At 35.2% G+C, this 261,822-nt stretch overlaps 3 protein-coding genes across 4 annotated transcripts in view; 1 reads left to right on the top strand and 2 right to left on the bottom strand.

Annotated features, from left to right (window-relative positions):
• Positions 1-16,296: 16,296 nt before the first annotated feature.
• LOC136029718 (craniofacial development protein 2-like) lies at positions 16,297-17,271 on the bottom strand. Its single transcript, XM_065708221.1, has one exon. The coding sequence runs from the start codon at positions 17,269-17,271 to the stop codon at positions 16,297-16,299; it is 975 nt and encodes a 324-aa protein (XP_065564293.1).
• A 9,278-nt stretch (positions 17,272-26,549) lies between these two features.
• Positions 26,550-162,462, top strand: LOC136029422 (xanthine dehydrogenase/oxidase-like). Of its 2 annotated transcripts, none has more exons than XM_065707797.1 (24): positions 26,550-26,653; positions 34,319-34,435; positions 42,039-42,096; positions 42,598-42,694; positions 46,952-47,187; positions 51,552-51,760; positions 54,443-54,584; positions 56,394-56,638; positions 61,441-61,644; positions 65,147-65,337; positions 74,125-74,238; positions 75,454-75,659; positions 78,365-78,585; positions 82,958-83,077; positions 84,730-84,951; positions 87,644-87,777; positions 90,168-90,342; positions 94,397-94,503; positions 115,661-115,891; positions 123,459-123,636; positions 144,674-145,045; positions 156,605-156,859; positions 159,532-159,699; positions 162,315-162,462. In XM_065707797.1, exons 2-24 carry the CDS (start codon positions 34,334-34,336, stop codon positions 162,360-162,362), a joined length of 4,035 nt encoding a protein of 1,344 aa, XP_065563869.1. In that variant the 5' UTR covers positions 26,550-26,653; positions 34,319-34,333; the 3' UTR covers positions 162,363-162,462. The 2 variants fall into 2 exon arrangements, with proteins under 2 accessions (XP_065563869.1, XP_065563868.1); XM_065707796.1 differs by lacking the exon at positions 26,550-26,653 and adding an exon at positions 26,699-26,740.
• A 74,465-nt stretch (positions 162,463-236,927) lies between these two features.
• LOC136029421 (two pore potassium channel protein sup-9-like) overlaps positions 236,928-261,822 on the bottom strand; it is a 185,628-nt gene continuing 160,733 nt past the window's right edge. Inside the window, exons 6-7 of the mRNA XM_065707795.1 lie at positions 255,787-255,989; positions 236,928-237,266 (exon numbers count right to left, since the gene is read on the bottom strand). Of these exons, the coding sequence (XP_065563867.1) occupies positions 237,001-237,266; positions 255,787-255,989 (469 nt within the window). The 3' untranslated portion in view covers positions 236,928-237,000. The remainder of the gene's footprint in view (positions 237,267-255,786; positions 255,990-261,822) is intronic.

The raw sequence follows: 261,822 nt of genomic DNA, 5'->3' as shown, positions 1-261,822 counted from the left end.
CATCCGCCAAATTGACATAGCTTTCATCCACTACTTGTGGGAAAAAAAACTTGCTAGAATCACTGTCCTTTCTGCGAAGGAAACTTACAAAAACTTCACTGTTATCTTTTTCTTTGACGAATCCAACGTAGTGCAGTGAACTGTTCTTGCCTTCGAACTCCACCAACACATAGTCGCCAATACTAAGGGTCCCCAGTGCAAGTGGCTCAGTTAGCTCGTCATCACCGATATGTAGACTATCATCCGTGTCATCATCCAGATGAACTGAAACAACAGATTCTTCATCAGTCGACTGATCGCACAAAGACGTTTGCTGCTTCCTCTTCTGACCCTTGCTTTTCGTTTGACTTGTTGGCTTCTTCATATTTTTTTTCAGCAATCTTGCTTTTGCTTTTGCATCTTTCTCATCTTGCTTTGCTTTCTTAGCCATCATAGCAGCTTCAATTTTATCTTTCTCTGGTGTGTCTGTCAAAACTCTCGATGCACCCTTTTTCCTTCCGCCCCTATTGCTCTGTTTCCTTAGCAATGCCTTTGGATACGGTCGGACATCTTCGAGGGTCAAAGCATTAGAGTAACGAATCTCTGCAGCTGGTGTTGCCGGTGCAGTTGACGGTGACGGGCAAGGATCTAGTAGATCCGATACTGGTGGGTTTCTCTCTGTTGTTGATGGGCACGGCTCTGCCTTAGGACGGTCGCTGACAGACGCAGCATAAAAATCCTCATCAGAAAAAGCATTGCGGTTGAAGGGCCAAATGCCAGGCTTCGAAAACCCAGAAATGATGTTGTTCATGGTCAGTGCATTTGGATAAGCATTTCCTACAAGCTGGGCAATATGGGTGATCTGGATCCTCTGAAACGGATTTGAAGTCATCCAATCATGAAATGCTCTTTTCAAAGCAGACTTCAGTGGTCCATAGATAGTAATATCTAGAGGCTGAAGACGATGACTGCAGTGGGGTGGGAAGGATAGTAAAACAATGCCATTTGCACGGGCGTACATGATAACGTCAAGACCGATGTGGCTCTCATGGTTATCGAGCAATAAGAGGACCGGGCTGTCCTTGGAACATCGAACTTGTTTCTTGAAATGCTGTATCGCCTCGTAAAACAATGTTGCAGTCATCCAACCAGTTGTTTGGGCTAGGCCGAGACTTCCTGCAGGGGCCCCAAACATCATATGATCCTTGAACTTTGCTCTGGGGAATACGAAGACTGGTGGCACGGTTCCACCAATAGCATTGACAAAGCAACAAACAGTAACAAGTTCACCCCTTTCAGCTGTGGTAACCTGACCAACCTGCTTGGTACCGGTTTGTTCTATCACCTTGGGGCTGTCAAGTACAGTTGTGACCCCCGTTTCGTCACAGTTCCAAATGCTTTCTCCTGTGAATTTGTATTTGTGCAGGACATCCTCCAAGTTGTCAAGGAATCTGTCAACATTAGCACGATTGAAGCTCGAGCTGCGAGCTAAGCTAGTTTTCTCTGGCTCTCTGAGAGACAAATCACCTTGCCTTATCATAAAGCCCTTCATCCAGTCTGGCCCAGCCATCTGTGCTTCTTCCCAGTTGTGAGGAACTTTCTTATCTAGTCTTTTTGCATAATCATATGCAAACTTTCGTGTTTGCATCAGGGTCATACCATAATGGACTTTCGAACAATGTTTCAAATAAACAGCAAGCTGGCCCCCTTCATTGGCCGTGAAAACTTTTGCAGTTGACAGTCTCTCTTTTCTTGTCGGAAGAAAAGCACTATTGAATGTGCCACCACTAGAGGTTCCAGAATTAGAGACCCCAGCTTGAATAGGCACTGGTATGCCCCCTTGCTCTTGCTCGCGTAGTTCTTTTGCTCGGCGAACGTTGTCGATAAGGGTTGATTTCGGTATTCCGAAAGCTGTTGCAGTACTACGAATTGAAGCTTTGTCCATCAAAACTTTGGAAACAGCAATGTTCATAGCCTCATCTGACACACCCTTCGGGCGTTTTGGAACTCTGTTCCGAACCATAACCAATGATCTGGAAGAAACAATGAAATTAAGAATTTGGCAGTGTAAAAATGACCTACAGTAAAAGAGAAGACACAAACGAACTTATTTCCGGCGTAATAAGTTCGTGGAACTTAATAGCACGACCCAACAAGCGTCAAAGAAAATGCACTGTGGCCCGAGCGCGTCATTTACAGGCTTCATTTCTTTTGGACACACTCGCTGATGCAGCGGAATATCACTGCCCTTCTCTCGTTCTGAAAGTAACAAACTCTTTTGGTACACCTTACTTTAGTTCTATGCTGGGAGCATCAATGTTAACCCCAATCCGTTCTTCTATGCTGAACAAAATGGCTGTCTCAAAATTTTGACTGGATGCCTTTGGAAAACGGATGGGCTTGAGAGAAAGGTTGTTTCCCCTCCAATCTCTTTTACTCTTAAAAAGGGCACCAGAACTTGTTATTTTGAATCGAATTAGTTCTTTTAAAAGAATCAATGATATATATATATATATATATATATATATATATATATATATATATATATATATATATATATATATATATATATATATATATATATATATAGCTATTATAGAGTGGTGCTGCCTAAGATATTGGTTATATGTCCTTTTGAAAACCTGCGTCCATACAGTTTTTTCGTTTAATTGGATCTCCACCTAAATGTTCCCTAATATTTTCACCTTAATAACCTTAGCGTTAATAGTTACAGTAACTGTAGTAGTAGTATTAAAAGTATAGACGTAGTGCCTCCTGGCTAGTTGAAAATCACCCACCTAAAGGATATTGCTTTGTCAAGGATATAGCAAAGGATATTGCTATTTTTCAGATATTGCTTCTTCACCTTTTTGAAATTCCACATGCTCCTAGTTGGTTTTGATTTAGTTCAACATCCGCGTAAATATTCCTTTCAAGTTTCACCTTAATATCCCTGGAATGCGCAGTAGCAAAAGTTGTAGCAGCATTAGTAGCAGTATGCGAATAGCACTTTTAGTTTCTTCAGCACTCGCTGAAAGTTTCAGCTTAATACCATCAACCATTCCTTAAGAATTTCTGATTCGACCGCTTTACAACCTGTGTGGGCATGGTGTTTCAAATCAGTTCTATACAATCTGTAGGCTATATCCCAAATTTTTTGCCTTAATACCATTAATTTGGTAGAAATATTAGTAGTAGACTAAGCTTTAGTGGCAATAGTATTAATAGAAGTAGTAATAATAGTAACAGTAGTAGTAGCATGAGTAGAAGCAGTAGCATTAAGACGGAAATATTTTCTTTTGTTTAGTTCAACATCCCTCACAACAAGCACTGTTAGTTTCAACTTCGCTCACCAAACTGTTTCTAAGACATTGCTGTTATACCCTTTTGACAACCTGCATACAGATGACGTGTTGTGATTCAGTTCACCTTCCTCCCTCAAAATTCCTTGGAAATTTCACCTTCATAGTCTTAGGCATAGTTGTAATGATAGTCAAGGTAGTAGTATTGATATTACTAGTGATAGTATTGAATAGCGGTAGTACTACTAGCAGCAGTAGTATTAACACATTGCCTTTTGGTCAGTAGAACGTCCCTCTCATCAAGTCCTGGAAGCTTCGAGTTAATACAATTAGCCATTGCTGATATGTCCTTTTGATAACCTGTATGTTCACATTCTTGCAATTTTCATCTCAATGTGCTTAGCCTTACAAGTATTGGCAATAGAAATAGTGGTAGGGGTATTAGTAAACGTAGCAGTAACAGGTGGTATTAGAAGTAGTGTGCACATATTGCTTTTTGGTGAGATGATCTTCTTCTTTACGCATTCTCAATAAGTTCCAACTTAATACCCAAATCAGTTCTTAAGATACGCTATTACGGCAATGTGCATGCTCATAGCGTCTTTTGATTTAGTTCAAATTTCCCCTCATTACTCCCTGTAAAGGGAGTATTGTGTTTTTAGTAGTGGTGGTAGTTGTAGTAGTATTGGTAGCATGCAAATGTTGCCTTTTTGATCGTCTCCCTTATCATTTCCTGAATTTTCCAAATTAATATACTGTGTTACATCTTTTTGACAATCCTTGTACACATAATCTGTTTTGATTTAGTTCAGCATTCCCCTCAAAATTCTCCGAAAGACTCACCTGAGTGCCCTTCGTTTTCTTGGAAAGTAAAGTTCAAACATGCATACATTTCACAATAACATATACTATGTGTAAACAATGAACGAATTTCCTAACTTAATATCCTTTTCCTGAGGACTATGGGGAGGTTGACATCACCAAAGATATAATTAAAAGACCTTTCAACAATGCTGAACAAAATGGCTCTCTTAAAATTTCGATCGGATGTGTTTTGTTGAATGATAGGCTTTGGGGGGAGGACTGATTGCCCTCCATTTACTTTTGAATCTTAAAAAGGGCACTATAACTTCAGACTTCCAATCAAATGAGCTATATCCGATCCAAAGTTTACATGACCACCCGTTCCATAAAAACCTTATATGCCCCGGGGCATAACATACAACCCTTGCCCATGGACTCTGGGGTTTGGTGTTCATCCTAAAGAAATTGATATATTATTTTTGGACTATTAGTAATAAAATGGCCAAGTGAATGTATATCTCACAATTTCAATTGAATGTATTTTGAGAAAAGAGGATGTCAGGGGGGCTAGTTGCTCTTCATCATGTTTTACTCTGAAAAAAGAACTAGAACTATACATTTACAATCAAATGAGCCTCTTATAAAGTTTACACAAACACCCCTTCCATAGAAACCTTATATGACCCTGGGGCACTACCTACAACCCTTGCCCTCAGACTCTGGGGAATTCTGTCAACGCCAAAGGCCTTGTTATATGATCTTTGGACTATTTTTGAAAAAATGGCTATCTAATAATTTCTATCGGATGTATTTGGGGAGAACACGACGTGGGGGGGGGGGGTTGCCCCCCGGTCATCTTGACTCTTAAAAAGGCAATAGAACATCTGATTTTCAATCTGATGAGCTCCCTCCGGAGTTTATACGACCAATCTTTCCATAAAACCTTATATGCTCTCGGGGAATAACTTACAACCGTTGCACTGAGGGCTGCGGGGGGGGTTAATCTTCAAAAACATAATTTCCAGACCTTTCAACTACGCTGAATAAAATGGCTATCTCAAATTTTGATTGTGTTTTGGGAATTGATAGGCATGGGGGAGGGGCTTGTTGCCCTACAATTACTTTTGACTCTTAAAAAGGACACTAGCCCTTTAAATTTCCAATCGAATGAGCTTTTTACAAAGTTCTACGACAACAGATGGCCATCTCAAAATTTCTATCAGATTTATTTCGGGAAAATACGGGCTCTGTGTGTGTGGGGAGGAGATATCTGCCTTCTAATCACTCTGAGTCTTGAAAAAGGGTACTAGAACTTCTGATTTCCAATCGAATGAGCCCCCTCCGAAGTTTGTACGACCACCCTTTCTATAAAAACCTTAACGTACAACCCTTGCCCTGAGTACTGTGGGGAGTTGTTATCCTCAAATACATAATTTTTGGACCTTTTAAATACGATGAACAAAGTGGCTTTCTCAAAATTTTGACTGAATGTGTTTAGGGGAATGATGGGTGTTGGCGGGGGACGGGTAGATGCCCTCTAATCACTTTGACTCTTATAAAGTGCACGATATCTTCTGATTACACATCCAATAAGTCCCCTCCGAAGCTTATATGGCCACCCTTTTTATAGAAACCTTATATACCCTCAGGGCATAACTTACAACACTTGCACTGAGAACTCTGGGGGGTTATCCTCCTCAAAGACATACAAACCTTTCAACTACGCTGAACAAGATGGCTATCTCAAAATTTTGACTGGCTGTGTTTAGGGAAATGGTGGGCATGAGAGGTGGGTTTGTTGCCCTCCAATCACTTCCGATTGTTAAAAAGCGCTCGAGTTCTTCCAATTTCCAATTGAATGAGCCTTTATAAAAGTTTCTACGACAATTCCTTTGATACGAAATGCCTACCGGCTCAAATTGATGTGCCTTTGATGTGCCTACCGGCTCAAAGGTGGTTTATCCGGCATACACGGCGACATGCTCAGCAATTCACGGCCCATTTGACATCATTCTCCCTAATTGGCTTAATCCAGTAGTAACTGCTATTAATTGAAAAACCAAAATCCCTTATTTAACAACAGTTTTGAAATCTTAGTTTTTCTTAAACTGAAACCACCTAAAACTAGTAAGTTTTAGCTTACTTTTCTAACAAGTCGAAGCCTTTGTTAGAAATGGCTATCACGTCAAACCATTTTTTTACATGGTCTATTTTTGGATATTTTTCACCACTTAAAATCTAAAATGGTTATATAACCCTATTATCAACACATGAAGGAATCAGCGTATTAATATAGCATAGCAATAAAGAAATAAACAAGTAAGGAAACACTGCAGATCAAATAGAGTAATAATTGCCCGTTGATAAACTGGGTAAACATATAGCCGATAATACGACACAATCAAATTTGTCAAATTTTTGGAAAAAGGAATATTTGCTGTTGCAGCCTTTTTGGCCCAAATTGAAGTTAAAAAAGAAATCTTATTTTATAATTTGTTGAATTATTTCAATTTGACTTACTTATTTATGATTTTCTTTTGAATGCAGATATATTGATCGCATAATAGGCCACAAACAATTATTTTAATTGTAATTTTTTTAATTAATTTTAATTATTTTAATAATTTTTAAGCCATAAACGGCTTTATCAGAAAACAATGCTCTATTTTTGCCTATTGCAAAAAGCCATAAGCTTAGAGTGTATTTTTTTATATATTTATCGTTTATTATTTTTTCCCCAAAGCCAATTCATTTAGAAGGGGTGAACGTGAAAAATTATGAGTAAGGCTCATCTAATTGGAAATTGAAGGTTTTAGTCCCGTTTTAATACTCAAAAGTGATCGATGGTAACCTGCCACACTTCCACGTCCATTTTAGTTACCCTCTTCCTAAAGACATCTGATCAAAGCTTCGAGATGTTCATTTGTCCAAAATAGTCAAAAGGACAACAATTATACGTACAGTCATGCCGTAGTCCACATCCCCGCCAAAAAGACCTTGGGAACGGGCTGTAAATTGTATAGATAGATAGATAGATAAGTGTATTTCAAAAACCCGTGGGCCATATACACAAAAATATAAATAAATAACAAACAAGCAAGGAAATTAACAACAGTACGAGCACGCACAAAAAAACATAATTCAACGCAAACAGTACCTAATCTAACTACAAAAGAAATTAATCATATAAAACTTTTTCTTCTTATTAAAGATTTATCTATATATACTCCCACTCGAAATATTGTGGTTGGATTACTATTTTGTAGAATACCCGGAAGCATCAAATTAATCCCATGCAAATAAATTTCCCGTAAATCCAAGAGCACCGGGCATTTCCGGAGAAAATGATCCAAGTCTTCATCATCATCTTTACAAAGGGGACAAACATACCGCCTATCAGGACCAACTATAATTTTATTTTTGTCGAACGTTTTTTGCCTGTTCTGGATTGGAAGACAATTTGCCCTAAGCTGAATCCAACGACGTAGAATCATAGCCGGTAAATTAAATTTAAAATAAACTTCCTCCCCAAAACTAGGTTTTGCCTGATTATAATGTTGTAGGGTTGAAGAATCAAAAACCAGCCCTTGCCAATGCTGAATTTCCTGACTCTCTAATATAAATCGTACCTGGCTTTCTAAATTTGTTGGTACATCACGAGAACAAAGACCATTATTCCATAAATAAGGCATTCCTACTTTTTTTAGTAATGATTTAATTTGGGATGGCCACGAGGTTTTTAAACCACATTTCAACATCTCTTCATATGCCACTCTTACTAGTCTATCTTCATTACTCTTAGTTAACTTCAACCAGAATCTAAGCATTAAAATATACCTACGTAGCTTTAAAGAAAACAGGCCCATATCACCTTTCAGAATCTGTGAATGGGTTGTCTGATGTAGACCAAACACTCTTTTATAATACTGGAGCTGAAGGGACTCCTGTTGCTGCACCGTTTCTCCACCCCATATCTTTGCTCCATATTCTATCACGGGTAAAATTTTTGTGCTAAATATTCTTTTATGCATTTTTAGGTTTTTGATCCCGATTATCGTCGGGTTTCTAAATATAGTTGACATGGCCACCCTACCTCTCTTAATTATTTCGTCAACATGACTCCTTAGGCTTCCATTTTCCGATAAGATAAAGCCTAAATATTTTATTCTTTTACTTATAGATAGTTCCTTATTATTAAATTTAAATGTATATTTTTCATCGTCCCCAACCTTCCTTTTTTTAAAAATAACAACTTCGCTCTTTTCAGTATTCAGCCTTAGCTTTTTTATATGCAAATATTCTTCTATGAGATTCAGAAGAGTCTGTAGATCTTGTGGTTCATTAGCCACCAAAGCAATATCATCTGCAAATAATAAGAGAGATAGTTTTTGAGTCCCTAGGCTAACTTTCGGAGCCCATCTATTCTCTAGAAAATTAACAACATCATCAATAAAAATATTAAACAACTTAGGTGAAAGGGGGCTGCCCTGTTTTACTCCCAGCTTAATAGCAAAATGCTTCGAAAACCTATTACCAACTTGAATGATTCCACTCACACAAATATACATGCTCACTATCAATCTAACAAATGAATGGGGAAGGCCAATATTTAGCATGGCATCCTTCAATAACTCTCTGTCGACACTATCAAAAGCCTTACAGAGATCCAGAAATCCTACATAAAGACAAGTTTTACCCTTTCCATATTTATCTATTAATGCCTTTAAAATAAACACACTATCTGTCGTCCCATACCCTGTCCTGAAACCTCCTTGTTCCTCATGCATTAAATTATTTTTATTTAACCAATTGGAAAGCCTGGTATCTAATATTTTCTCCAAAACCTTACTTAAAGCAGGGACAAGTGCTATTAAACGATAATTTTTATGAGCCTTCGGGTTTCCTCTCTTAAAAAGTGGTATGAACAATGATGTCTTCCAAGCGCTTGGCCATTGCCCTGACCTTAACACCTTATTACAAAGAAGAACAATTATCGGCATCAAAATGGAAAGAAAATTCTTAAATAACAATATTGGTACACCATCAACACCCGCAGCAGTACCACCTTTTAAATTCTTAAATATTGACTTAATCTCTTGGCCATTCACATCACCCACTAAATCGTAATCATGTTCTCTCATGGGATAAATAACCATCTCTGGGGTATGCGCTACCTCCTGAAGATCTGCACAAACACCTTCTAAATTATTTAGGTACTCAGGCCATGAATTAGCTTCCGGAACAGCCTGGGTATTAACATTTCTCCTTCCACTATCATTCTTTATATAGCCCCAAAACTTTTTAAAATCTTTATTTCTAAAATCATCAGCAATATCCAGTTTCTTCTTATTCTCGTACTCTTTTTTTTTCTTTTTATTAAACTTTTATATTCTCTTCTTTTATCTTTATATTTAGCCAATTTTAGACTTTGATCTTCCGCGCTATCAAATTCATTCAAACGATTTAATAAATATTTTGCTTCTTCTTTCATTAACTTGCAATCCAAGTCAAAATATCCCTCATTCTTTTTTAATTTTTTAGTCAGGCCACATGATTCTATACAACTGCCCATTATTTCATTTAACAGCATAATTACACTATGTGCATCTTTTTCATTGTCTTCTAACGCTTTCAACTTATTTTTTACATGCGAGTCCAAGAGCTCCCTTCTAAATGCCTCAATATCTTTATCTGTTAAATCATTTCTAATTCGTTTTTCTAAACCTATTTTTCTATAATCCGCATTATAGAAATTTCTTACTCGTGAACTGTGGTTCACAAACTGCCCAATCTTTACCTCAAGCATAATAGCTATACGTACAGTCATACCGTAATCCACATCCCCGCAAAAAAGACCTTGGGAACGGGCTGTAAATTGTATATGTTGCCTATTGTATACATATAGGTTTTGTTATTGACAAAGCTGGGCATGTGTGATCCTGGGTGTTCAAAATGACTAAAAGTATTCACGGGAAACTTTAAAAGAATGTTGAGGGGATTGTTCTACTAAATCAGAAACCACTGAATAACTCAAATAACTGAGATGAAATAACTATCCCTCCGAGGGTGACATGACCCTCGCCCACAGCCCGTGGGGCAAGGGATTTAAGTTATGCAAGTACCTCATTGTATATATAGGATTTGTTGATTGGAAAAGGAGGCATGCTTGATCTCGAGTGTCAGAGATGCTTTAGAGGAATAAGGTGAAACTTTCTGGAAATGTTGAAGGGAATGTTGAACAAAATTAAAATGTACCATAACCAGAGATGTTAAAAGAAACTTTGAAGAAGTGTCTGAAACACAAAATACTCAAGTTAAAAAGTATTTGAATGCGTATTTCAAATACTTTGCCTAAAATATAGTTTGTATTTAAATACTCAAACACGTATTTTAAATAATCAAATATTTCGGCTTACTCCTTGAAACTGGTAAGGGTCTAACTTGTGCGGTTTTTACGGAAAGTGTGGACCTAAGGCCGGATTGATGAATATGGCATTACATTTTGGAAAGCTCCGCAGAACTCTTGCCTGGGGCCAAAAAGGATGGTTTTTGCTTGTCCACGAGCCAGAGCCTATGATGTGCGAAGTGAAGTGGAGTTATATAGCCTATGTCAGAGAGGCGTATCTGAAGTTGTGTAGCCAAGCTTTCGTTTCATCAAACCATGTTTTTTGCTTTCGAGTGGAAAGCTCCGTTCTAGCAGGCAAGCAGGCAGGCACCACTTTCAAATTGAAGATAAACTAAAATCTATAAGTGTTAAATATATGTGGCAGTTACCCGGCCCCACAGCCAATATATCTTCTTTGAGTGATAAATAGAAAAATTTACAGAAGCAAAAAAGCGGCATTTTCCCACTGGTCCCAAAGTGCTGCCGTGATTTTCGCTGGGTTTATCATTTGTTTTTTCGGACTTGGGATTGAGGTAGAGAAATGTTATCAGATGTACTTCTTAAACTTTAAAAGTTCCCTCATTGCTAAAGAAATTGGAGTTTATCCTTTGCTCCTTTCTAAGTGGTGACGTTAGAAAGTTGGCCTACGGCAAAAAATCAACTTTTGAACTAAGACAGATAGATTTTTTTTCGACGGCAATCGATAGCTCTAGATGAGCTGATCAAAGTATATGTCATCCATTTTTTTATACAAAAATTCCTTCATGATATGTACTAGTTTGAAAGTTTCAAGGGGTTGACAACTTCAGTAGTAGGGTACACACTGAAACCAAAAATATGCCGATACCAATTGTGAGACATGTAGGGGACTTATAAGGAAAGGTCAGCTGTTAGCTCATAATCATCTTCGGCAGTGAGGGGTTTGCAAATTTTGCTATTTGGTGTACCTATTATTTGTTTCCAGTATATTTGACGACAAGACCGAGTTGGTTCCAGTGGTAAGACATGTAGGGGACTTGTACGTAATAATCGTCTGTTAGGCTACAATCATCTTTAGTGAAGAGGGGTTTGTAACTTTTGCTAGTTGGTGCAGCCTACCCATACTCACTGTAACCTAGAATTAAATGTTTACGCAACGGGTACAAACGATAACGTAAAACAACAAGGCAGTTTCGTAATAATTAATAGAGTGTCATCTATGGTATTTTGATCCTGAAAACTTTCAATATTCTTTGTTATTGTTGTTTTTTCAACGCTGAGGAATAGCCTTTGATCATGTGATTACTTATCGCGTTCTTCTTTGAACATAACGTTTTAAAAGCTTCGATAGGCTGACAACTTCAGCGTTTAACCGATAGCAAAGAAACAAAACCAAAGTTTTGCTCTCGCGACACTTTATTTGGCGAAGCTGGACAAATGTTGCAGCAACACTTCACGTTGCTCAGGCAACGTAGGTCTAGTTTTGTTTGAAGTAGGTGGTTTTGAAATTAGGTGAATTTTGAAATCCCGTATATTAACCCTTGCCAATTAGCGACATCCACGAGAGACAATAAAGAACTTCGAACAATGTAATTAGCAAAAATATATGTATGTTGAAAGTATTCTGTATTTCAAAATACTAAGAAAATTTACCCCCTCTAATGGCCCGCAACTAAACAAAAATTTGTCATATCGACAACGTAAATTTCTTAGATCTTTCTCTAACATATCTAACAGATCACCAACAGATTTTGAGGAGCTATTTACCTCTTCAAGCACCAAATTTTTGCCACTTGTAAGAGGAATTCGATCCCATAAAATGTTTTCTGAATTGCTAGGAATAAGTAAATATTTTTGTAGACATTCTTGCTTATTTAACACTACAGTACCACCATGTAGCTCATTTTTCCAGTTGCTGTCCTAGTTGAATATCCTTTCAAAGTTGGTACCAAATCTTCACTGTGTCATGTTTCAACTAAAGCAATAATATCTATTCTATTTAAATTCTTGTAAGACTTGGTCCACCTTATTTTCTACACCTTGGATGTTCTATACGTAAAGGGTAGACATGACCCTAGTGTCCCTTTGAAATAAATCATCATGTGCTGGCAGGACAAATAGCGAGATGGGATAATTACTGAAGTTGGAATAAAAGTCAATAGTAATTACTAGTAGATGCATCAGCAGGGCCCTTTGGTAGATTTCTATAGCTAACTCTTCTTCCTCGCTGGAAAATTGGCACTAAGTTAGAGGCAGCTAATTCTCTTCTCGTAATATTACGGATATCAAAATGATTCTGGTCTTCAGGGCTTATGATTTCACTTACTTTCATAACTCTTTTTTCATTCTTTTTTAAAGCTTTAGGTAACTTTCTAATTAAAAAAAAATATATTATCAATAAACTTTGATGCACTTCAGGAACATTGAGACGGAGGAACTTCTACTTCGAGTTCTACCACCGTTTCGGAATCGCAATCAGAATTTTCCGATACCGACTCAAGAGCCTAAATAAGTCCATTCTTTCAACTACTGATTCAACCAGATTGTTGCCTTGCGATGGTTTTTCTCTATTCCGCCAGTTTGGCTTATTGTTTTCCCAGCTGGAAGCTTCCTCTCTCGTGGAATTGGAGGAGAAATCCAAAACAAACATTCAATCTTCTATAAAAATTTTTTCTCCCCTCAGGCTTTCTTGGTCGTGCTTAAAAAGAGCATCGTTTAACACCATTTTCAAATCCTTGCGCGATTCCCTTTGTCTTGGGGTGCCAACAGTCCACTTTTCTTAAACAGAAGATTAGACTTCAAAATAATGCCGCGATTTTCAATTGAATTCAGTTTTAATACCACTGGACTAGCTCAAGTTCTAACGACATCTTTCACATTGCTACGGAACAGGCCTAAATTGGGTATGCACTTATTAAGAGCCATAAGAATCTCTTCTCTTAGAGTATACACTTCAGGAGCAATAGGATAAAAGTTGTACAAGCCTATATTTGACCTTTGAAATTCTTTGTCTAGTACATCTGAGCGTTGACCAGTTGACCTTAAATACTTACTCAATAGCTTGGTTTCCCTTTCCATCTATTCATTAGCTCACGCCTTTCCTGCCAATTTCTCATTTATGGCAGCGAACTGGCTGTCAACTGAAGTACCTTTAGGTAGAACTTAAGGGAGCGTCTTTTCCACGGTCTCGGTTAAGCAAGAAATTAAGTCTAAATTAATTTCTTGTACAAATTAAATAAAAACAAAGTTTTTTTAACTGAAAGTACGGAGTGACATTAAAACTTAAAATGAACAGAAATTACTTCATATACGAAAGGGGCTGCTCCCTCCTCAACGCCCCGCTCTTTACGCTAAAGTTTGACTCTTTCTCTCAACTCTACTTTTTAAAACAGTACAAAACTTTAGCGTAAAGAGTGGGGCGTTAAGGAGGGAGCAACCTTTTTCATATACGAAGTAATTTCTGTTCGTTTTAAGTTTTAATATCGCTCCTTACTTTCAGTTAAAAAAACTCGTTTTTTTTATTTAATTTCTGAATGTTTTATCAATGCATTTTTTTTTATTTTGACTCTCCGCATATGAATAATTAAAACGAAATTTGGATATTTATTTTTTTGGATAAATGGCTTCCTCATAGTTTCGATCGAATGAGTTTGAGGAATGAGGCCTAGTTGCCCTCCAACTTTTTGATCAAACAGTTCGTGGTAACGAACTATAGTAAGGAGTGACCCGGCTCAATAGTAACCGAAACTCTATAAAATGGAATTATGATACCAATTACCTTACCTTAGACCTTAGTTCCTCCTGTGCCGCCAGAGGCACCCAGGGCATCCAAAAAGAGCCGCCAGTCGTCCCTCATATGTGCTGCTGCCCAGACGTCTTCCCACTGGGGTTGGACTATCGCATTGATGTGTTTTAGGTCCCGCTGGTACGTACGACGAAGTGTATTCTTTGGCTTCCCTCTTCTTCGGGTTCCCTCTGGTTGCCACTCCAGTACAGTTCTGGGGAGTCTATCTCCCGCCATACGGATAACATGCCCCAGGTAGCGCCATCTTCGTTGGCATATGACATCTGTTACCAGGGGCTGGCGCGAGATAGACCGAACAGTCTGGTTGGTTATGTGGTCTCTCCAGTTAATGTTCAGTATTCTGCGAAGACAGTTTTTCTCGAAGGCAAGAATCCTCTTTTCTTGGTGTTGGTTTAGTTTCCAACATTCACAGCTATAAAGGAGGGCGGAGATGACGTTACTGTTGAACAGCCTCATTTTCAGTTTCAGGAAGTACTTTTTCGATCGCCACACTGGCTTTAGTCGATTAAAAGCTCCACTGGCTTGTCCAATCCTAGACTGCACCTCCTTTTCGCTGGATCCAGTTCGTTCGACTGTACTTCCAAGGTATCTAAAATCCACTACCTGCTCTACTGTATTGTCCCCGCACTTTAAGCCCAGTGGTGAGTCGCTCGTTGCCATGCTTTTTGTTTTGTCCGAGTTGATCTTTAGTCCCAAAAGACTCGCTTTCTCTCGGATTACTTCGAGAAGATCCTGGAGCCTTTCCTTGTTTGCTTCCATCAGGGTGATGTCGTCGGCGAAATCAAGATCTGCTAGTCGTTTGTTGTCACAGATTTGGATACCAAACCCCGTGCAGTCTCGGAGCACATAATCGATTACAAGGACAAAAAGCAAGGGGGAGAGGACACACCCCTGTTTGACACCGGACATGATATGGAAATACCTTGTATTTCCTTCGTGGGTCCGAACGCAGCACTCGGTGTTTTCATATAGGGCAATGATCAAGGATACAAGTTTTTCTGGAATGCCGTAATATCGGAGGATATTCCACAGCGAATCTCGGTGTATTGAATCGAAGGCTTTTTCGAAATCCACAAAGACAAGGTACATCTTTTGCCTCCATTCATTGCATTCCTCGATCATCATGCGTAGGACATATATAAGGTCGGAGCAGGAGCGGGATGGGCGGAAGCCATGTTGCTCGTCTCGCAAGTGCTTATCTAAGGCTGTCTGGATGCGACGAAGGATTATCTGTGAGAATAGTTTCCCCGGGATAGAAAGGAGACTGATGCCCCTCCAGTTATCGCATTTTGCTACATCTTCTTTCTTAAAAAGCTTGATGAGTGTGCTTTTTCTCCATTCTTCGGGGACTTTCTCTGATTTCCATATACATGCAAAGAATGTGATCCACACAGTTATGCAAGCGCCTAAAGAGGCTTTAATCATTTCTGCTGATATCCTGTCGCTTCGTGGTGCTCTGCCGTTCTTCAGTTTGCGAGCGGCTTGCACCAGTTCTTCGGTTGACGGTTCTTCCGTATTGATTTGAAGTTCCAGGAAAGGGGTTGTGGGGATATCTGCTGTGTTCGGAGGACTAGGTCGGTTGAGAACTTTCTCGAAGTGTTGGGCCCAAACTTCAGAGATTTCATCGGGGGCTGTGACTGTCTTCCCGTTTCCGTCTTTTACTGGTCCATTTAGGTTGCGACGTTTCCCGATGATTTCATTGGTGATTTTATAGACGGCTCTGGAATCGCCGCGCTTGGCCGCTTCTTCTGCCATAGCTGCCTTTTGTTCTAGAAAGTTCCGTTTATCTCCCCTTGCGCTCTTTTTCACCAGCTTGTCTTGGTATCGATACAGCTGGTTACTCAAGACTGTGTCGCTGTTATCTCCATCATTTAGAAGACGTTGTTTTAGTTTCCGACGCTCTTCGATAATGGTCCATGTCTTATCGGATAACCACTCGTCTTTGGGTCTTTTTTTGTGCCCAATTGTTTCTATTGCTGTCTGGTTGTAGGCTTCTTTTAGGGTGGCCCAGGTTGTCTCCACAGTGGCTTCTCTATCCAAATCTAGGGCCAAGCTCTCAAACCTGTTTGTAAGCTGTATGTTGAACCTATGACGAACTGCTGCGTTTGAGAGCTTTTCAGAGTCGTAGGCAGGTTTCTCTTTGGTTTGGGATTTTTTGTGGCTTTCAGTTTGAGGGACAGCTTTGCAATCATCAAGGCGTGGTCTGAGGCGACGTCGGCTCCTCTGTAGGCTCTTACATCTTGAAGGCTTGACTTCCACTTTTTGTTGATCAAGATATGGTCAATCTGGTTGTGGGTTCGACCATCAGGCGAGTTCCATGAGTATTTGTGGATAGTTTTATGCTGAAACTGGGTTCCTCCGATGATAAGGTCATTTGTTAGTGCGAAGTCAACTAACAGTATCCCATTCTCATTTATTTCGCCGAGGCCTTGGCTCCCAAGAACCTCAGGACAATAGGACTTGTCGCTCCCCACCTTGGCGTTGAAGTCACCAACAAAGCAGACGAGATCGTGGCTGGGGATATCCTTGGCGACAGCTTGTAGGGTGTTGTAGAAGTTATCTTTTGTGGTATCGTCTGCCTCATTAGTTGGTGCGTAGCATGCGACTACTGTTAACTTAGCTTGGCGACCTGTGAACCGTGCCACGATGATCCTCTCATTTATAGGCGTCCATTTCGTTAGGGCTCTGGACGCAGATTTCGACAGCATTATGGCGACGCCTGCTTCTTTCTTTTTTTCTGTGCCACTGTGCAGGATTGTGGATCCCTTCTTGAGGGTTTGACTACCTGCACCAGTCCAACGGACTTCCGACAGAGCTAGGATGTCAAGGCCATAATTGTCCATCTCATTCACAACCTGTTCTGTTTTAGAAAGTTGAACCATGGTCCTTACGTTCCAAAAACCAAGTTTAATTTCGCAATTCGTTTTCAAAAATCGTGTCCGGGGGCGGTCCGAATTCGTCGTCAAGGAGTCCGGGGGCGGTCCATAGTCGTCGGCAGGTTGCATAGTCGGTATCATGTTGGCTCTCAATTAGACGGTTCTATGGCAAATCTTTTTTCCAGGGGCAGGCTGCTAGTCTGCCGCCAAACCCTCCTCCTTTATCCAGGCTTGGGACTGGCTGTATGATTACAGGCGGAGTATGATACCAATAGTTACATTAAAAAAAATCACATTTTAATGCTGATTTTAAATATATAAGTTTCATCAAGATTAGTCTCACCCATCAAAAGTGTCGAGCCTGAGAAAATTTGCCTCATTTTAGTAAATAGGGGGAAATAACCCCTAAAAGTCATACAATCTTAACGAAAATCACACCGTCAGATTCAGCGTATCAGATAACCTTATTGTAGAAGTTTCAAGCTCCTATCTATAAAAATGTGGAATTTTGCATTTTTTTTTACCTGAAGACAAATCACGGATGCGTGTTTATTTGCTTTTTTTTGTTTTTGTTTTGTTTTTTGTTATTTTTTTCCCCAGGGGTGATCGTATCGACCCAGTGGTCCTAGAATGTCGCGAGAGGGGTCACTTTAACGGAAATTAAAAAGTTCTAGTGCCATTTTTAAGTGACCGAAAAAATTGGAGGGCACCGAGGTCCCCTCCCACGTTTATTTTTTCCCCAAAGTCACCGGATTAAAATTCTGGGATAGCCATTTTATTCACCATAGTCAAAAAACTTAATAATTAAGTCTTTGAAGACGACTTACTCCCCCGCAGTCCCCGTTGGAGGGGCTGCAAGTTACAAACTTTGACCTGCGTTTACGTATAGCAATGGTTACTGGGAAGTGTACAGACGTTTTCAGGGGGATATTTTTGGTTTGGGAGGGAGAGTTGAGGGGGGATTACGTGGGAGGATCTTTCTATGGAGAAATTTCTCATGGGGGAAGAGACTTTCAATGAAGGGGACGCAGGATTTTCTAGTATTATTTAAAAAAAAAAACAATGAAAAAATAAATATGAAAAGTTTTTTTTTCTACTGAAAGTGAGGAGCAGCATTAAAACTCAAAACGAGCAGAAATTTTTACGCATATGAGGGGTTTACCTCCTCGTAAAACCTCGCTCTTTACGCTAAAGTATTTTTAGTAATTTCAACTATTTATTCTACGGCCTTTGTGATCCAGGGCTCATTCTTAAGGAATTGGGACAAAATTTAAGCTTTAGTGTAAAGAGTGAGGTATCGACGAGGGGTAAACCCCCTCAAATACGCAATAAAAACATACGGATATAGAAGTTCGTTACGTAGGTTAATTCGTAAGTTACGTATATTTTTTACTAATGAAAACACGTTCGTAAAAAATTAAAAGTTCTAGTTGCCTTTTTAAGTAATCAAAAACTTGGAGGGCAACTAGGCTTCCTCCCTCGCTCCTTTTTTCTTTAAATCTTCCGATTAAAACTATGACAACTCTCGTTTTAATTATTTATGTGCAGAGAGCCAAGATGAAAACATGTATTAATTCAAAAACGTCCAAAAATTAAATAAAAAAAGGTTTTTTTAAATGAAAGTAAGGAGCGACATTAAAACTTAAAACGAACAGAAATTACTCCGTATATAAAAGGGGCTTTTCCTCCTCAACGCCCCGCTCTTTACGCTAAAGTTTTTTACTGTTTTAAAAAGTAGAGTTAAGAGAAAGAGTCAAACTTTAGCGTAAAGAGCGGGGCGTTGAGGAGGAAAATCCCCTTTTATATACGGAGCAATTTCTGTTCGTTTTAAGTTTTAATGTCGCTCCTTGCTTTCATTTAAAAAAACTTGTTTTTTTTTATTTAATTACTTAAAAAGGCAACTAGAATTTTTAATTTTTACGAAGGTTTTTACTAGTAAAAGAAATACGTAACTTATGAATTACCTTACATAACGAACTTCTGTATTCGCATGTTTTTATTACGTTTGTGAGGGGTTTCACCCCCTCGTTAGTACCTCGCTCTTTCAGCTAAAGCTTAAATTTTGTCGCAATTCCTTAAGAATGACCCCTTAATTACAAAGGCCGAAGAATAGATATTTGAAATTACTAAAAATACTTCAGCGTAAAGAGCAAGGTATTAGGCGGAGGTGAACCCCTCATATGTGTAATAATTTCTGTTTGTTTTAAGTTTTAATGCTGCTCCTTACTTTCAGTTGAAAAAAACTTTTATATTTAATTCTTCATTTTTTTTAAATAATGCTAGAAAATCCTGCGCTCCCTTCAGGGAAATTTTCTTCCCCCATGACAAATTCCTCCATGAAAAAGTTCCTCCCGCATATCTCCCTCTTTTTAACCCCTTCCCCAACCAAAAAATCCCCCTGAAAACGCCTGTACACTTCCCAGTAACCATTACTTATATGTAAGCACTGGTCAAAGTTTGTAACCTGTAGCCCCTCCCACGGGGACTATGGGGGAGTAAGTCGTCCCCAAAGACATAGTTATAAGGTTTTTCGACTACGCTGAATAAAATGGCTACCTCAGAATTTTGATTCGTTGACTTTGGGAAAATAACTAGCGTGGGAGAGGGCCTAGGTGCCCTCCAATTTTTTGGTCACTTTAAAAGGGCACTAGCACTTTTCATTCCCGTTAGAATGAGCCCTCTCGCAACATTCTAAGACCACTGGGTCGATACGATCACCCCTTGGAATAAAAAAAAAACAACAATAACAAACAAACAAATAAACATCCATGATCTACCTTCTGGCAAAAAAAAAACAAAATTCCACATGTTTGTAGATAGGAGTTTGAAACTTCTACAGTAGGGTTTTCTGATACTCTGAATCTGATGGTGTGACTTTCGTTAAGATTCTATGACCTTTAGGGGATGTTTTCCTCTATTTTCTAAAATAAGGCAAATTTTCTCAGGTTCGTAACTTTCGATGGGTAAGACTAAACTTGATGAAACTTTTATATTTGAAGTCAGCATTAAAATGCGATTCTTTTGATGTAGCTATTGATATCAAATTCCGTTTCTTTTGATTGAGCGCCTGGCTGCTAAAAATGCAAGGTGGGCTCTGAGAAATTGCATTTAATCACTTTACTCTGTTTTGTTTGAATGAATTTATAATCTCAATTCACTCTTTTAAAAAAAACATTAAAGTTTAAAAAAAAACATTATTAGTTTTAATTCTCGCATTTTAATGTAAGTTTATTTATATATACATTTTTTTCTCTCTTTCTCGTATTTTGCTGAAGACGGCCCTTGGACATAAGCCGAAATATTCACAAAATTGATTTCCACTGTCTTGAAAAGATTTTCCCTGTTGTTTCTACTTTGTATTTGTTTGTTATGGAAAGTCAGTTTGGTCTTCGTCGCTAATATTGATGATGCTGAGGAACGAGGGGACTTTCGGGAAATAATCCGCTTGGCGTCTGTGAACCCGAATAACGAGAATTTAGGAAACGATAATAGCACCATCTTATTTACATAATGTATGTGCGAAAAAAATCTTCAAAACGGGGCGACATGCTATATATGCTGCAGAACAGTAACGTTAAACATTCATACAAGAATTAAATTATTATTATCATTGAAAATTATTGAAAAACCCGTCATGATTAAACACACAACACGACGGAGTATAGGAAAAAGAAAACACAATACATCACTGCTTAAAAATATGGGACCAATCATTAAAATTCCCATAAGTTTTTCTATATATTTTTTTTTTAGTTGCAATCAACAGCCAATTATATTATAATCTAAACATCACTCCTTAATCATAGGGAAAATACGTACCGGTATCGATATCCAGCGAAATTGTAGTAGTAACAACAACAGTAGTAGTAGTAGTAGTAGTAGTAGTAGTAACAATAGAAATGGTGGTAGCTGTAGTAGTTGTTGTAGCTATCGTGGTAGTAGCAAATCTTACCTTTTGGTTGGTTCAACATCTTGCACAACATACCCTGTATGTTTCAATTTGATACTCTAAGCTGTTCCTGAGATATTGCGTATGCTTTCTTTGACATCCTGTATGGACTTTGACAGGGTATATTGAGGGGAAGTTGAACTGAATCACAGTAAGACGTCTTATTGCAGATGGTCAAAAGAGCGTATAAGCATTTGAAACTTACGGGGCTTGTGGGAGGTGTTGAACTAACCAAAAGGCAATATTTGCGTCCTAATACTACCACTTCTACTGCTACTACTGCTACTAATACTGTTATTACTACTGCTACTACTACCACTACTGCTACTACTGCTACTGCTACTAATTCTACTGCTACTAATTCTACTGCTACTACTACTTCCGCCGCTACTATTATTGCTGGTACTACTACTGCATCCACTAAAGCTAAGGGTATTAAAGCGAAAATTTAGGGGAATGTTGAAGCAGTGCTGAACTAAATTAAAACCCGCTATTGCACATACATGTAGTCAAGTGGATTAAGTTGAAATTTCCAGCGAGTGTTGAGGGGAATGTGGGAAATAAATCAAAGGTTCTATGTACATACTGCTACTAATGCCACTAATAGCGCCCAAACTATTGCTATTATTGCAACTACGGGTATTAAGGTGGGGCTGACAAAGAAAATTTAGGTGGACGTTGATATAAATCAAAACAAAGCATGTAAATTGTAGAAAGGGTGTAATAGAAAGGTGTATAGGGGTCCGAATTTTTTGAGGTGTTGGGAACCAGGGGTCTCTGAGGTCTGTGTATAGATATTTAAATATAATGCCTGCAGCTGGATTACGGGATTTTTATACGTTGATTTGTATATATAAATATTACAGTGAGAGCCTTCCTGATTGTTTTACAGAAATATTTTGTGAGAGGTCTGATATTCACCACCGCATTACTCAGAAACGAGGTAATACTGAGGTTCCTCGATTAGTTTCAAGTAGGTCTTCTTTTTCACTTATTTACAGAGCTTCAAAACTTTGGAATAAACTGAGTATAGATATCAAGGAAATAGGTAGCTTTAGCCGATTTAAGTCTGATTTACGTGTGGAGTTGCTCGGTAGGTATACTTTTGAAACAGATTAACTAAAATAAATTTTCCATAGGTTATTCATTTGTAATATTTATGTATTTTTTGTTTGTTATCTTTGTTGTCTTGGGGTAACGCTTTGACCCCAATTGTTATCTTTGTTGTATTGTTTATGTTTTTTTTATTGCTATTAATTTCGGTATATGGTCTTAATCTCCATATTTTCTCATTCTCCATATTCTCTCTTTATTTTTCTTGAATTTATCACAGCCTCGCAAGCTTCGCTTATGTTGTGCTATTGATTAAGAAATGTTTATTTCTAATAAAATTGTCCTACTACTACTACTACTAATAGCAATATCTTAGGAACGGTTTACATGATTAAGTTGGAACTTTCAAGGTAGATTATGGTCGATTTTGAATTAACCAAAAGGCACTAGGTGTATACTACTGATACCACTACTTCGATTGCTGTAACTATTGAGGCTATAGGTATTGAGGCGAAACTTACTGATTGTCTTGGGGGAGTTTCAATTCAACGAAATAGCCTTTATGCATGCAGGTTTTCAAGATGGATATTAAGCAATATCTTAGGCAACGCAACACTTTCATAGTAACTTTTAAATAAGCTCATTCGATTGGAAATTAAAAGTTTTAGTGCCTTTTTGAAGAGTCAAAGGTTATTTAAGGGCAATTGGGCCTCCTACCAAGCCCTTTAAATCTCCAGGCACATGCAATAAACATTTTGAGATAGCTATTTTGTTCAACATAGTTAAAAGGTTCAGGAACCGTGTCTCTGAGGAAGTTCGGGTTGTCAACCCCCACAGCTCTCAGAGCAAGGGCTGTAAGAGATGCAATTTGTCAGTTGTGCATGTATATTATTGATTATTGAAAAAGAAGGTATACTTGACCCTTTGTGTTCGAAACGACCAAGTATATCAAAGTGAAACTTCCAGAAAATACTGAAGAGAGTGTTGCTAATGCTACTACTAACAACTCACCGCTGCACCAAGCCACTCGAGGCCAACACAGCCTCACGCGCTCCTCCTCTCCCTGATCTATTCAAAGACTCCCTTTTTACATCCTCTCAGGAAGTTCCCACTTCCTTTAAATCTTTCTTTATGATATCCTCTTACCCCAGACGGGGACGGACCTCCTTTCCGTTTAGCCCTGGACGGTTGGCCGTATAGGACAATCTTCAGAAATTTGTCATCCTTCATCCGTAGAACCTATCTTGGCCATCTCAACCTTTCTTTCATTTCAGCCCTAGAAAGCAGGATTGAACCCAATTTTTTGTACAGCCTACTGTTTGAAATAGGGTCAGTCAGCCAGTTACCCAGAACAATCCTTGGGCAATTTCTCTGGACAACATCTAGCAAATCTTCAGCCGCTTCGGAGCGCCCATGCTTCAGAGCCATATTTGATCACTGTCATCACTGTAGCTTCCAATATTCTAATCTTGGTTTGCAGACTTATCTTCCTATTCTTCCAAACTTTTTTTTGACTATGAAAAAACACCCTGAGCCTTGCCTATTCTATTTTCAACATCTTCACTGCTCCCACCGTCTTTACTAATAATACTACCTAGGTAAGTGAAGCTGCCCACCTGATCAATCTTTTGGTTACCAAACTTAACTTTTTCATCGTCACTTATTCCTAGCCTTAATGACTTAGCATCCTTGACATTAATTTTCAAAACTGAAGCGAGTCTTGAACATGTTATATGCATACAGGTTGTTAAAAGGGGGAAACTCAGGAATACCATTGGGTATTAAGTTGGAACCTTAATGAGGGGGATGATCAATTGACCATGGGCATGTTACGGAGAATGCTGAACTAGACAAAGTGCACTGTTTGCATGTTGCCACCATTGCTACAAATTACGACAAATTCTGCGACCACTACTTCTACCGAGGCTAAGGATATTAAGGTGTGACTTTCAGAGAACATTCAGGGGGTTATTTAAATAAATCAAAACACATTGTGTGCATTCAGGCTATGAAAAGGATGTGTGACCAATTTTCGACACTCTGTTCATACTACCATACCACTACTGCTGCTACTTTTGCTACTATCACTATTATTGTTGCGACTACCACTATTGAGGCCAAGGATAGGAAGTTGAAACTTTCTGGACATGTTAAGGGGGGATGTTGAACAAGGCAAATGCAAAATGTTCATACTACAAATTATTTACACTGCTACTACCCCCGCTATTACAACTACTAGTACAATTGCTGCTATTACTACGACTGCTATTGTTACAGCTACTACGACAGCGACTACTCCTAGTACCCCCAAAGCCGAGGGTATCGATGTGAAACTGTCAGGGAATGTTGAAAAGGAGGGTGAAAAATTTGACACACGCTTAGTGGATTCAGATAATTAAAAGGCCGTAACAGCTGTATTCGAGAAACAGCGTAGAGTATTAAGTTGAAACTTTGAGTGCTTGTTAAGAGGAATGATGAGCTAACCAAAAGGTACTTTATGTATACGGCCCCTACTACTTCTACTACTAATCTATTATTAAGGCTAAGAGTATTAAGGAGATATCTTCAGAAAATGTTGGTCGGGGGGGGGGGAGTTAAATTAAATTAAAACACGCTGTATATTTTCAGGCTGACAAATTGCTACACCAGTAGTACATCAAGAATTACCTTGGGAATTAGGTTAAAACTTTCAGAGAATGCAAAGGGATAAGGGTACGTAGAGCTAATTAAAATGTACTAAGTGCATACTTCACTACTAGGTAGTACTACTACTACTGCTGTTAGTACTAATATTCCTCGTGCATGTGGAACTCTTAGGGACCGTTGAGGGGATCTTGGCATAAATCAAAACATACTATGTGCATGCAGGTTATCAATAGGACCTATCAGAAACATCCCAGAAACGGCTTAAAGTATTAAATTGATGCTATCAGGGCATGAAGAAGAGATGTTGTACTAGATCAAAAAGGCATAATGTGAATACCATTACTGCTTGCTACTAATACTACTACTGCTATCACCAACACGACTCCTATTGCTCCTGCTACTACTTCTGCTAGGGTATTAGGTATTAAGGGTAGAGGGAATACCCTATACCCCAAAATAGGGTATAGAAGTAGAAGCTTTCAGGAAAAGTTGATGTTGCTTTAAAACTAATTCAAAAGGCACTATGTGTATGTGGCTGCCAATATGAAATCTAAGCAATATCTCAAGAACTTTTGAGGGCCTTATGCTGAAGCTTTTAGAGCTACTACTATTACTACTCGTGTTCTTACAGTTAAACTAAATCAAAAGACTGTAAGTGTAAATAGTAGATTGTCAAAATAGCATAGATATAATGTTTAAGAAATGGTAATAAATTTTCAGGAAATCTTAAGGGGCGTGAAAACTAGATTAAACAGTACTTAATGGGTTCAGATGTTCAAAAGGCCGTATGTTATAAAAAATTGTTGGAAAATTTTCTCCAACATATAAATAGTAAGCCAAACTCTGGATTCTAATGAAAAAAAAAACACGAAAAGATTTAAAATATTCTTTTTTTTCAACGAAAAAACTATATCAGTAAAAAATGAACATTAGTTAATTTAAAAACTTTATCTACAAGATAAGTTTAAAAAACGTAAAGAGCCACATTAAACCAAAATGAGCAAATACAATGTTTATTAATTATGTATATTAAACTGTCATTCCACATTCATTCGCTGTTTTTTTTTAGTAATGTTTGTCGTGACAGTGTTTTTTTTTTTTGATAATATGAGAAGTAGGAACGTTCAACTCGAAAAAAGTATTATTTGAGGATTGAGTTGAATTAAACTGAATAGTCAATTCAAATTTAAAACGAACAAAAAATAATAAGAACAGGAGTTTGATTACTGACCCCTCTCCTAACCAAGAGAGTTTTAAAACTTCATCCGTTGTTTGCACACGGCTAGAAAAAATGTATAATATTTTTTTTTTTTATAACATTCAAAAATAGAAAAACATAGTGAAATAAAATCTTGAACCAATTAGTTTTTGGGGATTAATATTATTATGTATTAAATATTCGGCTTATTTTCATTAGTTCTTTCCAGTCATCTTGATTATTTTAGTGATTTGTTAATTTGTTTTTATCGTCGATATTCTGAAGAAAAGGCACTCTTCAAATCACATCTAGTTTTCAATTAAACTCACACTGTACCCGTGTGCGCTGGCGGTATAGTACCAAAAAATGCTGTTCAGGTCTCTTAGTTTACACAAAGAATAATGAACAGAGTAAAAAAAAATTCTTAACTGCTTCGTATATCTTGACCTTAGAATAATTAATTATGTTATCTTAAGTTCTTAAACCTTAAGTTTATTGCGTTTTTCAGACAAGTAACTAAATATGCAGATGGGTAAATAAATTGGACAAATAAGAATTTCCGATAAAAGTGTATTTGTTTGTTCTTCTAGATAACTTATAGTTTCTACCAAATTGACAAATTATTCTGTTATTATTTCTGTTTTAGCTACGTACCTGATGGAATTTTCCAACTAAGTGTAAGTGAAACGATCGAAGGATACTTTTTCTTGTAATAAATATTGAAGCAAAATTGTAGAATGCCGTTTATATTCTCACGTTTTGAGGTTAAAGTCTTTTTTTTAATTTTCAGCTCTTTTAATATACATTTGAATTATGTGACTCTCTTCTGCTAGCTTTGTGCAATTTCAGAAAATCGATATTTTTTTTTTTTTTTTTGTAGTTCCCCAAGAATTTTCAAGTTAACTATCTTTTTACCAAAAGAAAACACGTGGAATTGGATCACATATATCTAAATGGAGAGTCAGATTTTGTTCTGACGTAAGAGTTTGACTTTTTGTCCCAATTCCTTAAGAACGACTCCTGGAAAACTGTCAACAGGACCTTTTAATTAGAATCAGAAGCTTTTTCAAAACTACAAACAAAAATTAGCATAAAAAGCGGGTTTTGAGGTTGGTTCAGCTCGCCTCATTTATGGAAAACTTTCTATTCCTTATACAACTCCAAGCAAAAGTACTTTAAATCTAATAAAATATTTCCCAAGTCATCTCCTTACATCGTGGCTCCTCAGAGGAAAACACACTTGCCAATACGGGTTTCGGTGCTTTAAAGTCCTGATCCTAGCAAGTGAACATGCCTGCCATAATTACTTATGGCATCCCCTTGTGTAGTCTCACCTAAGAAATGTACACAAAAAGATATAATAATAACCAAAATATACATATACCCAGCAAATTTTAGCAAAGCTTCCTTTGGCACCAATCACCCAGAACTGATTCAAATACTGCATACACAAATCTGAAAGAATACAACCCTGGCAAATCTATCCCCTTATTTGCATAACAACCATCCTTCAAAAAAAAAACTTCACTTTCATGTTAGACCTTAAAATAAATTATTTCACCCTACCAACCGGTAACAAAACACCTGTTTGAGTTAAAACTTAACCCAATTTAAAAAATAACGAAAAAAATACAACCAACAAGTTACAATAAAATATCATTCAATATCTCTTGATAAATTTTATTATATTTATTTAAAAGTTTATCATACTGAAAACTAAGTTTTTTACATTGCCAAGCAAGTTTATTGGCGGAAAAACCTTTTACGATTAATTTATGACTAAGTCTTTGACTTCGATTTTCAAAATCAATATAATTACAATAAATTATCGCATATCTAAATAATTGGGAATAAAAAGCTAAATGTGAGATATTTGAGTTTATGTTGCTTTTTAAGAATGGGAAGTTAACTACTTCAAAATTAAAATCATCCGTTCTATTACATATTTTAAAAACTATTTTATTATTAGGCCTATGTTGAACATTTATATCTAAATCTAGAAAGTGGCCAGAATATCATCTAAATATCTTTCATTATTTGAAAGCGAACACTACAAATTACTTGGGTTCTTTTTATTAATCACAAACTATTCTAATTGGCTTATAAACAAGTCCACTATAAATGGGCTGGCATTACCCCCCATAGGAATTCTAATAGCTTTCTTATGCAGATTACCATTAAACTTTATAGAAGTATTGAATATAACAAATTCTAGTGAATCTTATATCATGTCAAAGCTATAGAATCTTGAACTAATAGTATTATTGAAGAAATTACCTAGAAATAGTATTATTGAAGAAATCTACTTTCTTATTCTAAGCATCAAATAAAAAAAAAATTAGAAAAAAGGAAAGCCTTATTAATCATCCTTTTTAAATTTCCAAATACTAAATTAAGTGGTAGATTTGCATATAATGTAGTGAAATTAAATAAGTCCGCTGCTTTTAGCTGAATCTATAGACAGAGAATCTACTACAACTAATGAATTACCGACACTCCAATATGAATTAAAATTAGAAATTGTTTTTTAATTTCCAAACAATATGCCTAAAATTTATTTCTAATTTCCCCTAAATACAAGACAGCTCAGTCGCCGCTATTCTGGCTGGGCATCTCGCTGCACCAGAAATAAAGCGTGGTTTAAGGGGATTGTTATGAAATTTTGCAGTCCCAGATAAGAAAGGAATTTTTTTTTCATTATCCTATTAAATATTTTAAAAAGTATATCTTCTGGTTTTTCAAGTAAAGTATTATTCTCTTCTTGAACCTTTTCATATTTATTCGTTGTAGGTTGATTCTTTGATAAAACATCACAATATAATCTCTGACAAATTATTGCAGTATTATTATTAACTTTATCAATAGGCACAATTACAAATTCATTCTGTATATAAACAATTGCTTGTTTTTATTAGTATTATAGAATATTGCCTCATTATTAAGATTATTTGCATTATTATATATATCATTTTTAACTCTAGTTAAAATTTCAATTTTTTCCAATTCTGAAAACTATCTTTTTATTTTCCCTTTTTTGCATCGTTTACCAATAAATAGATAAAATTATTATTTAACCCATTAAGAACATTTGAGGGTTTTAGATGATTAGAAAGACGGAATTTAGCCCCAATTTTCATTTTATTCTGAAGATCAAGCTGCTTTATTATTGCCAAATCACCTGTCATAATATGTTTGTAAGTTGGATTTACAAATGATAAAAATTGCTCACAGTTACGAATAGGTCTCCAATTACTATCCTTGTCAAATTTCTTAATTATGAAATTATAATTAAAAATCATTTGGCCTAAAGTTTTCGAGAACCTATATGTTATAATCGGATTATTCTTATAGTACAAATTACTAGGAAGAGCATGTTTCACATCCCGCTGGTTTAAAATTCCAGGTAAATTTACATCCTCTATTTGCTTACTACTGAAACTTATTGACAAATATAGTCTTTTCTCCTTATTAACAGTCTTATCAGACTTTTTATATTTTGAAACATGTTTAGTTTTAGCTGAAATCCACACCGTACCATAAATTAGTTTAGTTTTTGAATTAAATGGTGTATTAAATGGTGTATTATGTTTTACAGTCCAAAATAATTTTATTAAATTATTTCTTGATAACATATTTAAACATTTTATTATACTATCCATACCACTAGACTCAAGTAGCTGGCACAAATCCATCAAATAATTATTTAAATCTATATGATTTTTGCGATTATTTTTCCTATGCCCCCTTGATCGATTTTTACGTTAGTAGGATGATTAAACGAGGGATGATCCGTTAATCCGTTTACACAATTATTTAAGACATTAGAAATGTCTCCATATTTAGCAGCTCGATCATTCAGCCCAAAAAGATAAGCTGTACCGAGAGTATGGATCCAACAATCTTGCTATACGTTTTGCTATATTCCATAATTTGTGTTGAAAAATCATACAATATAGTTTCGAAGTTGCTTCCATCAAGCATAAAGTGGACAGGGGGCTGTAAATCGTCCATACCCATCGTTTGTGTATTCCCATGCAAAATAAATATCTTTATTGACAAACCTGTAGTCTTTTGAAAGTCAGCATATGGTTAGAAGCCACATGCTCCACAGCAATAACTGCGTGACCGAAATGGAGCAACGCTAATTAGTTTGAAGTTTCCCCGTATTAACCCAGTAATTTATTTTCTTTTTTTTTGTTTCATGCTGTGTCACAAATGCTGCATGAGTAAATATTGCATGTTTCGAGAAATTTAGCAAATTTTTTTGTGTCCTTTAATCTGCTTTGTGTTAACCTTTGTGTTAACTGATTATCAAACAGTTCGTTGCAACAAACTGCAGTAAGGAGCGACCTGGCTCAATAGTAACCGAAACTCACAAAAACGGAATTTTGATAATAATAGTTACATCAAAAGAATTGTATTTTAATGCTGATTTTAAATATATAAGTATCATCAAGTTTAGTGTTACCCATCAAAAGTTACGAGCCTAAGAAAATTTGCCTTATTTTAGAAAATAGGGGAAAACACCCTCTAAAAGTTATTGGATCTTAATTACGAAAATTACACAATCAGATTCAGCGTATCAGAGAACCTTACTGTAGAAGTTTCAAGCTTCTATATACAAAAATGTGCAATTTTGTATTTTTTGCCAGAAGACAGATCACGGATGCGTGTTTGTTTGTTTGTTTTTTCCCCAGGGGTGATCGTATCGACCCAGTGGTCCTAGAATGTGGTGAGAGGACTTATTCCAACGGAAGTTCTAGTGCCATTTCTCATTGACCAAAAAATTGGAGGGCACCTAGGCTCCCTCCCACGCACATCTTTTCTCCAAACTCACTGGATCAAAATTTTGAGATAGCCATTCTGTTCAACTTAGTTGAAAACCTAATAACTATGTCTTTGGGGACGACTTAATCCCCTACAGTTCCAGGGGGAGGGGCTGCAAGCTACAAATTTTAACCATTGTTTACATATAGTAATGGTTATTATGAAGCGTACAGACGTTTTCAGGGGGACTTTTTTGCGTTGGGATGGGGGTGGGTTGGGGGAAGGGGGCTACGTAAGAAGATATTTCCATGGAGGAATTTTTCACGAGGGAAGAGAATTTCCATGAAGGGGGCGCAGGATTTTCTAGCATTTAAACAAAACAATGAGAAAATAAATAAAAAACTGGAAGTAATGAGCAGCATTAAAACTTAAAACGAACATAAAATATTACGTATATAACGGCGTTCGTCTCCTCTACAATACCTTGCTCTTTACGCTGAAGTATTTTTATTAATTTCAAGTATTTATTCTACGGCCTTTGTGATTCAGGGGTCATTCTTAAAGATTTGGAATAAATTTAAGCTTTACTGTAAAGAACGAGGTATTGATGAGGGGGCGAAACCCCTCATATACATAATAAGAATACACAAATGTAGAATTTCGTTATGCACGTTAATTCGAAAGGTAAGTATGTTTATTACTAACAAAAACGTTAGTAAAAAAAAATCTAGTTGCATTTTTAAGTAACAAAAAATTGGAGGGCAACTAGGCCTCCTCCCCCATTCCTTTTTTTATCAAAATCGTCCGATCAAAACCATGAGAAGACCATTTAGCAAAACAAAAAAAAGATATACAAATTTCGTCTTATTTATTCATGTTCAGTGAGCCAAAATCAAAACATGCGTTAATACAAGAACGTTCAGAAATTAAATAAAAAATAAACAGGTTTTTTTAATTGCAAGTAAGTAGCGACATCAAAACTTAAAACGAACAGACATTATTCCGTATATGAAAGGGGTTGTCCCCTCCTCAACGCTTTGCTCTTTCAGCTAAGTTTTTTAATTGTTTTAGTAAGTAGAGTTGTGACAAAGAGTCAAACGTTAGCGTAAAGAGCGGGGCGTTGAGGAGGGGACAACCCCTTTCATATACAGAATAATTTCTGTTCGTTTTAAGTTTTAATGTCGCTCCTTACTTGCAATTAAAAAAACCTGTTTTTTTAAAATTTAATTCTCTAAAGAACCACATTGTTTCTTACTCATTTATTACTTTGTTGCTATTCAAATATAAAACCAATTCAAAAACAAAGTGTTTTTTTCTTGAAAAAAGGTGTTTGACATCAGAGCGAAGCTAAGATCGACTCGGAATGCCACCAGTTGATTTAACATACTCTCGTGTCAATACAATAAAGCTGCTTTTGGCTTGATAGATCACCGCCTGTTACGCCCTAATTATTTTTCTTTCAAAACAGTTAAAATTTTACTTTTCAAGTTATATTTTTTTCACAAATTCTGCAACAACAAATATTTATTGTTTGCAGAAATTTCGCATGTTTGTTTGTGTCAGGCTTACGTTTATCCGGCTTATCAACTGGTTATAACTTATGGCTCTTCCAAGAACTGCAATGCATCCTAACTTATTTATTACTTTATTGCTATGCAATATCAATGCAATATCAATATCAATGCAATATCATGAATCCTTCATGTGTTGATAACATTGTTGTATAACCATTTTAAATTTCAAGTTATGATTAACATCAAACAGTTCGTGGTAACGACCTGTAGTAAGGAACAACCCGGCTCAATAGTAAACGAAACTCTAAAAAACGGATACTGATATTTTGATACTAATAGATACATCAAAAGAATCATATTTTTATGCTGATTTTAAATATATAAGTTTTATCAAATTTAGTCTTACTCCCCAAAAGCTACGAGCCTGAGAAAATTTGCCTTGTTTTGGAAAATAGGGGAAAAACCCCCCAAAAGTCATACGATTTTAACAAGAATTACACCATCGCATTCAGCGTATTAGAGAACCTTACTGTAGAAGTTTCAAGCTCTTATCTACAAAAATGTGGAACTTAGTATTTTCTGCCAGAAGACCGATCACGGGTGCGTGTTTATTTGTTTGTTTGTTTGTTTTTTTTTGTTTTTTTCCCAGGGGTGATCGTATCAACCAAGTGGTCCTAGAATGTCGCAAGAGGGCTCATTCTAACGGAATTTAAAAGTTCTAGTGCCCTTTTTAAGTGACCAAAAAATTGAAGGGCACCTAAGCCCTCTCCCACGCTCATTTTTTCCCAAATTCAACGGGTCAAAATTTTGAGATAGCCATTTTGTTCAGCATAGTCAAAAAACATGATAACTATGTCTTTGGGGCTAACTTACTTCCCAACAGTCCCCGAGGGAGGGCCTACAAGTTACAAACTTTAACCAGCTTTACATACAGTAATGGTTATTTGGAAGTGTACAGTCCCTTTCAGGGGGATTTTTTGGTTGGGGGGGGGGGGTTGAGGGGAGGGGGCTACGTGGGAGGATCTTTCCTTGGAGGAATTTGTCATGGGAGAAGAGAAATTCCATGAAGGGGCGCAGGATTTTTTAGCATTATTAAAAAAACAATGAAAAAAAAATATGAAAAAGTTTTTTCCACTGAAAGTAAGGACCAGTATTAAAACTTAAAACGAAGAGTGATTATTATGCATATGGTTGGTTCATCTCTTCCTAAATACCTCGGTTTTTAAGCTAAATCTTAAAGAATTGGGACAAAATTAAAGCTTTAATGTAAAGAGCGAGGTACTAACGAGGGGGCAAAGCCCCTCATATACATAATACAAATATACGAATATAGAAGTTCGTTACGTAAGTTAATTTGTAAGTTACGTATATTTTTTACCAATAAAAACGTTCGTTAAAAAATAAAAATTGTAGTTGCCGTTTTAAGTAACCGAAAAATTGGAGGGCAACTAGGCCTCCTCTCCCACCCTTTTTATTAAAATCGTCTAATCAAAACTAAGAGAAAGCCATTTAGCAAAAAAAAAATTAATACGCAAATTTCGTTTTAAGTATTCATTTGCGGAGAGCCAAAATCAAACATGCATTAATTCAAAAAACGTTCAGAAATTAAATAAAGAAAACAAGTTTTTTTAACTGAAAGTAAGGAGCGACATTAAAACTTAAAACGAACAGAAATTACTCCGTGTATGAAAGGGTCTGTTCCTTCCTCAACGTCCCGCTCTTTACGCTAAAGTTATTTACTGTTTTATAAAGTAGAATTGAGAGAAAGAGCCAAACTTTAGCGTAAAGAGTGGGGCGTTGGGGAAGGAACAGACCCTTTCATACAGGGAGTAATTTCTGTTCGTTTTAAGTTTTAATGTCGCTCCTTACTTTCAGTTCAAGTTGCTAATGAAAGCTTCAGTTTAAAAACCAGAAGTTTTAAAACAACACTCGGAACAGGTTTTTAAAGACGCTTTCAAAGACGCTTGGTGTGTTTTTTTTTGTACAATATTTTTAAATATGAAATAAAAAACACCTCTTGATTCTGGTTTCATTTCACATATTTTACTTTTATTTTAATAGAAATACAACCCAAGAATGGTCTTTAATATTATTGAAGAAAGCAATGGCTCTGGCATTGGCAATTTGGAAACTAACAAATTCTACAGCACGCTAATTTTTTATGTCAATGGAAAAAAAGTAAGTTTCGTAAAATTCTAGTTTTAGCATGAAAGTGAAACACGTTGTCCCTTGCATATTGTTTATTTTTTTCACACTGGGTCATCCTATGGAATGGATAATGTTAGAAAATAAAAAAGTGATCATTTGATTGGAAATTCTGGCTCTATTAATCTTCTTAATGACCAAAAATGTGCAAAGGATAACCTGAAACCACTTGAACGTTCTATATGCCCCCGTTAATCTTCAACGCTTCGCTTTGTATCATATAAAATTTTAAAGTGGCCATTTTAACCAAAACAGTTGAAGCATCAAAAAATCTGCCTCTTGAAAGGATATGACTAATGCAACTCAAGCGTTGAGCGCTCCAAAGTTGGTGATTAACCTATGGAAAATAGCGACTTATTTGATATATTTTAGTTGAGGGGTGGATATATATTACATCATGTTGAAATCAGAGCTATGAAAGGACAATAACTCTTTTGGTGTAGCTGGCCCTCAGTAGGGTCCTTCGTCCCATGTGAACAGAGGGTTGAATGAGTTATACCTTGTGAAAACGAACAAAAATGAATCTTGTAAAGGCTACTTTTTTCAAATGCAAGTAAATACTGACCTTAAAATTAAAACGAACAGAACCTATCCTGTAGGTGAAGCAATTGGCTCCATCCCAATCATTCACTCTTCCCGCTAACTTTTGACCCACCTCCCCACAAAATGTTTCAAGATGAACAAAAAAAATAAAACATTTTTGATAAAAAACTGTTTTTCACATTGCCTCGGAATTGGAAGTCCTCATTTATTTGTGTTTGCTTTTAACAAGAAAATTTTTAGCTCAGATATATCGAAACATAGTTGCTAAATAAATTCCTTTCAATCACATTCTGGCTTTTTTGTAGTCTAAAAAGCTTTAAGCTTAGCACTATAGAAATTCGTGTTTAAAAAGTGGCGTTTAAGGTGGCCACAGCCCCCTCATATACAAAACAACAACAAAAGAGACCAAACCACAGTAAAGTGTCAATTTTAGCCATTTTTAAAATTAAGTGGCAATTTGCCTCAAACCTCTCTAAAAGGCTATCGTATAAAAATTATGTGATAGCCAATCTGCTTTCAACCGTAGAGAAGTTTTTATATATAAAAGTTTTTGCCTATGCGAAATTCTATGCGTATACTTAGGAGTAGTCTGTAAGTGGAACATGGTTTGTATATTGAGCCAGATTGGTCGAGGAATCTATGTTGAGGTAACTTGCTTCAGGTTAAAGAATATAGCACTTTAAATTTTGAATTTCTTGCGATAAGTCCTATTTGATGAAAGCTCAAGGTATTTATTTTGAGGAATCTTATCTGAGTTTAGTGAATCCAGTGGTATTGAGTTTTTTTGTATTGAGTCATCTATGATGAAATTTTGAATGTGTATATATTTGTTTTGAGCTTGGTATGTTGAATTTATTTCTTGAAGTTTCATTGGTTCAGATATCTTTGTTAAGTTATACCCTTTCTTTTCATGCTTTTGCTTACCTTGAGCTATCTATAATGGGTTAATTTGTTTCGTCACTTGCTGCCTTCACTTGTATACGGTTTCTTTTTCGTAATGATTTGTTTTCGTGTGTTATGTTAAGCTGAATTCCCTTGATTAGCTTGTGGTTTCTTACTTGTATATGGTTGAAATTCGGTGTACATATTGACTTCTTAAGGTTTTTATTTTGTGGTTGTCTCTACAATAAGCACTAAGAGTATTGAGCTGGAATTTTTTAGGGCATGTTGATTGGGATGTTGAATTAAATTAAAAGAGACTAAGTACATCCAGGTAGTCAATTAGACGTGTCTGCAATACCTAAGGAACGGCTAACGATATTAATTTGAAACTTTCAGAGAATGTTGAGGAGAACACTGAACTAAATCAGAAGGCAACATGTTCATCCAGGTTGTTTAAAGGGCGTACTTGGAATATGTCAATCACAGCTAAGGGCATAAATTAACGATTTAAAGGACGCAGCTGAAACATTGTGGGAAATTTGACCAGGAGGTCAAGTATATTTCAAATTTTGACCTGGAGGGGATTAAAATGTTTTAATCAAGGGCAGTAAATTTCTTAAAGAAAATTTTGCTGCATTAATTCCTACTGCGAAATAGTTTTTTTCTTATTGTGTCAATAGGAAACAAGTCAATTTGCAATTGTTCTTGACGACACATTCTTATTTCTTTTTAACAGCTAGACAGATGTCCTTTTATTAAATAAATTTAAAACACATTTGCTTATATAAAGCAAAATACGACACAATAAGGTTCCTACAACAAAGTGGTCATTCAAAATGTTTCTTTATTGAAGTTTGTAACAAGAGGGTCAGTCTCGCCCTGGCATTTTAGATGGCTAAAAATTAATCAGATTTCAATCCATTTATTTGAATAAAACCCCCTCCCCCTCCCGAGCAATCTGAGTAAGACTTTTATTAAAGTTTTATTACTAAGTGCAGAGGCAGTCAAATAATAGTAATAATCCAGAGAGCCACAGAATAGATGCCAATTCAACCATGCATTTGGCACAAGATCGTTCACAATATTTATGAAAAACAAAAGAAAAAATAATTTTATATGAAAAAAATTTTCTTCTTCTATAGGACTATTTTGCGGAATGTTTATAACAAATCAAAGAAAAATGAACAATTTTTAGGTATTCATATGGCACATAATGTTTCATTCTAAAAAGAGACCTGCACGTCACGAAATTTTGATTAAACGCTTTTGGATGCTGTTTTAAGACATGAAATCATCTTAAATCATGCACTCAGTTCAGAAGCTCTAAGTCCTCTACAGGCTGCTCATTTTCTTCCTTTTCTAGGCGAAGAGACGAGTCACCGCTGTTATCATTCATTGAAAAATTTTGATCGCTCCCCAGATCATATTGCAATATATTTTTTTACAACTACTTTCTGGACTGCTTTTAGCCTTGCAACTTTGATTCTTTTCCACATTTTTGCTTAAACTTCAGCTTCAGTTTGTTTTTTAACTGGTGTATCAGTCATACTTTTGTTAGCCATTCCCTCTCCAGGTAGATTGTTTTCTTGGAACAGCGTATGCAAAAGCTCTGACTTGCTCTGGAGTGATAATGGAAGAGGAAAGCTGTTCGCTATTAGTGAAGCCTGTAATAACCACTCTCGGGTACGCATACTTGGCAGCCTTTGAGGTTCGCCTTTGTCATTTTCACTAGCCATATGATGAGATGACATGCTTGGTCTGTCATTTACATACGAGGAAAACACTATTCCTCGGTAAAGACGTCAGGGTTGAAATGTTAAATACTAGATTTGGCAAATCCACTCTTGACATTGGAAGGAGTGAATGCACGTGGGAAGGATATACCAACTAATCCTGCTATATTGTATATCGTAACCGTTTTCCCAGGATTTCTTAGCATCGAATTATCCATCCCTCTGTTGTAGTGAGCTTTGAATGGGAGAAAATGATGACGTCTAGTGGTTGTAGCCTAGGGCTACTATGAGGAGGATGATAAGAAGGACAATTCTATTTTCCTTTGCTATTTTCAAAGTGTTTACCGAAATATGTGATTCATGACTATCGAGGATCAGTGGCTTTTTTCGCTCAGCTGAGGCGCTTGAATGCTTTACTAAATGGTGAAATTACTCACTAGGTTTGCTCCAACAGCTGACTGATTTGAACTCCCCTTTAGAATGGTGGGATGGAAGTTCTTTCTTGGAAAGACAAAATAAGCCGTTAAGAAATTTCCACTCACTGCAACTGTAACTAGAGGACCTCATTCGGCTGAAGTAACTTTGCCAACTATTTTTTGACCTTTACTTTAGACCTTAAATACTCCTGAGCCATTAGTGGCGCGTAGGGCGTCGACAAAACCTCTCCATTCATCACGGAGCTGTGCGGCTGCAGTGATATCTTCCCATTGTGGAGTGAGGGAAATGTTGGCCTCTTTCAGGTCACGGTCATACCGCCTCCGCAGTGTGTGTTTTGGTCGGCTTCGTGTTCCTCTTCCTTCAGCCTGCCACTGATACACTCTTGAGGGCAGTCTGTCTTCAGGCATGCGTAGAACATGACCCAAATATGTCCATCTTCGTTTCTTTATAACTTCGGTCACAATAGCTGGTTTGTTTTCAGCCGGATTTCCCTATTGGTAATTTTCTGATGCCAACTGATTTTGAGGATCCTTCGAAGGTAAATGTTTTGAATCCAAGGATATGTTTTTCAAGTTGTTGGTTGAGTTTCCAACATTCACTGGCGTACGTCAACATTGACAGCACATTGCTGTTGAACAGTCGCAACTCCAAACGAAGTCATGCTTGACCAATCCTTCTCTTGATTTCAAATGTTACATCGCCAGTATTTTCTATCCAGCTTCCTAAGTATTTAAATTCTTGGACCTGTTCAACATTTCTATCGGAGTATTGAAGAGCTAGGGGGGAGGGGCCAGATATGGACATACTTTTTGATTTGTCGACGTTGATCGACAATCCGACCTCTCGGGCTTTTTCTGAGATTTTATCAAATAGCAGCTGTAATCGATCTTTGGCGTCTTCTAGCAGTACTATATTATCTGCAAAGTCAAGATCTGCGAGTTACTTGCTGTTGACGTATGCTCCATTGCCCGTAGACTGTCTGAGTACGTAGTCCATAACTATTGTAAATAAAAGTGGCGATAAAACACATCCTTGCTTGACACCAGTCATGATTTGGAAGTATCTTGTAACTCCGTTTTCTGTTCGAACACAGTATTCTGTTTCTTTGTACAAGGCGGTAATCAGTTCTCTATCTTGGGGGATATTCCATAGTATTTGAGGATTTTCCATAAGATTTCTCGGTCAACCGATTCAAAGGCCTTTTCTAGGTCAATGAATAGATACAGCTTTTTATTCCATTCCTTTGAGTCTTCAACCAGCATTATCAGTGTGAAAATTAGGTCTGCACATGATCTTCCAGGTCGGAAGCTGTGTTGTTCATCACGAAGATATTGGTCCAGTTTCTGCTGTAGGCGTTGTAGTATAATAATTAACATATGTCTAATGGGTATCGACATTATGTTATTACCTCTCCAGTTTCCCCAAACAACCGCATCGCCTTTTTTGAAGAGCTTAATATTGGTTCCTCTCGTCCAGTCACTCTGCACGTTCTGGTCGCTCAATATCTGAGTTAGCAGCTCAACCCAAACTGTCATGCAGTCGCGGACCGAAGTTTTCAGCATCTCAGATGTAATGCCATCTATTCCTTGCATTCTTGCGTTCTTCAGCTTTCGGACGGCGGCTATGATTTCTTCTGGAGACAGTGGTTCTTCATTTACATTAAGAACCATAAATGGAGTGTCAGGAATTATATCTCAGTCATTTATTCTCGGTCTATTTAGTAGGTTCTCGAAGTGGGTTGTCCACCTCTCGTCAATCTTCAAAGGGTCTATCAAAAGGACTCCATTCTCATCCTTTACTAGATTATTCCTGTTATGCTTGACTCCAGTCTTCTCATTGGTTAATCTATAGACTGTTTTCGAATCTCCCTTCTTTGCTGCCTCTTCCGCCAAAGCTGCTTTGTGTTCAATAAATTGCCTCTTGTCGGTCCGGGCACTCTCCTTTACTTGTTTGTCTATTTCTTTATATGAGTCTTGCAGAAAAATTAATTCAGATGCGTCTGTGGCCGACAGAATGGTAAGTTTGGCTTATTTTCTTGCATCAATTAGTTTCCAGGTTCGTTCGGAAATCCATCTTTCTTTCTTTTTCTTCATATAGCCTAATTCATCCTCTGCAACTTCTTTGTACGTGTTTTCAGTTTCTCCCATTTACTTTCGACATCAGCACTTCGTTCTAATTCCGATTGCAGGGCTTCAAATCTATTTGAAAGTTCTAACTGGAATATTCGTGTTGTTTCCTTGTCGTTCAGTTTCTCAGCGTTGAAGCGTTTGTGTGGTGTCGGTTTATTGTTTTTCTTTATCGCTTTTAACTTTAGATGGATCTTGGCATCCATGAGGTTATTTTCTGATTGTATATCAGCGCCTCTCTAGCTTCTCATATCGAGTAGACTCTTCCGCCACTTGCGTCAGAAGAGGAGGTGATTGATCTGGTTACAAGTGCGGCCATCCGGTGAAGTCCATGTACATTTGTGGATGGTCTTATGTTGAAACAATGTACCTCCTACGACAAGGTTGTTGTTCAGGGCGTAGTCGACAAGTAGCGTTCTGTTTTCGTTCATGTCACCTATTCCATGTTGTCCCATGGCTTTAGGACAGTAACTGTGACAAGATTCTACTTTCGCATTGAGATCACCTACGACACATGTGATATGGTGTCTATGAATTTCTGCAGCAACACTTTTTAGTGTTTAACAAATGTTTTCTTTCTCTGTTTCATCCGCTTCTTTAGTTGTTGCGTAGCAGGAAACGATTGAAAGTTTTCCATCGGCTGACCAGAATCGTGTGTAAATAATTCTTTCGCTTACAGGTGTCCATTTTAGCATCGCTCGCCTAGCTGTGGGTCACATCAGTACACCTACACCTGCTTGGCGTCTGCTTTCATGTCCGCTGTATGCGAGGATGTAGCCATCTTGAAGGGGTTCCATCCCACTACCAAGCCACGTAGTTTCACTAATGACTGTTACGTCTATATTGTACTGTATAACTTCTTTCAGTATCTGTTCAGTTTTTGAAATCTAGATCATCGTCTTCACATTCCAAAATCCGAGATTCAGTTGTTGCCTCGTAGTCAAAAATCGAGTCCGGGGGCATGCTGAGGTTATTAGAGAAGTAGTAATCATATCTGAGGCTAAAGTCGACGATTCAGCTGCTGGTTTCTTTTTAGAGGGACAGGTAGCAAGCCTATCGCCCTGCCTTCTTCCTTTCGCAACCGGACTTGGGAAAATGTTTCTGACCAATAGAGGTTATTATCATCAGGATGTCCAGGTCATCGAACTATCATGTCTGCAATATTTTGAGAATGGCTAATGGTAGGGGCTTGACTGGCTTAAAAGTTTAAGTTGTTTATAGATGTGAGTAATTTTTGTAGGCGTACTTTTGTTTGTTTTTTCTTGTTTTTTTTTAATTTTTTTTTTGAGCATTTTGTCATGTAAGGAAGGTAATAATAGGGTTTCAGAGGGTAAACAACACTATCAAACATAGTGAGTCAGTGGTTCACTATGTATCACCTTATACTGGCACAGTAGGTACCACCCGCCCTCTAGCCATCAAAACCAAAATCCAATGAGACTGTTATATTATAAAAAAAACGGTGGTGCTATTTACAATTTCTAATCATGAAGGGTTCCAACAAGCCAATAAAAAATGTGGTATGATCAATCGAAATAGAGACAATTAAAAAGTATGGGCATAAAATATTTTTCTAGGGCGTAGCAAAAACTTTAAAGATAGCTAGCAAAAAAAGCAAGGTTGTAAATTATCTTCAAAATTGGATAACGAGGTCAACCATTTTATAAATAATATCACATGGATCAGGCAACTTGTTTCCACCTGAATAGATGGCAGTTAAGGTATATGGCCTAAATTCTCCTCGTTTGCTTTTGTATTTTGTTTTCTTCTTTTTTTGTTCTTGCTTTTTTTTTCAACGAAATTTTTATGAGGGCTTATCAATATTGTTTTATAACATTAGGCTTTTTATTTTAGGTTGTGGAGACTGAAGCTGATCCGGAATGGACACTGTTGTATTATTTGAGGAATAAGCGTATCCTTTTAATTGCTAGACCGGTTACAACTATTATTTGTTTCTGTTAGAAAAAGAAAGTTGGGCCAACTAGTCAGCGCATTTTATAATTTAGTTTACAACTTCTTTTTTAATGCATACCTTTTTTTAAGTTGGATTTTTTTCTTATATTTTAAGCATTCTAGATTTAAAGTTTCTTTCAATGCCATATTAAATATCCTTTCTACATGTTTACACTTAAAAACAGAAATTTCAGAGATTGTACATGTATTTTTTTTGCTCATATCTTGCATTATCCACTCTGATTTTTGCTCCTTTAAGTTAAATTGGAAGGATCAATTCATATTAAAAGCAATTTTGGCCAAAGATAGTAATACTTCTGAACAGTTTTGAAGTAAAGCGGAATTTATTTAAACATATTTTTAGCCGTTTCTAGGTGGTAATGATGAACTAAAAATACCTTAGATTTTATTTGTGGTGACAAAAAAAAAGGTTTCTTTTCCTTAATTCGATTTCTTATAGTTGGCTTATGTGGAACCAAACTAGGTTGTGGTGAAGGAGGATGTGGAGCCTGCACTGTTGTCATTTCGAAGATAAATAGAAGAAATAATTCTAAATCGTAAGTTTTGATTGTATAAAAGAGATGTATTGCTGACACTGAAACAAAAATTTGAGGGCTTATTCTCATAGTGAATTGAATAAGTAAAGGAAAAAAATCTACCAAAGTTTGAAAAAACACAGTTAATATTTTATCAGGAGTTTTTTTTATGAAGACGAATTACCGAAGATTACTGGTTAAAATTAATTCAAGGACCGTAAGTTAACTTTGGGACATAATTTTCATTGATTTTATGCTTAAGCATCCAATTTCCCAAACTTCACTTTATTTTGTTCATAAGAATACGTTTATTTTTAGAAACAGAGACAGGATTAAACAACCGTGGTTCCAATAAAAGAAAATAATTGGTCGTATGGCTTTAATAGAAACACAGTAAAACAATTGATATATTGAAATATGTGGCCTATGAGCTGCAATTCTCAGTTTAATTCTCGGTTATGTCGTTATTCTACATATATATATATATATATATATATATATATATATATATATATATATATATATATATATATATATATATATATATATATATATATATATATATATATATATATATATATATGTGTATATATCGGTATTATATGAGCCCCTTCACTTAAGGAAACATTTTAAGAAAACAATTCTTACTTCATAATATGCAGAATAATCACAATTAACATATTTTTCATGGGGAGAAACTTTATCTTTACTTCTTTCATTGTTTTACACTTTTTCTACTACAGTTCTAAATTTTTTGTCTATTGTCTAAGTCTTGAAAAACATGCTCAAACAAACGCTCAACTGACATCTAACCTAACCTAGCCTAACCTAATTGCTCAGTATGTTTCTATTAACATGTGGTTTGAGAAATAATTAGATTGCACTGATAGTGTTTAATTTGTATTTAAAAAAGAAAAGGCTTGTCGAATCCATTCTTATTTTTCAGAAATTGTTTAAAAACAAAAGTTTAGAACAATAGAATAAGTAAAGATAAAGGTTCCCCTTATGCAAAATCTGTTAGCTAGATTATTCTGCATGAAGCATGAATTGTTTTCTTAACGTATCTCCATGTGTGAAGGGGCTTATCTAGGCTTAAACCTATATATTATTAAATAAAAAAAACAAGTGTTTTGAACTGAAAGTAAGGAGCGACATTAAAACTTAAAACCAACAGAAATTACCCCGTATATGAAAGGGGCTGCTCCTTCTTCAACGCTCTGCTCTTTACGCTAAAGTTTGACTCTTTCTCTCAACTCTACTTTTTGAAAACAGTAAAAACTTTAGCGTAAAGAGCAGGGCGTTGAAGAAGGAGCAGCCCCTTTCATATACGGGTAATTTCTGTTCGTTTTAAGTTTTAATGTCGCTCCTTACTTTCAGTTAAAAACACTTGTTTTTTTATTTAATTTCTGAACGTTTTTTAGTTAATCCATGTTTTGATTTCGGCTCTCCGCAGATGAATAATTAAAGCGAAATTTGCATATTTATTTATTTGGATAAACGGCTTTCCCATAGTTTTGATCGAATGATGTTGCGAAAAAAGGAGGGGAAGGAAGCCCAGTTGCTCTCCAATTTTTTGGGTACTTAAAAAGGCAACTAGAACTTTTAGTTTTTACGAACGTTTTCATTAGTAAAAGATATACGTAACTTATGAATTAGCTTACGTAACAAACTTCTATGTTCGTATGTTTTTATTACGTATATGAGAAGGTTCGCCCACTCGTCAATACCTCGTCAATAACTCTTTGCATTAAAGCTTAAATTTTGTCCCCTGAATCACAAAGGCCGTAGAATAAATAGTTGAAATTACTAAGAATCCTTTAGCGTAAAGAGTGAGGTATTAGGAGGAAGTGAACCCCTTATATGTGTAATATTTTCTGTTCGTTTTAAGTTTTAATGCTACTCCATACTTCCAGTTGAAAAAAAAAATTTTCATATTTATTTTCTCATTGTTTTTTTAAATAATGCTAGAAAATGCTGCGCCCCCTTTATGGAAATCTTCTTCCCCCATGACAAATTCCTCCATGGAAAATTTCCCCCAAATAGCCCCTCTTCTAAACCCCCCCCCTCCCAACCGAAAAACCCCCCTGAAAACATCTCTACATTTCCCAATTACCATTAATATATGCAAACACTGGTCAAAATTTGCAACTTGCAGCCCCTCCCACGGGGACTGTGGGGGAGTAAGTCGTCCCCAGAGACATATTTATAAGGTATTTCGACCATGTTGAATAAAATGGCTATCTCAGAATTTTGATCCGACTACTTTGGGAAAAAAATGAGGGTGGGAGGGGGCCTAGGTGCCCTCCGATTTTTTTGGTCACTTAAAAAGGGGACTAGAACTTTTCATTTCCGTTCGAATGAGCCCTCTTGCAAAATTCTAGGACCACTGGATGGATACGATCACCCCTGGGAAAAAAAAAACAAAAAAAAACAAAAAAACAAGCAAATAAACACGCATCCGTGATTTGTCTTCTGGCAAATATACAAAATTTCACATTTTTGTAGATAGGATCTTGGAACTTGTACAATAGGGTTCTCTGATACGCTGAATCTGATGGTGTGATTTTCATTACGATTCTATGACTTTTAGGGGGTGTTTCACCCTATTTTCTAAAATAGGGCAGATTTTCTCAGGCTCGTAACTTTTGATGGGTAAGTCTAAACTTGATGAAACTTATATATTTAGAATCAGCATTAAAATGCGGTTCTTTTGATGTAACTATTGGTATCAAAATTCCGTTTTATAGAGTTTTGGTTACTATTGAGCCGGGTCGCTCCTTACTACAGTTCGTTACCACGAACTGTTTGAAATGATAAGTATATGTAGTGCTTTGATGAGATCAAACCAAAGATTTTGGTTTTAATGAAGATTTTGCCTTTTTTGTCCAGGTCCGTAATTGCACAGGCATAGCTTACAAATACTGCCATACTAATATTGGTAACAGCACAAGGCTAAAAAGTCTTTCTTTTGTTGATGTTGCCCTCCAGTGTTACTACTTAATTAAACTAAATATTATCTGAGATTACACCACAGATATTATGCGAAAAATCTTATTATGCGAAAAACTTTATTCTGTATTAAATTCAGGTCTTTGGTGCTCAGATGGGCACTCATTTGGATTTAAACTCCGGATTTAAACTTTATGCTGTATTAAATTCAGGTCTTTGGTGCTCAGATGGGAACTCATTTGGATTTAAACTCCGGGATTTAAACTTTATTCTGTACTATATTCAGGTCTTTGGTGCTCACATGGGGACTCATTTGGATTTGAACTCGGGGTAGAAGTTTGCTAAGTTTGTGACTCAAATTCACCTAAAGTCTGTATTCTGATTCTCTTATTCTTTGATAGCCAATCAATTAATATACCATAGCAAAGTATCTCCCTGTATTTAAGATAGGGCAGCCTCTCACATTTTCAAGAAAAAAAAATTTTAGACTACATTTTTAGAAGGGTGTGGAGGCAATACATTAACCGAGACTTGTTCCCTACTCCTTTCTATATGAAGTATTAACTTCTGTTTTTCTAGCATAATAGTTTTAGCAATAATGATTAAAATGATGCCCTGTATACATGGAGGCGCTATCCTGTTATCTACCATGCTTCAATGACTTTCCTAAATACCGAGATTAGCAATCAGTGTATCCAATTTTGGATACTGTTATATTTGTTAAGTACTAAAATTAGCACAGCTGTTCTCCCGGGTTTGGATCCAAAGAGTGCTGACTAGGGTACCTAAAAGTCACCTTCAGTTTTACTGGGAACTTTTAGTTCGTTGGCGCTATTTTGGGGGAAGTCTGCTTCAGTAGGCAAGCCTATCTACATAGTGTTAGTCATGATATTTGTTCTTATGGAATTTCATCCTCATTAATCTTTTAAGTACTTCTAAGAAGTTCTTGAATCTATTAACCGTAAAAAAATCATATTACATAATTATATACTCTTGCAATAGGGATGACATATGAAGTCATTCAATCGTTTAGCCAACACTTTAGACACACCTTTATTAATCACGGGGAATGGGCTCGTAATTCTCAGACTTATATTTTATCGCTGCTGGATAAAAATAAATTAGTAAGAATAATAACGCAAAGTCTAAAATTTTGCCTTCAAAGGAAACCGAACAACCTTTAAAATAAAGTTTATTTGTATACCTCAATAGTGTGAGTGTATATTATTCGGTATGAAAGGTCTAATAGACTAAGAATAAACCACTATAATCTGTCTAATAGCCTCCATTTATTCTCCCAAATTAATGATTTTTTTTTGTCTTTTCTAGACATTTGGCTGTGAATGCTTGTCTCACTCCGGTATGCGCGTTACATGGAACCGCAGTTACTACCGTTGAAGGCCTTGGATCTGTAAAAACAAAGCTACATGCTGTACAGGAGCGGTTAGCTTCTGCACATGGGTCTCAATGTGGATTTTGTACACCTGGCTTTATAATGTCTGTTTATGCTCTCCTCCGAACGAAGCCGTTGCCTTCTATGGAAGAAATTGAAACCTGTCTCCAAGGTATTTTGCTTTCTTAGCCTTAGACATCGAGTTTATTATTATTATTACTATTTTTTTAATGTAGTTTTTTTCCGGTGGAAGTAAAGAGCGAAGATAAAACTTAGAACGAAAAAAATTTTGCTTTGTAGTTTATTCAACATGTGTTGGCAATATTGGTTTAAATAATCTGACTTTTTATATTTCCCTAAATTCACAGAATTCGGAAAAACTTTGTGCTATCAATTCGATTGAAATTTTACCCTAAATGAGTCTACGGTACAAATTTCTTTTCGTAATAAGCTTTTACTATTAAGATTAATTGAAATAATTGTTACAATTTCTGAACCAGCTTTAACTGTCAATTTTTCTCATTTGACAATTTTTTTCAAAACACGTTTTTAGACTTCCAGTTACTATGTTTTTCAGTTTTTTCTTTACTAGTTTGCTGAAAGGACTGAGAAGGGTAGCACTAAACTATCCTATCTGGGTTAGATATGTAAATGATTTAAAGAATGACCAGAGATTAAATTGAAAAAGTTTATTCTACTTAAAGTAACAAGTAAAATTAAAACTTAAAAAAACAGAAACTATTTTGTACATGAGGGGGCCTGTCCCCTCCTGAACCCCTCACTTTTTATAAGTAAGTTTAAAGTTGGGTACCAATCTTTCCAAAACGACTGTTGAAATAAAAGGGCCGTTGAATTGGAATAAGAATCTTTTTTAAAGCACTAAAAATTTAAGCGCAAAGAGACGAGGGGCAACCCCAAAAATATATGGAATAGTTTCTGTTTTTTTTTCTTCTTACTTTCAGTCCAAAAAATACGTTTTTTTTATTTAATGTTAACAAACACCAAGTTTATTCATTTTTAAACCCTCCACTTTGAGCAAGATTTTTCTCATTCCGTCTTATTCAGAGTCAATATAAATAGTCATAGCTATACCCTAGTAATATCTGAGATTTGCTTAGCTATGGATACGAGGAGGAGAGATGATGTGATGAAGTATTCCCACCCTACAACTAAAAATATTGCCATAGACATCGTTTTGAAATTGACCATTCCATTTAAGATGAACTGGACCATTTCTACTAAAATTTCTAGGTTTATTCCCCTTCATGAATTATAGCAACCATACAACTTTTTTCATTATCAATTTCACTTTTGGCTATAGGACCGTTCGAAATTATTATTTTTGTTGCAAATACTGTTTTTTATATTGGTATATTTTTAAGAAATTTAAAACACATTATTATCAAAATAACGAGTATTAGTTTCTTACGATTATAACATAATTAGCCTATTCTCCGCCATCTTTGTTTTTCTCTCATTCACCCTTATATACTTTACTTTTCAAATATTTGATCAAATGCTTTGTCATCTATTCTTAGACCAATAAGAGCGAATCATTCATCAAGGCGTTTAGCAGAATTTTCTCACTGTATGTCTCTTCAGGATTTTTTTTTTTTTTTTTTTTTTTTTTTTTTTTATCTTCAAATTCGAAATCTGAAAATTAAGTTTGAAAATTTTGCCGGCTGCGGGCCATTGTAAATTCTATATAGTGTGATTTATTTTCAAATTGCCACAGAATAATCAGACTCATTGTTTCAATGGTTTATTGGATGTTGGCTCTAATATTCACCTAAACGATACAAGGGATGGTATTAACTTCCGTGCACCCAGAACAATTTCTTCCCATTTGTTTCCCGTTTAGCACAGAGCACCCAAAATTGTAATAGTTTAAAAACTTATTTTAAGACCATTAACCTTCACATTTATTTAGAAGCACTATCAAGAAACCGTTTTGGAAGCTTATAATTTTCTATTTACATGTTTTTATGGGAAACTATGATGTTGTGTAGTTTCCAGAGGTTAAAAATTTATTTTTGTTTCGATATATTTAATGATTGTTGTTGTGATATTAGTCGTGTCGGTGGCAAAGTTCTTTTTTTCTACTTTTTTCTCTCAGACTATTTCCTCTACCTTTTCATGGACATGTGTCGGTGGAGGCAGGGTAGATTTTTTTAAAATCTTATTTATGTATTTTATTAGTAAATCCTTTCTTGTTATTACCTTCAAACATCTGGACAATCCCTCAGCGTGGCAAATCCTCTCCTCCAAAACTTAAATTTGGGTCCATATCTGATTTGACTTGATGTGTTAGAAGATCATGCCCACGGATCTATCCACATATTTACCACACGAAACAAGAACGCCAGTAGAATCAAGTTAGTCGGCACTAAGCCAAGGCTATATGTTGGGTGTTCAAAAATGTCTCATTTAAATTGATCAAGGATCAATTGGATTGCACGAAAACTGTGACGTTGGCTGTTGTCACAAATCAGAACGATTCCAAAAGTACGTATTCCTCTTCTTCTGTTTCGACTTACTCTCCATAGAAATTGCATAGCTCCGTAGTAAAAATCCACAGTAATCGGTGTTCCGTATAGCATCAACTCCACAAGCAACAGCCCAAAACCTTTGTAGACCCCCAAAAAATAATTGCCGCAATTTTCGGCTGCTGAACGTATTTTTGAACATTTGGGTTTGTTTGAGGAATAAGTATGCATTTATTATCATCATTGTCGATTCGTTCTGGACATTTCATATTGAGTCCAGGTATAATAGCCTGTTATTTTAATTTAATGAAAGAAATAACTTAGAGGACATCACTTTCAAACTGATGAAAACCCCAACTACACCGTTACAATCCACTTCAAATCACTGGCAAGTGGCAAGGTGGCAAGATTTTATGAAAAAAGCTTTTTCACAGATATTACAAATGACTCAGTCATCAAGGCTACTATTTAGAAAAGTAATATTGATTGTAGACTACCTATGGTTGTACAATCATTCTTTATTTTTGCCTGTATTTCCTATATAGGCAATCGGAGGCTGGGACAAAACAATGCCCGTGTATAACCACCAACGAGTTTTATAGGTATTCCAGCAAAAATATAGCTTTGCAGGCCTTTTATTACCTCTTTTGTTAACTTTGCTTTGTATTCAATTCGTTCGGCATTCGGCCCTTCATCATTGCTTCGCCAGTTTTTTTTTCATCAACGACTTTTTATTTGATATAGTCAGCAACGAGTTCCATGCTTTGATGATTATTCTGCTATTTTAATGATGTCCTTATTTGAACTTTTTTACAAGGGTGCACGTATTACATTTTGATTCAGGACGATCATGGTTTTGTTAAAAAGTGTTTTATTACTTTTTTGCTTTAATAGAAAATGTTTGTCTTTTCATTGGTATTAGAGACACTATTTGAAAGAGACCAGTTGGCCATATGTCTCCATCTTTAGTACTTGCCCAAATCTTTTTCAGGGGAGGGAGGGAGAGGCGAATTTATCAAGAGTCTTTAGGACAAATAAAAAAAAATGCCCCCATAACTAAAATTTTCAAATCATACAAAAATGGCAAATTATATATGCTAGTCTTATTCAGGGGGAGGGTTGCAGTCAAATTAATTCACTCTGAAGGCATATATATCCTTAGTTGACCTCTACACTTTAAAGAAAAACCACATATGATTTTTTTTAACCCATTGTTTTCATGTCATGATATATGTTTTAATTCATCGAGTATTCTTAGGACTGGTGCTCGTGATTGAATCACATTAAACTGAAAATCCCCTTTTCTAATACGTTTCAGGAATGCCTACTAAAAATGTTTAGTATTTTGCATTCAAATAAATGACATAAGCGATTGAAGGTGATCACTTGGCTAAATAAATTGCCGTGACAGGTGGATATTGATCCTCATTCATCTGTGTGAACCTATAGCTCACATGTTAACACTGGGGCAAAAATCGTTTGACATGGTCATGAAGTTGCCCACATAGCAATCCTATCTGTTTTTTTGTACAATTTAATAAGTTTAGACATGCATATTATTGTTTTATTTCAACTTGAAACAATATTAATAGTAACTTTTGTTTTATTTGAAAAAATCGTAACAGTGGCTAAAACTGTTCATTGATGTAATTTTAAAATCTTCATATTTTAGCAGTTTTGCTATGTGCAAGCTTGATTGATTATATTTGGGCTATTAATTTTAAACAGGCTAAAGTCAATTCTTTTCAATAATCTCTGTCTCTGTACAGACCTTCATGACAGTTGATGCTTGTCAGAAGGAATCTAAACAATAATTTTCATGACCAAATAATTGCCTTAAAATCTCTTATTTTCCTGTGAAAGCTGAATTTTTGATAAAATGAACTCAGCAACTTAATTCCCTTGAAAAGTTAAGTTTTTCCCTATTGGGCCATCTTTATGGCCATAGATTGATTGCGTTTTGGAAATTTTGAATTACTTAACTAAAAGAGGCCGAGTGAGAGAAAATTAATTTTATTCACTTGAATAGTATGGTATGTGATCTTTTCAGGTAATCTTTGTCGCTGTACAGGATACCGCCCAATCCTTGAGGGGTTTAAAACCTTTTCAAAAGAATTTCAAGGATGCTGTGGAAATGTTCAAAATGGTTCATGCTGCAAGTCGGAAGGAAAGATAGTAAAAGCTACTGGTTTGGTCGCAAGTCCAGATTTCATGCCGTATGACCCTTCGCAAGATTTAATTTTTCCCCCAGAACTAGCGGTAGTATTTTAGATATTTTTTTTTCACTGAATGTATTCAAAATCTTGTTTCTTTCTTTCTCTACCTCTTGTGCTATCTGTTTTTTATTGTTTTTTTATATTTTTTTTTTCTAAATAGTGTGTTTCATTCATGTTTTTTTTCTCTTTTTTTTTTGATTTCTATTCAATTTTTTGGTATTTTTGTCTTTATATTTCTGAAAAATCTTGCATATACCCTTTAGGAGCTTTTTTTTCACAGCTTGTTCTTATATCTTCTGTGTATTACCTGAGCCGTGTTAAAGTCCTACGTATAGATGAAACAATCCATGACTAAAGTGCTTATAATGTAGATCAGGTATAATTGGATGAGTTCTGTTGTGTTCAACTTTCAAACGTAATTTATATAATTTACCTATTAGATTTATAAATACCTGTTTATTATTAAATACCTATTTAATTTACCTGTATCCACCTCACTGACCACATTTCGGTTGCAAGGCCAGATTCCAGCCTTTTTGAAAGAAAAAGTGATATTCTACGGACACAAGTTTTCTAGGTAAGGTGTAAGGCAAAGGTCAGCCACCTGGTGAATAGACTGGACCCAATCACTGAACTTAAGCTTGGGATCACTCCGTAAAGGACCAAAATCACCAATATCTAAGAGTTGAAGTCGATGGGAACCTTGGTGTTGAGAAGTTAGAAGAACAATACTGTTTTCTTAGCAGAAAGAAATACATATTGGATCAAGGTGGCTATCGTGATTATTTAGCTAAAGGAGATGAGAATTGCCCTTTGAAGACCGTCAATGCCTTTATAATTGTTGTAGAGCCATTACAAAATTATTACCATTCACCCAGCCCAACGGTTGACGAGTCTTAGAAAGCCAGTAGTAACTTTTCGTACCGTATCAGGCTGGAATTTTTTTTCGTGGTAAAATAAAAACTGACAAGATTTTTTGGTCAATTCCATTGATGAAGTAAAACAATTTTTTTATTTTATCCACGCTTAGAAGAGGCGGTTTTCGTACCTGTGTAACCTCTGTTGGTGCCACAAATCTTGACAGTTTAAGAACCGTAAGAATGCCAGTCTCATTGATATTCCACATAAACTCAGATTTTAATTGATGCTTGCCATTTAAATTTCATTTGCAACAGTGTATTCAAAGACCAGCTTTTTAACATCATTTGAGTTAAGATCATGCTTTATTGCTTTATACAATGACAAGATAGTTGCATATGTCCCTTTCCTGTTCATTAAAAAAGATCTACCTATTGTGCTCTAGACACTTCTCAACTTTTCTGATGTTCGTATCGATTGCTTTTGTACTGCTATGACTGATCTCCATTACAATTTATAGTGCCCGACAATTTCAGAAAATTTTCGTAGTTAAGCGTGGGTATTCCTGCCATCTCTTTGTAGAGTGATGGCTATTACTTATACAGATTTCTTTAATTTTTGAAATTTTCTGTTTTATGCTTTCAATATATATTTCATGAAGGAGGTTAGAATTTTTGGATAATCCTAAAGGAACTTTTTTTTTTAATTTTAAAGCGTCGTAGTCTTTTTCGCTCACTTCTTCCCTTGTAAATGTGCTCGGGTTTTGCTCTCTCAGATTTTTCTGCTGTGAACCGCGGTTCCCAAGCGTCTTTCGTGCGTACTTTCATGCCATTTCTAAGAAAATACGGTCGTAACCGAAGAAATAAAGCAATTTTCAATTCTTACCTATGTAGGATTGAACTAAAAACATCTGGTTTACGCCCAAAAAATGTATGGGTCAACCCCTCTCCCAGCAACAAATGTGACACTTGTCTGTTATGAGGATGATGTCGTTAATCTTAGCAGGTTCATAGCGTATTGAAGAAAACTTCAGCATACTTGAGAATGAATATTCTAAACTGGGGCTGGAATTTTACTCTGAAAAATATGAGCTTATTCTATTTAAATAGGGTAATTTGGGTCTCACACCGTCAGTCCATTTGGGACGTTCTTTAAAAAAAAACTCAGTTGAAAAACTTGTTTTTCTTGGTTTACCAATTGGCCCAACACTAAAGTAAACCCGTTTGCTGTTGATTTCCCACCTTGAAAAAAAATGTCGCGCGTCTTATGCTTCAATTGTCCGAAATAAAAAACGTTTCAACCGAATAATCTTCGCTAAACTATATAATTGAACAGCACTACCACATTCTCTGTAGATGGCACCATTTTGGAAGAATTTCTCACAAACAGATAAACGTAAACTCCGTTCAGAATATTTCAAATTTGCTAAATATTTACTTCATTTACCCCCATGGACCCAAAATTCAGCACCAATGAGTAATTGTAAAATAGACGACCGAGCAATAGCTTCGGCAAACCTTATTTCGAAATACAATCGCAACATTAGTTTTCACTCGTGCTTTCCCCTTCTTATACGGTGATATTTAAAGTTGTATGTATTCAAAAGTCGTTTAGTACTTTATAGATGTTCTTTATAAATTGTTTTGATAGTTGTGATGTCTCTTTTTTCCTTCCTCATATTCCTTTTTTTGGTTGTTTTATGTATAATCCGTCTCTGTGTACTTTTGTATTATATGACGGTTCAGAAATAAATAAATAAGTAAATAGGCTATATATTAGGGTCGATTCTGTTTTACCTTCTTACTACATTTAATTGTTCATTAAGATATATAAGATACTAACCAAATTCGACTTTTTTGCTTTTCAGGTGGACTCTTCTTTGGACCTCCAAAATATACAGATTACAGGTAAACGTGTTACTTGGTATAGGCCAAGCTCGATGGAGTCATTGATATTACTGAAAGACAGAATGCCAGAAGCTAAAATTGTATGTGGTAACACGGAAGTAGGTAAGAACTGTGTTTGAACAGGGGAAGATCTAGAGCAAAAACTTTGGGGAGTTCCAATGTGACAAGGGTGCCAATGAACAAAATCTTGAGAGAAAGGCAAAATATGACAAACTTTTAATAATTTACCAAATCGAAGAATTTATTCTAAAAAAAGATTAAAAATAAGAAGAAAAGAAATGAGGGTACCAGAAAAAATCTCGATGGGCCAGGGTCCCCCCTTAGCCCCTGGATCTGCCACTGTTTGAGCTAACGTAAACTTCTGAGAAACTCCTTAGAAATCTTTTAGAAATAGAAGTTTTGGCTCAGTCACCAAGTAACTCATATTCCAAGCATCTTTAAGTCTACACTCAAATGGTTTCATGTTAGATTTTCTCAGATTCTGCAAAATCAAATTTAATTCCTCCTCCGTATGTAATAAACTTACAGACGACGCGTTTTTACGTCAGCTATAGTCGTCAGCCATATATAAAGAATTTAAAAAAGAAGAAATTAAAAGTGGCGATTACTTACCAAAATATGGGAATAAATGGTGATTAAAGAGTGACTCTTGTCAATGAAGCTTGAAACCCTAAAAAAAAAAAAAAAAAAAAAAACAACATAATTTCGATAACAGTATATACATATGTCTGTAGAATCTGTTTTTTTGCTGATTCTAAGGATGCACAGTTCATGAATTTAAATTTGTCTTCTATTTAACGTAAACAAATTTGCACAAGTGGGTTGTTATCATGATAAGAGTTATACCACAAAATTCCACTTATCTGGGAATCCTTAAAGTACAGATTTCAAGGGATTTTAATCATTCCATCCTTTTATTTTGAAGAATTATGATAAAAAGTTCATCTTAAGCCGGAAGTGGGGAGATTTGATGGGAGAGAGAGTTGAGGAAGGGGAAATATTTATTTAGGAAAATCCTGTTTTGTTATGAAATGTAATTGTACGTTAATAAGCCTTTGTTTCTGATGTATTTTCTCGCAAAATTAAACTTAAACATACATGACAGGGAGTTGAAGCGTACACCGTACAGTTAACATAACTCTGAATGTAATATTAAAGACGATAATGAATTGGAATAAACAAAATATAGTTCACTTCAAATGGAAGTAAAGAGTGGTTTTAAAGTATAAAATGAACCTGCATTGCTCTATTTATGATAATAATGCCACCTCACCTACGCCCCCACTCTTGACAATTTCTCAATACTTCAAAAACGAATGTTTCAAACAATAAAAATCATCAACAATATCATGTCAAAATAATCGTAAGATCAAAAGGAAACTTACTAGGGAAAAAAAAGAAAAGAAAATCTATTGAATTCGTCGCTAATATAGAGGCAGAGCCCACAAAGGGCAGACATGACAAATGCAACTATTATTTTGACTGCCCTTTTTTCTCACATTTTCGGGAATTGAAGCCCCAGGTCAGGCACAATCTTAATGCCAATGAATGTTTTTGCAAAAACTACTTTAATTATCAATTTATTCAAAATGTAATTTTTCGTCGGTGATAAGAAAAAAAAACTAATTAATATTTACAAGAGATACCCAACATGGATAAAAAAGCAAAAAATAAATTTATATAAGTCGATCAATAAAATTAAACTCAAATAAAATTAACAGGATTGGTAATAGAAAAAAAAAAAAACAACAAAGGAACACCGCATTGCATGAAATAAATTATAAACAACACACAAGGGAAACAGAACAGTGATAGAGAGAGAAACAGCCTTACACTCTACACAGAGAATATCTGTTGGTTATAATTCTTAATACACTGATAATAATTCAACTAACAACTGTTTCCTTTTAGGCTTGGAAATGAAGCATAGGCACATGAACTATCCGGCGCTTATATCACCTATTTCTGTCTATCAGCTGCATGAATTATCTGTCAAAGAAGATGGCGTAGTCATTGGTGGATCTGTCACCTTGTCAGAAATAGAAGAATTTTTCGACCGTTTGATAGAGGAAAGAGGCAAGAAGCAAACGAGAACCTTCTTGGCAATTAATAAAATGCTTGTTTGGTTTGCAGGAAAACAAATCAGAAATGTTGCGGTAAGTTACAAGACAAGCAATAAATTAAAAAATAAATCTGGTTAAGAGTGGCATAAAATAAGAAAACAAACCATCAATGTTCAAGCTCAGGCCCATTGAAACATTTCTCAACGTTTTAGTGTCGCGACAGCCCTAAAATGGTCAAAATAAAGCACGCCACTGCACGGTCTCTTTGCATACGTATGTAATTAGAGCTTTAGTACTGAATTATTTGCTTTTTAAGAAAACCTAAATACCTTGATTACTTATTTTTTAATATTACTAATTAGTTATCGATCACTTTGTTAATGGATCACAATTACTTATTGAGTGATTCGTCCTTAATCGTTTTAAAGTATTTAGTTTTTGCATTTGCAGGTACTTCTGTGTTTGCCAGCATTTGTGCGTGCATTTTATTGAAACCTAAAAATTGAAAATAAAATATTCTTTTTACACAAATGTTAACTTTTCTCAACTGGCAGACTGCAGACCCTGGCTTAAGAATCGATTGTCTGGAAAAAGTATTCCAAACTTTCCTAAACAATAAAATTCTATTTCGAATGTGCTGGGAATATAAGCTAAGTGCTAGTTATATCTTTATACGTGGGAATAGAGGATGGAATTCCTTCCAAGTTATGGGTCTAGATCAACAGTTAAATGACAATTCCTGTGGAATGTCTTACTACAAAATTTTATAGAAAGTTCCACCAAGCTCTCATTGCAGTTTCCGCCTGAAGGTCCATTAAACGGAGATCAGTACCACCGGTAGAGACTGTATGTTCCAATGCCGTATTTTTTTTTTTTTTTTCAGAGATTTTTTTTTTCAATTTATTGAATACATTCAGCACTTTCTTAAATTGTCGTTCAGGAAAGTGTTAAACTGTGTTAAGCTTGCAGAAACTCCTAGGTTATTTCTTTGATCATAATGACTTGAATTTTTAAACAAAATATAAATATATAACAATTGGTAATACTTTTAATTGAGACAACGACCTCAATTGCATAAAACAATGAGCAAGTTGCTCAATTGGGGAACGACTCAGATTCTAAAAAAAATAATTTTGATAGCAATCAATATATGAAAAGACTTGGCTTTGTAGGCTGATTTTGACTGTATAAAATTCATTAAAGTTAGTTATATCGATCAGTAGCTTCGAGTCTGTGAAAATTTACCTGATCTTTGAAAAAATGGACGAAACAACCCTAAAAAGGCAAGTGATCTTTGTGAAAATCACACCATTAGAATCAATATATCAGAAAGCCCAAAGGTTTATAGAAAAAAGATCACAGATGTGCATTTATTCGTATTCGTTTTTCCCCAAGGGTGATTGTACCAAGGTAAGGGTCTTTGAAGATCAGGAAGCAAATTAGGAGGCACATTCTATGAAATAGTCACCTGTATGTCCTTAATTTTTTTTTTAACTCTTAAGGTCAAAGATGCCCTTTATCTCAGTAACAAATTTCTATGTGTAAGCAATGGGTGAATTGCAATAGATTATAGCCCTTGCCCCGAGGGATGTCGGAGGCTGATATTCTCATGGACATAGTTTTGACTATGCCGAACAATGTTGCTATCTCAAAATCTTGATTGGATGGGGAATTATTGGGAGGGAGTTGGTTACCCTCATGTTACTTTTATTCTTAAGAGAGCATGTTGGGGTTCCACCTCTTCTTGTTCTTCAGATAAATGACAGGTTCCCTTTTTCTTGATGACATTTACTTAGTATAATTTCAAAGAAAAGGCTAAATTCTTGTTGCTATATCAGTGGTGTCTCAATAAGTAAACTTTCGGACTAAAATCTATGTCGGTCTGTCTGGACTTGGCCATTGATAGATAACGTTATTGAAAAATCTGGGAGTTTTGAAGCCTTCATTTATCGGATTATACCAGGTTTCTTTGTGTGAATATAGTAATTTTTTAGTTAGTTTGCTTCTAGACTGCAAAGTCTACGTTATAGAGTTCAGAGTTTATGTTTTGTCAGAGTTTATACTTGGACGAATAAAAATGAGATTATTTTTCCCTAAGCCCAGGCAGAGAAAGAAAAGAGTTTTCAAGAAGTAACTTCGTTAACATATCACCAGAAGGGTCCACTTACCCTCAAAAAGAGATAGTTAAAGAGTTTTCAGTAGGGACACAGACTCTGGCACCTTTTGCCCAATAGTGTGGCCCTTGAAAACGCAATAAACATTTTAAACACATATTGGTAGCAACCCTAGAACGCAAAGAAATTGTAGAACCCTTTTAATCGTTCAATCACGTGACTAGACTCCAGCGGTACCGCCAGTGGCGGAACTGTGGCGTTAGAGATCAAAGAGTGGTAGCCTATAGGATACAATATCAAATAGCTGGTAGCCCCAATAAATCTAGTACTAACAGGGCACTAGAACTTTTAGTTTTCTAGCAAATGAGCTCCTTCTGAAGTTTCTACAGCAACACCTTCTATACGAAGTGCCTTGAAGAAAAAGTAAAACATTGCACCCACATTTTTCTTTACTTACGCAGCGCTATTGCGCTGCCTATGAAAGGACAGAATTATGTCGACCGAATCATTTTGCCTAGAAAATATTTCTGAATTGTTATACTCCTTTAGTGCTGATTTTTAAAGATCATAAACTTAGCAAATAGGAAAGGTGCAGAAAAGGTTTTAGCCATGTGTAATGCCATAGATAAGTATGTTAAATTGACAATGGAATAAGATGAAATAAAATAGCTAGTTTGTCGGGGATTCAGTAATCGAGGAAGGGTTTTGTTTCATCACGACTTATATGACTTTTTCGAGATGATTGCATTTCAAGTAATATATCAAAGGCAGTGGACGACCATGGTTCTTAATAAGAAGCTAAACTTTGTTCCATTTATGTTATTCTGATGATTTGAGTGTTCTAGGTAAAAATATTTTTTGCATATTTATAAATCTTTTGAGGTTTCAAAATTCTAGGGTTCAAACTATATATGACAAATTGGATATCAAAAACTAATTGGTTTAAGGCTAGAGAAAACAGAGAGTTAACATGAGTTTAGTTGCGATGAAAATATGAGAATATAAAATGACATTAGGTACTGACAAAATTGACCGAGTGGATAAGGATGAAATAATAAAGAATAACCAGAGCCAATAGAGCGTGAATTTGACGTTTTAGTTGCTGGGTCTTTTTTTAAAGAGACAGGTAGCAAACCTATTGCCCAGCTTGGTGGCACCTGGAAACGGATTCCAGACCTTGTATTCCCCGCAGAGGGTCAATCCATCGTTAAGTCTAAGTGGATAACTTCATTTATTTACGTAATGAAGTAAAAAGAAAACAATGATGATCATTAGGGACTGCAACGCAATTGGTACGATAGCAATTATTAAATTTGGGAAGACTGGGGAACAGGGTTACGATGTAAATATCATGGTTGCAAATAATATATTTGGAAGAGTTTTGAATGCAGCTACCACTGCAATCATGATAGGGATTATTTCAAAGAAGCTTTTTGTAGGGCTTCTCTCGCTATAGAAAATTTTCTTAGAAGAATAAGTTAAAAAGCCTTAGAAATAAGAATAGGAAGCAAGAATTCACGGTAATAACAATTGTTAGGCATGATTCTGAAATAATCAATTTATAGAAAGATGAGGAAAGTATCTTATTTTTTTCAATGGATTTTTTCTTCGGAGAATTAGTGTATGTAAAATATATCTTTATGAACACTAAAGGAATTTGTCAAATTTACCACATTACAATTATAAAAGACCTATAACATGGTCTTTAAAATAAAGATAAAAAAGTTCTTAAAAAAATAAGAAATGCTTATGTTCTAGGGTGGTGAAAAACACTAATCCAGCTGGATTTGACAGGACTTCACATGGATGCCTTATTTGGTTTTCATCTACTAAATAATCCAATTGTCCCGTTAATATTTTTTTTTACTGCTGTTAAAGATTTGTTTCGAATAAATTCTTTGTTCCTTTGGTTCAATTTCACTTTCTAGGTCTATACTGAAAGAAAGTTTGAGATGGTTAGAGTACGTTCTGTGGATGAAGGATGACAAATTGCCGAACTTGGCCATCCGTCTTGGGCTAAACAGAAAGCAGGTTGTCCTCGTCTAGGGTGAGAAGATGTCATAAAGAAAGATTTAAAGGAAATGGGAACTTCTTGGGAGGATGTAAAGAGGGAGGCTCTGAATAGATTGGGATGGAGGAGGAGAGTGCGTAGCTATATTGGCCCTAAGGTGGCTTGATGCTGCGGCGAATTGTTAGTAGTAAAGTAGTTATTAGTCCCTCGCTCTTTACGCTAAAGTTTGACTCTTTGCCACAATTCTACTTTTTAAAACAATTAAAAGCTTTAGCGTAAAGAGCGAGGGATTGCGGAGGGGACAACCCATTTCATATACAGAGTAATTTCTGTTCGTTTTAAGTTTTAATGTCGCTCCTTACTTTCAGCTAAAAAAATTAGTTTTTTTTTATTTAATTTTTCATTTAAAGCAGTGTAAGGAAAACTGATTTAGTGTCGGAGAAGTATTGGAAACCTGAAAAAATGTTTTATTTTACAGTTCTTCTCTGATTTACGAGTTTAATCGCAATGATGTTGAATTAATACTTCCTTCCTTATCTGGAGATGATAAAGTTGATTTTATTCAAGTCTTTTAGAGTTTTGTAAAATTTCCTGTTCTTATTTTAGGAGAATAAAGTATGCACAAGTCCAACCCCTGTGGCTAGGAATAAGCACATTTACCGCCACCTTCCTTTCGGTTTATTTATTATAAAATGTTGTTTTAACCTTTAATTTTGTTTTTTATCATGTTTTATTCTGTGTACATACATTATTTACCTGTTTATTTATAGGCACTATCTGGTAATATTATGACTGGTTCGCCTATATCTGATTTGAATCCGATACTAATGGCAGGAAGAGCTCGACTTCTTCTTTTAAGTGTGCAGGGTCAGCGTTGGGTACCAATGGATGATAAGTTCTTTACAGGATACAGAAAAAATATTATCAATTGCAATGAGATCATTCGTCAAATTTTTATTCCTTTCAATTCAGAAGTAAGCAATATTTTTACAAAGTACATAGTTTTATTTGAACCTTGTACCAGGAAGATTCAAAAATCACTTTAAACTTTTCCTGCGTTTAACCTCTTCTCGGTTCAACACTGGAACAGACTATGTACAAAGTGATTCTTTGGGTGTGTACAACTGACTGTTCAACTGTGACTTGAAATAATAGGGCCGACGAATGAGAAATATTTATCATATAGGTAAAACAACTTTGTGTAAAAATTAGAAAATCTGACATTGTTGGACTCGTGACGACCAACTCACTGAAAATAGATAACTTCAAGTTTAAAATTTTATTTATCATATCGCTCCTGTGGACAAGAGCTTAAAACATCCGCTTTTGGGTTTTTCACAAATTTTTAATTTTGCAGGTTAATTTAATTAAGATCGCAACCTCTTTTATGGATTTTTTTTCTTTTTTCTAAATCTTTTCAAATGAAAATCAAATTCTTTTGATGTATATTTTGTTGCACAAATCTTGTTTTTAGAATTTCTTTTTCTATTGACAAAGTGCGCAAGAGAAGTGTTTATTTTGAAATACTTGAAAAAGAAATTTCTACGTCTGTTCTGATCTCTTCTAGCAAAATTCGCAATGTAAAAATTTGTGAATTAATCAACAGAGCATTGCAATTCAGTATTTCTGAATCTTACACATTAGTTCTGAATGTTATTAAATTGTTTTACCTGAATTAAGAAATATACATTCTATCCATTAAAAATAGAAACAAAAAGAGTCTATGGAACATCTTCTTAAATACATTGAACAAATAACGAGGCACAAACTAGAAAAAAAAAATCAGTGATTACGATTTGAATGGTTCAGTATTAGGGTGAGCCATCCCTCAAAAAGTCTTTTGTAATACAGACGCCTGAACCTAAGTAAAACTTTTGCAACCTTGAAAGAAAATCATATGCTCTTATACCACTACAGTAATTGCTGAAACAATTGAGCAATAGATTTGTGGCTATCTTTGATCACAGGTACTTCGAAATAGCTAAAAAGACGAACTCAGTAGTCCATGCAGTTAAAGTCATTTAATTTTGCAGTTAAATGGCCTAAGTGCAAAAATGAAAATGTCGATATTTTTCATTCTGGGACGTTTATAAGTAAACAGCTGCAATATTAAGTCAGAAGCTATGAAAATTGTAAAATTTCCTGGAGCTAACAAAGCGATCCAACTGTTTGAAACAGAAAATTACATAAAACTCTGTAAAAGCTATACAGAGAAAAATAAGTTTTTCTGGAATGAAGCTTTCGAATTTAATGGACACAAACTGATATTTTAAAGCACAATCAGTTTGATTTCAGCCATCATCGTTGGTATATTAAAAAAAATAATATGCATACTCACCACTTTCTTCAACCAAATCAGCAACATGCCTAGCCTTAACAAGGAGGGATGAAAAGCTCTTTTTTTCTTTTTAGCTCGCTAAAATAAAATGTGTTTTAAAGGAAATATGGATTTAGGTTGGTCTGACAAGCTTAATAATCTTGTGGAAAGTTTTTGAAAAACTTGAAGAAACAATTATGGGCTAGAATTTGTATTACTTTTTTCTTGGTGGTTTGCAGGCAAGTGCTTTGATGACAATAGCAAAATTTACACAAACGTAAGGGAAAAATCAAAGGAAAGTAAACTGCTTAATAAACTGATGTCTTTTCCTGGACGAGGGACCTATCACAAACAAATGTAAAAATCTGTTTAGCAAAACTGAAGAGTTTCTTCTTATTTTTCCTTTCTTTGCTATGAAAAGCAAGAAAAAAATAAACCTTAGAAACAATGGCAATAACTAGATAAAATAAAATATGAGCAAAATATGACATAAAAACCAATTAAGATGTTCGTATTCAACTATTTGAGTGCCACCTCTGAAGCTTTTTATATTGGTTGCAATGATTTTCAATCAAGTAAATTGCTCCTTTTGGGAAGGAATAAAGTTTAAACGCAAGACAAGACCTTATCATTTAAAACAATGGTAGCATGTTTGTTTTTTTTCAGTTAAACCTACAAGTAATGACATATGAACCAAGCAAAACTTTTTGCAAAGACCACCAGAAACAATAGCACTTTGTCTAATAAAAGAATAACGATAGCATGTTTACAATCAAAGAGAAAATATAATGAAATTACATGAAAAAACACTTATTTGGATGTCACTAAGCATCCTAGATGAATGTGTCAACAACATGAATGAACTTACAGAGCTTTTGCAAGTTCAGTGTGCTAGAATAGGTTTTAAAATCAATCTTTGATTCATTTTAATCAATCAATTTGATTGAGGAAGACCAAATCACTAAGGCTAGAAATAAGTGAAGATGAAAAGATGACGTTACGTAACGAAAAGATTGGTCAGGTGGGCAGCTTCACTTACCTTGGTAGTATTATCAGTAAAGAAGGTGGGAGCAGTAAAGATGTTAAAAGTAGAATAGCTAAGGCTCAGGGTATTTTTTCACACCACAGCTATAAAAAAGTTTGGAAGAATAGGAAGATAAGTATGCAAACCAAGATTAGAATATTGGAAGCTACAGTAATGGCAGTGGTCAAATATGGCTGTGAAGCATGGGCGCTCTGAAAAGCGGATGAAGATTTACTAGATTTTTTCCAGAGAAATCGCCTACGGATTGTTCTGGGTACCCGGCTGACTGATAGTATTTCAAACAGTAGGCTGTACAAAAAGTGTGGTTCAATCCCACTCTCTTGGGCAATAATGAAACAAAGGTTGATATGGCTAGGGCACGTTCTGTGGATGAAAGATGACAGATTACCCAAGATTGTCCTTTCGGCCAACTGTCTAGGGCTAAACCGAAAGCAGGTCGTCCTCGTCTGCGGTGGGAGGATGTCATAAAGAAAGATTTTAAAGAAATGGAAAATTCTTGGGAGGGTCTAAAGAGGGAGGCTCTTAATAAATTGGGTTGGAGGAGGAGCGTACGTAGCTGTTTGGCCTCAGGTGGCTGGGTGCTGCGGTGAGTTGTTGCTAGTAGTAGTAGTAGTTTGGTGATAAGCAAAAATTGATGACAAAAAAAAAATAAAAAAATAAAAATCAATGTTGTAAAGCGTCTGGACAACCACCTAGGCACATCCTTTCTCAGTCTCCGTTAGTGCACTGTGTCTGTTCACAATACCGTATGCTTCTCCTTGTAAACTGGCTCCAATAACAACCAAATTTTTGTTTAATTCTCATATATACTGGTGTCGAGAGAACCTTTTCATATACCAGCCGAGAACAATACTTTAAGTAGATGTTGCACCAGCATTTCCATTATCTTTGACTACTCTTAGCTATTTACTTTGAATTGTTATTTAGTGTGAAAGTTAAATGAGTAAAATATATTTAAGTCTTGTTATTTGTCCTATTTTTCCTTTTGGGTATGATACAATTTTTTATGTAGTTACTCTTCACTTCAAGCCTAGCTCTCTATTGGCTCATTTTAGATATTTTTATGTGCTTATGTTGTATATACACTTTAAATAAAATAATTTTATTATTTTAGACAGAATATATATTTGCGTTCAAACAGTCTAAGCGTCGCGAGGATGACATCGCCATTGTTAATTCAGGAATGCGCGTCAGCCTCTTAGTAACCGACAATCAGGTTCATATACAAGACGCTTCCTTTGTTTTTGGTGGAATGGCTCCAACAACAGTTTTTGCAAAGAAATCTGCACAAGCAATAATCGGCAAGTAGGTGAATCTTATGGGTTTCTAAAATAATTTTTTTCCAAAAATTTCAACAGCCTTTTATAACCCTGCATTTTTCTAATATTTGTAAATCCTTTCAATATACAAATATTGTTAATTATTAAAAGCTTATATAATGTCAGTCATATTATTCGTCTAAAAGATATGGTTGCAAAAATCTTTGAGGGGCTCATTCGATCAGAAATTTGAAAATTGTAATGCTCTTTTTCAGCTTACGAACTAATTGTATGGAACCACTCCCTTTTATTGCCCTTTTTTGTGCCATGGCAAACCTTTACTCTCCGACTGTGGCATTAGGTCAGAATTTTGAGATAGTCAATGCACTCAAAACAATCGAGATATCGAAAAACAGGCCTCCAAAAGACACAACCAACAAAGCTCCAAGTTAACAATTTAACATGTGCACTGAATAAGTGCACAAACGAGATACTTGCAGATTTAGTCAGCCACGAGCTATAGCCTGACTCATTCCGAGGTTTGTCCGGATTCAGTATAAAAACTGCAAAATTAAAATAGACATAAAATACTTCAAAACTAATGAGTTTTTTTTTACCAAATATAGCCATAACAAAAAAGAATAAAATTGGCTATAAACTTTTAAGCTAAGACTAAAATCATGAAATTGGAGTGGATCAACTTGATTTTTACATCTTACTACACATTATAGCTATTAAAATGAGTAAAATTGTTACTAAAAGAAAATGAAGAGTTTTACCCAGAGACTTTAACCTCCATATTACCTATACAAAAAAAATCCGTATAAAGTTCATAAATTGCTAGGAAATAATAGAATTCTCTTGAATGAAACATAGCCACAGACAGGAAGATAAAATCTTAGAAGCTAAAATCTTGACTTCGTCATTTCAAATAAGACGCCATCTAGCAAATATAAGTTTCTACTTAACAAAAATTTTGGATCACTGAAGCTTAAACACCATAATTATTGTAACTTGTTGCGTCATCTATTTTCTGTAAAACAAAAATTGTTGCTGTTTAAGATTTATTATAAGACAACAGTGAACCCCCTTCTCAAGGCAGGAAAAGACCCTAAGCTGGTTGATTCATACCGGCCCATATCACTCGCTTCTTACGTTGCAAAACCAACTCAGAGGGTAATAAAACAAAGGATTTTATCTCCATTATCAGACCAAATCCAAATTAAAAAGCTCGGCTTTCTCACTAGAAGGGGAACTACAGATGCCGTAGTTAGACTAGAACATCTAATAAGACAAAGATTCAAAAAAGGAAAAGCAGTCCGTGTAATTTTTTAAGATATGGACTCAGCGTTTGATAGAGTTGATATTCGGCAAATAATCAGAAATATATATGTACCGGGTTTACCAGACCTACTGGTAAATTGAATCCCCCGATTCTTAATGGGTAGGGAAGTTCAGGCCTCCTCAGGGGGCTCCTACTCAGAGTTTAAGAGAAAAGCTCACGACATTGGACTTCCTCGAATGTTCTGTTCTAAGTCCACTTCTCTTCTCAGTTTATTGTCATGACATAAGCCTTGAAAATGTCCTTAGAGCAGAGCTTTTTTCGTATGCTGATGCTATTGCTGCTGGAGTTGTGGGGAGAGACCCTTTATGTTACAATAAGCCTCCCCAAAAAGCTGTAGATATGCTATCAATATGGGCAAATAGTGATAATATGGTTTTCTGACGCCGTAAGTTAGTTAGTGTGTGCTTCCGCAAAATGCATAACCTGACTGCTTTCAAACCGCAGGTGAAACTAAATGGACAAGAGATTGTAGTTGCAGAACACGCACGCTTTCTGGGAGTTGTATTTGACCAAAAATGACATGGAAACCTCATCTGGATGATATGATTGGCAGTCTCAAACAAAGACGAAAATTCATTAATGCTCTCTGTCTTGGAAGAAGAGGAGCCCCCACAGCCTTTGCTTCAACTATTGTCAAGTCAGTGGTGATATCCAAGATAGACTATGGATCATTTATATATTTATCTGCTAAGAAATTGATCATTTATATATTTATCTGCTAAGAAATTTCTCCTGAAGAAACTTAACACTACTTTCCATGCAATATTACGAAGAGCCCTTGGCTGCTTAAAATCTACTCCTATTACAGCTATTTACTGTGAAGTGGGGATCTAGTCTCTTCACTCCAGAAGAAATTTATCTCCTTGCAAGATATTTTGCAAAGAAAGTAAGACTCAAGAACCACATTATCTATAAAGAAATCATTAGCCACCACAACCCTGATGTCCGCTTTAAATCAATAGAAATACCCTCTTTCCAGAGATTCCTTTGCATTCCTGGCATGGAAGAGTTCATGGAAAGCAGCAGGCTGACTGGTAATTTGGATGATAATTCTCCTAGTGCCCCCAAAGGAATTGGGGAATTGATTATTCCTAAGATCAGCTTTAGAAAAAAGGAGGGTCTTTCCCAAGTACTGGTGAAAATCATGTTCCTGGGAAGGTTAGCAGAATATCGGAACTGCATCCAAGTTTACACAGATGGTTCAAAGACAGAATCAAAATGCAGTTGTGCAGTAGTTATACCCTTCAAGAGCCTGTCTCTTTCCTACCGTTTACCCCCCAACCTGAAAATTTTATCTGCAGAGCTTATGACAATTAAGTTTTCACTTCAAGCCATTTCAAGCCAAACAGAGATCAAACGTCAGAAATATATTGTCTGCACTGATTCACTGTCAGCTCTGGATTATCTCTCAAACCAGCAACACTAAGCTAGAAATGTCTTCATTGCGATTTAAAATTCCGTTACACAATTTGCAATAAAGGGTATATCTCTTCTATCTATATGGGTTCCAGCACACTATGGTATAACAAGAAACGAATTAGCAAATTAGGCTACAAAACAAGCCTCCCAACTGGGCCTGATCTCTCAAACTCCTATTACTGGTACTGAATTTCTGTCTTCAATCAGTTCAAAAATTTTTGAAAAATGAGGCTCGTCTCCATTCTTCCCATTCCCAATTCCTGGATCTCTATGATTATAAGCAACCATCAAAAGAAATGTACCTCAAATCTTGCATCTTTTCTGCTTGCCTATTTCGTCTTAGATCTGGCCATGCAAAGACAAAATCAGCACTATTCCTTTGGAAAATGGCCCCATTCCACAACTGCGACACATGTGGAGTGTATGAAGACATACGTCACATCATCTTTAACTCTAGTAAATATGAAAAAGATAGGGAAATACTAATAAATCGCTGTGAGAAGATATTTAAAGCATTCACAATGCGTTGTGTTCTGGGACACCACACATCTTTTCCTTGGGCTAGACGATCAAGCACAAACCTTTGAGACCTGACATTATGAAAAGGGGTGATCTTCGACTATCATTAACATCGATAGAACCAAATATAAATAAACTTGCCGAGAAGAATCAACCACAGGGATCTCATTGAATAAACATGCCTTTCATTTTTTTTAATCACACACTTAATTTCAACTCCTTTTTAATCCAGTTTACATAGTGTTGGAGTGAATTAAACTGCCTGAGGAGCTCTACTCTCCGTGAGCTTGTGTTGCTTGCCCATGGAAGAAATATTGTAATATTGTAGTTATTGTCACAATAATAGTAATAATAATAATAATATTAATAATAATGATTATTATTATTATTATAGTAGAATATTTTATTTGTATTAAATTAGTTTTCATTTAAAAATAAAGCTTAATCGTGTACTATTTCTTTGATAATTAAAACCTTAAAATTTATATTAGTGAAGAATAGAAAATTGTTCTTATGTCCAATAGCTATGAAGGGGTCCACCAAGATAAAAAGAAGGGAAAGGGGTCCATGGGTAAAAAAGGTTGAGAACCACTGGGCTAGATGATTAAGCACAAACCTTTGAGGTAGATTTGTTAAGACCACTAGTTTGGTTCATTCCCTATAAGAGTTTTTTTTTCTAACTATATTATAGTTGGTTTTAGACTTATCCTATTTAATACTTTAGATGGTTTTATTATCCTTAATTTATCTGGTTAAATTTTTATATTTGGCTGTATGAGGCAGGTTATAATGTGTAAAATTGTTTATTTATTAGAATTGTGTTGTATATGTATTTTAATTGCTGTAAGACAATACATAGTTGCAGTATTTTGATTCCTGTTTCTCAACGCAGGCAGTTGCTGCAAGTGAATAACCCCCCCCCCCAGTTAAGGGATATATGTTCTGGTCCAGTGAATATTGACTGAAGTGACACCCAAGCAAACTAGTGATTACAGAAGACGCAGAATAATCGAGTGATACGAGCGCGTATGACCTATTGGTTGAACGCATCAAACCCCAAACAACAACAAAATATATTGTTATACTAGGAAATATTGTTGTTTGTCTTTTTCTTAAGTATGACACACCGAAATTTAACAAAATCTCACTATAAGAAAGCGCAAAGTATTGAAAAGCAATGGAAAATTTTGTGACCCAAACACAGAATACAAAAACTAGATCTCTTCTAGAACGTAAAATTATAAATTGGCCTTTTCAAAACGGGTGTAGTTTTGACTTAATTTTTCGTCCACAAGACCTACAATTGTATTTATTAGTATTGTATTTTATTTAATATAATTTACTTGTTTTTCAGTATATTCTTGACTTATTTCTAAGAGATTTGTTATGTTAAAATATTTATTTTACTGTGATTATTTAATTGCTAATCACTTACTTTGTTCATTATTTTTCTAGTTTTAAAACCCCTGTATCCACTTATTAACTAGGACTTACGGTCATGGCTGATCTTTATATTTGAAAATGTCTTCTCTCAATCCTTGTTGAAATTATTAGTAAAAAAAAAGAACTATATTAGTGACTTTATTGATTAGTGTTTAAATCCTCAAACTTTAGTTCAAAATTTAAATTTATTCAGAACTAAAGTTTGTATTCAGAACTTGAATTATTTTACAAGCCATATTACTGGAGAATTAGAGAAATGTAGAGCTACAAGTAAAAGACAGAAGAAGGGATTTATGCAAGGACTTTTTTTTTTAATAAAACACACTAATAGGATAAATGAAAACTTAGAGTTAAATTTAATTAGTCCTAGTAAATCCTTGGAAATAAAATTAAAAGAGCTACCATAAGGATCTGTATAAGCAGTTATTGCCCCATTCACAATGGCATTTTACTAATACCGAGATTTTGGTAGCACTTATTGGAGCCAATCAAATTTTAAATAGTTCAAATTACAAGTTCGACAGGTTTTTTAACAAATAAAAACATATATCTCACGTAATCAAAACAACCGGTCCGAATGCTCAGTCTTGGTGTTTTCTGATGGACTATAAAATTCTATGGAAATTTATGACTGGCTTATATTGGCACTAGATTAATCTTGTTACAAGTAAAATCTCAATGTTGATGGGATTTAAACCCTTTTTTGAAGAGGGTTTAAATTAGTTTTTATGCTGCAATACTGGGAGGGATTAATAGATAAGAGGAAGGAAGGATAAACATTGTGTTTATTTATTATTTTCTTACAAAAATAGAAATAAAAAAAGTCGAATGTAGAATTAAACTTGCTTAGTGTAAGTAAATGCCCAAAACGGAAAAAAAGTCTGCCCTGAAGGATTAATATATATATATAACCAGTGGGTCTCATAGGATGTTTCTTCTTGTAAATATGGTAGATTGAATTTAATTTGATATCTTATAGCCTTACGTTCACACATTACAAGTTAAGATTGTTTGATCATAAGTAAAATAAATAAATTAGTAAACAACAAAAATGTTTGATATAGCTTATGACTTTGAAATGTCGACCCAAGGTTTATATGCCTCACAAGCTGTGCGAAACTCATCCTCATATTCCTCTTGGTATTCCTCATTCTTGACTCATTCTTGATATTCCTCTGTTAGATAATGAAATCTTCTGAATTTCATGTTTATAAAACGGTTTGCTTCGGATTAAGTATGTTCCGATGACCGTTTTCTGGATATATGACTGCCTCAAAAGTAGATTTAGATAAAATTTTTAGTAAAATTAGATTTTAATGACATAGCTTGAATATCTCCTTACTATTCAATATAATTTAAATATACTTTTTTTATATCTTTATAATAATATATTTTCAGTTTTTATATTTTCAATAATTATATTTTCGGTAATAATACTCCATGCATGAACTGAATGGCACATCAATTTGATTTGTTTGTACCTGTAGGTGATTTAAGCCTGAAATCTTTACTTGAAGATTTAAATCTTCAATATAAATTAAAAATATATGCGTGGTTCGATAGAACACGATTCATATGCATACAATGATTCAATGCGCATTAAATAGGTTTTGTCAAACATTTTTGGAGAAAGGAATTAGAGGAAGTCTTTTCACTATTCTTTTTAATTCTTTTATTTTACTTCATCGGCGTGAGTGTGCGCAGTCGATTACGAACGGAAGGTTTATACTAGAGATTTAGACGTAAAATGATTCAATAAAAACTAAACATGTTTATGATTTGACAAAATACTTTTCAACTACCTATGTCAATGCTACTACTATTACTGTTACTACTAACAACTCATTGCAGCACCAAGCCACCTGAGGTCAACACAGATGTGCTCGCTCCTCCCATGGAGGAGCAAATCTGTTTAAATCCTCCTTCCTTACACCTCCCAATAACTGTTAATTTCATTTAAATACTTTCTTACGGCCTCCCCCACTCAGTTTTGGTACACCTGCTTTTCGTTTGGCCCTCGATGGTTGGTCAAAAAGGACGATATCTGGTAGTATGTCATCCTCTACATGCAGAGCCTACCCTAGCCATAGAGAGAGATACTCTCTCTCTCTCTCTCTCTCTCTCTCTTCTCTCTCTCTCTCTCTCTCTCTCTCTCTCTCTCTCTCTCTCTCTCTCTCTCTCTCTCTCTCTCTCTCTCTCTCTCTCTCTCTCTTTCTCTCCCTCTCTCTCTATCTCTTTCTCTCTCTCTCTCTATCTTTCTCTCTTCAAACGTTCTCTTAAAATAGCTCTAGAAAGGTGAATAAAACTACAATTTTCGTAATACTTACTAATTGAAATACAGTTAGTTTGACGAAACCCCAAAAGTATGTGTAGGAAATTCCTATGTATAATATCTTACAAATCCTCCTACTGATTTTCAGAGAGCCCGTGCTTCAGAACTATACCTAACCGCTGTTATCACTGTAGTTTCTAGTATTCTAATCTTATTTCGCTGACTTATCTTAATGTTCTTCCAAACTTTTTTTCAACTGTGAAAAATACCCAGGACCTTGGCTATTATAATTTTAACATTTCCAATGAATCTACCAACTTAACCTGGCTAGGTAAAGCTGCTAACTTGATCGATCCTCTGGGTGCCCAATATTACGTCTTCAGCTTCACTTATTCCCAGTCTATGTGTCTATTTCTTATTCGAGTTCTTCTTACCCCCCCCCCCCCCCCAAAAAAAAATCGTTCGTTTTATTAACATTTTCACCAAAGCCGCTCAAATTATCACAATAACCAATGTCTAGGAGAGCTTTTTTCCCCACCGGGTTCTATGCTCTCTTATAGCCTTTGCCCTGTTCCATAGAAAAAAGTCCATCAAATTATAATTTTTTAACCTTAGCAATGTTTATCTCGTATACGTTACTAATCAGTTTAATGTATTTTTAGATATACCTTACAATGAAAAGATCTTCACTTAAGCTTTTCTATCGGCTAAATTGGGTCTGACGACTCAGGAACTTCTCGGGAACTTTTTCATCAGCTATCTCGGGTCTGATGACTCGGGAACTTCTCAGTTATTAATCTCTTAAAGAAAATACGTTCGACGCATCTCTTCCCCCTCCTAAACAAACACTCTTCTACTCTTAATATTTTAATTCTAGCATCTCAAAGTCCGAAAAGTATCAGCATAAAAGTTATTTGCTTTTAACAAAAACGAAGTCAATGCCTTTGTAATAACCTCACTCACTCTTATCACCTTTCTTATGCAGGGGTTTAATTAAAATTTTCCTAGAATAGCTACGTATTTGTCCTTTTTCAAATATCATTGCTAATACCACCGAATTTAAAAAAAAAATTACTTATCGCACTATCAACACTTGAGACTTTGATATTATTATGTAATCCTTCTACCACTTAGTCTAATTCTTCCTCGCAAAATAAATTTTTGTTTACTTCCAAAGTGTCACAGACTATTTATCATTTTTTATGTCATTTCCAGTAACTTTAGTACGCTTTAGCACATTTTCGAAATGTTCCAGTCATCATTCTGTAACTTATTTTTAAACTAATTGTGGTCTCGTTCCTATATTTAACTGAAACATGTTCAGATTGACTATTCCCTCTCAAATTTTTAACATGACAATACAATATTTTACTATTATGCCATATGGCTGCATCTTCCGTATTTTCAGCAGTCTTATCCATGGTCCCCACTTAACACCTCTTTAATTCACATTTTAGTATAAATTAAATATTTTTGGTTGAGAATTTCTTAGAGAAGAAAATACATCTTAAGTGGAAGTAGTGCTAAGTTTTTACTCTTAAGGTCGCCTTACTTTCCTTGGGTATTCATTTGTCGAATGATCTGCAAAAATTACATATATAATTTTTTTTTTACATTTAGTGTCTTTACTTGAAGGCCTACTCACTTGATGCAGATAAAATGAAGACTTGTTTGAAGACATACTTTTTATCGACTTATCTTTTTAGACAATACGACACATTTTTTGTGAATTTTTGCTAAAGTTTTTGTGTGAAGATTTCCTTACTTTACTTTATTATGTGGTTGTTGAATCATTTGAAATAAATTAAATGAATATTATTGACTATTTGTTTCAGAGAATGGAATGAATCTATAATGGATGTAGTACTGAAGACCTTACTCGAGGACCTTCCGTTATCACCCTCTGCACCAGGAGGCATGACTGCCTACCGTCAGTCTTTGACATTAAGGTATTTTATAATTTTTTTTATGATTATAATTTTTGAGTGGGAACCCTTTTAGTAACAAGGTGGAAATTAACATTGTAAATTATTCTTGGAAAATTTCCAATTATTATGTTATATACCCTTCGTAAATGTTTCTGTAAGCACCTTTTAAGACTTGTACTATTAATAGATTATGTTATTTTACATGATTTTGCTATAGTTAAAATATTCGGGACTTATTCTTTCTGATTATTAAAGTTTTGGCCGTCCTGTTGTTGTTGTTGTTTTGTTGACGTTTGAGCGATTCAACCGCTCGTATACGTGCGATCCTCTTTTGAAATTTGGGCTTGTGAAGCCACGTCACTTTGAAAAACACACAATTAAAATTTTGGCACAGGCCACGTCAACACTTAAAATATCTTTGGAGAGTACTAGGACATTGTACAGAGTGTTCTTGCTTAAATCCCGGGCGTTAGTATGAATATCACACCTCTATTCTGCTAATATTGCTTAAGATATCTGTGAAAAGAAACATGGCTGTCCTGTTAATTTTACTGAGCACTTGAATATTTTTTCTCTTTTGTATTAAGATCGGAGGAGTTATTTTCGCTCTGGTTATACGATTTTTTTAACTGACTATTAATTTTATCAAATATTCATGTTTTTGGAGTTTTTCTACTCCATTGTTTTAGTTTTTCTGATCAACATCTAGTGTCCTTTCTGAAATTTTTGTGTTTTCTGCCATTTTTATTACTTTATTTTTATTTTACTAGAAATGAAATTTTGTTAACATTTACTTGTGAAAACAAGTTTTAAGATTAAGCTTTATCTTTTCTTATGATATGCAAAAACATAAGAAAGAAGGCAGCTTAATTCAAAATCCATCGTATCGGCTTTTTATATTTTCTGACGTTTTAAGTAAAAGAAGAACTTATTTCATGATCTCAGTTCAAAAATGATGAAAATTTTATTGAACTTGGCTTCTATATCCTGTCTTCTGAATAAATTCTCGACGACACCCACCCCTCTCCCCTAGGAACTTGTGAATTTTGATATTTATTCTCTTCATACACACTTTACAAGTCTTTTTGTCTCCTCTCAAGCCTTCTGACAACTTTTTGGAGCTTCAAAGTGGCGTGCTTGTATTTTCTTCAAGATTCTTTGATGAATAAATAGTGCTTTTCCTATGTCATTCTGGTATTTAACCCAGATTTAATGTAGTTTTCTAATTTATTTCAGCTTCTTCTTCAAGTTTTACAATATTGTAAACAAAGAACTTTTAGCGATTGGAACTGAAAACCGTTATGACAGTAGCACAATTGACGGCTTGGCACATCGCTCTATAAAAAGTGCACAAATATATGAAGAAGTAGACCCTGAGCAGAAAGCTGTTGATATGGTTGGTCGGCCTCTAATCCATGCTTCAGCTTTAAAACAGGTTACTGGTAAGTACTATCCATTAAATAGGTAAAGTGTACACTGATTATAAGAAATAAGATAAAATAACCTTATCTCATTGTGTAAGTTCTGTATTTCAAAGCTAATTTTAAAGATAAATATACAGTTTTGTAAGGGCTGTGTAGACGTGACGTTTTCTTTCAGTGTCTTAACTGTACGTGTGTGTAAATTTAATACTGTTTATTTGACAAAAAACATCTATTTCCTGGCAACTATTGTTTATTTTTAATAAACCTGACCACAATAAGAAAAATGTTTTAGCTATGCCATGAAGCAGCATCTTGATGTTTAATAACAAAAAGCATCGATTTCTTGGCAATTATTTCTATTTTCTTTAAACCTTTCTCCAATTAGAAAATATTTCTTTTAGCTAAGCAATGAAACAGCGTCTTGAACAACATCCCGTGTGCTTAAACCTCGGCCATGAGTATTTCTACAAATCTAGTTTTGAAACTTTTCATTTTTGTTTAGTCAAACTTTAAAAGTTAAGTAAGTCAGCGTAAGAAACGCTGGAAATGAGCAATATAAAAATCACTCTTAGTTTAAAAAATGACGTATACTTCTCCTGTGTTGAAAAAAAATACGGCCGTTTTTAGAAAAAATCGCTGCGGTTCTCTAGCCTTTAATGCGTGTCTGCCGCGGCATCAATAAAGTTTTTTTCAGGAAATTGTGCACTATAATGTTTGTCCCGTTCGCACAAGAATTTCAACATTTTGACTTTACAACAATTTTTATAGCAAATAACTGAATTAATCAGACATGCAGCTGAGAAAACTATCTTATTCAGCATTTTTTTTCCCTTTTAATAAGTAAGGCTTAGATAAAAAAAATAAAATTTCTAACCCTTTTTGTTTTACCAAGCAAAATATTTCATTAAGTATGTACTATTATATATGTAGATACTTGTTTGTTTGGTTTATTCGAAATTTTCTATTGGCTGAAGTTTGCGGACTTTCTTGAAAATGCTAAATTAAGTTTAAATTTTGTACGAAAGTAGTAAAGTCAACAAAGTTATCCTAGAAAAATGGTTCCTTAATATTGTTGACAACTTTAATAACTTTATTGGCGACATTGGAGCCCCGCATTATTCTCCATTCCATTCAAATGGAATAGAGCCATCTATTTTTGTCAAGGAAGAAATTAAAACAAAGATAACTGATGTTGTAGCCTTGCAGTTAGAATTTCGACACAGTAAAAACAAGATGGTCCTGGCAATAACAGTTTCAGTCAAAATTCATGGATGACCTAAAGAATTTAAAAAAGTTACAAGCTACCAAAGGCACTACCTAGAGTTAGTATGCAGAGCCTACCCCATCTTTGTTACCACATGTAGCATAAGAGAGAGAGAAAGATGGGTTTATTAATATAAATAACAAAACAAAACAAGCAAATGGCCCGAAGCAAAGCTTATTTGGGCTTACAACCCCAATACACATACAAATAAAACAATACGAAAAAGAAGAAAAAATAAAAAGAAAAGAAAAGGAAAAGAAAAAAGAAAGAAAGAAGAAGAAAAAATCAATTACCCTGCATTTCAATCGAAACGGATTTACACTTCAAAAGAGACAAAACAAAAAGAAACCAAAACCACTTTACCAGTATCGCCAAAATCAAAACCAACATCTTGGCTCCACTTGAGGTCCACTCAACTATCAAAACCATAAATATTAAGGCAAAATAGCTTTAATTCCCGCCGAAATTCAAAAAAACTATCCATGTTTCTCAAAGTCGTAGGTAAACAATTCCATGCATGGGGTCCTAGATGCCGAATAGAAAATTGAGATAAGAAACTACTAGAACTATGTGGCTTCATTAAAACTAAAGAATTCAAATATTATCTGAAGAATTTAATATGTTTTGGGCAAAGTAATGGAAACATCCAACTTCTGTATGGGTGCTGCCAGGGAAGGGCCAGAGGCAATACCACCCTTCGTCCCTAGCAAGGGTGCCTATTTCCAGGCGTTACAAGTTCCAAATCTCTGACATTTTCAGCAATACCTTATCCTGGTGCATTTCAATTGAAAAATAACAAAATCCCACATCCACCTGAACTTGAATGGTTTTTCTTTCCATCTTCGTTTAAACAAGCTTAAGAAAAAGTATTGCCCCCCCCCCGTTCTTCGTAAATTTTTCTGTACTGGTGCTCCTCTTCAATGGGAAACACGATAATTTTTAAACAACTTATCGAAAATTAGGCTTAACATTTCAGACCCTTCCATCTTTGAATTTCACTTCGGCTAGGTTTTAATCCATTTTAGTGCACAAAAAAGGGTATTTAAAAGCAAATTTTGTCACAACTTTTGGAACTCTATTTTATTTCTGGTGAAGTTCAATTCACTAATAATATTTCAAAATAATTTATGCTTATAACAAAATTTTATTACATTTGGACAAAAAGCTAACATTTTCCCGTTAGTTTTTTTTTAATTGAGATTCCCTCTCAGATTTCAAAATTTCTATCCCCACCTCACACTTTAAGTATTTTCTCGTTAAAATCCCTTTCATCCCTCCTCCCAACTAACCCCCAAAAATTAGGGGGATCATTTGAACAAAATTAGGTAATCAAAAAGATTTGATTTTGTGAGTGTGTTTGTGTGATGTTATTTTTTTGTGGGGGGAGGAGGAGGGGTGTAGAGTAAATTGTTATGACAGAGTTATGTTTTTACTTTTAATGCATTTTTTTTTATTCCAGGGGAAGCTCAATACTGCGATGATATTCCTTGTTTCAAGAATGAGTTATACCTGGCCCTTGTCACAAGTACAAGAGCTCATGCCAGAATTTTAAATATTGATGAAACAGAAGCTCTAGCAATGGATGGTGTTGTTGCCTTTTTCTCTGCAAAAGATCTTACACCCTCTCAAAATATTACGGGTCCAGTCTTCCGGGATGAGGAAATATTTGCCAGGGAAAAGGTAAATTCTTGTTAATATCAGTGTTTTTATCCCGCTTGATATGGATGTAGAGGGACTTGAAAGAAAGAGAAAATTCCAGTTCGTTAAAAATTTTTTGCCGAGCTAGGATATAAATCTCGTATTTTATAAATGTTTCCTTAATTTTCAATAATACCTATAGAGGATTTACCTGATGAGGGGAAATCCTTCCTCAAGAATGACTGAACTGTGCGAGTAATAAGAAAATATTTTTTATGACTGCAGACAGGTTTAGATGCTTACGATTCTGTATCCCCAGACTTTTTGTCACAATGTATACCTTCCTAGCAACGTATAATTCACTCTTGAATATAAATCTGCTTGGGAATCATATGAGTCTGTAGATAAGCCTACGCATTAAACAGCTACAAATAAGATCCTTCAGATCTTGTCTCGCTGCCACACAAGAGTTTCTTCTGAATATTCAGCTTCATTCTTGAACACATTCTCTGATTCTAACCTTGTTGTGTTGCGAAAGCAACACTTTGGTTTTGTCGTTTTTTTTTGTTTTGTTTTTCCTAGCACCCCGATTTCAGATTATTCCTAGAAAGTGGTAAGGTTCTAACCTCTTCGGTATTTACGGAAAGTGGGTATCTTAGGCCGGATTGATGAATATGACTTTGCATTTTGGAAAGCTTCGTAGAACTCTTGGCTGGGGCCAAAAATATATTGTTTCTACCCATTCTGTTTGTGATTTCAGCTGAGTTTATCATTCGTTTTTTTTGCACTTTGGATTGCGGCAGAGAAATGGTATCAGATGTGCCTCTTAGACTTTCAAAGTTATTTCATTGGTAAGAAATAAGAGTTTATTCTTTGCTTCTTTCTAAGTGATGGGGTTAGAAACTTGGCCTACAGTAAAAAAGTCAACTTTTGAACTAAGAAAGATAGATTTTTTTTTCGACGGCAGTCGATAGTTCTTGATGAGCTGATCAAAGTATGTGTCATCATTTTTTGGTAGAAAAATTCTTTCATGAGATACATCAGTTTGAAAGTTTAAAGGGGTTGACAATTTCAATAGTAAGGTACACACTGAAACCAAAAATAGGCCGATACAGAAATGGTATCAGATGTGTCTCTTAAACTTCTAAATTTCTCTCATTGCTAAGGAAATTAGAGTTTATCCTTTGCTGCTTCCTAAGTGATGACGTCAGAAACTTGGCCTTCGGCAAAAAAGTCAACTTTTGAACTAAGATAGATAATTTTTTTCGACGGCAGTCAATAGCTCTTGATGAGCTGATCAAAGTATATGCCATCCATTTATTAGTAGAAAAATTCCCTTCATAAGATGTACCAGTTTGAAAATTTAAAGGGGTTGACAACTTCAGTAGTAAGGTACACACTGACACCAAAAATAGGCCGATACCAATTGTGAGACATATAGGGAAGTTTTAAGCAGCAGTCGAATGTTAGCTCATAATCATCTTCGGCAATGAGGGTTTCGCAACTTTTGCTAGATGGTGTACCTATTATTTGTTTCTGGTGTATTTGATGGTAAGATCAATTTGGCTCCAGTGGTAAGACATGTAGGGGACTTGTAAGTAATTATCGGCTGTTAGGCTACAATCATCTTCAGCGATGAGGGGTTTGTAACTTTTGCTAGTTGTAATGAGGGGTTTGCAACTTTTGCAACTTGGTGTAGTGAGGAAAAAAAACTAAAGTGTTGCTCTCGCAATACTTTACTCTGCGAAACCGAACAAAGGCTGCCACAGCACCTCACGTTGCCCATGCAACGTAGATAGACTTTTCAAACTGGTGTATTTCAAACCAACAGGTATGTGGACTTCAAACCTGTATGGGTATTTGACAACGGTATTGTTCATGGTGGGTGTTTATTTTGTTACGATGTTATGTCTGTTGGGCTTCAAGCTCTATTTTGATATTGGAAAAAATACTTCTGTGTTGAGTCTCATATGTGTTATTTTGTTTTAACTTAATATTGTGTTCTACTTTTGAAGCGTATAATTTTTATGTAAAGATGCAGTAATCCTAGTTGCACTTTTTTGATTCGAATAATTTTTTCTCTTTCCCACTGCGCAAATAAAAATTAATTTTCGAGTTATTTCTTGTTTCTTCCATGAAAACCAAATTCTTAGATAGGTTTGAGTCTTGAAAAGACTTTTAATTGCAAATCAAATAGTTTTTTTTTCTGAAACAGAGTAACGAGATCCTGTCAAAATCTAAACAAGTGGCAGTGAATACACGACAAGGTACAACACCAACATCTTATAAAAAATAAATGGGTATATACGAATTAAAACGGAAGAATTTCATAAGTTTTATCTTCAAATCTCAAGTTGAACATATAACGTTGCAGTAAAGGTAAAAAATAGCAAATGTAAAAAATACTAATCTGAGGGGGGGCTATGGCGTATCGAAGTCTAGTTAATTAATATTCCATATCTATGCCTAAATGCCTACAAATCAACTTTTTCTTCCAACCTCCAAATGCGCAAAGAATATTGTAATATAGACTTAAGCAAAAGTAGATATAAAACTATAAAAAGAGGAAAGTATGTCTTTTAAAAGTTTAGTTTTAGTTTAACACTTGGCAGATATTTTTCTTTCAAAACTTCTTACAAAAATTGGTTATATCAGGTGTAAATTCTGTGCTACTAATTGTTTTTTTTTATTGACTTTTCTTTGCTATTTTGTTTTTTTTTTTTTTTTTATTTTTCTATTTTGGCTTTAAAGTAAGCCTATTAACTCCACTTAAATATTTTTGAAAGTCTCCTCCACAAATCTTATATTGCTCCTTATAATTTTTTTATTTTCCTTTTATTTACTTAATAGTGTATTCGTTAAGGTCTATTTATATTCATACTAAGTAATATGATTGATTTCCATTAATGGCTGATTAAAATTTTGAGTGTCAAATAATGTTAGCAGTTTAGCTGGTTTTTGCTAAAAAAAGAAGATGTTACTAGTGAATTTAGTTGATTATGAAAGAAAAGAAAACCTATAGAATAATTGAACCGTTTCGAATTAAAAAATATCATCTTGAAGATTTTAACCTTGTTATAAAAAGAATTATAATACAAAAATGTTATAAAAGGAATTATGCAACAGTTTTATAACGATTGTTCTGAGACGACTAAACACCTATAACTTGCAGAGAGAGTAAAGATATTTTAGAGTTTTCTAATATTTTTTTGTTAATATTACTCTCTCTAAGAAATGTAAATGGATTCTGACTATGCAAAATTCGTGATGAATTGGAAAAATCTATAACCTGATGAAACTATTGTTTAAAAATTGATATTGACACAATTCATGAAAAATAAAAAAAACTAACAATTCAAGTTTGTTTCAATAAGCTGGATGGTTTTAATAAATGTTCACCTGATCAACTTTGCAAGTTTTTTTTTTTGTTGAGATCAGAGCTACCAGCCAGCCAATGACAATTCTGACTCAAAATCTAATACGTTAGACGAAAAAGTTCTTACAGCCTTTTCTAAGACTGCAAAACTATAATTTAGTGGCAAACTATTAGTCTGTGTTAAATGTGAAGAAACTTTTTTGCACACCCCCACGCAATTTCTGTTATGTGCTACGGTTGCTTATGTCTCTTGACCAAAAATTCACCGCCCTCCACCATTTTTGGAAATTTTCTCAAATTTTAGAGCTCGTTTTTAATAGAACATGTTAAATTTTTTTCCGTTGAGTATTTCTTCCAACCAATCCCTAGAAGAAATATTCATACCCCTTTACCTCCTTGGTAGAGGTAGGATGTAATCCATACGAACACCTACCAATGCAACCAGAATTCCAGCCTTCTAATCTATAACTTGATGAAGCTATTCTTTCAAAATATTGATGCTACCCATGGTAGAAAAGAAACTAAAACTTGCAGAGAACTGATTTAAAACAAGTTTATGATTTTTCTACTTTTGTACCAGATAAGCTTTGCTAGACATTTTTGAGACCAGAGCTAGCAGCACCCCAAATGACGGAATTCTGACTTGTAATCTGATAGACTAGACCAAAAAGTTTTGATAGTCTTAGCTGAGAGTGGAAGACTAGGTATTAGTGTGAAATTTGAAGCTTTGCACACCTTCTCGTGACTAATGTCATAATTACGATGGTTTATACCTCTTTAACCAAAAATTTACTGCCCTTTCCCTTATTAGAGAGATTTTATAATGTTAAAGCTCCGTTTTTACAGGTTATGTTAAATAAAAAAAAATATTTAAATTTTCTTCAGACAGATCTTAAGGAGAAATATTTGTGTTCTTCTGCATCCTTGGAAGAGATAAGTTACAATCCACCCGGAAATACATCAATGCAGTTGAGATTCCAGCCTATTGTGGCTGGAATTTCAAATTCTAAATTCCAGCTACCATTTTGTTTCTTCCAGGTGGAGTGCCATGGCCAAATCATAGGATGTATCGTTGCTACTGAACAAGCATTAGCCCAAAGGTCCGCTAGAAAGGTTAAAATTGAATACGAAGATTTACAGCCCATACTGACTATAGAGGTACCATGGCATTTCTTATTCTAGATGATCGTACTTTTTAAATACATAATAGTTTTAGTCAAAGGATGAGTTACTTACCCTCAAAACTTTAGCCAGTAAAATCAAAGGACTATGGAGACATTTCTAAGATAGAAAGTTCTTTCACAGTTTGAATTGTATATACTGCGGGGAATGACTCGTATTACCTGAGAGCGAGTAAATAAAATTATACAAATAGCATAATTTTATGCCAATCTTGTCTAAAAGCCTCAGCAAACTATAATTTTTTACTCAAAGTCTGTGAGTTCACTATTTGAACGAGTTTAGGATAATTTCAGGAAACAATTTCGTCTAAAAATTGTCTATTACCATCCATGTTGATTTTTATTTGCTACTAATTTAGTTGCTATATAATTTTGATGCTATATAATTTGCTATATAATTTCATAATTAAAGTTCCTATTAACTAGCCATTTTATAGAAAAAACCGAAAACATTTAAAATATTATTTTCGTTTTTCATGAAAAACACAATGTCAATAAAAAAACAGAAGCTAATTTAAAAACTTTTTCCAAAAATTAGTTTTTGAAAGAAAAGTAAAGAGTTGTTTTAAACCCAAAATCAGCTGAAATTAAGTAAAATAGTTTTCCAAGCATAAAACTATCACAAATCACCATCAATAAATAAGCGAAACCTAAAACGAATAGAAAAACAATAAGCAACCGAGTCAAACTCAAAACGAGCGCAAATTAACATGAGTAGGGCTGACGCTCCCATGCCTTCTGAAGACTAGAACATGATTTTCACTTTAATGAGAACAAAATACATTTTGAATGTTTTCATTTTCTTTAACTTCAATAAATTAAATGTTGTTAAGCATTTAGGGAATAAACATCAGAATATATAGATTAAACTGTCAATCCACATTCATTTGATTTTTTTTTTTCACTAAAGTACAAATTATGTTCTTTTGGCAGAAATCTTACACAACCGGTAGTGATGATAACACTGTCACCGATGGCCACATACTTGCACGCTTTTTTTATATGCTAAATACTGGCAGAGTTATTGTTTTTCTTTACTCGGCGACAAAATCAGTCTCAAACATTCAACAGATAGCTCTGCTTTAACTTACATTTTTTTTACTGTAAAATGTAGTTCGGTAAAGTGGAATCTGGGAATACCCCTATATGTTATATAAAAAATTCCAACCAAATAATTCCTAAATTCTAGAATGAAAGCTCATGATATAAAATCACCTTAGTCTATCAATAATACATCCAACAGCTAAACTAAAGATTATACATTAAATCCTAGCATTTTGAATCTGTGTAATTTAGAATCCAGGTTCCAAACAATTTTGTTTAAGTGTTCAACCCCTAACCCTGTGGTACAATGGATTGCTCTCTTCATGGTAATACGGAGCTGGGATTCGTTTTCCAGATGCCACAGGCCTTTACGATAAGCTTTTTACCTATACCTATATATAAAAAAACCGAAACCAAAACGTCGAGACATGTCGACGTTGTATCCGCCTTCAATGACTCAGGGATCTTTATCCTTTTCTTTCTATCTCTTTTATAAGGACAACAATCCTATTTCTCAAGAATTTAAGTTGATAAACAGAGCTTTTCCTCTACTGGTCAGACAGCTCAAATCTCTCATCATTTCAGGATGCAATCCAAAAAGACTCTTTCTACCACGCTGTCATAAAAACTATCAAAAATGGAGATGTTGATGCCGGGTTAAACTATTCTGAGCACATCCTTGAAGGGGAAATGCGGATAGGTGGACAAGAGCATTTCTACCTAGAGACGAATGCTGCAATTGCTGTTCCAAAAGATGCGAAAGAAGTGGATATATATTGCTCAACTCAAAATCCTACTAAAACTCAAGTAAGATGACCGTTTTCCTAGGATTGTGTGATATTTTGATAATTAATAGGAGAGCGTTGACATCAATTCAAGAACGTTCCATGTTTTACAGGAATAAATCTAAACACATTCCGTAACTTTTAGTTCCTTTAATATGTTCTATGATTTTATTTTCTTCTCCAGAAATTCGAAAAAACTTTCCCTTTGGAATTCGTTTGGAAATTCTAAATACCTTAGTTTTGATATGTGCTAGATGCTCTAAAATTCATGTTTCTCCCCAAACCATATGAAGTAATGGTGCACCTTATCCTGCCGGTTATCCATGCCATTTAACCAAACACATGGAAAACTGTAGGTGTCACTGCTCGCCTGCGAGTCCAGGAGACTTGTTAGTTATGTGTCAATCCAGTGAAATGATATTCCACCTTTAGACTACAAACAGCCAAGCTTATTAGGCTTAAGTCACTTGTTCGCCCAGTGAGTCCAAGAAAATTCAGTCCTCCATTTTGCATATAACTCCAGTGGACATTGTCCGTCACGCGCCAACCCAAAATGAATCCGGTCTTTCATCTCTTAGGTCTATGACCATCTACATTAGTTATACTCTAGGAATGATGTAAAGATGGATGGATGATAGACTTATCTATCAACAAGAGAAATGACATAAGTTTTATACCATTCTGTAAAGGGCTTATGCCAGATTTGCCTCTCACTTACTCGGACTATCTGTCTTGGCTTTTTCTACAATTAAACTAAGGCTTGTCGGGAAAGTAGATAATCTAGCATATATCATGTGACCGTCCAAAAACCTCGTAAATGGATATTCCTCCCCCCCCCCCACACACAAAAAATTGTTGTAAAAACCCAAATACCAGAACATAAATCATTAGGTTAAGGAACGTTTACCATTAATCTGTCTCCTTTCCTATTTATATGCAATGTTTCAATGTATTGAAACATAGGATAATCCTATTGTGGAGGTCATAATGGCTTCAGCCATGTAAGAGATCAAAAATCACGCAGAAACTCCATCGATATGGTCAGTAATACCCCTCTCCTTCCGCCCAAAATTTTGTAGTAAAAATATTATTAAGAACTTATAGAACAAAACTACTGGTCATCGGAGATTTTATCAAAATATTTAGATTTTGTCTAAAATTTTAATTACAATCCAGCAACTTAACTCGTAAGCAAGAAAACTGAAAAAGCATGACGCTACAAATAAATGTACAATTATGGGTCAGTATATCAATTCATGTCTTGTGTTAGGCCTGGGCATGATTGGAAAAACAATCAAAACTAAATTAAAAAAGAGTTTGTTTTGAGCTGACAGTAAGAAGTAATAGTATTAAAAACAAACACAACTCATCACGCATATGATGGGGGCTGGCCGGAGAAAAAACACAAGGGCCGGAGAATTGAACAAAATGCTGTTTTAAAGTACTTAAAAACCTTACCGAAACGAGTTATGGGTCAAAGAGGGAGCAGCTCCCATCATATGCGAAATACTTTCTATCCGTTTTAAGTGATAATTTTTTTTTACTTAAGTTGAAACAATTTTTTTATATACGATTTGTTTTTCAAAGCCATAATATTCTTAAAACTACTTTCAAAGCAGGTTCTGAAACCTTTTTGACATAATAAACTCACATAATGAAGGTAATAAAGGCCGTAGGGAATAGCTTAGAATTTTTTTTTCTTTTTTTTTTTACTAAGACTTAGACTTAGCTTTTTTATTGGAATATCCTCAGACCTAGTCATAAGATAAAGTAGCACATCATTTTAGTTATAAGGAGGCTTCGTATGTTTGATTAAGGTGGCCTAAGGATTTTCTCCCAACCACAAACATCACTCCCAACTGAAGGTAGATAATGAGGTAGAAGACATCTACTACAAAGACCATTGGACTCTATAGCCCCTCTAAGAAGTGGGGCTATAGATTCTAACGCCTCAGTTTCAACCTCCGCCTTAAAATGAGTTAGATCTCAGATCTGAAGGGGTTAAATAAGTATGCAATCAGAAATTATTGGGATTCACAAAGACCTCTTCTGAAGGCTGATCTAATCCCAGGGATCCTTGAACAGTAGTTTGAAAACCACCTTAGACGAACGAATACATATATTTGGAATGAAAATTCTTCCATTTCAAATCCTTTTTCATAATGATTGGTTTAAAGATATGGAACTCAGTAATAAACTTCTAAAGATACTTTTTAGATCTGAGTGGCTTTGTATTCTATCGTATGATTTCTTGAAATTCCTTGGACTACGATGCATTATGACCATAATGCATAATTAGTTTAGTTTTCTTTTTTCTTAATTTTTTTTTTATCAACTTATGATTACTATAGTGAAACAGTCTGATCGAGTCCCGATTACAGTATAAAAAGTGGCGGGTAAAAGAGCTCTCTTTTGGTACCATAAGTTCTGATTATCCTTTGAATTTTGACCATTTTGACCATTGAATTTTGAGAATTTTTGAAAAAAGCTAGATTTAGCTGTAATGACCATAGGCAAAAATTTTCTTCCATCATTTCTTGTTTTCTCAAGTAAGGCAGTTTTATCATGCATAAATGAGGACGCACTATCAGGTGGAAGAGCTCTTTTTCGAATTCAGTTGTCTTAGAAACAGCTCCGTCAACTTGGAAGGCTACTATGCGCAATTTCAGCCTTGCATTCATTTAATTTAGACCAACTTTATGACCCTTTTTTAGATGCTTGTTGCTGCAGCCCTTGGACTACCAGCAAATCATGTAGTTGTCCATGTTAAAAGAATGGGTGGAGGATTTGGCGGGAAAGAAACTAGATCCAGCATACTTAGTATCCCAGTTGCTTTTTCTGCTTACAAGTAGGTATTTTGTCACATTTACTTTAATGATTCTTTTAAATAAACTTCTATATAATATTCAATAAAATTCCTTAAAAAATAATCTCACAATAAGTGCAAAGAACTAATAACATTGTAAGTGCATTTATTGTATACAATGAGAGAGAGAGAGAGAGAGAGAGAGAGAGAGAGAGAGAGAGAGAAAGAGAGAGAGAGAGAGAGAGAGAGAGAGAGAGAGAGAGAGAGAGAGAGAGAGAGAGAGAGAGAGAGAGATGACCTAAAAACCCTTCCTTGGGGTTTTGATACGTTTGGTTGTGGTAATGATGACCCACTACTTCGGGTCCTTATTTGTCAAATTATTACAACTTAATAATCCAATTATTTGTCAACAAAAATGATGATGGTAAAGTTGGGGGGGGGGCCAACAATAAAAAGCTCCACGAGGAGTGCTGAACCGGTTTAAGGCCAATTTATCGTTATTTACTATGTATGTGGAATACGTTTCTTCAATTCTCAAGGATTTCTTCATAATGAGCTTAAATTTACATTTTGATCCAAGTATTTAGTCCTCAACGTCTCCTTTAGTCCTCAGTTTTATAGATTATGAGCAAGAGCATAGAGCCTTAGTGAAGGTCCTATGCTTGTGTGATAAAAATGAGTAGCCAAAGAGAAAGTGAGACAAATAGACAAAATAGAGGAAAGAAAGTTATCTGGAATATTCTTCCTATATTCCAAATATATGGTGGATATATGAAATATATGGATCGAGATATATATGAAATATATATCTCGAATCCAATATAAGGAATATATGGTGTAGAAAATGCTATAAGACTTATTTTAAAATTTTTATTCTTTTTCGTGTTATTTTCAATATATGGTGGATATATGGAATATATGGATCGAGATATATATATAGAATCTATTTCTCGAATCCAATATATGGAATATATGGTGTAGAAAATGCTTTAGCATTTATTTTTAAATTTTTATCCTTTTTCCGTGTTTTTGGAGGCTGAGTTATCATAGCAAGGATAAGATAAAGGTTAAAGAAAATAATTTGCTGGCTTATCTGAAATATGGAGTTCTCTCCATCTTAAATTTTTTTCCTTCTGGCTTCTAGTTTGACTCAATGTTATTGTAATTCAGACACTAAAACCTTCTGATGTACGCCTAGGGGGCACGTTCTCGATCCAAGAGATGAGCTGACATCATTTGCTATATCTGTTGGTACCAGACCAAGTCTATACGAAGTAATTACTTGTACTTCTTACTAGCCGCCTGCATTTTTGTCACTTCCATCATAGGGCAACGCTTCTACAGCTGCCACTAATTTTATAATTTCAAATTATTTTCTTTAACCTTTATCTATGCCTGCAATGGTAAATCAACCCATGAAACATAAAAAAATGAATTAAAAGAAATAAAAATAAGTGCTAATGAGTATTCTGCACACATATTCTACCTTTATCTTGGAACATAAATAGGAAATTCGAAAATCTCTTCTGTTTTCATTCTTCTTATTTGCCATGCTTTCCCTTTGGCAGCTCAATTTTATATTTTGAGGGAATTTTACATGGGGTAATTGTCTTCAGAGGGATTTTTCTGGAAGGGGAATTGTCTTTGGAGAGGGGAAGGCTATTTCTGGAATAAGTATTCGTTGGGAGAATATACGGCATGAATTTTCCGAGGGGGATTATCCTGGGGAAGAATTTTTCCCAGTTGAATTATCCGCAGGGACAAATTTTCCGTAGTTGGGGATTTTCCTAGAATCAGCCACGTTTATCTGGGCTGTTTTATTAGTAAAGATGATGGATGTGGCCAAGATTTGAAAATAAGAATAGTCAAGGCCTAGGGTCGTTTTTTACGAAAAGTAGGTTCTCACTGAACGGCTGGAAACAGACCATAAGGAGATATTTAAATGAAATTAGAAAATTCTTTGGATTGGATAAAGGGTGAAGCTATGAATAGATACGGGTGGAGGAGAGCTTATGCAGCTGAGTTGGCCTCATGTGGCTTGATGCTGTAATGAGTTGTTAGTAGTAGTATTATGTATTATTAGATGCAAGTACTGAATATGTATTACTGTCCTTTTAGACCGAAGAGGCCAGTACGATAATGAGGACAAAGACAAGGATGTGATGCTTAATAGTATAAAACATTTGGTCCTTCCTTGTCAGATGTCACTATATTCCTTGCCTTTTCTGCTGGGATACCTTGTAGAAAGACATGGTCTGAGATTGAAAGTTATCTTAAAAAAAAACTTCGATGTGAGATAGGTTGGTCTCGTCTTTTTATTGTAATTCACTTTGTAGGTGGAATTCATTTCTTCAATTCTCGATCGTTTCTGTATAAAGAGATTTATTTACATTTTAATGCCATCACTGGAACTGTGTTACTGTTTTCTTTAGACTGAACAGGCCAGTACGATGTATGCTGGATAGAGACGAGGATATGATGCTTAGTGGCTTCCGACATCCGTTTCTTGGAAGATACAAAGTTGGATTTCAGTCTGATGGAACTATAAACGCCTTTTATGGTGATTTGTTTTCAAACTCTGGACACACAATGGATCTATCCTTTTCGGTATTCTATTTTTTGCTTCTGTTTTGTTTTAGCTTTGGTTGCATATTTTTTAGCCTTCATTGGGGATGTAAAGTTATTTTTGTAGATTTTGTAAAAATTTTAATGTAAAAAAAAATTAAGTAGTCTATTGCTTTAAATGTAACACTTCGAAAATTTCAAGGAAAATAAGTGGTTACAATTTTACATATTAGAATAAAAAAGGAAAAGAGAAAAAAATTATCACAGTCAAAACTAAAAGCATTTGGAAGATTCAAATGGTTTGTACAACCTTAAATCGCTTAAGAGGATTAATTTAACTTAGCTTTAGATCAGTTTTTGATTGTGAACAATTTTTTTGCTTATCTATATCTGCTTCATTTGTCACACAGAGCCAAAATATGTAATGCAATGTGTTTCCCCCTTGACACTTCAAAAATACATGAACCCGTCGACACTTTTAAAAATATCTTGATCCTTTTGCTATGTTTTGGCTTAATGTAGTTTTTGTTTTCCTTCTATAGTTTGTGCATTATCGTAAAAGATTCCCTAATTTGAGGACTTTATTTTTGCTCGGTTTCCAAGTCTTTATTAAAAATGATTTCCTTCTTTTAATTCCTTTTGTTTCAACATGTTTTCGTACAGTTAGTTTTACGACTATTGTCGTGTTTGTTTTTATCTTACCCAATGAGAAGTAACCCTCGTGAGATTTGTTTCGTCTTAACATTGCTCAGAAACTAATTAGGTTTAGCTCGAACCGCTAAAATTAAATTTAGTCTTTTACTAATAGGAATGGGATAGAGCACTGTTCTCTCTCAATAATTCATGATCATTACCAAGCATTCAAGTTAGAGGCCGTTGGGGCATAATTGATCTGTCACAGAGCGTAAAACACGAAAACAAAAATATGGTTATTACAGTGTGAGCCCTAGCATCCTAACTTCAACGAGTAGAGTCCTGGTTGAACTTCGTTGAAGTAAGGATGCTAGGGCTGTTTTTAAAAAGGTTTTTAAAAAACATTATTTATGTTTTAATTCTCACAATTTAATGCACCCTTGGACATAACGTCTGTACTCTTCATAATAACCATTACTATATGTAAACAATGGTCAAAGCTTGTAACTTGCAGCCCCTCCCCCGGGGACCTTGGTGGACTAAGTCGTCCCAAAGGCATAGTTATTAGGTTTTTGACTCAGATGAACAAAATGGCTATCTCAAAATTTTTATCTGGTGACTTCGGGGAAAAAATGGGCGTGGAAGGAGGCCTAGGTGCCCTCCAATTTTTTGGTCACTTAAAAAGGACACTAGAACTTTTAACTTCTGTTAGAATGAGCCCTCTCGCGACATTCTAAGACCACTGGGTCGATGCAATCACCCCTGAAAAAAAACAAACAAATAAACACGCATCCGCGACCTAACTTCTGGAGAAAAAAAAAACAAAATTCCACATTTTTGTGGATAAGAGCTTGAAACTTCTACAGTAGGGTTCTCTGATACGCTGAATCTGGTTCTATGATTTTCTATGACTTTTAGGGGGTGTTTCCCCCTTTTTCTATAATAAGGCAAATTTTCTCAGGCTCGTAACTTTTGATGGGTAAGACTAAACTTGATGAAACTTATATATTTAAAATCACCATTAAAATGAAATTCTTTTGATGTAACTATTGGTATCAAAATTCCATTTTTTGGAGTTTCGGTTACTATTGAGCCGGGTCGCTCTTTACTACAGTTCGTTACCACAAACTGTTTGAGAAGGAATAAGCTAACTTTAACTTGGACATTTTAAATGAAACTTATGTGTTTTGCTCTTATGTAATGGCAAGCCCTTACTTCTCTATCGATTACCTAATATTCAATGTACAGGTTATTGCTGCAAAACTAATTTGCCATCGAATTCTAAGACGGCAATGTAACAGTTATGCTGTAAATGATTTGAATGTTCCCTGAATTGTCTGATTAATCAGAATACTCTGAAAGTTTCTATGTTTTGCTTCAAGATGATCGAACTAGCTTTATTCTCTATCAGTATAGATCATCGATTATCAAAAATTCAATTTACAAGTTTTTTCTGCACCACAAGTTTGCCATCGAATACGAAAACAACAATATAACAGCGAGAACATGACAAATAATGTCATATAATCACGTTACATAATGAGTATAAAACTTCAGTTTTTCCTATTTAATGCGCTGTTCAATAAGTATCCTATGGAAGTTCTTAAGCCGAACTGGCCAGCCGTGACAAAAAACAACAAAGAGAGAAAAAACTCAATGAAAAGACAACAAAAGCAAACTGATGCAGTTACTTTGGTGTTCTCATCGAAGTATCTCTAATAGCTTCTGTGACCTAGGTTGATAAGTTGCGACAATTGTATTTTATTAATATTGATGGTGGTTTTATTTGTTTTTAGTTTATTTTAGTTTTTTCTTTGTTTGCTTGTTTTCTTTTGTGATGACGACGTCTAGTTTACATACAGGCGAAATATCCACGTTGTTTTAGTCTTTCATCTTTTCTCTCTACTGGCCACAGTCTGGTTTGTGGTGTTTTCATTCAGTTTTTTTTTCTCTCTCTTTTTTTTAATAAGTATCCTAGAAAACTAGAAAAAAATGGAAGTAATTAAAGAAAAATCTTAATTATTCTATTTATTCAAGGTATGTGTCAAGTAAAAAAATTAAAGCAAAAGAGATTAGCCAATTTTTAGTTAACTCCAGATTATATTTTGAGGTCTGATATTCTTACCAATGGATCCAAAAGTTTTTCATAAAAATTTCTACCACAGTCAAAAAATCATTTGTATGTAGGTCATGCATATATAGTTGGTCGACTAAATAAGATTTCATGAGTTTGGAATTTTTGTTCCATAGCCTTGTTCTGATTTTTCATTCCAATATTGTCAGGTGTGTTTTTCTCTCATCAAACAGTTCGTGGTAACGAACTGTAAGTAAGGAACGACCAGGTTCAATATAGCTGAAACTCTAAAACATTGAATTTTGATACCAATATATACATCAAAAGAATTAAAATGTTATGCTGATTTCAAGTATATAAGTTTTGTCAAGTTTAATCTTGCCCATCAAAAGTTATGAGCCTGATAAAATTTGCCTTGTTTTTGAAAAAAAGGGGGAAACACCCATAAAAGTCATAGAATCTTAATCAAAATCAGGGCCATTATTATTATTTTTTTTTTCTTCCCAGGGATGATCACATTGATCCAGTGATCCTAGAATATCGCAAGAGGGCTCATTCAAACAGTAATTAAAAGCTGTAGTGCCCTTTTTAAGTGACCAAAACTGGGAGGGGCAACTGACCCCCTCCCACTTTTTTTTCCCAAAGTCATCCGATCAAAGTTTTGAGATTCAACATAGTCGAAAAATTTAATAAAGATGTCTTTGCGGATGACTTAATCCTCCACAGTTCTCGGGGGAAGGGCTGAAAGTTAGGAACTTTGCCTATTTTTTACATGTAGTATTGGTTATTGGGAAGTATACAGCTGTTTTCAGGGGTGATTTTTTCTGGTAGGGGGGTCTAGGGGAAGGGGTTATATGGGAGGATCTTTCCTTGAAGGGGTGCTGAATTTCCTACTATTATTTTAAAAAAAGATCAGAAATTAAATAAAAACGAGCTTTTCAACTAAAAGTAGCATAAGAAGCAGCATTAAAACTTAAAACGAGCAGAAATGATTACGTATATGAGGAGGTTCACCCCCTCGTCAATACCTCGCTCTTTACGCTAAAGTTTTTTTAGTACTTTCAAAAGAGCTATTTGTTCTAATTAAACGACCTTTGGGATTTAGGGGTCATTCTTCAAGATTCGGAACAAAATTCGAACTTTAGCGTAAAGAGCGAGGTATTAATGGGGGGGGGGGTGAACCCCTCATATGCGTAATAATTTCTGTTCGTTTTAAGTTTTAATATTGCTCCTTACTTTCAGTTTAAAAAACTTGTTTTCTTATGTAATTCGATCATAAACGAGAGACTTAACCCCTTTAAAATTTGTTTGTTCTCTTTTAAAATTGTTTCGAAATAAATTAGTTCTACCTTGATCTTTTGAAATTAAATTTCTGTGTTTGGCTTCCAGGTAATGGAAAGAGCTTTGTTCTCTATCGACAATGCATATCGATTACCAAATATGCAAGTTACAGGTTATTGCTGCAAAACAAATTTACCATCAAACACCGCATTTAGGTAAGTTAATTTTTTTAACATAGCAAAAAGAAAAAAAAAACAAACTCAAAAGCAGACGAGATAGCAAATTAAAAGGGCAGCAATTCATTTCATGATTTTCATTGCACGATAAAATATATAAAAATCATTGAGAATTAGTAAAGACTGGAAATGATGAAAGGAAAAAGGAGAAAGGAACGGAAAACCTTAGGGAAAGTTTTTATTCCCAAATATCTATTATTTTTTATGATATTGTATGATAAATCTGACATTCTTATAGCGTATAGGATAGCCTTTGATTCTGGAATTACTGTGAAATTTTGTCTTTTCTTTCTTTAACTCATTTGTTTTTATGCAAAGAGACGGTTAAAAAACAGACAGATTCTCTTAGCAACACAATATTGCCCTATCGCTTACCCTATCGTTATCTGTTCTTGCTTCCCCTATTGGTTTTTGCTTGCCCTATCGTTTTTTTGTGAAACCGTTTACCGTTTTGATGTTTCATGCGGGTGCTAAAATATATGTGATTGTGATCAGAATCTAGTATAAAATGTGTATGAAGAAAGTTTTCTTAACTGTTTAGTTTTCTTATCAGCTCGAATATTTTTTTTTTAATATTATTATAAAAAACTTCGACCTGGGGAGTTTCTTGAAGCAAAATCAAAATTAGCTTTGTATTAAACCAATAAGAACCAATAACTAAATGTTAATTATCACAAGAAAATTGAAATTGGTTGACAAATTGTTGACAATTTGTCTAAGATAACTCTATATAGTATTAAATAAAAAAGAACTAGTTTTTTTAAACTGAAAGTAAGGAGCGACATTAAAACTTAAAACGAACAGAAATCACTCCGTGTATGAAAGGGGCTGCTCCCTTCTCAACGCCCTGCTCTTTACGCTAAAGTTTGACTCTTTCTCTCAATTCTACTTAATTAAACAGTAAAAAACTTTAGCGTAAAGAGAAGGGCGTTGAGAAGGGAGCAGCCCTTTCATACACGGAGTAATTTCTGTTCGTTTTAAGCTTTGATGTCGCTCCTTACTTTCAGTTAAAAAACTAGTTGTTTTGATTTTCATTTTGGCTCTCAGCACATAAATTATTAAAATGAAATTTGCATATTAATTCTTTTTTTTTATGCTAAATGGCTTTCTCTTAGTTTTGACCAGATGATTTTTAGAAATAAGGGGTGGCAAAGGAGGCTTAGTTGCCCTCCAAATTTTTGGTTACTTAAAAAGGCAACTAGAAATTTTAATTTTTAACGTACGTTTTTATTAGTAAAAAATATACGTAACTTAAGAATTAAATTACGTAACAAACTTCTATATTCTTATATTTTTATTATGTATATGACGGGATTTGTCTCCTCGTTAATACCTCGCTCTTTACACTAAAGCTTAAGTTTTGTCCCAATTCTTTAAGAATGACCCCTGAATAAGAAAGGCCGTAGAATAAATAGTTGAAATTACTAAACATACTTTAGCGTAAAGAGCGAAGTATTTAGGAGGAAGAGAGCCCCTCATATGCGTAATAGTCTCTTTTCGTTTTAAGTTTTAATACTACTCCTTACTTTCAACTGAAAAAACTTTTTCATGTTTATTTTTTCTTTTTTTATAGTAATGCTAGAAAATCCTGCGCCCTTTTCATTGAATTTCTCTTCCCCCATAACATAATCCTTCAAGGAAAGATCCTCCCACATAGCCCCCCTCCTCACCCCCCCCCCCAAACTAAAAAAAAAACCTTGAAAACGTCTGTACGCTTCCCAATAACCATTGCTGTATGTAAATAATGGTCAAAGTTTGTAACTTGCAGCCCACCCCTGGGGACTGTGGGGAGTAATTCATCCCTAAAGACATAGTTATTATGGTTTATGACTGTGTTGAAAAAAATGGCTATCTCAAAATTTTGATCCGTTGAGCGTGGGAAACTGAGCGTGGGACGGGGCTTAGGTGCCCTCCAGTTTTTTCGGTCACTTAAACAGGGCACTAGAAATTTTCATTTCCGTTGGAATGAGCCCTCTTGCGAAATTCTAGGACCATTTGATTGATACGATGACCCCTGGGAAAAAAACAACAAAAAACAAAAAAGCAAAACAAAAAAACAAATAAACACGCACCCGTGACCTGTCTTCTGGCAAAAAATACGAAATTTCACATTTTTGTAGATAGGAGCCTGAAATTTTGCAATAGAAATTTTCATATACGGAGTAATTTATTGTTTATTTTTATTTTACAAATATATTTTTATTATACAAAGATACGTGTTACAACAAAAGACATAGTTGTCACTGATACGCTGAATGCGATGGTGTGATTTTCGTTAAGATTCTATCATTTTTAGGGGGTGTTTCCCCCTATTTTTAGAACTAAGGCAAATTTTCACCGGCTCGTAACTTTTGATGAAAAAGACTAAATTTGATGAAACCTATATATTTGAAATCAGCATGAAAATGTGATTCTTTTGATGTATCTTTCAGTATCAAAATTCCGTTTTTTTAGAGTTTCGTTTACTATTGAGCCGGGTCGCTCCTTACCACAGTTCGTTACCACGAACTGTTTAATATTTTTACAAAGAAAAAGATCAACAAAAGACTAGACCTACGTTGCCCGGGCAACGTGAAGTGTTGCGGCAACCTTTGTCCGGCTTCGCCGACTAACGTGTTGCGAGAACAACACTTTGGTTTTGTTTCTTCGTTATCGATGAGTAATCACATGATAAAGGGCTATTCCTCAGCGTTGGAAAAACAACAACAAAATAGTATCGAAAGAAGGGACTAAATTGACTTTGAAGCCAGTTGAACTTTATCCTTTTCAATCGTAAACATCGTGACCGATGATAACTCGGAAAAACATCTTATATAATCTAGTTGGTATAATGAAGCTATCCCTAACTTTCCAGGATCAAAATACCATAAATGACATTCTATTAATTATTACGAAACTATATAACTGTTTTACATTCTCGTTTGTGCTTGTTTCTTCACTATCGGTTAAATGATGAAGTTGTCAGCCTATCGAAGTTTTTAAAACGGTATGTTCAAACAAGAACGCAATCAGTTATCACATGACCAAAGGCTATTCCTCAACGTTGAAAAAACAAAAACTACAAAATAATATCGAAAGAAGGGACTAATTTGACTTTGTAGCCAGTTGAACTTTATCCTTTTCAATCGTAGACATCGTAACGGATGAAAATTTGGAACAATATCTTATATAATCTAGTTGGTATTATAAAGCTATCCGTAACTTTTCAGGATTAAAATACCATAGGTGACACTAATTATAACGAAACTACCTCATTGTTTTACATTATCGTTTGTAACCGTTGCGTAAACACTTAGTTCTGTCAGATTTAAATATATCGAATACAATGTGCACCAATTTGCACAAATTTCTGGCCCAAAGTGAACAGATTCTTATTTACAAGTCTCTCTCCCGTGATAGACCTCAAGTTCTTCGGAAACATATAAATGGGTAGCCTAGCCTACACCAACTAGCGTAAGTTGCAAGCCCCTCGTTCGCTGAAGGTGATTGTAGACCAGCAACCGATTATTACTTACAAGTCCCCTGCATGTCTTACCACTGGAACCAAATTCGTTTAACCATCAAATACACTGGAAACAAATAATAGGCACACCAACTAGAAAAGTGGCAAACCCCTCATTGCCGAAGATGATTATGAGCTAACAGCCGTTTCTCGACCAAAGTGAACCGATTCTTACTTATAAGTCCCTTTCCCGTGATACATACAATCACCGATTACTTAGAAACCTTGAACGCTTCTGGGGCATAACTTAAAACTCTTGCCCCCATCTCAAAATTTGTGTTGCTTGGATTCGAGGAAAAAGGGCTGAGAGGGGGGGGGGGGCTAGGTTCGCTCAGGTTTCTTTTGACTCTTAAAAGTAAAGTAGAAATTCTAATTTCTAATCAAATGAGCCACCTTCGAATTTTAAACGACTACTCCTTATATAAAAACCTTATACGCCACCGGAGGATAACTTAAAACACTTGTTTAAGGCTCTGGGGGGTTATCTTTTGAATCTTAAATATTGAACCAGAACTTTAAATTTCTAACCATATTATCCACCTTTGAAGTTTATACGAACATCCCTTACATAACAAGAGCTAAGAGCTCATATGGCACTTATGACGAGGTCGGAAGAGCCAAGAGCTCAAATGGTATGAGCTCTAGCAAAATTCTAAGAATAAATAGATTGCTTTAAAAGGAAGTTCAGAGGCTTAATGCCGGTCGGAATTTAAAATAAGTGCTCTGAGTCATGAGGTCCTTCTAAATATCAAAGTTAATTAAGAGCCGGTCACCCACTCGTTAGTTAAAAATACCTCAATTTTGCAAATTTTTCCTGTCCCTTCAGCCCCACAGATGGTCGAATCAGGGAAAACAACTCTATCAAGTCAATTTGTGCAGCTCCCTGATACGCCTACCAATTTTCATCATCCTAGCACGTCCAGAAGCACTAAACTCGCCAAAGCACTGAACCCCACCTCCTAACTCCCCCAAAGAGAGCAGAACCAGTCCGGTTACGTCAATCACGTATCTAAGACATTTATGAGCGTTTTCCAAGATTTCCAATTTCCCCCTGAAACTCCCCCCAGTGTCAAAAGATCTGATCGGGATTTGAAATAAGAGCTTTGAGACATGAGTTCCTTCTAAATATCAAATTTCATTAAGATCCGGTCACCCGTTCTTAAGTTAAAAATACCTCAATTTTTCTAGTTTTTCCAAACTATGAACCCCCAGCTCCCCCAAAGAGAACAGATCCCTACCAATTATGTCAATCTTGTATCTATAGTTTGTACTTATTGTTCCCATCAATTTTCATTCCGGTCTCTCCACTCTAAGCATTTTCCAAGATTTCTGTTTCCACCCTCCAGCCCTGTATGTCCCCGGATTCGATTCGAATTGAAAATGGAGCATCTGAGACATAAAATTCTTCTGTATATCAAGTTTCATTAATATCCAATCATCCATTCGTAAGTTACCTCGATTTTCACGTTTTCCAAGAATTCAGGTTTCCCCATCCATCTCCCTTCAACGTCACCGGATCTGGTCGGGATTTAAAATTAGAGTTTTAAAGCACAAAATCCTTCTAGATGTCAAATTTATTTAAGATCTGATCACCCGTTCGTAAGTTACAAATACCTCATTTTTAAAAAAAATTCCGAATTACTCCCCCCCCCCCCCCGACTCCACCAAAGAGAGTGGATCTGGTTCGGTTATGTCAGTCACCTATCTTAGACTTGTGCTTATTCTTTCCACCAAGTTTAATTCTGATCTCTTGGCGTTAGCCGTTTTCCAAGATCCCCCCCCCCCTAATGACACTGGATGCAGTCGGTATTTAAAATAAGAGATCTGAGTTTCGAGCTCCCTCTAAATACGAAATTTCATTAAGATACGATTTCTCTTTTGTAAGTTAAAAATAACTCATTTTTTCTAATTTTTAGAATTACCCCCCCCCCCCCAAAGAGAGCGGATCTGTTCCGATTATGTCAATCCCGTATCTAGGCCTTGTGTTTATTTTTCCCACCAAGTTTAATCTCGATCCCTCCACTCTAAGTGTTCTCGAAGATTTTAGGTTCCGCCCCCCACTTCCCCTGCACCGGATCCGGTCGGGATTTAAAATAAGAGCTCTGAGACATGATATCCTTCCAATCATCAAATTTCATTAAGATCCGATCACTTTCGATACCTAATTTTTCTGATTTTAAGAACTACCCCCCCCCCTCCAACTCCTCCAAAGAGAGCGGACCCGTTCCGGTGATGTCAGTCACATCTAGGACTTATGATTTTGTTCCATCAAGTTTCATCCCGATCCTTTTCACTCTAAGCGTTTTCCAAGATTTTAGGTCCCCCCAAGTCCCCCCCAATGTCACCAGATCCGGTCGGGATTTGAACAAGACCTCTGAGACATGATATCCGTCCAAACATCAAATTTCATCAAGATCCGATCACTTCTTAGTAAGTTAAAAATACCTCATTTTTTCTAATTTTTCAGAATCAACCCTCCCCCCTCCCACTCCCCCAAAGAGAGTGGATCCGTTCCGGTTATTTCAATCACGTATCTAGGACTTGTGCTTATTTTTCCCACCAAGTTGCATCCCCGATCCCTCCACTCTAAGCATTTTCCAAGATTTTTGTTTCCACCCTCCAGCCCTGTATGTCCCCGGATTCGATTCGAATTGAAAATGGAGCATCTGAGACATAAAATTCTTCTTTATATCAAGTTTCATTAATATCCGATCATCCATTCGTAAGTTACCTCGATTTTCACGTTTTCCAAGAATTCAGGTTTCCCCCTCCATCTCCCTTCAATGTCACCAGATCTGGTCGGGATTTAAAATTAGAGTTTTAAAGCAGAAAATCCTTCTAGATGTCAAATTTAATTAAGATCTGATCACCCGTTCGTAAGTTACAAATACCTCATTTTTTAAAAAAATTCCGAATTACTCCCCCCCCCAACTCCACCAAAGAGAGTGGTTCTGGTCCGGTTATGTCAGTCACCTATCTTAGACTTGTGCTTATTCTTTCCACCAAGTTTAATTCTGATCTCTTGGCGTTAGCCGTTTTCCAAGATTTCCGGTCCCCCCCCTCATGACACTGGATCCAGTCGGTATTTAAAATAAGAGATCTGAGTTTCAAGCTCCCTCTAAATACGAAATTTCATTAAGATACGATTTCTCTTTTGCAAGTTAAAAATAACTCATTTTTTCTAATTTTTAAAATTACCCCCCCCCCCCCCAAAAAGAGAGCAGATCTGTTCCGGTTGTGTCAATCCCGTATCTAGGCCTTGTGTTTATTTTTCCCACCAAGTTTAATCTTGATCCCTCCACTCTAAGTGTTCTCGAAGATTTTAGGTTCCGCCCCCCGCTTCCCCTGCACCGGATCCGGTCGGGATTTAAAATAAGAGCTCTGAGACATGATATCCTTCCAATCATCAAATTTCATTAAGATCCGATCACTTTCGATACCTAATTTTTCTGATTTTAAGAACTACCCCCCCTCCAACTTCTCCAAGGAGAGCGGACCCGTTCCGGTGATGTCAGTCACATCTAGGACTTATGATTTTGTCCCATCAAGTTTCATCCCAATCCTTTTCACTCTAAGCGTTTTCCAAGATTTTAGGTCCCCCCAAGTCCCCCCCAATGTCACTAGATCCGGTCGGGATTTGAACAAGACCTCTGTGACATGATATCCGTCCAAACATCAAATTTCATCAAGATCCGATCACTCCTTAGTAAGTTAAAAATACCTAATTTTTTCTAATTTTTCAGAATCAACCCTCCCCCCTCCCACTCACCCAAAGAGAGTGGATCCGTTCCGGTTATTTCAATCACGTATCTAGGACTTGTGCTTATTTTTCCCACCAAGTTTCATCCCGATCCCTCCACTCTAGGTGTTTTCCAAGATTTTAGTTCCCCCTCAATTCCCCCAATGTCGCCGGATCTAGTCGGGATTTGAAATAAGAGCTTTGAGACACGACATCCTTCCAAACTTCAAATTTCATTAAGATCCGATTACTCCGTAAGTTAAAAATACCTAATTTTTTCTAATTTTTCAGAATTAACCCTCCCCCAGCTCCCCCAAACAGAGCAGATCCATTCCGGTTATGTCAATAATGTATCTAGGACTTCTGCTTATTTTTCCCACCAAGTTTCATCCCGATCCCTCCACTCTAAGCGTTTTCCAAGATTTTAGGGTCCCCCCTCCACCCCACCCCACCCCCCCCCCCAATGTCACCAGATCTGGTCGGGATGTAAAATAAGAGATCTGAGACACGATATCCTTCAAAACATCCAATTTCATTAAAATCCCATCACCCCTTCATAAGTTAAAAATACTTCATTTTTTCTATTTTTTCCGAATTAACGGGCCCCCGCTCCCCCAGATGGTCAAATCAGGAAAAAAGACTATTTCTAAATTAATCTGGTCCGGTCCCTGATACGCCTGCTAAACTTCATCGTCTTACATTACCTGGAATTGCCTAAAGTAGCAAAACCGGGACAGACCGACAGACCGAAATAATTTGCGATCGCTATATGTCACTTGGTTAGTACGAAGTGCCATAAAAACTTTATACGCTTCCGGGTGATAACTTGAATCACTTGCCCCCTGGCTTTGGGGGTTTTTGTCGACCCCGGGGTTTTATCATCTAATGTTTAAACTATTTAAAAAAATGGCTACCTCAAAATTTGTAAGAACCACATATGACCCCAGAGCATAACCTACAACGCCTGCTCCTGATCCCTGGGGGGTTGCTTCGATACCGGAGTTTTTCTTATCTGACCTTCGAACTATTTTCAACAAAATGGCCATCTCAAATTTTTTGTCGGATGGGTTTTGGGGAAAAAGGCGTGGAGGGGCTATTTGCCCTCGGATCTCTTTTGACTCTTAAAAAGTGAACTAGAACTTTCAGTTCCAATCAAATGAGCCCTTTCTGAAGTTTATTCGATTATCCCTTTCATAAAAACCATATATCCCTCATGGACATAACTTACAATGTCTACCCCCGGGCCCTGGGGGGTTGTGTCGACACCTAAGTTTTTCCTATATGACGTTTGAACTATTTAAAAAATGGCTATCTAAAAATTTGTATCGAATGGCTTTGAATAAAAAAGGGTGTGGAGGGGGGGGGAGGAGGCTAGTTGCCTTCTGATCTTTTTTGATTCTTAAAAAGTGAACTATAACTTTCAATTTCCTATCAAATGAACCCTCTCTGAAGTTTATACGAGCGTCCCTTCCATAAGAACCATACATGCCCCAAGGGCATAAATTACAATGCCTGCCCCTGGGCCCTTGGGGGTTGTTTTGACGCTGGAGTTTTTGTTATATGATCTTTGAACTATTTTTAGCAAAATGGCTATCTCAAAGTTCTTGTCTGATGCGTTTGAAGGAAAAAGGGTGAAGAGGAGAAGGGTAGTTGCCCTTCTATCTCTTTTGACTCTTAACAAGTGAACTATAACTTTAAATTTCCAATCAAATGAGCCCAATCTGAAGTTTATACGAGCGTCCCCTCCCTAAGAACCATGCATGCCTCGAGTGCGTAACTTACCACACCTGCCCCTGGGCCCCGAGGTTTTGTGTCGACACCGGAATTTGTTATATGATCTTTGAATTATTTTAAAAAAAATGGCTATCTTTAAATTTTTATTGGATGCATTTGGGAAAAAAAAGGACGTGGGGGAGGGGCTAGTTGCCTTCCGATCACTTTTGACTCTTTAAAAGGACACTAGAACTTCCTATTTCAAATCGAATGAGCCCCTTCCAAAGTTTATGCAACAACCCGTTCCCTATGAATTGCCTCTGGGAAAAAATAAACAAATAAATAAATAAATCATAAAACAATGGAGTCGTATAGCCTTAATTTTACGGAGCGTTATAGCGTTGCCTCTGAAATCTGTTACAGAGTTCCCAAACATTTTGTGGGAACGAACTGTAAGTAAGGAGCGTTGTGGCTAAAAAACCCGAAACTCTAAGAAGCAGAGTCTTCTTAAAAAGAGTAGAATTTTGATGTTTAATCAAAATATATGAAATTCGTGAAATTTAATTGTATCCGTGAAAAGTTACGAGTCTGAGAAAATTCGCCCAATTTTTGAAAAATGGGAGAAATATCCTCAAAGTATCAAGAGATCTCAATAAAAATCACTCCACCTGTTGGATCATACCAGAGAACCTTACTTTAGAGGTTTCAAGCTCCTATGTACGAAAATGTGGAATTTTGCATGTTTTTTTGCCAGAGGAAAGATCACGTATGCTTGTTTATTTTTTTATTTTTTACAAAGTGGTGATTGCATCGAACCAGTGATCTTAGAACTTCAGGTGAGGGCTCATTGGATCAGAAATCATAAGTTCCAGTGGCCTTTTTAAGGGACCGGAAATAGCGGAGGGCAGCTATTCCCCAACAAACAAACACAAAATAAAAACAATAGGGACATTCTTTTCAAGACAGTGGAAATCAACTCGGTGGATATTTAGGCCCTATGTCCAAGGACCGTCTTCAGCACAACACACAAAAAAATATATATATACATAAACTTACACTAAAATATGAGAATAAAAATTAATAATATTTTTTTTTAAACTTTTTAAAAACAGCCCTAGCATCCTTACTTCAACTAAGTTAAACTAGGACTGATAAATAGAATGAAGTGAGATGACAAAGTCATTTAAACAAAACAGAACAAAATGATTAAATGCAAGTTTTCAAACCTAACCTTGCGTTTTTGGCAGCCTGCCTCAAAGGTCTTTTTGTAACTCGTTCAATACTATTATAAATTGGTTTAGTAAAATATTTTGTTAGATTATTTTTAATTAAGTTAGAGTATAAAGAATTTAGTGAGTACTCCCCTAAGTCCCTATTTAAAGAAATATTATTATTTATTTTGAGACTAATCTCGATTGATTCCCGAACCCCTTCCCCAAATTATTACTAATGAGTGAAGATTTTTCAAAAAGTATTGTGTTGGAGGAATTATTAAATATATGACAACCTAAAGCAAAACCAAAGGAGTTATTAGAACTATTTCAAATTAATGTCTTGTCCATGTCTTTTTTACGCTGGTGAAGCTGTTTTTCTAGATTCAGATGGGTCCTGCCAACATAGTAATTTCCACAGTCGCAAGGAATTTGATAAACCCCTCTTTGGCGAGTAACGGGGGTTTTATCTTTACCGGAATTTAAGAAATTATTAACTTTAAAATTATTAGTAAAAACTACATAGAGAATATTTTTTTTGCGCAAACATTTTTAATTTTGTTGTTCTTTTTGGGATATACGGGAGATAGATAATATTTGAGGGTTTATCAGTAGCCTCACATTGTGACATATCTTCGATTTTACGGGAATGTTTTTTAGTCTATGGTTAATTATCTTATTGAAAAAAGGAAAAGGGGTATCCATTACCAAAAAGTTATCTGTGAGTTGATTTCCACTGTCTTGAAAAGAATTTCCCTATTGTTTCTACTTTGTGTTTGTTTGTTATGGAAAGGCAATGTGGTCTTCGTCGCTATTTTCAGCTAGTCCCCTCTCACGCTTTTCCCCAAAGTCATCCGATCAAAATTCTGAGACAATCATTTTATTCAGCATAGTCCAAAACCTAATAACTATGTCTTTAGAGATGACTTAGCCCACCACAGTCCCCGGGGGAAGGGTTGCAAGTTATGAACTTTGCTAATTGTTTACACAAAGTATTTTTGTATTGGGAAGTATACAGACGTTTTCAGGGTGGATTTTTCTTAGGGGGGGATTGGAGAGAATGAGAGAATCTTTCCATGGATAAAGGAAATTTTTCCTTGGAGGGGGGGGGGGCAGGATCTCCCAGCAATATTCAAAAAATGATCAGAAATTAAAAAAAAAGTTTTCTTTTAGCTCAAAGTAAGAAGCAACAATAAAACTTGAAACGAACAAAAATTGTTACGTAGATGACGGATTACCCCTCGTCAATACCCTGCTCTTTACGCTAAAGCTTTTTTATAGTAATTTAAAAATAACTGTTTGTTCTAATTAAACGACTTTTGTTATCCAGGACTCATTTTTAAGGGATTAGGACAAAACTTGAACTTTAGCGTAAAGGGTGAGGCATTGACGAGGGGGGCGACCCCCCTCATATATGTAATTACTTCTACTTATTTTAAGTTTTAATATTACTCCTTACCTTCAGTTAAGAAAGGTTTTGTTTAATAGTTTTATTCTTTAGGGTTTCTTAGATAACTTCGAAGACCACACTGCCTTTCCATGACGAAAGTAAAACAGTTCAAAATAGGGATGATACCTTTTTATTGACAGTGAAATATAAAATTATTTAACTGGATATTTCGAACACATATACAGTGTTCATCATCAGCAGTAAAACTAAAAGACATGAATAAAAATAAACAGAATTTATACCTAATAAACCAATTACATATAGTTTATTGCTCTTATTTTTTTCAATGCAACAGCCGAGGCAAATCTCCTTGACCTTTTCGGTTCCGGTTCATTAGATTTAACTGACGTATTACGTGGACAGAGGTCATAGCTCTTAGGTGAAGTGATATTTACTTTATTTGACCTCAGTAAATTATCATAAATTGAGTTCAATCCAAATTCACCTGTATCTCTGTTTATGGAATTATTCTTGAATAGAATTTTTATTCTATTAATAACAGTTCATCCCTATTTTGAACTGTTTTCCTTTCGTTTAGGGTTTCTGCATCTGGGCTAAATAAATACCGAAAAAATACACCTTTGTTATTTCCAATTTATTTAAAAGCTTGTAAATAGGTTATGGATAGGTATGTCTGTTGCCAACAAGTTATTGATAACATTTAAATATAAATCAGCCAAAACTCAAACATGCCATTAATCAGTGTTTCGGGTAGAATAATCAAAAAAGAAGTTTTTCAAGAAAAGTATAGAGCCGCATTAAAGTTAAGACCAGCAGAAATAAATTTCTATAATAATTCAAACTCAAAACGACCAAAAAGTACTATCAAACAGTTCGTGGTAACGAACTGTAGTAAGGAGCGACCCGGCTCAATAGTAAACGAAACTCTAAAAAACGGAATTTTGATGCTAAAAGATACATCAAAATAATCGAATTTTCATGCTGATTCTAGATAAATAATTTTCATCAAATTTAATCTTTGTCATCAAAAGTTACGAGCCTGCCTTATTTTGGAAAATAGGGGTAAACACCCCCTAAAAGTCATAGAATCTTAACGAAAATCACACCATCGTGTTCAGCGTATAAGCGAACCCTATAGCAAATATTTCAAGCTCCTATCTACAAAAATGTGGAATTTCGTATTTTTTGCCAAAAGACAGATCACGGGTGCGTGTTTATTTGTTTTTTTGTTTTTTTTTTCCCCGGTGGTCATCGTATCGACCAAGTGGTCCTAGAATATTGCAAGAGGGCTCATTCTAACGGAAATGAAAAATTCTAGTGCCCTTTTTAAGTGACCAAAAAAATTAGAGGGCACCTAGGCCCCCTCCCACGCTCATTTTCCCAAAGTCAACGGATCTAAATTTTGAGATAGCCACTTTGTTCCGCATAGTAGAAAACGATATTAACTATGTCTTTGGAATGACTCATTCCCCCAAAGTCCCTGGGGGAGGGGCTGCAAGTTACAAACTTTGTCCAGTGTTTACATATAGTAATGGTTATTGGGAAGTGTACAGACGTTTTCAGGGGGATTTCTTTGGTTTGGGGTGGGTTTGAGGGGAGGAGGCTATGTGGGAGGATCTTCTCTTGGAGGAACATGTCATGGAGCAAGAGAAATTCAATGAAAAGGGCGCGGGATTTTCTAGCATTACTATAAAAAAAACAATGAAAATATAAACATGAAAAAGTTTTTCAACTGAAAGCAAAGAGTAGCATTAAAACTTAAAACTAACAAAGATTATTACGCATATGAGGGGTTCTAAAAATACATTGATTCTTTGATCATAAGTTTGATTCTTTGCCACAATTCTACTTTTTAAAACAATTAAAAACTAGCATAAAGAGCGAGGTATTGCGGAGGGGACAACCCATTTCATATACGGAGTAATTTCTGTCCCTTTTAAGTTTTAATATTGCTCCTTACTTTCAGTTTAAAAAACTAGTTTTATATTTAATTAAAGACTGAATGAAAGCCAAAACGACCAGAAATCCGAATGAACGATCTTAATAAAAAATAGAGATAACAGGTAAAAATATAGAGGAATAAATAAATCTTAAAACGGGTGAAAATTAAATGAAATATTCAAGTCAAGCTTAATACGAACAAAACTACTGCAAACGGGCGTTTGGGTAGTGTCCCCTTTCCCCCTCGAAACGTAAAAATCTAAAGCCTTACATCTTTTGCATTTTATTGGAAACTATCAAACAGTTCGTGGTAACGAACTGTAGTAAGGAGCGACCCGGCTCAATAGCAACCAAAACTCTAAAAGGTTGAATCAATAGCTAAATCAAAAGAATTGCATTTTAATGCTGATTTTAAATATATAAGCTTAATCAAGTTTAGTCTTACCCATCAAAAGTTACGAGCCTGAGAAAATTTGCCTTATTTTAAAAAATAGGAGGAAACAACCCCTAAAAGTCATAGAATCTTAACGAAAATCACACCATCAGATTCAGCGTATCAGAGAACCCTGTTGTAGAAGTTTTGAGCTCCTATCTACAAAAATGTGGAATTTCTTATTTTTTGCCAGAAGACAAATCACGGGTGCGTGTTTATTTGTTTTTTGTTTTGTTTTTTTTTTCTCCAGGGGTCATCGTATCGACCAAGTGGTCCTAGAATGTCGCAAGAGGGCTCATTCTAACGGAAATGAAAAGTTCTAGTGCCTTTTTTAAGTGACCTAAAAAATTGGAGGGCACCTAGGCCCGCTCCCACGTTCATTTTTACTCCAAAGTCAACGGATCAAAATTTTAAGATCGCCATTTTGTTCCGCATAGTCAAAAACCATAATTACTATGTCTTTGAGAATGACGTACTCCCCCACAGTCCCTGGGGGAGGAGCTGCAAGTTATAAACTTCGGCCAGTGTTTACATATAATAATGGTTACTGGGAAGTGTACAGCGTTTTCAGTGAATTTTTTTTTGGTTTTAGGGTGGGGTTGAGGGAAGGGAGCTATGTGGGAGGATCTTTCCTTGGAGAAATATGTCATGGGGGACCAGAAACTCAATGAAAAGGGCGCAGGATTTTCTAAAATTACCATACAAAAAACAATGAAAAAATAAACATGGAAAAGTTTTTTTCAATTGAAAGCAAGGAGTAGCATTGAAACTTAAAATGAACAGAGATTATTACGAATATGAGGGGTTCTAAAAATACTTTTGCATAAAGAGCGAGGTATTTAGGAGGAGATAAATACCTCGCTCTTTATGCTATAATATTTTTAGTAATTTCAACTATTTACTCTACGGTCTTTCAGATTCAGGGGTCATTCTTAAAGAATTGGGACAAAACTTACGATTTAGTGCAAAGAGTGAGGTATTAACGAGGGTACAAACCCCATCATATACATAATAAGAATCTAAGAACATAAAAGCTTGTTACGTAAGCTAATTCTTAAGTTACGTATATTTTTTACTAATAAAAACATTCGTTAAAAATTAAAATTTATAGTTGCCTTTTTATGTAACCGAAAAATTGCATGGCAACTAGGCTTTCCCCACCCCTTATTTCTCAAAATCGTCTGATCAAAACTAAGAGAAAGGCATTTAGCCAAAAAAGGAATTAATATGCAAATTTCATTTTAATAATTTATGTGTGGAGAGCCAAAATCTAACATGCATTAATTCAAAAACGTTCATGAAATACATAAGAAAACTAGTATTTTTAACTGAAAGTAAGGAGCGACATTAAAACTTAAAACGAACAGAAATTACTCCGTATATGAAATGGGTTGTCCCCTCCGCAATCCCTTGCTCTTTACGCTAAATTTTGACTCTTTGCCACAATTCTGCTTTTTAAAACAATTAAAAACTTTAGCGTAAAGAGCAAGGCAATGCGGAGGGGACAACCCATTTCATATACGGAGTAATTTCTTTTCGTTTTAAGTTTTAATGTCGCTCCTTACTTTCAGTTAAAAAAATAGTTTTTTTTTAGGTAATATGTATCTTGAACAGTGGGCTTATGTTTAAGAAACATCGGCGACAAATGAAAACTAAATCACTATAATTTACAAGATGATTGGAAAGAACTAATGAAAATAAACTGAATATTTAGTGTATAATGATATTAATTCCTGGAAAGTAATTCATGTAAATTCCTGGAATATAACTTCCTTTTTCAAAATATAAAAGAAAATATTTGCAATATAATTCGTTTTAGTAAAGCGCAAATCACAGAACAGGCTAGAACTATTATGCTTATGGGAGAAGGCAAGTAGCCAAACTCCTGTTCGTAATAATTTTTATTCGTTTTGAGTTTGATTTGAATATTAAATTTAGTTTTTACTCGTTTAAGATTTATTTATTCGTCTTTATTAGTACCTGTTTTCTCTTTCTGTGCACTATTGTTTCTTTTAATTTCTGTCAGATTTTGATATTTGGGTTTCATTTAGTTTTAACAGTATTTCGGGTTGTTTGAGTTTGAATTATCATAGGAATTTATTTCTACTTGTCTTAAATTTGATATGGGTCTTCACTTTTCTTTAAAAAACTTTTTTTTTGAGAAGTTTATTTTTCTTAATAAATTTCTGTTGTCTTTGGCTTCCAAAAATGCATTATTGGTTAATATAATGAATTTCCCGTCTCTAGTTTTCCCGTCTTCGTTGTAAGGATTAAAATATCTAATTCGAATTTATTAGTTTTAGTTTTAATAAGTGTCTTTTGATTTATTTCAACATCACCCTTAAAACTCCCTGAAAGTCTCAAATAAATGCCTTTTAACGATTCTTGGGGTTTTGCAGATATGCCCCTCTGACAACCGAGATGCAAATAGCAACTTTTGATTGAATACAACAATGGTAGCAACATTGGTCCTAAATGTTGTGAAGTTAAGACCCTTAACCACTCTTAAGATATTGCAGATATACCCTCTTGAAGGCCTGGATGCACATATTGGACGCAGTCCTGGTCTCTAGTAGAGGTAGTCGAAGTAGCAAGTAGTCAAACTTGCAAGTAGTCCCAAGTATTCCTAGTCGCAGTCGCAAATAGTTGCAGTCACTAGTAGTCATAGTTGCAGATACAGTAGTAGTAGCAATAGTAGTCCTTAAATTGTAAAGTTAATACCCTTAGCTGCTACTAAGACATTGCAGATATATTTTTTTAATAACAAGCATGCACATATTTTCTTTTGATTTAGCTTAATATCCCCCTAGCTTTCCCTGGAGTTTTACCTTAATAACCTTAGCCTTTTCTAACACACCTAAGATCAAACATTCCCACTCTTTCTCAATGATAAATCCTTTATGCAAACAATGGGCACATTGGATGATTTAAAACTTTTTCTTAAGGGGTTGTGGGGGGCGTGACATCTCCAGAGGAATGATCAGACTTAAGGGGGGTTTAAAATGGCCTACGGAGGTTCTTTGCCCTCGATGTACTTTTCAACATGCCCTGAAAGTTTTAACTTAATACCCTCGGATGTTCTTGATCTATTGCTTATTCATCCTTTATACAATCAGCATTCACATAGTTTATTTTGATTTTGTTCAACGTTCCCCGAAAATTCTTTGAAAGTGGTCACAAGAACATGTAGTAGTAGTTGCAAGTAGTTGTAGTCACAACCAGTCGCATTTCCAACCACATTAGTAGTATTAGTAGCAGTAGTAGTGTCCCTGAAAGTGCAACAAAAATGGCATGGGAGGGGTACTGGATACCCTTCAACCACTTTTCAACTTCCCCTTCAACATGTCCTGAAAGTTTCAATTTAGTACCCTCAGTTAAGATATTACAGATCCTCCTTTTGATAAACTGGATGTACTAAGGGCATTTTGGTTTAGTTTAACATACCCCTCAATATTCTTTCATAGTTTCATCTTAATATCTGTGCCATATCTGCGGGGGCTTGGCCGCAATCCTCCAATTACTCTTCTACTTCCCCTCAGTACCTTGAAAGTTTGCAACTTAATACCCTACAGTGTTCCTCAGATATTGCTGATAGTCTCTTTTGACAAGCAGCAAGCATATAGTGTTTTGATTGTGTTCGGTACTCTTCTCAACATTTCCTTAAAATGTATTCTTAAAACCTTAAACCTTTTTAGAAATTCAGGATCAAACATACCATGTTTTCTCAATAAAAAGCCTTATGTTTTAAGATTGAGCAACTAGCATAACGACAGTCCTTGCCCTCGGGGCTGTATGGGGTTATTTCAACCCTCGAGGCTTAGTTATTTGACCTTTGGATTATTTTGAACAGAATAGCTATTGAAAATTTTTATTTGTGGAAGGAGGACTGGCTGCCCTCGGATCACTTTTGACTGTTAGAAAGGGAACTAGAACTTTCAGTTTCCAATTAAAGAAGCCCTCTTCGAAATTCATACGACCACCTTTTCCCTTTGAAGTGGCTCTAGGAAAAGTAAGGATAATACATTGAATTCTGATGTATCTTTACTAGGCAACACTAGAGCGTTATCTCTCATTATTTATCACTAAATTGAAAACACCGGAACAACATTTTAGCTGTCATAAGTTCAATTTATATATAAAAATTTATTTGCTGTTTAAATATATACGTTGTATATTTACTTTAAATTGTTTTTTTGTTTTTCATTGCTTAAATTTAATGGTATTCTAATTTTCGAAAAAAAATAAAATTCAAATGGTTTTAGGTGGCTTATATAGTATGTATACAAGTTATTATTTGATAATAGCTTAGAATTTAAGTAATGGGCTGTACTTTATTTAGCACTTAGGTCTAAAAATAATTAAGATCAGAGGTAGCGCAATAGTACTGCCTAAGTGAATAATAAAAGGGGCTCTTTTGTTATTTTTTTCTGTATATTATCCAGGCAACTTCGTGTAAAAGGATTTGCCTTAGAAACTTCAAAGAAGTCTCATTCAATCTCAAATTGAAAGTCCTAGTACTCTTTTTAAGGGGTCAAAAAGGTTGGACGGCAACAGCCTCCCTTGTCCGTTAAAATTTTGGATAGCCATTTTATTCGAAATGGCCGAAAAATCTAATAGCTCTGCCCACAGGAATGGCATGACCCCAATAGCCCCTGATCTTGAGTTTATCCGAAAAGGTTAAGGTGATAATTTAGGGAATTTTGCGGGGTATGTTGAACGAAATAAAAAGACACTATGTACGTTCAGGTTATCAAAAGTGCGGGGTCTGGCTTATTCCCTGCAGAAGTTAAAAATACCCCGTCGGAAAATTCTGTCCGAGAAATTCTTCCTGAAAATTGCCCTCCACCAATGAAATTTCAACCCAAAATTTTCTCTAAAATTCTCATCTTAGAAAATTCTCCTACCTTGGACCCTCCCCCCTGCAACTCCTACTCCCTGGAATATTCTACACGAATTTAAAATCGACTAGCTAAATGGAAATTAAGACAAATAAAAAGATGGAAGAAAAGAGTGTAATTGTGCGTCAGCTGGTATGAAGAAAATGGTTCGTTATGCAGATGCCTGAAAGAGCGCATTTGAATGCCAAAATTGTCTAAATCTCCATGAGTTTTCAGACAAATATAGAAGGGTATGGAGAAGGCGGTTTAGGGATTGATATCTGATCCCCTTCATTTGGATTAAGCTAAAGTAAACCTGCTGCGGGGTGATACCTCCCTTTGTATTGCAGAAAAACAGTTTCAACAGTTATTTTAAAGCTTCATTTAACTAAACTAATTGGCCTCATCCAATAATATGTAAATGTGTATCAGAAATTATGAAGGAGGGTTAGTGGGTCATTATGTAGGGGGGATGGATTTTGATGCCAAACTCTCCTAACTCTTTTGAGCCTTCGGATATAGAAAGAGTTCTGAGGAGGGAGGAGTGTGAAATTAGTGCCGAATCCATTTTTATTCCAGGGAATATTTCGTATCTGCGACTTTATTATTAATAGTGGGGATGTGTGGGGGGGGGGGGTAGTAGTACTCACCCTATTGCGAGACTCTTTTTCCACGTAGTATAAAATATTACATTGACTTGTCCACCGGCATAGTTATTCTGAAAATTTCGATCCGGTGTCTTTGGAGAAAGTAAGAGCATAGAAAGGGGACTAGTTGCCCTCAAATATTCTTGTTCATTCAAAAAGGACTCGAAAACTTCTGATTTTTGTTTGAATGAGCCCTCTCCCAATGTACTAGGACCGTTGGTTTGATACAATCACCTCTAGAAAAAAAAACAAAAAACAAATAAACATGCATCCATGATCGTTACTAGTACTTACTACTAACAACTCACTGAAGCAACAAGCTGCTTAAGGTCAACACAGCTACGCAGGCTCATCCTGTATTCCAATTGATTTAAAGCCTCCTTCTTTAAACCATCCCAAAAAGTTTTCCACTTAATTTTTCCTTATGATATCCTCCCACGCCATTCGGGGACGACCTGTTTTTCGTTTGGTGCTATACGTTTACCCAACAAGGGCGATCTTGTGCAACCTGTCATCCTCATCCGAGGAACATGTCCAAACAATCTTAAAATTATCATTAGACAACTTTGGGGAAGAAAGGGGTGTGGGACGAGGGCTAGTTGTCCTCTAATTTTTTTGGTCGCTTAAAAAGGCAACTAGAACTTTCAATTTCCGTTTGAAAGCATCTTCCTTAGTTGTTCTAGGACATCATTTCTATTAGATCACCCCTGAAAAAAAAGCATCCATGATTTTTCTTATGGCGAAAAAAAGCAAAATTCCACATTTTTGTTTATAGGAGCTTGAAACTACTACAGTAGGGTTTTCTGACACGCTGAATATCATAGTGTTTTTCATTAAGATGCCCTGACTTTTAAGGAGTGGTTCTCCCTTTTTTTGAAAATCAGGCAAATTTTCTCAGGTTCGTAGTTTTAAAGAATAACACTATAAACTTGATTAATTTTATATGTTTGGAATCAGCATAATCAGCCAATTGTTTTGATACATCTGCTGGTATCGAAATTTCATTTTTGGAGTTTTGGCTACTATTGAGCCAATGTCGCTTCTTACTGACAGCTCTTTACTACGAACTGTCTGATGCTAATATTTTTTATTGGGACGTGGTGATTTTATTAGAATCGAGATATGAAGTGTATTGACTTTTCGCGATCTCCAAGATTGAAAAAAAACTAAAAGATTAAGAAAATTCATATGCGTTATGCTAAAATTAAAAGTACCTTTTTTTGGCAGGAACAAATACTTTTTGGTACAATTTTGAATCAATTTTTGTTCATTTTAAGTATTGATGTTGTTTCTTACTTTCAGTTGGAAAACCTTGTTTTTTAATTTAATTTCTAACCATTTTTTCAATCATGGTAAGAAATCCCCCCACCCTCCTGTGAAAAATTTTGTTATGAATATTAGCTTTTTTATTGGTTTGATGTATTTTTTTTACTTAAATTGAGAAATGAAGTTGATTAACTTTTCATGATCTCCAAGATAGATTCAGTCTACAGGACACCTTCTAAAAATTATTTTATCTAATGATATGTATTTTCTGATGTGATATGTTTTTTATTTTAACATAAAATCAATGGATCCCATATGTCCCTAAAGCTGCTGAAATTGATTTTATAAAGCATCAAGGCAACCAAACTGGATATGATCTGCCAAAACTAATTTCAGAGGTTTTGGAGGTCCACAAGGTATGATGATTATGGAGTCTGTAATTGATGATATAACTAGAAAGCTGAAAATGGACCCATTAGACATCCGATCTAGAAACTTGTATACTTCTCAAGATAAAACTCATTATAATCAAACTCTTGAAGGTTGTACTGTCAAAAAGTGTATTGATGAATGTATAAGTCAGTGCCAGCTTGAAGAAAGAAAGCACAGTATTCTAGAATTTAATAAGTAAGTTCACCTTTTTCTTTGCTTTTTGTTAGTCACTAGAACATTTTATTTGCTATCAATTGCCTATATTTAGAATATCTAGGGCAACAGTTCTTACAGATCAACAGTTTTCATCAGGTAGTAGCCCCACAAAAATTTCACAACGAGGCTCAAATCCGGCTAGGCAGCAAAGGAAAAAAAGGAAAACTAATTTGCGTAAGTTTTAACAACTCATTTTTAGAAATCTCCGTCTTCTTACAGTCAATTCTTACTTACACGTGCCTCTTTGTAGCGGATATGGAACCGAATATTTTTTATACTCAAATACATCACAAGCCAATAATAGGTACACCTACTTGCAAGAAATGCCAGCCCCTCATTGCAAAATATATATATATATATATATATATATATATATATATATATATATATATATATATATATATATATATATATATATATATTATTTATTTGTTCATTTGAAAACCCGTCACACAAAAGCAAGAAGACGGAGCAGTAAAAGAAAACAAAATAACAAATCAATAAAGACAACAATGAAACTCTTCGCAAAATACAAGACAAGCAAATGTACGAAATAAACAAGATTAAAATAAGACTTATGAGCGAACGAGTATAATTTACATAATATATGTGCGAAAAACAACTTCAAAACAGTGACATACTATATATGCTTCGGAACAAAAACGTTTAAACAACCCTACAAGAATTGTATTATTATTGTTATTATTATTGAAAAATATCGAAACACCCGTCACAACTAACCGCAAAACAAAATAGAGCATAGGAAAAAGAAAAACAGAACACATCATTGCTTAAGAATGTGGAACCAATCATTTAAATTCCAATCTATTTTTCTATTATGTTTCGCTATCCATCTGGCAACGGCAACCTCTTAGTCAGCAACCTTAAATTTCACAATAGCGAGTGAATTTCTATACCATGGAGGCAGATGAAGCAGATACTTGCAAAGCGAAAGAACATGGATCGGATTATACTCTTGTCAGTTCTAGTTTGGAGTTTCCAGAAGGGTGCGGTGTAGCGAATATGGGGAAGGGCCTCAGCATTATTTAGACTTGCTAGAAGAGGTCGGTTGAATCGAAGTTTATAAGATACAGTAGAAGCGTAAGCTTCTGAGATTCTACGTTGCATTTGTTCAAGAAGAAGTTTTCGGGTTTGTCGGATAGAAGAAGCAATGTGCAGACCAAGATACATAAGGTGATCTATAGGTTGAACAGAGCTAGATCCAAGCGCGATGGAAGGGGCAAAGGAATATGTTTTCGAGTTTAACAGGACAATTTCAGATTTGGAGGAGTTGAATTCAAGCCCAACTTTCTGATGTTCCCCTTCAAAAATTCCAAAAATTTTGGTGATGCATTGAAGAGTTCGACTAAGGTTTAGGATTTCATCAACATAGCATATCAAGGATAGGTTTACAGAGGACAAAATCAGTGAAGGTGGGCACAGACCTTACGCTTCCAGCACATAGTTATTAAAAAGGTCAGGAGAGGGGACAGCTCCTTAACGGGCCCCTTTCTTGACAGGAATAATTTGTCTACTTGGAATCGGGGGCATACCTTTATCTGGGGATAGTTTCAGGCGGATTTGTAGTCTTAAATATAATTCCCGAAGGGAACGAACAATGACCAGATTTAATCCGCGCTTACCAGCTTTAAGAAGTCTCTCTGCATGGATAACAGAGTCAAATGCACGTGTGACATCATATCCCCCCAAAACAGGACTTTCTCCAGACGACTCCGCATCAATCAGGGCATTTGCAACAGCGGTTAAAGTGTCAGAACACCTGGTGCCTCACTTGAATCTGAACTGGTGTGAAGGGGTACAGCACGCTTTTTCAAGTACTCTGATAAATAGTAGCTCAAAGAGCTTGCATAGGGATGTAGCTACAGTAATAGTGCGGAATGATGAACAGTGGACTTCAGATTTCCCTTTTTCAGAGATAGGAGTGAGATCTCGGATGCACAAAGAAGAGGGAACGATAGCCTGAATGAAAATCATCTGCATAAGCAGAGACATTTGAGACGTAAGCAGTATTCTCCTTATTTCAAGGTAATCGCACTAGCTTGGTCAATACCAGATGAAAGTTTCGATTTTAATTTTTGGATGACATCTTCAACAGCACGGGTACTGATTACGAAACCTTCGTCGGGTTAAGCTTCCAAAAACTGATCCAGAGCTACTTCATAAGATTGCTCTATGATTGGATCATGGGCAGAAAACTCAGATTCGTAATATGCATACCATTCAGCTTCTGGAATGTCAGCTGAGAACGGTGACGATGAAAGGGGTGCTGTGGAGGAGACAAATTTAAATAGTATATTTCGATCTTGTTTTGCACGAGCAGAATAGCTATTAATAAGATCTCTACGACTTCCGCTTCGTAGAGATCCGTATGTCATTCATATGTCCCGTAGTAGGAAACCCACACTCTTTCCATATAGAAAACTAAAACTTTGCTTGTCCACATGAAGTAAAAAGATCTAGATTTTTGGACGTTCCTGGAACAATTCCTTTGAAGACACGTTGCATGGTGACAGCTTGTTTTTCGGCAAAGCGCAGGCTATGACATATTTCTGCCCAATATATATCAAGACAAATCAGGATCTCATTCTTCGGCAATTGGAGTGACTTTTGGATGAGGTAAAGTGGTACATTTACTTAGAATCGAGTTGACCGACTTAATGAATTAAATTTGGTCAATCTTTGACCAATCACGACGATACCGCTGCGCTGAGGAATCACGTGCTAGTGGACTATTTTGAGAAACAGAAGATGGCACACCGATAAATTAAGCTATAGGTAAGTGGTCAGAAAGCTGATAATCAAACATAACATTAACTATATTGGTGGTTAGATTTGACGATGCAGCAACGGGGTCCAGATTAGAGGTTTGGAAAGACGTCTGAATATAGGTAAACTCGGACATTTTATCTAATACACGCCAATAATCACTAAATAACCCCTTAACTATAGTAGTATGGGAGACGACTGAGAATCTGGTTCAGACAAATTACAATTAGTGTCTCCGGCAATAACGCAAGATAAACCTAGATACTGATTTTTTTTCTACACAAGAACCTAACTTTTCACATGATAAAGCAAATAATCGCTCTGACTGATCGTTGGAGTAATCAGTAGGCAGATACACATTAATATAAACACAGGTGTCGACTCTCACGGCTAATTAATGAATATTTAGTTCGAACAATCTTGAACGGAAAGCCAATTTACCGAAAGTAATAAGTCCACCAGAGGGTCTGCCATTCAGTTTTCTATCAGGCCAAGAGTACGACGTTATGCCATCAAGAGTAAGTATGTTGATACAATATTTAGTAACAAAATTTTCCTAGCGGAAAATCACTTTATAACTGGAGCGAATTTCTTGGCATGGAATATCAGGCGTTGAATTTTGATCGATGGAGCCACATTTATAACACAGTGCACAGTTCTTACAATTCACGGTGAGGTGACCGATTGCATGACAATTGAAGGGGCGACGTGGTAGGAACATGAAATCAAGCATCTATACAACTTTCATAGATGCTTTCAGAAACTTATCAAGATCAGTTCGAGACAGAAAGTTCAGTTTAGATGTTCTGGACTTGCCAAATTGTACTGTTTTAGTGCACCTGAGGATTAGCTGTTTCAGCGACAGTTCGTTTAAATCTTCTGGGACTCGCTTAATCGTCACGACAAAAGCAGGCTCATTGAAGAAAATGTTGATCGATTATTCGGTGTGGTTAAAAATTTCAACTATCTGGCTCGTGGTTTTCTTGGACCAAGCCACAAGCTTCCACTCGTCATTAGATCATCCTTGGCATACGAAATAATCCGAGTTTTTATATCCAGCTCACTATGAAGGGTCTTCTTAGCTTGTAAAACTGCATCGTTTTCGAAACATTTCAAGCACTTGAACAAAAAGTTCAGAACGGGGCTGAACACCAGTTTTTCGGTCATCTTATTTCACTTGTAAGCAGCCACAATCCAAATCGTAATCCATAAATCAAAGTCCAGAAACGGTCGTTCGTTTGGTAATGTAATGGAGACGTCATATGGTAGCAACAATAATTCTATTTAGGTCAAGACCTATAATCCTTTGCCAAATATTGTGAAATTTCAGGGATTAAATTCACTTAAAAAACTTACTGGTTTGATAATGAAATATCCAGTTTAGACCAGGCGTGTTCAAAATCAACTCTGAATAAATAACTTCAATTTATATATTGAACTCTATAATATATATATATATATATATATATATATATATATATATATATATATATATATATATATATATATATATATATATATATATATATATATATATATATAGGGAGAGAGAGAGAGAGAGAGAGAGAGAGAGAGAGAGAGAGAGAGAGAGAGAGAGAGAGAGAGAGAGAGAGATTTAAAAACAATAAGAAATTAAATTAAAAAAACAAGTTTTTTCAACTGAAAGTAAAGAGCATTATTAAGACTTAAAATGAACAGAAATTATTACGTATATTATTACGTATTACGTAATACAGAAATTACGTAACAGAATATTACGCAACAGAAATTATTACGTATATGATAAAGTTCGAATTTTGTTCCAATTCTTTAAGAATGACCCCTGAATCGCAAAGGCTATTTAATTAGAATAAATAGATCCTTTGAAATTACTAAAAATACTTAAGCGTAAAGAGGGAGGTATTGAGGAGAGGACAAACCCCCTCATGTACCTAATAATTTCTGTTCCCTTTAAGTTTTAATGTTGCTCCTTACTTTCAGTTGAAAAAACTTGTTTTTTTTATTTTATTTAATCAAATAAAATAGCCGTCTTTGTCCTGGGTGAGGGGCCGCTGCCCCTCCCCTTGTTTTTCTGACATAGAATTCATACATTTTTACACTCCTTAGGTACACCTTGCCCCACCCCACCCCTGATTATGAGGTCTATAACCACTATTGATCTAATACTAAACTAAGTTCATAATCCAAACATAAAAGAATCCCCCCTCCCAGTTGATAACTGCTCCTGTGGACAGTTTCACCTAGGAAAATTTTTCCCACGAATAATCCCTCTCCCACGGACAATATTTTCGGTACTTATCGGTTATATAATAGACACTCGGGAAGTGAAGTTTGATTAATACTAATGAAAAGAAACAAAATATGATAGCTATATAATAGTTTAGAAACAAGTTTGGGCTATATATTTGCACATTAGGGGGATGGGTGGGGGTAAATTATAACATATATTAAATGCGTAAACTAACCATTGCTGTATTTAATATATGCTATGCTTTACCCTTACCCCCCCCCCCCTAATATGCAAATATATAGCCCAAACTTTTGATAAAGCTAATGAAATAAAACAAAATATGATGAAAATATAATACTTTATTAGGAAAATTGTAAAATTACAACTTAGAACTAGGTACCCAGAACGCAGAAATGTCGTTAAGAATCGTGTTAAAAGGAGGTCTTCCTTCTGCCTTTACTGCAGCCCGCAACAAGTAATCAACTAATGACTGTAAATGATGGCGGGATGTACCTCGGTGCCGTTTATTAAGCCACTTTACAGAGCCCCACATTCTCTCTACTTTTTTCAAATTGACAACTTTCAAACAGGGCCTAGTGTTACACTTCCAATAATGTAGCTTCTCATAGGAGTACCAAGTCATGGTGTGTCCATTGATGCATTTTTTTTTTGTTTTGGGCAACAACCCCTTATCCTGGAGAAATATAATTGCCTGTTCTTCGATTCCTGGCAAATCCCAAATCTTAACTTGGACATCCATGGTGAGACACTATTTTCTATTACTAGTCAAAGCAAACTAACCGGCTATTATCCCATCCGATCTTTGCCATCCAGATGATAAACAGTATAAAAAAGTTACTTTACCAGTTTCTTGTGTCGAAATTTTATAGTGTCTATTATATAACCGATAAGTACGATATTTTCCATCTTCCATTACAATTCCAACCGAGCTGACAATTCCCCGGAACACCTCCAAATGTAAATTAGAGTCGGCAGAGAAAGTAAGACACATAAAAAAGATTTCATTTGGGATTTTTGTTTTATTATTTATGTCATAGTTTCTGTCACTGTTTTAATCAAATGCTTCGGCGGTTTTAAGCCTTGGCAGGCGGGAGAGTGGTTGTATTATTTTACACTATGATGGTGTACCCCCCCCCCCCCCCCCCTTCATTACGATGTTTAAAACCGCTACTGATGAAATTTTAAAGCAAGTTATAAATCCAAACCATTACTTATAAATTATGTACTCAATTGCTTTAGATTAATTCATCATTTGCCAACCTTTTTTTCCTAGTCGTTTTTATGTGATTATCTTAACTGCCAAACTCAGATGAAAGATGTTTTAACCCGTTCTAGCCTCGGGTATGTCTCCAGCCAGGGGGTGTAAAGTGGAGCTACGTAAAAATGTGGAAACAAAATAAAAATTGAATTTGTTCCATAAATAAATACACAATTAGCAATTCGGATTAGAAAGCGGAAAAGTTTGGATACTGAAAATAAAAGAAGAGCTAAAATTTGAAGTTAACTTCGACTTTGTCGCTTTTATTCACGACCTGCAAGATACCAAAATGTAAAAACACAAAATAATCGAAGAGGAATACATTTAAAGAATTTAGAGTTTTCAATATGGTCAATTGATTTTTAAGATTTTTTTTTAGTTTATAGTAGTTCCGATTTTTTCAAATTTTCCATTTTTTACACTCCAGACCTTTTTCAAAAAAAAGCTACCAGGTATCACTTTAGATTTTTTTTTTCTATTTCCTAGGAATTAAACCAGAAAAAAAGAAACCGGCCAAATTTTAGATCCTTTTTCAAAGGCCGCTTGTGCAAAAATTTATTTTGGTGACATATCGGGTCAGAAAGCAAGATATCTTTTCAAAGGATAGGAAAATTAACATTGCAACGAATTTAGTGCCTTTCACCTTAAACTGTACTGTTGCAATTGAAAAGGACCCAAAACATTAGAAAATTTTTGGTCAGCTTTTCAAAAGAAAAGGTTTAAGAATGGTTGCATGGAGAATTAGTGTTCGCCAGTCTGACCTTCTCAGGTGTCGTACCACAGTGATGAATCTGTAATCGGGCTATAAGGATTAGCATCACAGTGAAAAAGCCCACTTTTCTCTTAAAAAACGACTAGAATCCACGATGCAAAAAAGTTCTTTTAATGGAAAAATTTGAGGGATCGAGTTAGTCCTAAACAGGTGTTAAACGCTTTTAAAATATTATAGCTGGAAATAAAGGTTTTAATTCTAATTATCCATCGGATGACTTACAGATTTTTCTTGAAAGTTCAATTACTCTCATTTCAGGACCTTGCTAACTTAAATGTTAAAAGCGCATTTTGTTCCATCCTGATTTACATATTGCCGTTTGACGGGCAAGGAAAATAAACGAAGAATAAAATAAAATATAGAATAAGAATTTGAGAAAGCTTGTGAGAAAAGCTCCTTAGAAGCTTTCCTCAAGATGTAGGCATTGGGGTAGTGATGCTTGTAATTGAATTGTTTTTGAACGATATCTCTTTCACAGATCGAGCCGGTGGAAAAAGAGGGGCTTGAGTCTCATTCCAACTAAATATGGAATTGCATTTACTGCTACATTTATGAATCAAGCTGGTGCGCTGGTCATGGTTTATACTGATGGATCTGTTCTTCTCAGCCATGGTGGAACAGAAATGGGACAAGGATTACATACGAAAATGATTCAGGTAGGAGTATTTGCGGTCTGCTACTACTGCCACTACTTAGAACACACTATAGAACCGTGCCAATTAAGACCAACACAGCTGCACACATTTCTTCACTATCCCCATCTATTCAAAGCTTCCCTTTTACACCATCCCAAGTAATTCTCATTTCCTATAAGTTTTTCTTACGACCTCTTCCCACTTCATTAGGGGACGACCTGCTTACAATCTTTGGATTGAAATGAGTATATAGGGTCTAAGTCCAAAAAATTGAATTATTAATCCATAAAAAATAAAAATTCTAAAAAAAAAATCTGCTCCCTGGTCCCAAATGAAGAATACCGGAGTTTTTCTCTCCGATATATTTGTTTTTAATCAAAAACTCCTGTTGTATGTATGACTTTTTGTTACTTTCTATTCTAGAAACTTCTCAATTTATGTAGATTATAATCGTATTTTTAGTAGGAGAAAATTACTTTAGATAGAATGAAACTTATAGAATAGGTATAACGTCTAGGAACTGAGACTTTTATCAACGCTTCGTAACGTTTTGCTCAGGAACTTTAACAGACAAGAGAGACTACGGAAAACATTCCCTCTCGGAACTTACAAGTGAAAAAATATTGAATCAGAATGTTATTATGGATGAAAACTAATTTCTCTTCTGTAGATATTTGTAAATCATTAAAGAAGGGATGGTGCCTCAGACATGGTCTCTTAATTATCATTTCGATTAACCCTTCCCAATCTCAGGGTTTTTGAAAGTTTTTATGGAACAATTGGAGCCTATTGAAATTCACAGCATTACATTAAAACCCTTACAGAGCACGTAAAATTTGCGTTTTGTTTCCTCTAGCGGCATCATTTTACATCTGTCACTGTGGAGAATGTGGTCCATCAGTCTCATTTGCAAAAAAACAGGAATCTCCCTGTTTTCACCACTAGTCTAAAAAAGAACGTTGGACCCTGAGGCTCAGAAACTGGACCGGCGAGTCACAACTTTGAACGACGAGTCTTATGGAAGTCTGTTTTTTGTGACAAACAAACATAATATTTCGTACTTTTTTTCTGGTAGCCCTTTGCATTTTTCAACGGAAACTTATTTTTTAGGCTTCCTTTAGATGCACTGTTTTTGGCTGTAGGTTTAGTCATTCGGAACGTAGAGTGCTCTGAATAGGTGGACATAGGGATATATTGACAGAAGATGGCCAATCTAGGAGGAAGTGCTTGATTTGATGAGCCGAATCACTTCAAAGATGCTAGTTGTGGCATTTTGGGTTAATTAACTCCAGATTATAGTTGATAATTGAATAATAGGGTATACGATCGCTTTTGAACAAACTTACGTAGGTTAGGCAACGACTTTTTGGACAAATTTACGTTAATTTTAAAGAAGAAACTTGAATCAGATGAAAGTAAGGAGCAATATTAAAACTTAAAACGGACAGAAATTATACAGTATATGAGTGGGGCTGCCAGCTCCTCAACTCTTACTTTTTACATTGAAGTCATAAGGTTCTTTAAGAGCACATCTGGTTAAAATCCAACGATCCTTGTGTATAGCTGTCTTCCTTAATGAATGGTGACAAAAAGTCAACCTTTAGCGTGAAGAGCAAAGGTAGAGAAAGGGGCTGCCACCTTGTTATATGGAAATAGTTCTGTTCGTTTTCAGTTTTAATGTTGGTTCTTACTTTCAGTTGAAAAGAATCGTTTTTAATTTAATTTCTGACTGTTTTCAAATCAAGCTAATGTAAAATATTCTCTGTAAAATGCCCCCCGGAAAATTTCCTCATTACAGCGAATTCTCGCTGTAACACCCCTCTCCCCTTAGAAAATACCCCAATAAATGGCGTATATTTCATGATTATATGTTAACAATAGTCCCCGGGGACTATGGAGGCTCGTATCATCCACAAAAGCAATTGGACGTTTCAACTTTGCTGAATTCGAATGGCTGTCTCTAAGTTGTGATCAGATGTCTTTGGAAAAAAAGGTGGTGTGGGAGGGAGTCTAGTTGCCCCTTCACCAGTATTTTAGTCCCTTGAAATGGGTATTAGAACTTTGGATTTCCAATCAAATGGGTCCTCTCCCAATCTCTTAAGATCACTTTTATGGTCACTGGTTTGATCTGGGAGGGGGGAAAAACACACACAAAATACATATATTAAAAATAAATAAAACACGGACACTTTGTTTTTCTTCTGGCAAAAATGCATAAAAAAGAATAAAGCAAAGACACATGGTTTTTCTTTTGACAAAAATGCAAAATTCCACATTTTTGTATATAGGATCTTGAAATCTCTATAGTAGTTCTCTGCTTCGTTCAGTCTGTTGGTATGACTTTCAATATGATAAGTATGATCATATTGAAATATGACAATATGATGGTATGAAACCAGACGCAGGTGCCTGTAAAAATTGTGGTTGCCTATATTAACCTGTACTATTCACAAATTATTTCGTGTTTGAAAAACGCCGAGTCTCTTGTGCTGTCCCTTGTAAACCATTTAGGTTAGGGACTCGTCAACCTGTGTGGAATAATGATACAGAGTTGAAGTCGATTAAGAACCGTGCAAAGTTATGGTTGCGTATATGGTCAGAATGCGGAAGGCCTGCTTCTGGTGTTGTTTTCAGTATTAAAAATCGCACTAAATCTGCTTATAAGAAACACCTTCGTTCAGTCTGATTCGGGGTCTTGATTTTCCATCAAATCCAAGTGATTGGAAGAATGTTTTAAATTCTAGTAAAATTATTAGTGATGGTCCTGGCAATTATATTTCTAAGTCAGCTTGGGAATCGCATTATACTGCTATTTTTTCCCGGATTAATAATGCAGTTCATTCACGTTTTTCAGCTGTTTTGAAACGTGTGCTACCGTCTGCTCTATCTCAGCAGGATATATTACCGATATCCGCTGATTCAATTTACCTGGCTATTAAAAGGCTTAAGTCTAAGTCAGTTGACACCGATGGAATATCAGTGAATTATTTAAAACCTGATTGCCCCCCTTTAATATCACATTTACAACTACTTTTTCAAATGTGTTTGTGTTGTTCTGTCGTGCCAGACAGTTTCTTGTGTGGCACAGTTACTTCTATTTTAAAAAAGGGGGAAAGATCCATTTTCATGTTCATCTTATCGTCCTATCACTGTTTCTTGTACCTTAAGCAAAGTCCTTGAGTATTTACTTCTCCCTTCTATAACAGATAATATAAATTTTAGAGTTAACCAGTTTGGTTTTAAGCGTGGTCTGGGATGTCAGCATGCCCATAAAGTTCTTTCTACACTGCTTTCTGACGCTTCCTGGAAGGGATATGATCTTTATTTTTGTTCTTTAGATCTATCTAATAATAATTTATTACAAACCCGCTTATAAAAAAGAAGCATGAAGAAGCGGAGCAAAACAAAAGAAAAGAGAAATTAAAGACGAAAACAAATCAACCGAACATAATAATCACTAAATACAAACAAATCACACTTCAACTATCAAGCAAAAAAGTCGCTGGGAAATCAAATAATAGTGCCCTGTGTTTCACGAGAGCTTGTTTTTCAAAATTCGGCATGAACTCAACAGGATCAGGTATATGATACTTTTCTAGCAGACCAGTGTTACGGAGGTAAAGTGGCAGACCAAGCAGAAACTTTAAATATTTGCAAAAGCCTGAACGGATTCGCAACATATCCGAATTCGATAGCCAATGCCAAACGGGTGAGATGTAGTGAGCAAAGGGAAGAGCGACGGCACGATACAACCTAGCAAGAATATGCTTATTAAATTTAAACTTCAGAGCTGCAAGTTTAGCATACCCAGACCGAAAACCCGACAGAACCTGGTCAACAAAAAGAGCACGCGAGCTTCTGAGGTCGCTTCCATATGTGATACCTAGGTACTTCAACTTGCGGCTTGGAAGTACTACTTGCCCTGCAACGGTAACACGGGTAGCCTCGCGACGGGCAACTTCAGACGGCGCACGCGGGGGTTCAAATACAAGAAATTCTGTTTTAGCAGGGTTAATAACCAGACCAATATTAGTATAACCTCGACTTAGGAGATCGATATTAGCTTGAAGGTTACAAAGCGATGTGCTCACCAGTAATATGTCGTCGGCGTAGCACAGTAGGCTCACATCCATACATTCAGTGTTAAAACCACCGTTAATCTTTTTTGTTACCGACGAGGTTAGTGAATTGAAGAGTACAGGGCTTAAAACCGACCCTTGACGCAGTCCCCGGTGAAGCTTAATCGGTTTCGACAGGAATTCACTACTCAACTTAACACGGATAAGGCTACTCGAATACCAGTGCCATAGGACGGCCGCTACATGTGGGTTCACACCTTGGTGCAGCAGGTTCAAAATTAACTTTGAATGAATTACCGAATCGAACGCCGCGGACACATCTACTGCACAAATTAAAAGAGTCCGTGATTGATTCTGAGCTTTCGATACTATACGCGTAAGGAGGCGATGTGCAAATGCACAACCGAGGTGGCGACGGAACCCGAATTGTCGATTGTCAATTTTACACTTGCGTAACAGCTCAGGTAACAGAAGTCTCTCTAACACTTTGCTTAATGTACTAGAAACTGTTATAGGCCTATAGCTAGAGCAGAGGTTACGATTTTTTCCCTTCTTCAAGACGTTAGACACAATACCTAGGGCAAACGACTTAGGGACTGCACCAGAATCAAGGCACATTTGATATAGCAGCGTCAAGTGCTCAATGAGCAGAGGTGAGCTACAGCGGAGGTGTTCAGTCACAATTCCGTCGTGCCCGGGAGCCTTGCCCTTTCTCAGCTGCTTAATAACCTGGAGCACTTCGCCTATTGAGACGGTAAAATAGTTCCGTTGGCTCAAGAGGGACGCAAAAGCTCGTGAGAGCTCGCTATCACTTTCGGTTGTTAGTTGGGCATGTTTGATCCCAAAAACTTCACTATAGTGTTTTACCCACTGCTCCTCAGGTATGTTACTAGCAGGGTTTGTCACTGGTTTAGACTGTCTAAAAGACTTCCACATAGATACAGGATTATTTGCTGCTTCTTGGGAAGCAAGTTCGGCTTCGGCAGCTTTAAGATCACTTACAGACTTATTATAAGTTTTTTTCGTGTTGCGGAACTGCTCAAACACTACACCTGACCTAGGCCTCTCGCAATCGCGCCATAATCTCAGCCAAAACTTAGCACGAGCTTTGGCTTGCCTTACTTTAGGAGAGCGACTCCAGCCAGGCTTGCTGATTCCAGGTTTAAAACGGCGAGTGGGTACAGAAGCCTGCTCAGCCGTTTTCATTGCATGTATAATCTCAGTACAATAAATGTCTAGTGCTACCAAATCACTCGAGCCATGCATCAAGAGCTGAAAGGGAACTTTTATCTTTCCGAGAATCTCATCACATGTCTGTTTATACTGGTCGGCGTTTATTTTATTCCACTCAGTCTTGGTAGCATAAATTTGGGGCTTATTCGGCCTACACGGGAAGAAGTTAGCCTTAAAGCACAAGCCAAGGTGATCACTTACTGTGTGCTCAGAGTCCACGGAGACTGGAGCACCTAGAGAGAAGTTACATAGCACATGGTCAATGTTTGTCGTTGAACCGGAATTATGGATGTACGTATATGCGTCAGTCTTTTCACAGAGATCATACCCAGCTGGGATTACTGAGAAGAAGATTTCGGAGAGCTTATTTGATGGGTTCGTTAAGTCGCACTGAAAGTCACCGCAGACTAGCACTCTTCGATTGCCCAGCCTAATAAGTAAGCGCGAGAGGCGGCCACAAGCTTCCGAGAACCGTTTTTCGGAAGAGAGGGTGTTTAGGTTTGTTGGTAGATAAACCGTGATCAGAACAAAACCCCCGGGGCCAGGAAAATCTACAGCGAGGAAGAACTCACACGATTCCAGCTTTTGACATTCAAGCGAACTGTCCGTTATGATAGCAGTGCCCCCACTAGGTCGACCGCGGACTGAGGACCTTTTTGCTTCATGCATGAACACAGTTTTTTGATTCAACTGTTCGAAAAGACCAAAATTTTCGGAGGTGAGTAAATGTTCTTGTAAGCACACAACATTAAATTGACGGCATAGTTCTTTAACGTAGTCTAGTTTGACTGAATTGTGCCCATAGATATTTCGGCAAATGATGGAGAGAGAAGTCATTTCGTTGTAGTAGGCTTTTTCATAGCATTTCTAACTAGTGGGCATCTCATGCTGTATGAGGGGTGGGTGTTGTGGCCTTCTGGGCATAGAGCACATTTAACTGTGGTGGACGTGCATGGGGACGTCCGTGATGCGACGTGGGCACCGGCGCACTTAGAGCACTTCGGAGCGTTGCTGCAGGCACTAGAGAGGTGCTCGAAAGATTGACAGTTAAAACATCTCTTGGGGAGCTCTTTATAGGCCTCAACCCGGAAGTGGGTGTAGTCTACAAATATTCCGCGTTTAATTGTCTGATCTCGCGCGAACGAGTCTTTAAATACAAGTTTCACTGTGCCAGAGGTGCCGAACCGGTGGACTTCCGTAACTTCGGAGTTCGCAGCAATAATTTCTTCCTCTGTGGTTGCCGGAGGAACGAATCTTGCCACCGCTAAAAACTTTGGTTTCCGGTAAGAAACCTTGACATCACGGACCTTTTCTTTCAACATGTCTGCGAGGATTTGAGCTGAATCCGCCGTATCGAGAAAGGCAACTAACCCACCTTTTCGTTGAGTGATCCGGCGAATATGTCCTTTTCCACCGTTCTTTTCGATAAATTCCTTCTGTTTGGCACATGATTCAAGGCTTTCCGCCGGCACATTCGCTATCACTACAGGATTCTCAAGTCTTTCTGGTTTCGGTAGCGGGGGCCAGACAGTAGGGCCTGACGGAAGGTAGATCTTACACTGATCGATTAGTCCCTCTATTTTCTCTGTGCACTCGTTAACTCTAATTGAAAGAGAAGTCAGCACATCTTGCGGTATTCTAGGTACTTCGCCAATTTTCCAGATAGTAAATCTATAGGTGAAATTGGCTGAGTTTTCTGCATTCTTGATAGCATCGTATAAATCACCCATGAAAACATCACTCTGCAAACCAGCTCGGCGGTCCTTCATTACATATTCATCTCCAAGTTGCCGCAAAATATCGTTCAGTTTGCAATGCGCAGCGTACAGAATGTCTTTTCCGTAAAATTTACTTCCCGTAGCAACCACCGCGTCACGGGAAATATCGGCATATCGCAAACTTGTCTGAGCGAAATTCAGGACAGGCGCGTATATATATTCGTAAATAGTCTCTTGTGTCATACCAACGAACTTCACTGCTCGAGAGCTGAAAGTAGTCCAGAATCTTGAACGTTTTATTTTCTTTCGCACACAATACACCTTCACGCGTCGAGCGCTGAATGAACGCCTACTGAAATCACCCAGGAACAAGGGAAGCGTAAGTACCCCCTCACCTTTTCCCCGCAATTTTCGGGTAACTGAATACCAGCGGGTACAGTACGGCGCTTGCGGGGGGTTCCTTCCCCTCTTCTGCTTGCTCCCAGTAGAAATCAGCACCTTAATGATATGGGAAAAATTGTCTTTATAGATGGCGCCCCGATCAACTTAAGAAAAAAGATGGCGCTGGTGAGGATGTCCGAAAAGAAAGACCTATTCTAGGGATTGGAGAATATCACTCAATTTAACTTAACTGTAAAATTGTCAATTAAAGGGTACAAATCAATATGAAAACAACCTCAAAGTAGTGCAATAACTTTATCCCATTAACAGCAAACAAGCAAACTCAGGCACATACACTCTGGAAATAATACAGATGGCGCTGATGATAATATTGGGTAGTTTAAATGTGGAGTGAATGTTTCTATTTTTTCTTTAATAAAATTTTGATATGGTCATTCTTTCCTTCATATTAAATCTTCTCCTTCTGATCCTTCTGTGTTAAAGATCTCCGTAAGACAAGGTGTCAGACAAGGTGGAGTTTTATCTCCATCAATTTTCAAAATTTGTATTGCTGATATTTTAAATAGTCTTCCAACAACTTACCTTTTAGGTAGTTTAAATGTCTCATATCTTGCTTATGCAGACGATATTCTTCTCATTAGTAGAACTAAACCTGGGCTTCCAGCTTCTGTTCGTTCTATCTCTACTGCTTTCTCGAATGTAGGTCTAACTCTTAACCCTGATAAATGTGAATTCCTTCATTTTGGTCCTTTTCCAAACCAATCTTCTAGACTTAATTGTTCTGAATTTAGCATTCCGTGCGTGACTCCTTTAAGGTGGTTGGACATTACCCTTACTAACAATTTAGTCTCTTTTCGTAATAAAATTGTTTCTGATGCTAAGGTTAAACTTCAAGTGGGTTATTCTAAAATTGTTGCGAACAGGGGGAAATACAACCGCAAATCCCTTGTACAAATTTATTCTTACTTTTGTGATCACTCGGTTCTATATCTTTCTGGATTGTATCCTGTTTTAAAAAGAAAAGATTTAAAGGCTCTCAAGTCATCTCATTTTCGTTTCCTCCGATTTTTGTTGTATCTTCCTCCCTGGTACAAGAACAGTGATATGGTAACAAATTTCGGGGCTCCAGATTTATTAAATAAACTTAAAGTGCTACACCAGAAAACTACCCGACTCGATACATTTTACTATTAACCCTTTTCATGGTCTTCGAAAATGTTTTCTACAGTAATTTAATGTGTTATCAGAAGTTTTTTTTCTGTGTGTTTGTTTTCCACTCCGCTGTTTCAAGTGGGTCACAAATAAATTATTATTATTATTAATAAGATCGCTTGACATTTTTTGGGTGCTTTCTCTCTTTTTTTGAAAATTGAGCAAATATTTTAAGGATCGTAGCTTTTGATGAGCACCATTAAGCCTAATGAAATTTTTATATTTGGAAACAAGTATTTTGATGCATCTATTGTTATCAGAATTCTGTACTTGAGCTGATTCCTGGAAGTAATTCCAGCTCAACTAATTATAGAAATTATATATTATTATAGAAATTATAGAAATTATAGAAATTATAATTATATAGAAATTATACTAAATATAGAAATTAGCTCAACTAATTTCTATAAAATATCGAATAGAAGCTAGCCTGGAAATCAATTGTTTAGCCTAGGCTACTCTTTAATAATAAACTAAAATTTCTAAATAGCTTGCTATATCTAGGTTTCATACTTGTAATGGAAATAAAATTAGTAGATAACTACATAGTAGCCTAGGGTAATAAATCACTTCTCGGGCAAGCTTTCTTTAAAAATTCAAAAAGCAGTCAAATGAAAATTTAAGCAATCAACTCAAATATCCAATTCTGAAAGTTTTATTCGTTAAATCGCGAACATTCTTGTTAAATATTGTTGGAAAGTTGTCCAAAAATTTGTTTTCCACTGGGATCCAGAATAGCGAGACAGGTGTATTCCATTTTTGGCCATTGGACTGGTAATTTTTGGCCAAATGGCCATTGGACTGGTAAACTACTTTTCCCATTCCCTCTGTGTTATTTCTCACTTGTTACCGGCCAGTACGCGCTTTGCTATGACAATCCTCACAAAAATATTTAGTTGTTCCTTATCTCTTCAGAGACGTTGCTAAACCAGCACGATTTCACCTCGAATTTGCTCTGGGCAAAAACTTGCGTTGTTTGGCCACCGAATTGAGCATTGATATTTTTTCATGCAAATTTCAAAAAGTTTCATTGATGTTTCTTAAATTGGACTAAACGATAGGGAACTTGTGGTAAATAAAAATAAATAAATAAAAGCCTAATCAGAGGCAATACTTCTTCCTCATCAAGGATTCAAGGATACATCTATACCAGTTGAATTCTCAATGAATTTGGAAGAATACTATTCAATCCTGTCTCACGTCATCAAAAAGGTAAATATTTAGGCCTTGCTTGAAGCATTGGTGATGGTTTGACAGTCCTCCCTTTTCTTCTTGATCTTAAAAGTGAATACACGAAATTGTCATGTTTCATTTTTGAAAATTACGGCCAAAAAGACAAAATCTGAGACTACGCATCCGGAATGTGATTCCAAACAGCTTTGTTGAACGTCGAAAAAATTATTGCTGTGAACACATAAGAACTTTTCTCCAGAAAATTCTTGGATCAGTCAACGAAGAAAAAAGTCAAAAGTTTCACTTAAAAGTCAAAGAAATAGAGGAAAAATCTCAAGAAATTTGAACATGTTTGCCAACAACTGTGGGATGTTTACACGAGATAGGTCTGAGATTAATCCTAAAAGACGAACATCAAAAAAAAGTTTATTTTGCTCATTTAAAATTATCTTCAACCTTGTACGTATGTATTATAACCGTTTCTCTTGCTCAAATTTATATTATTTTTAAATTAACTTAATAAAAAAGATAAAATAGTATATTGATTATTATCTTCTAAAAAACGCACCATTTATTTCAAGTAAATAATCTGAAATAAAATAAATTTTGTTTTTCCACCAGTCAAGGGCAGTTGGTGCAATAGAAAAACAGTTACTTCATTTATCGAAGCCTATGAAATTAGTTGAATGTTGAAAAATCAATTTGCCTCGTTATGAGTTGACTATTTAAATAGATGTAAATGTGTAAATATCGATGTTCTTAAATGGTGCGGATAAGTTTTTTCTAGAGCATCTTAAAATTAGACTTTAGAAAAATATCGAAATCGTCTTTTATAATAAATTCAAAGGTGAAGGTAAAATAAAATAGGGTTTTTTTCAAAGTGAGCCCGCTAAAAACATAAAGAACAGCGAAAAGTTTTCCTGTATTTGTAGAAAACATCAATTTAAAAGGCCTATTAAGTTGTTCTAGAGTGATACGCTCATAGCGAAATATTAAAAATACACAGTTAAAAAATAAGTTTATCAACTGAACCCTTCATATAAAAGAAAATCGACCACTTTGAACAGTCACTTTAACCTAGTTTGCTAAATGTTTTATGTATAGCTTTCCAAGGAATTTTTTTTCTTCTAGGTAGTTTTGCCCTGCTTCTTTTTCCTGGAGTTTTTATCACACAAGTCATCTTCCACTAGGGAAATAAAACACATTTTCTTAAATAGTGAAAAATTAAGCGTTTCACTTTGTAGCATTAAAAAGAGTTTAAGTTGGAAATTAGTTCAAGAATGGAGTTCTCGAAAGCTAGATGACAAGGCGACCCTAAAAATGTCGAAACGAATCTAAAGTTTAAAATAACTTCTCTTGGGAAGTGTATCTGATTTATTTTGACTAAATTGTAATCTGTCTTAGAGAAAGAAGCGTAAAATAGAATGATGCATAAAATGATGGGAGAAAATAGAGACAGAGTGAGAGGGAAATGAGAAGAGAGCGGGGAGAAAAGAAGAAGAGAAAGAAACAGATACTTCTTAATTGTTAAGCCTCAAATTGGTCGTAAGCCTCCAAAAATACGGATGATTCCAAATAAGTTCAGTAATTAATTTTCTTCGCGACGTTTATTTCCTCTTTTTTTAGAATTCTTCATATTTGTGGGGTGGAAGCATTACTTTTTTGAACACTATTTTGAAATTCCAAGACAGAAATTAGCTTCAATATGTTTCTCTTTTACATCACTTATGTTACGATTTTTAAACACCGCATCCTAGCAAAAAGGTTAACTTTCTGCTTCAATTAAGTGTGCCGCAAAACCGTCTGAATGCATAAGCCGCTCTATGGAAGTAAAATTGTCTTACTGCTCGGAAACTTGTTGCAAGAAAACCACGACTAAAGATTTTGAGCCCTTTTTTCAGAAGGCTCCAAAGTCCTGGTGATAAAATTGTACCAGCTTAATTTTTTCTTCAGCCATTATATACAGTGAAAACAAATAAAGATATGATAATTTCCTGCATAGGAAAATTCTGCTCACAGAAAAGTACTGACGTGTTGAATAGGATGAAACTGAAATTTCAGGTAAAGAGCAAAAAAGGTTGTACAGTTCCCACAGATCTTTCGAAAAAGATCTGTTATGAAAAAAATATGCTAAATATTAGAATATATCATTTTTTTTAGGGAATAGAATAGTTTTGGTCTGAAATAACGAATGATGAATATTTTTTAATATGGTTAGTTTTAAATTATTATTCTATGTCTGCTTAGTTTTATTATTGTTATTATTATCACTATGAGTGGATGCACAAAAATGAGTCTAGGTTCAGGCCACGATGACTTATTGCCTCTACTCTCCCTCCCTTCCCCCAAAGTCTAATTAGTTGTAGGAGGGTAATGTTTACCTTCTTTATCTTTATTTTGACAACTATCTCTGGCTATGATCTCAAGCCTTGCATCTAGTTTGTGAAAATCCTGTAATTGTGTATAATCTGGACCAGATTATCCTTGTTTCTATGATTTTCTTATATTTTCGGCACACTGGATCAGATCATCCTATTTGGCGAGAAGACTCAGAATACACCCAAAATCTATAATGGCTTCAGTAACCGTTCGTACTTCAGATCTATTAAGTCGTAAAATATGTTTAGCCAGCATAGGGTTAAAGCTCAGAGTGACCTTCTTTATTCTCCGCATTACAGCCTTCTGTCTCAATTTACTTCACCCTCTCATAGCTCTATCTCTTCATTTCTCCTTTCCGTTTGTTTTGAGATGGGAGCAAAAGGTTCCGGTCCAAGGTATCTCAGTAATGTCCCAGCCTTTGAGTACAGTAAAGGTACGAGAAAAAAGGGGTGTGCCTTGAGCATTATGCAACAAAATGATTTTTACACCTTTAGATAAAGAAAAAATCTGTTTATTAACATACTCAAAAGTGGCAACACTACCCCTAGGCAAAATGGGTCGAATTCACCCTTTGGGTGTGTAGGAGGGGTAAAAAGCCAAATATGGGATAAAACGTTGAAAGGTATCTTCTATATGATAATGGGGGGGGGGAGTTGTAATTAAAGGACTAAAAGAAAAGAAAGTAAAAATGGGCAGTCACGTAATGGTCAGTCAAATAAATGGTCAGTCAAATAAGAAGGATATTTTCGGAAATATCTTTTTAGTGTTTCAAGTAGGAGGGGCTGTCTCCGAAAACCAACGATATATCCTATTTGAGGGGGAAAGGAATCCTTTTTGGGGTTTTCTCGGCTGTAGATAAGGAAAATGGGAAAATAGACTTCGAATCTACAAAAATAATACCTATGCTATTAAGTGGCATAAACCAAATAAAAAAATTGTACTAATTGAGAAAAAAAATTCTACTGTTGCCATGATTTGTAAAAAGGTAACCGACTTTGGTGCCATACTTTTCAAATCCTAGGTTTTTTTGAAGACCAAAATGCTTTTCCATGAAGCATAAATAACAACTCAATGGCAAAAATTCCTTTAGTTGATAGTGAACATCAACAAAATGATTTCTGGATTTTCCGGTCACATATGACAGTCACTGCTAATGACGGCCACTGTATATGTGACCGAAATATCCAAACATCATTTTTTTGTGGTTCACTGTCTAATAAAATTATTTTCCCTATTAAAATGTTGTTCAACTTTTAAGTCTGCTCTCGAAGCGCGAGGCGGAAGGATGAAAAATAATAATTGTGACAATTTTTGGTAGAAATGACTTCTATAGAGCTATCGGAGTCATAAAACAAACGGAAAGGGATAAGAAAATACTCTCGAACAAATTTAACACGTGTAACTGGCTCAGTGATTAGTCTTCCACCTTCATTAGTCAATCCAGCCAAAACTATGGATTTCAATTTACTAGTCTCCTGAATAGTTTTGAGATTTCTGGATAGTCTGAATGAGCAAGAGTTCTGTTACTCATACGCTGAACTGGATTAGTTCGAAGCTTGTGCAGATGGCTATCAACTAGCAGAAAATCAGTTCAGTAGAAACGAACTTGACCAGTATGTGGCTGACAACACAGATCATGATTTTTGCACTTTGGATGGTAAGGATACTTTCCTTGATTTCGCCATCACTACAGCAATAACTCCAGCTTGAACCAAAACGAATCTGAATTTTCCTAGGCTAGGAATAGCAACAGTTGATACTATCTGATGCTTTGCAATTCCGCAATTGTATTGCAAAGGAAACATTGCGTTTTTTTCATAGATAAAACACGAGAGTGTCCGATGAATATCAAATTTGCATCTTTTCGTGAGTTGGACTTGCTGTGAATTGCTTCTTGGTACCTAAAAGTTCAGGGGCCTGCTTGGGGTGAGTTCATTTAGGTAATATTTACGGGAGCAGCTGCGAAAAAAGAGTGTCTAATTTCTAATCATAATACACCGTCCTTCGAATAGTCAATCCAGCTTGTATTATGCCTTAATGTTTAAGCATGAGCAAGAGGAGAAAACACGGATCCATGTCTATCCTGTCTAAGACTGGAATCACACTAAAAAGATTATATTTGAACTAGGAGGATTCCATCTTCTCATGAGCTTTCTTGGCGATATAAGATATATCATTGCAAGGATTAGGCCTGAAAAAAATTCTTGAAATAGTTTATTCTGAACAAATACTACCTCAGGAAAGCATTAACTCGCGCTTGCATAACTTGCCCAAGCATAACTTGGCCATACCAAATCTGCCTACTAAAGTTAGAAGTTCATAATAATAGATCCGTTCCAAACTTTTTATGAAGAACTCAGCGAATGTAGGTTAAGCGTTTCAGGTATCTATAAAGATTAACTATTAAAAGTTTGAAAAAGCTTCAGTCGATAGAAACAGGAAAGTCAAGCTTTGGATGCAGCAGCTCAATAGAGTTGGCATGATTCAGAGGTTCCCAAAGAGACGTGGTTTGTGGGAATAATATCTGACCATATGAAACACCATGCTTCCTTGTCCTGCATCAGCCGGTCCTAACCAGTGTGTATGGTTTTTGAGAATTTACCATCTAAAAATTGACAAGCAATCCACTTGTAACCGGGAATTTAAAGGTCTAATATAATCTCATACAATAAAGTACTAAGAAAGACAGTGGGCTTGGTTATCAGAGGACATGATTATTGAAATGGAATATATGAGGAATCTTAAGACATCTAGAGACCTTACTTGTGGAGCAGGAATGATCGAAATTTCAGCGAAATCTTTTGGTTTGCTTGTATGGAAGTAAAATATCTCATGCAAAAACGTATACATAAGAAATTCTGAACTAGCAAAACACAAAAGAAGATCAGGCTCTTGAGCTTTGTCATGGGAATGCTTGAAAAGTCAAATTTACTAAAAGATTTTGAAGGACTACGAAATATAGTCAAAGGAATAATGGCTCCCTAGGAATCAAACACGGAAGAAGCTCGAAACGAGGGGAACAGCGATTCTTGATGATACAATCAAAAAGTCAATAAAGGATTATACTCTCAGAGAGAAATCACGGTTAACCCTCATGACAGCCAAGAGAGCTGACTTACCGGAAATCCAGCACACCGATCCTAGCCTTATCTTGCAGAGGTCCTTTGTTGTTGCAAAAAGTTCGATCATATCAGAAAAAAAAACAGCTTCAAACAGATATTACGCGCTGTTCCTTCGTCACTCTTTGACGAAGAAGGGCTAATGAGAAGGTTAAAGATATCTGATTTTGTGAAAGCTTTATTTGAAGCTTGTAAAGATGCATGATTGTTCCTAACACCACAAGTGTAATTGCTCGGTGCCACCTGGATTCATAACACAGCGTCAAAAGTGCCACTACTGATGGCATTAGGGTGTGGTTGAACAGCCCACGGTCTTTCGTGGAGTATTTTCTACTACCAATATTTGTAATCTAAGGGGCTGCCAGGATCATTCCCGAAGCAACTAGCACCAACACTGGTAACTAGTGTAAGTACCGTGGCCCCCAGTGCCAGAGTCAACTCCGACGTGCCACAGATTCAACTAGTATGCATTTGTTGGCCTTTGTGCTGTTGCCTTACGACAGCTATAACCAGCAGGGATATGGCAAGTTTGATTTCCGTGGTATGCATGTGCCACGCAGACCAAAACAATTTACTCTCTATCTCTCTAGACTTTACCTAGGCGAAAAGCTGTCCATAGTAAAAAAAAAGAACAGAAAAAAAGCTTGGTTATTTTACATCAACTTTATAGTAGGAACTATGAAATAAAACCATACAAAACAACTTTCCGACTCTCTTCCTCTCGGAGGTTAGCGTAGCTCTGACTAAAAGCAATGAATGGCTCGTTCAAATTAAAAATTAAAATTAACCTTTTGGATTCTGCAAGCTGAATTCATACCTGTGCGAGTCATCAGTTGCCTACATTTTCAGGAGCTAGTTAACTAGTATATTCTTTCAAGACGTGTTGTAACAGTTAACCAGGAGAAAATACTAACAGGGCGAAAGAATATCTAATAATAGCTAGGACCAGTATTTAACTACTGAAATTAAAAATAAATATAATTAAGTTACAAAAGGGGGAATTATCTAATAAACAGAGCCAAGGGCATTAACACATCCCCTCTTGGACAAATGGCCACAGCCAAATTGATTAAAATTCGAAAGGTCAAAACACAAATCGTAAAATACACAACACCAACTTCAAAATCACCAAATTTAATTTTCCACCCACCTTGCTTCTTTAGTCTATTTCCACTGGAGCTGCAGCTTGGCTAGAGGCTCTACTGTCATACCAACCGCTTGGCTCAGGATCCATAACCATTTAATGTCTCTGTAAAACAAGGCAAAGCTATTGGCTGTATAGCCTTTTACATTAAGTTTGTGATCTATGAAGAATGGAAGTCCACAAGGTCAATAGAAAATATTCGTGCCAATCTAATTAAGCAATTTTTTTGCATAGCCAGAGTGAATTTAAAATACCAAGACTATTAGCATAATGGAAACATCCGAAAGTGATAATCATATTTTGCAGCATGATTAACAAGAATTTACCTGCTCTCACAAAGTTCACATTTAAGAGAAGTAAAGACTGGGTTCTGGCACATAAGTCGATGCCAGACGTCTGGACGAATTGATTAAACAAGCATTTTAACCTCTAATGGTGAAAACAACGGCATGTTTGAATTAAAACACGGCATGCACCTTCGAATAATTTAAAATTGTTTGTGGCACAAGATGCAAAGGTCTGCAGTACTGATTTGTGTACAGGGGAATGGGGTAACAATCCAATCGAAACATTAAGAATTTTTATCTGGTCCCATCCCCTGGGATAATCGTATGAAAAACAAACATCAATGCCCAATATGGCCCAGGGAATAAGGATTGGAATAGATATGGTGTGACTAGTAATGGGAGAGAGTCTCTCAAGAACTCTAGTTTGAAAAGGCTCTGCCTCGGGAAAGGAACCGAAACTGGCCCAACAGTTGCGAGTTGAAGGCACTGGCATTTTTCATAGCTTCCCACAGGGAATCCTGACAAGGGCCTCTTCTCCCTTAAAAGAGGCAGAATACCTTCTATAGTTGATAGGCCCACCCTTAGATTCCTACCCTATGTTTTCCAATCTAAACCGCAATTCAATACCTCCCAGCTTTTTCAACACCCGTTGTAATTCATTTATTTCTATTTTATGGTTATATCTGGTTTTTCACAATGGGTCCAAGACCTTCTCCTCCTTTGTAAGCTCTTTACTCTTACTGAAATTTAATAATTCTCCCACAATATTACTCTCCATTATTTCAGACTGAATCTGAAAATTTTGTCTCTCTTCTGGTGTATTTCGATTTCTTCTGTCATCGATTAATCTCACTTCATTACATGGAGACTATCATGAAGTATTGCCTCTGTATCATTTTGGTACCCTCTCATGCTGCTTGCTGTGTGCCCAGGGTATCCAGCTCAAAATTCTTCGTCTAAGGCTCTTACTTTCCATCAGGGAAGCTATTTTGCATAATATAGGACCCTTCCCTGCTCAAAAACAAGTTACTCTCTATCTCTCTAAACTTTATCTAGGCAAAAAGAAGTCAAAAATAAACGTACCCAAAAGCTTACTTTATTTCCACATTAACTTTATTATACCAACTAGAGAACGAAACCAAACAACAACACTTTGCTAGATGTACCCGTGCTGAAGTTTGCTTAGCTCTGAACAAAGGCAATGAATTTGAACTGTGTTTGAGAGTTCAAATTGCTGTATAAAATATACCCTTAGATTTTCCATAATAAGTTCATACCTCTATTATATTTTACATGGGTTAGCTAATTAGTGAATTCTATCAAGACGTGTCGTATTCAGTTAACCATGACAGTATATTAAAAATGTGAAAGGATATTTCATAATGGCTAGGCCCAGGGCTGATGCATTAAAATTAAAGAGCAATGAAATTAAGTTTACAAAAAAGGGCATTTATCTCACAAACAGGGCCAAGGGCCCCATAGCGTAGATGACCTATTCTGAATGAAAAAATAGCTAATAGGACCTTTGCTTCACGATTTCGATTGTGAAGCTCTTCTTCGTAGACTTCAGTGGAAGTTTGGAAGCAGCTTGGATTCGTCCGATGCAACAAAAGACGAAGAACGAGCCAGACGTGTGAAACTTCACGGGAGATAGAAGCAGCTTACATCAGCTACATACCTTCAAACACCCAAAGACGATTTTCTATCTAAAAAAGAAAAAATAAGGCAAGGTTCTTCTATATGCTCCCCAAAAGCTTAAGTGAAAAGGTGATCGAAGTTATTCACGCAGGAGGCAACGCCAATGGAAAAACCATGGAAACTACGGTTGAGAAGTCTAAAATTCTTTCTATAGTGTAAGTTGGCGATGATACTGGTATACTCGTTATTTTGCTGCTTCATATCAATTATTATTCCATCAAGATGCAATATTCTTCAGATGACGTGAAGAAAACTACTTATACATGATAAAAACTAGCTTAGAGTAGAGCTATGCAATTCTATGCTTTTCAGCCATGCACAACTTGGCTTCATTACCACTTTCTATATGCATGACGTTGGAAAAAAGGCTATAAGCACGCTTGAGAAAAATAAGGTGTTCCAAAGAAGATCTCAAATTTCTCTCAAGATGGGGATAATGGAGGAGATAGTTGGTAATGAAGAATGTACTTTTTATCCATCCATGGACACACGAGTGATGAAGACCTAAAGTCAGCTCCTATTGCGTCATCAAAAAGAAGATCTGAAAATCATAAGAATTTGTACGTTCTTAATACTTACCACCCATACATTCATCTGCAGATTTTCATTTGCTGCGTGTCTATCATCAGGTATAATATCAGAGTGCCACTAATAGCATCGACCTTCTTCATTAGGGTTCAAATGTAAAGAAACACTCTTGGTTCTCGCGATGACTTATTTATCTGTACTCCATTGCTGCTTCTGTAAATTTTGAAGTGCCCCTGTAAGCTGAATTATCGTGACTCAGAAATGTCCTCATGCAAAAAGTCAGGGCTGGATTATTCTATAGCTTACAAATTGTTCAGAGGGGCCTCCGGCCAGAAAGAAGTGGACATTGAAGACGATGATACTGGCTTTAAAGCAATATCAATACATTTGTTTATCAATACAATGCATAAAAAAATTTTATTGTTCATTTCATAATCTTTGTATTAATTGATTTCGTTACATTGTTTACTGAGTCATACTATGTGTATTTTAAAACCTTGACTTTCTTCTTTTGAGTAGAGTGTTCGACTAAGTTGTTTTCTACTTCCTAGTTTCATCTTCAATCTTAATAAAAATCTTTCTCAACTTAGGGTGTCAGCAAAAGTTAGGTGATTCAACAGAAGAAGTGTCTAATGTATATTCATTAACAGTATAATTAAAGGTAATTTGCAGGTTTTGAGGCTTTTTCCTTAACCTTTTGTTATCTACGATTGATAAGACCCCACAAAGGAATCCTTACCCACTAACATAGGATATTTTACTTTTTTTCAGACATACCACCTCCCTTAAAAGTCTAATGACAGTTTCCTGGGGCCAAATCAATTAATTGAGTCTTTATTGGATGGCAGTTTGTTCAATGTTTTATGGCATTCCAACTCATGTTTTTCTTGTTTTGAATATTGTCAATTTTTTAGTTGAATTAGTAATAATTTCAGCTAAACTATTTTAATATAATATGTTTCTTTTGGACTCTCATCCGGTAAGATCACCAATATGCACTGAATATCAATGGTTGTCAACAATTAATTTGTCCACTAAAATTTTGTAGAAACTGTAACGAGTTTGAGGTAGCCAAACTAAAACACTTAGTTGGTATATTTAGTCATCTAAACTGATATTTGCCAGTTTTAATCTCTTAAAAGTATTATAAACACTACCTTGCAAGCAAGTTCAGAATCCCAAACTACTTGGTGATCATTTTATGTTATAGAGGGCTTAAAACAAAGCAATTGACGATACCAATTGAAACATCTTTGATATTATTACGAAGACTCTAGAGACCACGTAGGACAACGAGACAAAGAAATTTCACAGCCAGTGAAAACTCGGAAAAATGTAAATGTAAAATGTAAACGGAAAAATGTAAATAGCAAAGATTCGAAATCTTTGCTCAGCCGTTACAAGTGCAAAAAAAACAAAAACATAGAGGTTAGAGAAGCAAAATAAAAGGACTATCCTAAAAAGGAATATATCTAAAGGAAGAGACCTCATTCCCCTTTTTATAGGAAATTGTGAAAATACAAAAACATTTCCGGGTAAATTAGCTTCACTGCTGACTCTCCAAATTTTGTCTTGTAACGTTCCAATTTATTATTATTTAAGTTTGTCCTTTGCAGTGCGTATTTTTGTGTTTTTCGGTCGTATTGTTAGTTAAATGTATGCTGGGGAAAACAATCTTTAGCATAATGAAGCTCCTTCTGACACAAACTCTTTATAACAGATAAGAAGGAAGGTATTTATTTTTGGCTGTAGCTCGAATCTTGAGGGGACGGCAAGTTTGTCAAAATCTCTTATGAACTACTGAAACATAATTATACTGAAACATATTGTAAAATTCAGAAAATGTCGTATAAGTCAAAACCTCTCTGAGAAAGAGAATGGCCTAAAAGATTACTCCAACTTTTTCTGTACTGGCTTCACAATTTTATTTTTTTTTAACTGCAACTTAAGCACTTCTTAGCAGTGATAAATGGTTTTATTTAAATTAAGAAACTTTGATAAAGATTACCATGTTCAGAGCTTTTAAGTGAGCTATGAAAGTCAAGATAAATGAATAAAATATTTGTTTTTAATTATCTGTTTTTAGATTGTCAGTCGAATATTTGAGATTCCTGTCGACCAGATTCATGTCATAGAAAGTAGTACCGATAAAGTCCCAAACACATCACCTACTGCTGCAAGTGCCAGTTCTGATCTCAATGGAATGGCCATAGTTGATGCCTGTCAACAAATACTTCAAAGACTGAAGCCATACAGGACTTCTAATCCAAACGGAATGTGGAGAGATTGGGTTTCTGCAGCCTACTTTGACAGAGTTAGCTTATCAGCATCAGGATTTTATCGTACTCCCGGAATAGGCTACAACTTTGAGACAAATCAAGGTCACCCTTTCAACTATTTTTGTTATGGTGCTGCTTGCTCAGAAGTAGAAATCGACTGTTTGACTGGGGATCATAGAGTAAGCTGTTTTTGCCTTTTTATACTTCTTGTAGTTTTTACTAAGGTAATGTGCATGTTGCTGGTTGAAAAATGTCACCAACTCTATCCTATTGACGTTTTTACTATTAATGATAAATAAATTATCGTTAATTTTGGGTAGTTTTTCTGGAGATTTATAGTTCACGGATAAATGGTTCAGTGGGGCGTCTACTTTGAGACAAATAACAAATGCATGGAAATATTATTCAATTTTCCAGCTGGCACACTTTATAATATCCTTGTTGAGTTTTATCAAACTGTCTTTATTAAAAGCAAATTTATAATTTTTAACAATCTTTTAACTCATTTTAAAAAATATAGAAAGATAGATGAGAATAGGGACAAACTATTTTCAAGATAATATTGTATTATATAATTAACATAGGTATGATTTAAGATTAAACTGAATCGGTAGTGAAAAAAATAGTTAGTGGGGAAACAAGTTCTGATCTATTTAAGTTGCAGAGTACATGGAAGAGACTAGAATACCTAATTTTTGGGCCATTGACTGATAAAATGGTAAGTGATATATTTTGATGTCTTTTTCATCCGTAATCTGAGGCATTACATCCCATTAAATGTCGATTTGGGCTTTCATATGCCTGTCCTATATTCAGCCGTCACCTTCTACCAAAGCCTTCCAATTTAAGAGCTCTGCCACATTACTGGTTCATTGTACCGTTCTGTAAAATGTTTACCAATTCAGAGATATCTAAAAACTACTATTTTTTATGCTTTTTAAAAAAGAATTCTACCGTTCCCCTCTCCGTCAAATCGTATATCGTAACTGCTGATCCTTTGGTTTCCATAGGAAAACAATTTCGGAAAACATAGGTATGGATATAATGCTCGGTTATATAAATTGAACCATTCTTACCCAAAAAAATTCACGCCGTAGTTATATTTTACTTTTGCTTGATTTGTATTTTTGTTTCTACTTTTGAAATGATTGTATGATCTCCATTAGTATTATTATCTTCCTCAATTTAACTTGCGTAAGTAAATTCTGTTTTCCCGTTTTCTCTCTACTACGCAGTTTTATTTGTGCGACAGATTTTCAAACCAAAATTAATAACGATTTAGGAGAAGAGATAAATAGATCACTTCATGGGGTTAATAATCCTGGTACACGTACGAAGAAGAAATAGTAGTTTACAAGTGCTATATTCGAATTCATTCAATTTTTTAAAGAGATTTTGAAATTGCTTGGTTAGTTTTGTCCTAAAGTTCTTCAATTGCTTAGTCATCATGTTTTGTGTGGTCAGATCCTATTTTCCTTATCAATCAAGAAAAACTTTTTGAAAGGAAGTTTCTCAAAGAAGAAGAATAAGAGATTTTGAGTTTCACTCTTAAGCTTCTCAAAGACCAGAGTGTCATAAGCGCTTTTCTAAGAACATGTTTATATTGAGCAGTGTGTCAATTGCTAGCCATTTTAAGTTTGAATTGTTATTGGGCTTTATTTTTTCTCACCTTTGGCTTGATTTAGCTCTTTACTTTTCTATGAAAAACTTCATTTTTGGAAAATCTTTTTCATGAATTTCTATTTTTCTTCAGTTGACATAACTTTTGGATAGGTTCACGAAAGAAATATTTGTAAATTTGTTTCTGTTTTTCTGGTAATGCGTTGCTTAAAGGTTGATCCAGTCGTTGTAATCGCTTTCTTTAATTTATGTAATTTTCATTTAATTTATCGGTAATCATATTTGTATTTTTATCTTCTGCTTCAACGATTGGAGTGCTCTGCGATTGGAGTTGTATTCCTCTACTCTTCACTATACTCGCTAATAATTTATTCAACTTTATAGGATCCATTTATAGAATGAAATTTTTATTGAATAACTTTTGAAAGCTCTTTTTTGTTAAAATCACCAATAATGAGTTCACCAGCTTTATCCGACAGTTCATACGTTATAGGGGCTGTATGTTTCACTGCAGCTATTTGAAACACTTCAGTTGTATAATTTCGTAGATGGCCTTTACCGAAAACACCCTAACTCTTATTAATTCTAACCAATATTGAATTCCTTTATGGATGATTTTTGAACTTCGACACGAGGAAATAAATTAAAAATGCAGAGGAGAGAATAATGAGGACTTTTTTTTCCCAAGACAGTGAACGAACAAAGCCTATTTGAATATTTCGGCCCTATATCTAAGGGCCGTGTTCACCAAAGAAAATAATAAACAATAACACACTTACAATAAAAGTTCTTGGTTAAAAATCCACTTTTTAAATAGCCTAGGCATCATTAATTCTTAACGAAATGTTCAGCCAAGACTGTGTGATAAAAGCTAACATTTTGCAAGCTAAAAACGTTCATTCATTTCACTAACTGCATTTATTAAAAATTTGAATAATTTCTTATTGTGATGTTTGTCTTCTCTGCATCTAATCTTGTAGTTTTCTTAGGATTGGGCTTGTTTTTATTGCTTCCTATTTTTGTTTGATTTTGAATTAGACTATCTTATATAATTATTTTTATGTACATAGTGTTGAGTGTGTATTCACCCAAGTCTCTATTTAGGGATGTATTATTATTTAAGTTTCGTTTGATTTCGATTGCCTCGCGGACAGTTTGATTGATTCCTAGGTCATAGCTAATTAGAATTGTTTCGTCAAATAAAACATAATGGTTTGGATTTTCAAAAATATGATTGCTTAAAGCTGAACTGAAAGATGTGGAACTATTGTTAAGATTTTATTGCTATTTCAATACTTTATTTGTGTTGCTGCAATCTTGTTCCTAAATTTTGGTGGGTTAGACTATTTTAATAATTTTCACAACTACATGGTATTTGATACTTTCCTCTTTGATGATTAATTATGGTTTTATCCTTGCCAGAATTAAGAAGATTCATTATACTTAAATTACTTGAGAAGAAAACACGTAGATTATGTTGAAAAAATTTTCTTTTTAGTTTTGAAGAAATTTTCGGAATATAAGGATGGTAAATCATGCTTGTAGGCTTATTCGAATCGTTTACTGGTGTGGGATTTAAGCCTTTAGAAGAATATATCTTTAATCTTTGAGCAATAACAGTATTTATGAGAGAAATTGGGTACGCATTGCCAAAAAGTATATCTGTAAAAAAATTTAAATCTTTTTTAATATACGGCTCTGAACAGATATTAAGTACTCCATCCACAAGAGATATTACCACGCCTCTTTTAACCTGTGGAGGATGGTTAGATTTGAAGTTAAGGTATCTATTATTATGCGTAGGTTTTCTGTAAACCGTAAAATCAAGTTTATTCACACTACGTATTATCAATATATTTAGAAAAGGTGTTTTTTCCATCTTTTTCGGTCTCTAAAGTGAATTTCAGGCTTCTATCGTAAGTATTTAAATGTTCTAGAAAACCTTTAACTTCACTTTCGCCATAATTCCAAACTGAAATTACGTCGTCCATGAAGCGTCCTCAAAACATACGATTAAGAAATTACGAATACAGTGCCCAATTTTCAAGATGCTCGACGAGAATTCTGAAATTCTGAGAAAATCTGAGCAATTATTACAAAATAAACCGGGAAACAATTATCATCTAATCAAAGAGTCAGCGATAGGTCTATACATTGATGTTCTCCTGCATTTGGTTAAATTATGTAACAAATATTCCATGCACTTCCAGTTTCGAGATTCATATTACAAACAGGTAAGGGGCCTTCCTATGGGAGCACCTGTATCATGCCTACTGGCAAATGTTTTCGTCGCGCATCTTGAAAATTGGGCACTGGATTTTGTATTTTCTTAATCTTGTGTTTTGGGAATACTTCATGGACGACGTAATTTCAGTTTGGAATTATGGCGAAAGTGAACCTAAAGGTTTTCTAGAAAATTTAAATACTCACGATAGAAACCTGCAATTCACTCTAGAGACCGAAACAGATGGAAAAATACCTTTTCTAGATGTATTGATAATACGTAGTGTGAATAAACTTAATTTTACGGTTTACAGAAAACCTACACATAATAATAGATACCATCACTTCAAATCTAACCTTCCTCCACAGGTTAAAAGAGGCGTGCTAATATCAATTGTGGATAGAGTACTTAATATCTGTTCAGAGCCGTATATTAAAAAAGAATTAAATTTCATTACAGACATACTTTTTGGCAACGAGTACCCAATTTCTCTCATAAATACTAGTATTGGTCAAAGATTAAAGATACGTTCTTCTAAAGCCTTGAATCCCACACCGGTAAACGATTCGAATAAAAACACAAGCACGATTTACCTACCTTATATTCCGAAAATTAATTCAAAACTGTAAAAAGTTTGTTTAAAAAATAATTCACGTGTTGTTTTCACAAGTAATTTAAGCACAATGAATCTTCTCAGTTCTGGTAAGGATAAAATCCCAGTTACTCATCTAAGAGGGGTATATCAAATACCATGTAGTTGTGGAAATTATTACACTGGTCTAACCCCCAAAATTTAAGAACAAGATTACAGCAACACAAAGAAAGTATTGAAAAACCATTAAAATTTAAAAATATCTCCATATCTTTCGATTCGGCTTTAAGCAATCATATTTTAACAATCTTTTCATATAATTTAACGCTCTGTCGACCCCTTTTTCATTTTGATACTCTTAGCCTTATAAGTATTTGTAATTAAAGTCGCAGATTGAGTAGATTAATGGCAGTAGTAGTAGTAATAGTAAAAGTAAAAGTAGCAGTGGTAGTAGTGTTAGTAGTAGCATGTACATATTACCTATTGTAGTAGTAGTAGTAGTAGTATTAGTTTATTAACCAAAAGAAACAACACAGACAAAATCAATCGGTAGCACACCAAAAGCGTTGCTTGCAAGGGTGTGTTACTAACAAAAGAGAACAAAAAATAGAAGAGAGAAAAAAAAACAAAAAAAAACAATGAGTTAATCTAAAATGAGCAGAAAGGTGAAACCGTGTACCGAGAAAAAAATTACATAAATAATTCATACACAATCAAACAACATAATATCATGATCCTGAAGCAAAGAAAAAAAAAGAAAAAAAACAATAAACAATTATTTCCAATATTAAATCAATCAATCTCAATTTAATTCAAAGGTATACCTACCAAGAAACCCCATACGCAGCACGGCTTTAAATTGATTAATGGGCAATTCATTGATACTTGGAACAATCTTATTCCATAGCTTAGCCCCTCTATAAATAATTGAAAAAGCAGTCCTACTTGAAACTAGGCGAGGAACCTCAATATCTCCACTTGTTCGAGTTCTGTGATCATGAATATTAGATCTATCCCGAAATATTCATGTAAAACATTCTGGAACGCACCCATAATGGTACTTATACATAAAAACCAGTGTATAAAAATCACGCAATCCGGCTGCAGGCATTATATTTATCATACTGTACATTGACCTGACCGAATCCCGGTTCCCTATTCCACAAAGTAATCTAATGGCATTATTCTGCAGTCCGCAGATTGGGCGAAGTATTGAGGGGAATGTCCCGAGCCATACAGACGAGCAATACAAAATATACGGAATCAGAGAAAAATATAATAACCGTATAACATTTGAAGGAAATAAATGTTTTAGTTTACGGATAATCCCTGAACTCCGCGATAATATTCTACTTATAACTTTTACATGGCACTTAAATGATAAAATTTCGTCAATAATAATCCCAAGGTACTTAACGGAATTTGACCGCTTAACAATTCCCTTCGGTGTAGCTATTTCCGTAATCCAAGGATAATAATTTGGGTATCGTGAAAAGATAATAAAATTTGACTTATTTATATTTAGTTCAAGCCGGTTTATCTTCAACCAAAGACATGTCATAGTCATTGCTGCATATTGGTCAATTGAACTTCCCCTTTAAGTATGCTTTGGAAATTCCAACTAAATATCCAAATACATTCTTGAGATACACCCTTTTGACAATCTGCAGCACTTAGTTTTTATTGATCTAGTTCAAATACCCATCAATATTCTGATAAATTTTTACCTTCTTACTAGTAGCCTTACCACTACTAGTATTATGATAGCAATGACAGTAGTTGAAGTAGTAGTAGCAATAATAGCGTTGAATTAGAAGTAGTAGTAACAGTAGTAGCAGCAATATTAATAGCAATAGTAGCAGTTAAATGTTGCCTTTTGGTCAGTTGAACATCCCCCTCGTGATGCCCAAGAAGTTTCATTTTGACACGGTAAGCTGTGCTCAAAATATTCCTGATACACCTGTATAAGTAATCTGTATACACATAGTATGTTTAAATTTAGTTTAACTTCCTCATCAATGTTTCTTCAGATGTTTATTTCAATATCCTCAGCCTTGGTAGTGGTAGTAGTACTGGTAGATCTAGTAGTAGTGGTAGTAGTAGAAGTAGTTGTGGTGTCCAATTACTGCCTTTTTGGTCAATTGACCATCTCCCTTACCATTTCTGGAAAGTTCTAAATTAATATACTCAGTCATCTATGAGTTCCTTGGTACAACCCGTATGCCAATTAGTTCAGTATTCCCCTCAACATTCTCTGAAAAGTTCACCTGAATACCCTTCGTACTTTTGGAAAGTAAAGACCAAAAATGCCAACCTTTCTCAATAACATATGCTATACGTAAACCACGGCCAAATTACCTAACGTTTAGCCCTTGCCCTGATATATTTTGTGGGTGGTGGTTGACATCCCCAAATACATAATCACTGGGTCTTCAACAATGCTAAACAAATAGCTGTCTTAAAATTTCAGCTGGATGTGTTTTGAGAAATAACGGCGTGGAGGAGGGCTGGTTGCCCTTGAATCATATTTGACTCTTAAAAAGGGCACTAGATCTCCAGATTTCCAGTCAAATGAGCCCAATACAAAGTTCGTATGATCACTCATTCCATAATAACCTTAAATGTCCCAGGCCATAACTCACAATCATATCCCTGTGCTCTGGGGGGCTTTTTCAACCTCGGAGGCTTTGCCATATGTTCTTTGGACTGTTTTGATCAAAATGGCCATCCCACAATTTTGATCAGATGTGTTTGGGGAAAGGAGGCTTTCAGGGGCGAGACTAGTTGCCCTCTTATCACTTTTGTCTTTTAAAAGGGAACTAAAACTTTCAATAAAGTTTATACTACAACCTCTTCCATAAAACCTTATACGCTCCCGGGGAATAGCTTACAACCCTTACCGCCCGGCTCTGGCGTGGCTGTGTTAACATTGAAGGCTTTATTATATGATCTTTGCACTATTTTGAACAAAATGGCTTTCTCAAGATTTTAATCTGATGCATTTGGGGAAAAGAAGACATGGGGGGAGTTGCCCTCCGATCACTTTTGACTCTAAAAAAGGAGCTCTAAAACTTCTGATTTCTAATTGAATGAACCTCCTCAGAAGTCTTCACGCCCCTTCCAAATAAGTTAAGTTAAAAGTTTATTAATTCACATTCACAAACAAATAAATTAATTAAAAATTACTTAGCACTGGAGGAAACCGATGCGGGTTTGCGGTCCTGCAAAATTCCAAGTAACTACTTACCTATTAACTCTACTATTTACTTAATCCTCAGCTATTTAAATAAATCTATTATAATTAAACCAAAAATAAATAAACTGTAACATATACATACAAAAAAAAATATAAATTTATAGATAACTAAATTAACAAAAATAAAAGATAAATAAAAATATAAAAGAAAATAATAATAACAATTCCTGTCTCAGTTTGACCAACACTAAGGAGCTTCAGGGATCTAAGATAAGCACAGATGCCATGTACATCCTGGACATACATACCGATTGTTCTAACAGCTTTATTGTGTAGAACCTGCTCTCCCCTATATTTTCATAAGAAGTTAATTCTCCATAGGAGGCAACCGTAGGAGATATATGGATAAACCAACGAATAATATATAATTAGAAGTATTTTTTGAGGGAGAAAGTGCTGCAGACGTCGAAGTATGCCTACTCCATGTGCAATTTTGATAAAATGCGTCACTGTGACATTTCCATGTCAGATAGCAATCAAGATAAAAACCAAGGTAGCGGAGATGATCAACCTCCTGAACTGGATTAGCACATAATATTACCTGGCCAGACGTATCCAGCGGTGTACCAACTCTACAGAACGTCATTAAAAATGTCTTGCGAACATTTACCCACAATAAACTTTATGAAGTGAAAATCTCCAGCCTTTCAAATGAGAGATTTGCTTTTAGCACCAGGTCCTTCACAGATGAGGCAAACACAGTTAATACAGTATCATCAGTGAGCAAGTTAACCATGGTTCGACAAATCAAGCAGGTTAAAATTAAAGTTTATCATAACAATATGACTAGCTCCAGACGGTACCTTCGAAATCAAATGACTCATACTTCCCACAAAATCATCTACGTGAGCAATGGGAGGCTTATACACTATACTAATTATATTTTTCTTCCGTCGAATTCAATTGCAATTGAAAAACTTCAACTTTACCTTCAGTCCATATAATAGGATCATTCCTTTCATTATAATCCAACCCATATTAACAAGGAATTCAACACCACCAAAACCGATCACCACTCGGTTCATAACCTGGAAATAGATGCAGTGAGAGAGATACTAAAAAACGTTTCACACAATCCTCTAATATCAAAAGAATAAGAAAATTGTTCATTTAATTCCAAAATATCCAGGTAGCTTGTAGTCACGTGGACATTCCAAGACCGTAGTCACAGGCTCTTTTCATTTATATCATGAATTTACCTCAACCGAATATAATCACTCTCCCCCATAGGCTTTAGCTGAACAATCGGTATATCCTCATCGCGTGCAATACCTCTTGATAAATAATCCTGAAGACTAAATCGGTTTCGATTAGACATTATAATTTTTCACATAAAAGAACAAAAGTTAGTACTTGAAAAAAAAATAAATAAAAATGATACAAACATTAAAAAGAAAATCTATGAAAGATCATCAATTGAACAGATACGCTTGATTTGAGCAGTCTCAGTTTCGCTCACAAAAATACGGCATTGATCACTCACTCTGATTTCCAAATTTATCTTTTGAAGCGCTCAGAAGATTGCGCTTACGTTTCGTAAGACTCTAAGCTAAAAATAAGCCTAGGCCACTTATCTGCTTCTTCGCTTTAAACACATGGCGAGCTATTTCTTTTGATCGAAACTGGACTAGAACAGGGGCAACTTTATCTGGTCTTTGAGCATTAATAGGTCCAGCTCCAAGTCGTTGAACACTAACTCTGTCTGAATCCTTAGTATTAGTTAGACCCATCTTGACAAACAATACGCGCTTCTTGGTATCCCCCACATACTGCGAAAGAATCTGCTTCACACCATTAAACAGCGGGGAATCACCTCTCCCTTCCTGCTCTGTGTCGTCTAACTTGAGCTCAAGCTGATTTCCACGGCTTTCCAGCAAGTCAATCATACGCATGTCTGTTTTTAGATGTTTTTCAGTCAGTTGGAATTTAGGACAAAACTCAACATATACTGCATCATAAATTTCTGAAACCATTGTTTCAACTGGAAACTTAGCATGAAAATCTGCTGCAGTCTGTAAAGTCGATTTTTTCAGCCTTTCCTCAATTTTTATCTCGATTTCATTAGCTACATTTGGTTTTGTAGCCACAAGTTCATTTTCTGTAGCCACTACTAGTCTACGAAGATCAGCAGTGGGATCTGAGTGTTGGCTATCCGTTACCGAATCTTGCCCATTTTTTAGGAACTGTCAGTAAATATTGGATAGTTTTTTAGCTCTCTAAACGCATGATTCTAAAAATGTATAGATCCTAACGGTCGTGTTTTTTGCCATAGCAAAAAACAAAGAATTTGCGGTCTCAGGTATTTGTCTTCATTCCTTCTAGGATTCGAACTGGCCATAGGGGATAATCCGCAAACTTGGCGAGGAACAAATCTCTTATTTTGACGTTAGCCAGATCCATGACGGTAACAACAAATATGAAAAAAGATCAATAAAATTAGAATTTGATTAGGATCAGATAGAGACGAAAAGAAACTTATCTCTATGTGGGCAGGCCCACGGATGGCAGTAGCAATCACCTTATTGGTCGGTGGCCCGATGGGCCATAGAGACCAGCTGATTGTTAACCATCGTAGTCTGACGTCCAGAACACCATCCATAAATAATATCCAATTTCATCCACACACCACACTTGGCTATCGTATCCAATTTTCTCAATTTAAAACGGCAAAAATCGGGTTGTTAAAAAAATTCAAAAATCAGATTGCACAACTTCTGTAATCACTGAGAATCAATATCAAACAATTCAAAAGTTCAAATAGGTGTATTGTCTTTGAAAGGTAGATTGAGACCGATATCTAGTTCAATGGTAGACTGAGAGCTAGTTCAATATAACCTACATCCCCTGTCCTGAGGGTTGTAGAGGGCTGTCATCCCAAAGACTTAAATACTGGACTTTTCAACTATGCTGAACAAAATAGTATATCAAAATTTTATTGGATGTGATTGGGAACATGATGGGCAGAGGAAGGTTGGTTACCCTCTAATCACTTTTGACTGTTAAAAAGGGCACTAGAATTTTTAATTTCCAATCGAGTTAGCTTCGTTTGAAGATTCTACGACAACTCCTTTTATGCAAAGTACTTTGGTAAAAAAAAATTACACATTGAATCCACATCGCTACTTTGTCTGTTACCACTTTACCACTAATTTATGCTGCCTGTGATAGAAATAAATTCCAATAATAACATCATAGAGAGACTCTAACACTAGAAACCATAGTAGTGGGAGTTGTTTATTATGGCTCTGAAATACTAAGACTATAAAAGTGGAAAGAATTGTATTTTGTGTTTTTAAAGGAAATTGTCCGAGGAAAATTTTAGTTAAAGGTGTGTTTTGTGTTTTCAAAGGAAATTGTTCAAGGATTGCCTTAGGTACTCTTTCACACGACTATATATAAGACAGTACTCTTTGAAAAAAATATGGTTCGGCTCAACTGCCGAGGAATAGCATGGAAAAAAGGATAAGATAACCAGCTTAAGTGTTACGGATGAAGGATTAATATTGTAGTAATGTAAATCCTACCGGGAATATACTAAATGCATGTCATCCTTGGATGGCATGGAAAAACAACAAAAAAAGACTTAAAGTTAGTGGCAGCTTGATGAGAGGGAGTAAGGAGTTTTGTTCTAAATAGAATGTGCGGGAGGATTACATATGCTTCTGTTCTCACCTTAGGTACTGTGATGGTGTGTTACTGGTATCGGTATATAAACAATGTCAATTGTAGCTGTCCTATCGAAAGTAACTTAAGCAGGCCATAATCATAACCATAAACTGCCTGAAGGTGTGTGGGAATGAATTTTTGCGTGAATTCTGTTTATAGCCTTTCCTTCTTTTTATACCGTGGCTGATTTTCAGTTCAGCCTCGCCCACGTGTAGACATATGGTTAATTTTTCTCATGCTGATTTGGATTTAATACGCTTCTTTGTTTTATCTAAATTGAATCAATTTATAATAATTAAATCTGTGTTACATTCAAATTTTAATTTTAGGTCACATAATAATTTGCTGTACAAATTTTCTCAATTCAGACTAACTTTTAGGTAATTAGGACGGACATTGTCATGGATGTTGGCAAGTCGATCAATCCTGCGATAGACATTGGACAACTGGAAGGAGGTTTTCTTCAAGGATACGGTTTATTTACAATGGAAGAACTTTCGTTTTCCCCGGATGGTGTGCTATTAACCCGAGGACCTTCAAATTACAAAATACCAAGCTGCAATGACGTACCGATTGAGTTCAATGTCACTTTATTGAAAGACGCTCCTAATCCAAAAGCTGTATACTCGTCTAAGGTAAGAAATCAGTTAGTTTGAATAAAAGATATATCATTCATCCTTTTGCCTCATCACCTTAGAGTTGAGTCACAACGTAACGTGTTTTGATTTATTTCTGAGCCCGAATCTTATACGCATTTGATCTTAGAGATTTTTTAATCTAATGAAACAAATTTTTAGTACAATCAAAATTTGGAGCTTGGGAAGTACTTGAATGGCCTTCTTAGATTTATACTCTAGAATCCTAGATGAGGTAAATAATTTTAGATCTCATGGCATTCGTTTTCCTTGACCTAATATAGATAGAAGAAAATAACGTCTTTTTGTAATCTAAGCCTTTCTTTCATTGCAGCCTTAGAAAAAGAGATTAAACCACATTTTTGTACGGCATGTTGTTTCTTGTATGTTCAATGAAACGAATACTTAGGATTATCCTTTTACAGATCCTCTGGAAAACAATTAGTAATTATCCCTCAACCTTTGGAAACGCCCACAACCACACTTTATTACCGTCTTTGCCGTGGCGTTCAATATTTCAATCGTTGCTTGAGGACTTAGCTTTCTTTTCTTCCAAACTTTTCAACTGTGAAAAGCTCTCTTTGCCTTGGCTATTCTACTTTAACATTCTTCACTGCATCCCTCAACCCTTTTATGCTATCCATGTAAGTGAAGCTACCCACTTAATCCATTTATTTGTTAAATGATATCACCTCTTCATCCTCACTTACTCCTAGTTTAAGTTACTAACGCCTGTGAAAAACCTTCCCGCTAGCCTAGGGGGAACATATTCTTGTCCCTTGACGCACTAAAGTCGATGGAAAGTGAAATTTTTTTATAAATAATATCTTCAAATCTTCGTTTAAACGTTCGGCTTCTAAGAGGGAAGTATGCTGTTCATTCTGTGGATAGATGGGGGTGGAAATTATCCAATAGGCCCTAGAGGGGAAAGGCAGAGTAAGGGATAGTGCCTTAAAGTTAAAACTATCCACCCACTTTAAAAATTAAGAAGTTTCTTAAGACTTTGGCATTCTACACTTTAAAAAACTGGTGCTTTTTTCAATGGTTTTCATATTAAAGCAATAGCCCTAGAGCTCTGTATTTATTTTAATACCATTTTTAAGCAGAAAAGACATTGCACCTCAGCTAACGACTGCTGTCCCCATTTTGGCCCAAATTTTGCTAAATTGTCTTTTTAAGTCATGAATGCATTTTTATTCTCTCTACTGTGTCAAATTATAAGCATTGTGTTTCTGAAACACAATTCAATTTCGAAACACAATTCAATTGTGTTTCTGAAACACAATTGAAGTAGTTGCTCAATGAACCCTTAGAAGTTCTTCCATTACCCTTGTCTTTCAATACCTGCTCACAAACTACGTATCCTACGTATTAAATATATGTATTTCCATGTGCTTGGAGCTATTGGAGTGAAATACAGGGAAGTCGGAACACAAGGAGAACCTAAATGAAAATTAAAGTTTGCTCTTAATAAGTTTCAAATACCATTTCTTATCACCTGAGACTTCTTATAGTTTGAAATCATGTTTAATAATTTACCTATGATATTATACTATTATATGAGTGAAATTGGCCGCTTTAAAAATGTTGCTGCATCTGGAAGTTCAAGAGCAAATATTTGACGTTGAGCAAAATGCAGCATCAAATTGTACTTCACTCCAATTAGACCCAAGATGTCTTCAATGAGGTATTATTCCAAAAATCAAGAGAATGCCATTCAATAACAAGGTGCGGAAAAACTTTGTGAGGAACTTCTGAATTTACTGGGTATACTCCCACAAGGTAGTGTCTGTCGCCTCAAAGCTTATTATTGTGGAGTAGTTAATTTACTTACTATAAAAAAATAAAAATAAGACGGACAGAACTTAGGTTTTTAAATCTTTGGACATGAAAGTACAAAGGAATATCAATATCGAAAACGATCACATATTAGCCCTAATATGGGGAAGCCTTCCCCTAGATGCCTCCCTGCTACTTTTGCTTATAACTTGAACTTGCAATTTACTGAAAGCAAATTGGAATGACGAAAAAATAGATAACTAGTATTCACATGTCTTATTTTGTATACTATTCGATATTGCTTTTGTACGTATTTCCTTTGCAAAATTCATCTGCTAAATGTTACGAAAAAAGCTGTATTATTTTTTTTAGCCTCGAGAACCCTCTCTCCATGTAAGACCGCTATTTTTCGTTTCAAGTTTCGATTGAAGAATTTTCCGGAAAAACTGTCAGACAACTTGGGTTTTACTCTCTCATAAAGTCTTAAAGTATATTTCCCAGTAAGTTGATAAAAATAAAATTTTTGATCAAATGGCTTAATTTCTGATCATGGTTCGATTAATAGAAAAATCTTAAAAAGCTGTTAAACTAGATAAAGCAAAGTTTCGTGAATGGATCTACAGTCCCAAACTATGCCTCTCCTAATCAAATGTAACTTAAATTTAGATACAAACTTCCAAATTTTTATGCTGGCATCAAATATTGGGAATTGCTTAATCTCGCATTTATTTTCAAATTTCAAAATTATACTTAGAATCATTAAATTTATTCAGTTTGTCATCCATTAAGTCTTATTCAAAGTCTAAATCTTTTATAACACGATTGGCTTTAGTATCTTACTGCAAGATTTACAGCAATAATTATTTATTTAATACATTTTTCTTCTTATGAAGGCTGTCGGGGAACCCCCATTGTTTTTGGCAGCTTCAGTATTCTATGCAATAAAAGACGCTGTTGGATCCGCTCGGGAGGCTAATGGAGTGTGTGGTGTTTTTCGATTTGACTCCCCTGCAACTGCTGAAAGGATACGGATGGCTTGTGTTGACAAGTTTATAGAACAGGTAAAATATACTTTTATTATAATGTGAAATTAGGCTTTGATTTACTGTTTGCATTTGAATTAGGGATACACTTATCTTGAAAATGAAAGTATCCGATCTAATCTTGTTTAGGATACTGCTTGTTAGGATAAGCGTAGCATCTTAAAAAACCACTTAAAGTTGGAATCCTACTAATTTTTGCGTAGGGCCTAGAACCCGTTTTTGTACCATGAGAATCTCTAAGAAAAAGGGAGAAACACGTCGGAATATAATTCTCTCGAGCACTTTAGATATAACTGGGAGAAGTGAGATTGGACGATAATTACTTATCTCAGACGGATCGCCTTTTTTATGAATTGGGATAACAATTGCTGATTTAAATATTTCTGGGAAGACTCCATTGGTCATAGACAGGTTTGCTATGTGCACAATGGGCTCACAAACATAGGAAAATATGGTCCTAAGAAGTTTATTACTTATGCCAAAGAGGTCAGGTGTACTACTATTAGAGAGACGTTTGATAACTTGAAGCACCTCTTTACGATGAGTTGGAGAGAAAAACATGGATCGAGGATTCTTGCTAGGGCGTACTGACTGGGAGAAGGAACAGGAGTTAGCATTTGGAATATTAGTGGAATAATTATTAAAAGCATCCGGTACTGAAATTGGGTCAATTAGCCTGCCACTGATGTCCTTAAGGTTAACAGGTACAGATCTTGAATTCCTATTTTTTGAAAGAATTTCATTTATTGTGGACCAAATTTTTTGCAAGTTCCCTTTGCAACGAGAGATTTTTGAATAATAATAATTTGTTTTGCTTCCCGGACGAGTTTGGTATATAAGTTTATGTATTTTTTATAATTAGTCAGGTCAATAACGTTACTGGTTTTGCAAGCTAACTTATATAGGTCATTTTTTCTGTATGAAGAGATAATCAGGCTATTAGACATCCTGGGGCGTATATGGGTGGTTTTTGGGTTTGATTTACGAACTGGAAAGGTTGAACTGATAAGATCACTCAGTCCCTTTGTAAAACCATTTGTTGCTGAATTGACATCCTGACGATCCAAAACCTTGGACGAGTCGAAGGATTTCAAACGATCCGTGAACCGGTTCATATTCACAGTATTATATATTCTATTATACGTAGGGGTATTAGTTCTAGAGGGTTGAGTAGCTGGTAGGGAGGGTAGGGAGAGATAGATTAGAAAGTGATCTGACAGGTCAGAAGATATGATTTTGGAGGACAGGTGGTTTCCCAGGGAAGTGGATACAAAGATGTTGTCAATTACAGTAGCTGTAGACCTCATAGGATCAACTCTAGTAGGAAAAAGGATTGTAGGAAGAAGACCCCTTGAGGTGAATGTTTCAAAGAAGGTATCACAGTCATTATTATTGCTAACATTTAGTAAATTGCAATTGAAGTCCCCAAAAACTATTGTCTTCTTTTGTCGTAAATTAATAAAACTAGAAAAATCATCAAACAGTTTACAAAAGAAAGGGGTCGGAAATGAGGGGGGTTTATAAAATAATGAAAAAATAAAAGAATTCTCGTCAACACTTATGTCTACGATTATTGAATAAAAGCATCTATTATTTATAGGTTGCGAGAATAAGGATTCACAGTCTAATAGCCTGGTGAATTTCAGACTTGACCGGATGTAAAGAGAAATGCCGCCACAGGACTTGGTTAATTTTCTTTCAATATGAATAGCTTGAAAGCCAGGGATGGAAAATTCATTATTATCATCAATTTCTGAAAGCCATGTTTCCGTTTTTCCAATTACTTCGAAAGGGCAGTAACCATAAATTAAAATTAAGTTTTTAAAATTAGCCCACTTATCCCGTATACTTTTGATGTTAAAGCAAATTACATTAAGTTTGGTCTCTGCCATTAGCTTATGTTTCACATTTTTCACAAATTCAAAAGTGTCAAGATATTCACAGTTAGTTTGGTTTAAAGGGCTATCGGGGCTAGCTAAGTGGCTGGTGAGCAAATTATTTTGGTCATCGTAATAGTTAAAAACAACATTATTACACAGTGATAAATTCATGAGAAACGTAAAATCTTGTATAGTACACATTTAAATATCCATTGTGGTCTGAGTTTCATCATCTCCTTGATTAGAATATTGGAAATCTTCTTCAGCCGACGAAATATCATTGGTGGTTTTAACTAAATGAACGAATTTACTAGGGTTTCAGGTTGTTTACTTAGCTACAGCATCAGGTATTTTGCCTCTAGTAAGGAAAAGGCAGCTTGATGTGAAATATGAGTTGGCTCATATGTCAAAATGTTTGTAACGCTTCCTTTTCATGATCTTGACAGTTTCTGTAAGCCTGAAACAAGGATCAGTTGTTCTTACCAGATTATATTTGCTTTGTAAGATTTTATTCAGATATCTATGTTTCTAATTATTTCTTTGGTCGGCAATAATGGTGATATTTTTCCTTATTCCTGTAGGCTTATTCTGTAGCTTAGCTCCAAACTTGTACAGAATTCCCTGATGCATGGCGCATGACTTGATTCGAACTTTTTTTTTGCAGTATTTTCCTCAATAATATGTTTTGTTTCTTCTTATTTTTTCCTATTTGTGAACCTTTAACCCACCTATAATGCTGTTTTTTTTTTGTAGATTCCTAACCAAAAGGAGAGTTTTCGACCTTGGTCAATTGTTGTGTGAAAATGATTCCAGTGATTTTATTTCCCAGTGCTGCAATCCCGGTGATTTTAAAATACTTTTCTGATTGCTTGTATTAAAGATATTCTAAGTGTATGGAAAATTTGTTTGTCTTTATTTAAGTTTTTTTTACAGAAAAGTAGTCTTTATTAGGTGAATATAAAAGGTGCTTCATAAAAAAGAAAAGGATTAAAGAAATTAGTAAAGGATTTAGTATCAGTCTGAGCGTACAGAAATTCTAATATAATATCTAGTAATGAGACACCAAAAATCCATATAAATGACAGCACGGAGGGAACTTTAGTTTTTAAATGATAATTCCTGCTTATACACATTATCAAACAGTTTGTGGTAACGAACTGTAGTAAGGAGCGACCAGGCTCAATAGTAACCGAAACTCTAAAAAATGAAATTTTGATACTAATAGATACATTAAAAGAATAAGATTCTTATGCTGATTTTAAAAATATAAGTTTCATCAAATTTAATCTTAAGTATCAAAAGTTACGAGCCTGAGAAAATTTGCCTCATTTTGGTAAATAGGGAGAAATACCCCCTAAAAGTCATAAAATCTTAAATAAAACCACACCATTGCTGTCAGCGTATCAGAGAACCCTACTGTAGAAGTTTCGAGCTCCTATCTACAAAAATAAGGAATTTCGTAATTTTTGCCAGAAGAGCGGTGTTTATTTTTTTTTCTTTGTTTTTTTTTTCTTTTTCCCAGGGGTGATCGCAGAGGGCTCATTCTAACGGGAATTAAAAAATTTAGTGCCCTTTTTAAGTGACCAAGAAAATTAGAGGGCACCTAGACCCCCTCCGACGCTCATTTTTTCCCAAAGTCACCCGATCAAAATTTTGAGAAAGCCATTTTGTTCAACATAGTCGAAAAACCTAATAAATATGTCTTTGGGGACGAAATACTCCCTCACAGTCTCCGGGGGAGGGGCTGCAAGTTACAAACTTTGACAAGTGTTGACATATAGTAATGGTTATTGGGAAGTGTAGATACATTTTCAGGGGACTTTTTGTTTTTTAGGAGGGGAGATCGTATGGGTTTGAGGAGAGGGGGAAACAATGAAAAAATAAATATGAAAAAGTTTTTTTTAACTGAAAGTAAGGACCAGGATTAAAACTTAAAACGAACAGAAATTATTGCGCATGTTAAGGATTCGTCTCCTCCTAAATACCTCGCTCTTTACGCTGAAGTATTTTTTAGTAATTTCAACTGTTTATTATACTGCCTTTGTGATTCAGGGGTCTGTAAAGAGCGAGGTATTAACGAGGGGGAAAACCCTCTCATATACATAATAAAAATATACGAATATAGGATTTCGTTACATAAGTTAATTCGAAAGTTACTTATACTCTTGACTAATAAAAACGTTCGTAAAAACTTAAAAGTTCTAGTTGCCTTTTTAAGTAACGAAAAGATTGGAGGGTAACTGGGCCTCCTCCCCCACCCCTTTTTTCTTAAAATCGTCAGATTAAAACTAAGAGAAAGCCATTGAGCCAGAAAACAATTAATATACAAATTTCGTTTTAATTATTCATGTGCTTAGAGCCGAAATCAAAACATGCATTAATTCAAAAACGAACAGAAATTAAATTAAAAAAATAAGTTTTTTTAACTGAAAGTAAAGAGCGACATTAAAACTTAAAACAAACAGAAATTACTCCGTATATGAAAGGGGCTGTTCCCTCCTCAACGGCTCGCTCTTAACGCTAAAGTTTTGTACTGTTTTAAAATGCAGAGTTGAGAGAAAAAGTCAAACTTTAGCGTAAGGAGTGGGTTGTTGAGGAGGAAACAACCCCTTTCATATACAGAATAATTTCTGTTCGTTTTAGGTTTTCATGTGGCTCCTTACTTTCAGTTAAAAAATTTTGTTTTATTTAATAAATATATAAGATCCATTAAGTTTAGTCTTACTCATCAAAAGTTACTAGTCTGAGTAAATTTGCCTTATTTTAGAAAGTAGGGGAAAACATCCTTTAAAAGTCATAGAATCTTAACGAAAATCACAACATCAGATTCAGCGTATCAGAGAATCCTACTATAGAAGTTTCAATTTCCTACCTACAAAAATGCGGAATTTTGTATTTTTGCCAGAAGACAGATCACGGATGCGTGTTTATTTGTTTGTTAGCTTTTTCCCAGGGGTGATCGTATCGACCCAGTGGTTCTAGAATGTCACAAGAGGGCTCATTCTAACGGAAATTAAAAGTTCTAGTGCCCTTTTTAAGTGAAAAAATTGGAGGGCACCTAGACCCCCTCCAACGCACATTTTCCCCCAAAGTCACCGGATAAAAATTTTGAGATAGTCATTCTGTTCAAGTTTTTCGAAAACCTAATAAATTTGTCTTTGGGGACGACTTAATCTCCAACAGTCCCCGAGGGAGGGGCTGCAAGTTACAAACTTCGACCACAGTTTACATATAGTAATGGTTATTATGAAGTGTACAGACGTTTTCAGTGGGACTTTTTTCGGTTTTGGTTTGGGAGGAGGGGCTCACGTGGGAGGATCTGTCCTTGGAGGAATTTATCATAAGGGAAGAGAATTTCCATGAAGGGGGGCGCAGGATTTTCTAGCATTATCTAAAAAACAAAGAGAAAATAAATATTTTTTTCAACTGGAAGTAATGAGCAACATTAAAACATAAAACGAACGTAAAATATTACGTTAATAAGGGTGTTCATCTCCTCTGCAATACCTTGCTCTTTACGCTAAAGTATTTTTAGTAATTTCAAGTATTTATTCTACAGCCTTTGTGATTCAGGGGTCATTTTTAAAGATGTTGGACAAAATTCAAGCTCTAGTGTAAAGAGCGAGGTAGTGACGAAGAGGTGAACCCCCTCATATACGTAAAAAAAACACAAATATAGAAGTTCGTTATGTAAGTTAATTCGTAAGGTGCGTATGTTTATTATTAACAAAAACGTTAGTAAAAAAAAATTATTTGCATTTTTATGCAACAAAAAATTGAAGGGTAACTAGGCCTCCTCCCCCACCGTTTTTTTTATCAGAATCGTCCAATCAAAAGTATGAGAAAGCCATTTAGTAAAAAAAAATAATATGCAAATTTCGTTTTAATTATTCATTTGCGGTGAGCCAAAATCAAAACATGTATTAATTCAAAAACGTTCAGAAATTAAACAAAAAAGGTTATTTTTTTTAACTGCAAGTAATGAGTGACATTAAAACTTAAGACGAACAGAAATTATTCTGTACATGAAAGACGTTGTCCCTTCCTCAATGCCTCACTCTTTACGCAGAAGTTTTTTTTATTCTTTTAAAAAGTGGAGTTATGACAAAGATTCAAAACTTAGCGTAAAGAGCGAGGCGTTGAGGAGGGGACAACCCCTTTCATATACGGAATAATTCCGTATATGGTTCGTTTTCCGTATCCGTATATTGGTTCGTTTTAAGTTTTAATGTCGCTCCTTACTTTGAGTTAAAAAAAAGTTTTTTTTTTATTTAATACTAATAGGTACTGCTTTCAACGACGGTATATCCAACAAATAGGTAAACAGAAATTGTGATTTGATCCCATCCTTTAAAGCTGTGACAAAAGAAAGGCCAAAATAGTCAGGCCACTTTATAAATGCGAAGGATGAGAGGCTGCCAAACACTGTGCTTTTTAGTTTTTCTTCGTGCTGCACTTTGCTTTTCAACTACCTAAAAATATTAAGGTTTAGATTCGTAACGAAAGTAACGCATCCCAGGCACATATGCGTGACTTTACTTAATACGGACCCAAAATTTTGGAGGTGGAATTATGAATTCAAACAAAATTTCTAAATGACTTGAAAAAAGGCCAGTTATGAGAGAACTTTTATAAAGCATAAGAAAAATTGTAATAACCTTGAGATTTAGGAGGAGACACGGGCCCATAACAATTACCTATATACCTTATGTAATGCAACTAAAGCTAAAGCTACTAGAAATTATACAAATAAATAGAACAGACGGCTTCAGTCTGTTTCATTTAAATTGAGTTTCAGTGCCCATACAGATTTATAGTTTTATTTTGAGAAAGACCTAACATGCGAAATTTGAGTCTAGGTTTGGTTGAGCTTTTTTTGCTCATGCTTCCCTCCCCCCCCTCCCTCGAGCTTGTGCTTTTCAAAATTATGATCCCTGGAAGTATTGCGTAATACTGAGGTAGGCGTGTGATCTTTCAACTTGGAAAAAATGATGTTAGTAGAGCTGCAAAATATTACATTTTTAATTCGTATTTATAAAAGTTAAGAAAAAAGCATACTTAAAGGTCGAATTGATTTTGTACATGTGCTTTTTGTTGCTTATAATAATTATTTACAAACTAGTAAACTCTAAGATTATTGTAAATTTAAGACTTCTTTATTGTAAAATGTTTCGATTTGTGTCTTTTTTTACATTGCCGTGCAGTTTATTTTCTTTTCTATTTCGCAAGCTGGAAAGAATTCCTACTAAATTCCTCAGGGTTTAATTATTTCCTTTTGTAATATGGAAAATTCTTTTACATCATTTCAACCGTATATTTAAGAGGCCTACTTATGCTTTGAAGTTCCTTAATTGCTGCAGAGAAAAAATAATTTCCATATATTAAGTTTAATTAAACTTTTTCCCGAAATATAGAACTGTCTCTAGATACTTTCTAAGCTTGGAATTCTGGAAATCCTGTGTTAATTATGGTGAAATAATGGCTTTGAAAAGAGCGGAGCTTCAGTTGGTAGCAACATTCCACCTTTATGTTTCGAAGAGAATTGTTTAAGGTGCATCGGTTTTTTTCCGTTATAAAAGGGCATGTCATCCGTGAAGTAAAAGCATTGGCAACGAAAAGAATTGATGGTAGGCAATTTAATATCGGTATAGTTTGCATAGGAATTACTAGTACCATTAACAGCTCAGGGTGCCAGCAAAACTAAAAAAAAAAATAAGCTTAGAAACTAAATTTGGTTGAATAGTATTTTAAATCAGTTGAAGCTTTAAGTCATTAATTTTTATGGAATGTTTCGTAGTGGCAGGTGTATCCAATACACCACTAGTCCCTCTCCGAAATTAATTGCCAGATTTCAAATAGCCATTGAACCTTCCTTTGAAAGAAACAACAAATGGGTTAATACCATAAGAGAATCAGCTTCAGTTGGATTAGACGATTCCTTTTTTTAATGGAAGCTTCAGGGGGCTATATGGAGGTCAAATCTAAATGACGGAGCCTATTCCGCATGTGATAGGGCTAATCCCTCCCGACCCCCGCTCTTTTCGCAAAGGTTTATTGTACTATGAAATTACTTGTTATGCCGATTCAACGGTACTTATGTTTGAGTGGTCATTCTTAAGGAATTAGGACAAAATGTCAGGCTTTACCACAGAGAGTGAGGGGTTGAGTAGGTTGAGTAAGGGTAGCTTTTTTCAACCATGGCGTAATCATTGTTTCTTTTAAGTCTTAATGTCACTTTGACTTTCAATTTAAAATATACTTTCTTTACTTCTCAGCTTCTTAGCTTGAGAAGGGTGGAATGTTTTCTTTTATTCTTTCCTTTTCTTTTTTTATTTGTTTGTGTGTGTGTGTGTTTCTAATAAACTCTTACTTAGTTAATTAGTTAAAAAACATACTCAACTTATTACACATTTAGGTCACCCACCATGTGAGGAGGGCTACCGTCCCCTCAAGCACGATTCTTTAAATCAAAATTTAACAGAATGTTGCTTTTTAAGGGAAACTGGGCCCTCTCCCACGCCCATTTTCCCCGAAATTATCTGATCAAAATTTTGAGATATACATTTTGCTCATTGCAGTTGAAAAATGAAATAACAGTGTCTTTAGGTTGCCCCCCTCATTCCATGGGGAGAGACCTGTAAGTTACGAAATTAGCCCATTGTTTACGTATTGTATTCGTTATTATTTGCGTATGAGAAATAGGCTATTCATCCCAACTCGGCATCAAGAAGCTGCTGAACCAAATGCTTTCATTGGGTTCTGTCTTGCGTGAGTGGTTGAATAAACTCTAGCCGTGTCTTGTCCCATTTTTAACCATGTTTTCGAAATCCCCAAGCGGTTTGACATCCTTTCCATCAACATTATGCCAAGATTCCATCTGGCCATCTGATTTTTTCTTCCATGAGGAAGCGGGGGCTGCTAGTAGTACCTGAGTGTCACAGTCTACTCCGGCTGCCTCATTATGTGACCTAGCCACTTGAGACGTCTTTCTTGATAATGATAGAAACTTCTTAAACTTGTCCACATACTTTCGTCAGGTCTTGGTTGCTGAGTCTTTGTTACTGCCAGCCGTATGTTGCTAATATCCAGCGGGCATATTTTGTCAAAAGTGTCAAGCTGACACTCTTCTTCCGCCTTGACGGGCCAAGTCTCACATCTGTGTAACAAAATTGAACGCACACATACTGAGTAGGTCCTGAGCTTCGTCACGAAGTGGACTTCCCATCTAGTCCAAAGTGGTTTGCAGAGCTGGCCAAAGACGGACCATGCTTTGGTAATCTTGTCTTGATCTCACTAGTTCCTCTATTTTTCGCATCTATCGATGACCCTAGGTATTTGAACTGTTCTATCTCTCAGTAGGTTCTCCACTGATATGTATAGAGGTGTTTTCTTTGGTTGAAAGACACTTTGCTTTACGGATATTGATCGCCAATCTTGTCTCACTTGCCGTTTTTGCAACTCTTTCTATCATATTTTGTGTTTTCTGAGCGGAGTCTGCAAGTAGTGTACTTTCGTCTGCATATTCGATGTCAGCCATTGCTTCTTATGGTGAAAAGGTGACACCATCATCTTCTTTCAATGCGTTTTTCATAATCTAGTCTATAATATAGTTGAGAAGAACTGGCGATGTCAGACATCTTTGACGGACACCATATGCAATTCCAAATATTTCCGCTAGCTCACCATATATTCGTACGTTACTCAGTGTATTTTCATAGTTTGCTTTTAGCAGGTCAACTATTTTTTTCGGAACACCGTCTTAGAGTATTATTTGCCAAAACAAGGTTCGTAATATCGATTCGAATGCAGCAATGAAGTCAATAAAGACGGTGAAGGTATCCAATCCGTAAATGAAACATTGGTGAAGAAAAAGTCCCAGGGTAAAATTGGGTCTACTCACCCCATTCCAGGGCAAAAATCTGCTTGGTCGTTCCTTGTCCGATGTTCTCACTTTCTTCTAAAGCAGTTCACTAAAACCACTGCAAAAATTCCCAGCTATGTCTATTAGTGAGACTCCCTGGTAATTTTTACTGTCTCATTCATCTCGTTTCTTGAATATAGGAATAATAATTGCATTATGCTCGTCCCTGGGGACATATTCAGTGTCCAAGACTTTGCTAAATAGGTTTTTTAGGACTTCAACAAGTGCTGGACTTACTTTAAATATTTCTGCCGGTGAGGAGTCCTCACTTGGGGCTTTTTATTCTCAGCGAGGAAGGAACTGTCTTGACGGAATTTGACGGGGTGGGGGTGCAATTAACGTTGGATAAAATTCCCACGGAGGAGTTTTCCGTGAGAAGAGGGGTTTATTGATTAGAGGTTGAGCCAGATTTACCGACACTATTTGAAAAACAAACAGAATATTTACTATACATGAAGGGTTGCCCACTCCTCAATACCTTGCTCTTTACGCTAAAGTTTGACTTTTGTCGCAATTTCTTAAGGGCGGCTACTAAAAAATGGGGGTTGTTTAATTAGAATAGAAAGCTTTTTTTTAAAGCGCTAACAGACATAGCGTAAGTAGCAAGGTACTGAGGAGGGAGAAACACCTCATATACGGAATAAATCTGTCAAATTTATGGATATTTTATTTTAATTTTTCATGAACGGTGAGCCAAATTCGAACCTGTATTAGCTGAAAAAAGTTCAGAAATTAAATGAAAAAAAGTATTTTTTTAACTGAAAGTACGAAGCAACAACAAAACTTAACACGAACAGAAATTATTCTGTATACGAAACGGGCTCTCCACTCCTCAGCGCCTTGCTCTTTACACTGAAGTTTTACTTTTCGTCACAACTCTAGTTTTTAAAACAATAAAAAACTAAGTGTAAAAAGCGAGGTATTGAGGAGGGGATAGCCCTTTTCATATACAGAATAATTTCTGTTCGTTTTAAGTATTAATTTCGGTAAAAAAATCTTATTTTTTTTATTTAATCACTATAAAAATTCGTCTCATTTAATCTACATATTCCTACCAAAACTCTTCGTTTGAGAGTTCTTTTTTATTATCAGGACGGGTTGCTCTTGACTACAATTCGTTGCCACAGACTTTTAAAATAAAAAAAATAAGTAAAACTTTGATATTTCTATTGAAGCATCGATGAAAATAAAATTCATGGTAGCACTTGCCTCTTCCCCTCTGGGAAATCCCATGCTGATGCTTTAGTTGTCCTGCCCACTTTCCACGTTTCGTTTGCCACTAAGCAAACATATGCAATCTTTAATATTAAGAAAGAAAATGTTTTGTTTTGCAATAAGGAAGGATCACTCACAACACCTATGTTTAGGCTGAATCCACATGAAAGCAGGTTGAAAATTAACTTAATTCTCCCCATACACTCTTCTATATATACTTTAAAGCTTGGGGAGAGTAAAAATGCACTTTTGAGCCATGAATCACAACCTAGCTACCTAAGAAATGACCCTCCGGTCTTCCTCCGTAATATCTGCTGCGCGATTATGTATCATTGTTTAAAGTTTTGTCAAACAGTTTGTTAATCATCTTAGTTAAATTAACATATAAATAGATGTCTATATTACCCCAGTGAGGATATGAAGACCTTTAGGTAAATATAGAATTAGTTTAGAGGGAGGGTTAGAAAATGTTTTCTATTTCTTCGTGATTCCTGATAATGTTCCTTGACTATGTCTTAAAAATGGCTGGCTTCTGGGGGGGAGGAGGAAGGTAATAGGCCCCGTCTATTGCAAAATTTTTGTTTCCTGTCTGGTGCGATGATGGCACTCACATGTTTATGGGGAGGAATAACGCGCGTCTCCAATAAATTTATTGAGGTGGAGGTTGGCAAGTGCTGGCAGGAACTTTGTTTCCGCCGAGTTTAAATGTTAATATTTATAACTTTTTGCTCAAGCTAAATGATTAATGTCTTCTTGTTTCCCGGGACGTAATCCTCTACTGACGTCAATGAAGAATATTCCTAAACACCGGTTAGTTCAAAGAATTCACATTTAAAGCTTTAAAAAGTGAAATGTGTCAGGTATAAATATTATTTTCGAACATTATTTTACGAATATTGAACTTGAGTGTAAAAAGTGGGAGTTGAAGATGTATTAGCAGCACTCCTTCATATTTAAGGGACCTTTGGATCACACAGATCGTAATATTCGATATATGAAGGATGGTTACCCCTCCTCAATTCCTCGCTCTTTCCACTAAAATTTGACTTATTGTTTCAATTCCTTACGAATGACCTTTCCAACACAAGAACCATTGATTTTGAATGAAAAGTATTTTCTAAAGCACTATAAAACTCTCGTAGTAAGTTCGTGTGGTTTAAGAATTGGCGGCCCCTTTTATATGCGGTTTCTGTTTGTTTTAAGTTTTAACGTCACTCTTTTCTTTGATCTGAGAAAACTGTTTTTTTCTTCAATTTCAATTAGAGAGAGAGAGAGAGACTGTTTTACCAGTGTGCCTAATTTACCACTAAATATAATAGAATTTAGGCTTTGGAAACCCCCAGTTGGATATGCTTCCTGTTTCAAGGCAATGTGAGCAATTGCATGTTTGGACAGCTGGATATTGGGGAAAAAAGAGATAGAAAAGAGACGAATAACCTGGAGTGTGTTTGACATGTCTCTTAATAATCCAAACACAAGGACTATAGACCTACTCGTATCTATATTTTCAGTGATATTTTTAAGGAATAGTAAGTGCTCAGCAACTGAAACGTCGACTCGACGCCCTGTGTGCCAGCGATGGCTCAGGAAGATCTTTATTCTTTTATTATTTTATTTTTATAGTAAGTGCTAAACAAAAGTAATTGTAGGATTAACTGAGCGTCACCGTTGTATACAAATCGTTTACTGTTTTTGAACTAATTGGCTCCTCAAGAACAAATAAACTGAAACTGCTTCTTTTGAATTGAGTTCTCAATATAGGGTCTGTGTAATTATGACGACTTTAAACCTTAACTTTGAATGGAAATAGAAGAGGAGTTTATAAATGTTATTCTGAAAACGAGTTTGCTTTTATGAGGTCAATTGAGAATTAACTGCCAGTCAAGGTCGGAGACTTAATAATACTATAGATGCAAAAAAAACTCCATTTTAACTATTATCTAGGTTTCTTTTTAAGGAGTCGAAATACATCTTGTTTACGAAGCTTGGCAGGTGTTTATAGGAGAGATAAATGGAAAAATGCAACTATAACCAATACTGTATATTATGCCAAAGGGAAATCTATCTAAATCTTAATCATTAAAACTTAAAACGAACAGAAATTACTCCGTATATGAAAGGGGCTTTTCCTCCTCTACGCCCCACTCTTTACGCTAAATCTTGACTCTTTTCTCTTAACTCTACACTTTAAAACAGTAGAAATTTAGCGTAAAGAGTGGGGCGCTGAGGAGGAAAAGTCCCATTCATATACGGGGTAATTTCTGTTCGTTTTAAGTTTTAATCTCGATCCTTACTTTCATTTAAAAAAAGACTTGTTTTTTTTTAATTTCTGGACGTTTTTGAATTAATGCATGTTTTGATCTTGGCTCTCGGCACATAAATAATTAAAACGAAATTTGCATATTAATTTTTTGGGCTAAATGGCTTTTTCATAGTTTTAATTGGAAGATTTTGATAAAAAAGGAGCGACGGAGGAGACTTAGTTGCCCTCCAATTTTTTGATTACTTAAAAAGGCAACTATAACTTATAATTTTTTACGAACGTTTTCATAAGTAAAAAATACACGTAACTTACGAATTAAATTACTTAGCGAACTTCTATATTCGTATGTTTTTATTGCGTTTATGAGGGGGCTCACCCCTCGTCGAAACCTCGCTCTTTACATTAAAGCTTAAGGTTTGTCCCAATTTCTTAAGAATGACCCCTGAATCATAAAGGCCGTAGAATAAATAGTTGAAATTACTAAAAATACTTTAGCGTAAACAGCGAGGTATTACGAGGAGGTAAACCCCTCATATGTGTAATAATTTCTGTTCGTTTTAAGTTTAATGCTACTTCTCACTTCCAGTAGAAAAAACTTTTCATATTTACTTTTTCATTGTTTTTTTTTAAATAATGCTAGAAAATCCTGTGCCCCCTCCATTGAAAGTCTCTTTCCCCATGAGAAGTTCCTCCATGGAAAGATCCTCCCACGACCCCACCCCCCCCCACTCAACTCTCCCACCCAAACCAAAAAATCCCCCTGAAAACGTCTATACACTTCCCAGTAACCATTACTATATGTAAACACAGGTCAAAGTTTGTAACTTTCAGCCCCTCCCACGGGGACTGCGGGGGAGTAAGTCATCCCCAAAGACATAGTTATTAGGTTTTTCGACTATGGTGAATAAAGTGGCTATCTCAGAATTTTGATCCAGTGACTTTGGGGAAAAATGAGCCTGGGAGGGGGCCTAGGTGCCCTCCAATTTTTTTGTTCACTTAAAAAGGGCCCCAGAACTTTTAATTTCCGTTAGAATGAGCCCTTTTGCGACATTCTAGGACCACTGAGTCAATACAATCACCCCTGAAAAAAAAATCAAATAAACACGCATCCGTGACTTGTCTTCTGGCAAAAATGCGAAATTCCACATTTTTGTAGATAGAGGCTTGAAACTTCTATAATCAGGTTCTCTGATATGCTGAATCTGATGGCGTGATTTTCGTAAAGATCATATGACTTTTAGGGGGTTTTTCCTCCTATTTTCTAAAATGAGGCAATGTTCTCAGGCTCGTAACTTTTGATGGGTAAGACTAATCTTGATGAAATATATTTAAAATCAGCATTAAAATGCGATTCTTTTGATGTAACTATTGGTATCTCAATTCCATTTTTTAGAGTTTCGGTTACTATTGAGCCGGGTCGCTCCTTACTACAGTTCGTTACAACGAACTCTTTGAAAGATGTACGGTATTCTCAGTTTCTTTGTTATCCAGTTTAGAGCTAGTTTACGGGAATTGAGCTGGTGGTAGTTTTTGAGCTCACATTTATTTTACTATATACCGAAGTTTTGGATATAAAATTTTTTCTATCCACATGATCAGCAACTTGTAGTATTTATTTATGCAGAAGATGTGAAAGAGAGGATAAATTTGACTATTTACAAGCTTCCAGTAATTTTCTGGAAATTTATTTTTCTACTGTTCTAATGGGTATAAACAAGAAACAATACAAATATTTCTTGCTTTAAAATTTTATTTTGTGATCATAAGAAACTGTTCAGTAAACTGTGACCTATATGAACCTGTGACTTGTTTAGAACATAAAATAACCTCAGTTTCTCTTCTTTGCCTGAAATTGAAATTGTGTTCTTAATCTAGATTTTGAAAAGTTGTTTCCAAAAAATCATTTTGTACATCCCAAGTTCAACGTTTTTTCAATTTTTGTTTAAGTTCAAAGTTTTTTGTTTAAATTACAGATCTTGAGAAATTTTGTAAAAATATGACACTTTGACTCAAAATTAGACGGAAACAACACAGCCAATGTTGAAAACTAAGATGGGGGTAAATTCGGGCGTTTTTTGGAATCTTTAAATTAGCAAATCAAACAGTTCGAGATAACAAACTGTTGGAAAGGAGAGACTCGGCTCAAGAGTAACCAAAACCCTAAAAAATGGATTTAAATATCATTAGACACAAAAAACAATCATCTTATTATACTGATTCCAAATGTATAAAATTTATCAAGTTTAGTATTGCCCATCAATAGCTACGAGCATGAAAAAATTTGCCTGATTTTGGAAATATGGGGGAAACACCCACTAAAATTTGAAGAATCTCTGTAAAAATCACAAAGTCAGATTCAGCGTAGCCTACCAGAGAACCCGATTGTAGAAGTTTCAAGCTACTATATGCAAAAATACAAAATTTTGATATTTTTGTTATTTTTGTTTTAACACGGTTGCATGTTTTTTTTTGCCCAGAGGTAGCCGTACCGAAATAAGGGTTCTAAAAGATCAGGATTGGGTGCGTTCGAACGGGAATTTTAATTTTTACTGCCATTTTTACGTGATCAAAAAAGATTGGAGGGCAACTTGCCCCCTTCCCAGGTCTTTTTTTCCCAAAAATATCTGATCAGAATTTTGAGATAGCCATTCTGTTCAGTATAGTTGAAACATCAAATAACTATGCCTTTAGGAGTAGAACGACCCACCACAACCTTTGGACAGAGGCTTGTAAGTTATGAAGTTTGCCCATTGTTATATATAGTAGGGGTTATTGGGAAGTATACAGACGTTTTCAGGGGGATTTTTTCTGGTGTGGGGAGGAAGGTTCAGTGGGATGGGGTTACGTAGGAGGATCTTCTTATGGAGGAACTTTTTATGGGGGAAGAGAATTTCCATGAAGAGGGAGCTGGGTTTCCCAGCGTTTTTAAAAAAAAAACAGTCAGAAGTTGAATAAAAACAATTTTTTTCAGCTGAAAGTAAGAAGCAATATTAAAACTTCAAACGAACAGAAATTTTTACGCATATGAAGTGTTTCGCCCCCTCGTCAATATTTCACTCTTTACACTTAAGTATTTCTGAGTAATTTCAAATGAGCTATTTATTCTAATCGAACGGCCTTTGTGACTCAGGGAGTATTCTTAAATAATAGGAACAAAATTCGAACTTTATCGTTAAGAGCGAGGTATTGACGAGGGGGCAAACCCTCGCATGTATCGTATATGAAAGAGTTCACCCCCTCGTCAATACTTCGCTCTTTCTGCTGAAGTTAGAATTTTGTTAAATAATGGCCGATATAAACAATATTTTTTTTGTGTTATTTTTTGGCCGATGTTAGCACTTAAGCATTTTATCTTAAGCATCTTCATAACTATGATTTATATGTCATAACAAATCTTGCAACTAACTGCTGGGCATTAACAAACCTTGTTATAAGAATGACTCCTGAAATACAAGGACTGTTTATTTTAAATAATAAGCTTTTTAAAAATTCACAAACACTTTCAAATAATTCGTGGTAACGAACTGGAAGCATGAAGCAACTCCGTTCAAAAGTAACCGGCACTCTAAAAAACGGAATTTTTATACCAATAGATGCATCAAAGAGTTGGATTTTTATGCTGATTTCAAATCTATAAATTCTGTCAAGTTTAGTCTTACCCATCACCAGTTACGAGCTTAAGAATGTTTGCCTTATTGTCGAAAAAAGGGGGGAACATCCCATAAAATTTTGAGAATCTTAATGAAAATTATACCATCAGATTCAGCGTATAAGAAAATTCTACTCTAGAGGTTTCAAGCCCCTATATGCAAAAAGGTGTCTTTTTTTCTGAAGAAAGATCACGGACATTTTCTTATATATTTTTTTTTTCTTACCAGGGATGATCGTATCGACCCATTTGTCCAAGAATATCGTAGAACGAATCATTCGAACGGAAATTAAAAGTTCTATTGCCGATTTTAAGTGACAAGAAAAATTGGAGGGCAACTAGGCCCTCACCTACGCTCGTTTTTCCCAAAGTCACCCGATCAAAATTTGAGATAGCCATTTTGTTTTACGTGGGAGGATATTCCCATGTAGGAATTCGTCGCGGGGGATGGAAATTTTTCATGAAGGGGTTGCCAGATTTTCCAGATTTATTTAAAAAGCGATCAGAAATTAAATAATAAACAAGCGTTTTCAACCGAAAGTAAGGAGCAACATCAAAACTTAAAACGAACAGAAATTATTGCGTATATGAGAGGGTTCTTCAACGCCCCACTCCTTACGCTAATCTTCTAATTTTGTCCCAATTCTCTAAGAATGACTCATAAACCATAAAGACCGTTTAATTAGAATAAGAAGCTCTTCTAAAAGTTTTAAAAATAAAACTTTAGCGTAAAGAGCGAGGTATTGAAGAGGGGGCGATCTTCCTCATATGTGCAATAATTTCTGTCCGTTTTAAGTTTTAATGCTGCTCCTTATTTTCTGTTGAGTAGACATGCTTTTTCTATTAATTCTATACAGACTCTGGGGCACAGGTTTTAAGTTATGCAAGTTGCCCATTTTTAACACACTAGGTTTGCTATTGGGAGAAGGGGGTATGTGATCATGGCTCTCTAAAAAGCCGTACGGTATTACGGCAAATTGTTAGTACATGTCAAGGGGGACGTCGAACAAAGTCAAAACACATTATTAACTTGCTGGTTGTCAAAAGAGTGTACGAGCAATTCCTGAGGAACAGCTAAGGGTATTAAGTTCATACTCTTTAGGGATTTTTGAACAGTTATCGGAGGCCAGTCAGTCCCCCTGGCCATTTTATATGCCCCTCCCCTCAAACACACTGACCTAAATTTTTAAATAGCTCATTTGTTTGAAATAGTCCATAGGTCTAAAAACTACGCCTCAGGGGATGTAATGCCTCCCAGAGTCTTCTGGGCATGGATTGCAATATGCTTCAATAAGGAGAGTAAACCATTGCAGTTAGAAAATTGACTTTAGTATACGATTACATAAAAAAAAACTAGTTTTTCTAACTGAAAGTAAGGAGCGACATTAAAACTTAAAACGAACAGAAATTACTCCGTATATGAAATGGGTTGTCCCCTCCGCAATCCCTTGCTCTTTATGCTAAAGCTTTTAATTGTTTTAAAAAGCAGAATTGTGGTAAAGAGTCAAACTTTAGCGTAAAGAGCCAAGGATTGCGGAGGGGACAACCCATTTCATATACGGAGTAACTTTTGTTCGTTTTAAGTTTTAATGTCGCTCCTTACTTTCAGTTAGAAAAACTAGTTTTTTTTATGTAATTTCTGAACGTTTTTGAATTAATGCATGTTTGATTTTGGCTCTCCACACATAAATTATTAAAATGAAATTTACATTTTAATTCCTTTTTTGGCTAAATGGCTTTCTCTTAGTTCTGATCAGACGATTTTGAGAAATAAGGGATGGGGAAGGAGGCCTAGTTGCCATGCAATTTTTCGGTTACACAAAAAGGTAATTATAAATTTTAATTTTTAACGAATTTTCTTATTAGTAAAAAATATACGTAACTTAAGAATTAACTTACGTAACAAACTTTTATATTCTTAAATTTTTATTATGTATATGAGGGGGTTTGTACCCTCGTTAATACCTCGCTCTTTACACTAAATCGTAAGTTTTGTGCCGATTCTTCAAGAATGACCCCTAAATCAGAAAGGCCGTAGAATAAATAGTTGAAATTACTAAAAATACTATAGCATAAAGAGCGAGGTATTTATCTCCTCCTAAATACCTCGCTCTTTATGCTAAAATATTTTTAGAACCCCTCATATGCGTAATAATCTCTGTTCGTTTTAAGTTTCAATGCTACTCCTTACTTTCAATTGAAAAAACTTTTCCATGTTTATTTTTTCATTGTTTTTTTTATAGTAATTTTAGAAAATCCTGCGCCCTTTTCATTGAATTTTTCTTCCCCCATGACATATTTCTCCAAGGAAAACTCCTCCCACATAGCCCTCTCCCCTCAACCCCACCCCCAAAACCAAAAAAATCCCCTGAAAACGACTGTACACTTCCCAATAACCATTATTATATGTAAACACTGGTCGAAGTTTGTAACTTGCAGCCCGTCCCCCAGGGACTGTGGGTGGTAAGTCATTCCCAAAGACATAGTTATTATGATTTTTGACTATGCGGAACAAAATGGCTATCTCAAAATTTTGATCTGTTGACTTTGGAGAAAAAATGAGCGTGGGAGGGGGCCTAGGTGCCCTCCAATTTTTTTGGTCGCTTAAAAAGGGCACTAGAACTTTTCATTTCCGTTAGAATGAGCCCTCTCGTAACATTCTAGGACCACTTGGTCGATACGATGACCCCTGGGGAAAAAAACAAACAAATAAACACGCACCCGTGATTTGTTTTCTGGCAAAAAATACGAAATTCCACATTTTTGTAGATAGGAGCTTCAAAATTTTTCTATAGGGTTCTCTGATACGCCGAATGCGATGGTGTAATTCTCAGGCTCTTAACTTTTGATGACAAAGACCAAATTTAATGAAACTTATATATTTAAAATCAGCATGAAAATCCGATTCTTTGATGTATATTTTAGCATCAAAATTCCGTTATTTAGAGTTTCGTTTACTATTGAGCCGTGTCGCTCCTTACTACAGTTCGTTACCACGAACTGTTTGAAAGAGCTCATAAAAAAATAATGAAAGAAAATATTTTTCATTCATTTTCGTAACTGACTCTGTCCTAAAAGCTGCTTATCTGTTCCTGTGAGAGTTTTTCCTATGTCTTTGGATTCACAGAAGGATGTGTATATCAAGAACTTGTTGGAGTTTTTTTTTATACTAATCATTTCTTTGATTCATAACGAAAAGGCTTTATCCAGAAAAGCTTTCTTCTTTTGAGATTTACTATTCATTTTGACACATTTCGTCAATCTAAGACTGCTTTTCCCGAGCCTTGTGGCGTTCAGATGTAGATTTCCAACTCTTTTGCAATGTTTGTTTTTCTTCCTATTTTGTCTACAAAGAACAAACACTGTTTACGTCTGTGGGCAAAAATTGGCCAAAAAATCTGCTTCGTTAGAATAGTCGGCCAAGACCAAAGGTGTATTGAATGAACCGCCCCCCCCCCACCCAGCGATGCACACAACTAAAATAGGAGGCCTTAACAAAGATTCACCTTCTGGAGATATTACCCCTCCCATTAAAAAAAACAGGCCAGGGTGCAGCTGCAATTATTAAAAAATATTTCACGGATAAAATGTCTTTGTTTAAATATACAAAAATATCTTAGTAATGTTTCTTATGCCAAGAAGTCATCATAAACTTGAAAAGTATGTCAAACAAGATTACAGACTTACAAAATTTGTATAGAATGTAAGTTTTTATAATAAAACAATGTCGACAAAATTTAAACGGTTTACAATTATAACCAAAATTCTTTTCTTTTTTTTGACGATAAATTTATGTTGGTTAAGTGTTTCCTACTCTATGGACAAGCTCTGCTCCTTGGGTGGTCAATTCGTTGTATTGTATGTTTGATTTAAATAAAGAATTTTCTCTACATTGTAATGTGACTATGGAGAAACCCAAAGGAAATATATAAAATTCTTTGCGTTCAGAGCAAGAGAGTTTCTTCTTGCATAAATTACTTCTTTTTATACTTCACTTTTATTTTACATTCTAAAGCTATCTCTCTGAAATTCCGAGCTTACAGTATGTTTCCTGTTGAATCTTTAGTGTGTTGTTTCCTGCTCACATACGGTTCGATACTATAAGCACCCCAATAGCGCTCCCTATGTAAAGAGCGATGTATGTACAATATATTATTTATTTATCTATTTTATTTATTTTTCTTAGGCTAGAAGGAGTTGACATAAAAACTTCAAAAGGGGCTCATTCGATTGGAAATTGAAACGGCCAGTGTCCTTTTTAATAGTCAAAATTGATTAGAGGGCGGCCAGCCACCCCACGCCCATCGGTTCCCCAAACATATCCGATTTTTTCCAGCGTAGCTGAAAGATACGGAAACTATGCCTTTGAGGATTACACCCCCCCCCCCAACAGCCCTCAGGGCAAGGTTTGTAAGCTAAGGCCTGGGGGCGTATAAGATTTTATTGAAACGGTGGTTGTAAGACTTAGGAGGGTGCTCATTGGACTAGTAATCAGAAGTTCTAGTGTCTTATTTAAGACTTAAAGCGATCGGAGGGTAGCTATCATCCCCCTTTTTCGTTTTATACCAGGGCACTTCGCATAGAAGGAGTGGTCGTAGAAACTTCGAAAATGGCTCATTTTATTGAAAATTGCAACGTCTACTAACCTTTTTAATAGTCGAAAGGGATTGAAGGCAACCAACCCCCTCCCCTTCTACACCCATTATTTCCCCAAAAATATTCAATCAAAATTTTGAGAAAGCCATTTTGTAAATAAGGGCCCGATTATTATGTCTCTGAAGATGACACCCTCCCCTTCCCAGAGCACTTAAGGCAAGGGTTGTAAGTTGTTCCCCAGGGGCATATAAGGTTCTTAGGGAAAGGGCGGTCGTATAAAATTTTCAGGTGGCTGATTGGATTGGAAATCAGAAGTTTTAGTGCCCTTTCTTAGAGTCAAAATGATCGGAGGGCAACAAGCCCCCCCCCTTAAGGTCTATATTCCCCAAATACTTCTGATAGAAATATTAAAGCGGTCATTTGTTCTAAAACTATCGAAAGATCACGCAACAGGGCCTTTTGGGTTTCCACAATCTTAGAGAGTCTGGGGGCAAGGGTTGTAAGCTATGTCCCGGGGACATAATAGCTTTTTATGGAAGGGACGCTCCAGGAACTTTAGAGGAGGCTTATTTGATTGGAAATTTAAAGTTCTAGATCCCTTTTGTGAGTAAAAAGTGATGGAGGACAAACCGCCCCCCCTTCCCAGAAACCCAATTTTCCCCAAACGCATGTGATCAAAATTATGGGATATCTATTTTGTTCACAATAATTAAAAGAGTATATAACAATGCCTTCAGGTTGGACACCATCCTCGAGGGCCTACGGGCAAGGGTTATAAGTTATGCCGCGGACATAAAAGATTTTTATGAAGTCGGAAGATCTAGTGCCCTTCTTAAGAACCAAAAGTGAATGGAGGACAACCAGCCACACGTCTATCACTTTCCGAAGCACATCCAATCAGAATTTTAAGAGAACTATTTTTTTCAGCATTGTAGAAAGGTCTAGTAATCATGTCTTTGGGGATGTCAACCTCCTTACAGTCCTCAGGTTAAGGGGTGTAAGTTGGGCAATTCATTCATTCTTACATAGAGTAAATGATTTTGAGATAGGTATACATGTTTGAATATTATTTTCCAAAACTAGAAGGGAATTCAGGAGAGCCTTTCAAGGAATGTTTAGGGGAGTGTTGAACTACGTCAAAAAACGTTACGGGCATACGGATTGTCAAAAGGGCGTAACTCAAGAATGACTGTGTATATTAATTTGGAACTTTCCAGAAATGACAAGGGATACGATCAAAAATGGGATTGTTTGTATGCTACCACTACTACTAAAATTACTACTACTAGTACTGCAACCACTACTACTCCTACTACTACCACACTACTCCATTTACAATATTAAGGGAAAATTTGAAAATCAAAAGACGCAATGCGCAAGCAAATTTTTGAAAAAGTGTATGTCAAGAATAAAAGAGGACGGGATGGAAGAGGAGCGTGTGTAACTGTGTTGGCCTCAGGTGGCTTGGTGCCGCGGTGCGTTAGTAGCAGTATTAGTTAGTAGTTAGTAGCAGCATTAGTAGTATCTCAAGAATTGATTTGGTTATTAAGTTGGAACTTTCTGAGAAGGGGAAAATCTTCTGAAAAAAAAAGACAACATGTTCACGCTACTACTAATTCTTCTATCTCTGCGATATTTATTACTCCTACCAATACTTCAGCTACTGCTTCTATTGCAACTAATTTTAAAGGTAATACCTTAATACTGCTGCTGCTACTAGTATTACCGCTATTACTATCAAAACTACTACTAGCCATACAAATACTTCTACTATAACTGCTATTACAACTATGCCTAAGGGTAGGAAAGTGCAATTTTCAGAATTTTTTTTTGGGGGGGGGAGGCGAATTTGATCACACCACGCCCTCTCTGGGTATATTGTCAAATGGGTTTAACAGCAATATCTTTAGAAAAGTTTGGTGTGTGAAGTTGAAACTACCGGGGCTTGTTGTGGGGGACTATGAACTAACGAAAAGATCATATTTTCCTCCTATTGTTACTACTTCTACTCATATTACTACTACCGCTACTATTATTACTTCTTCTATCACTACTACTGTCACTAAAGCTAAGACTGTTACTATCAATTTTACTGCTACTACTACTACTGCTACCAAAACTAAGGGGACTAAGGAAGAAAACTTCCTAGGAAGAAAGGAAGAAAACTTCCACGAAACTAAATCAAAACACACTATGTCCACACAGGGTGTTAAGAGGACGTAGCAAAATGCTTTAGGAACGATTCAGGATATAAAGTTTCAATCTTCAGTGGTTGTTGAAGGGAGTATACTATAGCAGTATGCATAGCAGTATGCAATGCGCATACTGCTACTAATGGTACTACAACTATTGCTACTGCACAAGCTAAGAGTAAAAAATGAAGCTTTCGAGGAATATTTAGGCGGATGTTGAACTAAATCAAGAAGTTCCAATGCTATTTTTAAGACTCAAAAAAGATGGAGGGCAAGCAGCCCTCCACCCAAGCATATTCATTTTACGAACATATCCAGTCAAAATTTTTAGAGTCGTTTTCTTCAGCATAGTAGGACGGTCCAGTAACTATGTCTCTAGAGATATGAGGTATTTTAATCACCCACAATTATGTAGTCGGCCCATTTTTCTTTAGAACTAAACGTTGCTTTAAAAATAAACCAAATACTGTTTGTGTATAGTTTTCATTAAGACACCTCAGTAATGTATCGAGAACGATTGGGAGTATTAAGTTGAAACTTCCAGGGCTACTAGTATTCCTACTTCTGCTCTTACAATATAAATAAATCAAAAGAGTGTAAGCGCATCCAAGTTGCCATAGAAAGAATTTTTAGTGAATAACATTATGTTTTATTTTTCAGGTGAGCTTGAGGATTGATAAGTTTAAATTAAGCAATACCATATGTGTCAGCATTAAAAATTGGCCAAAGAGCATTAAAGAATTTTTAGGGAATAACATTATGTCTTATTTTTCAGGTGAGCTTGAGGATGGATAAGTTTAAATTAAACAATACTATTTTTGTCAGGATTAAAAATTGACAAAAAGTTTCTCTAACATCAAAATAGCAAGCCAAACTATGATTTCTTATAGAAACTAATTAAAAAGCTTTTCTACAAAAGAGTTTTCCAAAGAAATTCAAAGAGCTCCACTAAGCCAAAAATAAGAAAAAAATAAATTCAAATAGCCTTTCAAGCGTAAAACTACCACAAATAACCCGCAATAATTAAATGAAACTCAAAACGAATAGAAATTACAATGAATAACCGAGTCAAACTCAAAACGAACAATAATTAACGTTAATAGGGCCGGCAACCTCGTGCCTTCTCAAGATCAGAACATAATTTGCACTTTACTGAAAAAAAAAATGACCGTGAAATGTCAGTTTAATATACATACATTGATGTTTATTCCTTAAAGTTTTAGTATTTTTTATTTAACAAAATAAAAGGCAAAAATATATTAAATATATCTTGTTTTCAGTAAAGTACTATTAAGTTACACTTGGACTATTAAGTACACTTAAGTATTAAGTTTACGCTATTTGAATATATTTCTGCTCATCTTTGGCTTAGTGGAGCTCTTTACTTTTCTTTAAAAAACTTCTTTGGTGGAAAAAGGTTTTTGAATCAATTTCTTTTCGTTTTTTATTGACCTGGCCTTTTTCATGGAATAAAAATTGTATTTTATATCTTTTCTTTTTTTTCTATAAGAAGCAATAGTTTGGTTTACTATTTGTGTGTTGAAAAAATATCTCTTTTTACTCTGAAAAGGACACTATAACTTTTAATCTTGAAAAATTTAAGTCTTATTTCTAGCTATTAAAGAGCGGTGCTGCCTATGATGTTGCTTTTATATACATTTGAAAACCTGCATACATATATTTTTTTTGTTTAGTTGAAACTCTAAACTTTCTCGAAAAGCTTTTACTTTACGCACCCCCTTTGAATTCCGGTCCCAGCATTTTTTTAGCTACTGAATATATGGCAAAAATTTTCTCAAAACGACAGTATTATTGATTATGTACACTTGGGTGTTACGTTATAGTTTAGAGAATATTTTTTCTGCAAGAATTCTTTGGTTGTTATGTAACTGGAGATTGTTCACCTATGCATATTTACTGAGGGTGACGTAGTTTCACGAGACTTGTTTGGAAAGAAATCACAGGCCGCTAGTCAAGCGGGAAACCTGCAGATGTAGCTGAGGATTACATGTTGCGGAAAAGTGGGTGTTGCACAATACTTTAGCAGTTGTTTTTTCGTCGAGTTCTTGATCTTCAAAAAGATTTTCTTCAAGACGTTCTTCAAGATATTTTTCTAGAGGTTTATAGAAATTTCAAGACGTAAGACACTTCTTCAAAAAAAATTTTCAAAGACATTGCTCAAGCCATTTCCCATGACGTTTCAATATATTTCAAGACGTTTTTAAGATATTTTTCTTCAAGACGTTTTTATTCAAGTTCAAGAATTGTTCCTTCAGATTCCAGTCAAGTGGGGTGCCCCCCTGTTGTAATTGAGGATGAGATATTGCATAGAAGTGGGTATTTCGTATTTAGGAGATGTTTCTTACATTTGAGGAATTTTTTCTTCGTGATTTTTTTTCAAGGCGTTTTTTTCCAGATGTTTCGTCAAGACATTCCCCAAGCCGCTTACGCGAGAGGTTTTTTAATTCAGGGAAATTTTATGATCCGTGATATAAGTTTTGTCCGGTATAGGAATCGAACGTAAAACCAGACATTTCCCAATGGAATGATGCCTTCATCACCAGAGCCAACAATCAAATGTTATTTTACATTCGTAGATATAGAGTCTATGAAATAAGCTTCTTGATCTGAATGACATTTTCCCCCTTTCTCCGTAGTAAGCTATGGATTGCGTTTTTTTATCCCTGGAAATTAATTCCCATGGAAGGAGGAAATTGATTAATGGAAATGGTGAGGCTTAGGCCATGTAAATTTAAATAAGATGTTGCTATTGTTTACTTGTTCTATTGCCCACACGTGCTCTTGAAATTCAAGGGCACCATGGAAACGAACTATGATTATTAATGAAACCTGTAAACGACTATTTTTAAAATGATAGCGTAAGATGAGCACTTAATTTGTAATTTTTATTGCTTCCTATTCTTAGAAAAATATTTGACTAATTAAATATGTTTTCGTCCTTAATTTTATATTTCATTATGGCTAAAAAGGGCATAAAATTTAATAGATTTTCTTCAATGAGCCTTCTCCTTTTTTCCAATGATTTTGTAAGGCCTTTATTGTCAAAAAGGTTATACAATTAAAAAAAATTCTTGAATAAGCCGTTTCTTTATTCTCTTCTTTTATTATTAGATCGTGATACTCCTCGGCAATTCCTGGCCTATGGAACTCTATGATTGGATCTTGGCACCATTTGGCACACGATGTCATTCCTAGGGCATTTTCAGACTTTTTCTTCAAAAATTATACTTTAAAGCCATTGCTTTGTGTTTTAAATGCCAATCATATTTCCCCACAGAAATTTTCTTTTTTTAATAAAATGATATACAGTTCCGGTTCCAGTGGCCCCGGCTCCAGTTCTGGTACTCTTTCTATTACTTCCTCCCGATTTCACCGATTCTTGTTCCACTATTTCCATTCTGTGATCCCCTGGTTCCGGCTCTGCCACTTCTGCCCTTGAATCTACAGTTCTAGTTCCACCGATTCTGCCCCGAAATCTTCTAGGGACTACGATCCAAGGTTTTGAGAGTTTTAAAAGATTATTTTTCATATTTTTATTTATTTTTCCGGGTTTATTAGATCCAGGGCATGAAAAATTCAACCTCGAGAGAAGAGCGGCACAGCAGTAAAGCTTAAAAAGAAGAAATAATTCTTAAAAAAACAAAAAGATCTAACAGAATTCTAAATTGGCCTGATCAAACAAAAATAATTCTTACTAAAGACAAATAGTTCAAATAGATTCCAAGATAGTTCTTAAAAAACAAAGTTATTCTTACAAAATGTGAAAATACTTTACAAAAATCCGAAATAGTTCTAAAAAAATAGAAAATAGCTGCTGCAAATACAAAATACCTGTTGAAAACCACACAAATTCTAAAAAAATTCCAAATAGTTCTTACAGAATACAAAAGATGTTCAAGCAAAATCCTAGATAGTTCTTACAAAATAAAATTAATGCCTAAAAACACAAAAAGTTGTAACAAAATAAAAAAAATTCTTACAAAACAGAAATTACTTTTAATAAATACTTTACAAAATTCCAAAATTGATCAAACAGAGCAACAAATATTTGCTGCAAAATACAAAATACTTGTTATAAAACACAAAATTCCAACAACATGCAAAATAGCTCTTACAGAAAACAAAAAGTTTAAAAAATCCAAAATGGCTCTAGCAGTGTCCAAACTATTTCCTACAGAACAAAAGAAAAAGATTAAAAATAATCCAAATAGTTTTTTCATCAAAAAATTCTTACAGAATACAAAAAGTTTCAATAAAATCCAAAATAGTTCTTACAAACAAAATCATTCTTACAAAATACAAAAATACTGCACATAAATCCAATATAGATCTAACAGGGTAAGAAATAGCTACTGTGAAAGACAAAAATTATAACAGCATCCGAACTACTTCCTACGGAATTCAAACAGTTCAAAAAAATCCAAATTGTTCTTTTAGAAGAGTTTTTATATTTTGTAAGAACTATTTTCGATTTCATGTAGTTTTTGTCTTTTGTAACAAGTACTTTTTTGTGTTTCAGCAACTATTTTTATTCTGTTAGAACTATTTTAGATTTGTGTGAAGTATTTTTGTATTATATAAGAATAATTTTGCTGTGTAAGAAGTATTTTGGATTTTGTTTGAACTTCATACTGTTTTTAAAAAAAATTATTTTTTAATAACTTCTTATAGTTTATTTCGAATTTTTTTTATTTTAGAAGAAATATTCTGGACGTTGTTAGAATTCTCGTGTTTTGTAACAAGTACTCTATATTTTTACAGCAACTATTTGTTTCTCTTAGAACTACTTTGGATTTGTTTAAAGCATTTTTTGAATTTTGCAAGAATAATTTTTATTTTGTAAGAACTATTTTGTATAGTTCTTTTAAAAGAACCTTTTTGTATTTTTAAGAATTATTTCTGTTTTTTAAGAACTGTTTTGGATTTTGTTTGAAACTTTTGTTTTCTGTAAGAACTATTTTAGATGTTGTTAGAATTCTTTTAGTAATTTGTATTAGTATTTGTATTTCACAGCAATTATTTTTTTTCTGTTAGAATAATTTTGAATTTGTGTAAAATATATTTTTTTTGTAAGAATAATTGCTTGTTTTGTAAGAACAGTTTTGGATTTGTTTAGAGCTTTTTTTTTAAGAATTATTTTGGATTTTGTTTGAATTTTTTGTTTTCTAACAAATATTTTGTATTTAGCAGTAACTATTTTGTATTTTGTCAGAAATTTTTGGATTTGTGCAATGTATTTCTTGTATTTGTAAGAATAATTATTCTTTTGTAGCAACTATTTTGTTTTTTTTAGATTTTTTTGTACTGTGCAAGAAATATTCGATATTTAAAATATGAAGAGGGAGCTGCCCTGTTCTTAGAATTTAATTTCTGTATTTCTTGAATGGGTTTAATTTTACAGGGAAAACATATAAAACCACTGGTTGAAGGGAATAAAGATTAGGTTCATTCAAGAAATTGTTTAAAATTCTATGTCTCTTTCGAAAAATAAAGGGGAATTTATTACAAACTCACTGGAAATAATGAGAAGGCTTATTCAAGAAAATGTTTTAAATTATATGCCTTTTTTAGCAATAATGAAATATAAAATTAAATACGGAAAGATATTGAATTAGATCAAATGTTTTTCTAAAGGCAAGAAGTCATAACGTACCTTAAGACCCAAATCAAAAATTCAAGGGTGGGGTTGCCCTGTTTCTAGAAGGTAATATTGTATGTTTATAATGTTTTAACTCTGTGGGGGAAATATGCAGAACCACTGGTTGAAGGGAAAACGGAAAAGGTTTATTCAACAAAGTGTTTCAAATTTTATACCGTTTTTTAATAATAAAGAAGAGTTTGTTTCAAAATCACCGGAAATAAGAAAAAGACGCATTCAAGAAATTTTCTGAAATCCTATGCCTATTTTAACAGTAAGGAAATATAAAATTAGAGACAAAAGCATATTGAATTATATCAAATGTTTCTCTAAAAGTAAGAGCCAATAAAAATCGTGAATTAAATGCTCATCTTACACTATCACTTTAAAAATAATCGTTGACAGGTTTCACGAATAATTGTAGTACATTTCCATTGGTTCCCTTGGGTTTCCGGATCACGTGTTGGCAATAGACCAAATAAACAATAGTATCACTCTCATTTAAATTTACATAGCCTAATCCTCGCCATTTCTCCCAATTTAATTTTGGGCTTCCATGGGAATTATTTCCCGGGGATAAGACACACGCGATACGCAGAAAGGGGGAAAATATCATTGAGATCAAGAAGCCTATTTCAAATACTCTATTTCCAAGAACGTTTGCTTGTTGGCTCATGTAGCTAATGCGTCATTCCATTGGGAAATCTCTGGTCTTACGTTCGATTCCTACAGCGGACAAAAGAAATTTGATGACCGATTATAAAGGCTTCCTAAATCAAAACAAATCTCGTGTAAGAGGCTTGGAATATCTTGATGAAATTTCTCGGAGAAATAGCGCCTTGAAAAAATCTTGAAGAAACAAGTATTGCGAAACAAAAAAGAAAACATCTTGAAGAAAAAAAAATCTTGAAGAAAAAGAAAAAGAAACCTTGAAGAAAAAATGTAAAAACAAAACATCTCCTGAAGTATTACGCAATACCCACGTGTGCGCAATGCGTTATCCTCAGTTACAATTGGGAGGATCCACACTTTGACATCCAAACAAATAAGTCTCGAAGAAATTATGAAGAAAAATGTAAAATGTGTCAAAAAACGTCTTTAAAAATGTTTTGAAGAATGTCTTGAAGAAAATATTAAAAAAAAAATGTTTTTAAATGTCTTTAAGCGTCTTGAAAAATGTTTTGAAGAACGTCTTAAAGAAAACCGTCTTGAAAAAACTTCTCCTAAAATATTATGTAACACTCAGGTTTGCGCAATATGCCATCCCCCGTTACATCCGGGGATTCCCCACTTGATTAGCCACCCCTGAGCGCTATAAAAAAAGTAACGCAATACTACCCCATCCTCAATAGCTTCGCATAGGTAGACAATCTCCTATTACGTAACAATCAAAGAATTTTCGAAGAAAAAATCCTTAAACTATTACGTAACACCGAGGTGTACACAATCAATAATACCGGCATCCTGAAGAAACTTAGCCAAATATCCTGTAGCTAAAAAAATGCGCCAGAACTGGAATTCGAAGGGGGTACTGTACGCTTGAACCTTAAAAGCCTACGCTAATCTTTGCTCCATTAGTTACATTAAGTGTAATCATAGTATCGATATTATATTTATGTTGCCTTTTGGCTGAAAAATAACTGATATGTTCTCTTCACTATCTGTGTGGGCATAGTGTGTTTCAATTTAGTTAAATACAGTTTCAATATTTTCAAAATTTTTCACCTTAACACCCTTAGTCTTAGTAGAGGCAGTAGTAGTAGTAGGCAGAAGAAGTAGCTGCAATAGGACACAAATATTTTCTTTTGGGTATTTCACATCTCCACAATAAGCCCTGTTAATCTGAACTTTACACACCAACCTTTTCATAAGATATTGTTCTTATGCCCTTTTGGCAACATTTATACAGACGGAATGTTTTTGATTTGTTTCAATCTCCCCCCCCCCACCAAAAAAATTAAAATTCAACCAAAAAAATCTAAAAAAGTCTGCCATAATACCCTTAGGCGCAGTTGTAATAGTAATCACTGTAGTAGTAATCATTACTAGTAGTAGTATTAATAGTAGTAGTTGCAGTAATAGTAGCAGCCGCAGTATTAACGTATGGTTTTTGCAGGTGGTTTCAATATAAGTAGTAGTTGGAGCATTAAAAGCAGTAGAGATTGCAACAGTGATGAAAGTATTAGCAGTAGCGTGCCAAATTGGCCTTTTGGTCAGATGAATATCTCCTTTCAGTATTCTCTGAAAGTTCCAACTGAACAACCTAATCAATTCTGGACATGCGCTCTTTTGACAATGTGCATACACATAGTGTCTCTTTGATTTTTCAAATTTTCTCTTAAAATGGTGAATGGAGTAGTGTGGTAGTAGTAGTAGTAGTATTGGTAAATGTAACTGTAGTAGTAGTGGTAGTATGCAAATATTCCCTTTTTGATCATCTCCCTTATCATTTCCTAAAAGTGCCGAATTAATCCACCCAGTTATTCATGAGTCATTCATGAAAGGCTAACCCAAAGACCTTGCTCTTTACGCTAAAGTTCTGGTCTTGAGAAGGCATGGGGGTCGTCAGCCCTAATCATGTTCATTTTTGCTAGTTTTGAGTTTGACTCGGTTATTTATCATAATTTCTATTCGTTTTGGGTTTCATTTATTAATTGACGATGATTTGTGCTAGTTTTTTTGTTTGGAAGATTATTTGACGTTATCTCTGCTCATTTTTGGTATAATGGAGCTCTTTAGTTTTATATGAAATATTTGTTTTGTGTAAAAAGTTTTTAAATTGATCATAGGCAGTGCAAAAGCGCTGCCTAAGTAAAGAGTAGTGTTAGCACAATGTGTTTATTTATTTATTAATTTATTTATAATTTTTTTTTATACCAGGGCACTTCCTATCCAAGGAATTATCGTAAAAACTTCAAAATTGGCTTTTTCGAATGGAAATTAAAGTTCTAGTCCCCATCTTAAAATTGAAAGCGATCGTAGGGCGGATACCCCCCCCCCCCCACATCTCGTATTTTTTTGAAACGCATCTGATTGAAATTTTGAGACGGCGATTTGTTGTCGTGGAAACTTCGAAAAAGGCTCATTCGATTGGAAATCGAAAAAGCAAGTGCCCTTACTAATAGACAAAACTGATTTGAGGGTGGCAAGGCCTCGCCCCCCCCCACTTATAAATTTTCAAAACAAATCTAATCAAATTTTGAGATTGCTATCCTATTAAATGTAGATGAAAAGTGCCACCCCCCAGCCCTCAGCGCAAGGTTTGTAAGTTATGCCCCGAGGGCATATAAGTTTTTTATTGAAACGAGGGTCATATAAACATTAAGGGGGATCAGTGTATCGGAAATCATATGTTCTAGTGCCCTTTTTAAGGTTCAAAGTTAATTGTGGCAGCCACCCCCCCATGTCATACTTTTCTTAAATACATCTGATAGAAGTTTTGAGATAATTGTTTCTTTAAAATAGTCAACAGATCATATAATAAGGCCTTTGGGTTTGACAAAATCCCCCAAAGTATGGGGGTAAGAGTTGTAAGTTATGCCCCGGATGCTTACTGGGTTTTCATGGAAGGGGTGGTCGTGTGAACTGTAGAAGAAGCTCATTTGATTGGAAATATATAGTTCTAGCTCCCTTTTTAAGAGTCAAACATGATGGAGAGCAACTAGCCTCCCTTATATCCTTTTTTCCCGAAACGCATTCAATTGAAATTGTGCGAAAACGAAAAAGATCATGAAATATATGTGAAATGTACATACATTCAATTGAATAGATGTACATTCTGTTACCAATAGTCAAAAGATTCTATAAGAATTTTTTAGGGTGGACACAATCCTCCAGAGACCAAGGGCAAGGGTTGAAAATTATGCCCTGGGTAATATAAGGTTCTTATGGAACAAGTGGTCGTATAAGCGTTGGATCGGATGGAGCTCATTTGATTTGAAGTCGGAAGTTTTAGCGGCCATTTTTAAGAGCTAAAATTAAATGGAGGCTATTAGCCCCCCTACAAGACTTTCATTCCCCATAAAAACCTCCAATGAAAATTTTCAAAGGTCTATTTTCTTCAGCATTTTTGATCCAGTGATTATGTCTTTGGGGATGTCAACCTTCCAACAGTCCTCAAAAACAAGGACTGTAAGTTAGGCAATATGCTCATCGTTTACACATACTATATGTTATATAGAAAGGTAGGCATGTTTGAACTTTACTTTCCAAGAAGACGATGGGCATTCAGATGAACCTTTTAGAGAATATTGAAGGTAGTGTGGAACTGAATCAAAACATGATAACTGTTTACGGATTGTATAACACAGGAATAACTGAGTATGTTCATTTGGATAATCAAAAAATGATAAGGGAGATAATCAAAAAGGCAATATTTGCACGCTGCCAATACTGCTATGACTACCACCACCACTACCTACACAATACTCTATTTAAAGTACTGAAAAGAAATTTGAACTAAATAAAGAGACGCTATTTGCATGTACATTATCAAAATGGCGTATCTCAATAATCGATTTGGGTATTAATTTGGAACTTTTAGAGAATGCTTAAAGAGGAAGATCATCTCACCAAAAAGGCAATGTGTGCACACTACTGCTAATACTGCTGTTACTGCTACATTTACTGCTATTACTACTACTACTACTACTACTACTACTACTACTACTACTACTACTACTACTACTACTACTACTAATACTACTACTACTACTACTATACTACTACTACTACTACTACTACTACTACTACTACTACTACTACTACTACTACTACTACTACTACTACTACTACTACTACTACTACTACTACTACTTCTTCTTCTTCTATTGCAACTACTTTTAAGGCTAAGAGAAATGAGATGAAAATTCCAAGAAGTTGATAAACATAATGGTTATCAAAAACAAACATCAGCAATGTCATAGTAAACGCTATTTGCATTAATTTGAAACTTCTAGTACTTGATTTGAGGGATGCTCTACTGACCAATAGTCAAAATGGTAATATTACAGCTACTAGTAGTACTACCGCTATTCAATACTATTAGTAGTAATATTTATACTACCACCGTGACTACTATTACAACTATGGCTCAAGGTGTGAAGGCGAAATTTTCAAGAAATTTTGAGGGGGGGGGGCGAACGAAATCACAACACGCCGTCTGTTTGCAATTTGTCAATTATGTATAAAAGGGTCATAGAATCCAGGGCTTGTTATGGGGTATGTTGCATTAACGAAAAGAAAATATTTGCATCCTAATGCTACTACCTCTCCTCATACTACTATTAATGTTACTATTATGACTACTTCTATTACTACTACTTTAGGCTACTACAATTAATTCTACTGCTACTACTACTACTACAAAGGATAATAAGGTGAAAAATTTGGGATATATAGAAACTGTATGGAACTAGTTTGAAAGACACTATGCCCATATATGTTATCAAGCGGACGCATCAGAATAGCTTCGGGAACTGCTGATGGTATTATGCTGAAATTTTCAGCAAGTGTTGAACACCACGTTGAAGAAACAAAAGGTTGTATGCGTATTCTGCTTCTAATGCTGCTACAACTATGCTACTGTATAAGATTAGGGTATTAAGGAGATAGGTGAAGCTTTGGAGGATTATTTAGGTGGATTTTGAACTAAATCAAAACAAACTATGAGCATGTGGACTTTCAAAAAGTTGAAAAAGCAATATCTGAAGATCAACCTATATTATTAAGTTATGCCTTTAATAGTAAGTTTTGGGGGTTTTGAACTAGCCAGAAGGCACTATGTTTATACTTTTAGTGCTACCACTACAGTTACTATAACTAATGAACCTAAGAGTATAAAGGTGAAACTTTTAGAGAAAGTTTAGGAGGAGTTAACGGAAAAATTGTACGCATGCAGATTTTCAAAACGACGAATAAGCAATATCATAGACCGCACCAGTCTATAATAGCTAGAAATACCATTAACAATTTTAAAGGAGCTAATTCGATTCAAAATTAAAAGTTCTGGTGTCCCTTTGAAGAGTAAAAACAGATCGGAGGGCAAGCATCCTTAATTTCAAGCCCACTGCTTTTTCATAAGCATCCAGTCAAAAGCTGGAGACAGCCAATTTATTCACTATGGTAGAACGGTCAACACAATAAGTTATTAAAAGGATACTGGGCAAGTCAGCCCCCCACAATCACACAATTGGCCTATTATGCTTTAAAAATATATATTGCTTTAAAATAAATCAAAAACTATTTTGTTTATGATTGCCAATAAGACACCTCAGCAATATATCAAGAACGACTGGAGGTATCTATTTGAAACTTTTGGGGCTACTGCTATCAAAGAGCATATATATGATCTTTTACGAATGATCTTAAGTTTTATTTTTCACGTCAACTTCAAGAGTGACAAAATTAAAATAAAACACACTGTGTCAGGATTAAAAATTGTTACAAGAGTTCCTCTAACATACAAATAGCAACCCAAACTATAGATTCTTATAGAAAAAAACTGAAAAAATGCAAAAGTATTATTTTTTTCATTAAAAGGACTATGCTAATAAAAAACGAAAAGAAATTATTTTAAATGACTTTTCCACAAAACAATTTTTCAAGGAAAAGTAAAAGACTCTATCAAGCCAAAAATGAGCAGAAATAAAGTCAAATAATAGTCAAATAATGAAAAAGTTAAAAAATAAAGTCATGATAGTGATTTGGAGTAGTTTTACGCTTGGACGATTATTTGATTTTATTTCTGCTCATTTTCGGCTTAATCAATAAAAGACAACATTTTTGATATCATTCCGCACAGCAGCTGAGATTCAGATCTACCAATTTACCGAATAATATTTTCAAAACTTGGAGTAGGCCTACATGTTTTTATAGATTGAAAATACCTGAAAATAGCTGAAAAATAGTTTGGTTCGATCGATGGTTTGGTTTGGGATTAATTGATCTGATTATATAGGCTTCTTGTGCTTTTGATGGAAATTACTATTACAAGCTTGTTGCAAACTTACTTCTTTCATACCTAAAATATACCTTAAACTACTTACAACAACAATTTGTTCACCAAAATTCATAAATGACGTACATTAAAAAAGGTACATATGGAATGAAAAACAATTGTAAATATTGTGTTCAATTTATCAATTTGTTTGGAGTTTATCGAAAAACACACTTGACTCCGAATGAAGTCCAACCCTTAATTTTTTAATATTAATTATAATATTTGAATATTATATGCTTTCTCATCTTTTTGTGATGTCAAAAATGAAAAATAATTTGTTTTGAAAACTCCATGTAACCCAGCGTTTATATTTCTTTCCTGAGTTATTCTTCCTTATTTCAAGAGCTAAAATATCCATTCTAGAGGTTTCATGATCTTGTAATATGTCAGAAACCCCTTGCGGCAGCCACGATGGCTTAAGCATATGAAAAGAAAGGCTCCTGTTGATTTCCTAAAATCATGGTCCAGGTGGTAATAGATGAAAAACAGCCAAGAGAGGGAAAACAAACATTGGAAACGTGAACCACCAACAAACAGTAGACATGTAAAGAAAAGTGCTAGATGAAGCGTCCTATTGAGCCCTGGTTCAAGTCATCAAAAGGGATGCCCTTAATTCAATTTGGGAGGCGGGATGGTACCTCAGCAACTAAATAAAATATGTTCGGAGAGAGATTTATGCTCTGTAGATATTTTAACTAACTAAATATATTCATACAATCATTCAACAGTCAAACAACAATTTACTGTTACCATTTACCATTCAGTGACCATTTACTTTTTAGGTGCAGATCTCCCCCCTTCCAAATACTATTAGCAGCATCAGTGCAGTTTTGTCTTGGAAGAATATCTTTTAAACGCAGTACTAGAGAATAGCTCCATTTCTCAAGACTATTATAGAAACAATTTCTATTATACTGTTAGAAAAAACACCTATTTTCATTCAAGTGTTTTCTCACAAAGAGATCAAAATAGTTTTCTTACTTTGAAGCGTGAAATAATCCCATAAGTTTTTTTTTTAAGACGCTCCTTCGAAATCCAATCAAATAAAATAAAAAACGTAATAGTGACTATTTTGTCAATTTCCTTTCAAAGAAGCGGAGAAAATTCAGAAGAAACTTGATCTTAACATTTTTTGTTCCCTTGCAAAATGATTTTCCGAAATGGCAGTAATAAAGTCAAATATTTCAACTTTGTATTTAAAGTAAGTGCAGTCTTATTGCCGGAAACATTATAGTCCTACTTTTAGATTATCATCTATGAAGTATATATTTACTTAGATTTTACAATTTTTCCTTGGGAAAACTGCACACTTTGTGTTTTGGCATATAGAAGCTTGAGACTTCCGGTGTTGGGTTTTGAACACGGGGAATTGGAGTCTGTACCTTAAAGTTTAGACAAAGAGTTGTTACATAATTTTTTGTAAAAAATAAAGATAATACAAAATAAATAAGTAAAAGCTATTAGAAAAATACGGCATTAAATATAGGTATTAAACCTCCCCTAAACTTTCCTAGAGGGTATGTGTAACTTCGTCATTTAAATAAACTGTCCAAGGAATAATACCTGTTTCCTACCTCCCCTAGACTTTCCTAGAGGGTATGTGTAACTTCGTCATTTAAATAAACTGTCCAAGGAATAATAAAGATTGCCCATTGAATTCAGTTCAAGAAATTCCATTTTGACAAATGACTTGCAAAAACACAAAAAATGACTTGCTTCTGTTTTCATTAGACCCTTTTTTCAAACCGTGTTTTTTTGGTTTCAACATACAAAGAAGGCTAGAGGGGATTATACAAAAGGGTGGACTCTTCAGTTAAGGCCATTTGATCATAAGGATAAGAATAACGGTCTTGCTCTGCTTCCTGCCCTTTCCACACCAGAGATGACACCAAAATGTGCGAATTTGGTGCCCTTCAGCAGTTTAGGGTAGAGTGGGTTAAACGTTTTAGAGAGGCACGTAGATAGATTTACTAGCTTGTAAAGGAACCATTAAGCGTATTTGTACAATCTTGCAATAGCCTGCTAGCCCTGGTAGGGAAAAAAATAGAACTAGATAACAAGATGCCTTATAATCATGCAAAAAATTGAATTTTCTTGTTTTTTTAAGATAAGAGGTTCAAAACCTCAAGCTGTTTGTTTTAGGATATTGGAACAAAACTGGCAATCTTACAACTTCTATTTTGCAGTATGTTGACCTTCTATGGTCAAAACATGATGTCTTGTGGCACAGAAAGGCTGAATTTACCACTCTACTGTAGTACATTCTCTTTTGTTACTTAAAAATGTCATCATCTGCTAACGATCGATCACTGCAGCACTCACATCATATTGGAAAACCTGATTCTCACTCTGAAGTGTTTTTATTCAAACTAAGGGATTCATAACCTTCTTTTTACGGCTAATAGAAATTGGTTAACTATGTTAAAATTTCATTCGCTGGTATTTTGACTCTCTTTTGGCAAAATTAGTGTTTTGTTGCATAAAATAGCAGCAGACATCAGTTTTCTGTGGCATGATCTCTTTTATTGTTTAAAAGAGACACTAGATATTGTGATCCCTGTTCAAAAACGATCAAATCAGTAAATTTCAAAGTCAACAAGCACTTTTGAATAAAGTTGTGAAGTTGTGCTGAGTAGTATGACCAAATACCTGGTATGAGATATTTTAATTGTCTAAGCAAAATGCCCTGTTCTGGATGTTCTAAATGCAAAATGCTCAAAAGTAGTGATTCTTATGGAAATTTCTTACTGAAACTAAACTGATTTGAAACATGCAATGCAAAAATAAATAAAAAACAACAGCACTCAAATGGCTCGAGTGTGTCCTGTTTTGGACCACTGGTTTATTAGTCGTCACAATGTGTCGATAATTTTTTTTCTAGACAAATAAACAGTAACGCTTTTTTGTAAGTCAAACAGTTCATGGTAACGACCTGTAAGTAAGGAGCAGCCTTGCTCAATAGTAACCGAAACTCAAAAAAAATTTTGATATAAATAGATACATAAAAAAATAGATTCTTGTGCTCATTTCAAATATACTAGTTTCATCTAGTTTAGTCCTACCCATCAAAAATAGCGAGCCTGAGAATATTTGCCTTGTTTTCGAAAAAAAAGGTTGAGCATGGATAGGCGTTTATTTATCTTATGTTTTTTTTCTATCTTCCCAGGGGTGATTGTATAGAACAATTGGTCCTAGAATATCGCAAGAGGGGTCATTCAAATGAAAATTAATAGTTCTAGTGGCCTTTTTAAGTGACCGAAAAAATTGGAGGGCAACTAGGCCCCTCCCACGCTCTTGTTTTGCCAAAATCATCCGATCAAAAATCCTGAGATAGCCATTTTGCTCAACATAGTCAAAAAGTTTAATAACTATGTCTTTAAGGATGAATTAATCCCCCGGAGTCCCCAAGCTGTGAACTTTGCAGATTGTTTACATATAGTATTTGTTATTGGGAAGTACACAGATGTTTTCAGTTTTTTTCCGGTGGGGGTTGGGGGGAGAAGGTAACACGGGAGGATCTTTCCATGGAAGAATTTTTCATGGGGGAAGGAAATTTTTCATGAAGGAGGCGCCGGAGTTCCTATTATTATTTAAAAAACCATCAGATACAAAAGAAAAATAAAACAGTTTTTTCAATTGAAAATAAGGAGCAAGATTAAAAGTTAAAACGAGCAGAAATTATTACAAAATGTGAGGGGGTTTGTCCCCTCGTCAATATCTCACTCTTCAGGCTAAAGTACTTGTAGTAATTTTAGAAGAGCTATTTATTCTAATTAAACGGATTTTGAGATTCAGGGAGCATTCTTAAAGAATTGGAACAAAATTCGAACTTTAGCGTAAAGAGCAAGGTATCGGAGAGGGGGAAAATCCTATCAAATATGTAATAGTTTCTGTTCGTTTTATGTTTTAAAGTTACTCCTTACTTTCAGTTGAAAAAGAAAAACTTTTTTTTTGAAAGAGCCATTCAAAGTGATGCAAAAACTGTAGTTCCAACCTTAGCTTGTTTTTGCTTTTTAAGAAGTTACTTTCTTAGGACTTTTGTCCAACTCGGTTCACTCTCTTTATATTAGTGGAATGCTTTAATAAAAACCAACGAAGTCAGAAACTTATTACAAAACTTTCTACCCTTATTTGAGCAATGTCAGACCTTAGAAACAAACTTTGACTTCTAAGACACGAATCAACTCAAAAACAATTTTTCCTGATGGACTACTCAGATTTGATTATACGTCAGACAAATTAATGAGAAACTTAACATAAAACACATCATGCTCAAAAATCAAAATTTGAAACGTTGTAGTTTCCAGGTGCAAGGTTGCAGGGAAAATGAAGGTAATCATTATGTTATGAATATAAAAAAACACTTCATTAGTTCTTTCAATTAGTTTCTTACACTTTGCATGCATCGGGACTAGTAGCTCTTTACTGAGGATGGAGCCTCAATAAAGTACAGAGATTAATTTATCAATTAACAGTTGTTAAGAACTTGTTTCAGAGGGGTAGGAAGGTCAGATTCCAGGTAGTCCCTTTTTCAAAGGGGCTTGGAAAAATTGACGGAAAAAAAGCCATTCTACGATAAATATATCCAATTTTATGGTTCGTAAGGGTAGAATGTTGATTTGATGCTTACACTGTGCTAATTATAAACACTGTTGTATGGTTCGTAAGGGTAGAAAAACAATGTTGATTTGATGCCTTAATATAGGACAGACATCAAATTATAAATGAATAATTTTCAAGAACTTGTTTCAGGGGGTAGGAGTTTCAAGCTCTTTTTAATACATATATATATATATATATATATATATATATATATATATATATATATATATATATATATATACTAGCTGTTGGTGTGGCGCTTCGTCCCCCTCCCAAGACCCCCCCCCCGCGCGCGTAGGTCGTTACGCACGCGCTATTATAGTTGTGTCCCTGTGTCCCAACTGTGAATATAGATAGATATATATATATATATATGTTTTTAACTACGTAAAACTTGTGAATATACAACATTCTTCGCTGTCCCATTGTCTGTGCATATACAAAGCCTTATATATTTATAACTAGCTGTTGGGGTGGCGCTTCACGCCGCCCAGACACCTAGTTGGTGGGGGCGCTTCGCGCCCCCCAAGCTCCCCCCCCACGCGCGTAAGTCGTTACGCGCCATATTAGTTACGCGCCATTGTAGTTGTGTCCCTGTGTACCCCCTATGAATATAGATAGATTTATATATGTGTTTTGAACTACGTAAAACTTGTGAATATACAACATTCTTGGCTTTCCCATTGTCTGTGCATATACAAAGCCTTATGTACTTAAAATGACGTCATATGCAAACGCTCTTTTTAAAAACAAACAAACATGCATACACACAACTCGTTTTTATATAGATAAAAAGATAGATAGATACAATACAAATTAACTACGTAAAACTTGCGAATATACAACATTCTTCGCTGTCCAATTGTCACTGCATATAAATAGATTGTCAGGTTTACCGACCCTCGAACATGCAACGTACAATTGTCCATGGGAAAAACAATCAGTATTAAGATCTATACCACATTTTTCTAATGATTGACCTTGAGCTTTGTTGATGGTGATTGCAAATGCTAATCGAATTTGGAATTGCAATCTTTTAAATTGAAAAGACAGATCCGTTGAAATCATGGGAATGCGAGGAATAAGAACAGCCTGACCCTCAAAAGGCCCTGTCAAGATTGTGGCCTATATTACGTTTTCCATTGTTTTTTACGGCGAGTCGCGTGCCATTGCAAAGCTTTGGTGGGTTGATATTTCTTAACAGTATTATTGGTACGCCTATTTTTAGTTGTAGCACGTGTGGTGGAAACCCTGAAAGATCCACGGAATTAAAAAAATTCAGATGGATAATTAACCGCCTCATTTGGTTCCAAAACTGTGTCGAATGACTTGTAAAGGACTGCCTGGTCTCGAATCTTGGTCAAAACAATATTGTTGATTTTGCGGACGTCTATATTTTTGGGTGCAAGAATCGCTCTTTCACTTAGCCATTTATTACTTTTATAATTGTTTAGAATATTCGGAAATACTTTTTCAATCAATTCATTTTTGGACGTCACTAAATTAGAGAATTCAGCAGGTAGTTGTATACGTCCTGAAATTGAGTCTACTGGGAGCTTTCCGTTTCCAATTGCCAGCAATTGATCTGAAAATGTTTGACCAGAGTCATCGTTTTGCGGACACGCATATTTGTAGTTAATTTTAATGTTTTTACGTGTGCCCATAAATTAGAATTTTTCAGGCAAGCATTCATTTCGTCTGCAGGGGTTGATCTAGGTATTATAGGTAATGTTTGCCTGAAATCTCCCACAAGCAATATTAATGTGCTGCCAAAGGGTTTCGAATTCCCTCGCAAATCTTTCAAACATTGATCCAGAGCCTCGAGAGATTTTTTGTGTGCCATTGTGCACTCGTACCAAATAATAAATTTGCATTGCTGCAATACTTTACCCATCCCAGAAGATTTGGAAATATCGCACGTGGGAGTTTCTGTAGAATGCAAATTCAGAAGCAATTTCAAAGCGGAATGAGCAGTTCTTCCACCAGGCAGCAACATTGCGGCTATTCCGGACAACGCAATTGCCAACACTATATCATTTTTTGATCGAATCTATGCCAGAATCAGTTTTATCACAAACCTTTTACCAGTACCTCCTGGCACATCCAAAAAGAAAATTTCTCCAACGTTGTTATCGACACAATGCATTATCGTATCATAAATGTCTTTTTGTTCCGACGTTAACTGTACATACGACAATAGATCACTCGTACTGTAATTTAGTTCACGATCCAATTCTACACATGTCGAAACAGCAGCGGTACGATTAGGCGAAGGCATTCCCAAATCCTGAAGAGGTTTGTTTGCCATACATACGCACAAATCTTCTATAATAACTAAACTGCAGTTATAAATTTCTGATGTAAAATCAAAAGTCATATCTGACGTCTCTAACCGTTTTTGATGGAGTATATCTTCAGACATTTCCGATTTATATTTTCCCCATAACTCTGTAGGAGCTGAAGGAGAGCAAGTTGTTAGAATGATTCCAAACAATGCACGAATGTGACTTGGAGTTTACGTTTCGCACGTGTCATTGATGCAGTTATCCCAGTGTTGGTCATTCTCCGATAAATTCAGAGCTTGGCATGCACAACGGTAAATGTCATGTATAGTACCGTTAGTACCGTTTACAGTTCTCAAATACTCAAAGGACGTCGGACCGGGTACATTCACCAAAAGCAGGCGTAGAAAGAAGCATTCATGTTGATTGGTATGAACGGTGTTGAGTCTTCCTATTGTGCTATATTTGAAGATGGTAGGTTGGCCGTCGACTGACTTACCCTGTTTTCCACGTTCAAATACTTTATTTTTAGTATTCCACGTGTAATACGAAGGCACTTCAGTATACAGCAGTTTTTTTTGCAAAAGAATCATTTTTGCATAGCGAAAAGAAAGCAGTTAACTTTGTATCCGGTGGATTCAGGGCTCTTTGTTGCATGTTGGATTCCGAAAAATAAACACGTTGACCATTCTGTAAATTTATCGCTAAGTGAACAACACTACGTTGTTCACTGCGACTACGTTCATGGCTGGACTACGTTCATGTATCGGAAATGAAAGAATTCGCCAAAAAGCTTCATTACTGCTTATGTATCTTCCAGCCTGATATTGTACGATGTCGTCAATATCTTTGATTTTGGACTGCAAGCGAAAAACTGCCATGTCACTGCCTTTGTTGACGTATTTACATATGTATTTGATTGCCTTTACGGAGTTACAGTATTCAACGTTTATGTGTGCATTAAATGTTTTTGATAATAATGGGGAATATGGAACAACCCACTGATTATCTACTTCGATGGTGGTACCGTTACGCTTCTTTATTATTGCTGTTTTACCGCCATCTTCAGTAGATCTTCTTCTATATTGTGGGTAACCATCATTGCCAGTAATTGTGTTGGGTACTAAACGTCGAGGATTATGCTTTGTGCACCTTCCTTTGGTCAAGCATGGTGAATTTTCGTTCAGTGCACCGCAAGGTCCATGCATCATATTTTTTACAACAATATCATATAACCCCTTATCGACATTATCATCAGGTATTTCAGCGGAAATCACATCACCAATTTCGTTAGAAGTAATTTTATAATGTAGCCAGATTAGTATATGTGCGTGTGGCAATCCTCGTTTTTGCCATTCCACTGAGTACATCCAGCATCGCACTGACCCAAACACTTCAAGTTTTACTATGTAGTTTATCAGTGATTTTAACTTTTGCCGGAAAACACGGGCCGTAATGTCATGTCTATGAACCGCCAATTGTCCTTGAAGTAAAAGCTGCTGTATCTCGTCCCAAGATTGATGACATGTGAATGTAATAAATAAATCTGGACGACCATAGAGACGAACATACGCAATAGCATCTTGAGCATATTCATGCATATGACGGGGACTGCCAGCATATGGCGAAGGTAAAATCGTTAATCTTCAATGCAGTCATTTACAACTGCATCTCGCAAATGAATGTATTGTTCAGAGCGGAGCTTGATCTGATTCAGACGGATAAATAGCAAACGTTCTGTTTCAATTTTTGCATACATATCAACGAGATATTATTCTTCATAAACGAAACGCTCAGTTGGTAAGAATTGCTGAAACTCATCGATGCTACGATGCCCTACAATATCTTATCATTTTTTGGGATGGAGCCAACGGCTATCACTTTAATATTACACTGATAAATCCAGCCACTAACAAAGAAATGAATAAGAAATGAAGTGCAATGCATTATTATTCCTATAGACTAATGATTCGGCAAGATGAAGACAATTATATTTTAAAATGCCGTCAATTGTTTCACTGAAATTGAGTCTACTGGGAGCTTTCCGTTTCCGATTGCCAGCAATTGATCTGAGAATGTTTGACCAGAGTCATCGTTTTGCAATCGGACACGCATATTTGTAGTTAATTCTAATGTCTTTACGTGTGCCCATAAATTAGAATTTTTCTGGTAAGCGTTCATTTTGTCTGCACGGGCTGATCTAGGTATTATAGGTAATGTTTTCCTGAAATCTCCCGCAAGCAATATTAATGTGCTGCCAAAGAGTTTCGATTTTCCTCGAAAATCTCGCAATGATTGATCCAGAACCTCGAGCGATTTTTTGTGTGCCATTGTGCACTCGTCTCAATTAATAAGTTTGCATTGCTGCAATACTTTACCCATCCCAGATGATTTGGAAATATTGCACTTGGGAGTTTCTGTAGAATGCAAATTCAGAGGCAATTTCAAAGCAGAATGAGCAGTTCTTCCACCAGGCAGCAACGTTGCGGCTATTTCGGACGATGCAATTGCCAACGCTATGTCATTTTTTGATCGAATTGATGCCAGAATCAATTTTATCACAAACGGCTTACCAGTACCTTCTGGCGCTTATAAAAAGAAGATCTCTCCAAGGTTGATATCGACACAATGCATTATCTTACCATAAATGTACTTTTGCTCAGACGTTAACTTAGAAATAATATTTTGTACATACGACAATAGACCAGTCGTGTTGTAACTTTGTTCACGATCCAATTCTACACATGTCGAAACAGCAGAGTTACGATTAGGTGAAGGCATTCCCAAATCCTGAAGAGGTTTGTACGCCATACAGAAGCACAAATCTTCAATAATAACTAAAATGTATTCATAAATTTCTGATATAAAATCAAAAGTCATATCTGACGTCTCTATCAGTTTTCGATGGAGTATATTCTCGGCTATTTTTGATTTATATTTTTCCCATAACTCTGTAGGAGCTGAAGGAGAGCAAGTTGTTAGTATGATTCCAAACAATGCACGAACTTGACTTGGAATTGACGTTTTGCACGCGTCATTGATGCAGTCATCCCATAGTTGGTCATTCTCCAATACATTCAGAGCTTGGCATGCACTACGGTAAGTGTCATGTATAGTACTGTTTACAGTCCTCAAATACTCAAAGAACGTCGGACCGGGTATATTCACCAAAAGCAGGCGGAAAAAGAAGCATTCATGTTGATTGGGGTGAATAGTGTAGAGTCTTCCTATTGTCGTATCTTTGAAGATGGTAGGTTGGACGTCGACTGACTTACCCTGTTTTGACGTTAAACTGATTTATTTTTAGCATTCCACGTGTAATACGCAGGCACTTCAGTATACAACAGTTTGTTTTTGCAAAAGAATAATTTTGACATAAGGAAAAGAAAGCAGTTATCGTTGTATCCGGTGGATTCAGGGCTCTATGTTGCATGTTGGATTCCGTAAAATAAACACGTTGACCATTCTGTGAATGTACCGCTAAGTGAACAACAGCTGGACTTCGTTCGCGTATTAGAAATGAAAGAATTCGCCAAACAGCTCCATTACTGCTTATGTATCTTTCAGCCTGATATTGGACGATTTCATCGATATCATTGATTTCGGACTGCAAGCCAAAAACTGCCATGTCGCTGCCTTTGGTGACGTATTTACATATTTATTTGATTTCCTTTACGGAGTTACAGTATTCAACGTTTATGTGTGCATTAAATGTTTTAGACAATAAAGGTGAATATGGAACAACCTATTGATTATCTACTTCTATGGTGGTACCGTTATGCTTCTTTATTATTGCTGTTTTACCGCCATCTTCAGTAGATCTTCTTCTATATTGTGGTAACCATCATTGCCAGTAGTTATGTTTGGTACTAAAAGTCGAGGATATTGCTTTGTGCACCTTCCTTTGGCCATGCAAGGTGATTTTTCATTCAGTGCACCGCAAGGTCCATGTATCACATTTTTTACCACAGTATCATATAAGCCCTTATCGACCTTTTCATAAGAAATTTCAGCGGAAAGCGCATCGTCAATTTCATTAGAAGTAATTTTATCATGTAGCCAGATTAGTATATGTGCGTGTGAAAATCTTCGTTTTTGCCATTCCACTGAGTACATCCAGCATCGCACTGACCCAAACACTTTCAGCTTTACTATGTAGTATATCAGTTTCAACTTTTGCCGGAAGACACGAGTCGTAATGTCATGTCTATGAACCGCCGATTGTCCTTGAAGTAAAAGCTGCTATTTCTCGTCCCAAGATTGATTACATGCAAATGTAATAAATAAATCTGGACGACCATAGAGACGAACATACGCGATAGCATCTTGAGCATATTCATGCATATGACGGGGACTGCCAGCATATGACGTAGGTAAAATCGTTAATCTTCCAACGTTAGTGGTATTACCGTCATTTACAACTGCATCTCGCAAATGAATGTATTGTTCAGAGCGGAGCTTGGTCTAATTCAGACGAATAAATAGCAAAAGTTCTGATTCAATCTTTACATACATATCAACGACGTATTGGTGAAACAATTGACGGCATTTTAAAATATAATTATCTTCATTGTGACGAATCATTAGTCTATAGGAATAATAATTCATTGCGCTGCATTTCTTATCCGCTTGTTTGTTAGTGGATGGATCTATCAGTTTATTTTTAATGTGATAGCCGTCGGCTCCATCCCAAAAAATGATAGGATACTGTAGGGCATATTAGCATCGATGAGTTTCAGCAATTCTTACCAACTGAGCGTTTCGCTTATGAAGAATAATATCTTGAGGTAAAAACTGATCACCGACCATAATGATTGCCACTTTGTCGATAGTTGGAGCATTGTATCTACGCACATGTTGGCCAGTTTTGCCAGAGGCGTTTTGTCAGCGGAAATAACAATTTTTTGCGTATCAGTAGGCATCAAATCGATTGCTGTTTTGAACAGGCGCATTAAATCATTATTTTTGTGGAAAAGATGTTGCAATTGGGAAACGATAGCTCTTTCAACGACGGGAGAAATTTTGCAACGTGCATTCAATTCAGAATTGCTATCACTGATGAAGTACAATTGTAAAAATTTATGATTCTCACCTGAGAATGGTAGAAGGGACCCTGCTCTATGATAAATTTGCCCTTTTTAAATAAATTTACCCTCAACTGTTCTTAATTACCTTTTCAACGAGTACTCCAGCCCACGACAAAGAAAAAATAACAGGTAGGATTTATGTTAGTCTGCTCTGCATACGAGCAGGTGTTCAGCCCTTGGCAAGTGATATAGAAGACTTAGGAGTTTTAAAAGAAGGCGTTTCTTGCCTTTGTTGACATTAAGAGACTTCAACTCGGTTGTAACAAAATCACGGTTACTCATGCTAAGAACAACTCGTCAACCATAGAAGTGCTGTTGTTTCTTTGAGAAACTGTTTGAGACAAAAAACAAGTTGTGTCCAAGACAACATTGAGTATAGCCAGATATTCAGTACTGGCACAGGAGTTAAGCAGGGATGTATTTCATCTTCATAATTATTTAATCGCGTCATTGAACACATAATGACGATGATGAGTATCAGATAGTACTTACGGCCTAAAGCTCAATGAAAGACTCTTGAGTGATTTTGACCTTGCCAATAACTTGGCGGTCACCCTAGAAGAGCTTGTTGCAATGCTGAGAGTTTCCAACATAGAATATAGTAAAGCTGGGCTCAACGCAAACTGGATCGAGACGAAGTTTATGTTTGTTTATTTGCAAACATCTCAGCCACCACCTCCTGCAGTCGAAGTGTGTCAATTTCAAGTATCCGTCCCAAATAGCTTCACAAAACTCGGCTCCATTATGTCAAGTGATGACTCAGTTGAGAGCAATAGCCAAGGTTTTTTCCGTCCTAGTGAGACTGAACAAAATTTTGTGCAACCTTGCTGTCAGATGCCTCACAAAGATGCGGACACCCAATGCATCTTTAGATCCAGTATTAATATCTGGCTTAAATACTTGGCAAAATACCAGTATGACAAAGAAGAAGCTGGGTGTGACTCAAACAAAAGATCTCCAAATGATAGATGAACAGCTGATATGATTTTATCAGTCATGACAACCTCCGCGCCCATAAGAAGAGGGATCCATCTTCCTTACGTGTAGCGCAGCGTTCAACGAGACGGTTCAGCCATCTCCTCCGAAAGCGAAAAGAAACCCCCTTCAGTATCACCTACAACTTTAACCTCGTGCCCATAGGTTTTCAACTATCACATGGTCGTCCAAGAATGAGAAAGTTCGATAGTCTTCAACTGTTCCTCTGTATAGTAGGAGTAAGACTGGCAGATGTACCCGTGCTTTCTATTTGCTGTGGAAATTGATGACAGATAAGTATTAGTTTTGTAGTAAATTTGGGGAATTTTACAAGAATCTATACTGTCATGCTGCAGCAAAAGTGGCAGTTGACGGCAGCCTCATTGAACAATATCCCCTCGAAATATCTCTGCGAAAAGGAGACCACAGCTCTTCGTTTTTTATTCAAGATCTATCTTGACCCGCTAGTAAAATACCTAGAAGCTAGAATAAGTAGTATCAGAGTACTGCCAAATGTTGTTCTCAATTCAAAAGCCTTTATGGATGACGCCAATTTCTTCGCCGTTGGAGTAAGTGACGTTTAAATAGTAAGGCTCTGCCTAGAATGGTATGAAAAAGACTTTGCTGTAAGGATTCATAAAAAAAGCAAGATCCTTCCTTTTAGCAGAAAACACAAAGGCAATCTGGACCGGGGACTTGGAAAAAGGGACTTGGCTAAAAGTCAGTCCATCAGTGAAGATATTCGGAATTGAATTATTAGTCAGAGAGAACTGCTGGCAAAATGCATGGAGAGAGAAACTGCTCCAGACTGTAGTAGGATTGTAGGATTACTGCTCCAGGCAGTAATCTTATCTGGTTTCAGAGATCAACTTACGTCAATATATATTGCCCATCACAAATACTCAATTTGATCCCAGTAACAACCCTCCTGGAACCTATAGCAAACAAAATTGAAACCTTTATGTGGGGTTTCACATGTGGCGGTTAGCTAGACAGACTGAGTAAGAAGATGTTCTTTTGCCCAAAGAAATGGGGAGGTCTTGGTATTCTTGATTTTGAAAAAATGTGCCAAAATATGCTTACCGGGATGACACCCGAAATTATAAATAGATCCCAAGTTCACTTTGAAATGTCAAAGATTTGGTAGCTTACCCTACTCAATGAACCTACTCAACTAATTCTGAGACAAATGCTCCAACTTTCATAAGAGATTGAGTCCAGATATTAAAGCAACTACAGCAGAAAGGGCTTCTCATGGCAGATAGCAATGAAATAAAAATGGAGATAACCAAACTCTTAACTCCCGAAAACGAAAATGATGAGTACCACGTAAAAGAAAAAGAACCATTTGTAAATTTGGAAAGTGTATTAAGAATCTACATTCCTTTACTATTGAGCCAAAAATAAGGGAGGTTGTATTTGAAGTTATACACATGATTTTAAATTACCGAAATAGAATGTCATGTTTCTTGAGAAATGAAGATAAGAAGTGCTCCTTTTGTTAGCAATTAGTGGATGATGTTTTAAAACCAAGAGTTCGTCAAGTGTAAAGTAAATAAAGTGATGAGGAAAAGAAAAATCTGGTGAAGTTTGATGTAAATCTGGAGTTAGAGGTAAAAAAGAACAATCCTCTGTGTTATATTACTGGAAACATGTGCCAGTATGTGTGGAGTATAAGAAAAGAAAGAAAGTGGTGAGTTTGGAATATTTCAAGCGTCAAACTGAAAGGAAAATCGTATTATCAAATTCAAGTGATGAGTGGAGAAAATATTTTTGTGGTTTTGAATTGTAAACTTAAATATGTGGATGAAAAAAAAAAAAAATAGGAATGAGAAAAAGAGCTCGAGTTTCTGAGTGGGGAGAGGGTGTGCATGAGCGAGAACAGCGTTGCCAGTTAGGTAAATAAGAATTAGACTTATTTTTTTTTTTTTTAATGGCACCCGAAAATCCAGAAAGAAGGAAAAGGAAAAAAAGAAAAGAATGAAAACTAAAAATGCGGTAGTGTCGTAATTTCAGCTTATTTTATTCCTATATAATGATGGATTTATTTCACGTAATGTAGAAATAAGCTCAAATGATACTGCAAGGTTTTTTTTGGGGGTGAGGAAGGATAATTTATTAGTGTTTTTATATTAGTGCTCTCTTCGTAGAATTGGAATAAAAGAAAGTTATTGATTTTGTAAAGCGGCCACCGTAACCAGGGACTTCCTGTAGCGGGAGGAAGTCTTCCCTGTGGGAGAGCATTTTTTTTAATGCAGTCTAGAGGTAGTGATACAAAAATGCAAAGACCACTCTTCGGCTGCTATTTTTAGGTAAATTAAACCAAAAAACAAGTTTTTTTTTAACTGAAAGTAAGGAGAGACAATAAGACCAAAACAAACAGAAATTATTCTTTATATAAAAGGGGCTATCCCATCTTCAACGCCCCACTCTTTACTTTCTTACTTTCTTTTCCACTCTTTACTTGCTTTTCGTTTTTAGCTAAAAAGACTTGTTTTTTTTTTTATTTGATTCCTGGTGGTTTTAAAATAATGTTTGGAAATACAAATCCCCGTCCGTGGAAAATTCCTTTCCCAAACGAGAAGAATTTCCATGGAAAGATTCTCCCACGTAACTAAAATTAGCGACATTTGTGGAACTAATTTTGTGTAACGCACAGTAACACAACGGCCAGAGGTCGATACTATTTTTATCAAACAGTTCGTGGCAACGAACTGTAGTAAGGAGCGACCCGGCTCAATAGTAAACAAAACTCTAAAAAACGGAACTTCGACGCTAAAAGATATATCAAAAGAATTGGATTTTTATGCAGATTTTAAATATATAAGTTTAATCAAATTTAGTCTTTGTCATCAAATGTTAAGAGCCTGAGAAAATTTGCCTTATTTTGGAAAACAGAAGGAAACACCCCCTAAAAGTCACAGGATCTTAACGAAAATCACACCATCGCATTCAGCGTATCAGAGAACCCTACAGAAAAATTTCAAGGTCCAATCAACAAAAATGTGGAATTTCGTATTTCTTGCCAGAAGACAGATTACGGGTGCGTGTTTATTTGTTGTTTTTTTTTTCCAGGGGTCATCGTATCGACAAAGTGGTCCTAGAGTGTCGCAAGAGGGCTCATTCTAACGGAAATGAAAATTTCTAGAGTCCTTTTAAAGTGACTAAATAAATTGGAGGACACCTAGGCCCCCTCCCACGCTCATTTTTTTCCCAAAGTGAACGGATAAAAATTTTGAGATAGCCATTTTTTTCCGCATAGTCAAAAACCATAACCATAATAACTATGTCTTTGGGGATGACTTACTCCCCCAGAGTCCCTGGATCTTTTCTTGGAGGAATATTTCATGGGGGAAGAGAAATTCAATGAAAAGGGCACAGGATTTTCTAGTATTACTGTTAAAAAAAAAAAGTGAAAATATTAACATGAAAAAGTTTTTCAATTGAAAGTAAGGAGTAGCATTAAAACTTAAAACGAACAGAGATTATTACGCATATGAGGGGTTCTGAAAATACTTTAGCATAAAGAGCGAGGTATTTAGGAGGAGATAAATACTTCGCTCTTTATGCAAAAGTATTTTTAGTAGTGTCAACTATTTATTCTAAGGCCTTTCTGATTCAGGGGTCATTCTTAAAGAATTGGGACAAAACTTAAGATTTAGTGTGAAGAGCGAGGTATTAAAGAGGGGACAAACCCCCTCAAATATATATAATCAAAAATATAAGAATATAAAAGTTTGTTACGTAAGTTAATTCTTAAGTTACGTATAGTTTTTACTAATAAAAACGTTAGTTAAAAATTAAAAGTTCTAGTTGCCTTTTTAAGTAACCAAAAAATTGGAGGGCAACTAGGCCTCCTTCCCCACCCCTTATTTCTCAAGATCGTTTGATCAAAACTAAGAGAAAGCTATTTAGCCAAAAAAAATAATTATTATGCAAATTTTATTTTAATAATTTATGTACGGAGAGCCAAAATCAAACATGCATTAATTCAAAAACGTGCAGAAATTAAACAAAAAAAACTAGGTTTTTTTAATTGAAAGTAAGGAGCGACATTAAAACTTAAAACGAACAGAAATTACTCCGTATATGAAATGGGTTGTCTCCTCCGCAATCCCTCGCTCTTTACGCTAAAGTTTGACTCTTTGCCACAATTCTACTTTTTGAAACAATTAAAAACTTTAGCGTAAAGAGCGAGGGATAGCGGAGGGGACAAACTATTTCATATACGGAGCAATTTCTGTTCGTTTTAAGTTTTAATGTCACTCCTTACTTTCAGTTAAAAAACCTAGTTTATTAATTAATGATAATTAAAGTCGCAAGTATGAGCAATTCTCAAATGACTGAAATAAATGAATGAATGAAAGAAAAGATCTTTAACCCATTCATATATGTAATATTTCAAGTTCGTGTTAAGTTTTAATGTTTTTATTTAATAACCACCACAAGCCGAAGACACAGTATCTTTGGTTTATTATCACATAAAATCATAGTTATGAAGCTGCTTAAGATAAAATTAAATGCTAAGAATGGCCGAAAAATAGCACAAAGAAATTATTGTTTGTATCGGCCATTATTTAACAAAATTTGAACTTTACCGTAAAGAGTTAAAGTTTGAATTTTGTCCCAATCCCTTAAGACTGACCTCTGATTCACAAATTCCATTTCATTAGAATGAATAGCTATTTTGTCACTACTAAAAATAGTTACGCGTAAAGAGCGAGGTATTGACGAGGGGACAAACCCCTTCAATGAGCATGGGAAGGGGCCTAGTTGCCCTCGTGTTTTTCGGTCACTTAAAAAGGGCACTAGAACTTTTAATTTCCATTTGAATTGGCCATATTGTGGTATTCTAGGACCATTGGGTTTGTACGATTGCATCTGAAAAAAAAAACAAAAACAAAAAAAACAACAACAAATGAACACGCATCCGTGATTTTTCTTCTGGCAAAAAATACAAAATTACACATTTTTGCAGGCAAGAGCTAGAAACCGCCATTGTAGGGCTCTCTGATACGCTGAATCTACTGGTGTAATTTGCATTTTCTCTGACTTTTAGGAGGTATTTCCCTTTTGTTCGAAAACACGATAAGTTTTCTCAGGCTTGGTCCTTTGGATGGGTAAAACTAAACTCGATAAAAAATTAGAATTTTAAATCAGCATAGAAATCCAGTCCTTTTGGTGTGTTTGTTTATATCAAAAATCTGTTTTTTAGAGTTTGTGTTACTATTGAGCCGGGTCACTCCTTACTTACAGTTCGTTACCACGAACTGTTTGATAAATAGATCTTTTGAAATTACTAAAAATTCTTTAGCGTAAAGAGCGAGGTATTGACGAGGAACTAAACCCTTTCTTATGCGTAACAGTTTCTGTTCGTTTTAAATTTTAATGTTGCTCAATGCTCTCAGGTGAAAAAATTTGATTTCTTATTTAGATCCTCCCACGTAACTCAATCCTCCCGACCCTCCCCCACCCCAACCAGAAAAAATCCCTTGAAAACGTCTTTATACTTCCCAATAACCAACACTATATGTAAACAAGGGGCAAAGTTTATAACCTGTATACCTTCCCCCGGGGACTGTGTGGGGATTCAGTCGTCTTCAAAGACATGGTTGTTAGATTTTTCGACTATGTTGAACAAAATGGTTATCTCAAAATTTTGATCCGATGAATTTTGGAAAACTGATCGTGGGAGGAGCCCCGGCTGCCCTCCAGTTTTTTTGTCTGTGAAATGCGCACTAGAACTTTTAATTTCAGTTTTAATAAGCCCTCTCTTGATTAAAGTAAAATAGTTCAAAATAGGGATGATACCCTTTTATTGACAGTGAATAGATATAAAATTATTTAACTGGATATTCCGAACACATATACAGTGTTCATCATCAGCAGTAAAACTGCTGATCGAAGTTATCTACCTCTCTTGACATTCTAGGACCACTGGGTTGATAAGATCACCTCAGAAAAAAACAACATAAAACAAATAAACACGCATCTGTGATCTTTCTTCTGGCCAAAAAACACGAAATTCCACATTTTCTTTTAGGGGGTGTTTTCTACTTTTTTTTTGAAAATAAGGCAAATTTTCTCAGGCTCGTAACTTTTGGTGGTTAAGTCTAAATTTTATAAAACTTTTATATTTAAAATCAAAATGAAGATTGGATCGTTTTGATCTATCTATTGGTATCAAGATTTAGTTTTTTAGAGTTTCGATTACTTTTAAGCCGGATCCCTCCTTACTAACAGTTTGGTACCACGAACTGTTTGATTAAAGTTTGGGTGGCATTTAGTATTTTGTAAATGTTTAAACAGCTTTTTGTTTTGAAGTATTGGTGCCACTGAAAGGAGAAGATGTGGGATATATATAAAAAAAGCACTAGTGGTTCCCAAAATCGAATGTTCTGGAAAAGCATTCTGTCTTTCCTCTCGATGCTGGCACAATGTAGGCAGGAGAATTAGGTCAAGTAAATAAGTCAAGTACCTTCATATTTGTTATTACTATTTATTTTAATTTCTCTTCTTTTTGGGTTTTATTTATTCTTCAAAATTAATCTCTAGTCATCTTAAGTTTGATTTTTATAGGACTTTATTTTTGCTTACCTTTAGTTTTAATATGGCTCTTAGTTAATATTTAGCAAAAAATACTTTTTTGAAGTTTTTTTTTTAAAACAATTAATTGTTTTTTAAACTAAGATTTGAGTCAGAGTTCTTATTTATAAAAAAAATTATTCATATAGGAATATTTTTCTCGAATTTTCCAAGTATTCGGCCCAAGAATTGATGGGGATTCTAATTAAGTTTTCAAGTTGAATAAGGAGATCCGAGCATTGTGTTTGATGGTATTCAATATGTTTATTGAATAAATTTTGTTCAATTTGAAATCATGGTTTGGAACAGTTTTTGAAATAAAATTTTGATTCAGCAGTAATTTATAGATAAAACACCAGGAAGAATTATCTTTTCAAAATGCTCAAAGGATTGCATATGAATATAAATAAAGTAAAAGAATAAAATATATGTCTGAGGTTTTACTCAGATCTCTTTATTTCCGACTCGTTGAACTCTTCTATTTGTGACTTTGACGTGAGTGTAATTTTTTAGCCCATTTTCTATAAAAAAAAACGATACAAATTTAGAAACAGAAGCAGTATAGGAGGAATTTGTATGCCTACGGGAGCTAGAATTTCTCCTTAAGGGATTGAATACCACTTTAGCTGTCTTTCTTCTTCCATTTGGAAAGTGAAATTTTAACTAAATTGGATAGCCGTGACACAGTTGTTTGCTAAGTCCCTTGGGCCGGTCAAGAAGAATTTAGGAAAAAATCTCTTTGAAAATTATTCCCTCTTTTGTTTCAGCCACTTTATATTTCGAAAATTTCAATAATATTCAGGGTTTAGCAAGCCATATTAACACTATCCTACTACAAATTTTGAATCTTAGCTGTATTCTGATCTCTGTTGGGAGAAATGTCGGGAGATTGCGTACATTAATCTGTGAAAAAGGAATCAAGTTTGCCTAATATACATAAGGGTATGATTTTCGCAAGTTAAACGGTTTTTTGATTAGCCGTTTGAAGCGATAAATATCAGTTCGAATAAAGGTAAATTCTCTTTTTAGACAGTGAAAAAAAAAATCGAAAAATATACTGGTTACTTCGATTAAATATAGAGTGGGTGTCATCAGCAGTATTTGTGCTGAGGCAGGGTGACGGTGAAAAAACAATCCATGCCTGGGGGGTTAATCCCAATAATGATACGATGCATTGACCGTGACGTGAGAAAATGTCCTTTGAAGATCAGTCCAAGATGGAGTAAAGAAGTTCTCTTACTAATATCTGCTCTGAAGATCACAAGCCTGCTGCAACTGATGCTTGGCAAGTAGTGAGTGACAATGTCAGTTTGTCACTCACTACTGACAATGTCAGTAGTCACTACTGACAATGTCAGTAGTGAGTTGACAAATGTCAGTTTTATTATTATTTTGGCACCTTTCAAACTAAAAGAAATATTCACAGCAAATCAAATATCAATCCTAATCAGGTGAGTTGAAATCAATATTTCAACTCACCGTGTATTGGACTCGTGTATTGGACTCGTGTATCGTGTATCACTGTGTATTGGAGTATTGGACTCTATTATGATTTTTTTTTTTTTTTTTTTTTTTTTACATAGTATTTAACTTGCCCTTATAGCATAGGAAGTTGATCAGAGGTAACGCTCTAGCTTTTCATATAGACCCATAGGGCGCCAATGTATATTTTTTTCCTACAGCAATGTTATATGTGAGTTTTGATCAAAGGAACTTTGGAGGGGATTCATTTGATCGACAATTGAAAGCTCTATTTCCTTTATTGGAATCAAATGTGATGAGTGGACAACCTGCCTCCCTCCCACACTATTCTTAGCTTTTTTTTCCCGAAGACACTCGATCGAGATTTTGAGTAGGCCATTTGTTTCAAAATAGTGAAAAGGTACAATAACTATGCCTATGAGATGACTGGACCCCAACGCAGGCCATGGGGCAAGGGCTCTTAGCTGGACTTGGTGTATTAGGGATAAAATTGCAGAAAATACCGAGATTGATGTTAATAAAACAAAAATACAAAGAATGTGTTCATGCTTATTGTCAAAATGACGTATTAGTAATACTCATGAACGACTAAGAGTATTAGGTTGAAACTTTCAGGGCATGTTCATGGGGATGTTGAAAAGTGTCGGATAACAACCAGCCCCCTCATTTTTTGGCACCCTCCTTCAGCACTGATCAAAACTTAAAGATACCCAATTTGTACAAATAATCAACAGGTCCTCTAGCTCTGTCTCCAGTGATGACATGCCGCTCCCCTGAACATCCCCTAGGGTCAGGGTGGTAAATTATGCACTCTGAACATTGTTAGAATATAGGATTCGTTATTGGGAAAGGAGGGAAGATTTTATGCTGGGTGGGTCCAAAAAAGTTAATTCCTAATATCTTAGGAATGGCTAAAGGTATTAACTTAAAACTTTCAGAGCTACTAATACTACTTCTATGACTCATTTTACTTTTGACTCTGGCTATAACCACTTGCAACTTTGACTGACTGTGACTACTTTTAGCTATGACTACTTGGGACTGTTACTACCTACAACGGCGACAGCTTGCGTAACGCGATTACTTATGAGAGCAACTGTGACTGCGACTGTGACATCTTATGACTACAACTGCAACTATTTTCAAATACAGTTGTAACCACTTGCGACTATGGCTACTTGCGACTGCGGCTACTTAAGACTGCAACTACCTGCGACCGTGATAGGATTACTCAGATTACGGTCACGACTCTGACTGTAACCACTATTTTTACTCCTACCATTACTACTCTTGCTATAACTACTACTACTACTATTACTACTACTACTGCTACTCCTACTACTGCTATTACTACTATTGCTATTGATTAAATCAAAATAGCTTATGTGCATCATGGGTTTCAAAGGGATATTTAGTAATATTTCAGAACGTAGCTGAGGTTATTAATTTGAAAATTTCAGAAATGCAAAGGGTAATGTTGAGCCAAATCAAATTATTCTAAGGGCGTCCAAGTGCTATTAAAATCGTATCTGCAATATCTCAAGAACTGCTAAAGATATTAAGTTGAAAACTTCTGAGAATGCTGAAAGGGACGTTGAAATTAAGGACATTATGTCATTAATGAAATTAAGGACATTATGAAATTAAGGAAATTAAGGACATGAAATTAAGGACATACATCATGATTGTCAAGTGGGTGTTGCTGCATTATCTAAGAAACAGATTACGATTAAACTTTCATGAAATGTCGATTGGGATTTTTCACTAAATCGAAAGATACCATGTACATCCGGGCTGTCAAAAAAGCATGTCTGCAATAAAGTCAAGAGTAAGCAGTTCAAACTTTCAGGGAATGTCGGGGGGGGGGGGGTTGAAGTAAATTAAAAGACACTATTTACATCGAGATTGTCCAAAGAGTGTATGTGAATTATCACATGATGATGTCGAGAAAGATTTTGAAGGAATCTAGGTTGTTGGAATTACATCTTTCCCTCACCTCACCTAGCAAACGCTCACGTCAGGCTGTCCCCTCTGTGGGAGAGTATTTTTTTTATATTTAGTATAGAGATAGTGGTACAATAATGCGAAGACCATTCTTCGGCTGCTATTTTTAGGTAAATTAAAGTGTAGGTGGTATTAGTGTTTCGTAAATGTTTAAACGCTTTCTGTTTTTAATTATTGGTGCCACTGAAAGGAGAGGAGGTGTAATTTTAAAAAAAAGAGATGTAACCTTGGTTCCCCAAAATTGAGTGTTCTGGAAAAGCATTCTGTCTATCCTCTCGACGCCGGCACCTAGTAGGCAGGAGAATTAAGTCAGGTAAGTTATTCAAGCATCTTAATGTTTGATATTATTATTTATTTTAATTTCTGTTCATTTTAGGTTTTATGTATTCTTCGGTATTAATTTCTAGTCTTCTTAAGTTTGAACTTTTATAGAACTTGATTTCTGCTCATATTTAGTCTTAATATGGTTCTTAGTTAATTTTTAGGGAAAAACTGCTTTTTTCGAAGTTTTTTTTTCAAATCTTTAATTATTTTTCGAATTAAGGATTAAGTCATAATTATTAACTATAAGAAAACAATTTTACGTAATGGATATTTATCCGATTTTAAAAGTTTTCGCCTCAAGAATTGATGTATCGCATTCTAATTTGAGTTATAAAGTTGAATAAGGAGATCCGAGGGTTGTGTTTGATCGTACTCAATATTATTATTGAATAAATTTTGTTCAGTTTAAATTATGGTTTGAAACATTTCTTGAACGTAAATTTGGATTCAACAGTAAATTTTATATAAAATACCTGAGAAAATCCTCCTGTCAGAATGCTCAAAAGATTACATACGAAAATAAATGAAATAGGAGAATAAATATATATCTGAAGCTTTACTCAGCTCTTTTTATTTCTTGCTCTTTGAGCTTTTTTGTTTGTCACTTTGACGTGAGCGTCAAACATTTAAGAAAAAATGTCTTCGAAAATTTTTCCAATTAATATTCGGGAAATTTCAATAATATTCAGGGTGTATCAAGCCATATTCCCACTGTCTTACTACAAATTTGAATTTTGGTTGTGTTTTGGTCTCAGTCGGGAGAAATTAATTGCGTACACTGATCTGTCAGAAAGGAATTAAATTTGTCTAAGATGCATAAATGTATGATTTTCGCAAGTTAAATGGTTTTTCGCTTAGCCGTTTGAGACGATAAATAATAGTTCGAATAGGGACCAATTGTCCCACTGTCCTCTTTTGAGGGACAGTTATTGCCGGCTGAAGCTTGTCTGCCCAAGCCGGTTTAAAGATGGCGACTGAAGTTCTCGGAATAGGGAGTTTGCCTGAAGCCATTAAAAGAGTATTTTTGTGCCTTATTTTTCTAGATGTAATGTAGAAAATTAAGGAGGAGAATTGTCAGCATAAAAAAAGTTAAACGATGAAACATTATCCTATATAACACAAGGGAAGCTATCCCATCAACTTCTCATCCTTCAAGCGAATCTTTATCTTCATTAAATAAAAGAAAACAAGCATTTTTAGCAGAAAGTAAGGAGGGACATCAAAACTTCAAACGGACAGAAATTACTCTGTGCATGAAAGCGGCTGTTCCCTTCTCAACGCCCCGTTCTTCACGCTAAAGTTTGACTCTTTCTCTCAATTGTACTTTATGAAACAGTAAAAAAAAACGTTAGCGTAAAGAGCGGCGCGTCGAGAAGGGATCAGCCCCTTTTATACACAGAGTACTTTCTGTTCGTTTTAAGTTTCAATATCGTTTAAGGTTTTAATATATTTAAAATCAGCATAAAAATCCGATTCTTTTGATGTATCTATTAGTTTCAAAATACAGTTTTTTAGAGTTTTGGTTACTATTGAGCCGGGTCACTCCTTACTACAGTTCGTTACCACGAACTGTTTCATTACGAGGTTAGGATTTGTAGCAGTTTCATCTGTAAATTTATCTCCTGTTAACGAGATAGTAACCAAAATTATCTCTCTCACTTGATTCATATCTTTCACTCGAGGCTTAATTAGGCTTTAGTCAGGTCTCAAGGCTAAATTAGGACATTGCAGGCCTTGCCATGTAGTCCTCCCATATGTACCCCTTACAAAATGGTGGCAGCGAAAACCCGATGCAATACTGTTGCACAAAATACGCTCCTTCCCTCAACGCTACACTTAATATTGAGAGAGCAAAATCTTGATTATAAATCCTTTTTTTTTATTTCCGACACTTAGATTAACACAGTAAATAATTTTCCTTAATATTTCTTTTCCTTCACTGTATATTTTTACGTCCTTTTTTTTTCTTTTACTCAAGTTCCGCTTGACTCCAGCAAGATTAGCTGGTTACTTAGATTTTGGTGATGTGTAGCTGTCTTCCTCCTTTCCTAAGTAATGTCCCTGCCTCCCAAAAACGTCAAACCAGTAACTACACCCCTTTGGCAGTTCCAGTACGACACGAAGATTAAAGGACGATTGATCCATGTTCCACTATAAAAAAAGGTTGATCAAATTACAGCAACTTTCTATTTAATGTGGAGCTTCAGAGAGTTTGTAGGTTAATGGGGTTAGAAGAATCTGTTATGATCCAAAGGTACAGCGCTCTTGTGTCAGATAAACCAAATAGCTAGTATATAGAAAAATATATGATCGCTACAAATTTACTTATGGCTAAAGAAATCCCTGTGCTCTACTTTTCTTGATAAAATTTCCCCAGCCGAAAAACTTCAACCTATTATGCAAATTAGGTAAGAAAATAATGAGCGAGTTGTTAGTTTTTTTATGCTTATTAATACAGAATTTAAGAGCTATTCCTCTTTAGTGAAGAATGTACAGTGGAGTGAGTCTCTCCTTCCAGGCACTGATTTATTAAATCGACAAGCCTTGAATAAAGATTACATGATAATAGCAGAAGATATATTTGCAAAAAGGGGGTATGCGCAGATATTACTGAAGTATTTCAAAGGCTAAATTGTATGAAGACATTTAATGGATTTTGTTCAGGGATGCCATCCTTATCAGTGGCGGTATCCACACCCTCAGCTAATATAAGTTGCCAAAGTTTCCTGTCCGAGCCCGGGAGAGGACGATTTCTTAATAATAGGGCCAACTGCTATAAGGTCGTGGGGGCTCTCTCCCTCCTAATAACAATTCATAGATTAGTTATCACTACAAAGGCAATTTCAAAGGAATAAATTCCAGGAACTGCCGGTATTCATATGATGAACGGTTATAATTCTAGCTACTCCAGACAGTGAAGCATTTATAGCTCGTTTAATTCAAAGAAAACACGCATAAATACCAAGGAGATAATCTGGATTCAATCAAGACGACTACTGAAAACATTTCAACTTCTGCTAGTAACAATACTGATATATAATAAAAACAATAAAGTGCTTTCTGTTCTATATTTAAAACAGATAATCATCATACTTGTAATCTTGAATTTTTTAATAGAATCTGGAAGGCTATTCAGACTGAAAACATTGAACAGAGACTAAAAAGGCCCATTAGCATGGAAAGTTTTTTTTTGGCTTTTGATGACTCAATATCCAACGTGGAATGTAACTTATTTTTGAACTGTGGTTTAACAGAAGTCTCTCAGTTCAAAACCTTTCTTTGATTTCTTACCTCAACGTAATAAATAACCTTTAAACGCTTCAAACACTGTGATTAAATCTCTTTCAGGACATCAATTACCTACAATGGGCAATGCAAAGTTATCACTGGTTATACCTGGTATAAATAAAACAACTAGTTTTCCAGGGTTTTACGTTAGTTGACAAATTGCCGTTCGCCGAAAACCTAGGCTGGACATATGGAAAAGCTGGACAATTTCTTGCACTTTCCTGAAAGAAAGTTAGAATTTGGGGCCGAGGTTAAGACACAAGAGTGCAGTACTTAGGTCGGATACACACGTTGACCTTAGAATATTTAAAAACATAGATTGTAAGTTAATTGCAGCAACAAATATCTAAATTATCGATGGAGATAATTCAATTATAAATCCTAAGCCAGAATATCTGTCGAGGTAAAATCTATGGAAGACATTCAGAGGACTGCCTGGGATGATAGGAAAATCCTATCTAAGTAACCAAAATTGTTTCAGAAGAGATAGTTCAATTGCTTCTTAACAGTAAAAATTGTTTTTCTAAATATACGTATGACGTAGGTAAAAACGATTTATTGTTTTGTAAACCTGGTATAACGCTTGAAATAGGATTTAAACTGAATAACCAGTTTAAAATCCCTAATCAAATGTCATTAGTCCTAAAAGAACATATACAAGCTATGCTGAAATCCGGTATAATTGAGGAAAAGACATCTTCTTTTCCTTCTCCTGTTTTCCTTATAAGGAAACAATCTGCTAGTAAAATTGAGGCCCTTAACAGAGAGAAAACTTAAATTTTAGTAAATTTACATACAGTTGATAGGAAAATGACAGACATAGTTTTCGTAATTCCTCGAACTTCTGACATTTTACAAAATTTATCAAAGGGAACGTTCTATAATTAATTCGAAATGCGCAGTGGCTTTTTTCAAATTTCTATCAATGACAAGTACCATTTTTTTTATATCTGTCACATTTAACTGGTCTTAACCACTGCTACACAAGAACACGAGCGTGCAGTGTGTTTTCGCCACGGGTTTTCGCTAGTTTTATTGACCAAGTTATTTCCAGAAATTCACAATTTCTTCTTTTTCATTTTTTTTATGGTATCTTTATTAAAAAAGAGCCAGCAAGCCCTAAAGAGCATATGTTTCATCTCAAGAGATTACTTTCGTGTTTAAAAAAATAATTTTTATTTCCAATGTCTAAATCACAACTTTTTAAAGAATCCGTTCAAAGATAAGCATACTAATACTAATATACCATATATGTATCTACGTATGAAAACAAGAAAGGAAATAATAAATGAAAAAACAAAAATCAAATAGGTGAAAAACGAGGATTTTGTCAGCCAGTAGCAAAATATGAAAAAGAAGCAAGATTTCAATAAGGACCTCCGCCAAGTCGTCCTCAATGCTAAAAAAAATAAGAAAGAGGAAAAAGAAAAAAAGAAACAAAGAAGAAACAACAACAAAATCTAACCTTCTTTAGTGAACTGTACGAGAGGAAAAAAATAGATTTTTTAGCACTGAGGACAACTTGGCGGATGTCCTTGTAAAATATTCGCTTGTTTTTCATATTTTGCCATTGGCTGACAAAATCCTCGTTTTTCACCTATTTGATTTTTGTCTTTCCATTTATTATTTCCTTTCTTGTTTTCATACGTCCTGCATAGCCAGCATGGTCTCAGAACGTATTTATATAAATGTATCATATATATATATATATATATATATATATATATATATATATATATATATATATATATATATATATATATATATATATATCTATATATATAAAAATAAGTTGTCTGTCTGTCTGTGGATGGATCAGGTGACGTCACCTGAAAAAACTGGATCAGGTGACGTCAAAACTGAAAAAACTAAAAAAAGGCAAAAACTACAAAAAAAACTAAAAACTAATAAAAAAAATAAAAAAGCTAAAAAACTAAAAAAACTAAAAAAAGGCAAAAACTACAAAAAAAAACTAAAAACTAATAAAAAAGCTAAAAAACTAAAAAAACTAAAAAAAGGCAAGAACTACAAAAAAAAACTAAAAACTAATAAAAAAAATAAAAAAGCTAAAAAACTAAAAAAACTAAAAAAACTAAAAAAAGGTAAAAAACTAAAAAAACTAAAAACTAAAAAAAAACTAAAAAAAAAGGAAAAAACTGAAAAATAAGCTAAAATAAAGGTAAAAACCAATAAAAAACTAAAAAAAAACTGAAAAAACTAAAAAAAGGCAAAAACTACAAAAAAAACTAAAAACTAATAAAAAAAGTAAAAAAGCTAAAAAACTAAAAAAACTAAAAAAACTAAAAAAAGGTAAAAAACTAAAAAAAATAAAAAATTAAAAAAAACTAAAAAAAAGGAAAAAACTGAAAAATAAGCTAAAATAAAGGTAAAAACCAATAAAAAACTAAAAAGAAAAAAAGGAAAAAACTAAAAAAAATTTTCATCTAAAAAACTAAAAAAAACTAAAAAAGGTAAAAACTAAAAGAACTAAAAAAGAAAAAAAATAAATGACGAAACTCAAAGAGAAAGCGACCAGGACAAAAGGAATGTTCGATTAGCAATCAACAAAGCACCGGGACACAGGGAGTATAAATGACGACCAGGACATAAGTAAAAAAAAAAAAACTATCTATATATATAAAAATAAGTTGTCTGTGGATCTGTGGATCGTGGATCAGGTGACGTCACCTGAAAAAACTGGATCAGGTGACGTCAAAACTGAAAAAACTGAAAAAAGGCAAAAACTACAAAAAAAACTAAAAACTAATAAAAAAAATAAAAAAGCTAAAAAACTAAAAAAACTAAAAAAAGGCAAAAACTACAAAAAAAAACTAAAAACTAATAAAAAAGCTAAAAAACTAAAAAAACTAAAAAAAAGGCAAAAACTACAAAAAAAACTAAAAACTAATAAAAAAATAAAAAAGCTAAAAAACTAAAAAAACTAAAAAAACTAAAAAAAGGTAAAAAACTAAAAAAACTAAAAACTAAAAAAAACTAAAAAAAAGGAAAAAACTGAAAAATAAGCTAAAATAAAGGTAAAAACCAATAAAAAACTAAAAAAAAAACTGAAAAAACTAAAAAAAGGCAAAAACTACAAAAAAACTAAAAACTAATAAAAAAAGTAAAAAAGCTAAAAAACTAAAAAAACTAAAAAAACTAAAAAAAGGTAAAAAACTAAAAAAAATAAAAAATAAAAAAAAACTAAAAAAAAAGGAAAAAACTGAAAAATAAGCTAACATAAAGGTAAAAACCAATAAAAAACTAAAAAAAATTTTCATCTAAAAAACTAAAAAAAACTAAAAAAGGTAAAAACTAAAAGAACTAAAAAAGAAAAAAATAAATGACGACACTCAAAGAGAAAGCGACCAGGACAAAAGGAATGTTCGATTAGCAATCAACAAAGCACCGGGACACAGGGAGTATAAATGACGACCAGGACATAAGTAAAAAAAAAATTAACAAAACTAAAAAGAAGGTAAAAACTACAAAAAAACTAAAAAGAAAAAAAAACTAAAAACTAATAAAAAAACTAAAAAATCTAAAAATCTAAATAAACTAAAAAAGAAAACAAAAGGAAAAAAATAAAGGAGAAAAACAAAACTAAAAAACGAATGTATATACAGACCGGTACACCGGGATACAAATGACGACCGGGACACAGGGAATATAAATGACGACCGGGACACAGGGACACAACTACAACGGGGACACCGGGGGAAACAGGGGGATGTAAATGACGACCGGGACACCGGGACAGGGAATGGTCGATTAGCAATCACCATCAACAAAGCTCAAGGGCAATCATTAGAATCATGAGGTATAGATCTGAATACAGATTGTTTTCCCATGGACCATTATATGTTGCATGTTCAAGAGTCGGTAAACCTGACAATCTATTTATATGCAAAGACAATGGGACAGCAAAGAATGTTGTATATTCGCAAGTTTTGTCTATATTATTTTTTCTATGGTTTGGTAACTGACGACTTATACTTATTGACGACATGACTGCCTGTCCATGGATTATTCTTTATGGTTGATTGTGTGTGGCTATGCTGTTTGACCTATGTGATTGTATGGATGAGTAGGGTTAAGGCCTCATTCAAGTGCTGGTCTATATTAATCACTAATTTAGGAAAACAGTCTTCCTTTTCTCCTTCTGTCTCCTTTTTTTTTTTTTTTTTTTTTTTTTTTTTTTTTTTTTTTTTTTTTTTTTTTTTTTTTTTTTTTTTTTTGTGCTGTAGCATTGGTGATTTCTCTTTTCATGATATATATATATATATATATATATATATATATATATATATCTATATTCACAGGTGGGACATAGGGACACAACTACAATGGCGCGTAACTATTATGGCGCGTAACGACTTACGCGCGCGGGGGGGCTTGGGGGGGGCGCGAAGCGCCCCCACCAACTAGGTGTTGGGGTGGCGCGAAGCGCCACCCCAACAGCTAGTATATATATATATATATATATATATATATATATAATTAAGTCGTCAGTGTGTCTGTCGAGTGACGTCATGTTTGTCGACTGACGAAATTACAGACCGGGACATCTTGACACAAATGACGACCGGGACACCGGGACATCTATCTATCTATCTATATATATAAAAAATAAGTTGTCTGTGTGTCTGTGTGTCGAGTGACGTCTTGTTTGTGTGTCGACTGACGTCATGTTTGTCGACTGACGAAATTACAGACCAGGACATCAGGACACAAATGACGACCGGGACACCACGACATCTATCTATCTACTAGCTGTTGGGGTGGCGCTTCGCGCCAACCCAACACCTAGTTGGTGGGGCGCTTTGTGCCCCTCCAAGCCCCACCCCCACGCGCGTAAGTCGTTACGTGCCATATTAGTCGCGCCATTGTAGTTGTGTCCCTGTGTCCCACCTGTGAATAGATATATATATATATATATATATATATATATATATATATATATATATATATATATATATATATATATATATATATATTTGTTGCATATAAATAAATTGTCAGGTTTACTAACTCTTGAACATGCAACATATAATTGTCCATGGGAAAAAACAATCCGTATTCAGATCTATACCTCATTATTCTAATGATGTGTCCCTGTGTCCCGGTTGTCATTTATATTCTCTGTGTCCCGGTCGTCATTTGTGTCCCGGTGCCCCAGTTTGTAATTTCTCTTTGAGTGTCCCGGTCGTCATTTATATTCCCTGTGTCCCGGTGTCCTGGTCGTCATTTGTGTCCCGGTGTCCCGGTCTGTAATTTCTATTCAAACAATCCCTGTGTCTCGGTCGTCATTTATATATCCCGCCTGTGCCCCCGGCGTCCCGGTTGTAGTTGTGTCCCTGTGCCCCGGTCGTCATTTATATTCCCTGTGTCCCGGTCGTGATTTGTGTCCGGGTGTCCCAGTCTGTAATTTCTCTTTGAGGTTCCCAGTCGTCATTTATATTCCCTGTGTCCCGGTCGTCATTTGTGTCCCGGTATGTAATTTCATCATTTGACAAACATGACGTCAGCCGACAAACAACTTCATGACGCATACAGCTCAATCCTTATAATGACGTCAGTCGACAAACATGACGTCAGTCGACACAAAAACATGACGTCACTCGACACACACACAGACAACTTATTTTTATATATAAAGTCTATCTATTTATATATATAAAAATAAGTTGCCTGTGTGTCTGTGTGTCGAGTGATGAGGTCTGAATTATTTCATCACATACCAATTCAAAAACGAATGTATTCAAGCCGAAGTAGCTCAGTTATATAGCTACCTGTGTTGGCGCAGTGGGTTTGACCTTAGCGTGGTAATACGGGACCCAGAGATCGAACCATGCTGCAGGAATGCACTACAGGGCCGACGCAGGAACCTTAGTAGTCAAGAAGCGTCGTTAATCCGATACAAATACAAATACAGTAGCTCAGTTGGTAAAGCGTTATGTTCCAGGTTCTAGGTCCGAGAGGTTCCAGGTTCGAACCTTAGCTTTAGCATTAATACAAAAGAAGAAAAAAAAACTGAAAAAGATAAAAACTACAAAAAAACTAAAAAGAAAATACTAAAAAAACTAAAAAAGCTAAAAAACTAAAAAAACTAAAAGAAGGGTAAAACTAAAACTAAAAGAAGGGTAAAAAACTAAAAACTAAAAAAGTAAAAAAAAACTAAAAAAAAACTAAAAAGAAAAAAAAAGAAAAACTAATAAAAAACTAATAAACTAAAAAAACTAAAAACTGAAAAAGAAAAAAAACTAAAAAAAGGAAAAAAACTGACAAATAAAGGAGAAAAAGAAAACTAAAAAAATAAAAAAAACTAAAAAAGGTAAATGTATTCAAGCCGAAGTAGCTGAGTTGGTAAAGCGTTATGTTCCAGGTTCTAGGATATAAATGACGATGGGGACACAGGGAATGTTTGATTAGCAATCACCATCAACAAAGCTCAAGGGCAATCATTAGAATAATGAGGTATAGATCTGAATACGGATTGTTTTTCCCATGGACAATTATATGTTGCATGTTCAAGAGTCGGTAAATTTGACAATCTATTTATATGTACAGACAATGGGACAGCGAAGAATGTTGTATATTCGCAAGTTTTATGTAGTTAAAAACATAAATATATATATATATATATATATATATATATATATATATATATATATATATATATATATATATATATATATATATATATATATATATATATTCACAGGTGGGACACAGGGACACACCTACAATGGCGCGTAAATTATATATGGTATAATTATATAATTATATATTATGCGTATAATTATATATTATAAAGTAAATTATTATATGGCACGTAACGACTTACGCGCGCGGGAGGGCTTGGGGGGTTGCTCGAAGCGCCCCCACCAATTAGGTGTTGGGGTGGCGCGAAGCGCCACCCCAACAGCTAGTCTATATATATAAAAATAAGTTGTCTGTTTGTCTGTCGAGTGACGTCATATTTGTGTGTCGAGTGACGTCATGTTTGTCGACTGACGAAATTACAGACCGGGACATCGGGACACAAATGGCGACCGGGACACCGGGACTTAGGGAATATAAATGACGACCGGGACACTCAAAGAGAAAGCGATCGGGACACAAGGAATGTTCGATTAGCAATCACCATAAACAAAGCACCAGGACACAAATGACGACCGGGACACAGGGAATATAAATGACGACCAGGACACTCAAAGAGAAATTACAGACCGGGACACCGGAACACAAATGACGAGAGGGACAAAAATGACGACCGGGACACCGGGACACAGGGAATATAAATGACGACCGCGACACTCAAAGAAAAATTACAAACTGGGACACCGGGACACAAATGACGACCGGGACACAGGGAAACAACTACAACGGGGACGCCGGGGGGCACAGGGACACAGGGAATGTTCGATTAACAATCACCATCAACAAAGCTCAAGGGCAATCATTAGAATAATGAGGTATAGATCTGAATACAGATTGTTTTTCGCATGGACAATTATATGTTGCATGTTCAAGAGTCGGTAAACCTGACAATCTATTTATATGCACAGACAATGGGACAGCCATGAATGTTGTATATTCGCAAGTTTTACGTAGTTAAAAATATATTTATATATATCTATCTATCTATATTCACAGGTGGGACACAGGGACAAAACTACAATGGCGCGTAACTAATATGGCGCGTAACGACTTACGCGCGCAGGGGGGCTTGGGGGGACCGAAGCGCCCCCACCAACTAGATGTTGGGGTGGCGCGAAGCGCCACCCCAATAGCTAGTAGGGAATATAAATGACGACCGGGACACTCAAAGAGAAAGTGACTAGGGCACAAGGAATGTTCGATCAGCAATCACCATCAACAAAGCACCGGGACACAAATGACGACCGGGATACAGGGAATATAAATGACGACCAGGACACTCAAAGAGAAATTACAGACCGGGACACCGGAAAACAAATGACGACCCGGATAAAAATGACGACCGGGACACCGGGACACAGGGAATATAAATGACGATCGCGACACTCAAAGAGAAATTACAGACTGGGACACCGGGACACAAATGACGACCGGAACACAGGGAAACAACAACAACGAGGACGCCGGGGGGCACAGGGGGATATATAAATGACGACGGGGACACAGGGAATGTTCGATTAGCAATCACCATCAACAAAGCTCAAGGGCAGTCATTAGAATAATGAGGTATAGATCTGAATACAGATTGTTTTTCCCATGGACAGTTATATATTGCATGTTCAAGAGTCGGTAAACTTGACATTCTATTTATTATATGCACAGACAATGGGACAGCCAAGAATGTTGTATATTCGCAAGTTTTACGTAGTAAAACGTAAAATTTATATATATATATATATATATATATATATATATATATATATATATATATATATATATATATATATATATATATATATATATATATATATATATATATATATATATATATATATATATATTCACAGTTGCCCTTTTATGTAACCGAAAAATTGCATGGCAACTAGGCCTCCTTCCCCATCCCATATTTCTCAAAATCGTATGATCAAAACTAAGAGAAAGCCATTTAGCCAAAAAAGGAATTAATATGCAAATTTCATTTGAATAGTTTACGTGTGGAGAGTCAAAATCAAACATGCATTAATTCAAAAATGTTCAGAAATTACATAAAAAAAACTAGTTTTTTTTTAACTGAAAGTAAGGAGCGACATTAAAACTTAAAACGAACAGAAATTACTCCGTATATGAAATGGATTGTCCCCTCTGCAATCCCTCACTCTTTACGCTAAAGTTTGATTCTTTGCCACAATTCTGCTTTTTAAAACAATTAAAAGCTTTAGCGTAAAGAGTGAGGGATTGCGGAGGGGACAATCCATTTCATATACGGAGTTATTTCTGTTCGTTTTAAGTTTTAATGTCGCTCCTTAATTTCAGTTAAAAAAAACTAGTTTTTTTATGTAATTTTACTATAAGGTTAGCAGTAACCTTACCATATTAGCTAGAACGCTGGTTTTTCTTCAATAATAATAAAATCTCACTTCTAATTAAAATATGAACAATAATTCATCCAGATTTCTGAAATGCGAATTATGAATGTCTAGCTTTTGAATGTAATAAAATAACTTAAATTAATTATGTGAATATTCCTTTTTTTCTAATAATTTCTTTGTTTTTATAGCCTATTTGTGTTGTCTTATATCAGACAGTTCGTGGTAACAAACAGTAGTAAGTAGCGACCTGGCTCAATAGTAACCGAAACTCTAAAATGCGCGGAAATGCGGGGAAAACTTTCCATGGAGGAATTTGTCGTGGGGGAAGAAAATTTCCATGAAGGGGGTGCAGGACTTTTTAGTATTTTTCTTAGAAAACAATGAAAAAATAAATATGAAAAAGTTTTTTCAACTGAAAGTAAGAAGCAGCTTTAAAACTTAAAACGAATAGAAATTATTACGCATTCGAGGGGATCACCTCCCCCTAATACCTCGCTCTTTACGCTAAAATGATTTAATTCATTTCAATTATTTATTCTACGGCCTTTTGATTCGGGGTCATTCTTAAGGAACTGGGACAAAATTTAAGCTTTAGTGTAAAGAGCGAGATATTGACGAGGGGGTGAACTCCCTCGTATACGTTATAAAAACATAAGAATACAGAAGTTCGTTATATAAGTTAATTTGTAAGTTACGTATGTTTGTACTAATAACGAAACAATTGGAGAGTAACTAGGCATACTCCCCCGCTCTTTTTTTCTCAAAACCGTCCGATCAAAACTATTAGAAAGCCATTTAGCCATAAAAATTAAATTAATATGCAAATTTCGTTTTAATTATTCACGTGTGGAGAACCAAAATCAAAACATGCATTAATTCAAAAACGTTCAGAAATTAAATAAAAAAAACAAGTTTTTTTTAGCTGAAAGTAAGGAGCAATATTAAAACTTAAAACGAACTTATACCCTTCGTAGCTTTAAGCAATTAAATTTTCTGCACTAGTAACTTGAACGAGGATTGGTAAGTAAGCCTATTGTGAACACCCGTTTTCCATGTATTTTAAACTATAAAATACTTTCGCTAAATTACAGTCAAATTTTAGCGTAAAGAGTAAGAGCTTAAAGGGGTAAAAATCATCTTATTATATGGCGTAATTTCTTTATGTTTTAAGTTCTAACGTTGCTCTTTACTTTCATTTAAAAATATAGTAAATTCGAATCTTGCTAACTTGAAGTTGAAGGGACCACGATTTTTCTTCGAGTTGCGTATAGTTCAACTTATGCATTGTTCGGTTTATAGAGGCCATCCTATCTAAAATTCGACCAAGGTATAAGGCAAATGAAAATTCGAATTGCAGAGGTGCTAAAACGCTAAAATTACTCCTTACAACTGCTGCAAAGTTAAGAATATAGATGTTATAGAAGATGTTATAGATGAATATAGAATTATAGATGTTATATATCACAGATTTGACTTTAAAATGTGACTTGACTTGAATGAGATGTCAATAATAAATTTAGTTTGCTACGAAAGAGACACTTGAAAATTATCCGAATCTGATAAAAAAAAATAAAAAAAAATATGTTGAACAAATGTAACGCATATAGAAATTTACACATTGCAACTTGCATACCGAGGTTTCTACTAACAGATGTCCCTTGAAAAAAAATCGAGATACAGAGGTAAACTTTGACTTGTGGGGGTAAAGTGAAAATTATATGACGACTAACATACTGAACTTCGAGTTATAGGGGTAATTTTCAAGTCACTTTGACTTACAGACGTAAGATATAACCACAAAATTATTTCAAGTGATGCATGTTTTGCTCTTTGCCACAATTTTAATTTTTAAAACAATTAAAGACTTTAGCGTAAAGAGCGAGGGATTGCGGAGGGGAAAACCCATTTCATATACAGAGTAATTTCTGTTCGTTTTAAGTTTTAATGTCGCTCCTTACTTTCAGTTAAAAAAAACTAGGTTTTTTTATTTAATTCCAACAAGATTGAAAACAACTTGAGATATCGAGGATTTCAAGTTATCGAGAGTCGACTGCATTTTGAATATTAGTTTTCTTTCAAAAATTAAGATTGATTGACTAAGGATGGTTGAAAAGTCTAAGAAGAAAATGTAAAGATGTATTGTTGTCTATACATCCAAAATAGTTAAAAATTTCTGTGATACCTCATTTGAATGTAATTGCCTTTAAAAACACCTACCAGCCAACTTCTTAGATTGAAAGGAATAGTTTATCTATATTTTTTTACCTTTTGAAAGCGGGAATAATTCTTGAGTTATTTCGATTTTCCGACGATGGATACTAAATTTAGAAAATATAAGATTTGAATTATTTTTTAGACATCCTGTTGTCTAGAAATTTTAATTTTGTGTGTATAGGTGGGGAGGGGGGCCAGAAAAACTTTCTTCTATGGTGTAACCAGTTCCGAAACTAAAAATGCCACGTTTCTATTGTCAAATCTCATTTCAAACTATTATTTACGACCCTTTTTAAAAAAATGCAGTATATTTTTAAGCGTTATGTTTTAAAATAATATTAGGGAAAGAACATCAACATACTGATCGTATCAGTATATTTGTGACAACTACTTTAGTTTTAATAGGCTACTATGCAAGTAACTTCTACAGGTATTTTCTTCGATCTAACCCAAATCCAATCTATTAAAAAAAATCCTTGAAAATCATGTAGCAATTTATGCTATCTAATATGTTTTTAATGTCTGACTTAGCTTTTTTTTACGTAATATTTATCTGCATAGGTTTCATTTCCTCATGATAAATCTCTTCAAATTGTTGTAAATTCTATTTTTACTTTCAGTTAGAATCTTCCGTATTTAGATATAAATACGGAAAGAAAAATTCTGCCAAAGATGGACTAAGAGCATTATTTTTTTCCAGCTTGTTTTATGCTGAAGACAAGAGGCCTGATACACCTCGGCAATAGTGATATTTTTTTCACGATGCTAAGTAGGAAAGATATTATTATAGAAAATTTTGTACAATCAAATTATACAGCCAATTTGTATTGCTAGTCTTTTTAAAAAGTGGTGGGTAGGTGGAAAGAGGTAAGATCTTTTCATTCCTACCTTTTAGTTGCTACCTTCAGATTAATGGAGAAATAAGGAATCGTGATAAGTCCTATATCGATAGGAGAAGTTACTCCAAAATTATACTCGCTTTGTTAAGGTCTTAATTATCATTCTCAGGTTCATGACTTGGAGCACTTTAGAAGTTAACTGAGACGAAACATAAAAAACAGTTTATATTCTGTCAGCGTCATTAAGAAACTTTTAATGAATCTAAACTTTGAGACATTTACTGCTACAGGCCCTTGTAATATAATTCAAAGCGTTGTTGCAGACAATATCTTTTAAAATGTTGTAGTCTCTTTTTCATCATTTATTAAATTTTGGTTTATAACTATAGCATGTTAGCATGTTATAACTATGTTAGTTTATAATATAGGGCCTTTTATAACTTTATGTACTCTCCCTAGCTTTATTAACGTATAGTTCTCAAATTTAGTATGTGACAAAATTTTATTAATAAGCCGTCATTTATTTTGGTATATATAATGTTTGCTTACTTTAAAGCTCGGTCAATCTGCCTATGAAAATATTAGCAAAGAAAAAGAAACCATTAGCAAAAGAAAAGAATTGCGATTTGAATTAATAAATGATGACTTTAATGAGCAGAAGGTTAAAAAGATATTAGTCAAATATATGTGTCTGGTTTCATCTTTCTTTTTTGATAATTTTTATACCTTAAAGACATTTACCCGGGGGATGTGGGGGTCATGCTGTTCCCAAAGACATAATTATTGGACTTTTCACCTATGTGGAACAAAATGGCTATCTCAAAACATTGATCGGACTACTTTGATGAAAAAGGGGGTTAGAGGAGGGCTAGCTAACCTCTAATCTTTTTTATCACTTGAAAACGGCCCTGGAACTTTCAGTTTCAGTCAAATTCCCCATTTTTCATTATTCTTGGACTATTGGCTCGATGCAATCGCTCTTGGGGAAAAAGAAAATAGATAAATACATTGAAACTTCTACCATACTATTCTCGGATACTTTGAATCTAATGATTTGGTTTTCATTAGGATTCTTTGAATTTAGGGCGTGTTTCCCCCTTTTTCGAAAAGCAGGCAAATTTTCTTAGACTCGTAGCTTCTGATAAATAACACCAAAATTAATGGATGTTATATAGGCTGTTTGGCATCAGCATAAAATGTCAGTTCTTTCAGTATATCAATTGATATCAAAATTCCATTTTTATAGTTTCGGTTACTATTGAGCCACGTCGCTCCTTACTTACAGTTCGTTACCAGGAACTGTTTGATATTATTGCTCCTCATGAGGGGATGCTACGGGACCTAATTGATTGGAGGGTCCTTTCACAAAAAAGTTGGAAAATTTTATTCTAAATTTCCACTTTTTGAGTTTAAGCCCAACCTTTTCATTTTATAATCACTAAGTGACCCTCCCCTTTTCGTGTATGGACTGTGTATATGATTAGGGACGAATGCGGCACAATGAGTTCATGCAAACACTGTGCGATTGCGTTTTGGTCCTTTTTTGGCTAACAATTCTTTTTTATGGCACAAAATGGCAGACATTGACACTTTTCTCTGGTGAGATCTGAAAATTATATGCTATATATATGGCAAAAAAAAATCTAAATCGAATGGCTATTTCAGAATTTTACTTGATAACATTTCGCCATTTGTGGGCTAAACATTTTAATTTGTGACACAGAATGGAATAAACTGGCCCTTTCTTATAATATGCACCCTTATCTTGCATAAGAAGAAAATGTACTGCAACTCTTTATTTGTGTTCGAATAACTCCTCTGGAAGTATTATTCTATGAAATGCTTAACTGTGTCTTCTCGCTTTTTTGTACCATAAGCAAATTTTAACCATAAGCAAAGGAATTAAGTTCTCATGGACCAACTGAAAAACAAGGGATCATCGTCGCAAATTCATTTTCCTTTTTGGTCATCCATCTAGAGGTATTTTACAGCTTAAGATTCAAGGTCATAATAATCATGATTTTCAGCACCTGATTAAGCTCAACAAACCAATGATGGCGGTGAATCCCCTTTTTACGGAGTAAAGTTTCTGCTGAAATTCGACGACGTTAAAAGACCACTTTAGACTAAACACTCTGAAAGAAAAATTTAGCGAACTCGTTTTGAAGACTTGAAAAATCCTATATATTTCTTAATCAAGACGCAAAAATACTTCAACTTGTAAAAAATTCGCTTATATAGAGGCACGTTTCATTAATATTTTTTTCGTTATAAATTCACTTGTGTTCTGAACTGCTAAATTCTTTGGAGGCCTAGGTGGCGAAGATCCCCATAACGTTACTGTGTCGATGCCGAAAGTTAATTTTGATAATAAACTACCCTCTCTTTGGATGTTTCTTTGTTTCCACCGCAAAAATCTGAATGGCTTCTTCTTTGATTTTGGGGTGTTCTGGATCCTTTGATTTCGCAGTGAAGGCCTCGGAGATGGCATAACAATTTCTGTAATAGTTAAGATTGGTCAGTTGTCTGAAATGATAAAATCGTAAAGAAAACTATAAAATAAGCAAAAAAAATCATGAGAGCTGCTTGCAGAGATTGTTTGAAGAGGAAGATATCTACAAAGCTGATTGCGTCATTAAAATCTTTTTAAACTTCTCAGCGAAAATACCGCAAAATATGGAACGATAGAGTTTTTAAAATAATTTAAATAGATAAAGTGTATTATTTTATCTCTCCATGGCAACGCTAACTGGCTAGAGACCAGTTTCTCTCCCATGCCTTATCCCTCCATGGGATCGCAACAGGGAACGGATGATAAAAAAAAAGAACAAAAGGGGTTCATTCTACAAAAATTTAGATGTGCTAGTGTGTGCCCTATTTTTAGGGCCAATATTAATAAAGCCCAACTTGAAGCCCCTTAACCACAGGGAAACGAAGGGAAATCTCTTCTCTGGTGACAATACAAGAAATAAATGGAATATGTTCTTAATAGTGAATTTATGGTATGAAATATCAAATAGAAAAATAGAATTCAGCCTTTCGCTACCCCACTCAATTTTCTTTCCAATATAATAATCACTGCCGTTGCAATTACGTGTCAGGCCCGTTCTAAAGGGACAAAATGTAGCTTAATTCATATAGCCAATTGTTGATTTCTGTTGATTTCTTCAAGTTTTTTTTTTAAACATGGCTTTATTTGGCATTGTCGCCTAATGTTAATGAAAAATAAACAAGAAAACTAATGCAAATCCAGAAAATCTGCAAACTGTTGTACACAGCATTGAAGTGGCACTTCAGTGAATAAAGTGCAGTAAAATTCTTCATTGTCTAGGCTTTTAAGTCTTGGACTGAGTGAAAAGCTTTCCCTGCTTATTAAGTAGCAAAGAAAACGTGACTGAAATATATCTTGCAATGTCTTCTAAGAGTCTCCGAAAATAGAAACCATTCCAACCAGAATATTTTAAATGGTCTCCAGTTCCTGTTTCATTCTAAGGCCCTTATTTCCTGGTTATTTATTCTTTGATTTTATTCATGACACATGAAATTCTTTGGTGTAACTTAAAAAAGAAGAGATAAAAAACTAAAATACATACGCTGTTTATATTTTTTCTTTTTAATGAAGTCGGTAATAATGCAGTTCATCCTTTTTCCTAAACAAAACGGTATAGTAAACAAATTCTTGCTCTATTACATCGGGAAAAATCCTATTTATTAAATTTTAAGAGTCGCTTCCTTTTTAGCTAAACCACAATCTCATTCGCCAATGCCTAAATAAAGCCCTAGATTATATGTAAAATTTAGCTACTTTTGTTCGTTTGCGTTAGTGTTTTGGCAGTACCCAATTTGAAAATAAACTACCAAATAAGCAAATTATGATATAATATTATATCTGCTACCATATATATATATATAATATATATATATATATATATATATATATATATATATATATATATATATATATATATATATATATATATATATATATATATATATATATATATATATATATATATATATATATATATATATATATATATATATATATATATATATATATATATATATATATATATATATATATATATATATATATATATATATATATATATATATATATATATATATATATATATATATATATATATATATATATATATATATATATATATATATATATATATATATATATATATATATATATATATATATATATATATATATATATATATATATATATATATATATATATATATATATATATATATATATATATATATATATATATATATATATATATATATATATATATATATATATATATATATATATATATATATATATATATATATATATATATATATATATATATATATATGAGTTTGACTCTTTCTCTCAACTGCACTTTTTAAAACAGAAAAATAACTTTAGCGTAAGGAGGGAACAGGCCCTTTCATATATGGATTAATTTCTGTTCATTGTGTTGCGGAGCAACACTACTGCTTTCGTAGTTCTTTTTTTTTTTCACCGTGATCAGCGACCTGTAGCTCCGAAGTGGTAAGAGTTAAAAATTTGAGATTTTTCGGAGGGAAGGGAAACGTGAAACAGAGTAAAAAAGTTCCAGAGAAGTTCGTAAAATTTCTAACAGTTTTCCATAAAAAAAGATAAAACCGTTTTTTTCTTAGAAACTCTGCGTTCGATGTTTGGCGTCAAGTTAAGACGACCCTAGCTTCGGAAATAAACTTGTTAGAAATACAGTTATGCTGAACTCATGTAGAACTTTCATTTGTCTCTTCGAGAACCGGAGCACAAAATCCCGTAGCTCTTACAGATTTCCCGGAAATAATTCCGGAAAAGTCCATCTCGTTCCGATTTTTTTTTGAATTTTCTCAAATTTTCGATTTTGATGTTTCTTATATTTTTATCGAGTAGTGCTATGAAAAGTATGCAAGAAGAAGTGAAGTGTTCTTTATACCAAGTTGCTTCGTTCTCTAAGAAATAATTTCCGAAGTTTCGACGTTCTAGAGGTAACTTCTGTTCTGGACCAGCTAGAATTTTTTTTCCAACGCGGTTCGACAGGTCTCGATCTCCTAACAACTGGAGCTTACAATAGTTTCTCCGAAATAAAATTCCTTCTGTGCGTTTTTCTATTTGGAAGTTTTGTCATGCCCTCGGGGCAATTTAAATTTTTTGGTGAATTTGGTTTGTTTTATATTTTCCTAGCTTAGACCATCAAAAGTTAAGCAGAAAACTATAAGATGTTATTTCCGTATCTCTTTCAGATTTCCCGGAAATAATTCCCGAAATGTGCGTCTCGAAACATAATACTTCGAATTGGCGTCAAGTTAAGACGGCCCTAGTTTCGGAAGTAAACGTTTTAGCGATAAAATAATTATGAACTCATATAGAACTTTTATTGATGTTTCTCGTCTTATTTCTGGACCAGCTAAACATTTTACCAGACTCAGTTTAGTAGGAGCTCGAAATAAAACCATTTCAAAGATGCTTCAAGATAACAATCGAAGCCGCATTAGAAAAATATCCTCTGAAGGACATAATGGAAACTGTTGCTCCGCAACTGTGTCCCGTAGGGCACAGTTGCACGTGTTGCTCCGCAACTCTGCCCTAAGGAACAGGGCACAGCTGCTGCAACACTTCCCGTTGCACAGGCAACGGAGGTCTAGTTTTAGGTTTTGATGTCGCTCCTTGCTTTCAGTTTAAAAAAAAGTTTTTTTTTTTTTGTTTAATTTCTGAAAGTTTTTGAATTAATACATTTTTGGATTTTGGCTCTCCGCACATGAATAATTAAAACGAAATTTGCATATTAATTGTTTTTTGGCTAAATGGCTTTCTCATAGTTTTGATCGGACGATTTTGAGAAAAAGGAGTGAGGGAGGAGGCCCAGTTGCCCTCCAATTTGGTTACTTAAAAGGCAACTGGAACTTATAATTTTTTACGAACGCTTTTATTAGTAAAAAAGATACATAACTTGCGAATTAACTTACGTAACAAACTTCTATATTCGTATGTTTTATTACATATGTGAGGGGGTTGGCCCCCTCGTCAATACCTCGCTCTTTACACTAAGCTTAAATTTTGTCCCAATTCCTTAAGAATGACCCCTGAATCACAAAGGCCGTCGAATAAATAGTTGAAATTACTAAAAATAGTTTAGCGTAAAGAGCGAGGTATTAGGAGGAGGTGAACCTCATAAGCGTAATAATTTCTGTTTGTTTTAAGTTTTAATTCTGCTCCTTACTTTCAGTTGAGAAAACTTTTTCGTATTTATTTTTTCATTGTTTTTCTTTTTAATAATGCTAGAAAATCCTGCGCTTCCTTCATGGAAATTCTCTTCCCCTGATACATTCGTCCATAGAAAGATTCCCCCACGTAACCCCCTCCCCTTAACCCCTCCTCCCCCTAACCAAAACAGTCCCCCTGAAAAAGTATGTATACTTCCCAATAACCATTAGTATGTGTAAACACTGGTCAAAGTGTGTAACTTGCAGTCCCTCCCAAGGGGACTGTGGGGGAGTAAGTCGTCCCAAAAGACATCGTTTTTAGGTTTTCGACTATGCTGAATAAAATGGCCATCTTAGAGTTTTGATTTGGTGACTTTGGGAAAACAATGAGCGTGAAAGGGGGCCTAAGTGCCCTTCAATTTTTTTTGGTCACTTAAAAAGGCACTAAAACTTATAATTTCCTTTAGAATGAGCCCAATCACGACATTCTAGGACCGATGGGTCGTTTTTTTTAATTTAAAGAATCAAATATTTCAATTATGCTCGTGAGTAGTTTGTTTGTCAAGTTGCAGTTGTCTTTAAAATAATTCGTGGTTTACATTAATGGAAAACTAATCACATATTGCAGAGAGACATGTTTTTTCATGTTGCAGATTTTTTTTTCATTCTTTTTTGAAGGAAGTACCTGGAATAATTTAAGACATAGAGCACCCATATTTACAGCTAAACAACAATCGTGAATATGCTGCAGCCAACCTTATATTTACTACCTGAGCTATAAGCAATAAGGCCTTTAAGAAAATATTATAGTCATCGGGAATATTAGGGCTAATGTTGCTCGAATTATCCAAGGTAAAGCAATTGGCGACCCTAAAAACTGCTCCTTAGATGTACTTGCCAAGCTAAGTGAGCCTTGGCCTCGGAATTTTTTCGCCTATATACGATCCAACAATCAGACACTCCTTGCGTAACTATTATAAACAAGGGGAGCTGAGAAACTATTATTACTTTTCTTAGGATTTCAATATCCAGTTTTTGTCCTCAGGAAGCTGTAAGGTCCTTTTCGCTAAAAGTGACCTAGCATAAGAACGCGATGGTCCTGAAAGTCACCACTTAGATGGGCTAACCTAGTATGATAATCCTCATCATTTGAGCTATTCTCCTAGATGTTCATGTGATATCAGGCTTTATCGGGTAGCCATCATCATTTAAGGACCTGGAAACATAATATGCAGAGGCGTAGAACATATATTTCAATCTTTATTCAGTCCACATGTATCACTTCTGTTAAATTCAAATAGTTATTCTTTTTTTTCATTCCTTTTTACATTCAGTTCTCAAGAAGCATAGACTATACATTCCGCGCCGTATTAAATCTTTTTTTAGTAAGTAATTTATTTCACTTTATTGTGAAGAATGCTATAAGGCTGTGGAGTTACTTATTCCAACATTGCTTTTAAATTAGAATCCAATTTCGTCTACTTTTTCCTTGACACATTAAGAAAATGTTGATTACACTCTAGCCAATAAATACACGGTTTCCTGCAGGAAAGTAACAAGCTTATACGAGCTATATTGGTTTTGCCCCCAACAGAGTGGTTCCATTAAAAGATGTTTTTGGGTGAGAATTTCTTGCTTAGCATCAGTAAATAGCTCCAACACGGTTCTAACGGAGAAAGATGACAGTAAAAAAGGTTGTCTCTTCTTTTCTCGTAGCACGGTTTTTAGCAAAGATTGTTTTTTATTTGTAAAAATAGAATATCAAATTTTTAGATTTGCTTGTAGTTTTACAACATGGAATTGATGACCAATTAGACCCTTGATGTGTTGCTGATTCACCACTATCTCGAATTGCAAAAGTCATAGCAAGGCTTTTTAGTGAATATACAAATAAGCCAAATAAATTTGCAAACCTTACTTTGTAACATTCAAATTTATCAGGACCGAAATTAGAAAGAAAATTCTGCTAAAATTATAATTGACGACAAATTTTACTATAAGTTTAACAAAAATTTCCAGAACTGGACTTTGCGGAAAATATGAAGATGTTGCAGAATTTATTTATTTTTTTTAATTGGAAAATGTGCAAAGAATTATTATATTTCCCAAAACAGGAAAATTTGTTAAAACTAAATCAAACACAAACAACTCAAATATTTTGACTGAGCGTTTAAGCCAGCAGGCTATCTTTTTAATAGTACATATTGGTAGTTAACGACGGTAAATTGGTATATCATACCGTTGTTTTCATTTTATAAAACTGATAACAAAAATCTACTAATTTTTTCAAAAATTATGATACAGCTAACAGCTAAACTAGTCTTTAATTGCTTTGGCTTGACAGTCTCTTCGATCCGAAAGTCCAGTTTCACTACCTATTTTAAAAATACTGAGTAAGTTTCATAGTGTGCTAATTCGTAAAAGAATGAAAACCAAGTCCACAACAAAACTTCTCTATGGGACAATCGGTATATGAATTTCATGTCAATTAGAAAAGAGATAATACATTATTAAAGTCGATTTCTTTTTCATATTCTTTAAAAGATCAGCAACAATTTCTTTTTTAATTGATAGTTTTGTAAAAGAGCGGCAAACATAATAAAGGGTAGGTGGACTGTTTCAGTGATTATGTCATTACACTTTACGACAGAAAAATATGTTGCAGAAATGTAGCTTTCCTGAACTTACCAATTAGCAGCGTTAAAACTAAAATTGAATCTCCAGTACCCAAAGTCTCTCTTTGGGTCTGCTTTAAGGGACAGTATCTTCCCTATTTCGACACACATTAAATTCAAAGGTCTCTAAAATGGAAATAGGATTGTTAGTTTAAGTGTTCAGGAAAATCTACAAGGTAATATGGATAGGACTAAAGAGCTTGGGCAAATTTTAAGATAAGAACGGGCGCTAGTATCGATAAAATATCGACGTCGTCTGGCATTTGGCGGTATTTTTTTAGAATTTACTTAGTATAATTGGTAGAATAAGTGTTCTAGTACGTGTCTGATCTCATGTTCCTGACAGAAAAATGTTTACAAAGCCTGAAAAAATGCCAAGTATTCCCAAACTCTAAATGGCGGTGATAAATTTCTACTGTCGATAGTAGCGACTGTTGTCACCCTTATAAGTTATCCATACTCTTTGGATAGGACGAAAGCGTCTCCATGTGTACAGGGCATTCACATCATCATTACTTACTAAAACCATTACACAATGAAGGCAAAAATCCGAAGTATACATAGAAGAAGAGAAGGACAAAATTCTTGTATATATTCTACCTCAACAGCTTCCTCTCCCTAATAAACGAAATATTAAATCGTTAGAAGTAACTTGCTAGAAAGTCACAGTGCTACTAGTGGTGGAAAGTGCTAGAAGTTTTACTTTGTTCAAAAGTGTCAAGGAGTATCGAGGTATTGCAATGCTGTACTGTAATATATTATATTTTTTTCAAACAATTCGTAGTAAGGAGCAATGCGCCTCAATAGTAACCAAGTCTCTGAGAAACAGAGTCTTGATAACGATAAATACATCAAAGGAATCATATTTTGATGCTTATTCAAAATATGTAAAATTTGGCCTAACATTTGCCCAATTTTGAAAAATAGGGGAAACATCCCCAAAACACCAAGTGTTCTTAATCACTCCATCAGGTTCAGCATACCAGAGAGCCCTACTGTAGAGGTTTCAAGCTCTTATGTCCAAAATCCATGGATTTGGTATTTTTTGCAAGAAGAAAGATCAGGGATTCGTGTTTATTTTTTTTTTCAGGAGTGATCATATCGAATCAGTGATCGTAGAAGAATCGGAGAGGACTAACTGGATCAGAAATCAAAAGTTCTTGTGCCCTTTTTAAGTGACCCAAGATTTTTGGTGAGCATCTAGCTCCCCTCCCATGCTCATTTTTCGCTCAAAGTCACCCAATCAAAATTTTGAGATAGGTATTTTGTTCAGCAAATCCAAAAAATCTAGCAACTATGTCTTTGAGGATGACTTAACCCCCCCCCCCACTCCAAGGGGAAAGGTTTCATGTTATGAGGTTTTCCATTGTTTACATATATTAATGGTTATTGGAAGTATACAGACGTTTTCAGAGGGATTTTTCTGGTGGGGGTGGGTTTATACTGGAGAATCTTTCCATGGAAAAATTTCTCATGGGGGAAGGAATTTTCCATGGAGGGGGATCCAGATTTCCAAACATTATTTAAAAAACAATTTTAAATTAAATAAAAAAAAAGTTCTTCAACTGAGATTAAGGAGCAACATTAAAACTTAAAACAAAAACAAATTGTTCCGCATATGAGGGGGTTGCCCCCTCGTAAATACCTCGTTTTTTACGCTAAAGTTTGTTTTAGTACTTTTAAGAGAGCTATTTATTTTAATTAAACGGCCTCTGTGATTCAGGAGTCATCTTTAACGAATTGGGACAAAATTCAAACTTTAGCGTAAAGAGCGAGTTATTGACGAAGGGGTAACCCTCCTCATATATGTAACAGTTTCTGTTCGTTTTAAGTTTTAATGCTGCTCCTTTCTTTCTTTTCTTCTTGTTTAATAGAACAAAATCACAATGACAGCCATAGTAATTTTCTGTGGGATACAAGAGTTTTGTATTTTTGTTATTGCAAATGTTTATTGTATCTATCCTTTGGGTATAGAATACGTATAACTATTTTCAGGTTTGGTGGAATGAATAGGTTGACTTCATATGATGAGTTGCATTCCATGTTCAAGTGGGAAGCTTACCAACAATTAAATCCATTCCTCCCACCTACATGGTTGTTTTGATCAGACCAAGGCATGAGGCTAGAATTAAGCACAGTTGTCTTGTGTTTAATATGGATTTATGTTTAATTGTTTCAAAATGTTAAAAATGTTTAAGTTGCTTGTGTGTTTCTGCATTTTTTCTGTCGTTTTTGGGGCTATATAATCCTATTGTCTTCTTTTTTTGTCAGAGATATGTCTTAAAGTTGTTTTGTGCGTCTTTGTGTTGTGTTTTCCCTCTTAGAATAATTTACTTCACTTGCTGTGATAACGGGTTAAGATATAAGTTTTTATTACAATAATTTTGGAGTGTTGTATAGCTTAAAATTATTACTCCTCGTCTTCTATAATTTTCAAATTGCATTATAGAACTTAAATCTAAGCTAATGTTTGCTTTATGGTGTTCTTTCTCCCTTCCATTAAAACACGACCCCTTTTTATGTTAGTGTAGAAGGTTTTAGAATAAACAAAAGAAACTATTATAAAATTTAATCTTTTATTGATTTTTGTTGGCTGAAGTGAAACTGCTATTAAGACAATTATCTAAGAATAAATCCCTTTTAAGGAAAAGTGCTGCTTTTCCCTTTTTTTAGGAAAGTGCTGGACATACAAATGTTCATTGTTTTGATCCCTATCTGTTTTCCGTCCTTCGTCATTTTCAATTCCTTTTATATCTTCATTAGGAGTTCTTTTTTAATCAAAAGTCCATCATTGTTCTTGGTAATACAATATTTGTCTTTTTTATTTTTTGCCAATCACTAATTTGTTCCTTTGCTTTCTATTTTTCTCATTTTTTGTCAAATTCAAGTTGAACTGTGTGCGAAAACTAAATTTTAGCTGCTGGCTTTGTGTTTTTTTACAGCTTATTCTGAATGTTTTGTATTGACAGGAAACTAACTTGGGAACTGCACTTGTGGCAATTTTTAATATCTTGTAGCATAAGTAGTAGTTGCTTTCTAGCAATTTCCTACAACTAAGAGAAGAAAAATCCTAACAATAGAGATAATCTCTTTCATTTGCTGACTCTTTAGTGACGATAAACTTCATAGAGTGCCAACGTCTGCATACTCCTGTTTTAAATCTATAATTAAACAAAAAAAACAAGTTTTTTAAATGAAAGTAAGGAGCGACATTAAAACTAAAAACGAACAGAAATTACTCCGTATATGAAAGGGGCTTTTCCTCCTCAACGACCCGCTCTTTACGTAAAAGTTTGACTCTTTCTCTTAACTCTATTTTTAAATCAGTAAAAATAGATGAATGTGATGACTCCGGTTGTCATCATTTGTTTCAGCGTGTAAATCTGCATTAAGTAACGTTTCATAATTTCTATTAGCATTACAGGAAGGTATATTTGGCTTAGGTTTTATTTTAAGGTTAGACGTAATTTAGGCTGTATCTCCATTGCTATAAGTTTATTACATCCAGCATAAATTTCCAAGTTTTCGCCATCTACCTGATCTTCCAAAAAACTTCAACAAATTAGCACAAAATTAGTAGTATCAGGTTTCATTTGAAAGATAGTGTTTTACCTTCAGCTTTCCTGTTTATTAGTGTATTGTGTGTACCAGCTCGTTTACATATTGTAATAAAACACACCGAAATTCCACCTAACACAGGTTCTGCTCCTTGAATTTGACCTAGGACCCGTAATTGGGTATATCCATTGATGCAAATATTTGAGAGCAGATAAGATATTTTGGCAAAAACTTCAAAATGATGTTTACGGTGAAAGGAAAGAAAAAAGCAAAAGGAGGGGAGAGAACAAATACCAACACCCTGTCGGGGCAGAAAATACCAAAACATGCAAAAAATACATGCTTAGTTACTTACTTGCAGTTGTTGAAGGACCTGGCGTGAACACTTTACCCGGCATTCATATGACTAGCATGACGAATTCCCCCTATCATGATTTTGTGCCAGCTTTTCAGCAAATTGGACCGAGGAGTAATTTTATCTTTTGTTTAACTTTCGAAATCAAACAGTGGGATTGGGGTCGTTTCTGATAATTAAAAACCAATTCTTTAATTGACCGCCTAATTCCCTTGATCGGTCTGGCAAAGAATAAGGTAGAAGCACATGCTAGATTATGGAATCATTGGGTCTTCTCAGGTCATGTCCAGGACGCAGTTCTTATGCAGGACATGGCCGAGACAAATATGACACTTCGATATTATTGAAGTGGTTTAAGGCCTTCAATGACCAAGAATGCATAGCATTTTAAAAAATAGACATTGTAAACACAAATATTTGTCTTTATAGGGACATACAGCCGGTTTCACAAATGACAGTGGAGCTGTGAGAAGATGGCTTGGGATTCTTTTTGTCAAGGTCACACCCCCGATAAAATCCTACCAGTGAGCTAAGGTAGGGCAAGTTATTAACTTATGCTAATTCTTGTTTGTGAAATACATGCTGGTCACAAGACTGTGCATTTTGATGCATTACTTCAGTTTGGCGGAGTTAATCTTCACGCCGAGCAAATAGGTGGAACTGGCTATTTGCTATTTCGTTTAGTTTTGATTCGGCTGTTGCTGAATCAGCAGTAAATATGACAAGGGCATCCGCGTAGATCAATCCAAAAACCAGAAAGATTATTGCCCAGACCCACAAAGACACAGTCAAACTTTGATAGTACCCTCCGAGATTCCAATTTATACAATAGCTAAACACAATATGTGGCAAGGTGCAACCTTAATTAACACCACTCTCCACACTGAAGGACACAGTCCCTTATGAAATCAATCTTACAGCCAAATGACAATGCTCATCGTAAACTTTCAGCAAATCAAAATGATACACAATATTCTGCTATGGTCAGTCAAAGGTTTTTACGGGTCAGAAGCAGCAACACAGTCCAAAAACTTGCTAATTATGGCTTGTTATCTATGTTAATATAGAATTTACACTGTTGCAGAATAAGACAAAGAATGAAGATCTAGTCAGGGCAACCTGACACAGCCACGAAGGGATCAAAATCTTTTATATTTTAGAGGCGAGACGCCAAGTCTCGACAGCATAAAAAGAAAGTGAAACTGACCCCCTATGTTGCACTTAAATTGGTGGATTATACATGATTGACTGCAAAATATGTAGAACAATTTAATGTATGATGAACCCTTGATCTCTCTGATGAACGTATTGTTGTCTTTACAATATTAGCAGTTTCACGAATATTCGCAGAGTAATCCTGCGGAAACTATGAACAATTTTTTAGTCGTTTTCGATTTTGTTGTATTTTTGAAACGTTTTATATATAGATTATCTTCGCCGGTTTCCCAACTATACTTGAATGTAATAGCCCTTCCTATCAGGATTCACAAAAAGAAGAGTCACTATATACATTTAAAATCCCAGAATGAATTTTAGTCGGGAAAAACTTGGTTCTGGTAACGACACTCAATTTGTGAAATTCAAATAACACACACACCGATACTCATTGAAACGGCTGCCTGTAGAAAACTAGTTGACATATTAGCTTGAAGTTTCATTCTAAAACACTGTCTACTTAAAGGTGTTTAGTCATTATAAGAACCTAATGAGGAACAGTGCAGTCTAGGATTGAGGTCGAGAACCACCAGTAGCCCATATGATAATGAAAAAAACAAGCACTTCTAGATTTTTTGTTGAGCATAATCTGTTCCCACTGAGCTATGTCGAGGTTTAAGTGATTTTTCGCAAGTCTTATATTACAAAAGAGAAGAAGCTTTTTTTTAAAATCATGTTAATATACTAATAAATCACTTTCAGGTCAAATAAACTCAGCTTTTAGCATTTTCATGGTACGAGGACTCAAATTAGGCGTTGTGCATGGATATATTTTGTTTACTCTCAGAGTAACGGGTAAGGTTTCACAATCTTAATTATGGCTTTTTCAAGCGATGTCAACCGTACGTTTTTTTATGGTAGTCCCAGTCACCAGTGGTGCTTTTAAATGCTGCAAATTTAAAGTGGCTACTTTTCTGAAACAGTCAAATCCAAAGACCCAAAAGCCATTTTAAATCGGTTGACTTCACCAGAAAAATTCATAAGGAATACGTGGCTTAACTTTATCTTTATCTTTATTTATTACTGTTGACATTTTTGATGTCAATTTACATTTACTGATGACATTAAAAGCTACCATATCATAACTCTAGAAGTCTTGAAGACAAAAATTTCAAAGTTTTGTTCGAAATGACCTCTAACTCAACTCATGAGTAGCTTAGTGATAAATAAGAAGCTTGGGTAAAGCAAAAAAAAAATCACCATATACGCTAAATTTTAAACATTTTTTAAATCTGTAATGCATATTTTGTTTAGCCTATCAGGAAAGCACATTTAATTTTAGTTGTAAAAACAATTCGTACTTTAGTCATTACGTAACCAGTGTGAAATATATTAAAAAAAAAATTTAATTTCAATTCTAATTTTCACCTTTTTGAAATAGAAAATATTATGCTACAGAGATTTAAAATAATAAGTAATTTATACGCGAAAAACTTTAAATTTGATTAACTATCAACAGAACAGAACCTGACAGAAGGCCTACCACCAATCCAGACGCTATAAGGAAGGACCGCGAATGAACAGAAAAGTATCACTGATATTCCACCGAGGTGTAGCTTCTAAGTTAATAACAGGTGTCCCAATGAAACCCTAACGATAATGATGTCAATAAAAATCAGCCATTAAAGCATGCCATTGTTCTCATTATTTCATTGTTAATTTTGTACTTGAAGTTTTCATATGCTTAATAACATCTGAAGCATTGAGATGCCAATGCCTTTATATTCTGCTTACAATGGAGTAGAAAAGAGCAATAGCTCAAGAAAACTGGGGCAATTTTACCCAAAAGACCTTTTGATTGTTTCAAAGAAATTGGCAAGGAAAAAACATAAATTTACTAATTTTTAAATTTTATTCTTCATCGTCAGGAGAGGCTATGGCTAGAGCCCTATGTTTTACTTGAGGGTTAAGCCTCATCCTTATGATCTGTCATAAGGCATATTTAGTATTTCCTTCATTGATTTCCAATAAAATAGATTCATCTAAAAGAGCTTTTAACTGTTCCAAATATATTCCCTCATCTCTTCCAATGAATATTAAATATATTTTCGTTTATTTCATTATTAATTTCAAATTGAAAAACATCGTTTTTAGCATTAAATAAACACATCGTTCTCTTCATGTTTCGGTTTATTACTATTTTTTGGGAAAAGCACAATAGCAATTAAAGTAAAAAGATTTTCTTTTATGCGGTAGTCGTGGTTGTTGTAGAGGCGTTAGCAGGGGAGTTGTAGAATTTTTTTTCTTAAGTGGCATATTTAAAAACTTAAATAGTTTCCGCCAGAAAACTGTGCAACACATCCATAGTATTTACAACCCTACTATGCCGTTTTATATCTTCTGTACTATATCTGTTTGGAATTAACTAAAACAAATAAAGCAAAAATCCGTTTGATCTTTTTCCAACTTCGGCGAATATTTGCTACAGTATTCGCTATGGACACGAAACACAAGATCCATCCAATAAATGTAATATCCCAAATTCAGATATTGCAATGTCGAAACTTTTTGAAAAATATAGAAAGAAAACAGCAGACGACCAATTATTGTTTTGGTCCAGCATGTTGTTCAGTATATTTGTTAGGATTATAAATGGGTTTTTGACTTTGCCCACTGGCTACACTTGCATGCAAATTTTGTAATGATTTTGTACTCATGATTTTTATTGGTCGTGATTTTGTTCTTTGTTATGGTTTACCTCCATTTCTATAATTATTACAGCTTTTTAAACAATTTAAATGTTTTTTTTGTTTTTTCTTTTTCTGAAGAAAATGTTCAACTGGACAAACATATTGTAAAGTTGGCCCTTTTAGGAAATTTTCATTGAGTGGATCCGGGGAATTGGGGGGTTGCTAGGAGTCTTACGAAATAAAATAATTGATTGCTGGTTTAACAGTTTTGGATATGTGAGCTTTTCACTTTGGATCACTGGTGACCGTTTCACCATGAAGTCTAATTTATTAAATGAAAATATGGATAGAAATATGAGAGTTAAAGGCAGGGTAGAATAAAAAAAAAATATCGCAAAGATACTGTTTCAGTATGTTACAGTTCAAAATTTATGCCGCTGTTCTACGCTGTTCTAACAAATTAGCCGCTGTTCTATATTCAATTTTTTTTTAAACACTTTCAGAGTAAGGAGTAATGCTGCGTCTTCATTGTGGCGTTTTTAGGCGGCGTTGCCCGTAACTTTTGCTTTTTCCGGTAGCCTAAATGATGCATTTATAGGCTAAAAAGGCAAATCAAAGTGCTTGACGCGACCTTTTTGTTCTGGAAAAGTCAAAAATGCTGTTTTCACTTGGTGGACTTGACTTGTAAAAGCCACAATGAAGACGGAGCTAAATAAATACAATCGCCTTTATCTTCGTTTATCACTTAGCGTTCATCGAGCTTAACTTTATGATTAATGAGTTACAATATCATAGCTTAACTCATGAAGTTTTAAAAACAAACTTTTCAGTCGTGTTTGAATTCGCCATTGATTCAACCCATGATTATTTTTTTGCCACTAGCTAGAGTGGTGGCCCCTAAACACACGTAAATGGTTGTCTAAGAAGGCATTAACGATAATATTGTCAATAAAACTAGCTGTTAAAACATCTCAAATAAATTATTTTAATTTTTCATTGTTGTTTTGGTACTTGGAGCCATGATTTATAATTGCTTCTATACTCTGTTTACATTGGAGGAAAAAAGAGCATTAGCTCTACAAAATCAGGATAATCAAACATTTCGTGGTAACGAAAAGTTAGTAAGGGACGGCCCGGTTTAATCTTAATGAAAACCACATCATTAGATTCAGCGTATCAGAGGACACTACTTTAGAGGTTTCCGGTTCCCATCTGCAAAAATGTGGAATTCTGTATTTTTTGCCAGAAGAAAGATCACGAATGTGTGTTTTTTTTTTTCAGGGGTGATTGTGTCGACCCCATAATCCTAGAATGTCGCAAGAGGGCTCAATCAAACGGGAATCAAAAGTTCTAGTAAGCTTTTTAAGTGAACAAAAATTGGAGGGCAACTAGGCCCCATCCCACGCTGTTTTCTCAATGTCAGCGGATCAAAATCTTGAGATAACCATTTTGTTCAGCATAGTCGAGGGGAGGGGGTCATGTGGGAGGATGTTTACATGGAGGATTTTTCGGGGGGAATAGAGTTTTCCATGAGGGAGGCACTGGTTTTCCCGGCATTATTTAAAAAAATAGTCCGAAATTAGATTAAAAAAAAAAATCAACTGAAATTAAAGAACAACATTAGAACTTATAATGAACAGAAATAGTTGCGCTTATTAGGGGGTTCGCATCCTCTTCAGTACCTAGCCCTTGACGCTAAAGTATTTTTAGTACTTTCAAAACAGCTGTTTATTCTAAATAATCGACCTTTGTGATTCAGGGGTCATTTTTAAAGAATTTGGAACAAAATTCAAACTTTAGCGTAGAGAGAGAGAGAGAGGTATTGACGAGGAGGCGAAGCTTCTCATATGCGTAATAATTTCTGTTCGTTTTAATTTTCAATGTTACTTCTTACTTTCAGTTGAAAAAAAAATTATTTAATTTCATCCAGAAGATCCTTTGGTTGTCTCATAAGACAATGCTTGAAAAAAGGAGCCTAAAAATCCCTTATTTCAAATTTTTGTTGGTCTTTCCAAGGAAAAGCTATGATTAGGTTCCACGGTTCACTTGAGGATCAAAAGATTGTCTCAAGATTCGTCATGAGGCTTATAGGTCATTTTCTTTTGTATTTATTTATTTATTCTATTCAAAAAAGAAAGCCATAGGCTTGTCGCAATAGCATATACACTGAATCGAAAACTGATTCACTACATAAAGATCTATCTAAAAATTCCGTTAAATGTTTGAACAATATCCCCTTCCGCAGTAATAGAGGCCTAAAATATACCTTTTTTTTCACATTTTCATCATGGAATGTAATTGAGTAGTGTCGTTATCAACTTCAAAATAAGTTACTCGTTTGTTCCCTTCATTCCTTTGTTTGTTTGCTGTTTCTACACGGAAATCAGGACAACAATTAAAATAGGTGGTATTAGTAGTTTTGTACTGGTGTTAGCCTATTTCTTGATCTCCTCTCCCTTGAAAAAATTCAAGACCACGTGTAATGATGAGTGTTAACTAATTCAAGTAAGTTACTCCCCTCCCACCCTTTGTAGTTAACTAGTTGTCTTCGAGGAAAATTCCGTAGCTACGCTTGTGCCTAGGACAGACGTTGTGTTACATTTTACGTTTTAATTATTTGTTTCGTTAAATTAGACAACCCAGTGCAGATTCCCAGAGTTACGCACTTTGATGCGTAACTCTGTATACGCATCTGGTATGATGCGTAACTCTGTATACAATACAGAGTATTCGCACTTTGGTTACGAAAAACCAGCTTTTCTGCGGATTTTTATTCCACAAAATGTGAATGTCATGTGCGAATCACTTTGAATCTCTTCAATTATATTGCAGCTGGTTTGCTAAGAAATAAAAAAAAGAAAATGTGATTTTGCTAAACTGTTTTATGTTTACCTACCTTAAAAGTAAATTTTCTAGTTGTTTCCGTTTAGACTTAGAAGGCAGGGAATAAATTGAGAGGTAGAACGTTCTTTTATGTTAAATCTTCAAGAAATACTTTCAGCCCTCTCTATTTTTGCCGAGCTTTGGAAGTTCATCGGGTACATTTTCAAAAAGGTGTGCATAAACGACAGATGTAGAGAAGCCCCTTCGGTTTCAAAATGAGACTTTAAACATAATTACTCTTGTTTTTAATTAAGTCAATTAATGACTATGGGGCTAATTAACAGTGTTAGATGATAGAGAATGAGAGAGGGCAAAGGACTGCTCCAAAATATTTAATCTCTTAAAGAGTTCTATGACAGAGTTATTAATCCCACTTTCATATTATTAATTGGCAAAAAAGAAGTATATCATAATACTTTAGTACGCTTAGCAGACTACTGATCGGAGAGGGGGGTGGCACTTTTTCAATATATAATAGTTATGCTCAAACGGAGAGGGGGGGATCCAAGACCATTACTTTGTCGTAAATCTATTACGACCTATTGGCACATAAATAATAAACAGCTTACTATAACGAGGGAGCTCAAATGGTGCTTCCAGAGGGTAGAAGTCTATTACTCAGGAAAGGCCAAAAATACGACTCAAATGAAAACTTGAAAATTATTTTTCTTAATTTAATACAAGTAAGAGGAAGGTGTTTCATATAAGTATAACTGCTCTAGGACGTGCTTAATTACCTTTTAAATTTTTCGAGTTTTAAATCAGATTTGTCTGACTTTCAAGAATTTCGACTGTTGTGGTTTTGTGTATATTTTATGCAAATATTTGTTGATAATGCTGAAAGTAACGGATGTCGAAAAACCTTAGACTATGAATTTTTAATACTTAACCAATGTAAGAAAAAAAAAAAAAAAAAAAACCAGCAGTAATAACTTTGACTGTTCAACTTTAAACGAATAAGGAACATATTGCTGAATCGAAAATTTATAACCCTTTTTCTTACTTATGGAGGAATCTATCAATTTTTGTGTTGTTGGAACCTATTCTCTAATTTTTTCATATCTAAAGACATTAGACCTCCCACAGAACACCTCAATTTTGTAAGCGCCAGTTAATATTCTTCTTGGTTTTTCATCTCATCCAGTACTTACCAAGGATTCTAGAATTAGCTGGGATTTCAAAGCTCTTTTCATATTGTCCTTTAATAATTCTCCTTTCAATTTTTCGATAAAACAGGAGTAAATAGTAAATATGTTGTAGTTTTTTGGTCCATTTCGTTCATTTCTATGATTCTTGGTTAACTTTTTCTTTCTTCTTTCAATAATCTTGCGAATAATTTCCTTGGGATACCTACTCCCAATAAAAATACCTTTATTGAAATATTATTTTATTTTCTGCATATTCTGGCAGTATTCATTAATGTAAAATTATTCTTAACAGTTCTTAAGGAATATGACTTACTTGTTGGCGAAAGGATGGAAGTGATTCCAGATTTGCTATTTCCATAACAGGTACATGAGCACACCGATACCTGGTCGGCTTCATAATACAATTCATAATTCATCGCTGATATACCCAATTTTCCATTTAACGAGGATAATTCACCGTCAAAGGTCATAACTCCTCTTGAGGCTGGACCTAATTCATCTTCCTCGTCAGGTGTCCTTCAAGATAAAATTAAAGGCTTTTTTATTCAGTAGTTGAAAAACAAAATCAAATATAAGGTGTGTAGCGGTCAAAAGTACCTAGAAGCAGGGCTTTGATTTTAAACAAACATATTTCGGCTTGCAATCTATTTTAAAAAGGAGAATATGAAAAGGATAGTATTGGTTTAATTCCCAATCCACATAAGGAAACACTAAATTTCTGGAAACTACTTCAAAACACTTTAACATAGGCCTCCTTACCTATGTCATTCCTAAATGTCAACAAACTGAAATTTACCCTCCAGCACCCTCACCTTAATGGATAAATATAACCCCCAACTTATTTTTATCCAATGAATTTTTAATTGCGCGACTCTTCTCTTCTTATTAACGGCAAATTCAATTTAACGGCAAATGGTAAATTAACGGCAAATGGTAAACAAGCGGCGAGAAGAAAAGAGTGGCGCTACAGAAAATTCCTTAAGTGTACATAATTAGGCTTTAAATTTGTCCCTTAGGATGGATCCAGGGTAAAGTGAAGCAGCCTATATTTAGGAACGATATCAATAAGCAATTTATAATGTTTTAAAGTAGTTCCCAGAACTTTATAGTGTTTCCTTATGGGGGACGGGAACAGTACAATGATACCATAAAGATATACCATTTGAATTATATATGCTAAAGATTGTGAAAATTTATGTGTAAACAATAGTTCCATCTAATTTTTACCTGCCCCAAAACTGGTTGCTTTCAGTTGATCATCATCTAGCATCAAATGAAAACCCCAGAAACTAATGATGAAAAAGCCATTAGAAAAATGCTATAGGTGTGCCGTCTCTTCGATAAAAGATAAAATACCTACATAAAAACAAAGTGAAACCATTCTTTAAAAAAATAAAATGGCTTATTGCTTTTTAAACTTATTTAAAAGCATTACAAAGACTGATTCGTGGCATGGTTCTAATTAATCAGACCTTACGCTTTCAATAGGTTTGTTTCAATCGCCAAATGGTTGGACCTTATAATTTTATTGTTTATTGGGCGGTCAAATTTAAATCGATCTGTTTGTGTCTACAGCAGTTACTTTTTTGACTGCCTATATTTGTTAGAACATATCTAATCTACTTAATGGGAAAGTCAAAAGACGATCTATTTGCCTCACAAAAGATATTGCCGCACATTTCAGTTGTCAGAAAAATCAGATTAACAAGCTGCTCATTTATCTTGTTTCTTTTATTCTCCATGTATTCGAATAGCCCTCTGCATTTCAAGAAAATTCAGCTCTTTTGTATAAAAGTGACAGCTCTGTGAAACTATAGTTCTTTTGAAAAAAAAACAACAAGTATTACAAGAAGTTAAATGGATATACACTACAGAATTTTCAAAAGAAAAGGTTTCCCTTTTCAAAAGTTTTTTCAAAAGTTTTAAAGGTATTCCTTTAATACAATTTTCCTAGTATGTTGTCTTTGTCAACAGCCAAAACTGCTCAGCGTTGCTGTGAAATTTTCGCAATGAATTACTATATGCTATTGGTATTGTATCTCAAACTCTCTAGAGCTTCCTGATTTTGCTCTACCACCAACAATAATATCAAGCAAAGCCCCATTTTTAATACAAAGCCTTAGAAAACAAATCTCTAAACCCCTCCCTACGACTCTTTTCTTTCCAAAAAAACCATCCAGTTTTTTTTTTTTACTCTCTCCTACTAGGAAGGGTTACACCTAGTATAAGCCCTTTAGATTAAAAACCATGTATTATTATCCTACCTTCTAGCCTCATCCAAATCCCTTGATTTTGCACTTCCAAAGAGGGTCAGGTATGCTGTGATTAAACTGACATTAAGCCCAATAGTTTGGAACGCTTACTACTTGCAGCACTTTATATTATATGTTTATTAAATAGATAAATTACAGCATAATATTGGTAGTATTATGTAAAACGAAAATAAAGAAAGTTAATGATCTTTTCCTCCCAAAGCCATCATAAATGAGAGTAGCTTTCTGTTATTTTCGTTTTTCTGATGAATTGCACAATAAGTGGGTCCAATATTTTAAAATCTTCCAATCTACAGCTTGTTTTACACTAGAAACGGCATTGTAATCGTTATTCTCTTTAATGGAGTGCCTGACCAAATATTCTGTAATAAGTAGAGCCCTGGCGATAAGCACAGTTATATTAGACAGACAATTTGGCAATCAGGCAAATTGAAATTTTCCAACAGTTGCCACCCATGTCTTTAGAACATTTTTTTCTCAATTTTCCTTTGGAATGCTCTCCTTTTAGCAGCACTTAAATTGATGTTTCATCGTCTCTCTTTTAATTTGCATTACAATTCCGTTACACAAAGCACTTTTTAACTTGACCAGTTAGGAGTAAAAGTATTTTACATACACACTCTAGAGCGTCAATTCTCAAAATTTTTGCCATTGAACCCTTATTGGGCCAAATTATAAATTCTTGGCAAAGAAACACTAAGAGCGGCGTCCTTCTTAAGTAAAATATTATTAGCAAATAGGAAATAAAAGTAAACTTTTTGTGCATAGTTGTTTCGTACATATGAAGCTACTTGTTAAATTTGTTTTATTGTTTCCTAAGTTTTCTGAATAGTCTTATCTGTTTAACCCCTATAGCGCTTTAACCAAATATGTGTACGTAAAAAAAAAACATAGACCCAAACAGGCAATCATAGGCAGTGCAATAGCGTTGCCTATGATGAGCCCCCCACGCCCAGCAAAACAAATCAAAATCATGAGATAGCTATTTGCTTAGTGTAGTTGAAAGGTCCAGTAATTATGTTTTTGAAGATTGCAAACCCTCTCCCCACAGCTCTTAGAAGAAGGGTTGTAAATTATGTCCCAGGGGCATAGAAGGTTCTTATGGAAAGGGTGGTCGTATACACTTTGGAGGAGGCTCATTGGACTATAAATCAGAAGTTCTACTGTTCTTTCTAATATTTCATAGTGACTGGAGAGCAGCCAGCCCCCCCCCCCCCCTCCATGCTCATAATGTCCCAAACACACCCAGTCAAAATTCTAAGACAGCTGTTTTGTTAAGGATACTTAAAAGTTCCAGTAATTATGTCTTTAGGAATCACCCCCCCCCCCAATTGCCCTCTGAGCAAGGGTTATAAGCTATACTAGTTACCTATTATTAATATATCACTTTTTTCTGGATAGGGTGGTCATATAGACTTCGGAGAAGGTTCATTTAGTGAAAGTTGAAAACTCTAGCTCCCTTATTAAAAGTCAAGAGTGATCGGAAGGCAACCCCCTTACGCCCTTTCCCCCAAACTCTTCTGATCAAAATTTGGAGATATCAATAAAAGGCTATAAAGTTCCGATGTGGCTCATTCACTTGGAAATCAGATGTCATAGTCCCCTTTTTAAAGGTCGTAAGTAATAGGAGGGCAACTAGCCCCTCTTCCACGTATTCTTTTCCCCAAATGCATCCGATAGAAATTTTGACATAGCCATTCTGTTCAAAAGTCTAAACTTCATTTAACAAGGCCTTCGGGGTCGAAACAGCCCCCCATCCCAACCTGTGGACAAGGGTTGTAAGTTAAGCCCCGAAGGCATATGGCTCTTATGAAGGTCGCGATCGTATAAACTTTAGAAGAGGGTCATTTAATTGGAAGTTGAAATTTTTAGTTCCTTTTTAAGAGTCAAAGGTACAAAGGGAAACTAGTCCCCCCCTGACGCCCTCTTTTACCCAAACGTACCTGATCAGAATCGTGGGATAACCATTTTGTTGGAAATAGTCCAAAAAACGTATAAAAAAGACTCCAGATTGATACAACCTACCAGTATCCTGGGGTAAGGGTTGTAAGTTACGCCCTTGGGATGTACAATACTTTTGTGGAATGAGTGATCGTATGAACTTAGAGGGGCTTATTTAATTAAAAGTTGGAAGTTATAGTGCTCTTTTAATGAGTCAAAAGTGACTTGCAGGCACCCAGTCCCCCGCTCCCACACCCATTATTTTCAACCAGTTCGTGGTAACTAATTGTAGAAAGGAGCGACCCGGCTCAATAGTAACCCAAACTCTAAAAAGTGGAATTTTGAATCCAAATAGTTACATCAAAAGAATCGTATTCATATGTAATTTTTAAATATATGAGTTTATCAAGTTTAGTCTTACCCATCAAAATTTACGAGCCTGAGAAAATTTGCCATAATTTTGAAAATGGGGGGAAATCCCCCCTAAGAGTCATATTATCTTAACGAAAATCACACCATCAGATTTAGTGTATCAGAGAACCCTACTGTAGAAGTTACAATCTTCTATATACAAAATGTGGAATTTTGTATTTTTTGCCAGAAGACAGATCATGGATGCGTGTTAATTTTTTTTTCCAGGGGTGATCTTATCGACCCATTTGTCCTAAAATGTTGCAAGAGGGCTCGTTCTAACGGAAATAAAAAATTATAGTGTCCTTTTAAGTGACCAAAAAATTGGAGGGCACCTAGGCTCCCTTCTACGCTCATTTGTTTCCCAAAATTACTGGATTAAAATTTTGAGATAGCCATTTTCTTCAGCATAGTCGACAACATAATAATTATGTCTTTCAGGACGACTTGATCCCCCACAGTCCCCAGAGGAGGGGCTGCAAGTTTCAAACTTTGACCATTGTTTATATATAGTAAGGATTATTGGGAAACGTACAGACGTTTTCAGGGGGACTTTTTCATGTCGGGGGGGGGGGGTGGAGGGTAGGGGGAGGTGGTTATGTGGGAGGATCTTTCCATGGAGAAATTTATCATGAGGGAGGAAAATTTCCATGAAGATTTTATTTTGGATTTTTTTAAAGATTATTTAAAAAAGAGAAAATAAGAAAAAGAAGTTTTTTTCAGCTGGAAGTAGGGAGGAGCATTAAAACCTAAAACGAACAGAAATTATTACGTATACAAGGGGGCTCATCTCCTCCACAATACGTCGCTCTTTACGCTAAAGTATTTTTAGTAATTACAACTATTTATTCTACGGCCTTTGTGATTCAGGGGTCATTCTAAAGAAATGTGACACAATTCAAGCTTTAGTGTAAAGAGCGAGGTATTGATGAGGGGGAGAACCCCCTCATATGCGTAATAAAAATATACAAATATAGAAGTTGATTGAGTAAGTTAATTCGTTAGTTGCGTATATTTATTACTAATAAAAACGTTCGTAAAAAAATAAAAAGTTCGAGTTGCCTTTTTAAGTAGCCAACAACTGGAGGGCAACTAAACCTCCTCCCCCACCACTTTTTTTTATAAACATCTTCCGATCAAAACTATGAGAAAGCCATTTAGCTCAAAAAAAAAAATAATTTGCAAATTTTGTTGTAATTATTCATTTGCGGTGAGCCAAAATCAAAACATGCATTAATTCGAAAACGTTCAGAAATTAAATTAAAAAAAAAGTTTTTATAACTATAAGTAAGGTGCGAAATTAAGATTTTAAACGAACTGAAATTATTCTGTATATGAAAGGAGTTGTTCCCTCCTCAACGCCTCGCTCTTTACGCTAAGTTTTTCATTTTTTTTAAAAAGCAGGGTTGTAAGAAAGAGTCAAACTTTAGCGTAAAGAGCAGGGCATCGAGGAGGGGACAACCCCTCTCATATACGGAATGATTTCTGTTCGTTTTAAGTTTTAATGTCGCTCCTTACTTGCAGTTAAAAAAAATTGTTTTTTTTGTTTAATAATTAAAAGAGCGATACCATTTATACAACTTTTCAGGAGAGCTAAAAAGCAAAAAAAAGTTTGTTAGCTTTGGTCGCTCTGAAGGATGAGGCTAATGGGGATAAATAGAACATATTCTAAACTAACTTTTATGCTATTTTCAGTGGTATAAATTAAGTTCAAGTACTCCGAG

Source organism: Artemia franciscana, chromosome 7, assembly GCF_032884065.1.
Source record: "Artemia franciscana chromosome 7, ASM3288406v1, whole genome shotgun sequence".
Classification (NCBI taxonomy): domain Eukaryota; kingdom Metazoa; phylum Arthropoda; class Branchiopoda; order Anostraca; family Artemiidae; genus Artemia; species Artemia franciscana.
The sequence above is the reverse complement of the archived record's forward strand: the minus strand, read 5'-3'. Positions and strand labels throughout refer to the sequence as shown.

What these genes read in the sequence shown, in the direction of transcription:
- LOC136029718 (XM_065708221.1), bottom strand. Translation starts at nt 17,271, where the DNA reads ATGATACCGACTATGCAACCTGCCGACGACTATGGACCGCCCCCGGAC.
- LOC136029422 (XM_065707796.1), top strand. Translation starts at nt 26,714, where the DNA reads ATGCCGTTTATATTCTCACGTTTTGAG. An exon ending in AGAAGAAATAATTCTAAATC is followed by an intron (nt 42,695 to 46,951) that starts GTAAGTTTTGAT and finishes TGTCTTTTCTAG; the next exon opens with ACATTTGGCTGTGAATGCTT. An exon ending in AAATATTTGCCAGGGAAAAG is followed by an intron (nt 78,586 to 82,957) that starts GTAAATTCTTGT and finishes TGTTTCTTCCAG; the next exon opens with GTGGAGTGCCATGGCCAAAT.